At 38.9% G+C, this 249,339-nt stretch overlaps 6 protein-coding genes across 10 annotated transcripts in view; 3 read left to right on the forward strand and 3 right to left on the reverse strand.

Annotated features, from left to right (window-relative positions):
- The window catches only part of FGF20 (fibroblast growth factor 20), a 5,997-nt gene extending 4,579 nt beyond the window's left edge, over positions 1-1,418 (reverse strand). The window contains exon 1 of the mRNA XM_032224698.1: positions 1,127-1,418. Within this exon, the coding sequence (XP_032080589.1) occupies positions 1,127-1,418 (292 nt within the window). The remainder of the gene's footprint in view (positions 1-1,126) is intronic.
- A 16,472-nt stretch (positions 1,419-17,890) lies between these two features.
- On the forward strand, positions 17,891-86,549 carry MICU3 (mitochondrial calcium uptake family member 3). The gene is given in 17 exon segments (XM_032224244.1): positions 17,891-19,693; positions 21,955-21,971; positions 46,299-46,366; positions 46,368-46,440; positions 55,783-55,814; positions 56,222-56,300; positions 56,995-57,042; positions 59,165-59,247; positions 65,875-65,946; positions 67,228-67,263; positions 70,623-70,718; positions 72,475-72,575; positions 73,153-73,324; positions 77,778-77,886; positions 79,713-79,870; positions 82,429-82,499; positions 83,776-86,549. Coding segments are annotated over 17 exon segments (1,611 nt in total). The 5' UTR covers positions 17,891-19,298; the 3' UTR covers positions 83,777-86,549.
- Positions 86,550-89,196: 2,647 nt separating this feature from the next.
- On the forward strand, positions 89,197-142,338 carry ZDHHC2 (zinc finger DHHC-type palmitoyltransferase 2). The gene is made up of 13 exons (XM_032223640.1): positions 89,197-89,371; positions 97,337-97,363; positions 99,832-99,926; positions 103,137-103,257; positions 103,799-103,868; positions 104,369-104,401; positions 104,831-104,951; positions 110,914-111,046; positions 111,140-111,266; positions 111,393-111,482; positions 115,483-115,489; positions 140,891-140,999; positions 142,228-142,338. The coding sequence occupies exons 1-13, from the start codon at positions 89,197-89,199 to the stop codon at positions 142,266-142,268; spliced, it is 1,149 nt and encodes a 382-aa protein (XP_032079531.1). The 3' UTR covers positions 142,269-142,338.
- A 7,787-nt stretch (positions 142,339-150,125) lies between these two features.
- Positions 150,126-176,793, reverse strand: CNOT7 (CCR4-NOT transcription complex subunit 7). 5 transcript variants are annotated; one of them, XM_032223851.1, is made up of 8 exons: positions 176,656-176,793; positions 169,354-169,553; positions 169,122-169,217; positions 167,181-167,374; positions 164,427-164,588; positions 157,136-157,280; positions 152,760-152,870; positions 150,126-151,507 (listed from the first exon to the last, which is right to left on the reverse strand). In XM_032223851.1, the coding sequence occupies exons 2-8, from the start codon at positions 169,468-169,470 to the stop codon at positions 151,379-151,381; spliced, it is 954 nt and encodes a 317-aa protein (XP_032079742.1). In that variant the 5' UTR covers positions 169,471-169,553; positions 176,656-176,793; the 3' UTR covers positions 150,126-151,378. The 5 variants fall into 5 exon arrangements, with proteins under 5 accessions (XP_032079742.1, XP_032079744.1, XP_032079743.1 ...); XM_032223853.1 differs by lacking the exon at positions 164,427-164,588; XM_032223852.1 differs by lacking the exon at positions 169,122-169,217 and having other exon boundaries at positions 176,656-176,779.
- Positions 176,794-176,981: 188 nt separating this feature from the next.
- VPS37A (VPS37A subunit of ESCRT-I) lies at positions 176,982-191,427 on the forward strand. Its single transcript, XM_032223849.1, has 12 exons — positions 176,982-177,346; positions 178,271-178,345; positions 179,067-179,181; positions 179,819-179,919; positions 180,765-180,978; positions 181,255-181,325; positions 183,506-183,633; positions 183,722-183,780; positions 183,860-183,928; positions 184,691-184,834; positions 187,253-187,333; positions 188,022-191,427. Exons 1-11 carry the CDS (start codon positions 177,180-177,182, stop codon positions 187,331-187,333), a joined length of 1,224 nt encoding a protein of 407 aa, XP_032079740.1. The 5' UTR covers positions 176,982-177,179; the 3' UTR covers positions 188,022-191,427.
- Positions 191,428-194,588: 3,161 nt separating this feature from the next.
- MTMR7 (myotubularin related protein 7) lies at positions 194,589-229,446 on the reverse strand. The gene is made up of 14 exons (XM_032224348.1): positions 229,162-229,446; positions 219,326-219,448; positions 217,324-217,486; positions 216,051-216,208; positions 214,047-214,175; positions 213,432-213,566; positions 210,715-210,847; positions 207,395-207,504; positions 206,484-206,609; positions 202,728-202,777; positions 201,196-201,396; positions 199,827-199,958; positions 196,113-196,239; positions 194,589-195,081 (listed from the first exon to the last, which is right to left on the reverse strand). Exons 1-14 carry the CDS (start codon positions 229,183-229,185, stop codon positions 194,746-194,748), a joined length of 1,947 nt encoding a protein of 648 aa, XP_032080239.1. The 5' UTR covers positions 229,186-229,446; the 3' UTR covers positions 194,589-194,745.
- Between the last annotated feature and the right edge of the window lie 19,893 nt (positions 229,447-249,339).

Here is a 249,339-nt window from a genome sequence, read left to right on the forward strand (position 1 = left end):
CAGTGTGGTATCTTCTGTCTTCTACGCAGAGTAAGTTAAATTCAGTTGCATGTTCTTGTGGAATCCTGCATGCATTTCCTTATGCACAATTCCCACTGGAATACCAAAGGACTAATACCCATGCAAAGAGACAGGAGTGCATTGTAAACAACTATATGTAGCAAAACATGCAATTACTTTTTAAAAAAAGAAGTACTGGAAAAGTTAGAGAGAAAGACTGAAACCGTCACATAGGTATATCATCTCTGAGTCAGAGTAATGTACCTGAGTTTATTTGGATTACAATTATACCTGTTATAGCTATGCATGCATAGAGACTCACTGCTTGCTTTTAGCACACATGTGACTTATAAATATTAGAACCTGATTTTGAAAATGAAAAGTTCTGATATTGGTATCCTTTGATTAGAAACCGTTTTTCACATCAAATAATGTCATACTTCTCACGTGGGAAACTCTTCTACATCATGAATAAAATGCTATCTCTGTACATTGATGCATTAAGTGTCTTAGAAGCTGATTATATGGATGCTATGTTTATCAGTTACAGTGATCAAGCCACACATGAAATAGTTTAGGCACTTGCTGTATGGGACAATCTGAATGTACCAGTAATTCCAAGCATCATTACCTACATGAATGGATTTCCTACACTCCAGTAAGGCATTTGTGTGTTAAGTAGTCCACAGCGATGTTGAAAAGGCTCTCTGCTCAAAGGCACATATCCAGGGCCTTTTCCACCTGTTTGTATTACTTGAACTAGATCTTTGCAAACAGATTGCCACTTTTTCCCCTAAGCTGATCTCTCTACCTCCTTCCCACTTGGTGTACAGGGAGGCTGCTGTCCCTGCTGTCCCAACACTTCACTTGGCTATTAGCCCTCTGCAACAATGTTAACCCAGATCAAGATGCTACTCATGCAAGCGAGTGTGTTTTTAATCATCCACTGCCTGAGATCGGTTGCTATACCATCTGTTGCTATAGGATGCTTCCGTCACAAGGGAAGAAGCTGCAGAAGAGAGCAGGTGGAAGGAAGGAAGGAAGGAAGGAAGGAAGGAAGGAAGGAAGGAAGGAAGGAAGGAAGGAAGGAAAGAAAGAAAGAAAGAAAGAAAGGGAGGGGGCTTACCGAAGAGGCTGTGGTCCTGCCTAGTGCCTTGTACGCTGCCGTCGGGCAGGATCTGCAGGTGGAAGCCAGTCCTGCAATACAGCTGTCTTCGGCGTAGGATGCCCTGCAGGTGCGCTAAATCCGTGGCCGCAGCCGCGACGCCCCCTCGGGATCCCCCTTCCGCTTGGGTCAGGCGGTCCCCCAACAGAGGCGGCCTCTCCCCAGCAGGAGGCAAAAGGAAATGGGAGCCCACCTGCTGGCTCATCCCCTCTAGGCCACTTAAGAAACCCCCCACTTCGGCTAAGGGGGCCATGGAGAAGCCCAACCGGAGGGCTGCCGAGACTGGAGAGGGCGAGGGCAGGAGAGGAGCAGCGAGAGCGAGAGGGAGTGTCTTGCAGAGTCCGATCTCAGGGCTCAGAGCCGGCGCTGGAAGGGGTCAGGCAGGCAAGGCGGACTTGGCGTCAAGAGAGCAACTGCCTGTCCCGAGAATCTGTCCTCTCCCCGGACATGGGGCTGGCGGGGAGGCTGGGCTGGGCTTGGCCTCAACATCGACAGCCGCTGCAGGTGGGACAGCCGGCGATGCCCAATTTGCCGCTGCTGCCGCTGCTGCCCGCGGGTAGCGTCACCGGCTCGGGCAGGTCTTTGGGGAAACCGCCGCGATCCAAGCGAGGCCGCTCGAAAGTGCCACAACAGCGCGCGTGGGGGAATCTTTCGCTATATATAAGCGCGGGGCAGGTTTTCCCCCCTGACCTATGCTAATAGCACTGAAGCTGAAGCGCGCCGGGAAGCTCAGGCGTTTGAAATCTTAAACCGAGATGCTTTTCCCCTCCTCACACCTTTTCCCTCCTGACGAAGGGGACTTCCGAAGGTGCCCCGGCCTCCCTCCCTCCCTCCCTCCTCCTCTCTCTCTCTCTCTCGCCTAATCGGCTTCCAATTTAGCCTTGGAAACACGCCTCTCCCTCCCTCTTTCTCCCCCCACCCGGGTTGTTGTCGACGATGCGAAAAAGGATGCCGTCGCTCGCTCCCCTCCGCCAGGCTCCCTTTTGATGTTGAAGCTTCTCGCCGCGGATGAATCGCGAGCAGCAGCAGCAGGAGCCCCGTTTGGCAAAGGTGGGGGGGGAGGACCCTGGAAGCTTGCCGCGTATTACGTGGACAGGTGCAGGGAAAGGTAAGAAGGAGAAAGGGCGTTACCGGAGGGATAGGCCTGCTGAGACACACATGAAAAGAGGGAAGGGGGGGGTTGAAGGAGAGAGGGGAAGAAAGCAAAAAAAAGATCTAACAGGTCGACTGCTCGATTTTTCAGAACACTCATAAAAGTGTTACATGTATTATCCTTGCCTTTTATCTTATTACGTTTTCTTCCCCTCCAAAAAGAGGGGGGGGTTCTTTCCCAAGCGAATTGGCATAGTCAGTCGGGGTTTCCCCTTTTCTCAAAGGATAGGTTTTTCTCTGCTTGGTCTAACAGAGGCCCTAACAATAGCCTCTGGGTATTGTTTGGGTGTTTAACAGCATTAGACCTGAGCAATACAAAGAGACTAGAAGAGAAACTGAGGAATGCTTTGGAAAGCTTTCAAGACTTTGAAAGGGGCTGCAGGAGAAATAAAATATGTTTTTTTTTGGGGGGGGGAAACCACTGTGACTACTTATGGCTAACCATAAATGTCTTCATTTTCATCAGGGACAAATAATATTCCTTTGTCTATTTTGGCATCAGGGTCTCTGCTAGGAAGCCGATTGACAGTGGAAACATTTCTGCCTTTTTTGCAATGTATGTGGAAGCTGGTAAAAATACCAGTCACTAAGATTTCAGGTAGCTCCTGGACCATATATGAATGTAGGCATAGATCTTAGTAAGGACCTAGCAATAGGGATCTGTAATATATTAATGGATCCAGTTTGGTCTGCTTCAGATGATGAAGTAGAGAAATCTGATCCTATTTGAGGCTTCAATCCAACTGAGTGACTTAGATTCTTTCTCAACCTAGGAAGAAGACAGGAAAGCTCTATGGATCACAAAGTTACCAAGAATCAAGACTGAGTCAGGCAAAAAGCACTTAATTTTTCACCATTATCTTATTATTACTGGGGTGGGAGAGGGTAATGTTCAGCCTTGACTAAACCTAACGGTGCTGAAAGGTAGGTAGGCATTCAGCCCAGGTTGAGTAGTTGGATAAGCATGATCACATATGATCCGAAATAGTGCAAGCTGGTTTCCTCTTCCTTCAGCTGAACATGCACATTTCTCTTACCACGCAACATAATTGGTGTGCGGTTTTCTTTACTCTGCACTCCACGTGAGGAGGAAAGGCAGAAGCTGGCGGCTGTTTGTTTGTTTTTGCATTTATCCCTTGGGACTCAGGGCTGAATGCATACATGCTACTTAAAGGGGAATTCTAAGCCTGTTTACTTAGAGGTAAGTCTCAGTAAGCTCAAGGGCTTATTATTAAGACTCCAGCCCGTTGCATTTCAGGGCAAAAAAGATAATGATAAAGTCTTTTTCAAATTAAACTTGACTCTTGCTGTCTTCAGGAACAAAAACAGGAAGCTTTCTTGGCAAAAGCACAGAAGTAGTCTGTCTTTGACTCCTTTGAATTGTGTCTTTTACTTCCCAGTCTAGCCTCACAGGAACATCTGCATAGAAATTCAGTTTGGTGAGGTAAGTAGTATAGGACTGCATACTAAATTTCATTTTTTGTTTGATGTGTTAAATATAAACAAACCAATGAAGTATCTTCTAATATGCTTCCCTCAGAACTTTAGTTTTTGAGGAAACTAAAATTTCTAGTTTTTCTTTGAAAATGTGGATTTGCCATCTCATTTCAACTATCCTATAATAATTCTTGAGCAATAGTATTCCATCTGGGATATATTTTTAGACTAAGATCTATTATTTTTCCCATAAAGTACTAGAAATATGGGAAACATTCAGAAAAAATAATTTGTGCTTATAAAATATACTTTCCTCTCTTATATGAATTATCTGATCTCTATTGAATTTTGGGTTACAAAATGTGTATTTCTTCGTTAGTTTACACCCTATATTATGAGCAGGCTGGATTTTAAAGATGGTCTCTGTAACCATTAGCTGGATATTATAGGACATAGTGTATTGCATTATGCCATAAAAGAGATTTAATGAACTACAAAAAAAGAGAAAGAAAGAAGTATCAAGCACTGGAGGAGGAAAGATATTCTGAATTTTTTTTTTAAGATGCATGTTTTAACATGCATGTTTAAGTAGCTCAAACAGCAGTTTGGTGGAAGTGATTATGATTTATCAAGTGGAGTTGAAATAAGTGTCAATCTTTTGCTCCATTGTTGGCAAAATTCCTGGCAAAAATTACTTTAGTGAAATTTCTTTTTGCACTGGGAAGAATACTCTATTGGTCTCTTTTGAGGAGGCATGGGCAGTGGTGATGGTATGCAACAAGAATTTTGCTGGATTGGGCCATATTCAGCACTCGGCATAGAGTGGCCAACTTAATTATTTTGTGAAGCTCACAAGCTTGGACTCTGCAGTCAATAGCCCTCTCTCACTTCCACTTCCCAAGAGCTAAAATATTTTGCTTATGATTGGAAAATATCAAAGTATTCTGCTTTTGATTGGTGTGCAACAACTGTAGCTATCAAGTTGACCTAGCTTTCTCCTCCAAAATACTTTCCATCTCTGTCTCTCTGTCTGCCTCTCTCTTTCCATCTTTTAACTTTCTTCTCTGTAACCCTTTTCCTCTTCCATGGCTCCAAAGCCTTTAAATATGTTTTATTTATTCAAGAACCAGATGGCTGCAATAGTGGAATACAAAATAATCTAGGGGATATAGATATACAGTAGATATAGATGTATGTTTAATATTGAAAAGTAGTTATTTTCAAATATATAAAACTAATTATGATCGTTAAGAACAATCTCCTGCCGTTTACACTAGTCAATATGTTAAGGCCTTCTCTAGCCTGACCCCTTATAAGAGTCAAGCACTGTAACTAAATAGCTGTAACTGAATAGCCAAGAGATGGCTTAAGTGGTGGTTCCTCCATAGGCTGTCAGTATCACTGAATGTATCTACTTAGAAACAAGTTCCACTGAGATAACTGGGTTTACTTCCAAGCAACTGTATTTTGGATTGCTGCCTTTGGCAACATTTTGGCATCAACTAAAACCCTTTGTTTGGTCATATCTTTTATGTGTTAGCTGAATTTTTGCCCTCTGTTGATAATGCTGCTTATTATTATTTTATGATTTGTTTAATTGGTAATTGTTTAGCTCAGATATCAATTCACTTTGAAGATATTGTAAACTGAAGAGCAATGTACTAGTGCTCTACTTACAATTCATTTAATGACCATTCAAAGTGAGAACAGTACTGAAAAACTCACTTATGACCATTTTTCACACTTATAACCCTTGCAGCATGCCTATGGTCATGTGATCAACATTCAGATGCTTGTCAACTGATTTATATATTTATGACGGGTTGTGGTGTGCCGGGATTATGTGATCAACTCTTGTGACCTTCTGACAAGCAAAGTCAGGAAGCCAGGTTCACTTAACAATTGGGTTACTAACTTAACAACTGCAATGTTTCACTTAACAACTGTAGCAAGAAAAGTCATAAAATGGGGCAAAACTCACTTAACAAATGCCTCACTTAGCAACATAAATTTTGGGCTCAATTGTGGTCATAAGTCGAGGACTACCTGTATCAAATTACAGAAATGAGAAATCTTGGTTGTGATATCAGTAGAACCTGAAAGCACTTTCCACTAAAGATGAAATTGACATGGTTGCTAGCCTTATATATAGGCAAATGGAATCGAATAGCAGATGGTGTAGGAGGAAGAATCTACTTAATAAACAGAAGTTAGATTGCAGACATATTATGAGGTTCTATCCAAGTCTAGAAGATATCAACTATTTTTAAGATAGGAAGGTAGGGAACTGCTTTTAATGATTCATTTAAAAAGTACAGAAAACAATTGATTTCTAATGAGATTTCATTTAATCCAGATAGAGTTTTGAGTTCATTGAATCATATTTACTAACACATAGCTTGCATGCATGAATGTGACACTCCAACTATATTATTATGCTAATATGTATTCTCCTCTCATTTGTGAATAGTATATTATCTAAATAAATATTCTCCCTGAAAATATTTCAGAAAGGAAAGAATTACTCAGTGAGTTTTTACACTTTTTGTTTAAATTTCTAACAATGAAAAAAAAAGTTGTAGAGCAATAAACTAGAACAGGGCAGTGTTTGTTTTTTTATAAGTCTTCTTCCATGTGTCACCATTTAAATCTGAGAGATCAAATGGATTTGGCTCCTCTGCTTTTATTTGCTGGAGAGAGTTTGGGGCTAATTAATTGGCAGGTGGCTTAAAGCAAGTAATGAAACACCTTTTCATCACAGGAGTCCTAAATACTGCCCTATGTGCACCTGAGTGATTAAAAAAAAGATTGTTGAAAGTGATTTATTATGGAAGGATTTAAAACCTCAAAATGAAAATAACATTGAACACAATGATCAGATAAATCACTTCGAAAGGGAGAGAGAAAGCTGGCAGACTTCTTGGAAAACGATTGCAGATAGATATTATATAAGTTTAGCTTTCAAATAACAACAGCTTGTCATGTGGCTGGACCCAAAAAATCCTCCATAATCAAGCTTTCAAAGCACATCTGTGTAAACATTATCACATCAGTGTAAAACATCAACCAATGAGCTTTTGCTTTGAACCAAATCTTCTTAATTGCAGGGCTAAATCAAAGAACTAGATCAAAGTTTAGAATCTGTAGAATAACCAATTGTTCAGGTAGTTCGCACATTTCTGTCTTAAAATGCCAACAATCAACCATGTTTGAAACACATATTAAGGCTTCTTTTTTTTAACATATGGCACAGTGGGGAAATCAAACTGTAATTAATGTAGCTGCCCACCTCAAGGCATAGATAACATAACTTGAAGTAACAAACCTATAGCTAAGAAAGAAGTTACTATACAATTGGAAAGAAAGGTAGATGTGATTGCCTGTTAGACATGTATATGTGAATGAAAACAGCCAGGTAAAAACTACAGCTAATACTAATTATTTTATTTCACAGAAAAAGTCCCATTGAGATTCAGACAAGTTAATTATCTATGTAGCTCCAGTAAGGTGGTTGCACCATATTCAATAAACAAAGACCATGCCTTTATACCACAGGTATCAAACTCAATCACATCATGTGATGCTACGTGATATACTGCGATGTTTTTTTGCCTTTGTGGTACAGGGGTGGAGGTGGCCTGTGCATGATGAATCCAGCCCATGGGCTGCCAGTTTTACATCCCTGCTTTTTACTAAAATACTCCTATTGTTCGATTATATTACTATTTAAAGTAATATGTGTGTACATATTAATACGATAGCAAATAAAATTTGGTCTAGTGATTTATTTCTAATGTACTAAAGATTTATATGATCTGAAGAGAAACCAAAGTGATCGGCCTTTTGGCTAAGTTCATGTGTAGTATCTAATGTACTAATATGTTCAATTTTGGGAACAGAGGATCATTTGGAAAAAAAGCATATAAATGTTGTTAGAAATAAGAATCCATAACTATTTCATAAAATGAATTCATCCCATCATCCTACAAAGACAGATTCTTAAATGTTGTCAGAACAGGACCTTGAGAAGACTTTAGTTATTTCCGTGAGCATATTTCTTATATTTCCTAGTTAGTAGGAAATGGGGAACAATATATTGGCTTGCAAGATAGTCTTTAGATTAAAAATCCTATTTTTCATTGGCATGCCTCGGGCTAAAGTAAGCTTTGGTTGCACTTGTGACACACTGGCCCAAATGTGCCAATATCACTAGTATTTCTACTGTGTTTTTATCTTTACACGTGCATGCGTGTGCACGCGCACACACACACACACATCCATTAATCCTTTCATCCAAGGACAGGAGAATAATAGGACTAAGATCCTGTGGACGTCTAGATACAGACAGATAGAGGGATTTGCCAATCAACCACACGTTGTGGTACTAGACAAGAACCAGAAGGCAGAGATGGTAATAGATGTAGTGATGCCAAGTAACATCAACATCAGGAAGAAAGAGAAGCTGAAGAAATACTACAGTCTGAAGGAGGAACTAGGAACTAGAAATGATGTGGACCATAAAGGCCAAAGTGATCCCATTGATGGTAGGAACACTCAGGGCTGTTATGCTTAAGCTGGTAGAGTGACTCCAATAGATCCCAGAAACAGTATAAAAGAGCTCTGTCTAAAAAAGTGCAGTGTTATGAACTGCTAAGATATAACACAAAACCTTAAAAGCCATGATGGGTGATGGGCAATGAAAGTCAATCTCTATGAACTCTTCTAATGATGGTTATCGCACATGGAATTTGCAACTTGTAATTAAAACAGGATAAAGAGTATAAATAAATTGAATGAATGAAAATTTAAGTCAAATATAGCAGTAAGAGTAGATAATATAAAAGACACATAAGACACATAAAAAGAAAGGTTAGTTGCAAAAAATCCAAAAGAATACAGACCAATAACAAAAGGAATGTAAGGGCAGAGTAATTTGAAGGATATAAAAATATTGTATTGGCAGTAATAAGAATAAGCCTCCAAAAGAGTGACCATGAATAAAAATAATGAATAAAAGCCAATGGGGCAAATTCTGTAACCAGCACTTTAGAGATCAATATAGGGACAAAGGTGATATGCCAAAAATTGAAACAAATGTAATAAATGCTTTGTCCAATAAGTATTTATTTAAAGAAGTAATAAATATTACCAGAGTGCTGAAAAACAGCAAGGATTAAAATGTACCTGCAGAAATGTTAAAATATGGATGTCAAATATGGATGTGGTTTGCTCATAGAGTGGCTATCTTGATATGAGTGTGACAATTGCATGCATGCCTGACAATTGGAAGGGTGCCATTATTGTTTCAATATTCAAATAGAATGGTAGCAAAAGTGAATGCAAAAATTATACTTTGTTAATTACACCAAGGAGGGCCTTTGGCAGAATTCTTCTGACAGGGTTCATGAATGATAGTGATCAGAATTTTGGAAGTGTAATATATTTTCTTGTCATGCAGGGAGTTTGCCAAATGGATTTTTGCTGTTTAGCAAACACCAAGGAAGTGTTACTGTGAAGAAGAAATGGCTTTTTTAGATGTTTGTTGATTTAAAAATAAATATAAAAGAGAGTTGATTGATAAAAGTTTTGCATGAATCTGGAGTTGAAAATTGGTTGGTGAATGGGATAACAACAGTATATACAGTGTGTACTACAGAGTATCCATGAGAATAAATTAAGTGCTTAATGAACAGTTCAACAATGAGCAGAAACATAAGAATGTGCAATATCCCCTTGGTTGTTTATGATGTTGGTTATGTTTAGGCACGAATGTACAAGGAATTCTTGTGAAAATATCAGAAGTGAATTGGTTGGGGAGATGGATATGAATATGCTTTATAGCTGATATCATGATATTGGCTGAGAAACTGAATTATTTGCAGAAAAATATTATATAAAATTATATATATAATTATATTATTATATATTATATATTATATAATAATATATATTATAATTATATATTATTATATATAATTATATATAATAATATATAATTATATATATAATTATATATTATTATATATATATATATATATATAATACCATGTTATTATATGATACAACAAATGGTGTTGATAAGAACATAAAGGTACCATCAATACTGATAGTTGTGATTACAAGAGAAAATCCAATGAACAATTGCAAGATATATTGAAATGCCAAAAAGTTATAGCCAGCAAATGAACCTGATAGAACATAAGTAGAGATGACAAAATATTATAGATGGAATATTCTTGAGATATGCAAATGTAAACTGCAAAGTAGTATCCAGTAACTATTGAAGATAAAATTGTATTGTGCTATGGCTATTTGTAAGGGTATGCTGCTATCCATGTTGTTATATGTTATATGAAAGCAAGCTTTAAAATAAGTTCAATAGAATAGGAATGAGTTTCTTAAGTGTAGGTAAGAGATGAGTTCAAGAATAAATGGGTATTGAATGAAAATGGCTTAAATGTGAAATCATCCATGATTTCATTCATTCGTTCATTCAGCTCCTTTTCAGTTTTATAAATAACTTAAAGTATTCCTTTTTCCTGCTATTTTCCCCATAACAATAACCCTGTGAGGTGGATTGGGCTGCTACACAGGAATTGATCCAAATATACCCAGTCAGTTTTCATGCCTGAGGCAGGACTAGACCATAATAAAGATTTGATTTCATCTGAATCAAGAGGAGGAGAAAAACTGAAGAAAACATTGTGAATTAGAGTTGATAAACTACTCAGGAAAAGAAAGTGTGAAGCTTTCAAATGCAATTAAGAAGCATTGTGCAAACATGATAGAAGCAAAGATAATTGTAAAAATAAAAAGATTCCGAGATAGTGAATGTTGTTGCAGTAAATGTTTTTCTTTTTATTGATTTTTTGATTTCATTACTTTACTGTTTCATACTCTTGTTCTTCCGTCTGCATATTATACTACTGTTTATCTCAAAAATAAGTTTGATAGAAAGGTTTGAATGTAATTGTTTGTATGTATGACATTTTGTAGTGATAAAATATTTGTTGTTCTTGTTAGTTATTCACTTCTAACAAAAGAACTCATTTCACCAGAATTATCTGTACAGAACTGCTTCTTCAATTTACAATAGAATTTACAAGTTCTTGTAAATTCATGCTTTCAGTAGCATTATTTAGAGACCTTGTCATCTGTCAGCCTTTAAAAAAAAAGATCTCTAATGCCTTTGCATTACATGTCCAAAATGTTTAAGTTTTAGCTTTACTATTAATATTTCTAATGAGGAATCTGGTTTTATCCAAAACTTTCTCAATAATTTTCTCTTGCACTACAATTCAAGACATCTGATTTTTTTTGTTCAACTTTCTGATGATCCAGTTTTCAGTCATAGTTAGAGCTATGAAAACAATTGATTTAACCACAAGTTGATTTGTTATTAAATAAGAGGTGGATTGCTCCCAGTTTGGCCCAAAACGGCCGAACCGGTAGTAGCAGTGGCAGATGGCTCCGCTCCCCCACCCAGAAGCTTCTGCGCATGCATGCGCAGAAGCGTTGTGCACACACGCAAAGCTGTGAACACACACAGGAGCACACACAAACCGGTAGTAAAAAAATTGGCAACCCACCACTGTATTAAATGTGATGTCTCTGTTTGCTAATATATTGTGTAGATTTGTCATAGTCCTTTTCCAAAATAACAAAAGTTTTTGTTTTTCTTAGCTAGTCATCCTTTTGAATTTTTGAAGATAAAGCTTTCAACAGGTAGCTCTGCCTATCTGCTTTGGGTTGTTGACATAATCTTGATGTGGCGTTTGTTTGTTTGCTTTTTAGTACTGAGTTCTCTGTTGGCTTTTACATTTTCTTTTATTTCCAGCAAGACATTCTTTAAGTTTTCTTTACTTCTATTAAAATAAAATCAACAACACTTTTAAGGTTGTTGTTTCTCCCAATACTTTTAGCCCCATTAGCTATTTCTTCTAGACTAGCATTTATCATAATATATTTATGATCTATAATCTGCATATATCAATATAATTTATAATCTGCATATACGTAAATAGATAAAACATTATATTTGTCACTCCTTTCCCAGAGCCAAATTATTAAATTGCATATTCTATTCTGTTGCTTCCTCACAATTATCAATAATCTTCCATAGATAGATGAAGCATTCAGTATATCCATATTTTTAATGACTATTCACAACTATCTATACAATTGATCTACAAAATCAATCATCTAAAGCAAAATGAACATATTTTCCTGTTCATCTTTTTCATTATGTATGGGATGTTAGATTTTGAATGCACCAGCCTCTACTGAGCCCAGCTTGTACATCTGGCATTTCTCGGTCCATTTATTATTGAAGCCTGGATTGCAAAATCCCAAGCATTATCTTACTAAATGGGATAAATGCAGTTATTTAGTCCTTTAAACATTCTTTAGTGTTCACTTTTTGGGTGTTCAAATACTGAAACCCTTCCCCAGTCCATTGGCTACTGTTGTGTTTTATCTCCTTGAAAACTACAACAGCCATTTTAACTGTATAAACTTGATGAGATTTTAAACTATTTGCAGTTCATGATGAAAACTTCATTTACTTCATGTTTATGGATGATTTTGTACAGTTCTTCTATATACCATATCTTTAATTTTTTTGTCCAATGGATCTTTTTTTTGTGATCTATCATGTTCACCCAAGCATTAAATATTCCCTTGATTTCTGTAATGTTCTTAAAATATATTCCCACCTGAAAGTTATTTTGTTCCTGTGCACTGCTGATTTACCTATAACTTCTACCTCTTCTTGCTCTTCTCAGTAAGTGTTGGGAAAATTTTCCTAAAATCTTTGCCGCCTTTGTTTTCCACCTTTGTTCACCTGATTCTGATATATCAGCAGGTAGCCATTTTACCTTCTTTCCACTTTTGTATTTTGGAATATTTTTGTTTGCTTTGTCTTTAACTGTAAATCAGATTTCAGTATTGAATTCTTATTTATTAAATTTATGCCGTCTATATTGTTTTGAAATGGCTCTATGGGCTGTTTATTAAATCTAGTCCATTAAATCTGTTCTTTGTCTTCAATTCACACACATATAAAATATAAATGATATCATATATTGTTGGCTTGATGGTTTTGTTTGCCTTTTTTTAGTTTAATTGGAATCTTGCAAGTCGTTCACGATCAGTATTTTTGGTTGGTTCCATGTACTAATGGTATTCATATGGAGTAAGTTGTTAAATCCTCTAATGATTCATTTTGATCCCCTTCTTCATCTCTTATGCCATACTTCTGGAAGTAAAGTTTCCCAACGATATAACTTCTAACATTATTGGGTTCATAAACCTCTTCACCACATAGGTGTGTGTGATTAAATATAGGCACTTAGTACCTAAACTGATAGTGTTACTGAAATGATTTTTTTTTAATTAAATGGAGAGATTGTGTTGGGTAAAGGTAAGGGAGCAATATCTTATAGACACATTAGACAGTCTTGCTTATAGTTTGAACTACATACAAAATACAAATACCCTAATATACTAGATGCCTGCTGACAAAACAACTGTTCTGCTCAATTCAAGTGTTATTGTCATTTCAACAATATACAGTACAGTACACAGTGAAACGAAATGATGTTTCCTCAGGACCAAGGTGCTACATCAGACAACATAGATAAAAAATAAAAAGCAGGACACAGAGCTACATATAGCTCTAAGAACTTAAAGAGAGAATAATACACAAGCTAAATACACAAAAAATACACAAGCTAAATACAGAAGTATTTATGGTTCCAGTTTCTTTGCGTTGAGGAGTCTGATGGCTTGTGGAAAGAAAGTGTTACACAATCTGTTTGTGGGGGCACGAATGCTTCTGTACCTTTTTCCAAATGGCAGGAGAGTAAAAAGCGTGTATGAGGGTGTGTATTGTCCAGGGACGTGCAGTCAGGGGAGGCGGGGCCTCACCAGTGTCATGAGGAAAAGAAAAGAATATTTAAAATAATTAAAAAGGCTAAGGTAGTTGCTGCCAGACTCCAGAGTCACGGTGACTCTGAGTCTGCTTAGTGCTAATTGTAGGGGGAGGCGAGAGAACTATGGGCCTCCTTTGCATAAGGAATTTTTTGCCTTTTAACCCTTGCTCAGAGTTAAGCAAGGGTTAAAAGGCTAAAAATTCCTTATGCAAAGGAGGCACGTGATTCTCCCGCCTCCTGATCTGGGAGCAGCAAATCGTGCCTTGCCTAAGTAAGTTGCTTTTTTATTTAATATTTTACATTTTCATCATGGCGGGCGGACAAGAGGAGAGTTGAAATCCATAGCTGGAAAAGGTATGTGGATCGGATGGAGGGAGGGGGGGGGATTCAAAATTATTGTAATTTAATTTGTAATTTTTTATTGTGAGGAATTTGTGTGTGTGTTTGTGTTTGTGTGTATGTTTCTTCACAGAGGTGGGGTCGGAGGAGGTGGCGGAGCGCAGCAGCGATGTTCTCGCTGCTGTGTCCAACAGGTCAGGCGTCTCACGTTTATGTCCGCCATAAACGCGAGACACCTGGCCTGTTGGACACAGCGGTGGTGGACTGGACCTTGCTTTCTTTTGCCAGGCCCCTCGCACCCACGTCCAGCCCACTAGAGCTCGCCGCACTGGGAGAGGAATGGGCTGGCTGGGCTGGCTGGCTGGCGAGGGGGGAATCATGGCCACTCAGGCCCCGGCGGCAGGGCTTTAAAGTGGCGACAGGGCCCTGGAGGCAGGGCCCCGGTGGCAGGGCTTTAAAGTCCCGGCGCCGTGTCTGCCATAGAGCGGGACCGGGACCCGCTCTATGGCGGACGCGGCGGTGGGGCTTCGGCGGGGCTTTCGCGCTTGCCTCACTGGCCATGAAGCTCACCGCACGTCACTGGTGTTGTCAGCCACAATTTTTCTGGCTTTATGAATGCAGTGTGTGGTGTATATGTCCATGACAGAGGGAAGAACAGCCCCGATGATCTTCTCTGCCATCCTCATTATTTGCTGTTGGGTCTTGCAATCCGAAACGGTGCAATTCCTGTAATCAAGATTACCACCAAATTAATGTTGAAGTCAAACTGCTAATGCATGTAGAACTCCCAAATATGTGGAAAGAAGATTGAAAGGCCAATGTAAAAAATGAATCCATATGGCTTACATACAAAAGAATGTCCTTTTTTTTTAGTTTGAATCAGATGTTTGGCATATATTAGAGATTAGCAAATCAGTCTTTCTCATTGGATAGTAAGCAGTTGGAAAACCATAGTCTACTTAACCAGTATTGATGAAGTTTCTGAAAAACACAATTGGCAGCTACATTTATTGCAAGCTCAACATAATCTCCTTTCATCAAATATCAAGATGCTTAGAATAGCAGCGAAAGTGAAATACAAAACAAATTGACTTCTTTCAAGCGCTACCTTTCATGTTGAAGCTCGGAAGCAGTTATGCCATTTTATCAAGTACCGGGAAAAACATGATAAGGTTCTTTTTTCACCTTGCTATTTGCACTAATCATGTGACAGGAAAAGATAACACCAAAAGTTTTTTTCTTCTTTCTGTATTGCTATTATGGAAAGTTAAATATATTCAAAGAGTGTTGTTTCAAAGTACATTATTCTACTTTTAAGTATATCCTGCAATCTAATCATTTTCTTTTTACTTCCTAGAACGTTTTCAGTAGTGTTAAATAAATATATAGGTGAAACAATCTTGTCCATTTTTTAAAGAACTCACAATGCAACTAATTATTGTGCTCATATAAGCACTGGAGTAAGTAGATATTGTCAGAAGTATTAGCATGCTTACAAACGAGTTATTATTACATAACATCAAGCTGGTATTTCAATGATAGCAATGGTCTCAAAGGAAAATCAAAAACAGAAATGTATGTAACTGGAAAATCAGTGCACATTTATGTCTAGATCAAAATTCTTCACTCTTATAAGTTTAAAGAAGAAAGGTTTATAAAAATGAACATGCAGAAAATGATAGCTAATATATTTTGTACAATATTTTAACTGTACAGTATTTTAACACCAATCAACATCTAAAAATCCACATACAACAGGCACTATATAAATACCACCACACACAGAATAGTCCAAAGCACACATTGGGCTACAGAGAAGTTCCCTGAAGATGGGCTCCAGCATGAGTCCCAAAGCTCAGAAGACTAAACCTCTGGTCCGGGAAATTCCTGTACTTCTATAAAGTCTGACTTTGTTCCTTAAAAAGCCCTTCTGGATTTCAAATGTGCATGCAATAAAATAAACAAACACAAAGTGCCTTTTTTTAATGTTCCCACAGTTCAGGACCATTGATGTTCTACAAGTGGGACTCCTCTATCTCCCTGAAGCTGTGTCTCCTGCAGCAAATAGCTATTTAAAGCTCTACCATTCTATGCTTTTTTTCCCTCCTGTACCTTGAAGTTTTTTGCCAATGAAAAAATACATTCAATTAGTAAAGTCAGCTTCAAGAGAGCAACACCTGCAAAATGCTTCAAGTCCTCAAACAGCTGCTCTTTGAAAATCACTTAACATCAATTGGTGGCTTTAAGGAAGAAGGCATTCTAGTTACTACTTACCGAGTTCATCCAATTAGATAAGGAGAAGGCTGGACTATAAGGCAAACCTCTGGTGGGATCTAATTCCCCATACTTATTGAGTATATAAATGGTTTAGAGAGGAATTAAACCCAAATAGATATTTTCAATCTGTTTTGGATGCAACACATTCACGTTATCACATTTTTCCTAAAAACATTTGTTAATATTTCCATATAAAAAGATATAAGATCTCAAGAACTACAACATTTCCACACTTACATCTATGATGAGACAGAAAACATACACATCCATAATGGATTACTTTAAGCAGCATTATGATCATCATCAAGCAAGCAAGCCTGCAGAAATTGTGACCTGTTCATTCAAATATAACCTGTCTAAGCAGGATAGTTTGTCAGGTGCTCAATATCGCCCCCCTACAGTATTTTTATCCATGTCCACCAGATAGTCCCTATTTTTTAAAAAAACAGCTACTACAATGTTTATGTTTACATATTTAACCATATTAATAATATAAAAATATTTGAATATATGTGCTCAAAACTTCCCTGAGAAAAAATCAAACATTTGCTTTGCTTTATTTCAGTCTAGAGATGTTAGATATTAGCTAGAACAGGAGTCCCTGGCCCCCAGTCTGTGGGCCGGCCCTGGGCCACATTCCAGAAACTGGACTGCTCAAACAACCCATCAGTGGTATGCAGGCAGCACATGAAACCACTCCCCCACCTTTCCGCAGAAAAACAGGAAGGAACCGGTCCGTGGTGCCCCAAAGTTAGGAGCCTCTGAGCTACAATGATAACAAAGGTATCTTCAATTAAGCTGGAGCCTTGTATTTAACTATATGATTAAACTGAACTTTATTCTTCAGCAAAAATCCTAATTTGGTGATCTTAAGAAATACTAATACATAAGTAATTGCAGATCTGCTTTCTTTCTATTAAACGAAAAATTAGACTGCAAGTTCTACATAATTAACTTCATTATGAAGACATCCAAATTGAAAGGAAGATACATCACAATTCACTTCTTGATTCCTATGTATTCAGAAGTCCAAATTTCATGTTCAAGTTCATTTTTGATATTTTTATAATTCATACAATTATAAAACAGAAAAAAACATGGAAAATTCACAAGGATGTACACACACACACACACACACACACCTCTGAGTTCTAGGCCTTCCATTATTATTATTATTATTATTATTATTATTATTATTATTATTATTATTATTTATAAAATTTATATGCCGCCCAATCCCGAAGGACTCCAGGCGGCTTACAAAAAGAGGGGGGAAAAGACACATAACGAACACATAACGAGAAAAAAAAAACGGTTTAAAATGCAACACCACATACATTCATTCTAATCGGGGCTGGACCTCAACAGTGAGGTCAACAGCCCCAGGCATGCCGGAACAGCCAGGTTTTTACAGCTTTCCTGAAGGCCATGAGAGTGGGTATGGTCCGGATCTCTGGGCGTAGCTGATTCCAAAAAGTCGGAGCAGCCACAGAGAAGGCTCTCCTCCGGGGGCGCGCCAGCCGACACTGTCTGGCTGACAGCATCTGAAGGAGGCCCAATCTGTGGGATCTTACTGGCCGCTGGGAGGTATGTGACAGTAGGCGGTCTCGAAGGTCTCCTTTAGGCATGAAAGTCATCTGGATGACTTTGGATTAGTCCTTCTCTCTCTCAAAGCAACACATTTCACAGGCTTGTGGTTGTAGGGAAAATAGGCAGGAAAATTAGGTAGGTTTGATATCTTTTTAAATATAGATTGGCTCAGCCCGTAAAAGAATGCAGCTAGTATTCACATATCAGAAATGGATTAGAAAAGGACCCAAAAAAGTGATTCAACCAGGGCCCATTCACTGATACACAGTTGCGAGATGGCTGTTTAAAATGAATTGGATTAATTCACAAGTAATTTCTTCTGGTTGCTCTTCACTACTGCACCTAAATAGAATTTCTCCACTCAGGGAAAATACTGTATAACTTTCAACAACCCTTGCAGTTGGTGGCAGACTTGAGCTTCTAATTTCTACTTTTTTTGGAAGGTGGGAAAGGGACTTTCAGACATTGTTGACTCCTGGGAAGTCTTTGGATAATCGCCTGCAGTTTCCTTGACAAGATTTTAGAACCTCTTTGCACTTGCTTTCTCCCTAAAGCTGAGAAAGAGTAACTGATCCAAAGCCACTTCAGTTGGATTGTCACCTCAGGCAGGACTAGTTGAGTTTCTGGTTTCTAGCCAGAAGCTTTAACCAAACTGGCTCTCTTTCTGGCTTGTGCACAGCCAGAAGCAAAGGAGAACCATGTTTCTGCAGGTCCAGGAGAGAATTTCAAAAGCTAAAAGCTTAGATGGCAAGCTTCAATTGCTGAGATCACTCCTGCTGTAGGGGGCAGCCCTGAAACTCATCCCTTTTTGTTAGTGAAATACTGTATTAACTGAATTCAATTGCATTACAGAATTATAATAGAATTATAATTATAATAGAGAGGCCAGTTCTCTCTTTAATTGGGCCATTCTGTGCTAGATTACTCGGTGGGCCTGGGCCAGCCAACTAATTCTTAAGCCCTTATTAGCTCAGAATATGCAGAGCAAAGGAAGAAAAAAATTACTGGGAATGCTAGTAATCAGGGGGACTGCAAACTTGGCAACTTTTAAGACTTGTGGACTTTAACTCCCAGAATTCTCCAGCCAATCCACAAGTCTTAAAGTTCCCAAGTTTGAAGACCTCTTGTTAGTAGAAAGCCTCCCGCATCCATCATCGCTTCCAAAGATACAATCCAGATTGCAATCGCAGGCACCTCGCGATGCCAACCGGCAGAGAACTGCACTGCAGCCCTAGACAATCCGAAGCCGCCACAAACAGCAACTCCCACAGTAAGGATCGTGCGGGGATGACAGACAACCGTCCAAATGGAAGGAGGGGCACGAGGCCAGCCCGGGTGGGAGGGGCAGGTGGCCTTTGGGAGCGGAGTCCCTCGTCTCGCGCTTGGCAGCTCGTGGCGCTCTCGCGATGTTTCCCCCGTCGCGGCTGCCGTTGCTGTCTCAGCACCTTCCTTCGCCCTGTCACTCCGCGGACCCGGCTGGCTCTATGGCGGCGCTGCGAAGTCTGTTGGGCTGGCGCCGCTGCCGTCTGCCCCCGGAGACGACTCCTCGCCGGCCGCTGTGGGGCTTGAAGGCCGCCGGCTCCGGCCGCGAGGGGACCTCGAGTGGGCTGAGCATCGCGGCCGCAGGGGCTGCTGGCGGGGCGCTCGCTTGGCTCGTCTGCTATCACTACTACGACCGCCGACCGCACCATTCGCCCTCCGCGCTGGGGCTGGGCAGCCGGAGGGAGCGAGGAGAAACCGGGCTGCTGAGCCAAGGCCGAGGACTGCAGCCCATCCCTGTGGCGGCCGCTGCTAGGGAGATGCTGGTAGGTGTCGAGGGAGGAGACAAGGGGGGGGGAGCACGACACACGACGTAGAGAGCGAGCGCCTGCTTTGGCCCGCCCCTTCTCCCTTCCCGCTACAGAGGATGGATAGTCCAAGGATGCTGTCGGGAAGCCGGGGCAGAGATCGCCCGTGCTAGCCTTCCCCTTCTTCAATTCTCTCCAGCAGTCCTGGATGGGGGACGCTCTTTGCACGTTAGTTCTCTTTAAAGTCCCTCTGGAAAAGAACAGGCGTTAGGCACCATCAGTGAAATTACTGCAAGTTACAAGTCAGGATCTTTTTTTTTAATGTAATTTCTTTATTCGTGTCAGAAGTACCTTCAAATTATAGACATACAACCTTCACAATTGAGAAACTAAAATAGATATGAGATAGATCATAAAAGTATAAAAGATTTCCCCTCGCACATATATGCTAGTCGTTCCTGACTCTAGGGAGTGGTGCTCATCTCCGTTTCAAAGCCAAAGAGCCAGCGCTGTCTGAAAACATTTCTGTGGTCATGTGGCCGGCATGACTAAACACCAAAGGCGCACAGACCTCTGTTACCTTCCCACCAAAGATGGTTCCTATTTTTCTACTTGCATTTTTACATTCTTTAGAACTGCTGGTTGGCAGAAGCTGGGACAAGTAACGGGGGGGGGGGGGGGGGGGAGTTCATTCCGTTACCCAGGGCTAGGGATATAACTGCCGACCTTCTGATCCACAAGCTCAGTGTCTTAGCCACTCTTATCGTAAAAGTATAGCACCTGTAAAAAGTAATGTAAAATAAACAGGATTAAAACTAAATGGATGATGATGATGATGATGATGATGATGATGATGATGATGATGGATGATGATGATGATGATGATGATGTTGTTGTTGTTGTTGTTGTTGTTGTTGTTGTTGTTGTCTATTAGGTCGTGTCTGATTCTTGACAATTCTATAAGCCAGATCTCCATACCTTCCAAACCTTGCACTTCTTCTTTTTCTATGCTCTTGCTAGTGTCGGCTTTTATGGTGTCCAGCCACTGTATCGTATACGTTGACAGGCTGATTTCCTTTTACAACATTTAATGTTGAATGTCCTTTACTGTGGCAAATGATTTCTAGGTTTAGTAATTGCAGGTTCAGGGCTCACTGTTTTACTACTTTCCAGTAGCATTTTTGTCCTCTTTTTTTTCCCCTCAGCAGTTATTCAAAATTAGAAACATAAAGAAAACCATTAGTGGCTGAAAGAACAATTCTGGCAACTTCCAGTAGAATGACAAGGGGTTAGAGATGGAATGATGGAGTGGCAAGAATGAAGGACTGCATGCATTACAAATACAGTGATTGAAGTGAATGGGCTAAAACTGGTTCATGGATGTTTTCTGGGTATAATGCTTCTGAAATAAAACTTGATATATCATTATTTTTTCTGCCATTGTTTATGAGAAACTAGATTTGCCTACATTAATATTTTTAATCATGGGCAAAATATGTGTAACAACAACCATGCATACATGGATATAGAAACATTCTACATTTTGGTCCTCCTAATACTATAATGCGGACACTTTCTGCAAGTGAAATAGGTTGGAAAATTAAAAGTTGTTGATGGCTGGCAGAAAACATTATGTTGACATAACCTGACCAGTACAGTTTTCTGATGTGAAACTACTTTCCATTCATCTTGCTGGTGCTGATTTTTCCCCACAAGCCTTAAATTCTAAAGTTGTGGGATTTTGTTATTTATATACTGTGTTTTCCTGAAAATAAGACAGGGTCTTATTTTCTTTCCCCCCCAAAATATGGCTTGGCCCTTATTATCTTGGGGGGGCTTATTGTTTTGGGGTTGCCGAGCAGCTTCTATCTTGCGAGCAGGCTCCCGAAGAGCTGGGCACAGCCTCAGGGATGAATGGCTGTGTTGCGGTGTCGCAGCAGCGCAACATAGCAGCCATGAGGTGGCCACGCTCATGAACAGCTGCCCGGAAACCTCCCTTTCCAGCTGGGCAGAGTGCCATTCACTGACCTAGGGGTATCCCAAAGGCGCCAAGCCGTGGGAGCTGGGAGGCAGGCAGAGCGCCACACGGCTTGGTGCCTTCGGGATATTCCTAGGTCAGTGAATAGCGCTCTGCCCGGCTGGAATGGGGGGGTTGCGTGAGCACCTGTTCCACCCCTAGCTCACTTGCCTCCAGCCTCACCATGCCCTAGTCCAGCTCTCCCTGCAGGTCCACGGCACGCCACCACTGGGCCACAACCATAGAGTGCACTCCCAGAGCAGCCACTGCTGGAAGTCTCGACAGCCGATCTCTGGATTTTGGAAGCCAGAAAAGAAGCCATGCTGGGATGGCAACAGTGCAACACAGCCATTCGCCCCTGACGCTGTGCCCGGCTTTTCAGGAGCCCGCTCACAAGAGAGCAGCCACCCGGCAACCCTCCTCTCCAGCTGAGCACAGCGCCACTCACCGACTTAGCGATATCCCGAAGGCGCCAAGCAACGTGAGCGCCTTTGCCCCCCCGGGTTCCCGTGGCTTGGCGCCTTTGGGATACCGCTAGATCGGTGAATGGTGCTCTGCCTGGCCGGAGGGGGGGGGGTTGTCCAAGGGGCTTATTTTGGGGGGAGGGGAGGGCTTATATTTTTGCCCACCTGAAAAATATGGCATGGCCTTATTTTCAGGACATGTTATATTTTCGGGGAAACACAGTAGTTACAGAAAAGGGTGAATGTACTCTTAATGTTTCATTTTTCTGCATCAATCACTACATACATGTATATGCCTAATGTTAGCATATAGCTTGTAACATACTTGCTTTCCCTATTATCACAGTCTGATCCTATAATCAGACATTGTTACAAGTAGTCCTTGATATTCAACCATTCATTTAGGGCCACTCAAAGTTACAACAGCAGTGAAAAAAGTGACTTACAGCCATTGCTCACACTTATAACTATTGCAGCATCCTCACAGGCATGTGATCAAAATTTGGGCATGTAATTTATACAATTGCAGTATTCCAGGGTTCTGTGTTCATCATTTGTGACATTCCAGGCTGGCTTCTAACATGTGAAGTCAATGGGGAAAACCCAGATATGTTTAACAACAATATGATTCACTTCACTTCAGTAACTCACTAACTACCATGTCAAAAAAAAAATTGTAAAATTGGGCACAACTCAATTAACAATGGAAATTGCTTAACAATGGAAATTCTTGTCCCATATGGGATCAATGTGCTCCCATGCTATATACAAAAGTCATAATGTACTAATATACTAAATGTATAAACAAAGTCTATATACTGGAATATGGACAGTTCCCTCATCTACTAAAAGAAACTGTAATTGCTTATGCATTATTACAAGATCTTACAACATTTTTGGCTAAACATGCAGTGATATCTTAATATGAATATTATTATTTTAGGTTTTCATTTAAATCTACAAGTTCAGTTCTCTAGACCCAAGTTGGTCTTTATTAGAACTCCCTGGCTTTAACAACATATTCCTAACATTTTTATTACTTTTATTACATTGTTTTTAGGCTCTTCAGAACCTTAGCTCTAAATAATCTGACAGCCAATATATAACACCTTTATTTTTAAATAACTAATTTCTAATCTTATGTCTAATTTCTAAGTGATACAGTTTTTACTTTTTTCTTGCAACTTAAAAGTCAGAATGAATGGTTTATTTTTTGTGACATGTAGTGTCGCACTTTCATGTTTAAAATGACTCATCATTTCCCCCAAAACAGGCAAAAAATTGCAGGCACATCACTTTTTATCATCCGGATACCTCTTGAGCCTAATAAGAACAAATAGGAACAAATGGGAGATTAGGAACAAATAGGAATAAATGGGAGATTTGTAAAGTAGCTTAATAGCTCTAAAGTTTGTTGATAAAGCAGCAGAAACGCTACAAGAATGGCAAACACGATCTTCAAATGTTCTTAAATTCCAGCTGCCAGTATTTCTTTCCATTGACTAACCTTAGCGTCAGCTAAAAGTAATTGTGATTCATCACATATAAAAGGCAACATTTCCTCTCTCTAGTCTCTATGTTTCCATCAGATATTTTGAAAGCTGCCCAGAATTGTTAGAAGATTAAGTCAGTCTATCAATTCCATAAATTTATTTGTTTAAAACAACCTTATTTTTTCTGATTTTTCCACATATTTTATATAAGGCATTTTGCTTGATACAGTTTCTTAAAAAATTGAATATATGTCATGAAATTCATTTTTGTAACTGTAAAAATGGTTCTTTGAGTCCAAAAGTCCAATCATTACAATATGAATATGAAGTCTACATATTGCACATCATAAGCATGAAACAATTTACTTTATGCCCTTTCTTGATTATACTTTTGCTGATAGTATTAGTGTTTGAAATTAGTTTTACACAGACATTTTTTACTACATCCCCTACTACTGTATGTCTGAACTTCATTCCAGTCCCAGTAGAGATGCAGTCAAATCAGTATGTAGCGATTCTACTGCTTGTTTTGTTAGACAAGTCCCATGGTAATGTCCAGTTTCAAATGAAGAAGGTGGTCATCTATTTCTAACCTTGTCATGTGAATCTCTGATGGTTTATCATTGTTTTGAATAAACAATTTATGTCCTTTTGATTAAAATTGTAAAGAACCACAAATAACATCATGGAGAAGAAATGTGGCAGTTAGCAAAGCATGAGCCCAGGAAAGGAAGAGATTGTAGACAGAAATTTAAATTGACTCTGCCTTAACTGTTGTGGGTGTAAGACAAAGGAAGGGAAAATCTTGCCATACCTTCAAGCATGGTGTTACCCCTTTGAGGTAGGTCAGGTCAAGAAGCAGACTCATAGGATAGCGATGGCGAGTTTAGATACCGTGTGCGCAAACTGTGCATGCATGCCCAAACTGAAAGACCAGCTGGCTGGCGGGAGGTGAAGCATCCCAATACCGGCATCGTGGCAAGAGGTAAGATCTTTTTCTTTTGTGAGTTTCTGTTTCATCGTTTGCAGGGAAACAGAAACTCACAAAAGAAACTCCACGGAGATCTGACCTCGGGTGACGGTGTGCATGCCAGCAGAGAGGGCTCTGCGTGCCACCTCTGGCACGCGTGCTATATGTTCACCATCACAGCCATAGGAAATTCTAGAACTTTATTTATAGGTTCTGCTAATAGACTTTTGAAAGCCTGACAGTGTTTTCCTTCCATCCTTCTTGTACCAAAGTGAATCTATTCACTTTCTAATATTTCTTCCTGGCCTTAATTCATGTTGTGTTGGAAGCATTTTTATTTTCCATAGTGAGTGGGGAGGAGTATCCAGAATGGGTTGACCTTATCCTCTCATGATTGGATTGAGTCAGATAAGCTCTTTGGGCAACGCCCCCTGGCAGCAGGTATTCCCCAGTTTTTCTGACTCATCCGATTGTGAGCGGTTGCACATTCTGGATCTCCAGCAATTTTCTAGGATTTAAAGAGAATTCCTTTGGACCCGTCAAATCTTGCCTCCCTGTACCGCGCACAGCCTCCTCCTACAGGATCGGGACTGCCACCGGCCCCCCTGGGGCGGCACGCTGCCCTGGCCACGAGTGAATACGAAGACACTTGGTGAGGACCTTGGCCGGGCAGCAGGAGTAGAGGGCACAAGCCTCCTGGAGGCAAGCCCTAGCCGCGGAGGGTTGTAAGTCGCTGGAGCGCTCCGTCGCTCCCCTCAGGGGTTGAGTGACGAACCAGGGCTTCCCAAACACCCCGGAGCGCCCACTCTGCCTCCACATAGCCAGAAGATCGTGAGGAAACCTTTCCTGGGGAAGAGGCAGGAGGAAGAGAATCCGGCTGAGAGGGCACGCGGCAGCTCCCTGGAGCACAAGCCGCTCTGCAAGTACTTTTGAATTTCGCACCCCTTTTGCCATCCGCGCAGTGTCATTTTGAAGCCGGGAGGACCCACGTGGTCCAAGATGGCAGCGCCCAGCAGCTACCAGGAAGAAGAAACCCAGACAGCTGCAAGCATGGACTGCAGCCCCACCGGAGGGGTAGAAGAGCAAGCATCCAGGTCAGTGGCTTCCCCAGAGACTGCCCGAAGGGAGGCGGGGAGGAAAGGCTAAATGTAAAAGCAAGCACCTCTCCCCCAGGGCAGATCCAGAGGAAGCGGGGGGTCACAAGCCTTCCAAGCCCTTTAAGTATGAGAGGAGGAGGCATAAGACTTTAGAGAGGCTCTGCAAGAAGGCTGCCAGCCATCAGGCCACCCCAGGCAAAGGGGGAAAAACTCCAGGCACTCCCTTACCCAGTGGAAGTACAGTGGAGAATCCAGCCCTGCCAGCAAGGATCCCTATAGACACTTCAGGACTTTGGGGCGCTACTCAGGGGTGGCAATCCCCTACCACTCCTGCTGTGGGGGCAGCCTTGCCTACTGGACTTCCCCTCTTGGGCATTCCCCCTGCTCAGGGGAGCATAGGCCACAGCCAGACACCTCCCACAGGGGCCCCCAACTTTCAAGAGATAATGATGCAGGCATTTCAGCAATGCATGGCAGCAGCATTCCAACAGCTACAGCCACAGGGGACCCCCCTTCCACCCTCTCCCAGGGCTCCTGAATTCCCAGAAGCTCAGGAGGAAGAGATCCCCAGCTCCTCAGATTCATCCCAGGAGGAGAGCGACATGGAAAGTGAGGAAGGCGAGATCAGGGAGGACAAGCTGTCAGAGGACGAAGGCATGCCTCCTCCTAAACCTACATTCACCGGGTTGTTCCAGCCCTCACTGTTTAAGTCCCTGCTCTTCAAGGCCAAGACAACAGTCAAGCTAGGCAGTAGAGCAGCGGAGGCTCCACCTCAACGCCAGGGTTTCTCAGCAGAGAACATCTTCGATGAGCAGGTCATCGAGGCGGACACCATTCCTACGCCCAAGACCTTCCTCGACCTGGTAAGGCGCCAATGGGCATCTCCTACAACTGGTCCCACACCCTCCTCTTCAGACAGGGTGTTCTTCAATGTGGACCAAGAGCTGGCTAAGCTACTGGCGCAGCCCGCCATAGATGCTCTGGTTGTGGTTCTTCATACATCCACCAACATGCCTGGGGAGCCAGAGGATGCCTTGAAGGTGGAGGACAAGAAGGTGGACCTCATCTTGCAGAGGGATCGTCAAGCAGCGGCCTGGGCTGTGAAAGCAGCCACCACAGCCTCCTTCATCAACAGATCAGGCTGCAGGAGCTACAGCAATGCACCTCCATAGCAGATGTCTGGTCACATCAGGACATCAACAAGCTGGTGGCAGCCATCCAGTTTTCATCAGATGCCACCTTGGCTGCAGCCAGATTTGCTTCCAGGGTGTGGTGGCATCACACAGGCTGCTGTGGCTACGACAGTGGCAGGCAGAGGTTCATCACAAGTGGCGCCTGGCTTCGGCCCCCTTCACAGGGGACTCCCTCTGGCTCGGCTCTGGACCAGTTCCTGATTGAGAACAAGGACAAGAGGAAGGTCCTGGCCACCGCCCAGAAGAAAGGCAGCTTCAGGACGACTCCATACCCCAGACGCTCCTACTCCCGTGGTCAGGACTCTGGTTCCTTCTTTCGGTGTCAGGATTCTTTTAGGGGGGCAGAGGCAGGCAGTAGTAGAAACAGGCAGTACCAGGGGGGATTCCCTGCTAGGCAGAGGTACCCAGACAGACAGCAGAGAGGCAGGCAGCAGAAGCGGCCCTTTTAAGGGGGTGTAGGAGGCAGAGGGGGGCGCTCCTTCTGCAAAAATTAAAGCTAGGCCCAGCGCTCTCCCCATTAGGGGGTGCTTAGCAGACTTCGCCGACTGCTGAGACCTCACCTCCTCTGACAGGTGGGTGCAGAAGACAATCAGGCATGGCCTTTCACTTGAATTTCTTTCCAGTCCCCCGAGCCTCTTCTGGATATGTCCGGTTTCAAAGAACCTGACCCGGAGGTTGCTGATGCAGGAGGCCATCCAACACCTGTTGGAGATCATGGCGATCCAGCCGGTGCCTCCAGAGCAACAAGGTCAGGGGCACTACTCCATTCTGTTTGTCATCCCCAAGGCCTCAGGGGGCTGGAGAGCGATCCTTGATCTGAAACGCCTGAACTGTTCCATTCGTTATAGGAGGTTCAAGATGCACTCTCTGCACTCTATCTTGGAGGGGGTTAGGCAGGAAGACTCTCTCACCTCCATAGACCTCACAGAGGCCTACCTGCACGTTCCCATTGCCCAGGATCACCGCAGGTATCTCAGGCTTTGCTACATGGGACACCACTATCAGTACTGGGCCCTCCCCTTTGGGCTGTCTTCAGCCCCGAAGGTATTCACAAAGGTAATGGCAGTACTGGCAGCACACCTGAGACAGGTCCCGGTGCGCATCCAATGTTACCTGGATGACCTGCTTTTGCAGTCATCTTCCTTTAGGGGTGCCCTACGAGATCTAGATGTCACCATGACAGTCCCGAGGGATCATGGTAAACCTAGCCAAGAGTCACCTCCACCCCTCTACTAGTCTGATTCACCTAGGAGCCAGAATAGACACCCAGACGGGCATGGTTTTTCTGTCACCTGACAGACAGATAGCGCTTAGACAGCTAGCCTCCTCGATAGCAAGGAAGCGCAAGGTGTCCTTAGCCACTCTGTCTAAACTGCTGGGCACCATGGTCTCCGCCATTGGCATCGTCCTGTGGGCTCGCCTCCGCACCAGAGATCTCCAATGGTTCCTCTTGCCTTTCCAGCGAAGGCGCATGAGCTGTTCACAGACCAAGGTGCTTCTCCCGGTAGAGGTCCCCCGTTCCCTGACTTGGTGGATGTCCCCAGCGATCACAAAGGGTGAAACTTTCTGGACACCAGACTGCTTGATGGTAACAATGGGCGCCAGTCTGAGCGGGTGGGGTGCCCATCTGCTGGCTCAGATGGCGCAAGGACAGTGGACTTAGGTGGAAGGGACTCACAACATAAACTGGTTGGAGCTCAGGGTGGTCCGCTTGGCCCTGTTACATTTCCAGAACTTGGTCAGGGGCCAGAACATATTAGTCCTCACAGACAATAGGACCAAGGCCCACATAAACAGGCGGGGGGACCAGATCAAGGGCCCTCATGAAGGAGGCCAAACGTCTGGGACAGTGGGCTAAAAGGAACCTCCGGTCTTTGAGGGCAGAACACATAGCGGGGGTGGACAACACCAGGGCTTACTGGCTCAGCCGGGCCGAGGTGGACAACTCAGAGTGGAGGCTGCAGCCAGCGATTTTCGAGAAGGTGGCCGAGCGCTTCAGGCACCCAGAGGTCGATCTGTTCGCCACTCCCCTCAACACCCAGCTGAGGTTCTTCTCCAGGTACCAGACATGGGGGGGGGGGCGGAAGAGATGGATGCTCTGCGGAGTCCATGGCCCAGGAGTCCTCTGTATGCCTTTCCTCCCTTGCCCCTGATCCCCAGGGTTATACAGAAGGTCCTTCAGGAGGGGGCGGAAGTGGTTCTGTTGGCTCCTCACTGGCCCCGGAGGCCGTGGATTGCAGATCTCCAGTCTCTGTCTGTGGAGAGGCCCTGGAGAATCCCCCAGGAGAGGATATCCCTCAGCCAGGGGTCGCTGGGGCACCCAGATCCTCAATGGCTCCAGTTGACCGCTTGGCGATTGAGCGGAGCATCCTGAGGAAAGACCTCTTCTCCCCCAGGGTGATAAGGACTATCCAGGCCACCCGCAGACGCTCCATGGAGCACATCTATGGCTCCATGTGGCGGATCTTTGACTCTTGGTGTAACTCCTGGGGGTACAACCCTATCCAGGCTATAGTGCCACAGGTTCTGAACTTCCTCCAGGCGGGCCTGGATAGAGGGTTAGCTCCTAACACAATTAGGAGACAGGTTTCAGCCATCTCAGCAGTTCTGTGTGGCAGAAACCAGAGTTTGACGCACCACCCCATGGTCAGGCAATTCCTTAAGGGGGCTTCCAATCTCAAACTGCCCACAGTACACAGGTACCCTTCCTGGGACTTACATAGGGTATTGGACGCTCTAACAGGCGCTCTGTTTGAGCCGTTACGAACAGTTTCCTTTAAGTTCCTGACTCTGAAGGTGGCGTTCCTGGTGGCCATCACCTCCGCCAGGTGGATATCCGAACTGCAAGCGCTGTCCACCAGGGAGGATCTCTGCGCCTTCCACTAAGACAGGGTGGTGTTACGGCTGGATCCGTCCTTCATCCTCAAGGTGTGCTCCTGCTTCCATTGAGCCCAGGAACTGATTTTGCCCAACTTCTGTCCAGACCCTTCTCACCCATTGGAGAAGAAGTGGCACACTCTGGACATAAGGAGGGCTCTGAGGATTTACTTCAGGAGAACCAGGCCAAACAGGAAATCTGAAGCTCTGTTTGTCTCCTTCCAACCAGGGTCCCTGGGTAACAAGGTAACTTCCACCACTATAGGCAGGTGGTTGCGAACCTGCATTGCCATTGCATACCAATCACAGGGCTTACAGACACCAAATCATATCACAGCTCACTCCACGTGGAGCGCAGCCACATCCACGGCCTGGGCCACGCAGGCATCCCTGGCCAAAATCTGCAGGGCAGCCACATGGGCTTCCCCCTCTCCCTTTGTTAAGAACTATAAGCTGGACTTCTTTGCCTCGGCAGAAGCCTCGTTTGGCCGCAGGATGTTGCAGGCGGTTCACAGGGCGGGGCCCATGCCTCAATAGGCTTGAGTGGGGAATATAGGGCCTCAGGGGTTTCCCTCCCTTTGGTACGTCCCATTCTGGATACTCCTCCCCCCTCACTATGGAGAAAAGGCGTTGGTACTTACCTGATACGCCTCTTCTCATAGTGGGGGGAGGAGTATCCAGTCCCTCCCTGACTATGTTTGTACGACTAAGTGCTATGTTCATTGTTTATGAAGTTATATAAATAATGACGTTGAAGACAATAAAAGCTAAGAACTGAATTAAGAGTCTGGAGTGAATGGTGCAACGAGTCGGATAGAGCTCTTCGTCAATAAAACTGGGGAATACCTGGTGCCAGGGGGCGTTACCCAAATAGTTTATCTGACTCAATCCATCATGAGAGGATAAGGTCAACCCATTCTGGATACTCCTCCCCCCACTATGAGAAGAGGCGTATCAGGTAAGCACCAACACCCTTTTTGAGCTTTCAAATGGCTTATGTATAATGAAGAAAATTGTTCTTTTTTGTTATTTTTCAACGCTTTTTCATGTTTTTCCCATTCTAAATTGTAGATTGAAATCCAGAATTTTGTAACTTTAAATATTGTCACATTTCATAATTTTAGGCCTCAACACAGATTGCTTCTTTTAAATTTATTTTTTTATTAAATTTATATAGCCACCTATCTCTCATATATGACTCTGAAAGGCTTTTAAAAATTAAGAACGGCGAGAATAAAAGTATAAAGACATCAAACATACAACACTATTAAAAACTCAATTCAGCCTACCCATAATCACAGCAGGAATACATCCCATTTAGTAAAGCCACTGAAAAAGCTCACCATTACCTCTATTCCTCAAAGCATGGTGAACCATCGTGATTGGTCTCAATCGAGACAAGGATGAAATCACATATAGACAGGTTGAACAACTAGCCTCTTGGTGTGAGCAGAACAATCTGGAACTGAGTGAACACACTCAAAACAGTAGAAATTGTGGTAGACTTTAGGAGAAACCCTACCATACTACCATCCCTTACAATACTAGACAACACAGTATCAACAGTAGAGACCTTCAAATTTCTAGGTTTTATCATATCTTAAGACCTAAAATGGACACCTAACATAAAAAATGTCATCAAAAAAGGACAACAAAGAGTGTTTTTTCTGCGCCAACTCAGGAAGCTCAAACTGCCCAAGGAGCTGTTGATACAGTTCTACAGAGGAATTATTGAATCTGTCATTTGCACCTCTATAACTGTCTGGTTTGGTTCTGCAACCCAACAAGACAGACACAGACTTCAGAGGATAATGAGAACTGCAGAAAAAACAATTACTGCCAACCTGCCTTCCAGAGAGGACCTTTACATTGCACGAGTCAAAAAGAGGACCATGAAAATATTTACAGACCTCTCGCGATGTCATCCAGTGGTGTCAGAGGGCAACCAATGGTTTCTTGTGCCGAATTGATCACTCGCTGTAGTGCCTTCCTGTCCGCAGCTGTTAAACCAGCATACCATACTGTAATACAATATGTGAGGACACTTTCTATGGTGGACCAATAGAAAGAGGTCATCAGCCGTTGTTCCACCTGATTTTTTCACAGGACTCTGTTGGGCCTTTCCAATCACCAGAGACGTGTTGTTTTTCCAGGTGAGATCTTGACTAATAAGCACTCCCAAGAATTTAAAATAGGAAACTCTCTCCACACAGCCTCCCTCGATATACAGTGGGGCAGGTTCCTCTCTGTGCTTCTGGAAATACAGCACCATCTCCCTTGTCTTACTAATATTTAGATGTAAGTTGTTTCTTGAGGATCATGCGGATACCTTCTGGACTTCTTCCCTGTATGCTGATTCGTCCCCTCCAGTTATGAGACCTAGCACTGTTGTGTCGTCTGCAAACTTTATTACGATGGATATGCAGTCATATGTATATAGCAAGTACAGGTATGGGCTGAGCACACAGCCCCTGAGGGGAGCCTGAGCTTCAGCGTGGAAGATGTAAAGGACCCAACCCTTACTGTTTGTGGACAATCCGTCAGGAAGTCTTTGATCCATTCACAAGTGAGGGGAGGGAAATTCAGGTCAGTCAACTTTTCAATGAGAATTCCTGGTAAGATGGTGTTAAAGGCCGAGCTATAGTCTATAAAAAGCATTCTGACATATTTCCCAGATTTCTCAAGGTGGCTCAGTGTAGTGCTCCCTCCGGCCAGATTTTGTCCGTTTTCAAGACTAGTCGTATCCTTTTCCTAAGGGGGTTATACTTTGGGCACAGTAGCAGAGAGGTGTGGTCAGATGTATCCAGATGGGAGAGGGGGATTGCTGTATATGCCTGTCTTAAGTTTGAGTACATGTGGTCTAGAGTATTCTTACCTCTGGTGCAGGGGTGGGTTTCAACCGGTTCGTGGCGGTCCCTGCAAACCGGTTGGTCGGCAAACCCGGAAGTAAGTAACTTCCAGGAACGGCGAAGAGCCCACCCGCCCGCCCGCGCTCCTTACCCGGTTTTGACGAGTTCTGCGCTTCCATGCATGCGCAGGACGCATACAGCGCCTGCGCGATCCTCCAGGAGCAGCTGGAGCATCGCACAGATGCTAGTACGCATGCGTGCACCGTGCGTGTGCATGAGGACGCCGCCGGCCCCATTCCAACCGAACCGGTTGGAACGGGGCGAGAAACCCACCCTGCTCTGGTGGTATACTGCACATACTGCACAAACTTAGGGAGAACAGACTTTAGACTGGCCCACAATGGCAAGAGGCTCAGCTCCACTTCTATCGCCCCCCCCCCCCACTCCAGAGAAGCCAGTCGCGGGCAAGTCTCCGTAGCCCTGGTTTCATCTCCAAGCAGCCCCGGGAGGAAATGGGCCAGCCCAGCTTCCCTCCCCAGACTTTCCGGGAGCGGAGGACCCGCATTCCGCTCCCCCTTTCAAGCCCCGAGTAGCCAGCCTTTTGCCTCTGCTGCTCTCGCTCCAGCCTCGTCCAGGCTCCTCCTCCGCGGGCCTGCTGGAGCTCTGGGAGAAAGCAGCAGGAGCCGAGGCTGGCCACTCGGGGCTTGGAAGGGGGAGCGGAATGCAGGTCCTCCCATCCTGGAAAGTCCAGGGAGGGAAGCGGCGCTGGCCCGTTTCCTCCCGGGGATGCTTGGAGATGAAACTAGGGCTACGGAGACTCGCCCGTGACCAGCTTCTCTGGAGTGGGGGGGGGGGGCGATAGAAGTGGAGCCAAGCCTCTTGCCGCTCCGGGCCTGGCTTGCGGAGTGCAAAAAGAGGACGGGGCCTCTTGGAACACCCCCACCCCTCTTCGCCTTTGGCTTTTCCCCACCCCTCTTCGCCTTGCTCCAGCCTGGGCTGGAACCGGCGCTCTTTTGCTGTACTCCTGGTGGCCTGCGGCTCCGGTGCCTGCAAGGTGGAAGTGTTTGCCCTGCGGGGTGGGCAAAAGCCAAAAGAAAGTGCCCCACCGCTTCTGTCTGACATAGAGGCGGCCCGCACCCCCGCAGCTGGTCGGATATAGCTGCAGGGCGCGGGACACCTCTATTTCGGACATAGCTGCTGCGGAGGGGCAAAAGCTGCTTTCTTTTTGCCTCACACAGCCATAAGCTTCACCGCATGTCACTGCTCTGTGATGATCATCACATAGCAGTCACGAATGATCTTATTTGCTGGCTTCCATAGCTCTAATTCATCAATTTTGTGGACAAAGGATCTAGAGTTGGTTAGAAAATGCTTGGTAATGCTGGTCTGTGAGGCTGCTTCCGTAACCGAACTAGCAAACCAGCTTTGCATCCCGGCTTCTGCTTTTGCTCTCTTCCCCGCCTCCTAGGCCCAACAACGATCCATTGAGAGCCTAGCAGTCTTACTATGTCACTCGGTATATTATAAGATTGCTTGGAAGTCACTGGTGATATCTAGTTGACTAGAAGATCCAATTTTTAATAACTCCCTGCGGATATAGACTAGCTTTTGCCTAACTCTACTGTGGCACCATGAGCTCAAAGCCACAGCGTCTAAGCGCACCACCATCTTGGGGGGAAAATTGATATTGTTTCCTGATTTCTTATTTGTACCCTATGACTATCATTAAGTGCTGTACCTTATGACTCTTGATGAATGTATCTTCATCTCTTTTTATGTGCACTGAAGCATATGCACCAAAGACAAATTCTTGGGTGTCCAATCACACTTCACAATAAAGAATTCTATTATATTATATTCTATATAGTCAGGTCTTTAGGACCTCTTAAAGGCCAGAAGGATAGGTGCCAATACAAGTTCCAAGGAATGATGTTCCAAAAGACAGATGCCATGGCAGAAAAGGCTGTGGATCCTGTCAACTTTGGAATGTCAACTGACAGGCTCTGTAACATGCTTCTCCTGCCAGATCTAATAGGACAGGTAGATGTAACTGGGAAGAGGTGGTTCCTTAGTTTCAGTCAGGACCCTTAGGATGTTTTATAGAGGTATTTTAATTATGTCTTATTTTTTATTTACTAGTTTCTTAGCTAGAGATAAGTTTGCTTATAAATCACTTACAGACACATCTCATTTACTAGTCTGAGACCACAATAAAGTGACAGATTATCTATAGATAGTGAGAAGTTCCAATTAGTTTCAGCTTCCTATCGCATTTGCATGTATGCTGCATACAAGATTTTGCATGTGATAAGAATTTCTTATTATTTCTTATTATCTTCTGCATAGAAATTCATGGTGTTTTGAACTCATCCTCCCAGTAGGATGTAATGTGTGCCTGTTGCAAACTTTCAATGCTTTTTCCTGGCACTGGACCATAATTTTTGCACAGATAATACTATTTTTAAAACAAATATTTTAAGGAATTTGCCAACTGCAAATTACATTTGCTGGATAGATTGTTTTTAAAGTTTTTTTAAAACTGTCTATTGGAAAGAAGTATCAAAACTTGATTTGGATTAATTTACATCCAGGGCAACTATGTCAGTGGAGTTAGAAGTGTTTTTATTTATAAACATCAATATGAACATCTATGCTATAAAAGATAATATGCATTTCATATTACTTTATTATTCTTAGAATAAATATTTTCTAAAATATACATTATTTATGTACTGTATATAAATATTAAGATATTTTGTTTGCTCAAAGAACTGAATTGACCATTTGTAGCTATATTCATATTAAATAAAGTTTTATCAACTCTAGATAATCATAAGCACCCTCACTGTGAAATGAATCTTCCTCTGCACTGTTACATGTGCTTGTCCTAATTAATCAGTGTGGGGCACTACCTTAATCATCTTGAGAAAAGACTGAATTCTTCTCATCTTAAAAGAAGATTGAATTCTTCAATTGATAAATTATTACCCAATTTGTAATAGACTACATGATAAATGTAGATTACATTTATCTGATGAAATGCACTGTGATCTATGAAAGATTTTATAGCAAGAAATCATCCTTGCTATAAAGTTCAACAAATGGTGTTTAAACTAAGTGGATATATGGATTATGCTATCAATCCTGATTCAGTGTTCTATAATTCTGTTAGAAATAGGTATTTAAAAGATGCATTTCTGATGAAACATAGAAGTACCATACAGAAGAGGATTCCTTATGTAAATGATAACAGATATAATACCTAAAGACAGAACGGCAAATAAACTCTTGTCAATAAAAGAAAATAATATATTTATTCTAGCATTCCCTACATTAACCGTATTTCATACTTTGTGTGAAACATAATTTATTTACCTGTGATTTATTGAATAAATTTATAAACTAGAAATATTCATAACACATTAGTGAAAAACAAGCAAACACCTTCTGGCTAAGCAATAAATACAGCAAGATTATTAACATGTGGAAAGATATACAAGCATCATGCTAAGACAGCTACTTGTCCTGGGAAACATTAATATCTTTCGGCCATTGTGTGATTGTAAATGCTTGATAATAACAAAAGCATACAAATATTCATTTTTAATTAATCTACTTTTTAAAAAAAATAAAATACTTCTGAATGGTTAGCATTTTAAGAATGAAATATACTGTTAAAATCTGACTCATGGATGAGGGGACAAGTAATACTGCAATATTTTGGTTATTGAGCTATAGTAAGCTTGATAGACATGAGTCCAATGAAATATGATAATTTTCAGGATGATACGTATACAGTATATGAAATAATTTCTGGATATATAAAAGTTATATATGGTAGTTAAGAAAGATCAAATAACTATTACTACTTTGTATTCCAACATTTGTTAAGTACCTTTTTTCTGCTTGGGGATTTTCCCACACTAAAATGTGATGTTTAACCTCTTGGCCACCCAGCATGCAAACAAAATTATATCACTTTTATCTACTTGGGAGCATACTGTGATAGCCTGAGGCCAAGCAAAGTGAAACTTTCAAACTACTTTCTTTGCTTTATATAGAATATACTCATTTAAAACTTATTTTATATAAAGGAATGTGAACATTGCTCTGAAATCTTTTAAAACATCTCAGATAAAAGTTGTAACAACTTGGCTGAAGATTGGTGATTTCAAATGAATTTTGGGAAGATATGCTTTAATTTACTATAAATTTAATGAAAATTCAATTGGATCATCACAGTTAAATTGTAATCCTGTGTCCATATCACTTTGGGGTAATGGCAGCTGGTACCTATTTTTATTATCTCAGTAGAATTAACTTTCTGAATGTTCTGTTTTCCCTGTGGAAGTAATGTATATTGAATTAGAATGTAATGCTTAGTAGTACTGATAATGGATATTATTGTTGAATTACATCTCTTACCCACTCATGGCATCAGTTTTCCATACAGTAGATCGTTTATCTAGTGTTTAGTTCTTTCACCATGGGAAAATCACTTTTTTTCTCTTTAAGAGTGAACCTTTTGAATCAATGACCTTAAGGAAACATGAAACCAACTCTTGGCAATGAACCATTTGTTCTTCTTTTTAATCTAGGAAGGAAGATGATGTCATGCTTACCAGAGTTTAAATTCATCTAGAACCTTGATTTAGAGTTAAGAAATTCTCAGCAATATTATAATTATGAATGGAATATGAATATATTGTTTATTGTTATATTGTTTAGTCACATTATATACATGATACATCAATTTTTTTCTTAAAAGAAATCGTAACTTCTTTATCCAATAGATGAATCACATGCATATTAACTATACTACCGCTTTAGGAGAAACATATAGTTATAAAAGTGAGAAAGAGATGTCTCGCCCACTTTTGGGGTTTTTGTCACCCACATATTTTTTAAAAGGATTAAAATAATGTTCCTAAATTAAAATATGTTTATAGACATAAACATATTCTACCAAATTGAGGAAATGAAGAGGATACTATTTAATTGATCAGACTTTACAATGATAAAATTACATTCTGTTTCTCTAACTAGTCAACATATCTGCTGCTGATTTGATTGGACAAGGATATTATATTGTATCTTGTTACTTAATATGTTAAACATTGCAGATCATTCATGTTTTTTACAAACATTTTGACAAATTACATAGTTATTCTGCACATCTCATATTTTTTGCAATTGTTATACTATACAAATGAGGTGAAGAAATAGCTAAATTACTACATTCTAGTTTCATATTTTTCATTATTCAACGTGAGCAAGTAGCATCCTTATCTGTTTAATATAACAGGGAGGAAGTGAATTATACACACACTGGGGGAGAAAACTAAACCAAGTTAATGCATTTGTTTACATTGATAGGATGTTTGTAAACACATGTGAATGCTGATGGAAAGGAAGTAAGCACTGTGTGTAAGGTGTGGCCTTTAAATGTAATAAAGAAATACATATCCCAAGTGAAGTAACCAAGAAGCTCAGAAGAGTTAACAAGTGTGCCTTTGTTCCAGAAGAAAAGAAAACTGATACACCGTGTACTCTCCAGGAAAAAAAAAGCTATGAGTAGAAACAAGAGGAGTGTGTGTGCCTGTGTACATGTGCGTGCATGTGTTATGTATATCTCTCAGTAATAAATAGCCAAGCAAGGTTACTTACATCATAAGCATGCATATATTTGTTCTTTGAAAAGAACACTTTGCATACTGCACAAGTATGGGAAGACTGTAAGAACTGGTTTTGACCAACTACAAACTATTGGTGGTCATGCCAAGGATTCCTGCTTGAGCAGGGGGCTGGGCTATTATTATGTGATCTACATTCTGAATAATGTTGCTACTCTGAAAAGAATAAGATGATATATGCACCAATATCCCAACTATAATTTTGCAATTGCCCTGATAGGTACACATCTTCTATGATAGGTACTTACTGTACATCTAATTTGAAGACTACAACTTCTGAATAAGAAATATATAGGCAAATATTTACTATTATGAGGCAATATAATTTTTAAAATGTTACTGACCATTGCTGTATTATCGTAACATAAACGTACAGACATAATGAAAATCCCGAGAAAGAATTAGTATGTTATTTGTTCCAGTGCATTCTTCCTCAAAATGCTATGTATTGATGCCTTTTGCCAAAATACTAAAAATATTTTCTTGCTTACCCTTTGCTGAAAGGAAAGGAAAAAAGAAACAGAAGGAAAGCAGCCAAAAGCAGATGAAGAGAAAAACCTCAGAATAGAGCTAAACTTCAGCATTTTTATCCTTTTAAGCAAATATATAATTCAATCTTTGCTTTGCTTTCTAATCTGAAACTCATTTAGCTATATTGTATGAAGTGTATGAGTTCTCTATACCACATATTAATGACCCTTGTTTGTGCTTTTATGTATGTTTGGTTTGTTTCCTAGTTGTCTCTTGGTGCATTTCTATAGACCCTTTCAGCATTTTTATATAATTGTGGACAGCTAACACCTCTAATTATTCCCACTGAAATAAATATATAATTTGTTCCATTGGTGGTTTATTTTTTAAAATATAAAATCAGATGATCCAGACAATAGGTGCTGCCACAGAGACATCCTGCTTACCTGGTCTTATACAACTTTATGCCAGGGACAAAATAAATTGATACATGCTTAACATGAAACAGAATGTTATGTTTAAAACTTTTCATTAATATATTAATAGTAAGTAGGCATATTTTTCACTGTATTTGAAATCAAAACCATGCACAATATGTTTCATTTATAGAAGTTTAAAGAAAACTATTTTGCATGAAAATGATCTTGATAATTCCTGATATGATAACTATATAAATGTTTTTTTTCTTCAGAAAGATACTAAAAAATATTTATTGATTATGAAAGGATTGTCATACTACATTGTATAAATATGCCTCTCTGGGGGTGGTGCCCTTAAATGGCTAATTGTATGAAGAACATGTACTATTCAATGTAGTATACTTCTTCAGCTGGATTAAGACACAGCTAAAATTAAGAAAAAATGTTTGAGATTGAAGTTACAGCCCAATTCAAATGTTCTCTTCAAATGTCTCAATGACCTGTGGTCTAGGGACATCTTGAGTAGTCTGCTTTAGAAGACAGTAGGAATTGGAAACAAACCTTTTATTTCCTTCTTTTACATTGTAGGCTAGGGGTGTCAAACTCAAGGCCCACGGGCCAGATCCAGCCTGGGGGCTGCTTAGCTTTGCAGCAAAGGAGCACCCAATGGTGCCTCTTGTCAGTGAAACGGAGCTCACAAAGGTTGCGTGAGGCTGTCGCAGCTGAAAACGGGCACGGGTGGGTCTCCCAAGCTCTGTTTTCGCTGGCAGAGGGTTGCAGGATGCTATCACAGTTTAAAACGGAGCTTGGGATCCCGTTTTTGCTGGCAGAGCGCTTGTCCCCCTCCCCCACAGGCACCCCTGACATGAGTGACGTTGAGCTGGTCACCCCACCCCTCCAAGGTCAAACACAACCCTGATGCATCCCTCAATGTAATCGAGTTTGATGCCGCTGTTGTAGGCTATCAAACATGTGGAGTCATGTATGATCCATTGTTAATGTAATCTGCCCTTATGTACAACAAAAATGCAGAGAAGATTTTTAAACAATGCTTTAAACATTCCCTTAGCAAAAAAATAATAATGGAAATACAGTTGAACAAACTTTTATCAGAATGCCGAATAAATAGGCAAAAACTGAATTAACAACATTTACTAGTTCTACCTTAGTTCTGTTATTCCACATCTGAGCACATATACTTGATGTTGACGGGGGGATAGGAAAAAATCATTTTCTGAATGATAGGTACCTTTTAAAACAAGTAGATTATAGGGAATCCCTTTCCACATATCTAGAAAACTATAGTTCATCAAGTGAGAGAAAATAATTGAGAGAAATTAAATATAAGATCTGCTGGAGAAAATATATGGCAGGCACAAATAAGAAACTGCAAACAGTGATACAGGAATTGATATTAAAGAGCAAAGGAAGAATGGGTAATTTAAAAGGTTCTAAATCATATTTGTATTAACATGGTTAAATGAGGACAATATCCTTGGTCAGAAATTAGTGACTGAGCTTTCCCTTGTTACGGGCAGATTGTTCTATGCCATCACTGTACAATCTCATTATGGCCAACTCATGAACACTGCAGTGTGCACTATGGCAGAAAGAAATGCATGGTGAATAAATAAGCAATAAGCACTTATATACCGCTTCACAGTGCTTTACAGCCCTCTCTAAGTGGTTTACAGAGTCAGCATATTGCCTCCAACAATCTGGGTCCTCATTTTACCCACTTTGGAAGGATGGAAGGCTGAGACCTTGAGCCAGTGAGAATCCAATTGTTGGCAGTCGGGAGAATTAGCCTCCAATATTACATTCTAACCACTGCACCATCACGACTCACTGAAAAGAAGAAAATGATTTTACTATAGAGATCTTGGTGCTGTGAGTTTGTTTGTTTGTTTTTAGACATTTCATTCCCAAACTACATAACATCATCAAGTCTACTAGATGTACACTAAATGATGTTGACTAGTCGGTTTAATGAAATGACTACAAGCTAACAACCAAGCTTACGGAGCACCTAGGATTCCACAATTCAAACGATTCTATTCCATTGTAGATGTTATCTCACATAAGGGTGTTTTGCTTGCTTGAATTGGCACCTGCATCCACCTTTAACTGACTGAGCATCCTCTTCAGGCCCAGCAATACAAGGCAGCTGCAAGCTATACTGCATTGCCAACCACAATATGTCCTCTTGATATTGGGAGAAACAAGAAGTAGCAGGTATACTGTTTTCCAATGTGGAATTTCAGTTTTTTCCTTCCACTTACCTTTTTGACACATATTTCTAACTTCATTTGCTCTTCCTTTATACTGGAGAATCTGCTTTTGCTTACTTTTCTGTGTTCTCTTATTTTATTTTAACTGCAGTTGTCTTTTAGCCTCCCCATTTTAGGAACACTGTATTGAGGAAAACTGTTTCAATAACAGTAAGGTTTTCATATATAAGTATGTCTTTGAAAACAAAGGATAGCATATAATTCAAAACCATTTGATAGTTTTTTTAAGAATACATATTTGTCATTTCATTGTGCCTTTTAAAATAAATAGTTATTAAAATGCTAAGTTGAATGGAAAATATTTTATGATATAATACATTCACTGATTTCTAAAATCTGAAATATGATAACAAATTTAATGGATGTAAATTCTGTAGCTAATGAGCTGCAGAGAAATGCACTGATTGTGTACAGGACATTTGTCCTTTTGTTTAAAATGAACACATGGCATAACAATTGTAATGCCCACTGCAGTTGCCTCTTGTGAAAAAAGCTTGCTTTGGTAACTAACCTTTTATCCGTACAAGGAGATGAGATCAATAAGCGAGGAAAGAGAACTGGAAAGCAGCTAAGAAATGGCAATATTTCTTAATCAGATATTTGTAAATAGTTTTGAAATGTTGAAGTCAAGGGGAATACACATTGCAGCTTTAGCCCAGATACTTCATTACTGTCCCTAGATTTTTTGGTGTTCTCACAAATAATAACTGTAATGCGCTTTACTTGGGGCTGCCCCTGAAGAGTGTTCGGAGACTACAATTGGTCCAGAATGCAGCGCGTGAGCGATATCGGGTGTACCTAGGCACACCCATGTTACACCCATCCTCCGCAAGCTGCACTGGCTTCCCATCGGTCTTCGAATGCGCTTCAAGGTGCTGGTCTAGTTTTCTAGTTTCTAGTTTCTAGTTTTATTGATTTGTATGCCGCCCACTCCCAAAGGACTCCGGGCGGCTTACAATAAAACAAGGGGGGGGGATAATACACAAAAACATTAAAATTAAACATAACACACAATTTCCGGGGGCTGGATATTTCGAGAGCTCCCCGGCCTGCTGGAGCAGCCAGGACTTAACGGCTTTGCGGAAGGCCGGGAGGGTAGTAAGGGTCCTGATCTCCACGGGAGATCGTTCCAGAGGGCTGGCGCTGCAACAGAGAAGGCTCTCCCCTGGGGAGTTGCCAGCGACATTGGCTGGCAGATGGAATCCGGAGGAGACCTAACCTGTGTGATCTAAGCGGTCTATGGGGAGGTGATCAGCAGGAGGCGGTCTCTCAGGTACCCAGGTCCGATGCCATGAAGGGCTTTATAGGTAACGACCAGCGCCTTGAAGCGGATCCGGAGACTAATGGGTAACCAGTGCAGCTCGCGGAGGATAGGTGCAACGTGGGTGTACTGGGTGCACCCACGATCGCTCGCGCGGCTGCGTTCTGGACCAGCTGGAGTCTTCGAACACTCTTCAAGGGCAGCCCCATGTAGAGCGTGTTACAATAATCCAGACTTGAGGTCACAAGGGCGTGAGTGACTGTCTGAAGGGCCTCCCGATCCAAGTAGGTTCCTCAATTGGTGCACCAAGCGAACCTGGGCAAGGTCCCCCTGCTCACAGCTGACAAATGGGTGTCAAAAGTCAGCTGAGGATCCAGGAGGACTCCCAATTGCAAAACCCTCTCTGAGGGGCGTATAATTTCACCCCCCAGCCTGAGAGATGGAATATTTGGCCAATTTTTGGGAGGGAACATCAGTAGCCACTCGGTCTTGTATGGATTGAGTGCCAACTTATTTACTCCCATCCAGACCCTAACAGCCTCCAGGCACTGGACATCATTTCTACTGCTTCGCTGAGTTGGCACGGGGCGGACAGGTACAGCTGCGTATCATCCGCATATTGGTGGTACTTAATCCTGTGCCAGCATATGATCTCACCCAGCGGCTTCATGTAGATGTTAAATAGGAGGGGGGACAGGACCGAGCCCTGTGGCACCCCCTAATTGAGGGGCCTTGGAGTCGACCTCTGCCCTCCAACCAACACCGCTGCGACCTGTCCAAGAGGTAGGAGGAGAACCACCGGAGACGGTGCCTCCCACTCCCACCTCTCGCAAATCGTCGCAGAAGGATACCATGGTCAATTGTATCGAAGGATGCTGAGAGGTCAAGGAGCACAAGGATAGAGGGGTGACCCCTATGCCTGGCTTGCCAGAGATCATTGATCAGCCGCGACCAAAGCAGTTTCCGTGCTGTAACCAGGCCATGAAACCCGACTGAAGGAGTCGAGATAATGGTCGTTACTTTAAAGCCCAACATGTTAGGACCTGGATATCTACGGGACCGCCTCCTGCCACATACCTCCCAATGACCTATAAGATCACACAGACTGGGCCTCCTTCAGGTACCATCGACCTGGCAATGCCGGTTGGCGACTACTCGGGGAGGTCTTTCTCTAGCTGCTCTGGCCCTGTGGAATGATCTCCCACAGAGATCCGGACCCTTCCCACTCTCTCAGCCTTCCCTAAGGCCACTAAGACCTGGCTGTTCCGGCAGGCCTGGGGCTGTTGACCCCAAAATGTAGACCAGCCCCACTTGGAATGGAGTGCATGGTGTGTTTTTTAAATCTATCTTTTCTTTCCTTCTATTCCCTTTTGATTTATTGTATTGTTAGCCGCCGGAGTCCTACGGGATTGGGCGGCATACAAATGTTATTAAACTTTGAACTTTGAATATTTCAACCATATTTGGAAGCTATGTAATTTGCCCAATTTCAGTGGTGGGTTTCGGGCCCAGCGTCCACCACATGGACGCGTGCAGAGCGCGCATGCATCCTTACCTCTTGTGATGCCTCCATGACGCTTCAGCTCCTTGGCGGAGCGTTGTGCAGGCACTGTGTGGAGCTTTGCGCAGGTGTCATGCACTGAGTGCGCAGAAGCGCCAAAGAGCTCAAATATAGGTAAGGAGCTCGGGTGGGCGGCTGGGCCCTCTGGAGCACCATACCAGAACGGTACCCCGATGCTCCGGGCAGGCACTGGTACGCCCATACCGGTATGGGCGTACCACCTGCAACTCCCACTGGCCCATTTTCATGTGATTCAGGTAAGCGAAAACTACAAGTACGCAAACATAATGAGAGAGATTCCAATTACCTGTAGTATTGCCACTTCTTTTATTTTACAGGTAGTAACTTGCTTAATGGCCATTAATTCAGTGATTGTTCAAAGTTAAGGCAGCAGCGAATGAAAGGATTTGGGATTGATCCCCAAGTTATGGCTATTCCAGCTATACAACAGGCTGCTAAGTACCTAGATTTTGATCATGCCCCATGGTCACATGATCAAAATCCAGCCGCTTGGCAGCCTGCCTGTATTTATAACTTCAGGGGCACTTCATCTGCCCCCACTCACTAATCTGCTTCCCATTTTTTTTTCCCCTGCACTCCATGGCCCCTGCCATCCTACGTGACTTTTGCTGTCTTCTTGCTCTTGTGCTGATCAAGTATGCCCAGCCTGGCCCCATAGACACACTGATGGCCACATGGACCTCTCTTCCCCTGATCAAACATAGTAATATTCTCACGAGATCTGGATAAGATACCTTTACATAGCCAGAAGCTGCCTTGTGAATAGCCAGGTTGGGTATGCTTTATCAGCAACAGAAGCAAGACCGTAGTTAGCTGGGGTGGTAGGAGTGCAGGGCAGCAGAGACCTGGAGTGCAGGCTGATGATTATTCTGAGCTTGGGCATTGTGGCTTCTTAATTCCTTAGTGTGGCTTTGCGCCATACATTGCGGGCCAGGCTGGGCGTCCTGGGGCAGCTATAGCTTCATACCATGCCTTACTACTGGACTGGGTTGTAGCTTTGCAGAGATGCTGTGGCTTCACACCACACTGCTGAATCTGGCTGGGGCTTCCCAAGGTTAGCGGTAACTGGTGGCTGCTGGGCCAGGCTGCAATGGCTGGAGGGGTGGCTGTGACTTCATGTTGAGCTGTGGCTCAGGGGTTCTTGCAACTTTATATTCCATGAGTGGATGGAGAAAGAGAGGTTTAAATCTAAACTAAAAATCTTGTTCAAGTTCAATCATAGATTCATAGATTCATAGATTCATAACAGTTTGCTTGATATAAATGACTATTCAGTTTTTTAAAAAACTACTGAGGGTTAACTTGATATAAAATCACTGCAAGACATAAGGTTTTAATTTCATTTGATGGGGATATGTTTTCATGAAAGTTTTTGAGGTTTGCCGCTAATTACAAAGATATTTTAATCAGATAATCTCCAAAAGTAAGAATAGAAACTGGACCCTTACTGACTCTTACCCCATTACCTCACCAGTGCTTTTGTCTTTTCTGGGATCTCATTACATGCTCTATCAGGTGTGATTTTCATTGTGTTTCATAAAAATGTTTGAATCTGAATAATTTGGGCACAGTTTGTTTTAGACCAAGATGAATTCATAACAGCCTTGTCCAATGGAAGTGCTTTCTTTTACAAGCAGCTTTACTAAGTAGTCATTTTATAGTTAAAAAAAAACCCAGCATTTACTTTTTCCTCACGTTTCCTACTTAACTTCTCTAAAAAATGTAACCCATAATATTATCCCAATAGCTAACATATTCTTGTTTTTACAATAAAACAGAATAGCTGTGATGATTACCATATAGGGCTAAAGAATTTAAATATGAAAAAAGATAAAAAATAAAAGAAAAGTTGAAACAATTTAGTGTTTGAAACACAGTTTAGTAACAATAATTAGAATAATCAATGACTTTTTAATTTTTTGCTGAAGGTCACAGAAAACAGGACCAGGTCATGAAGATTTAGAACTTTATGCAACTTCCCGGGAGCGGCGGTTTCTAACATTTGCCAGTTTTAAAATCTGAAGGGCAGCTATTTATGACACCATATGATTTCATCCAGTCTGTTTCAAGTGATGAACCAAGACGTAAGTAAGAATTTTGTTAAAACTACATTATTCTTGCTCCAGTGAACCCTCATAATTAAAGCTTCCTTATTTGATGGATGCACAGTTCAGATATTCTATATTTTTTCAGTTATGTATTTAATAAGTAGATGCTGTGATTGGTGGAATTCATAGGATATGTTGGGATATAAGGTTCTTATCTTTTAAGCTGTGGGGCTTGTACATTAGAAATTCTTAATACCCTATGTTGAAAATTAAGATTCCACTAAGTACAATGATATATCTCAAAGATAACTCAAAAAGCTGATTTCTAAAGATATTATATAAAAGGAAAGGAAGGTAACACTAGATATCTATGGAGATTCTCAGTTATCCAGGTCCATAGTTGTCACAAAAGTGCTTTTTCAAGTCTAGTTGTCTCTTGAAAAGCACTCTTGGGCAACACAAGATATATTTTCAAAACTATCACATCTTTTCAGAAATTGCAATGCCTTTCAACAGGAAAAATTACTGTTGCCTTACCTGACGGTCGTTCTCTTGGCGCTGCGGTAGAGTCCAAGCATGGGATAAATTCAGCCTATTCGCCCAAGAACTGAGTTGAATTTTTAACTATGCCTCCTCTCCTCATTGAGGACCAGTTCAAAAACGAAGGTGTAGACTATGATGGACATGTTCATGATGTTTCCACCGGATGTGTCCATAATCCAATCGCTCCGAGCAACCTGAGATGACAATAGGTAAAAGAGAAATAAACCCAGGGCAGGGTTGGACTCTCCTGCAGCGCCCAGAGAACAACCATTCAGGTAAGCCAACGGGTCATTATCCTGTGTGCTGTGTGGAGAGTCCAAGCATGGGACATACCCAAGCTATGAGGTCCCAGGGAGGGTAACTGGATCGTCCAGGGTGCGCAGAGTCGCTACAACCCTTTGCAATGCCCTCCTTTCAAAAGATGCCTCAGCTGCAGTGTAGGAGTCAATGTGATAATGTCTAATGAACAGTGTCGGGGGACGACCAGGTAGCTGCCCTGCAGATTTCTTCCACAGGAGCTTGCGTCACCCAAGTTGCCATGGTGGCAGCGCTCCGTGTAGAATGAGCTGTGAGTCTCGCTGGTACCGCCTTATCCTGGTGCTGGTAAGCCAGCTTAATACAAGCCCTCATCACTGGCTGATGGTGGATGGTGAAACCTTGCGTCCCATAGAACCTGGTTGAAAAGAGATGAAGAGCGATTCGGAGTGGCGAAATTCCACCGTCCTCTTGATGTAGCAGTGAACCGTTCTCTGAACGTCCAGCTTGTGCCAGGTTCCTTCCTTGGGATGCTGAGGGCAAGGACAGAAGTTGGGGAGTACCACCTCCTGAGCTGTATGAAACAGAGAGTTAATTTTCAGCAGAAACGCCGAATCTAGTCGAAGTGTAACCTGGTCTGCATGAAAAATGCACAAGTCCATTTCGAATTGAGAGAGCTGCCAACTCTGATACTCTCCTAGCTGAACGTAATTGTTATGAGAAAGGCCGTCTTCAGAATCAATGCCGAAGCCGATGGAACGTATGGGCTCAAATGGTGTCTTGGTAAGGGCTCGCAGTACAAGTGGAAGGTCCCAGGTGGGGAACCTGTGGACTGTGGGTGGGGCATAATTGGATGCCCCTTTGAGGAAGCTTCTCACCTGAGGGTGCTGCCCTAAGGACACAGCCTGATGTCTAGCTAGAATGGTCGAGAGAGCTGCCACTTGTCGTCGAAGGGTGTTGGGGGACAGCCCTTTATCCACCCCTCCTGCAGGAAGTCCAGTAGTTGTGGGATGGATGCCGAAGCTGGCACGATGTCGAGTGCTACACCAGGTATCGAAAGCGGCCCAAGTAGCCTCATAGATCTGAGTCTTAGATGGATATCGGGATGCCTGAATGGTATGAATGACCTTGTCTGAAAGATTGTCTTTCCTCAGGAGGTCCCCCTCAAGTGCCAGAAGGCCAACTGGAGCTAGCTGGGATCTGGATGCACTATGGCCCCCTGGCTGACAGAGAGCAACTCCTGAGGTATTCTCCATGGTTTGCGAATGGAGAGATTGACAAGGATCTCCTGGGCCAGTGAAGTGCTACTAGGAGAACTTACGCCTCCTCTGACAATATCTTCTGAACTAGCTGTGGAATGAGAGGCAGAGGCAGGAAGGCATACAGAAGGGCCGTGGGCTAGTGGCAGCAGAGGGTCTGTTTCCCTCCGCTTGTGGCGTAGCATATCTCTAGAAGAACCTTGTTAGTTGAGAGTTGGCTGGACTGGTGAACAGATCGACCACCAGTAGACCGAACTTGATGGTCAGTTGGTGAAAAGTTGACGGATTAAGGTGCCATTCCAAATTGTTGATGATTGTCCTGCTCAGCCAGTCTACTCTCACATTGCTCACTCCTGAGATGTAGTCCCACCCGCAATGAGGCCAGATGACATTTCTGCCCACCTCCCTAGAGCTACACTTCCGCCATCAGGCACTTGGACCTGGTGCCCCCCGGGCGGTTGATGTGGGCCTTTGTCCGCCATATTGTCTGTTAGCATCAGGACATGGCGACTCACAATGTTTTTTCCAAAAGTGGCGTAAGGCCAGCCTGGCTGCCCTTAACTCTAGCCAGTTATGTTGCGTGCTGCCTCATTTTGTAACCACTTGCCTTGAGTCACTTGTTCTTTAAAGTGGGTGTCCCATCTCTGGAGACTCACATCTGTTGTGACCACCAGACGACTCGGCTCCTGGAAGAGGCATCCTTTCATCACTGCACTGGACTCCCACTATCGTAGAGGACTGTTTTAACCTTTGGAGGAAGTCTGACCCATCTGGGAGAGTTGCTGGCTTTTGCCTGCTGAATGGGCAGGAGGAACCATTGTAGTTCCCTTGAGTGAAGTCATGCCCAAGGAACTATGTTTATGCATGATATCATGAGCCCCAGAAGTTGTGACAGGGACACAATGGACGCAAACTGGTTCACTCTTGCCTCCTGTCCACAGGTGATGATATTGCGCCTGCGGTCTGGTGACAGGAACACTGGGCAACAGACTGAGTCCTGGATTGAAGGTGTCAGCTGGCTCTTTTGTCGGTTCACCGAGAACCCGTGCTTCTGCAGGTGGTGATGGTGGCTCGAACACCAACAGCTTGGTTGGTGGACGCTGACTGAATCAAGATGTCATCTAGGTAACAAAGAAGACATATTGGGCGCAAGCGCAGATGGGCTGCTACGACCGCCAGTATTTTTGTGAAAGTCCTTGGTGCCGATGATAGCCCAAATGGCAGAGCTCTGTACTGGTAATGCCTGCCGTTGTAGTGGAACCTGAGGAACTTCCTGTGGGACATGCAGATTGGGATATGCAGGTACGCTTCCTTCAGGTCGATGGAAGTCAACCTGTCCCCTCGCCTGATGCAACCTAGGATGGTTTGTAAGGCTTGCATCTTGAAACGCTTGTAGGCCAGATGTCGATTTAGGTTTTTGAGGTCCAAGATGGCCCTTCACTCCCTGGAGCTTTTGGAGACAAGGTAAAGGATGGAGTAAAACCCCTTTTTCCTCTGCTCTACGGGAATGGTTCTATAGTGTTTATCTGTAGGAGATGCAAGATCTCCGCCTGCATGCATTGCCCTTTGGGACGGGAGGAGGGAACTGGGCAGCAGACAAAGGTCCGTGGGGGAAGGGAGAGGAACTCCAGGGTCAGGCCCTGCCTGGTCGTGTTGAGGACCCAAGAGTCCATTGTGATCAACTCCCATTGAGCTGGAGATGGCCACCTATGGGAGGATCCCATTGGTGGTCACTTTGTCCTGCGGTAGGAGCAGTTGTTGGAACCACCACAAAAAGGGCATCAAAAGGACTGTTGTTGTCGCCCCTTGTCCCTGAAAGATGACATATTCTGGCCACGGTCACTGCCCTGTGGGTAGGATCTCTGGTAGGAGGGACCCATACCCGAGGGACCCGTACCCGAAAGGATTGTTTTTGAAAGGAAGAGTTAGCTTTTCTATCTGCTTTCCTGGCAGTAGACGGAAGAACTTTCTGCTTGTCCTTGGTTTTGATCAAGAACTTATTCAGTGTCTCTCCAAATAACTGGCTGCCCTTGAAAGGGGCGAACGCAAGCTTCCACTTTGACTTCACGTCTGCCTGCCAGTGGCAAAGACACAACAGATGGCACGAAGTAATGTTGGAGGCCAGTGCCCGGGAGGCAAATTTTGCAGCATTGAGGGAAGCATCAGCTGAATATTCAACAACTGCTATGATTTTGTTAAGGTCATGCTTCCACCTGGATCCCTCTGAGGAAGGATTCGATCTCACTGCCTCAGCCAAAGCAGAGAGGCCCAAGTAAAGAATGAAGCTGACGTGGAAGCTTTGACAGACCAGGCAGTCAACTGGTGCGTCTTGTGGCAGGCTTTCTCTGCCCTCTTGTCCTCGGCCTTGAGAAGGTCAGCCGGCAGGACAGAGTTGGAAGTGAGCGATATCACCGGAGCATCCACCTGTGGAAGCTTCAGTATATCCTCCAAATTGTTCTCAACTGAATAGAGATGTTTGTCAGCACCACTAGGGTTGGATAGTGAATATGGTTGGGCCCACTGCTGCTGAACCACTTTCACAAACAGTTCTGGCACCGGACCAGGTCCTGTGCAGGAGCGTTCTCTTTAAATAGCCCTTCCTTGGGATCCTGAGTCCCAGAGGGTTCAGCCGTACCCTGGCTGGGAGTGCCTTCTTGGGTAGAGGCCTTCGCCTTGTGCAAAATTGCCTTAAAGAGAGAAGGCCTGAACCACCCAGTGAAAGCAGGTTTATCCGGGATGGGAGTTTCATCCAAAGCTCCTGTTCGCCTATGTTGTCCTCCTCTAATATGGATTCCTCCATGGCAATGGAAGTGCCAGGGGAAGGAGGCTTCTGCCCACTCTGAGTAGATTTGAGACTAGGTTTAGCAGTGGAATTTTTTTAAGCCTGAAGCTTCCTAGAGAGGCCAGAAGCAATGCCTCCCTCAATAGCATTCTCGATCACCATCTGCATTTCAGTGGACAAATTCGGTCCCTGGTCCTCAGCAGGCGGGGCCTGATTGACTTTCTCCTGCCTGCGAGACCTGAGGGCTCAGGGTCCTCCTCAATCATGTCAGCCTCAAAGGGACAAAATTCCTCTTGCATAGAGAAAGATCTGGGTAGCCCAGAGAGGCTGCAGGGGAGGGAGCCTGGGATCCTTCCTCAATTAATGAAGGAGAAATGGCCCTTTCTGGTGAAGGCTGGGAGGGATGATCCTGCCTTTGGGGTAAGGGGTTTGGATCCCGAGTGTGCTGCCCAGATAATAAGGATAATCTCCTGACCCTCTCAAAGGTTTTCTAGGGCTTTATGCCTGTGGGCCTCAGCTTTAGATATGGCTTTGCCACTCCTGGGTTAAGAATCCCTTTCCCTTGGTGCCCTTCCTGCCTTCCACCTTCTCAGGGGCATCTGGCCTACTATGTTTGGGCGAGGAGACTGGATGTTCCTCTGGCGCCCTCTTGTCTCCATCTGCCATGGCGTTCTTCTGCTGGAACAAATCTGACGTGGATGGCCCTTTAGGGAAACTTTGTAGGCAGCAGGCAGGCACCGGCGCTAAGCAGGGAGTAGTGGTGCGCTCTGCAGATCTGTCCGTGGGACAGGAGTATGATCGAATGGCCAAAACTCTCCTAGGCTGCCATATGAGTGTTTTCTGAGAGAGGAGGCCTTGCCGGAGACTAATAACTTCCGTGCGACAATCTGCAAGCTGGGAGGAAAGTGCGACAAATCTAAATGGCCCGGAGCAAAAGCGTGTGAAAAATGCTTTTAAAATGGCCCCCACACTTCTCTGACGCTCAGGGAGCTGTCAGGGCATAAGCCGGAGCCTCTGATAAGGACTCCAGCAGCCGCGATGAGATAAGAGACAGCTGGGGGGAAAAGAAGCCTCCTACCTTTCCCCACATTTGCCAGTAGCTACTGGACAAACGCCCCGATAAGCGCAAGCTCCATCAGCAACGGGCGCTGGAATCTCAAGCCTCACCAGCAATTTCAAACTGAAGCAAAGGTGAAGAAATTCCCTGGAACTAATTATAAACAAAATACAAAAATAAGAAAGGTCCTATGCTAGCTAATGGAGAGTCCAAGTCTATTCGCACAAGTGCTGAGGATCTCCCCAATAACGTGTCCAAATTGAGCGGGACTGAGTTTTTGAACTCGTCCTCAATGAGGAGAGGAGGCGTGGTTAACAATTCAACTCACTTCTTGGGCGAATAGACTGAATTTAACCCATGCTTGGACTCTCCAAGCAGTGCACAAGAGAACAAATATAGCTCTGGAGTGTTGTAGACTCAGTCAGCAGCACAAACTTGGGAATTGATGCAGCTGACTGCAGATAGGTATTACATTTGTGTTCACATGTAATTTAAATTTATTTAGAAATGGAATCAATAGTGTTCCATTGCTTTAATAAAGACAATTGTGGCAAGTTAAAAATTTCAAATGTTTATTAACATAAACTCTGAACAAGACCAACTTGCTCATTTTTCTACATAGATAAAAAAAGAGAATAAAGTCAAGAATAAATAGGCTACTGTACCTTGATCTGGGAGCCAAAATATCTGAAAAACTGCCTTTTGTGTATATTTTCTTATATCACTGTTGAAATTAGGGAAGCAGTAATAGCAGCAAAATGAACAGGAAGTGAAGAGCAGCAGTCTAAATCCAAGACTGCAATGATTAGTTGAAATTACAGTTAGCCCTTATTTAGCAACCACCTTTTAGTAACATTCACAATCACGGCAGTAATGAAAAAGTAACTTTGTGACAAATCCTGACATAGAGTCATGGTTTCATTTAGTGACTGCTTCTCCCTATAATGACCATGTTATCAGCCCCAATTGTGGTTGCTGAATGAAGGCTACTTTCCGAGCTTAGGACTCATTCTTGAGCCCATTCTCGGGAACTTCTCTCTACTGATCCAGATTTGATCCTGGAACATTATCCTGGGATATGTATATTTGCCTTCATTTAGAAGGTTACCTATATGGAGTTTAAAGTCCCAGGGGAGGTACTAATTAATTTTTAAACAACTTAGGGGCCCAAATGTAAGATTTAATTAACTCTAATCAATATAGCTTTAACTTAAGGGCATATTCTTATTTTTAAGGCTAATCATATTAACATTTATAAAAAATTATTAACGAATGAAGGCAAATATATGTGTCCCAGGATCCAGTCTGGGTCAGTCCAATCTAATTTACTACCAGCTTATCAAGTACTTAGGAGGCGAAAGCTTGGCAGCACAAGCAAACAACAGCCAACAACTTAATAGCCAGCCAGCAACAACCCAATCAACATGTAAAAACCCGCATACAACAGCTACCATATAAATACCACACACAGAAACCTCAAGTATGCACTCTGCTAGAGAAAAGTTCCCTAAAGATGGGCTCCAGCACGAGTCCAAAAGCTAAGAAGACAAAACTTCTGGTCCTTGTGATCAATCCAGATTGGATCCTGCAAAATATATTTAAATTATTACAGTCAGTGCAAATTTAAGAATGAAAAGATAATCCAGTTAAAGTCAGGCTAACTATTTTTAAAATATCTATATTTAAAACTTACAGTTACTGTATCATGGAATTCAGATTGGTACAATTACCAACAAAAATATTGAGGTCTTCTAAAATTGCACATCCAGTTTGACAAAGTAAAACTTTACATGGCCTGAATCCTAGAAGAATTGTTCAGGCATTATGTTTAGTCTATCCTTTGTTGTTCCCTTTTATATAATCTTATATGATTTAATCTACTAGTTACTAGCCCAGAGATATCTTTATATTTATGTTCAGGTTGTTAACCTATCATTAAATTCATTTGGACCTAACTTTATGATCTATAGCAGTGATGATGAACCTTTTTCGCCTAGGGCACGTGTGTGTGCCCACCCCCATAATTTAATGTCTCCCATTCCGTGCCCCATGTGCATGTGTGTGTGATTCCCCTGCTGCCCCGCGCATGCACGCACGGCTTTCTTGGAGCCTGGGGAAGGCAAAAACAGCCTCCCGAGGCCGTCCGGGGGTCAGAAACGGCCCATTTCCCGACTTCAAGTAGGCCTGGTAAGTCCGTTTCTCACCCTCCCCAGGCTCCAGAGGCTTTCTAGGAGGGGAAAGCCTGGGGAGGGGAAAAAAACAGCCCAACATGCAAACCGGAAGTTTGGGAACAGATTTCTGGGTTGCCTGTTGGGCTGTTTTTTTCCCCTCTAGAGGCTTCAGGAAGTTTTCCTGAAGCCTCCGGAGGGCAAAAAACGGCAAAAAATCAAGACACTGATAGAGCAACACCTTGCATGCCCTCAGAAATGGCTCCATGTGCCACCTGCGGCACACATGCCATAAGTTCCCCATCATGGATCTATAGAAATACATGAAATATATATTTATTTATTTGTTTGTTTATTTATTTATTTATTTATTTTATTTATTTATTTATTTATTTATTTATTTATTTATTTATTTAATAAATTTATTGGCCGTTCATCTTGCCTCAGGGTAACTCTGAAATATGAATTTTGCTGTAAGGGTGCACTGAAAGCTAAAATCTTTTCATTTTAGATTATATAGCTAGCATTTTTAATTATAAATATTTAATTCTAAATACAACTTTAAGAAAAAGTAAACTATTTCACATTATAATAACAATTTTCTATAATACATACTTATGTATTTCATCCCAATATTCTACAAGCACTCCAACAAAATTAGTTGTTCGTTCAATATCATTTTCCTCTTTTTCTCTCTTTTGTTTTCATAGCTCGTCCATTTCAATTAATTTAGTTTATGTCAGCTACTAATCCCATTTTGTTACAGCAGCTCTATTTTTGATATGGTTACTTTTTTAATGGATTTGTATTTTTAAGATTTTTTTTATAAACAGTGTATTATTAATTATTCAGATTTATTTTGAAAGTATTACGTTAAATATTATCATTAATAATAGTGAATCTATCAGGCAAATACAGGCTGCCAGGGAATGTCATGGCTAGTACCTAGACTGGAAGGTCATAGAGCACCTTGGAATAAAATAATAGCAAACTAATTCATCATTACTGTAAAGAAAATTGCATGGACATGTCCATAAAATTTTACATTTTTAGTGGAAAAGTTTCACAATTTTTCCTTCTTAAATTTTACTATTTTTGAATTACATCTTATTTTTAATATTAATTCACCATATATGATATTCCCATATCAGTAAGATCATAATAATGAACAGTTTTAAATGTGCTTCTAAAAACATTGAGACTAGAAAGATTATTTCCTGATTTGACAAGAGATAGGATGAACATTGATTATGCAAGCCATATATAATAGCATGTTTTTAAATACTTGTTTAATTGGCTTTGTATTTGTTTTAGAGACAAAACAGTGGAAGACACTATCAAAACAGGTACGTTACAATTCTTTTCCAAATTAGATTTTATACATTGACTCAAGCAATTGTAGCATTAGACAAACTGTTCATTCTCAATTTCATGTATGGAAATAATAATATTGGTCTACAAGTATGCGAGGTCTTATTTATTTATATATTAATTTTTTATGCTACCCATCTCCCCTGTAAAGTAACTCTTGGTGTCTTACTTTGCATATTTTATAATTTAATCTGCATTTTTATTAGAAATCTGCATTTTATGTTTTCAACCTAAACATTCAAATTCCATGGGACCTGAACGTTTCTCTGACTGTACAATGCTGGGTTGTCTAGAAATATGTTAGTGGGTATAGCTTTGCAAATGCACTGAGTGTTTATTATGAAGACAATGTCATCATCTCTTTTAAAAAACTAATTTGCAGGAATTGAATCAGATACTTATTGAAACTCCACCAGTTTGGAAAGGATCATCAAAGCTCTTCAGGAATCTCCAAGAAAGGGGTACTGAAGAATTTGCTTGTAGAATATTTGCTTTGTTTTTGCTTTATTTTTACTATGAAATTCTTTTGATTCTCGACTAGAGATGATAGTTTTCCAGTACTGCTAGTAGTATGCTGTTAATTTGAATTTAATATAAAATTCATATGTCCATCTGTCTCTTTTTTGAAAGAAAATGCAGTCAAAAATATTTGAGTTTGCGTTGGCATTTTGTTTTTTCAGCATCAATATGGGCAATATTTAAAAATTGTACATATGGTTAACTGACAACTGCAATTCAGACCAGATTTCCGATTGTGCGTTGCTACAGCAATAAGTCAAGGCACCCACATGACTGGATCCAATTTTTTTAACCCTTTTTGTGCTCGCCATCACTGTGGTCACTAAGCAAACACCACGTTTGTAAGGACACACACAATCATTTAAATTGGCCATAGTCAAGATGACCAAGAATACTGCAATCAGTCATACAGAGGATCCAGTTGCCAAGTTCCCAAAATGCACTCACATAACAGGGTGGTGGTGACTGGGCTTTAACTAGTTGTGGGAATAAAATTAGAAGAACCTTGTTAGCCCCCATTAATTCCTTGGAGCAAGCATAGAATGATGTGCAAATAAATAATTTTACTATATCTTCAATCATGATTTGCTAATATTTAAGTAAAAATGATGCTAATTTATTGATTTGCATTTTCAGGTATAATTTCTTACACGGAATATCTCTTTTTACTATGTATCTTAACAAGTAAGCATTCAGAGTAAAATGTATTTTCCACAGATGCATGTATGAATGGGTGTGATGTTAATGTTGTATGTGTTAATAAATAATTTGTAAGTAATTTGTTTTTGTAGTCTCCTAGTAAAATGTTACTAAAAATAATTGAAGACACAAGTACAATTTCTTTAGATAATGTAGGATATAGTTTAGCAGCTGTTCTGATAAAGTTATATCCTTTATTCGGCTGAAAAACACTTGCATAGCAATTACTATAGTGGAAATGTTGAAAACTCCCTATGATTGATAACAAACAGTAACAAATAAAATTCAACTTTTACTTCTCAATTTTAAATTGCTGGCCGTGATACTTGTGAAACCTGATCATACTTAGAAAGTATGTATGGGATTGTTTGGTTTAAAATTTTCCTTATTCAAAAGACTTTATATGGAAAATCAATTTACTCCCCAATTTTGGATAAAATCATCAACATCTTAGAATGGAAAGGAACTTCTCTCTTAATTCCCAGCTTCTGGTGTCTTGTGGTAAGACAACAACCCAAAACTTATTTAAATAGCTAACTAGCTGTGCAGCACAGTTAGTACTTAGAAAAGCTGGTTAATTTTTCCTTTACTTTGACAGCAACCTCAGGGTGGATAAAATCTGTAAAGTATTATCTTGAAAAGAAATCAGAAGACTGATAGAGATTGGGAACAGAAGCAACATAAACATGATACTAATTGGCAATGGGGACAGCAAACGTCACACTGATACTGTACAGTTTTTTCCAACTCAAAAAAGTGACCTCTTTAACTCAACAGTAGAACTTTATTAAATGTAAAGTGGTTTAGCATTTTTTCCACATGTGAGATTTATGCTATACCTAAATCTTTGCTGTAACTATGTAGCCCACATCTAAAATGATATTTCATGGACTCTATACCTTCTGGCATTCATATCATTGTACTGTTTCATAAAAGGCATGGAATATCAGTACATTTTGAAATATTGAACAATTCCACAAATTTAATTCTCTTTTGAAGAAAGATAAGACTCTTGTAGTATAGAAACAAAGGAGAAATGAGTATTGGAGGTTGATAATAACATTTGGAGGACCAGAAATATGGGGAGAAAGCATTCTGCTGGTATAATAATAGATTTATGGAAAAGCTATTAGCTTTCTGCTGTCATTTAAAGTGGATCAAGTTCTCTACAGTGTGTTTGACCAAACAGGACCAAATTATGTGTAATAATAACGATTTTATAGTTGAAATACTTCACGTTCCTGTAAAAAGGCAAAATGGGGCTGGCAGATTGATTTTATATGATATGAACCCTTTCTCACTTCAATACACAGGTCAACATTTTTCATACAGCTGAAAAAACATTTAGTAACAGGTTTGCTGAAAAAGTGGTGTGGAGAAAAGTTAAGTATAGGTACAGAAATAGCACCCTTTTTGCTAGTAATCTTAAGTACTGTATTTTTCAGAGTATAAAATGCACTAGAGTATAAGACTCACCAAGGTTTTGAAGAGGCAATTTTTTTAAAAAAAGTTTTTGCACTCTGCAGACCTCCCAAAAATGGCCCGTTTTTTTTGCAAAAACGCACCCCCCCCCAAAAGGCATGAATAGCCTTTTAGGGGGCTTGCAGAGTGCTCCGGGAGGGGGGGGGGACGAACAAAAAACAACCTGGTTTTCACAAAAACGGGCCCATTTTTTGTCAAAACAATTGCATGCATAGCCTTTAGGAGGCTTATAGAGTACTCCTTGGGGCTGAGGGGGGGAGCAAAATTGAGCAAAAAATTGCCTGTTTTTTACTCATTTCTGCCTTCCCCAGTACCCCGGGAGCTCACTGAAAGCCTTCTACAGGCTCTGCACAGCCATTTTGGTGAAGTGCTGGGTTTCAGGAGGCAAAAAATGCTTTATTTAATGTATAAGATGCACCCAGATTTTCAGCCTCTTTTTTGAGGGAAAAAGGTGTGTCTTATACTCCAAAAAATACAGTAAGTCACCCCATTTTCCCTTATGATTTGGGGAATGTTGTATTCATATATGAATAGCTGCCAGTGTAGCATACAACTTGGCCTTTAGTTTCAGTAAAATTCTTCAAATATTTCTTTTCTCTTACATCTTTTTTATCATTCTTGACAGAACCGCATGCTGGTTTTAGAATAGCATTCAACATGTTTGATACAGATGGAAATGAAATGGTGGACAAAAAAGAGTTCTTGGTGGTAGGTATGCTACATGTTACTTTTAAAATTTGTTACTTTCTTTTTTCAAATGTTTTTAATATGTTTTTTAAATTTTTAAAATCTTTTCAAAGGTGAAATTATTTTTGGTAAATAAATGTTACTCAAATTCAAATCCTAAAGGAAAAAAGATCTCCCACTTAATATCTATCTTAACAATTTATTCCCCCATACCTTTATGTTGTATAGGGGTTTTTTATTCTTTGGTTCTTCATTTGAATCTGTTCTACTTGGCTAATACGACTTCTTCATATGATGATGTTGTTGATGACGTTACGGTCAGTCGTTTCTTGGTGATTCTGACATTTTTGGGCACTTGTTTCAGAGTTCCTTAGATAATGGCATAAAAGCCCTCTATTTCAAGCTCTGTTGCAGCAATCATTTGGGTATAGATTTGGACACTGTGATTCTGAGGGCTTGAGGTAAATTCTGATGGTCATAATTTGGTCACTGATGGTTGAGAGTAGGGGTTGGTTCCTGCCGGTCCTTGCCGGTTCTTGCGGACCTGTTGGTCGGTGAACCCGGAAGTAATTAACTTCTGGGAACGCCCCCTCTAAGGTGCAGCTAGAACTGGCCACGCGCAAAAGACCTCCCCAGACTTGTTTTGTTGAGCACTGGGCGACTGATGGTAGTTTGCGCCGGCCGCAGCCGCTCAAACTAGCGCCAGTCACCCCCTTTTCAGCAAAGCAAGCCCAGGGAAGTCCTTTGTGGGCAGCCAGTCCTAGCCGCTTGTGCCCAGCACTGTGGCTGAGATGAAGCCCCAAAGCCCCCGCCACCACCAGAATATCTGCTGCCGCCTCCTCCTCCTACAACAGCATTGCCGGATTTGCCGCCCGATGCTGCGGCTGAGTTGAAGCCACCAAAGATCCCGTCGGCACCCCTGCCCGTGGCAACGATGCCTCCCCCTCTGTTCGGAGCATCTGAGCTGGGCCCCGCATTATCCCTCCCCCCTCCTCCTCCGCCATGCTTTTGAGGAGCCATGAGGCCGCAGGACCCAAAAGGAAGGTGGCAGAGGGGACAGGAGCAAGAAAAAAAGGCCTCATGGCTTCTTAAAAGCACGGCGGAGGAGGAGGCGGTGGCAGCAGAGGTAACACGGGGCCCAGCTCAGGTGCTCCAAGAGGAGGGGAAAGCGTTGCTGCCACAGGTGGGGGTGTTGGCGGGAGGTTTGCTGGCTTCACCTTAGCCGCAGCATCGGGCAGCAAATCCGGCAGTTCTGTTGAAGGAGGAGGAGGCGGCAGCAGACATTCCGGTGGCGGCGAGGGCTTTGGGGCTTCACCTCAGCCGCAGCGTCAGGTGGCAAATCCGGCAGTGCTGTTGGAGGAGGAGGCACAGATATTCCGGTGGCGGCGGGGGCTTTGGGGGTTTAATTCAACCGCAGCGCCGGGCACAAGTGGCTAGGATTGGCCGCCCACAAAGGGGGCTTACCAAGTTTACCCATCTTCTCCAAGAAGCAACTTTCTCTCTTTCTTTATCCCCTACGTTACTTCTTCTTCAGTTTGTACATGTTCCTGGGTGGTATCTTCTATTTAAGGATGGAAGTCCTCCCTAGGAAAATGATTGCACCTGACATACTATCTCTTCTTAGTTGGTAGTAATATATAGAAAAGCCCTTTCTCTACTTTTGTCTCGTTATTTTCATTCCCCTTGATAGGCCCCATTTTTCCACTCTGTTTTTCATTTGACTCATGGCAGCTGTTGACTTCTTTAAAGACAATGGGGCCTAATAATGAAAATGTTTCTTTCTTAAAAGAAAAAAGCAAAAAAAAACAGAATTTCATGACGGGGGATAAGAGAAAGGGTCCTTTGATATGATTATTCTACACTTTCGTGCTCATATTTATAAAACTCAGTGCCTCTGTGAAAGGTAAGAATGACTACTGCGTTTGTGGTGCAGTCAGAACATTGCGTGTGTTGAAGTTGTTTTAACGCAAACCAAAGGTGCCTTTTAAAAAACAAGTTTACATCATATTCTTATGAATGCCAGTGCTGTGTGTGAGGTAATTTAAGGTGGTTCTGACAAGTGTCGTCGGCATCTTCAGTGGCAGCCCTGCCCCCTGTGAAAAAACCGAAGATGGAGCAGATCCACGCAGATGATGACTGGAGGAGGAATTCTGGGAGTTGAAGTCCACAAGCCTTAAAGCTGTCAGGTTTGAAGACCCCTGGGTTTTTTTTCCTAAAGAGTTAGGGGTGCAAGGATCTTGTAACTTGACAGCTTTCAGACTTGCATGCTTCAGTGCCAGAGTTTCTGAATAGCTACTTGGACCGACCTAAGTACTAATTCATAATTTCATATCCGGTCACATGGGTGGCAAGCCACTCCCATCCGGTCACATGGGTGGCAAGCCACTCCCACAAAGGAGGCCACACCCACAGAGTAGGTTCCAACAATTTTTGAAACCCACCACTGGTTGAGAGGCTTTCCACTGCTCCAGAAAATTTCTTGCTTACAATAAATGCCACTTCATTTGTTTTCCTATCATGTCCCGAATAATAGTGAAATCCTCAAACTGGAAAAAGCCATTGTATGACCAGTGTAGCTTCAAGGAGGTCAATTTCCAGGTTCCACTACAAAACCGCGGTCGACTAAAGCGCGCTCGACGAAACCGCGTACCTGACGTCATCACAGTGCGACGAAAAAAGCACGCTGTGAGCGGTAAAGCTAAAAATAACGCGTAAACCTAAACCTAACCCCCCCAAACCTAACCCTAAACCTAACCCTAAACCTAACCCTTAACCTAACCCTAAACCTAACCCTAAACCTAACCCTTAACCTAACGCTAAACCTAACACTAACCCTTAACCTAACCCTAAACCTAACCCTAACGCTTAACGTAACCCTAAACCTAACCCTAACCCTTAACCTAAACCTAAACCTAAACCTAACCCTTACCTTTACGTGAATTGGCTTGCTTTAAAAGCGCTTTTTAAAGCGCCCTTTTTTCTCTGCGGTCGTCGTCGCGCTGCTGACGTCAGCGACGCACTTTAATCGGGCGCGCTTTAGTGGACCGCGGTTTTGTCGTGCCACGCAATTTCCAACCTGATCATTTCTTGTTTGACAATATCTAATTTACCCTCTCATTCCTCTGGGATTCCATGTGATTTTCTGATGTATCTCTATAAAGCGCAGACATTCTTTTCCGCCAATAGCTGCCTCAGCAACTGGGATTCCTGTTATCCTACCGTTCGGCACCCTATTTGATATATTTAAAAAAATTTCTATAGAGTTTTCTATGGTGAGTTTTTTGTGGAATAGGTGGCCAGCTCTTTCTCCAAGCCTGTAACTCACTATTTGATGGCTGCCCAAGGACAGCAACTGCTGCAGTCCTTGTTAACCCGGACGACAGCTTTTTCTTTTTGTTGACTCATCATGGTTAGTGGGTTTGTGGTTACTCTTAATCTGACTCCTTCATTGAGACCTGTCTGGCTTGGGTGACTGTTCTGGTATACTTCCTGGTCGTATACCTCTAGCATAGTTGTCAACATTATAGAACACACAAGCCCCTCTCCCAAAGGGGAATTTCACATGGAGGGGCTTCATGATAAAAAGTGATTACTTAAGAAACATACGGGGTGGTTGTCTAATATCCCTATGTGATTGTGAAGCCTAAATGGAAAAAAAAGGTATGGGAGAAGAGGAAGGTGAACTGAAGAAGAAAGTTGAGAAAGTAAGTAAAATAAGAGATATAGGAGGAGTTTGTAGAGCTTTTAATGCATATCACTCTTCCTTCTTCATGCATTTTTCAAAGGTCAGTGAAATTTCATAAGTATCAATTCATACATTTCCCTTATTTCACAGGGTTATTTTTTTTTAAATTGTCTTTAGAAGCCATCAGTTTGAAAGCACCCAGAGTGGTATGGTAAGAAAGTAGAGGATAAAAATGTATACAAATTTCCTCTCCAGTTAATAGACTGAGTAACTGGAATAAGTCTGAGGTTGAACTGGCATTTTGAAGGTATGAAATGATAGATATCTGATTTGCAAATATGAAGCATAGGCATTTTGTAAATCACTACTGAGAAGGAGGAATATTATGATGCACTTTCATCTAAATAAGAATGTTTGCGGTTCATATTTAAAAGAGCGGATATGAAAGGAGTGTAAATTGTGACCAACATTATAGAACAGGGGCTTTAAAAAAACTCCCACAAAAATATTTAATATAAACCAAAGACTTTTCCAGTACCTGCTATTTTGCTATTAATCATCAAATGCTTAACAGATTTTTGTCTTTTTTAAAAAAACTGTTTGTTTGTGTCATAGGTCTGAGGTCAGAGAACAGAGGGATTTTGTTCCCTTGATACAAGAGATGTTGTTTTGTCCTTCAGCTTTCAACAGTCAATCCCATTATTTTGTTTCAGACAATGTTCCTATGAAAAGTGCTCCTAGATTAATTCATGTTCACTGCTGAATTCTTTGGTATCCTGTAGCATTTCTTCTACACAAAAGGTTCATTTCCAGAAGATCAAATGAACTTTGCTGATGAATGCAACAAGATCTTCTTCCCTGTATCTGATGTAAGGAAATCAAAGCATGGAAGATTTTTTTTAAAAAAAAGGTCTTTTTGCCTTTTCAATTACCAACACTCTTTTTACCTTTTTTAAAAACTAACCTTACAGTTTAGTCCAATGGGAGCTGTTTCAAATGTTCAAAGAACATATGGTGTAATCTCTTGGGTCAATGGTACAGAGTGCAGGTGGCAGATTACATGATGAAGGTTTCTACATTTAAGAATGTTCTTTCCTTGGAAAGCTAATATGCCAGATGAAAGAAATGAGGCTAGAACCATTCTTATTTAATAAATAACTTTCTATATTTGGAAATTTTTATGAGAAAATAAATAGAATATGATGCTTCACCTTCTATTCTGAAGTGGCACATTTTCAGTAGAACTGTTATGCTTTTAATGAATATCAGTATCGATTCAGAGACTCAGATATTTCTAAAAACACAGTGCATTTGCTAGTTATAAAGTTATCATTAAGTTGTTGGGTCACATAGAAATATTTCATAAATGAATATTTATTTGAAACTTAATTCTGAAGTTTAAATATGTATATGTATATGTATATATATATGTTTTATTTGTGCTGATAAATAAATAAAGGGAGACTAGTATAGATCTATTTCAAGCTATTTAGCTCTCATCAGTTAGCCATACCCTTACTGGGATTCGAACCTGTGCTGTATTGCATCTTAGGCAAACGTCTTGGCCATTATGCCACAGGTCTCCTCCTTATCAGCTGAAGCCAGAGAAGAAGGTATATATTTAGTGTCACAACCCCTGGTAAGCCCCAATTATGGAAGGAAGCTAACTGCTTCCATCATCTGTCAATTGGCTCATCACAAGAGTCCATCACGATAGAAACCCAATATTTTTACTGTTGCCTTTGTTATATTTGTGTTTTATTTGTGCTGATAAATAAATATATATATTTAAAGTCACACATATATATATATATGATCAAAAACACAATTTCTTGCCTTACATTCTCCAGTACACACAAACAAAATGCAACATTTTTTTCTCTTATGCACATGTGAGCATACTGATGTTGATAATGCTTGCTGTTATAGGGTTTTTATTTTGCTTTTTCTATTTTTAATTTTTATATTATTTATTGTTAGATTGCTTGCTGTAAGTGAAACAGAAAAAAATGATAAAAAATCTAAACAAACACTAGCAAAGCAATGAAAACAATAAAAATTAGCAATAAAATACAATAATGTAAATTAAAAGATGGGCGGAGGGGAAGCAGGAAGCACAAGGAGGTGGTCGTGTCAGCTAATTAGTCCAGTAGCCACCTCCAGTGTGGTAATGAGACCCCACACCAACCAGCAAAGCCTGGTCTTTAGATTCTTGGAGAAGGTAGGGACAAACCTTACCCCAGGGGGCAGGATGTTCCAGAGGGTTGGCGCATAGCAGAGAAGGCTCTTTTGGATCCTGCCTACCAAGGTTCTTGACTGATGGGTTACACAGCAAGCCTCCATTTCCAGCATGGGTAGGGGCAATTGTTTATGGTTGCTTATTTTGCATTTTTATTCACTTTTGTGAGATGAGAGGCCTTACAATTCAGAGCAAATCAATTAATAAAAGAATTGGGCAGAGGAAGTTAAAGCTACAATATACCACCTGATAGACTTCATATTATCTTTGGCCCAGGGTTTTTGTACCTATTCCATAATATTAAATGTAGCATGTCAATCAGGTATGTCTATAAGTTAATTGAATCAGATGCAAACTTACAGAGTTGGTTCCTACTACTAATAAAAAAGATTCAAATGACGGTTCTTAGAGGAAACTCTCAACATCTACAGTATTTGTTTGCATAGGACCTAATGTCAAACTGTCAAACTTCATTTATTAATAAATTGAGATTTCAATGTGCTGCTTAACATAATACTGCATTTGCTTTTATCTATGGGAGAATAGCAATTAAAAGCTATTTAAAACTATTATATTAAAAATAAATATCAGTGATATTACTTATATTATTCAGCTGAAGCTAAGGGTCTCTTTTCCTACATCATATCCCAAAGTATTATGACTAAGTTATTGTCCATAAACATTGTTAAAATAAATAACCATAGATTATACTTTTTTTTTTCAGCTGCAAGACATATTTAGAAAGAAAAATGAGAAGAAAGAAAGAAAAGGAGATGAAGAAAAGCGTGCAATGCTGGTAAGGATTTTTAACAAACAAGTTTTTCATAATTCTTTGAATGTTGTTCTCAGTAGGATAAGAATAGTACAATAATAGTAATAACAGCAGTTGCTCATATTCTTTTCTGGTGAACATGAGCCTTTATCATAGTTCAAACTTTAACTGAAACAGAAATTGTAGAAGCACAAAATCTGATTTAAAATCAAGCAAATATATCTTCAGATTGCTGGAAATAAATCATTATTTTTCTACAGCATTGTAAGCTGCAAGTATAATTGCACCGGATTTTGATTAGGGAAAATAAGTTTAGTAATTTTTAGCATTGTCCTTCCATCTTTTTTTAAAGGGAATATGGTTTTGACATGAAAAATAATTTATTGGACAGTTAAAACTATTACAGCTAAACTCAAATTTACTTTATCTATTATAGATGTAATATTTTTACATGACTACCATACTGAGGATTTTTCTAAACTACAGTAAAATACTTCTGCAATTACTTTAATATTATTTGGTATACCATTTTTTTATTTAAAAAACCATTTAAAATGTTTCCATCATCAGTAATAACCATCCTTGCTAAAATGTCTCTGTTAAGTATCTAATACCTCATTTGAATGGTACCTATTATGGATAATTATCTCAAAACACCTTATATGTACCTTCCAAAAGCCTTGAGTTTTATTTATTTATTTAAAAGTAATAAATAACTCAAAAGTAAATGAGAGCCTATTGCAAATGTTACATGGGATATTTTAAAAATATAGGTTAATAGCATGAAGGGCACCTAAGCCTCTGGAGGTTTTTGCTGGTAACAGAAGAGATAGACACACAAAAAAAGTAGCAGACATAATCAGATGTTTGTAAATAGATCATTTGTACCAATGAAGAGCTCTTTAAATAAGAGAATTTCAGATGTTAGAACCAACCTTGCAATTTCTTCTTTCATCTCCTCCAGCAGCTTTATTCCTTTCTTTGGAAGAGCCAGAACCAACCAAAAAGAAAAAGATTCTAACACTTTGTATGAACAATTGTGACTTCCTTAAAAAAAAAATGTCTGTATAAGAAACACTGTTTCTTATTAGTCTTACACAATTGTATTTTTAAGGTCAAAATGTGATCTAAAGGTAATTAAAAATCTACATATTAAAATGTGGCATATAACCTTAGCTGTAAAGCATTGTATATAATATGTTTTAATATAGGTTTGTATATCTTACTAATTTCTGATTTCTTTCCTTTTTTTTCTATTGGTTTTATTTTGAAATTCAACTCTTCACTCATACTGCTATATATCAGCGTCTCCAGCTTTATGGATACCACAGTTCTACTAATGTATGTATTCTAAACTTGTTTACTGATCTATAAACACTATTTTTTAATGATACAAACATTATTTACAATAGAGTATATTTGGCAACAATTAGATTCACATATTCACTAAGCCAGAATGTGTTTCATTTGATTTTGGCTTAGCACGTGTTACTTCAACAACTGAATCATGTTCAATAAATTATGATTATATAAATTATGACAAAGTAATCTTTGGAGCAATTCACTTTTAAAGCATGTTCATTATAAATCAAGAGGAACTATCTGTTATAAGCCTAATGTCAGGCCTGCATGATATTTGGAACACTGACATCAAACTTGGAATTTTTTTTAGTTCTATAATATTGATGTAGAAGGACAAGATAGTCGTCGTGTCTTTATTTTATTTATTATTTATTTATGTAAGAAAATTTATATGGCTGCCCAACTTATTCTCAGTGACTCTGGCAGCTTATCAAGATTAACACCCAGTATAAAAGCAATAAAAAAGCAATCAGTCCCACCTCTATCTCCACTCCAATAACAATCAAATAAATCATTTTTATTATGTTGTTCACCAAGATAGGTCCAGATTTACGCCATAGGTGGATGAAAGGACTAAAGAAAAAACTGATGGGAGATGCAACAACTATTTGTTCTTCTATTTGCTATTAATCTTCTATAAATATACTGTAAATTTACTTTATGGAGAACTCATATTTAGATTTATAATCTGATTACTGTAGATTTTAAATATCTTAAAACTCAGGACAATGACATTTTTTGACTTTGACTTAAAATTCAAGTCTTAGTATTTGTAGTGAGTGATAATACTATATATAGAGAGTTTATATGAGTTTAACATATATATACTCCCTTTGTATGCTGCCAGTTTAATTGAATTCACCATACCATATGGGTAAATTTCAATACTACTATATTAGGTTCAATAGTTAAGCTATGAGTTTCTCTTCAGGCAGTTTATTTTATTTAGAAAGAGCAAAGGAATATTCAGTATTGATGTGTATGTTTTAATTAACCAGGTAAGATGAGAGAAATCAATAAAATTGGAACCACCCTTACAATGAAGACTAGTTTGTGTAGTCTAGAAAAATTAGAGCAAGAGACAGGCAGACAAGAGAAACTATCAGTTCAATTATGAGTTTAATTTTAAGCAATTAACTTTCTGCTGTTAGAAATACAGTCCTTTTTGGAAGCAGTAACATTCTTAAATAATGTAAGATAATAATGAACCATTAAGGACATAGCATAGATACAAGTGAGGTGAGTCAGAGTAGAGAAATTTATTGCCATACCTTCATATTATGTATTACTTTCCCATATCGTTGTCTGATGGATGCAGTAAGCATACATTGCATGTGCCTTCTGACACGCTAACAAATGTTGGATGAAAATGAAGCATGTACAGTTGGACAAATACTAATTCTGTTTTGATCATATATGTATCCTGAACAATTTGCTGGATATTGAAGCAGCAATAATAATTGGTACCCACCAACTATCAATCATTATCAAGGCACTGAGGCATACAAAGGCATATAGTTTTTCTCTATACTGCTCTTTATTCTCTATAATAGATTGACACAACGTATTTGTTCTCTGAACCTGAATATTAGGCACCCTGTTTCCCTGAAAATAACACCTCCCCAGATAATAAGCCCAATCAGGCTTTTGAGCGCATATGCTAAAATAAGCTCTCCCCAAAAAATAACCACCCCCCAAAAAAATATTGAAACACAGCAGCAGCCATGAGATGACCACGCTTGCTGCCTCCTGCACCTAAAAAATAATAAGACCTCCCAAAAAATAAGGCCAAGCGCTTATTTTGGGGGTCAAAAGAAAATAAGACCCTGTCTTATTTTCGGGAAAACATGCAAGAACAGGAGCTTTCTGTTTTTCATTAAATGTCAATCTGAACAAAAAAAATCCCAAGCCTAAAAAAAGTAGGGCTGGTTTCATAAGTAGCAGAGAAGAGTTATGTTTACAAGAGAACCAAAGTATTTTTGTCCTATTCACTTAAAAAATATACACAATGGAGCACCCCATTTTAAAAAATGTGTAAATGATCAGTAATCATAAATCCTTTACACAGGAAGATCCACAGGCTGAACAGTGGACTTGCTACAGTTTCTTAATATTCACTTTATTGTCTCTTTTCTCGGTATCACTATTATCATATTCAATCTCAGTAATTCTCACTTACCAACCATTTGTTCAGTGACCAAAATTATGACAAGTCCCTGTATCCAAACATTCACATGCTTGCAATCTGGGTGCTTGGCAGCTGGCTCACACTTACATTGTGGGCATCCCTCAGCCACATGATTGCCATTTGTGGCAATGCAAATTCTTTAATTTACTGACTTGGAATTTCATTCAAAATTAATGTGTTTCTTTTTTAGGTAATATTTATGAATAAAAATCACAGTTAATATTTTAATAACTCCTACAGGAATGGCAAAGCATTTAAACATTCTGTACACTAGACAAAACCTAAAAGAAACATAATTTCATAGCATATAATTAAGGATACCTTTCTTCCTGAAGAAAAATATCTACCGTATTTTTCAGAGTATAAGATGCACCAAGGTTTGAAGAGGCAAATAAAAAAAAGTTTTTGTACTCTGCAAACCTCCCCAAAATGGCCCATTTTTCACAAAAACAGGCTCATTTTTTTTCAAAAAAAAGGGCATGAATAGCCGTTAGGAGGCTTGAAAAGTGTTCCTGAAAAGGGGGGGACAAAAATGAGCAAAAAAACGTCCATTTTTCACAAAAATGGGCCTGTTTTTTGTCAAAAAAAGGGCACTGGGAAGCTTATAGAGTGTTCCTGGGGACTGGGGGGGGGCAAAATTGGGCAAAAAATGGGTTGTTTTTTGCTCATATCTGCCCTCCCCAGCCCCAGCCTCCTACAAGCTATGCACGGCAATTTTAGTGAAGGGAGCGGGGTTTCAGGAGGCAAAAATGCTGTATTCAGTGTATAAGATGCACCCAGATTTTCAGCCTCTTTTTTGAGGGAAAAAGGTGCGTCTTATACTCCGAAAAATATGGTACATTGGATAGCAGCATTCCTGTGTGTGTGTGTGTGTGTGTGTGTGTGTGTGTGTGAGAGAGAGAGAGAGAGGGGGGGGGGCGGGGGAGAGGGGGGGGAGAGACTGTTTCAGACTTGTTTTTCTATATGTAATTTAAAACTGAATGTTTTAGATAAAAAAGTTACTCTTTAAGAAATCATATAATTGTAAAACTATATGATAAATGAGGAAATGGTTCTCAGACCATTGCAAAGATATTACAGTATATAGCTATTCTTGCTGACTGGTTTTTTTCCCTTTCCCCAACATCTATGCTTTTTCGAAATTCTACAGGTGCTCAAAACAGCTGGAGAGGATCTTGTTCCAAGAAGCTATTGGGACACTCTGAGACGTAGCACAAGTCAGGCACTCTTTTCAGACCTCGCAGAGGTATAATAAAACCTCTGTACATCCCATAAAAGTCTTCCATTGTTTCCTATGCAGTTTTATTGTTTTCCTCATTGTAAATATTCTGTCTTTAAAAATATTTTTTGTCTCCCTTTAGGTTGGTTTTTTTTTTTCATTTGTCCCTTGGCATTTCTTTGGTACCTGTATTTATTAAGCATTTATCATTGAATTCAGAGTGTTTGTCTTTTGAGCTATGATATTTAATCTTTACCATGACAGAATTAATATTGTGACTTGTACACCAGAAATATTTAATACTTATTTACCTTGTGACATAAAAAATCCATAAGCATAAATATTCTTCCCACATACTTAGAATTAGACTTTACATTTGAAGGTTTCGAAGCCCCCTCCTGAAAACCTCCAGCTGTATTAGTGTTAAAGATTCTAGGATATTGGCCTAAATTGATAATCTTCTATGAAACAATTCATACTAAAGCTTCATCCAACTAAAGTCAAAAATTTTGGAAACTTCCACATATATAAGCAGCCAGGAACAGCTTCTGAAGAAGCAATGCAAACCTGGGGTAACAATATAATGATTTGAAAAGAAGTTTCTCCTTCTACTGGAAAAGCACCTGTAGCAAATAATAATAAATTCATATTTTTAACATAGCCTTGACAATGCAAACAGTGATCTGACAAAGGGAAAGGAGATGGGAGAAAGAAAAGAAAATTAAATAATTCTGTCCCAGTTCATAAAAAACTCTTACAGCTTGTAAAGGATATGGGCTGCTCAATAAGTCTTGCATGAGCTAATCACCACGTATGATCTTGTTCTTACATAGCAGTTGTCCTGATGACTTCAGCCAAGTCTGTCATAGAAATGCAAGTTGTAAACAAGAGAAGAAACATTACTCTGCTCCCCCCTCCTAGAAATAAGGCAGAGTACTCTATTACAAACAACAACTACTGCAGTTTGCTATCAAATAACTACATCTGGATTCTGTCACTTATGAAACTGAAAATTAATTAGTCATGTATGAAAAATCCATGCCTGGTAATATTTACTACCAAAATTTTAAACAGTAAATTTAAATCAGAAATTGTGAATTTATATTTTAATCTATAAAGCAGCTTCTTATAATCCCAACTTTCATTCATATTTGAGGCTTTTCCACATGTAGTAGAAATGTTAACATTTTCACATGTATAGATTTTTATGAGATGCAATTAGATTCTTAGGACCAAAATCTGATGAGCATCTAAAATACCTTAATAAGTTTATTTCCCACAACAAATTCATTTTTCATTTTTTATATTAAAGAAGGAATTAAAGAAAAATCATGATTTACCTTTTTAATATAATTCAACTAAAATATTAAATATCTTGTTTAGTTTCTGTAATTCATTTCACCCAATTTTAAACTGTTTTTAACTATCACTGATATATCTGTACATCGGTATGTTATGTTTGTTTAATTAAGAGAATAACATATTATTTACATAATCTGTGAGCAAGATTAATTTGTATTTATTTATCAAATTTAGAAACTGTCCACCTCACTTTCTCTGGGTGATTTACAAATAAATTGTAAAATTATTTTATAAACATTAATATATTAATTACTAACTATATAAAATTAATATATTAATTACTAACTGGTTTTGTAAAATATGTATTAGTTTAATGAGGGACAATGATATTTTTAAATAAAATTCATTGTTAATATTTTGAGTTATTTTTGTTTCTAAAATTATGCATTAAATTTATTGTTAATGCTAATGTGTTTTTAAGCATGCAGATGACTTTACCAGTTTACATTCTGATACTACATTGCTAATACACTTTTTTGGAAAGAAAGGAAAGGCTGAGCTTAACTTTGAAGATTTTTACAGGTGACTTTATTTTATACTTTGAATATATATTATGTTTTTATGTATGTCTTATATTTTTGGAAGGTGTTTTTCTTATCTTGAATAAAAAGAAAAAAATCTGCTTGGATGAACTTGTTCCTAATGTAGAAAAAAGATATTTTACCATGAAATGCAGAAAAGCCAAATTGAAGAGGCTATATAATAGATATTTTTCAAAAAAAAAATAATTCAATAATTATAGCAGCACTAAGAGGAATATGGGCCTTAGCTTTTGGCAGAGAAATTAATAATATGAATTATTCATAGCGAATGAAATAAACAAGTGACTACAACCTATTTGATTTCCTGCAACATATTTACAAATTCAGATCCTTCAAGCATTGTTTAAAGGAAAATACTTTTTTAAATTGCTTTATCTTTTGATGAATTGGTGTTTGAAAAATATCATAGCTGAATATATTGTTGCTAGTGTTTTAGTCTCTGAATTAATAGTAGGAATTATTCTACAGCAGAATTTAAACATTAGAGCTATTTGCTGTTACTCCCCCGCCTACCACATAATCTTTAAGACTCTGATATCAGTATTTTCATAAACTAGGTTTATGGACAACCTCCAAACTGAAGTTCTTGAGATAGAATTCCTTTCCTATTCTAATGGAATGACCACCATCAGTGAGGAAGACTTTGCACATATACTATTAAGATATACAAATGTGGAAAATACATCAAGCTATCTGGAAAATGTGCGCTGCAGTATCCCAGAAGAACAAGTAAGATTTCTAACAAGTGCCCCAGGCCCCTACAGAATTTTCATAGCCATATTCTTTTCAGCATCCTAACCTTGTTACTTATTAACTGGGGGGTGGGGGGTGGACCTTTCCTAAATAATTCATTTCTAGATAGATATGCTTAAATATGAAAACTAAAATTTATTCATAGTCCAATACTGAAGATGCATAGTGTTCATATAGTCCTGACTGACAGTAGGAAAGGAATGTGGGAGAGGAAGGAAAATAGTTTACATTGAAAGAAAAAGTAATTGGAATCTAAATAAAAGCATTTCACCCTGGAATCGTGTTAAAATACTTTTTTAAAAAAATATTCAAAATCCCAGAATACGTTTGCTTATTTCCCCATGAAATAAGTGCCTTTTAGAAGGAATAAAAATTCTACTAATGAATCTTTTAACATGCTGACAGAAAAAAGTTCTCTTGCTATATTCTGCTTATTACATCATCACCAATGTCAGTGAAATGCCTTTAGATTAAACATTGGCAATAATGTTTCTCTCACTCTAGCCGTCCAACTCATTTCCATTTATTGAATCTATAGGCCGTCCAATCCCGGAAGACTCCGGGCGGCTTACAGGAATAAGAAATATTAAAAAGGATTAAAACAAATAACTCATAACATATAATTTACATACTTCTCTATTTGATTACATATCAGATTTTAATTTCAGCTAATTGTTACTCTGAATTATTTTTCTTAAACTATATTCTAAAACAACACATAGCCACATGCTTTATATTTTATCATTTAGTAAAATGAATTGTCAAACAAAACTATAATCAAATTCAAGTTGTATCAAATTACAAAATCAAGTTTAATATACATCTGTAAAAAGTGTGCAATGAATTAAGCAATTCATCTTGCTGATTGCTGAGAGCCAGTTTGGTGTAGTGGTTATAGTGCTGGCCTAGAAATTAGGAGACTGTTGTAGGCCTGTTTTAGGCATGAAAAATGGCTGGATGACTTTGGGCCAGTACTCAATCCAACTTGCCTCATAGGATTGTTGTGGGAAAAATAGGAGGCAGGAATTTTAGTCATCTTTGCGACCTTGAGTTATATATAAAATGGTGGAATAAAAATTTAACAATAAATGTTATTCGTATTATTCTTGCCTGAACAGAAAGTTTATCAAAGGATTTTTTTTTCATCTTGCCTTTAATATTTTTATAAATAATTCAAAGCAACAAGCAAACTTAATACTCCTTGTTGGAAAACAAAAAAAACCAATATTTTTTGTTTTTCCCATAAAAATCTGTTTACCAGCTGGCTTTTATTCCTAAGGCAGGACTAGAACTCATAGTCCCTGATTTCTAGGCCAGCACTTTAACCACTACAGCAAACTGGCTCTCAATTCTCATCTTAACATGATGAATTAATTTGTAGAAACCCAGCATTAAGTTCAGCAGTTCTTCAGTGTCTAACGTGTTATTATATAAATAAATAAATAGAAAATCAATATATCAGGAAACAAAAGTGTTGTTAGGAGCATATTTCAATAATATAGCAATCTAGTGAAAACAGAATTCATCATTGTTGATATTAAAGGAAGCCTTTCTTACATGGGATATTTTTAGCATAATTCTTATTTGTAGATGGATCAGGTTTAACTATTTCTGAATCACTCATAAACAATTGGATTTCTTTTCAAATACTGCACTTTTTAATATATTTCACTTTTGGCTAGGTGAGTCAAGAGGAAACAATCAGCTAACATTATTTAGCAATTTTTTAAAATCCATTCAGTCATGTCCATTTCTCACAGATTGCCTGGACACACTTGTTCTTGACAAGATTTTTAAAAGTGGTTTGTCATTGCCACCTTCTTAGGGCTGACAGATAGTGACTAGCCTAATGTCAGCCAGCTGGCTTTATGCACAAGGGAGGATGAATGGACAGCCTCCTGATTTTTACCCTGATGCCTTAACCACTAACCAAGCTGTCTCTATTCAGCAGTTAATAGAAGCTAAAACACTGAATAGCTAACATATTTAGTTACTCTTAGATATTTAGCTTGCAAGTAAGTTAAAGTATATTATTTATTTATTAAATTTATTTGCTGCCTGTCTCACTACAAGTTAATACTAGGAGCAAACTATTAATTAATGAAACATTGAAAGGAAATATAAACAAACAAGCGCTAATTATAGGAATAAAGGAGAGAGAATATTTTTTCTACTTCCTCCAAGGAATCAGAAGGAGTAAGAAATGGTTGGTAATGTGTCTTTGCTTTGCCTCAGCGAGATAAAATTTCAGCAGTGATAACTCAGAAAACAGGAGAGGCCACATGAGCAGATTGTAAACTTCCATTTCCCTGAAAGGCTTGTTTGTAGTATATTATTGCTGTTTAATTTAAACCCATATTTCTATCCAGAGAATGGTATGCCCTGTTCTGTATGTGAGATCAAATGTTTACTGGCACATGGTTAATTGTTGTTGTTTAGATTATTTTTATCCTACTTTATTATTCTTTATGAATATCTCAAGGCAGCAAATGTACAGTATATAACACTCCTTCCACTATTTTCCCCTGTCATTGGATTGGATTAAATCTGGTGCCTTAACCACTAGACCAAACTTATTCTGTTGTTGTAATACATATGAACTCTGTACTTGCCCCTAAATAGGCAACCTCAGGACAGATGTTAGACAATAGGTTATCACAAAGATTATCCAACTAATTCAGAAAAGGGATGCTAGTAAGCAGAGTAGGGGATTTCCTGGCCTGGCCATTTTGTCGTAGCGGCATGCATTCAAAATTGGCATATTGGAAAAAGATCAAAAGGCTAGAGGTAATAAGAGGTGTTAAAATAGAATGGAAACCTGAAGTTTTTTATTAGGAATAATGACTGTGAAATATAAAAAAGAAATTCAGTATTTAATATTACATATAATTACAGCGGCAAGGATTGCTTTTGCCCAGAAATGGAAAAACAAATTAACTCCAAGCGAAGATGAAATAATAAGAAAGGTTATGGACTGTGCTGAAATGGACAAATTAACAAAAGAAATCCAGGGAAAAGAAGAAACAGAATACTACCAGATATGGGATAAATGGTATAGGTGGATGGAGGGATCAATGAAGGAAGACAACAAAGCCCCAAAATAGTAGTTAAGGAGAATTAATACATATATATGAATCCAAGTGGTTTAAACTTACTACAGGTAATCAGCCAAGATAGCAGACAGAGGAGTAAAATAAGAGGATTAAGAATGGTAAAATACAAATGAAATATAATAGAAGGGGAAACAATATAAGGTGAGCGATATCGATTGGCAATTGCTATTAGAAAGAACAGGACGCTCCTGTTCATATTGTATTGTGTAAATGTGATGTACGTTTAAGTTTTGTGTATGTGTATTTTACATGTTTGTAAATAAAATTTAAAACTTATTTTTTTAAAAAAATGGCATATTGTATAAAAAAGCATGTGACCAGCTATTTTTAACAGACCTAACAATTCAGTTTCTATGAACACGATCAAATTTTGTTCTCTGGTTTGTAAAACCAGATACACTTTGATAAACAAATGAAATAAATCAATAATCTAACTAACTACTGTTTTATTTTGTTTCATCTACAGTTAACCTGTGGAATTCTAGTAGGTGAACAAAATAGGATACAGAACACATAGGCTGATAAAATAGAGACCAATGAAAAGATGTACAGTAAATGTTTTTTCTTAATTCTGATAATCAATTGCCATCACAAATTTCAGGAGATAATCCCTGTTTTGGAATTGAATTGGTAGTGCTAGAAAGAAATTATTCTGAAAATTATTCTGAAAAGCGCATATAGAAGTTAAGTTAATAAGTGAAAATGTGAAATGAGTCTCAGTGCTTTACATCATACAGAAATTTCTCTTCCAAATCATTTTTACAGCAGGGTATTATATATTCCCTTGTTATACTCTTATTATCTTTTAATAAGCCATAGCCAGTCATAAACCCCCTGTTATTACTGCATTAAAAATAACATTTACAGTTATGTTTTGTTGGCATTGATCCATGCCAATGAATAATTAGACAGCATAATAAACTTTAATTTAGCTGAATCTATTATTTCTGAAGCGAATAAAAACAGCAATATATTAAATACACAGGATTCCTTAACTTGCTATAAATTATACTTTTACTGATTGAAGGCTTTATACACACACACACACACACACACATATACAGTATACACATTATGACAGACACTAGACAACAAACATTATTAAATATTTTAGAATATATTTTAAAAAGACAAGAGACAGAGGAATTGTTTTATTGCTACCAGTTTTTCCTGAGACACCAGTGCAACAGTGTTCTAATAAGTAAAGGAAATTAAATTGCCTGCTTCTTTTTTACTACAAGCCTTTTGCAAGACAAAGAAGGCATTATGGCAACTATCATCTTGTTTCTAAGGTCTAATGTTACTTTATTTCACAGGGCATTACATTCGATGAATTTAGATCCTTTTTCCAGTTTTTGAACAATCTGGAAGATTTTGCAATTGCAATGCAAATGTACAATTTTGCAAATCGTTCAATAGGACAAGGTAAGGCTGTCTAATGTCAAGATTTTATGCTTTTCATTTATTTATTTATTTTTCTTATTTATCACTTTTGTATTTTATCCAACTCCCAATGACTCTGTGCAGTTCACAACTAAATTAAATTAAAAGAAAGAAAATACAGACATACACAATTAAAATAAAAAGCTAGCGAAAATGAAAGACTGCAAGAACAAACCAAAAGGTTTTCATACTTTCCTGCCAAAGGTTTAGGCAAAGAGCCAGGTCTTCATGATTCTTCTAAATAATACCAGAGTAGGTACCATCCAGGGCTCAGAGGAAACCTCATTCCAAAGGCAGGGGCTGCCATAGAGAAGGTGTGTTTGCCAAGTCCTGATAGATATCAATCTTGCAAAATCAAATTGTCCAAGGAGATATTATGGGAAACAGGGAAACAGTCGCTCAAGCAACAAAGTCATATGCCATGTAGTAGAAGAAAAACTCATATTTTTTATTTAGCTGTCCTTCCACATTTCTGCATCAAATGTTTCATTAAAAATAGAGCTTGAATTCTCATGTAATATTAGGAATAACAGAGTTGTAAAGGATCTTGGACCTTGGTCTTCTAGTCAAACACCCTGCTCAAACTGGAAACCCTATACCAGGGATTATATCCAATAAAATCAGTTATTAAAATTATTGAAATGTTGTTAAATGCACTGATTTAAAGTATTGCTAATATAATTACAGAATTTTGAATGAAACTAAATGTCTAAAATTGAAAAGAAAAATAAGAATTTTTGATCAAAACTAGCTTGATTTATTCAAATTGAATTTTTTTTTCACTTCTATTATGGGGGGAATAACCTTGAGAGACCCTGAGAAATGCGAAGAAGACTTGCTGCCTGGGGAATAATCAGATAAAAGGGGACAAGGGAGCCTGCAATTACATAACAGGCAGAGAAATGCTAACTGACCATATTGTAGAAAGAGACAGAAGGACATTTGCACTTTCAAACTGCAAGATTCTGTAAATGTAGCCTCATAATACAGTACAATTAACTCATCTGCTGTGTTTCATGTCCAGTCTACCTAGAAAGGCTGACAATTAGGGTGAGTAGACTGGCTGGGTTTATTCATCAAGCTAAATCAAAATATGAATTTATTGCTTTGGTTTTGGCCTAATGAACTGTTGCAATTTGTAAACCATTATATAAAACTGATCGAGGCTACTACAAATTTATCTATAGAGCCTGTTTGCTTTTACTCTAAGATGGCTCACTTATCAGTCATTGAGCACATATTCTTGCCACAAACCCTCCATTGTAGTGGCAGCATCCTGCTGGGATAAGCAGAAGCTGCATTGGAGTATTCTGGCATTCAAATTTTTAGTTTTTAAAATAACTCTGTATCGCCAAAGGAATGGGGACCTGGGATAAACTGACTTTGTACACGGTCATATGGTCCAGTTACTGGCCTGTCCATTGTGTACTTTCTGCAACAGCCTTTGGTTGAACCCAGAACCATAAAGTAAAAAAAGAAGTCAGGAAACACTGTTTCTCACTGCTCTTCAGGCCTTGTGGAATATCAATACCTTGCTTTATCTCTTTGTCAATTATTATTGTAAACTCCTGTGACTCTGTATTGATTTAATAGTATACGGAAAGTTGGATAGTTTTAAAATGGGAACAACATTTCAGGAAAAGTTAGGAACTGAAGATAAGAAAAAAAGATTATTTTCCCCCAGATCTCTGATTAACATTATTACCTTATGTAAGATAGAAGTATTTTTTTGGTATATTTATCATGTAATGCTATCGCCAAGCCATCAAGTACTTTGTTCAGCACACTAATTTGCTTTTTTTTCTTAGATGAATTCAAGCGTGCAGTGTATGTGGCTACTGGTTTGAAGCTTTCAGCTCATTTAGTGAACACAGTTTTCAAAATCTTTGATGTAGACAAGGATGATCAACTGAGTCACAAAGAATTTATTGGTATTATGAAAGACAGATTGCATCGAGGATTCAGAGTAAGAGTCTAAATTATTGCTTAATCATGTTTATTACATCAGCAGCTTTAAAACTATATCACTGTTCCCATAGCCATTTTAAAATTATTCTTTTGTTGAAGTTAAAACTATTAATCATGTATGCTCTAGTTCTAACCAACCACTAATTTAGGCGACTGGATGTTTGTTTCTTCTGCAGGCTTAAACTACAAGCCTTACTATTAATCAAGCTGATCTTCAGTTTTATATTTAGCAACTTTAATTTTGCTGTTATAATTTATAAACAATACAGGCAGTCCCCGACTTACAACCACAATGGACCCCAAAATTTCTATTGCTATTTGTTAAGTGAGGCTTGTCCCATTTTATGACTTTACTTGCCAAGGTTGTTAAGTGAATCACTGCAGTTTTTAAGTTAGTAACATGATTGTTAAGTAAATCTGACTTCCCCATTGACTTTGCTTGTCAGAATGGGGCAAAAGGTGATCATATTACCCTAGAGCACTGCAATCATATGAATCAGTTGCCAAGTGTCTGAATTTTGAGAATGTGACCATGCAGTGTTTCACTGCAACGGTCATAAGTGTAAAATCTGTCGTAAGTCACTTTTTTCAGCATCATAACTTTGAATGGTCACTAAATCAACTGTTGTAAGTTGATGACTACTTGTATAGGCATATGAAATGCTTTTATAAAATTAAATTAGTTTACTGGGATGGGTTAATAGGACAATTAATTTATTAATATGTATAATTAATTTTGTCACAAATGATTTATACTATAAATCTGCAGATCTTGTATATTTTTTATTTAATTTACAAGTTTAAATTAGCTCAGACTTGAAAGGTTTTTCAAAACCTCAATAAATTCTGTGGTATTTTTTTAAAAAGACAAATATGTTTTATAATACGTATAAATATTTTAGATTAACAAGTCAAAACCAGCAACCATTTAAATATATGGCTTAGAAATTGGGCCATGCACTTGTTTGAACCAAACAACTGAAACTTTTATCTATTTTTCTCACAATTATTCAGTCTGATTTTCTCTTTTTTTAACTGGGTCTCTTTGAATCTTTTATTAATTTGCTCCTCTACTTATTCCTAGCACTTTTCCCCAAGGAAGGGAATTGTCTCTGGAGGAATGTGAAGCTATGTCGCTCTCTTAAGATTAGTTACAGCGTCTCCCACAGTGTGTTCATAAGATCCATCATTTTCATTAAAATAAGGATTATACTGTTGTAACCCAATCTTCACTCTTTTTATATATGTGTAATATCATGATGCTAATATAAAAGAAGTAGAGTTTGCATTGGCCTGCCTCCTTTTGCTATTTGCCCCTCTTTAGCAACAAATGATACAATTCATTGTCATTTTTTCTAATTTTTAGCTGCTACTCTTTCCTGTCCCACTTTCTGATACTTTGTTTGAAGACATTCCACTTTTCCATATTTTGATAGCTGTTGAGTGAAGCAGAATGTAAGCTATTTGGGTGATGCCAACTATTAGAATCAAGGAAGTATATCAAGCAGGATACTTCACATTTCATACTTCAACTTGATCTGAACATGAACTGTAGGAACTTTAAAGATGGATTAACTTCACAAATAATATTTTAGGATTTTGAATTCAAGTGAGTTTTTTAGTCCAATCCATGAGAATCAGTTGTTAATTTTTTCTAAAATTGGGGTACCTCTCCCCTTGGCATTTAGAGGGACGTGGCAGACTGTGGTTAGAGTGGAGAAGAGGCAGCAAGCAGACTAGTAAAAGGCATTTAGTAATGCCAGCCTAGAAGCAATGAGGATGAAGTATAGGCTGAGCGCTGTCCCCAATTATTCAGCCAAGTAAGAGGAAGGGGAATCCTTTTCTGCCATTTTTGAACATACGTCCTGCCTAACATACTTACAATTGATTGTTCAAATGTAGTTAACACTCCTTTATATATTTATAAAATCCCACAGCTTTTGAACGTGGTGACAATATTTACTTTACTACACCACCTACTGCAAATACTGTCACAGTGTTGTGAAAATGCTATAAAATGTATTGTGTTAATAACTAATAGAGATTTAGAATATTGTTGTAATATTATTCTAAATATATGTACACACACACACACCATTCTCTAATTCTGAATAAACAGTTTCCCTCACACATATATTAATTGTTTTATAAGTTATTTTGAACATCACATCTCTTTCATTTTGTCCAATATGTTCTACTGCCACCTTGCGTTGTATCAATGAATTGCCTAAGAATATAGTATTAAATTACATAAGACAAGTAAATACTTTCTTGTCTTAAAATAGCAATAGCATCTTTATTTATAAAGCACAAAGCTTCTGTTTTAAATGAAGACTTTAGTGTAAACCTTTTGCCAAATTATCCATTTTCTTTATATAGGAATCTCATACGTAGTTGCATTGTAGCTGTATGAGCATTAAATTCTGCAATAAATTTACTGTTTTTCTATAATGGATAAATTGCATTTTTTTTCATGCCACTGTTTTCTTAATGATCAGTTGTGACTGCCTTTGCATGCTAACTTTCCATGCATATTTCTTTGTCTTCTGCTTTTAGGGTTACAAAAACATACAGAAATATACCACTTTCAAATCCTGTATGAAGAAGGAACTCAATAGCAGACAATGGTATGTTTTTGTGTTCTTGGGCAGTATTTCTAAGATTGCTGACAGGAAGAATTCAACTTGCTTTTCAATTGGCAAGTGGAATTAACTTTATTAATTAGGGACAACCACTTTAGTATTATAAACTTAGTCAAACTATAAACCTAATCCTTTGTGTAAAACATTGAGCCAACTGTGAAAAAAGTATTTGTATCACATTTTACATACAGTATTCTAAACATGCAAAATGTTGTGCCACCAACATAATTCTGAGTTGAGTGAGATTGAAAACAAAACACATCGTTAGAGACTGCCAAATGCCCTTCATACTACACAACACAATGGCCACAGCCAAATCACACAGTCTGTGTGTTTTGATATGAGATCTCACAAAATTCCTATTCCTAACTGAAGAATGCTTGAACCATTTGCATGGCCAGCTTTTTATAAGGATGGTGCATTATGGATACCTGCGGTGGTCAGGGAATAGACCTAAACAATATTCCTTCCTTCTGTAATTCACTTATAAGACTATAGCTTATTTATTTTCAAACATTTTAAATATGTAGTTTTATATATTTCATCATGCAAAACTGTGACAGTGCTGTTTCCTGAAAATGCATCTAATTGCTAAAATAGACCAAACAATTGAGGCAAGAAGTTAAAGTATTTGCTTCAAAGGATAAAACAGACTTTTTTATATTTCTTGAGTGGTAGAAAATAGACATCTAGTAAGGCCTTGCAAAGAATGAATAATTATTAAATTGGTTGTGAAGGATTATATTGAGGGAAAAAATCAAAAGATTTTTAAAAATCATAGTAATTAGAACATAATTTAACTGAGCTGGTTGGAGATAATGACTTTTATTTTTGTTTTGATTTTTCACTACGATGGTAATTTTAATGAATTATTTAGAATAATAGTCCCCAACCTTTGTGGCTTGGCAGCCCAGCTGGAGGAAGGGGGCAGAGGGAATTGGACCATATGAGCGTCAGGCGGCTGACACACACAGCTTGACTCGCACGAGCATTGGGCCGGCCTACACGGGCATACACGTGCAGCTCAACTTGAGCAAGTTGAACTGCGCACGTGCTGGCCTGCTCTTCGCATAAGTTGAGCTGTGCACATGTGTGCACCAGCTCAACGCTCACACACCCCGCTTGCAAATAAGTCATGGCCCGGTAGTGGACCTCAGCAGCTGGGGACATCTGATTTATAAATCTTATTTTTTCATCCTATTTGCATATACAGTAACTGTTATGTAGTGTCACTATTAATTATGTTTTGATTCCCTAATAGAAAGACTCCGCATATGGGTTGAAGAACTACGGTGTTTGCGTGATGACTGTAATATGGAAGCACTTTGTAAACTTTGGAAGCACTTTCTGAACTGAAATATGCTAAAATGAATGCGAAGTCTCTACTTTTGATCAACATTAAAGTTTGCTGCTTTTTCTTTTGTAAACTGACCACAGAAATCAGGAATAGACCGTTAGACCAAACATTTTTCAGAGGAAACAATATCTCAAAATTCTGGACTTTAATTCTTAAAGCACTCTACCTGTATGATTCAAAATACGACTCATCTGCTTTTCCTGGAAAGGATTCATGTGTATATTTTTTAATCTGTAATGTACTTTTTAACTGGTCATCTGCAGATTCTTACTCATTTTCACTTTCTTCCACCAGACTAGAATGATGATTTAATGTTTTTCCTCAGTATTATATTTCGGTCATGTTAAGCCTATGCTAGTAGAGAAAATGGAAATGTAAGTCCTTAAATCAAAAACAAAAATATGTGCTGTTACATGTGAAAATGTTTTAAAGGTTTTTCAGCACAGAAAGGGTAGAGCAATCTAATAACTTGTTATGCATAACGCATGTCAGGGATAAACACTTCACAAATAGCATGAGTTGAGCATTCATCAGTACATTTACCTGGGAGTATTTTTTAGCAAGGTAAGACTGTTCCATTTAAATGGTCAGGAAGTCTATAAAAATATAGATGTATTTAGAAATGTATTTTTAAAAATCAAGCGATAGTTTATTTTCTCATGCCATTCCATTTTTGTAGTTTTGTTTCTTAAGCTGATTAATGTGCCTATAATAATTACAATTAAATAGGAGAAAATATTTCTAGAGTTATCACAGGAACACATATTCAAAGTATAAAATGAAGTTCATTTTTAAACAAAATCTAATTGTGTGGATAAAAATTGTAAAGCTATCATTATGAATTATTAAGATTTATAGTATAGAAAAGCTAAGATTTTTTTAAAGAAAAATCTATAGACTATTTAAATTTGATTTTTTAAAATTCAATTCTGATATTTTTCATTATTGGCATTCAGATTAAATCAAATTAAGTACTTATCAATTTATTTGATCTCAAGATGGTAGTTTTACTCCAGCACTTTACTATATCATTGTAGATTGATCAAAGCATATTGATTTTAAATGTTATAATGATGCATAATAATACAAAATAAATGTATATTTATTTATTTATTGTATGCTGCTCATGAAACAGCTTGGATACTAACAAACTGAGCAAAATTCTGTTGACAAGATGGATCTCTTGCCCTAGCTTCTCCCAACTGCTGCTCCCTTCTGAAACCATAGGTTGTGATAGTATGAGGAATCACCATAGATCTCCTTATCAAAAGCAAAAATCACTGTTTAGATTGCAAACTATTCTTTTTTGTGCTTTCTTTAGATAATCTGCTAAAATACTTTAGAGTCGGTAAATGAAGAGAATTCAGGTCACTGACATAAAACATACATTGGCTTTTTAAAGTTCTGCTATTTATCTGGTTTTCATAACTGTAAAAGAAATGCAATACCTGTAGAAATATCTAGCCATATTCAGCCTCAAAACTTAGTAAAGTTTTTTTTACCTACAAGATTTATCTCATATCATTATATAAGCAAAAGGATTATAACTATAGCTTCCATTAATACAGGGGTGTTAAACTCGGCCTGCAGGCCAAATGTGTCACATGATGACCACTCCAACCCGTTTAGTGAAGGGGGGCGAAGCTGCGATACATCACGTGACAACATGTCAAAAATTTGACACTTCTGCATTAATGCATAACATTAGCTCACTTAGATTGCAGCTCTATATGAGAGTGAGCTTGGTAATGAGAGCTGGGAGGCACTGTTCATCCATAGCCTCTGTGTCTCGCAAATAAGCCCTGAAGCTGGAAGGATAATATTCCTTCCTCGTTTCTGCTTTTTCACAGTAATTTAGTAGGGCTCTAGCTATATCAAACACTAAAATATCAAAGTTTCCAAAAATAGCAAAATAACAATGATAAATCAGGTGCATAAATTATTGAAAACTGCAAGAATATAATTTTTGTTCTTTAAAATAATCAAGAGCTACAATTTTCTTATAGCTCCTGAATACATAAATGCAATACAGTTTTTCATTTGTGATCCAAAGATTTGTTCAGATGATTACCAGTTACCTGGCAGAGCAATCCACATTTCCACTATTGTAATACTGGTTTCTATTAAATGAATAGATGTACTAATAAGCAGGGATGAACCACATTGCTTCTTTCTGTACTGCCAGTTTTTGAAGGATACTTTAAATCTACTATGAACCAATCTAACAGAGTAGCACTGGATTTCTACATTAGCTGATAGCCAGAAGTCAGAGATTACTTATGTTCTTATGCATCTAATTAGTTCATTAAAATAAAAACCATAATCATGGAATGAGGTTTATATTGGACTTGATCTAAACATTTTGCTACATGAAGAGGAAATGCTTCTCTGTCTTCTCCGTCTTAAAAATGTGTAAGATATGGGAGAATACAGTTTTTAGACTGCAGAGAGCAGTATGGAGAATGATAAATTAATGATAACTTTTTTTCACCAAACAAGGATATTACCTTCTATTAAGAAGCTCTTATAGGTTAATTAGAATCAATTAAATTAGATGATACATAACTAAGTTTATGGTGTCATACTGAATTAACAAAAAGATTTCTTAAAATGCATAAACTAAAAACAGAAAAGCCTTAAAGTAGCAAATTTTAGGCAGAACATAGAAGATGGTTTAGGATAAACTGGATACTTGTCCATATTTCAAATAGAGGGGAGATATTGTTTTGCTTTTAGAAATAAGACCACTATGAATAAAAACAAGAAAAATGTATTTGAATTTTTCTTCAAAATATGTACTTTTACATGGCTGTTATTAAAAGTGAAAAAAGTGCAAAATTAATTCAGACATTATTTTCATTATAATCAGTCCTGTCTATTATTTTATGTAAGAATATAATAAGCTTACTGTATGCTTGATTACTTAGACAAAACATACAATAACGTATATAAGCCTGATGTATGAAAGATTCTGATTGTTAAATTTGAATACAGTAATATATGATGTATATAAAGTATGAAAAATAGTGGCCAATTCAACACTGAGTGGTTAATAATAGAAATGAAGTATCCCCTTGCTTATTTACTATAAACATGAGAAATGGTTGCACTGATGTTAGAAATTGTTGGTTAAGGAAGTGTTTTAATGCCAATGACATGTATTTTCAGAGTAATACAAGTCTAGATGTGAAAATGAAAATAATAAAGGTAGTTTCATTTGGCATAGAGAATAAATAAAAATTGAAATAAATGGCAAAAATTAGAACAAATATATAAATTTGTGCACCTTTGCAGTATGTTTAAGAAACATGGGGAAATGGATGGAAACTTTTTATAACAAGTCAATTCTCATATAAAGATAGTAGATAATTTCTGATCTAGTACAAGTTATGTTTATTGAAAAAAATTAAACTGGACAAATGTGTGCTTTTTTCCACATCCTTTATGGAAATGAGATTATATATGTATAGAGAAAAATAGAAGCTGAATTTAGAATAAATGGAGTACTAAGAAATTACACCCTCTTTAAGTTCTATAGTTCTGTGTATCAGGACATAGTAAAAATCTGGTCCTTAACAGTTCTTAAAAATATTCCGGTTAAAGATGGCACTAATCTCACAATACAAAAACGATGAGCCATGGAAAGATAAATGCTCGACATTACAAGACAAGATAGAAATGAAAGTACTGTATACAATATCATCAAGGGAGTAAAGGAATGGAAATGGAAATTGGCTGGTTAGCAAGAAGAACTGATGGCAGGTGGACCAAGACAGTCATAGAATGAATTCCACTTGATAAAAAGGATCCACAAAAGAGAACTAAAACAAAATGGATCAACAATATCAGCAAGTATTGCGAGCCCAATTGGCAAAAGAAAGCTCAGGACTGTATTGATTAGAAACATGGAAGAGACCTTCATCCTACAATAAATAGACAATGGCTAAAATGATTATGACAACCTCAGATGAACAACAACACATTACATATTAAACTATGTCATTTATTTTACAAAAAGAAAGCCAAAATGGAGAAACGATGAAAAACTATGTAACCCAACCAAACTAGAAAAATCAAAAAGAAATCCTGGAAGAAGATACTAGTCAACTACCATATTATTGTCAAGAAAGCAACATGAATATTCATGTAGTCATTATTGACCAGCATATTTAGGTCAGTAGGAATTGACCTAAATATGCTGGTTTAATTTTACAAATTCAAAAATAAATGAAACTTCTCAATGGCATTATGGCAACCAGCCATCCTTCACACAATGAATTAAGCTATCAATTAAACGGGTTGGTGAGGATTCAACTACTGTGATTTGCAAACCAAGTGTTGGGCATTACAGTTCATTTGGCATATATATAACATATTTATGTAAGCATATGTAATATGTGACTTAGTATAAAGCACAGACCAGGATACAATTTAAAAGATCAAGATGACAAGTCTAAATTTCAAAGGGAGTTCATGCTGTTATGTTATTACGTTAGTGGTGTGTTGCAGGAATTAATTTATCAAAATGAATTTCTTATGTGCTGGCCTATGATCGTTATAAAAAATCGATTTCATTTAAATTTCCTTTTGAATGGAAGATTGCTACATCGCTGAAAAAGGTCCTTCTCTTATGTCATATTTATTCAAACTTGCCATTCATTCCAAGCCAGTAACTTTATTCTCAACTTCCCACCCGAAGACAAAGTCCCAAACATTACTGTAGGGATTTGATGTAGATTAGCTTACTGGCGGAAAGTTTACCGCCTAACGGTTGCCAAAAGGCTGAAGAGCGGACGAAGGGGCAAGGGGAATTGCAGCAGGTGTCCCACGGTCCTTGTATACACCTTTCCAACAAGGTACCAATCCCGTCCGTCCCTCGGACCTTCTCGGGAGGGATGGATCCCGAAAGCCCGTGCCGCCTCCTGCTAAGCGGAGCGGGGGGAGGGGTCGTCTTTCCTCTCCCCGCCCTTCGCCCTGTGAGCCGTCAATGCGAGCAGCCCGGGGTGTTAGCGGGAGAGTCCTCAGCCGCACCCCCTTTTTCCACGGCCCCGGTTCAGAGGTGGGCAGCTGGACCTTCCTCAGTGACTGACGGACGGCTGAGCGGGAGGGAGGAGAGGTCGGTGGCTGGAGGCGATCGTGGGAAGGAGGAGCAGCCTTCGCTGATCCCGAGGAAGGCTGCGCTGAAGGGGCAGGCGACGAAGCGCTGGAACCAGCCAGCCTCTTCTGCCGCCGTCTCTGCCGCCCGGGATGTGCGGTGTGGGCCCGGGCCCTCCTGGCAGACGGAAGGGCTGATTAATCGGAGAAGGGAAGATGGGGCGCGGGAATATGGCGTCTCCGGCGGGGTCGGTGGCTTCCTCCCGCAGCTGCTCTCAGATAGGAGGCGGGAGGCGATACTGCCTGTGGCGGCGTGCTGGTCCTTTTCTTTACTGGGTGCCGGTCCTCTTCATCTGCAGCATCCTGGCCTGGTCTTACTATGCCTACGTCGCCCAACTCTGTCTGCGTGAGTCCCTTTTTTACCCTCCTCTAATTAATAGTAATAATAGTAATAGTAACAACAACAACAACAATAATAATAGCAGCCTTTATTGTCATTGTACATCATGTATACAACGAAATTGGTTTAGCCTCTACTTTCTGCAGACAGAAAATACAAGACAATATTCAATATTGATGGATTCTATATGGGTCTGATGTTGGAAAGCAAAGTGGTAATTTTAAAATGAGCTTGATTTTAAGACTTCTAGACTTAATTAATTAAGAAAGATCTCTTGAGAGTTACTATCTGTTGTACAGGAAATAATGTCTCCTGGGGTAAGTGTTAGCATTTGTTAACCAGGACAAAGCAGTAAAAAACGCTGTGTGTGCTTGCTGGTATTGAAATAGCAATGTTTATCAGCAATATATAAACAAACACAGAAGTAGGCACACACATTCTCTGTGAAGCTATATTTCTAAGAATGGAAATCAAAATTATGAATTTTATTTTTAATACCTGTACTTTATCATCTTCTGGGTAAATAAGCTCAGTGAAGAAATAGATAAAAATATTACAATTTAGATTTTCTGCTCTGGTCTAAAACTTCTAAGCACTTTTATATTATAACCAAATTACCTGCTGGATGGTGTAATTATAGGTATAAAATAAGGAATTGTATTTTTCAGAATCTGAACTGACATATAATCTAAATTTCAGGAAGGTTGGCTGCCATTAAAGCATGTTAATAGAATATTACCTTATTTGAATATGGTCTATCATTTTCAGGTATGCTAATTCTTTGTGTTGCTTCTTTTTTGAAATGTTGATTATTAAAATACGTGAAGTGCCCACAGTCTGTATTAAAGGTTGCCTTTATAATCAATATCCGATTTTTCTTACCTAAATGAAAAATCAGCCTGCATTAAGGAGATCTTTTGGGAGACAGAGGGAGAATATTAGAAGATACTTGTTTATTTCCATTATTGCCTGTCAGTGAACCTAAGACAATTCTATTATTTAAAAAATAAATTTCACTGAGAAGCCTAATATGATAATTATGCTGAAAATGAAATGAATAGTAGACGATATTACTGTTTCTCTTGGATCCATAGCAACAGTCTCTTCCTAAACCTCTTCACCCCCTCAATGTGGAATAATTCTAGTCATGTGATTGTGATTATATCCACTGTTCCTTTCTTTCATCTTTCTCACATTCTTCCCCTCAGTTTTTCTTCCCCTCAGTATTTTACTTGAAATCTGAAAAAGCAAATAAGAAAATGGTGGACTATTTTTGGTGCAATCTTTTTTAAAGTCAGGATGTGATCTAACTTTTATGTCATACTCCCCTAGTTCATAATTTAATTATATGATGATTTTCCTATTTTGGTTTGGTTTTATCTCCATGGAGAATTTGGCAGCAATGCAAAATGAGAGTAGTTGATATTTCGTTTATCTGCACTGTCTGACATTTAGTGATGAAGTATGTTCAAAGATGGAAACTAAACTTCACTGTTTTACCTCAGAATAATTATAATCTTCATTGTATTAGGAAACGAGCAAAAATGTCAAGGAAACCCTTATAAATGAATGTTCCTAATCTCTGTCTTTGAAATGCATACAGAGAAAGCAAAATTTCAGTATTGTGGTCCGGCAGGAGCCGTTGGAGCTGCCACCAGACTCTGACAGCGAGGGGCCTTATGAGTCGGCCCTGGAGAATGTGGAGAACCCTGGACAGGGTTCCGACTCCGAGCAGGGCGCAGAGAGACTGGTTGGCCACCAGGTGGCACCTGAGCCTTGGATCAGTGGGGAGAAGACAAGAGAGAGTGATCCAGAAAACACCTGTGAGTTGTTCCAGGATGCACACCGTCGAAGGGCTACTCAGCATCAAGAACAACTACGTAATTACAGGAGGTAATTACGCTCAGCTGATGCTCATTAAGCTCCTCTCCCGATTATAAAAGAGACTGCTTATGCCACGCCCTTCTTGCAAAAGTCAATGTTGGGGACTAACAAGAAACAAACTTGGCAGGCTGGATTGCTGCCAGAGTTTGTTTGCATTGCTGCCAAGGTTTGTAGGACTTGCTGCCAGAGTGCTTATTTCTTTGTTTATTTGGCTTTCAGCCCACTAGAGTCTGAACTGATTAAAAAACATTCTCATTTACGTTTGTCTCGGCTTTCGTTCCTGGACAGAGGAGGGGGGTCAGAACAGATTGACTTCTGCCTAAGACAAACCTCCATTCAGCTACAATGGAGCAACTCCATGCTGAGAATGCCCAGTTGGCTCAACAGCTTGCTTTGCTGACTGGTCAAGTCTCTCAGCTTCTGGGACTTGCTAACTCCCCCCCCCCCCAGCCATGGAGGAAGTGCCCAGTGGCTACACCAGACAAGTTTGATGGCAATCAAGCTATGTTCCGGGGACAATGCCAGCTGTTTATCAGCTTGAGAGCAGAGGACTTTCCCACTGACCGGACGAAGGTGGGATTTATCATCAGCTTGCTCTCAGGCACAGCTGCCTGTTGGGCTACGCCATTGCTATCACAGCCTCGCCCTCTGCTGGATGATTTCCAGGGCTTTTGTAATAATCTCCGGCTGATGTTTGAGGATCCTATTAAGGAAGAAACAGCCACCAGACGACTCAGGGCACTGCAGCAGGACAATGGCTTCTTGCAGAATTATGTCAGTGAATTCTGGCTGCTTAGTCAGGACTCAGCTTGGAATGAGCCAGCCCTCATGGACACTTTTCAGGACGGGCTGTCCGATGACTTGCAGGATGAGCTGGTGAGGGTGGACAGGCCATCGACGTTCGATGCATTGGTCCACTTGTGCCTCCGGATAGACGCCCGGCTGCAGAGGCGGGGGCCTCGCCATGCATCCCAGGAGACCACTAGTGTGCCGGTTCCTCAGGAGACTGCAGTTGCCAGGAGGAAGCCCATGGAGTTGGGTGCCGCCACACCCCGAGTGGCACGCACGGTGATGGCCAGATGACCCGCAGGGAGGTTGTGTTTTTCTTGTGGGGTTAGTCACAGCTTGCCCTAAGAAGAGTAGGGAGGCTGCAAGGTCTGAGACCAACCCCTCAGCTCCAGAGCCACGTGTCAGGACTCGGGCGGGGCCCGATCCAAAGGAAACTGTGTTGGGCGCAGTCTGAAACAGAGGTAGACGGGCCGCCACGGCATATGGTTTTAGCAGCACACATCCTCTTGTCGGGTAGTCCGCAGGGAATTCCAGTCCAAGCCTTGGTCGATTCTGGGGCTACCACGAACTTTATGGATGCGGCGTTTGCTACAGCGTACAACGTCCCTCTGTGTCCGGTGGACCCACCGATGCCAGTCGAGACTATTGACGGCCGGTTGCTTCTGTCTGGGCCTATCAAGGCCGCCACGCAACCTTTGTGCTTGATCCTCAGGGAGCACGAGGAGGCCATCCAATTTTACGTGGCTTCGGGCCTGCATTTCCCCGTGGTCTTGGGCTTGGCTTGTCTGCGGACGCACGACCCTCAGATCTACTAGTCACAAAATCTGGTCACGTTCCCAACCCTGCAATGCATCGACCACATCCGGCAGGTCTGTGTGGCCCAGGTACCTAGATCACCCAAGGTGGACGTGCCGCCGGGTTTAGCGGACTTCGCGGATGTCTTCAGCAAGCAGGAGGCCGATCAATGCCACCGCATCGGCCTTATGACTGTCCCATTGACCTGGCACCTGATGCGAAGCTCCCTACGGGTCATCTGTACTCCATGTCTGAGCTGGAGTTGGCCGCGTTGTGGGACTTTCTTGATAAGAACCTTGCCAGGGGGGTTATCCGGCCTTCGTCCTCGCCTTTGTCTGCCCCGGTTTTGTTCGTGAAAAAGAAGACTGGGGATCTGAGATTTTGTTGCGATTACCGGTGCCTGAATGCCATCACGGTACGTAACTGGTACCCGCTGCCCCTGATTCCAGAGTTGTTGGAGCGGCTCCGGGAGGCAACAGTATTCACAAAGTTGGATTTGCGTGGCGCCTACAACCTGGTTCGAGTCAGGGCGGGGGACGAATGGAAGACGGCCTTTGGCACCCGGTACGGACATTTCGAGTACACAGTCATGCCGTTCAGGTTGACGAATGCGCCGGCGGTCTTCCAACATTTTATGAACGATATCTTACGGGACATGTTGGATCAGTTTGTTGTCATTTACCTGGACAACATCTTGATCTACTCGATGTCCCGGAAGGATCATCAACGTCATTTGCGTCTGGTCTTGCAGCGACTCCGAGAACATCGTTTGTTCGCAAAACTGGAGAAGTGTCAGTTTTGGCAGACTACCATCGAGTTCCTGGGGCACCTTATCTCCCCTGAAAGAATTGTGATGGAGCCAGGCAAGGTGGAGGCGTTGCGTAGTTGGCAACCTCCTCGATGCATGAAGGATGTGCAGAGACTTCTCGGGTTTGCCAACTACTACCGGACCTTCATTCCCAGCTTTGCTTTCTTGACCACGCCCCTCACTCGGCTCCTGCAAAAGAAAGTGCCGTTTCACTGGGGTCCCACGGAGCACCGAGCGTTCGTGGCCCTGAAGCAGGCTTTTACGAAGGAGCAGATCTTGAAGCACCCTGATACCCATCGTCCATTTGTCATGGAGGTGGACGCGTCTGACGTCACGGTGGGTGCGGTGTTGCTGCAGGCTCACGCCCCTGATGGTACCCTTTTCCCTTGCGCTTACTACTCTTGGAAACTCAATCCTTCCGAGCGCAATTACAACATATGGGAGAAGGAGTTGTTGGCTATCAAGGAGGAGTTCGAGGCCTGGAGGCATCACCTGGAGGGGGGCAGGCATCAGGTCGAGGTCCGGACAGATCATCGGAATTTGGAGTTTTTGACCACGGCACGTAAGCTGAACCAACACCAGTTCCGGTCGTCTCTGTTCTTTGCCCGGTTCAATTTTAAGGTGACGTACATCCCTAGTGCGTTGAATCAAAGGGCGGATGCTGTCTAGGAAACCGGAGTACTCTGACCCTGCGGACTCGCTTCCACCCCGGACTGTTCTACCCGTCGAATCCTTTGCTGCAGTTCATGAACCTGTGGACGTACGGTCTCTGATACAGGATGCACAGCGGGGCGACGAGTGGGTGGAGCAACAAAAGGCGGAAGTAGGGCTGGCTTCCCCGTGGACCTTTGATGAGGACCTTCTGAGGTATCGGGACCGGTTCTACGTGCCCGTAGGGCCCCTCCGTGGACTGGTTCTCTCCCAGTGTCATGACACTCCAACAGCAGGACATTTTGGTCTTTTCAAGACATTGCACCTGGTTTCTCGTATGTTCTGGTGGCCCCACTTACGAGATGATGGGCAGAAGTACGTCATGCGTCCAGTGTCGACAGGCCAAGTCAGCAACGGGAGCTACTCCAGGTTTATTGCAGCCCTTGCCGACCCCAGAGAGACCCTGGGGAGCCGTGTCCATGGACTTCTTGACCGAGCTGCCTCCATCATCAGGGTTTACCACAGTCCTCGTTGTGGTTGACATGCTCACCAAGATGGCACATTTCATCCCCTGTCGGAGATTGCCGACAGCCCGCGCCACGGCCCGCATGTTCATCCAACAGGTGTTCCGCTTGCACAGCCTACCTGACTGGGTCGTCTCGGATCGTGGGACGCAATTCACGGCCCAGTTTTGGAAAGGACTGATGGCAGCTCTAGATGTCCAAGTATGTTTGTCCTCGGTGCACCATCCCAAAACCGATGGGGGTATGGAGAAGGTGATTGGGATTCTAGAACAGTACCTGTGCTGTTTTGTGAATCAGCAGCAGAACAACTGGACGGAGTACCTGGCCATGGTGGAGTTTGCATTTAACAACTCCCAGCACACCTCCACACGGACGACGTCCTTCATGGCTAATATCGGGTACCACCCTCGTTTTTTCCCTCTCACCCCGGTGGACTCCTCGGTCCCCGCAGCACAGGACTTCCTCTCTGAGCTCCAGGAGGTCCACCAATTGGTGCGCCGCTATCTGAACCAGGCGAAGGAGGATTACAAAAGGGTGGCAGATAAGTCTCGGCATGCAGTGCCAGAGTTGGCTGTGGGAGATCGCGTGTGGCTGTCCACACGGCATCTTCCATCCCACCAGCTGGCTAAGAAGTTAGACCACCGGTATCTTGAACCGTTCCCCGTGGAGACCATCATCAACCCGGTGGCCTATCGCCTGATCCTCCCACGCTCAATGCGAGTGCACCCGATGTTCCATCGCTTGCTCCTGATCCCTGAACAATCGGCTTGTCCTCTCTGCCAACCCTCTTCCCCTCAGCCATCATCGTGTGCTGTGGACACGCGGCCACCACACGAAGTGGCCCGGTTCCGTGACTCAGGATTGCTCAAGGGACAGTTCCAGTATTTGGTAGACTGGACGGATGAGGGGTCGGATGGGGGGACCTGGACCGATGCAATGGCCGTGCATGCCCCTGCCCTGGTGCGAGCCTATCATGCGGACCACCCTTCCGGAGCATCAGACCCGGGGGAAGGGCCCTGTGGTGAGGGATAGTGTTGTGATCCGGCAGGAGCCATTGGACCTGCCACCAGACTCTGACAGCGAGGGGCCTTATGAGTCGGCCCTGGAGGATGTGGAGGACCCTGGGCAGGGTTCCGACTCCGAGCATGGCGCAGAGAGACTGGTGGGCCACCAGGTGACGCCTGAGCCTTGGATCAGTGGGGGGGAGACAAGAGAGAGTGATCCAGAAACCACCTGTGAGTTGTTCCGGGATGCACGCTATCAAAGGTCTACTTGGCGTCAAGAACAACTACGTAATTACAGGAGGTAATTACGCTCAGCTGATGCTTATTAAGCTCCTCTACTGATTATAAAAGAGACTGCTTGTGCCACGCCCTTCTTGCAGAAGTCAACGTTAGGGACTAATGAGAAACAAACTTGGCAGGCTGGATTGCTGCCAGAGTTTGTTTGCATTGCTGCCAAGATTTGTAGGACTTGCTGCCAGAGTGCTTATTTCTTTGTTTATTTGGCTTTCAGCCAACGAGAGTCTGGACTGATTAAAAAACATTCTTATTTACGTTTGTCTCGGCTTTCGTTCCTGGACAGAGGAGGGGCATCAGAACACGTAACTATCAAATCATTATTAGTTTCCAGAACATCTACAATTTATTAATTCTTTGTAATTAGTCATTCTGTAAAATAATTAAATTTAAATATTTCATTCCTTAACAATTCATATTTCATAGAATCATTGAATGTAAGATTGGGAAAATGCTATAAAGATATTCAGTTAAATCTGCAAGAATCCCTTATTACAGTAACTATGACAATGGCCATTCAACCTTTGTTTAAATATTTCAACTGAGGGAAATCCACCATTTATCAGGAGGCAATCTGTTCTTCTAATGTTTGTATAATTAATATATTTTTTCTGATGTCAAACTGAAATTGACTTCCTTCTAATTTAATCCCATTGTTTCTTAATGTATCATTTAATAAATACATAGTATATTGCTACCCATCAAAAGGAACTCTCAGCAGTAAACAAAATAAAATATACAACTTAAAGTAACCAAATTGAGGCTTCTGTAAAAAAATAATACCTTCCCACACATAATACCTTGTATGTTTGTATCTTACATACAAACAGAGTTCCATTAAGATTCCAGGCAAACTCCGGTGAGAGAAGTCAAGGTCTTCATGTCTTTCAAGAAGGTCAACAAAGTCGTCTCCCGAAAATAAGGCCTCCCCGGATAATAACTCCAATCGGGCTTTTGAGCGCATGCGCTAAAATAAGCCCTCTCCTGAAAATAAGCCCTCCCTGAAATTATTGCAACACAGCAGCAGTCATGTGTTGATCACATTCACCGCCTCCTATACCTCAAAAATAATAAGACCTCCCCAAAAATAAGGCCAAGCACTTATTTTGGGGATCAAAAGAAAATAAGACACTGTCGGTACTCCAGAAACTGATAATGCTTTTTTTGTGTCCAAATAATGTCAAGTTTTCTCACTGATCTTTCCTCCTTTTTTCTCTTGCAGTAACAATATCAAATATTGGAGAAAAAAGTAAGTAATAGCTATTTTTCCTACTTTGTAGTTTATAGAATTTAATGTTATAATGTGCATGTGTTCAGGCACTTCATCAAAATTTTATTTATTTCAGCAATAAATAATTGAAGATTGCATGCCTTTTTAAATTGGATTTTAGGCTGCATTTTTGTTTCTATGTCTCCCTATAGCTAGATCATTAAACCTAAGTAAGCAATGATCATCAGGTTTTCTAAAGAAAAAGGGGACAGAAGGTTGATCTATCTTCTCTATGTGTATGACCAGATACAATCAGATTCTTTATAATTTAATAGAATAAATTGAGGTAACTTTAGTTGATACTACCAGACTCCTTCCCATTCCTATACTTCTATTTGCTGCATTAAAACCAAGATTGTAGTACTTATATTACTCCTTGCCCTAGAAAACGGGGCAGAACCAGTCAGGAGACTGTTAAGGAATATATAACAGTGTCTATCTTGTGTATTGCTATGAATTTTGTCCTATCTCCTACTGAGGCTAATATCATTGCCAAACTAAGCTATTTTCTTGTTTTTCTTTGATTATATCTTCTTTATTTTAGTAGTTAAATTGTAGACTTCTTGAGCAGAAATTTATCAGCTTTTTTATTCCATCCATAAATTATATTATGTAGTAAAACTACATTGATGACGATAAGCTTAGATGAGTTTAAGATGCATTAGATCAGGGGTGGGTTCCTGCCGGTTCGCACCGGTTCTTGCGATCCGGTTCATCAGTGAACCCGGAAGTAATTAACTTCTGGGTTCCTAGCTCCTAGCCCCTGTCGCTGGGTGCCTGCAGGGTTTTTCTTTTTAAAAAATGCCTCTCCGGATGATCTTGAAAACCTGCAAGGTTGCTTTGGAAGGGGACATATGGGCAGCATTTCCCCCTGCCCCCCTCCCCGGGAGCCTGCAGTTTTAAAGCAAGCCTTTGCACAGTAAAGAAAATCTCATGAGCGAGAGAAGTTCTTACTTGCTTTTACTGTGAAGTTGCGGAAGCTTCCGAGGCTGCAGGCAACCAGAGATGGGGTGGGGGAATCCCTCGCAGGTTTTCAAGATCGTCTGCAGAGAGGCATTTTTTAAAAAGAAAATCCTGAAAAGGATTTGGAGAGATTTGCAACTGGTCTTTGGTGGGGGGGAATCCCCAAAACCAGGAGCACAGCCCATTCCCCCTCCCAAGAAGACCGTTTTCTTTTTTAAAACCCCTCTGCAGAAGCTTCTCTGTGGAAGCTTCCAAGGCTATAGGCAACCAGAAATGGGGTGGGGGAATCCCTCGCAGGTTTTCAAGATCGTCTGCAGAGAGGCATTTTTTAAAAAGAAAATCCTGAAAAGGATTTGGAGAGATTTGCAACTGGTCTTTGGTGGGGGGGGGATCCCCAAAACCAGGAGCACAGCCCATTCCCCCTCCCAAGAAGACCGTTTTCTTTTTAAAAAGCCCTCTGCAGAAGCTTGAATTCCAGAACTCTTCCATGCCCTCCCTCCCCGTTTCATGGCAGCCAAAGCAACAGTGAAGCAGAGGCTGACACTCCTTGTTTAGGTAATTCTGAGGTGGTTGATGGTTCTGTGAGTGCCTGTCCTTTATAATTTTCCACGTTGCCTTGATGGTTTTTATTCCAGTGACTTTGTCTTTCCTGTTCTTAGACTTAGGAAAAAAAAACTGGTTTCATTGGCAGTCTTTTTTTTTGGGGGGGGGGGGGGATTTTTATTTTTTTGGTGTTTTCCTAGCACTGTCATAGTTTGTGGGTGTGGGTGGTGTGTAATGTCCCGCAGTTATCTATGCATTAATAATGATCTAGTAATATTAATAATATCTAGTAATTAGTAATATCCAGTAATAACATCGTCTTGGCCACTCCCACCAGGTCACATGGGTGGCAAGCCACTCCCATCCGGTCACATGGGCAGCAAGCCACTCCCACAAAGGAGGCCACGCCCACAGAGTAGCTTCGAACAATTTTTCAAACCCACCCCTGCATTAGATGGATTAGTAGTTATTGACTACCTTATTTTTAACTAATCAGGATGCCTGTTTACCATATCTCTGAACATTAGCTGCTATAGAAGAGTAATTGGTCTTAATGGCAATAGGATATAAATAAGTCTTTGATTTGTTAGAACAGTGCCCTTGAGTTTTTGTTGTTATTGTATAAAACCAATCTTGCTATAGATACATTAAGATTTTCTTGCCCCCATTAGATTCATTCCAAGGAATACAGATATAGATAATGAAAAGTTTAAATAACAGAACACACAGAATTTTCTTCCTTTCAAAGTTTTCTATCTGAATACATTCTGGTAGTGCTTTGTAGCTTCTTTAATAGCCATTATTTTATAATCCTGTTGGTTTTGAGATAGCAGTGTTCTTTATTGTGAACCATTGGAAATGTTTGGCTCTTTTCTTTTTTGGTTGTCTGTATATCTCTGACAATTTCTATCTGCTTAATGAATGTTATGATCTTGTTTTAGTGGTGTGCCTGATTGTGTATCATCTATTTTTCATGATGTTTTTGTGGTCTTACTGGAAAACAATCTTTACATTACCAATGAATCCTTCCAAAGAAGTAAGTTATAATTTTCTGTAAGGAAAAAAAACTTGTTTACTATTTTTTTTCTGGTGCACAAAGGTTCTGTGTGTATACAGTAAATAACATCCTACATAAATATATTCTCTCTTGCTTTCCATCTGTTCATCTGAAGACACAGGTTACCAACATGTGCACTTTATTGATTATATCAAAGCTTTTAATACCCTGTTTCCCCGAAAATATGACCTCCCCGGATAATAAGCCCAATCGGGTTTTTGAGCGCATGTGCTAAAAAAAGCCCTCCCCTGAGAATAAGCCCTCCCTGAAAATATTGCAACACAGCAGTAGCCATGAGGTGATCATGCTCGCTGCCTCCTGCACCTCAAAAATAATAAGATCTCCCAGAAAATAAGTCCAAATGCTTATTTCAGGGGTCAAAAGAAAATAAGTCCCTGTCTTATTTTCAGGGAAACATGGTATTTATTGAAAAACATCCATTTATATCATGTGATCTTTCATGTACTTATTCTTTTTTCCCTAATTTGCTATTATAGAAATAAGGATATGTTGTATAAAAGGGAAAATACCCTCCAAAAAGTATATTCAGTACCTTAATACTGAATTTTCTTAGTCTTGTCATCAGCTCAACTAATTGTGGTGGTAATAATGTTAACATATTTAAAATACCATATTATTAAATAAAATAAAAAATATATAACTCATTACAACGTATATAAATGGAGAAATGTAATATTCCTTGATCTTAATAAAGGAAACAAGGAAAATCATTTTTGTTTCTATAGGCAGACCTATTATTTTTAATTATTTAACTAATATACAATAAAGCATTATTTTAAAATGTTGGCTTAAATATATGTATAGCAGTCATTTTATAATTACTTGCAAAGGCCCACTTCTTTCATTAAATAATATAAAACATTGCTGATAATAATGTTGTTTATTCAAGGATTTCTCTTCTCCACTGTGATCAAGATTGTCTTTTAACCTCATTTTCAAATTGCCTTTCAAATTATTTCTTAAAGAAGTTAAGGGCAGATTTAGTTTTAATATATGAAATATATCACTTTTATAGGGAAGAGAGATTGATGTATTAATTTTCAATATTGCACAATTTTAAAAAATTAAAATTTTAAATAATTGTCTTTTTATTTGTTTTCTTTTGTTTTTAAGAATATGAATGTACTTCCTTCCTACCAATTTCATTTAGCAATATTGGAGGGTTTATTATACAGGATTCCCTTTAAAAAACTTTCAGCACAATCCAGGCTTTAATAAATCAGATCCTTAATTATGGATAAAGTTATAATTTCATGTTCAAACAAATGTGATTACAGGTGATCCTTGAAGTACAACAGGCTATTTAACGAATGTTTGAAGTTACAACACACACACCAAAAGCTAAATACAAACCTGTTTCAAAGTTACGAACCCTGCAGTAGCCTCATGGTCATTTGTCCTTACGACCAACTACATAGATGCTGCAGTGCAGCCACCCATGTATTACCATCCCATCCTTCCCAGCCAGGTCCTCATAGGCATTGTGACCCATCAAAACCGCGGTCCACTAAAGCGCGCCCGATCAAAGCGTGTACGTGACGTCATCAGCAGCGCGACAAATAAAATTAAAAATAAATTAAATTAAAATTAAAATTAAATTAAAGCAAGCCGATTCACGTAAAGGTAAGGGTTAGGGTTAGGGTTAGGTTAAGGGTTAGGGTTAGGTTTAGGGTTACGTTAAGCGGGTTAGGTTAAGGGTTAGCGTTAGGTTTAGCGTTAGGTTTAGGGTTAGGCTTAGGGTTAGGTTTAGGGTTAGGTTTGGGGGGGTTAGGTTTAGATTTACGCGTTAATTTTAAGTTTACCGCTCACAGCGTGCTGTTTTCATCGCGCTGTGATGACATCACGTACGCGCTTTCGTCGAGCGCACTTTAGTCTACCGCGGTTTTGTGGTGGAACCCATAGGCATTGGGTCTGCTTTGCCAACGTACCAGGTTCCACCCACTCCTCCCTACCCCCACTCCCTGGTCACCATTTGCTTATCCAGAGCTCAGGAAGTCAGGATAGAAAAGACCTCTCCCTTGCTCCACCCACCCGGCACAATCAAGAAAAAGAAACCCTATCACTTTTGCTTATATTGCAATCCTTTCCTTTCCAGTGAGTATAAATCACTACAATTTCTTCTTAGAGCCACCAGTACTAGCTTTACGCTAGTCTTATGCCGCAAAGCTAAGAAAAAAGTGTTCCCATTTTGTCCCTTGCAATCCTTTCCTCTCCAACTAACTTAAATTGGTAGTTATTTATGCTGGCTGTCAAGGAAATGATTGCAAAGGAAGCAAAAGCGATGGGGTTCTTCTTTGCTCTACCAGCATATGACTAGTCTAATGGTGACGCTAAGAAGAAATCATGCCTATTTTGGTTCCTTGCAATCCTCTCCTCCCCAGTGTAAATTGATATGATTTCTTCTTGGCGCCACCAGTGCTAGCTTTACACTAGTTTTACACTGGCAGAGCAAAGTAGAAATCCCATCACATTTGCTTCTGTGGTAATCTTTTCCTCCCCAGCCAGCATAAATCACTACTAATTTATGATGGCTGGGGAGGAAAGGATTACAAGGAACCAAAATAGGCATGATTTACACTGGCTGGGGAGGAAATAGTTGCAATGGAAGCAAAAGCAAGAGGATTTTTTCTTGATTTTGCCCTTGAGCAAGGAAGCAGCCTTCTCTACTCCAACATCCTGAGCTCTGGATATCTTCAAAAGGTATGTGTGCAGTTGTGATGGGGTGGGGTATGGAGGTGGCATATAGAGCTCTAGGAAACCCAAGGGACAGGAGGCAGACCATGGGATATCTCAGAGGGTGCTGGAGGCCTCCTAGGTGTGCCTGTGCCTGCACTACACCTCCCTCGGTTTCTCACATCCCTTAGTCACCCCATTCTCTACTTAACAACCTGTGCATTTGTTTAATGGAAGCATTGGGAAAAGCAGGGACAAAGTTGTTAATCATGTGCTTCATGTAACATAGTCCACGACTTCCTACACAAATGGGCAATCTCCATTACTGTGATAAGTTGATAACCTGTAACCTCTGAATTGAGAAAGAAGCAGCCACATCTGCTTGCAAAGAATTATCTCTTTAGTTTCAAACTTTCCAATATTTAGGTAAATGTTTAAAGATGATTATACCAAATGGTTAATAAATAATGATTCAAGAACTGCATTATTTCCTAGTTCCATCTGAACTATTCAGATAAGGAATTGCTGGAAAGAGAACCTAGAAATGAAACCCATCAAGAAGTGCTAAAGAGGGCAGCCAAGGACCTCCCTATCAGTACAAGAACCATGTCTGGAGGTAAATATTTGTCAATAATGATGTCTTTCTGATTATCCTCCTTATTTTCAGGGAGGTCTTATTATTTTTGAGGTGCAGGAGGTGGCGAGTGTGGTCACCTCATGACCGCTTCTGTGTTGCACGTAATGGCTGTTAGCATGACAGGAGTGTGGTGGCTAAAGTTGTGGGAGTGGCCATTAGGTAAGGGTTTGTGGGGTGCCTGGGGCATGTTCCCCTCTCCCTTTCCCCCCCTCCGGTCTCGCCTCACCTCGTGTTGTCTGCACAGCAACCAACCAGAGGAAATGGGGGGACCGACTGTGCATGTGTTTAAATATTTTTGGAGGGCTTATTTTAGCGCATGCTTATAATCCAGGGAGGTCTTATTTTCGGGAAAACAGGGTATAATGTATAACACCATTTATTTTTTGTGTCCCAAAAGAAACATGAGATTGTTAGCAAAATGACTTTTTATTACATACTTTTCACAGTTGTCTGAGATATGCAGGAAGTTATACACAAGGTAGCAAGTAGGGTAAACATGAATCTTTTTGTGTCTTTACAGCAATCAGATATTGTGATAGATGCCAACTTATAAAACCAGATCGTTGCCATCACTGTTCTGTCTGTGATAAGTAAGAAACAAAGATTACAATATTTGCAAAACTCAGAATTTATTTCCATCTTGCCTGTTGAAAGTGATTTCAGAAATTTTATTTGTTTGTTTGTTTGCTTGCTTGCTTGCTTAAGCACTTATATAGCCATCCATCTTATCTCAAACTCTGGGTTGCTCCTAATCAAAAATAAAAATAACATAGAAGCATATTAAAACTATTAAAACCAAAGACATAAAACCAAGAACCTGAACCCAAACCAAACTTCACCTCAATTTATGCCAGCCAGAGGCTGATTTGATGGTACGACAAAATAAGGAAGTTATCATATGAATGATATCTAAGTCAGCTCAAGCACAAATGAAATTACTCATTTAGATGCTGGTCCAGTTATACTGACTGAAGTTATGGACTAACTTGTTCTGTGGTTAAGATTGGCTTTGGCATAAAAGTTTTGTTGCAGTCTGATTAACTTTTCTGTGAATTCTATAAAATAATCTACATTGTTTGTATTTTTTAAGATGTATTTTGAAAATGGATCATCACTGTCCCTGGTAAGTAATTTTTTGTCATTATGAATATCAAAAACATTGAGAAACTGGCTGTCTTTATTAGCAAAAAAAATAAAAGATTTTACTGAAAAAGATTTTAGTGACACTGTTGAAACCAGTTTCTTTCACAAACTCCAGGGAAGGAGTAATATACTAGTTCAAAAGCTGTGTATTTTGTGGAAAATATTGAAAGAACTATCTTACTAAGCCCAGTTCATCTTTCTGTTTTTAATTTTGGCACTATTACATGTTTGTTTATGTTTGTAATATTATTATGAGTTATACTATTCATTGATGTAACTCCTTTATTTAAAGAATTATTGTAATATGAAAAACAGTGTTTATAATAACAAATGGAGTATTATAAATGATATTTTGTGTGGGTATCCATTCATACATATATTTTCAGCAGTTTGTATTCTCTTTTCCTAGGGTGAACAACTGTGTTGGATTCTCAAATTACAAGTTTTTTCTTTTGTTCTTGGCTTACTCTCTATTATACTGCCTTTTCATCTTTGCAACTGAGTTACAGCATTTTATTAGATTCTGGACAGTAAGTTTCAATTCATTTTCTGGTTCTGATGATGTATACACGATTGAAAATCTTGTGTCTATAAGCTTCAATTAGGTGACATTGGAAGATGTAGGGCAAAAATTATTGAAATGGGCTAATGTCAGGACTTCTGATTCCTGTGAGAATGAAACTTGGGAAAGCTGTAGATATTTCAGCACCACTGCACCTTCTAATTATACTTCCCAGAAACCCATGGTTGTGTGGTACAAGGGAATATGACAGGCATTGGGATTTAATTATATATTGGTACTAGTCAACAACTGGAATATTCTGAATTATTTAAACTGTGCTTAAACTATATATAGCTCTATAGTTTTTCAAACAACGTTTTACTTAAAGCTGGTCCTTAAAATTGTGTCTTCCTGACAAGATATAATGAGAATCAGGAATATGTAAATTTCCCACCCACCCCTTCATATTCCATATACAGTATTTTATGGTAAAAGTAAGGCATGTGGCTATTTTCAAAGACATTATGTAAGGAATGGATTATTAACAATATGGCAAAGAGTAAAAGGGAAACATTATTTAGAAATATCAATGTGGCTTTCAACAATGGAAGCATTGACACATCCAAATATTAGTAATCTGAAAAATATTATTAGATACGAAGATATCTTAACAGAAAGGGGAGAACTAAAACAAAAACAAGAATTAGAAGAGCAAGACATTGCAAATACAATCAAGACATGAAAAAGATAAAAGGGAGTATGGTTTAACTTGGGAAGTTCAGAATTGGATAAAATACTAATGGGAACAGAAGAAAGAATAATCAAGAAACTATGTAGCCATCTATTAAGAACTAGGTTAGAAGAAGAAGTGGTTAAAGATACATTGTTAACTTGGGCAAAGAACTTTGACTACACGATTGAGCTAGAAAAGTGGGAACAACTATGGGAAAGGAACTATTAATTAACCATATCAACAGCTTACAAAGAAAATTTATACAAAATGTTTTATAGATGGCACATGTCACCAGAAAAATTAGCAAAGATCTTTAAAGACAAGTCAGTGAAATGTTGGAAACGTCAACAAGCAACAGGTTCTTATTATCATATGTGGTGGACATGTGCAGAAGCAAGGAAGTATTGGACTAAAATAAGATTATGGTAGAGAAAATGTTACAACAGGAAATAGAATTTAGACCAGAGATATTTTTACTAGGTATTATCCCAGAGAAACTTAAGAAAGAGGATACTTATTTGATTATACATGTAACTACAGCAGCGAGAATTGTATTTGCCCAAAATTGGAAATTAAATAAGTTACCAATAGATGAAGAGATAATAAAGAAAAATACTAGACTGTGAAGAGATGAACAGGTTGACACTGAAAATAAAGGATAAAGAGGAATAGGTGTACTTCAAGACATGGGGAAGATTATATGATTGGCTAGGGAAAGGAAGCTAGAAAAGAAAGTAAGGAGAAGATACAGAACCCAGACAATGCACTATTAAATGAAAAAAGGGAGGGGAAAACAGAAAAGAAAATATTAAATATACAAGTATACAGTATATTCAAGAGTGAGATATAAAGTGGGGGAACATAGATAGATTAGCGAAGGTAAGGGAATAAGAAATGATACTAAATTATATTTGGGTTTGCAGAAATGCCATCCCCAAAAAACATGAGATTTGAAAGAGACACCTGTAACTACAGAAAAAGAAAGGGAGAGAGGAGGAGAGAATAAGAGAAAGAGGAAGGAAGGAAAGAAGTAAGGAGGAGAGTGGAAGGGAGAGAAAGAGAAGGAGATAGGGTAGGAAGGGGAAGAGAAAAGTAGGAGTAGGAGAAAGGTAAGGAAAGAAGGAAGGGGAAGGAGAGGAGGAAAGAAGAAAGTAGAGAAGGGAGGGCGGGAAAGAAAGAAAAGAAAGGGAAAATAAGAACAGGCAGAAGGGATGGTAAATAAAGCAACCCAAGCAACCCAAACTATATATTATAACCTATTAAATGGAATAATAAATGTATAAGAATGACAAACGTAAAGAAGAATAACAATTATGTGAATGTATACTTAAAATGGTATGTAAGAGAATAAAAAATTGGAAAAAATATTCCATGTACAGTATTTAAATGCTATGGGTGTTAATTAGTATTTTGGATCTTTAAATAAAATTACTGTATTTTCAGAATATAAGACGCATCTTTTTCCCTCAAAAAAGAGGCTGAATATCTGGGTGTGTCTTAAACACTGAATATAGCATTATTTTGGCTACAGAAGCCCTGCCCTTTCACCAAAATGGCCGTGCATAGCTTGTAGGAGGTTTCAGAGAGCTGCTGGGGGCTGGGGAGGGCGGCAATGAGCAAAAGTGGGCTCATTGATTTTTTGATCAATTACCCCCCCCCCCAGGCCTCCAGGAGCACACTATAAGCTTCCTAATGCCTTTTTTTTTTTTTACAAAAAACGGGCCCGTTTTTGGGAAAAACGGGACATTTTTGCTCGTTTTTGCCCCCCCCCCGCCTCCCCAGGAAACTCTATAAGCCTCTTAAAGTCTATTCATGCTCTTTTGGGGGAGGGAACAGGCCGTTTTGGGGAGGTTTACAGAGTGCAAAAACTTTTTTCTTTTTAATTTGCCTCTTCAAAACCTTGGTGCATCTTATATTCTGAAAATTACGATAGATAGATAAATAGATAGATAGATGGAATGATTTATTGGTCTTCATTCAGTGTTTTTAGTACTTAAAAAATTGGTTGGTCAATTACAGAGTACACTTAAATTTATCAAGCTTCAACTTATAAACCTAGTCCATGCATCATGTTTAGCTATAATTTGATTAACAACTAATTAGCTATGATTTAAATCACAAATACCTGTAGTTGGAGTTGAACAAACCATGGTTTACGAAGGCCCATGACTGGGTTTGCACACTATATTAAGGCACTTTCAACAGTCCTCTACATTTTTCCGTATAACAGTACAAGTAGTCATCGACTTATGACCACAGTTGACTCCAAAATTTCCATTGCTAAGCAATGCAGTTGTTAAGTGATTTTTGTCCCATTTTGCAATCATTTTGTTAATCATTGCAGTTTTTAAGTAAATCGTGTAGTTGTTAAATGAATCTGGCTTCCCCCATTAACTTTGCTTGTTGGAAGCTGGCTGGGAAAGTTACAAATTGTGAACACATGGCTCCCAATTGTCAAAAGCCCAAATTTTGATTAGGTGACCATAGTTTGAAAACTGGTCATAAATCACTTTTTTCAGTTCCTTTGTAATTTCTAAAGGACACTAAGCGAATGGTTTTAAGTTGGGACTACCTGTATTTATATCACTTCAATTAGGTCAAATATAGCAATAGCACTTAGACTTATATATTGCTTTACAGCCATCTCTAAGCAGTTTACAGAGTCAGCATATTGCCCCCAACAATCTGGGTCCTCATTTTACTGACTTCAGAAGGATAGAAGGCTGAGTCAATCTTTTTTTTAAAATTATTTTTTATTTTTTATTTTCAAAACAAACATGACACATAAAATCTTCTTTCTTTACATACTGTAGAAAGTGTTTCAATTGGTTACAAAAGGCTTTCGTGCATCTCTTCCACCGTCATCAAGTATAGTTCATATTAACTCAAGTATTTTAACTCCAATGTTTATATATGTTACCATCATCATACCTCCAGTTTTATTGGACAATCATTGTTTAGACGTCCTTCATCATAAAATATACCAAAATTTAATGCATAGCCACATACTGGCATTTCATTTACTATTTCTAAAATCCTCCAATAGTACTGAGTCCTTATGTCCTATTCTAACTATACATCCATATTTAGTAACAAAATTTTCCAATCCTCCTTTTCAAAGCACTGTTTACAATTTACATCCAATTTCCTTATGTTGTACCCATACATATATATAAATTATTTGTCATTATCCCTTCTTTATTTGACTATATCCTGTATCATAACATTTTCCCCCCAATAGTCAAAACTTGACTTTATTTAATTTAGTTCTTTTTTTTAATTGACCTTTATATATAATCCAAAAGGTTTTCTGATCTTCCCTTCATGGGTATCATTCAATATTCATATCCAATTATTGCTTATCATAACACTACACATTGTATACATTATCATTATCAGTTTTTTATTTAACTATACCTATTGTCACTAAATTTCACTAAGTTTAACTAGTTTTAAATTATACTCTTCCATCTATCAACTTGTATCTTTCCATTGACAAAACAGTCTTATGTCTTCTGCCATTTGTGGTATTAATCTTCTAAACATCTTCTTGATCAGCTTTGTATGGACTTCTCTTATCAACTCCTTGCTTGTAAGATTTCTCATATAATTTTGATGCCCTCTTTCTGTTTCTTTATTCCGCTCGTCTTTGATTGTCAACAGTGTTATCAATATTTTTGCTGATAAGGTTTCATAGTCCATAAATTCTTTATTTTTTTCTTTTTCTTCTATTTCTTGCCCTTTGAGATAATTTCCTCTCCACTTATTTCCTCTTTCAATATTCCATTCTTTGCATTTTCAAAAACAAACCAATTGCCATAAATATCAGCAAGTTTAATCTCTTTATATTCATTTTCCACTTCAGTTTTTCGGGTTTCAATCCCCTCATTTTGCATTGATAACATCTTCATTTTTTCATCATATTTTGCTGTTAACTGCTCCAAGTATTCCAGTTTTTGTTCTATTCTCTCATATGTATTTGATAATTTTAGTAATTCTGAAAATATTGTCTATAATTTTACAAACTCTATATTTTTTTTGACATTGTGCCATCTTAACAAGCAGAGCTGCTCTTGCTTGGAAGATTATTAACATGGATTCTCAAAAGCTGTTTTTTCCCCTCTTCTCTGGTTGAAAACACACTTCAAAGGGACATCTGGCTTACCCCTATCGCTCTGTAACAAGCCGTCAAAACAAACCATGAAGAAAGGAGAAAGTTCCGCTTGAATACACAAAGCTCCAATCAACAAAAAATCCCTGCATTCGAGCAGCGTACCACTGTTAAAATGTTTCTTTTTTATGTCTATTTTGTATTTCAAATTAGAAAAAGAGGCCCAATTTTTAAATGAATTTTAAAAAAAATACCCGCAGCAATGAAAGGGGAAAAATTTGGTCTTTAAATCACAGTCACAGAGAAAAAGTAGAAAAAAAAGACTTAATCCATCCATTTTAAAAGGCTTGTAAAGATTCCATCCATAAAGATAGTATTTAAAAAAGTGAGATAACCACTGTCCAAAGCCATTAGAAGTTTAATTTTGCCGGTTGATTCTTCTATTCTTTAATTTAAATCAATGTTTAAGTTTTTATAGGCAGTCTCTCTTTTAAAACAATAAAGATTCCTCACCAGCTGGAAACACTTTCACTCTCCATTCCTTCCGTTTTGGAGCTGCCCCGACTTCATCAGCCTTGGCTGGAATTTTTGTCACCAGCTTGAAGAACTTCTCTTGCTTCTTTTGGGGATTTTGCGATATCCCCAAGATCAGCAAGACGTATTCCTCCTGTTCACTGTCTCTTCGGGACAGTTTAGATCTGTTTGGACCCCTCCAGTGGCAAAACGGTCGACTGTGATCTCAGAGCATTGAGATCGCACGTCGTGTGGTCGCAACCTTGGCCCCGCCTTCAAATGAGGCTGAGTCAATCTTGAGCCTGGTGAAATTCGAATTGCCAAATTGCAGGCAGCTGGCAGTCAGCAGAAGTAGCCTGCAATACTGCATTCTAACTACTGTGCCACTGTTATATTATAGTTATAATATAAATCAGTGTTTTTCAAAGTTGTCATCTTATAAGATGTGTAGACTTTACACTGTCAAGGGAATTCTGGAAGTTGAAGTCCAAACATCTTAACATTGGCAAGTTGTAAAAAACACTGGCATAAATAAGAGAAGATTGTATGTAGTCATGATCTAACTTGATTTTTAAATAGATGTATTTATGTGTCTAAAAGAATATTTAAACAATTTTTTCTCTTTCTTTATAGAACGGCCTTCCTGACACTCAAGCCAAGTTCCATATTATGATTTTGTTCTTTGCAGCAGCTATGTTTTCAATTAGCTTATCCTCTCTCTTTGGTTATCATTGCTGGTTGGTCAGTAAGAATAAATCAACTTTAGGTAAGGAATTAGAATTTTATTTTGTCAACAAACCATGCTATCCCTTGAGAGTACTATTTTTAAAATGTTAAATAATGTAACAATTTTTTATAGAGGCCTTCCGGGCACCTGTTTTTCGACATGGAACAGATAAAAATGCATTTAATTTGGGCTTCAGCAAAAACCTAAGGGAAGTCTTTGGAGATGAGAAAAAGTACTGGCTGTTGCCAATTTTTACCAGGTGAGTTCCGCATTTAAGAGAGCATTGTTTCCCCATTAAACTATGTGAGCTAAATACTTTTTAAAACGAAAACTTAAGCTATTGAGTACTGTTTGCTTATGTATATGTTTTTTAATCAATTTTCAGCCTAGGAGATGGATGCTCTTTTCCTACCTGCCTTGTTAACCAAGATATTGAACAAGCTTCTACTCCTGCAGGACACAATGCAAATAAAAAGTATGCCATTATTATTATTATTGTTGTTGTTATTGTTATTATTGTCGCAACAACAGAATTGTATCACAGCGGCCAGTTGTTTCACCGGATTTGGCATTGATTACTAGTCGGGCCCCACTCAGGGGCCTAGGACGTCGTAACATATTTTCGTAATATGCGTGCAGATCCAAGCAGTGCGGCTTTTTGCATTTGACTGTTGGTGATTTTGTCAATTTTTAACTGTTTTAAATGTAATTCCAGTGCTTTTGGAATAGCACCCAGTGTGCCGATTACTACTAGAATTACCACTGCTGGTTTGTGCCATAGTCGTTGAATTTCAATTTTTAAGTCCTGGTATTTTGCGATTTTTTCACATTCCTTATCATCGACTCTACTATCACCTGGTATTGTGATGTCTATGATTGTGACCTTATTTTTCTCAACCAGTGTGATGTCTGGTGTATTATGCGCCAGTATTTTGTCCGTTTGTATACGGAAACCCCACAAGATCTCGACCATCTGATTTTCGGTGACTTTTTCAGGCTGATGTTCCCACTAGTTTGTTGCGATTTTAATATTATAATTTTTGCACAAATTCCAATGGATCATTTGTGCTACTGAATTGTGCCGCAATTTATAATCAGTCTGCGCAATTTTTTTACAGCAGCTGAGTATGTGATCAACAGTGTCATCAGCTTCTTTGCAAAATCTGCATTTGGCATCATCAGAGGATTTTTCAATTTTGGCCTTAATGGCATTTGTGCGGATAGCTTGTTCTTGCGCAGTCAGGATTAGTGACTCTGTTTCTTTCTTTAATGTACCTGTTGCTAACCATAACCAAGTTTGTTCACTGTCCACTTTATCTTTTATTTTTTCCAGAAATTGGCCATGCAGTGCTTTGTTCTGCCAATTCTCCATTCTTGATTTTATCACATCTTTTCTTTATTCTTGTTTCGTCTGTTGGGCCTTCAGTAGATTTTTGTTCTTTATTTCGATTAATAGATGTTCTTGACTTTCTTTTAAATAATCAGCCAGTGCATGTTTTTCTTCTTCAACTGTTTGCTTCACTTGTAATCCTCTGCCACCTGATTTTCGGGGCAGGTATAATCTATCAGTATCACCACGTGGATGTAAACTGTAGTGCATTGTCATTAGTTTCCTGGTTTTTTGGTCCAAAATGTCCAAATCACCTTGTGTCCAGTTAACTATACCAGTTGTGTATCTTATAACTGGTATTGCCCAGGTATTTATGGCTTTGATTGTATTTCCACCATTCAATTTAGATTTCAAAATTTTCCTAACTCTGTTGGTTTATCTGTTTTATCACATCTTTTCTGTATTCTTGTTTCGTCTGTTGGACCTTCAATAGATTTTTACTTTTAAAGGTTTTTTATTTTCCATTTTTTTCATTTTCATACACTCACATACTATGCATAGCCGGGGCCATACAACATTAAACAATAATCGCAGCAATTCCTCTTGTCCACAATACCCCCCAAAATAGAAACCCAATATACCTCTTCCACTTTCCGTACACCTCTTTCTTCCACCCCCTTCCAACTTTCTATCTTCCCTCCGTCATCCCCCTCTACCCTACTTCCCCTCCCCATCTACCACTCCTCTCTCCCGATCCACTCCCTCTCTTCCTTCTCACCCTCCCTCCCATCCTCTCTCCCGCCCTCTCTACCCATCTTTCTTCTATCCCTCTCCTCTTCCCCTTGGTGTACCTCCACTATATGTCAATGTACTTAACTTATCCTATTTTTACAGAGAAATTGAAGAAATACAGTATACATGTGAAGTCGCATTACATTGAGATCTAAACCATAGTATATATCCCTCCCTCCCCCCACCCTCCCCCCCACAGCACCCCACCTCCCTCCCCCCCCCGACTTCCCAGAGCCTGTACACGGTATAGATTTTTAACAAACACTGTCTAAAATATATTGAAAAATGAGAAATAAAAAAGGGGTTAATAACATCTCTACATTGATCTTAGCTTCTTCTTGCTACGCTAACTTTGAACAGTTTAAATCATTCCTGATCTTAAGCATAGGCTATCTGGAATTTCTTAGTCCCATATTTGTTTTGTATATAGTCAATCCATTTTTTCCAGTCTCGTTTATATCTTTCATTTGAATGATCTTTAAGATATCCCGATAGTTTAGCCATCTCGGCTAAATTTGTAACTTTCAATGTCCATTCTTGAGTTGTAGGCAAGTCTTCCTTCTTCCAGTATTGCGCCACCAACAGTCTTGCCGCCGTTATTAGGTGCAGAATCAAGTTAGTCTCTACCACTGTAAAGTCAGTACTTATACCTAGTAAAAATAACTGAGGAGTAAACTTTATCCTTCTTTTAAAGATATTTTGCATAATCCACCATATTTTTATCCAAAATGCCTTAACCTTTTGGCAGGTCCACCATATATGAAAATATGTAGCATCGAGAGAACCACATCTCCAACATTTAGGCTGTACATTCGGATACATAGAAGCCAGCTTTTTAGGATCTAAATGCCATCTATAGAACATCTTATATGAATTTTCTCTCAGGTTTTGAGCTTGTGTAAATTTCACATTTCTTACCCAGATTCTTTCCCATGTATCCAGCATTATTGGTTCTTCAATATTTTGAGCCCACTTTATCATACAATCTTTAACTAATTCTGTTTCCAAATCCATCTGTATTAATACATTATATATCCTCTTTATATGCATTAAGCTTTGATCTCTTATTTGTTTAAACAAATTATCCTCAACTTGGATAAAACCAATTTTTTGATCTATTTTCCACCTGGCCTGTAATTGCCCATACTGGAACCATGTTTGAACTACCTTCTCCTCTTTTAATACCTCTAAAGATTTTAGTTGTAGTACCCCCCCTTTCCAAAATGAGAAGCTGTCTAGGTAATTCTATCCTGTTTTTGTGCTATATTCATATTTTCAATTGCATGTCTAGGAATTGCCCACATGGGTATCTTGTCATTTAATTTATATTGGTATTTTTTCCAGACCCGCAGTAAAGCATTTCTTAAAATATGACTTTTAAAATTCTTGTCCAATTTTTTGTTGAATAACAGGTAAGCGTGCCAACCATATACCAGATCGTGTCCCTCAATATTCAGTATTCTATCATTAGTTAAATGAGTCCAATCACTAATTACAGATAGCGCCACTGCGTCATAATATAGTTTTAGGTTAGGTAATTTCAAGCCTCCTCTCTCGCGTACATCTTGCATTATTTTCCTCTTTACCCTCGGCTTCTTTCCTGCCCATACAAATTTGTTGATACCCTTCTGCCATTCTAAAAGATTCGCATCTTTTTTAAGTATGGGTAACATTTGGAAGAGGAATAAAAATTTTGGTAAGATGTTCATTTTCACTGCCACTATCCTACCCAGCAAAGATAAGTGCAATTTCTCCCATTTTTTCATCTCTATCTGTATACTATGCCAAAGTGGTTCATAATTATGCTTATATAGTTTCCCATTTGAAGTTAAAATATTAACTCCAAGATATTTGACTTTTTTGACTACCTCACATCCTAGCATCCCTCCTAGTTCTTCCTTTTGTTTAGTATTCATATTTATAGCTAATATTTTTTGTTTTTCCTAAATTTATTTTAAAGCCGGACACTTGACCATATTGATTAATCGTATTCATTAAAACCATACTGGATTCCTGTGGTTGTTCCAATATTATGACCAAATCATCTGCAAAAGCGCGCACTCTGTATTCTTGCTGCCTAATCTTGATCCCTTTTAGACCATCCAAGCCCGTATTTTATTCAACAATACTTCCAGAGTTATAATAAACAATAGTGGGGACAAAGGACAGCCCTGTCTTGTACCTTTTCCGATTTGAAAAGAGTCTGTTAAACTTCCATTGACTATGATTTGTGCTGTTTGCTGTTGGTATATTGCTTTAATTGATTATCTGCATTTTTTGCAATATCTTCAGAGAAATTGCCAGTTAACTCGATCAAAGGTCTTCTCAGCATCCAAAAATATGAACGCAGCAGGAATTTGGTTGTTCTTTCCCAAATATTCTAATGCATTAATAATTAATCTAACATTACTTTTCATCTGTCTCCCCTGTATAAAACCTGTTTGGTCGGTGTGTATCAATTGTTGAATAACCAGCATTAACCTATTTGCTAGTATTTTAGTAAAAATTTTATAATCTACATTAAGTAATGAGATAGGTCTATAATTTTTTGGTTGGGTAGTATCTTGATCTTCTTTGGGTATCAAAGATATAAACGTTGTCTTCCAAGATGGAGGCACCTTACCCTCCGTTTGAATCTTATTAAATAATTCTCTTAAGAGGTTCTACCATTTCTAACTGTAAATTTTTATAGTAAACCGCTGTCAAACCGTCTGTACCTGGTGCTTTCCCTAACTTTAATTGCTTAATTACTTGCAAAATTTCCCCCGAGGTTATTGGTTGGTTCAATTTTTGCCTGTGCTCTTCTCTAACTGAAGGTATTTTCTCTTTATCCAAATATTCATCTATATCTAAACCATTAATTTTATCCACTTTATACAATTCTGTAAAGAATTCCCGAAATGCCTTTTAAATCTCCTCCTGTTGAAACACCTCCTTCCCTCTGTAAGCCAGTTTAGATATATTTTGAGTTTTCCTTTTTTTCCTAATCTGATAAGCTAACCATCTGCCAGGTTTGTTTGCGTTACAAAAAGTATTGTGTTTTGCATATTATAAACTAGTGGCTACCTGGTCAGAGATCAACATGTTAAATTGAGATTTTAATATCATGATTGCTTCCTTAAACTTTGTATTGCCTGGATTCATTGTTAACTCCAACTCTTTCCTCTTAATTTCCTCTTCCAATTCTGTTCGTTTTAGCCCTTGTTTATATCTATGTGTTTTATTTATATTCATCAGCACTCCTCTCATATACGCTTTGCTTGCATCCCATACGAATTCCATAGGTGTACCCTTATTCATATTCAAAACAAAGTATTCAGATAACAATTTTTTACAATCATTAATATACTTTTCATATCTAAATAAGTTTTCATTCAATCTCCAAGACCTTCTTGCCTGCACTGCCCTTCCCAATTCCATCCAAACTGGGTTATGATCCGAAAGGACCCTAGCCGCAATCTTTGTCTTCTTCACCCTAGAAAGCCAATCATTAGTGATTAGTATAAAATCAATCCTTGAAAGGGATTGATGTCTATCAGAAAAGAAAGTAAAAAATCATATTCCTCTGCGTTTCTTTCTCGCCAAATATCTCTCAATTCAAAGTCGTCCATCATGTCAAAAAAAGGTTTGGGTAGCTTTGCTCGCATCTTAGTATTTGGGCGAGAGGTCTTCTTATCTCTTTTAGTGTCTATCACACCATTCCAATCACCCAATAGTATACAAGACCTATAGTCCCACTGTACTAATTTAGCATGAAGATTTCTATAGAATCCGTCTTGCTGTTGATTAGGAGCATAAATTCGCAAAAGTAATATCTTTTTCCCTTCTAAGATTAGATGTAACGCAATATATCTTCCAAAGGGATCTGCTTCAATTAATTCAGCTTTGATGTCTTTTCTTAAGTATACAACTATACCATTTTTCTTTTCCATAGCAGAAGCTACAAAATGTTGACCAAGTTTTGGGTTAATCAAATATTTTTGATCAATTGATTTGATATGAGTTTCTTGCAAACAAATTATATCATTCTTAAACTGTTTAAGATAGTGAAATATTTTCTTTCTCTTCTGTGGAGAATTCAGTCCATTGACATTCCATGTTAGGATCTTAGTTGTCATCTTTGGTTACCTGAAGCTTTTTTAGAGCCTCCTGCATGGCCTGTTTAACCTTTGGCCTAGCTCCTCCTATGGCTTCTGAGCTTGTTGCTGTAACTCCTTGATCGATGGCCGGTGATTGTTGAGGTTGTTGCCTTTTAGCTTGTTTTTCCATTCGTCTGGTAGTCATACGGCTAGGTCTTTGTTCCATAACACCTTGCCCTTCTGGGGAGGGGAGATGGTACATCTTGTCTGGTAGTTGTGTGGTTTGCTGTCTGTCTTGTCCTTTTTGTGGTCTTTCTCCAGATCCAGATGGTGCAGGGTGTCCCGCCTTCAAAATATTGTGATAAAAATCTCGAGCTTTCCATACGGAGTTGAGATGATATCTTTGCCTGTCAAATGTAAATATAATACCAAATGGTGTGTCCCATCTGTACTGTATCTGACGGTTTCTGAGTTCTTCCACTAAAGAAGCATAGTCTCTCCTGGCTCTTAGCATTTGAGGTAGTATTTCTTTTAAAACAGTCAAATCCTGGCCCCCAATTTGGAGCCTAGTGTTATAGGACTCTTGTAATATCATGTTTCTGAACTCCCTTGTTGTGAAATATATAACTACATCTCGGGGAAGTTGCTTCTGTTTTGCCATCCAAGAATTAATGCGATAAGCTTTATCGATCTGCCAGTCAAAGTTAGACCACGGTCTTCCCACCAGACAATCAAAGGCTTCTGAAAGAATATGTTTCAAATTCTCCTGTTTATCCTCACGCAACCCCCTTACTCTTAATGCCAGCTCCATCTGCCTGTACTGTATCATAATAATTTGTTTTTCAGTGTTTTCAACTTTTTGTTGCACCACCTCAGTTTTGGATATCAAATTGGTATTAGCTTCGTTAAGATCCTCTAGACTATCTTCAATTCCAGAAACATGTTCTGTCAGTACAGTTACAAGTCCCAGCATATCATCTTTCACTTTAGCAATCCTAGTATCAATTTTATCATACAAGTCTGCCTTAAGTTCTTTTATCTCCTCTTTTATCTCCTATTTAAAATCTCTAAAAGTTTCCAAAAAAAGTTCTTTCGTTAGCAAATCTCCAGTAGGGGGCATAGAGGATGGAGGCTGCGACTTTGTGCCAGGTATTGGGGGATGTACTTCTAGGAGGGGGTTTCCCAGGATTAAGTTTTGAGGCCATTCCAAGTCTTATCTTCAAGCAATTAATCAAACTCTACTGGCCCGCTATGCAGCTACGAAAAAAGGTATTAAAACACCCCTTTATTAGCTCCGTAGGACTTTTCAGAAAGTTTCAGAAAAAAAGCATTGTAACGAAACAACTCAGCATATTCAACACCAATTTAGACTTCTCTATATTAGAAATATATATTAGCAAAATTGATAAAAAAGAAGGGTCTTGTAGAATCTTGTAGAAGTGAAACTAATTAATAAAAATCTGCTGGCCGGCTATAAGGCAGAGTGATGAATCACTCCCTTCCTTTGAAGTTTTATAGCTGTTCTTTGCAAGAAGATTAAAAAGGTGAGCGTTGTTACGGAGAATTCACAGTCGCCATTTTAAAAGCTTTTTTAGATAGCCAAATTAACGAAGGAAGATCTTGTAAAAAAATGAAGCTAGAATTTAAAGAAGCAAATAAGCAAATGAAGTTCTCAGATACGGGCTCTGCTTGTATTAAAATCAAATAGTTGAAATGTTGTTCTAAGTGGGAGGATCTTACTTTGGGCTGTAAAAAACAGCTGTAGATTCCAGCACGGAAATGATTCAGCCTCGGCTGGCCCCCCTCTCTTCGCAGACATAAAAGCTGCAAAGATTAAAAAGGAACTTTGCCAGCTGGATCTCTCTCCTTCCCTTCTTCCCTGAAAGATAAGGTACCTGTCAGATGTCTAGACAGATAACGCGACCAGGAACTCGGGAGCAGCTCTGTTAAGCTGCTACCATCAGCAAGGTCCCACCCAGGAAGTTGGACTTTCAATAGATTTTTGTTCTTTACTTCGATTAATACTTTCTTTTAAATAATCAGCCAGTGCATGTTTTTCTTCTTCAACTATTTGCTTCACTTGTAATAATTCTCTGCCGCCTGATTTTCGGGGCAGGTATAGTCTATCAGTATCACCATGTGGATGTAAACTGTAGTGCATTGTCATTAGTTTCCTGGTTTTTCGGTCCAAAAGGTCCAAATCAGCTTGTGTCCAGTTAACTATGCCAGCTGTGTATCTTATAACTGGTATTGCCCAGGTATTTATGGCCTTGATTGTATTTCCACCCTTCAATTTAGATTTCAAAATTTTCCTAACTCTGTTGGTGTACTTTCCCCTGACAATAGTTTTTACTTCTCCATGCTTGATGTTATCCAACTGCAGAATGCCTAAGTATTTGTAGGCTTCATTTCCGCTGCATTTAATCAGTTAGCCATTGGCATTTCAATTCCCTCACATGTAGTGATTTTGCCCCTTTTTATGGATACAGTGGCGCATTTTTCCATGCCAAACTGCATTGAAATATTGATGCTGAATACTCGGACTGTGTTTGTCAGTGATTGGATTTCTATTTCTGACTTTCCATAGAGTTTCAAATCATCCATATATAATAAATGTGAATTTTTTTCAGCTTCTTTGGCTGTTTGGTAGCCTAATTTCATTTTTTTAAAAAAGATTACTGATAGTGGGATTATGCCGATGATGAAGAGAAGAGGTGAAAGTGAATCATCCTGGAAAATTCCTCGCTTGATATTAACCATTCTGCAGTTCTCATTCCCTACTGCCAACTCAGTTCTCCATTGTTTCATTGCCTTTTCAGTAAAGGATGTAATATTTTTGCTAATGCCAGTTGTTTCTAAGCATTTTATGATCCAACTATGTGGCAATGAGTGGAATGCCTTTTTGTAATCAATCCAGACCATATTCAAGTTCGTTTTTCTGTTCTTACAATTTTCTAATATCATTTTATCAATTAGGAGCTGATCTTTTGTGCCCCTGCTCCTTCTTTTGTTGTCTTTTTGCTCTACTGGCAAGATGTTGTTTGTTTCCAAATAAACAGCTGTCCTCGACCGCTCGCCACCCGTTACTGCCCTTGGATAGATAGGTATAGATAGGTATAGATAGGATAGATAGGTATAGATAAGTATAGGTAGATAGATTTATAGGTATAGGTACCTGGGCAGTGTCCATCTGATGGTGCACCCGGTCTGTGGGAAGGAGTGATAGAGGTTAGAGTTAGGGTTGGGTTAGGGTTAGGGCTACGGTTAGGTTTCGGACTAGGGGTAGGGTTAGGGCTAGGGTTAGGAGCGATAGAGGATGATAGTTCCAGGATTTGACGTCCTAACAACTGGCGCTTTCCTTTCCCCCTTCTTGATTTGTTCCAGCCACCCCCTGACTTTGGACCCCCTGGCCTCGGATCTGGAGGGTGTGGGACTGCGAAGCTGTTGCTCGCTAACATCTGGCGTTTATGCCTTGCCCCCTTCCAGCCACAACCACCTAGCACAATACAGACTTTTGGACTTTTGGCCTTGGGTGTCTTCCTGGGACTTGAGGAAGGGAGAGGAGCGGAGCTCTTCCATCATTGTTTTAAATTGCACTTGCACAGTGCTCCACTAATTTTTATGAATGTGGTGTGGATGGTGTGCTTGTTTGATGTCTGTACCAACTTTTAAATCTTGTTGTAGTTTTTGTGTTTTAATTGACTCTGTGGGGACTGTATGGGTGAGTGCTTGTGTATGTATGTTAGGATTGGGATCATAACCTGGTGCCTCCTCCACTGAGTGCGATTGCAGAAGTGGTAGGGGGGCCCAGGTCTATCTCCCATCCTAGAATGACTGGTATAAATAGCCTACCAGAAGGAGCGGAGGCCGTGAGAGGGGAAGTGGGGTCTACGGTTGCGGGGGTGGGCCGGAGCATTGCGATCACTATTGGGAGGGGCAGGTATGACGGGAACTTCAGGGCTAGCCATTACCGGGGGAGGGTCCGCTACGTCACAGCGATCCCTCCTTCCGGCCCTGCTAGTTCCACTCCAGGGCCAGATGGCGAGAATTGTCAGGGCCCTGGTCTCAGGCTGTTGTTGCTAAATGCCAGGTCTGTGGTTCATAAAGCTCCCCTCGTCCGGGACCTAATATTAGATGAGGGGGCAGATCTGGCATGTATTACTGAAACCTGCCTGGGCCCGGAGGGAGGAGTCCCCCTCACTGAAATGTGCCCAGAGGGATTACAGGTGCTCCACCAGCCGCGACCCCAGAGAAGGGGTGGGGGAGTGGCTGTCATCATCCGAAGGTCATTAGTTCCTCATAGGATCCCTGCTCTGGAGCTTGTCGGGTGTGAGTCCTTGTTGTTGAAGTTGGACCTTGCGGGTCAAGTGGGCTTGCTGTTAACGTACCTACCTCCTAACAGCGTTACAGCAGCCCTCCCCTCGCTCGAGACGGTTGCCGAGCTGGTGGTAGAGTTCCCCAGGCTTATGGTGCTGGGGGATTTCAACCTGCCTACGCTTGGCGAACGCTCTGATGGGGCGCAGGAGTTCATAGCTTCCATGACAGCCATGAACTTGACCCAATTAATCTGGGGTCCGACTCATTCAGCGGTTCACACACTTGACCTCGTATACCTCTTGGAGCAGTGGAGGCATGATCTAGAGTTGAGGGGTATCAAGATCTTGCCCTTGTCATGGTCTGATCACTTCCTACTGAGGCTTGACTTTCGGAAACCAATCTCCCACTGTAGGGAGGAGGAACTGATTAGGTGGTTCTGCCCCAGACACCTGATGGACCCCATGGGTTTTCAGATGGTGCTCGGGGTGATACCTGACACTCTCGTCCACAGTCTGGTCGAGTCCTTAGTCGCTGCTTGGAATACAGCGGCGACGGAGGCTCTAAACCGGATTGCAGCTTTGCGGCCTCTCCGAGGTAGCGGATCCAGGAGAGCTCCTTGGTTTACCGAGGAACTCCGGGAGATGAAGCGCCAAAAGAGACGCCTAGAGCGCTGCTGGAGAGCCAGTAAATCTGAGTCAGACCGAGCACTGATGAGAGCCTATATCAGAGCCTATCTCGTGGCAATACGGGCAGCGAAATGTTCGCATTTTGCCGCTCTTATTGCATCCGCTGAATCGCGCCGGGCCGCCTTGTTTAGGATAACCCGCTCCCTCCTGAAAGGGAGAGATGTGGATGAAACTTTACAGGTAGAGCTGAGGAATTTGTTCAGTATTTAACGGATAAAGTCGCTCGTCTTGAGCAGAGTTTATGCGCTGAGTTTCAACTTGTCGCGCCTGAGGAAGTAGACAAGGCCATGGGAGCGGTGAGTGCCTCCACTTGTATACTGGACCCATGCCTTTCCTGGCTGGTTTCGACCAGCAGGGAGGTGACACGTGGCTGGATCCAAATGATAATTAATACCTCTCTCCAGGAGGGATCCTTCCCGCTCCTCCTAAAGGATGTGGTGGTGAGACCCCTCCTGAAGAAACCGTCTTTGGACCCAGCCATCTTGAGCAACTATCATCCAGGCTCCAACCTTCCCTTTGTAGGGAAGGTTGTTGAGAAAGTGGTGGCCTCTCAACTCCAACGGTCCTTGGATGAAACCGATTATCTGGATCCCTTTCAGTCTGGTTTCAGGCCTGGTTACAGCACGGAAACTGCTTTGGTCGCGCTGATAGATGATCTCTGGCGAGCCAGGGATAGGGGTCAGTCCTCTATCCTGGTGCTCTTTGACCTCTCAGCGGCCTTCGATACCATCGACCATGGTATCCTTCTGCGACGGTTGCAGGAAGTGGGAGTGGAAGACACCGTTCTTCGGTGGCTCTCCTCCTACCTCTCGGACAGGTCGCAGTCGGTGTTGGTTGGGGGGCAGAGGTCGACCCCTAGTCCCCTAAATTATGGGGTGCCGCAGGGCTCGGTCCTGTCCCCCCTATTTAACATCTACATGAAGTCGCTGGGTGAGATCATACGGCGGCACGGGATTACGTGGACGATACACAATTGTATCTGCCAACTCAGTGAAGCAGTAGAAGTGATGTGCCAGTGCCTGGAGGCTGTTAGGGTCTGGATAGGAACGAACAAGCTTACGCTCAATCCCGACAAGACTGAATGGCTATTGATGTTCCCTCCCAAAGATTGGCAAACTATTCCATCTCTCAGGCTGGGGGATGAAATTATACGCCCCTCAGAGAGGGTTCGCAATTTGGGAGTTCTCCTGGACCCACAGCTGACTTTAGATCACCATTTATCAGCTGTGACCAGGGGGGTCTTTGCCCAGGTTCGCCTGGTGCACCAATTGTGACTCTACCTGGACCAGGAGGCACTTCAGATAGTCACTCACGCCCTCGTCACCTCAAGACTGGATTACTGGAACGCGCTCTACATGGGGCTGCCCTTGAAAAGTGATCGAAGACTTCAGCTTGTCCAGAATGCAGCCGCGCGAGCGATTGTGGGTGCACCCAGGTACACCCACGTTACACCTATCCTCCGCGAGCTGCACTGGCTACCCATTGGTCTCCAGACACGCTTCAAGGTGCTAGTCGTTACTTACAAAGCCCTGCATGGCATCGGACATGGGTACCTGAGAGACTGCCTCCTGCCAATTACCTCCCAAAGACTGATTTGATCTCACAGGCTTGGCCTTCTCCGGGTTCCATTGGCCAGCCAATGTTGGCTGGCAACCCCCTGGGGGAGAGCCTTCGCTGTTGCTGCGTCGGCCCTCTGGAATGAGCTCCCCGTGGAGATCCGGACCCTTACTACCCTCCCGGCCTTCCATAAAGCTACCAAGTCCTGGCTGTTCCGACAGGCTGGGGGCTGTTTAAATATCCAGCCCCACCTCAATTGTGAATGTTGTGCATTTTTAAATTCTTTGTATTATCTTATTTATTTCCCTTTCCCTGTTTATTGTGAGCCGCCTGGAGTCCTTCGGGAGTGGGCGGCATACAAAACTAATAGACAACATAAACAACAACAATCCATCATATTATCTGCAATAATGCCTGTGAGTAATTTGAAGGTTGTTGGCAAGCATGTTATTGGTCTGTAGTTTTCAGGTGTTGTTCCTTTAGTTGCATCTTTCTGAATCAAGTATGTTTTTCCAGTTGTCAACCATTCATCAATTTGGCCCTTTTGTAAAATTTCATTCAGTTGCCTGGCCAATATTGCATGTAAACTGGTCAGATATTTGAGCCAGAAACCATGTAATTGGTCCTTTCCAGGTGATGTCCAATTCTTTACCTTTTTTACTCGATTTTTGACCATCTCAGTTGTTATTTCTAATACTTGCATTTGTTTGTTGCCAATGCTTTTCTCAAAGTCATGTATCCACTTTGCTTCCTTATTGTAGTCCTTTACATTTTCCCACAATTCTTTCCAGAATTCAACTGTGGCCTGTTTTTCTGGTTTTTCATTTTTGGTGTGACCATTCACATTAAGACTTTGATAAAAACGCCGTTGGTCTGATCGAAATTGCTGATTTTGTTTATATTGGATGATTCGTGCCTCATATCTTTCAATTTTTCTAGCTGTTGCTGTTATCTGCTGTTTTACAATCTCTACAGCTTCATTGATGTTTCTTGTATCCAATCTATATCTTCTGATTAGCCGGTCTATGATTTTGTTGTTTTTAAGCCATTGCTCATGCATGTTTTTTAAGTTACTAGCATCTGCCCTTAATTTTTTTACTTTTTGTTCTAATCAGATTTTCCACTTTGGCTTTGATGCTTTTTCTGTTGTGTGTCTAGGTACTTTGATTTTAATGCCTAGTTCATTAGTGACTATTACAGCTGTGCAGTACATTAACTGGTTTGTTTCCAAGATGGATCTCGATTCAATTGTTGAAAACACTGCATTAACCATTTTCATGATAGGAGCCAAAATTTTCTTAGGCACAGTTTTTAGTGATGGTAAACGTTGCCTTTCCTCATTAAGCAGAAAATGGTCCATGATCTTATCCTTCAATTCTTTTTGTTTTTGAGTTAGTTCATCAGTTGGTTCAGTGATAACTGGTTCTAGTGGTGGTGGTGTTATTTCCTCCCCGACAGCTTCTTCTGGGAGTTCTACTATAATGTCTTTAGTTGTGTCTTGAATATCAATTATTTCCACTTGTGATGTTGTTTTTTGGGTTTTGTAATTTGCCTGGATTTCCTCAAGTTCAACTTCACTAAACACTTTATTCTGTATAATAAATCACCTTTGATCTGCTAGTCGTTGTTCACTAACATTTGAATCTGGATATTATTGTTTCCATAATTCATACATTGACTTTAAATAACCTCTTTTTTCTGGCTCTGAGTTGTAGTAACAGGCCATTATGGCACGGTTTTTATCTGCACTATATTTTTGTCATTTTGATGGCTGGTCCACTTGTAGCCCACTTGTCAATGGATGTCCAGGGACCCCAACATCCGCCGCGGCCCTTGTTAACCCGTGCACCGACCGATGCAGTATAGAATTTTTATTCGTTTCTTTCACCATATTTATGGGTTGGAGGGTTTTTTTAATGGGGCCAGGTTGCCAACCTGACCCCAACCCTCCTCCTTTCTCATCCGGGCTTGAGACCGGCAACGGCAGAGTTTTTATTATTATTATTATTATTGTACAATTGTATCACAGCGGCCAGTTGTTTCACCGGATTTGGCATTGGTTACTAGTCGGGCCCCACCCAGGGGCCTAGGACGTCGTAACGTATTTTCGTAATATGCGTGCAGATCCAAGCAGTGCGGCTTTTTGCATTTGACTGATGGTGATTTTGTCAATTTTTAACTGTTTTAAATGTAATTCCAGTGCTTTTGGAATAGCACCCAGTGTGCCAATTACCACTGGAATTACCACTGCTGGTTTGTGCCATAGTCGTTGAATTTCAATTTTTAAGTCCTGGTATTTTGCGATTTTTTCATGTTCCTTCTCAGCTACCCTGCTATCACCTGGTATTGCGATGTCTATGATTGTGACCTATTATTATTATTATTATTGTACAATTGTATCACAGTGGCCAGTTGTTTCGCCGGATTTGGCATTGGTTACTAGTCAGGCCCCACCCAGGGGCCTAGGACGTCGTAACGTATTTTCGTAATATGCGTGCAGATCCAAGCAGTGCGGCTTTTTGCATTTGACTGATGGTGATTTTGTCAATTTTTAACTGTTTTAAATGTAATTCCAGGGCTTTTGGAATAGCACCCAGTGTGCCAATTACCACTGGAATTACCACTGCTGGTTTGTGCCATAGTCGTTGAATTTCGATTTTCAAGTCCTGGTATCTTGCGATTTTTTCATGTTCCTTCTCGGCGACCCTGCTATCACCTGGTATTGCGACGTCTATGATTGTGACCTTATTTTTCTCAACCAGTGTGATGTCTGGTGTATTATGCGCCAGTATTTTGTCGGTTTGTATACGGAAATCCCACAAGATCTTGACCATCTGATTTTCTGTGACTTTTTCAGGCTGATGTTCCCACCAGTTTGTTGCTGTTTTAATATTATAATTTTTGCACAAATTCCAATGGATCATTTGTGCTACTGAATTGTGCCGCAATTTATAATCAGTCTGCGTGATTTTTTTACAGCAGCTGAGTATGTGATCAACAGTTTCGTCAGCTTCTTTGCAAAGTCTGCATTTGGCATCATCAGAGGATTTTTCGATTTTGGCCTTAATGGCATTTGTGCGGATAGCTTGTTCTTGCGCAGCCAGGATTAGTGACTCTGTTTCTTTCTTTAATGTACCTGTTTTTAACCATAACCAAGTTTGTTCCCTGTCCACTTTATCTTTTATTTTTTCCAGAAATTGAGCATGCAGTGCTCTGTTCTGCCAACTCTCCATTCTTGATTTTATCACATCTTTTCTGTATTCTTGTTTTGTCTGTTGGGCCTTCAGTAGATTTTTGTTCTTTACTTCGATTAATAGATGTTCTTGACTTTCTTTTAAATAATCAGCCAGTGCATGTTTTTCTTCTTCAACTGTTTGCTTCACTTGTAATAATCCTCTGCCACCTGATTTTCGGGGCAGATATAGTCTATCAGTATCACCACGTGGATGTAAACTGTAGTGCATTGTCATTAGTTTCCTGGTTTTTCGGTCCAAAAGGTCCAAATCAGTTTGTGTCCAGTTAACTATGCCAGCTGTGTATCTTATAACTGGTATTGCCCAGGTATTTATGGCCTTGATTGTATTTCCACCATTCAATTTAGATTTCAAAATTTTCCTAACTCTGTTGGTGTACTCTCGTCTGACAATAGTTTTTACTTCTCCATGCTTGATGTTATCCAACTGCAGAATGCCTAAGTATTTGTAGGCTTCATTTTCTTTGCATTTAATTAGTTGGCCATTGGGCATTTCAATTCCCTCAGATGCAGTGATTTTGCCCCTTTTTATGGATACAGTGGCGCATTTTTCCATGCCAAACTGCATTGAAATATCGGTGCTGAATACTCGGACTGTATTTGTCAATGATTGGATTTCTATTTCTGACTTTCCATAGAGTTTCAAATCATCCATATATAGTAAATGCGAAATTTTTTCAGCTTTTTTGGCTGTTTGGTAGCCTAATTTCATTTTTTTTAAGATTACTGATAGAGGGATCATTGCGATGATGAAGAGAAGAGGTGAAAGTGAATCACCCTGGAAAATTCCTCGCTTGATATTAACCATTCCGTAGATCTCATTCCCTACTGCCAACTCAGTTCTCCATTGTTTCATTGCCTTTTCAGTAAAGGATGTAATATTTTTGCTAATGCCAGTTGTTTCTAAGCATTTTATGATCCAACTATGTGGCAGTGAGTCAAATGCCTTTTTGTAATCAATCCAGACCATATTCAAGTTCGTTTTTTCTGTTCTTACAATTTTCTAATATCATTTTATCAATTAGAAGCTGATCTTTTGTGCCCCTGCTCCTTCTTTTGTTGCCTTTTTGCTCTACTGGCAAGATGTTGTTTGTTTCCAAATAATCCATCATGTTATCTGCAATAATGCCTGTGAGTAATTTGAAGGTTGTTGGCAAGCATGTTATTGGTCTATAGTTTTCAGGTGTTGTTCCTTTAGTTTCTTTGTGAATCAAGTATGTTTTTCCAGTTGTCAACCATTCATCAATTTGGCCCTTTTGTAAAATTTCATTCAGTTGCCTGGCCAATATTGCATGTAAACTGGTCAGATATTTGAGCCAGAAACCATGTAATTGGTCCTTTCCAGGTGATGTCCAATTCTTTACCTTTTTAACTCGATTTTTGACCATCTCAGTTGTTATTTCTAATACTTGCATTTGTTTGTTGCCAATGCTTTTCTCAAAGTCATGTATCCACTTTGCTTCCTTGTTGTAGTCCTTTGCATTTTCCCACAATTCTTTCGAGAATTCAACTGTGGCCTGTTTTTCTGGTTTTTCACTTTTGGTGTCACCATTTACATTAAGACTTTGATAAAAACGCCGTTGGTCTGATCGAAATTGCTGATTTTGTTTATATTGGATGATTCGTGCCTCATATCTTTCAATTTTTGTAGCTGTTGCTGTTATCTGCTGTTTTACAATCTCTACAGCTTCATTGATGTTTCTTGTATCCAATCTATATCTCCTGATTAGCCGATCTATGATTTTGTTGTTTTTAAGCCATTGCTCATGCATGTTCTTTAAGTTACTAGCATCTGCCCTTAATTTTTTTATTTTTTGTTCTAAACGGATTTTCCACTTTGGCTTTGATGCTTTTTCTGTTGTGTGACTAGGTACTTTAATTTTAATGCCTAGTTCATTAGTGACTATTACAGCTGCGCTGTACATTAACTGGTTTGTTTCCAAGATGGATCCCGGTTCAATTGTTGAAAACACTGCATTAACCATTTTCATGATAGGGGCCAAAATTTTCTTCGGCACAGTTTTTAGTGATGGTAAACGTTGCCTTTCCTCATTAAGCAGAAAATGGTCCATGATCTTATCCTTCAATTCTTTTTGTTTTTGAGTTAGTTCATCAGTTGGTTCAGTGATAACTGGTTCTAGTGGTGGTGATGTTATTTCCTCCCCGAGAGCTTCTTCTGGGAGTTCTACTATAATGTCTTTAGTTGTGTCTTGAATATCAGTTATTTCCGCTTGTGATATTGTTTTTTGGGTTTTGCAATTTGCCTGAATTTCCTCATGTTCAACTTCACTAAACACTTTATTCCGTATAATAAATCGCCTTTGATCTGCTAGTCGTTGTTCACTAACATTTGAATCTGGATATTGTTGTTTCCATAATTCATACATTCGCTTTAAATAGCCTCTTTTTTCTGGCTCTGAGTTGTAGTAACAGGCCATTATGGCACAGTTTTCATCTGCACTATATTTTTGTCGTTTTGTTGGCTGGTCCACTTGTAGCCCACTTGTCGACGGATGTCCAGGGACCCCAACATCCGCCGCGGCCCTTGTTAACCCGCGCGACGACCGATGCGGTATGGAATTCTTATTTGTTTTTTTCACCATATTGTATGGGTTGGCGGGGGTTTTTTTACGGGACCAGATGCCAACCTGATCCCAACCTTCCTCCTTTCTCATCCGGGCTTGGGACCGGCAATGGCGGAGTTGTTGTTGTTGTTGTTGTTATTATTATTATTATTATTATTATTATTGTACAATTGTATCACAGCGGCCAGTTGTTTCGCCGGATTTGACATTGGTTACTAGTCAGGCCCCACCCAGGGGCCTAGGACGTCGTAACATATTTTCATAATATGCGTGCAGATCCAAGCAGTGCGGCTTTTTGCATTTGACTGATGGTGATTTTGTCAATTTTTAACTGTTTTAAATGTAATTCCAGTGCTTTTGGAATAGCACCCAGTGTGCCAATTACCACTGGAATTACCACTGCTGGTTTGTGCCATAGTCGTTGAATTTCAATTTTTAAGTCCTGGTATTTTGCGATTTTTTCATGTTCCTTCTCAGCTACCCTGCTATCACCTGGTATTGCGATGTCTATGATTGTGACCTATTATTATTATTATTATTGTACAATTGTATCACAGTGGCCAGTTGTTTCGCCGGATTTGGCATTGGTTACTAGTCAGGCCCCACCCAGGGGCCTAGGACGTCGTAACGTATTTTCGTAATATGCGTGCAGATCCAAGCAGTGCGGCTTTTTGCATTTGACTGATGGTGATTTTGTCAATTTTTAACTGTTTTAAATGTAATTCCAGTGCTTTTGGAATAGCACCCAGTGTGCCAATTACCACTGGAATTACCACTGCTGGTTTGTGCCATAGTCATTGAATTTCGATTTTTAAGTCCTGGTATCTTGCGATTTTTTCATGTTCCTTCTCGGCGACCCTGCTATCACCTGGTATTGCGACGTCTATGATTGTGACCTTATTTTTCTCAACCAGTGTGATGTCTGGTGTATTATGCGCCAGTATTTTGTCGGTTTGTATACGGAAATCCCACAAGATCTTGACCATCTGATTTTCTGTGACTTTTTCAGGCTGATGTTCCCACCAGTTTGTTGCTGTTTTAATATTATAATTTTTGCACAAATTCCAATGGATCATTTGTGCTACTGAATTGTGCCGCAATTTATAATCAGTCTGCGTGATTTTTTTACAGCAGCTGAGTATGTGATCAACAGTTTCGTCAGCTTCTTTGCAAAGTCTGCATTTGGCATCATCAGAGGATTTTTCGATTTTGGCCTTAATGGCATTTGTGCGGATAGCTTGTTCTTGCGCAGCCAGGATTAGTGACTCTGTTTCTTTCTTTAATGTACCTGTTTTTAACCATAACCAAGTTTGTTCCCTGTCCACTTTATCTTTTATTTTTTCCAGAAATTGAGCATGCAGTGCTTTGTTCTGCCAACTCTCCATTCTTGATTTTATCACATCTTTTCTGTATTCTTGTTTTGTCTGTTGGGCCTTCAGTAGATTTTTGTTCTTTACTTCGATTAATAGATGTTCTTGACTTTCTTTTAAATAATCAGCCAGTGCATGTTTTTCTTCTTCAACTGTTTGCTTCACTTGTAATAATCCTCTGCCACCTGATTTTCGGGGCAGGTACAGTCTATCAGTATCACCACGTGGATGTAAACTGTAGTGCATTGTCATTAGTTTCCTGGTTTTTCGGTCCAAAAGGTCCAAATCAGCTTGTGTCCAGTTAACTATGCCAGCTGTGTATCTTATAACTGGTATTGCCCAGGTATTTATGGCCTTGATTGTATTTCCACCATTCAATTTAGATTTCAAAGTTTTCCTAACTCTGTTAGTGTACTCTCGTCTGACAATAGTTTTTACTTCTCCATGCTTGATGTTATCCAACTGCAGAATGCCTAAGTATTTGTAGGCTTCATTTTCTTTGCATTTAATTAGTTGGCCATTGGGCATTTCAATTCCCTCACATGGAGTGATTTTGCCCCTTTTTATGGATACAGTGGCACATTTTTCCATGCCAAACTGCATTGAAATATCGGTGCTGAATACTCGGACTGTATTTGTCAATGATTGGATTTCTATTTCTGACTTTCCATAGAGTTTCAAATCATCCATATATAGTAAATGCGAAATTTTTTCAGCTTTTTTGGCTGTTTGGTAGCCTAATTTCATTTTTTTTAAGATTACTGATAGTGGGATCATTGCGATGATGAAGAGAAGAGGTGAAAGTGAATCACCCTGGAAAATTCCTCGCTTGATATTAACCATTCCGTAGCTCTCATTCCCTACTGCTTTTTCTGTTGTGTGACTAGGTACTTTAATTTTAATGCCTAGTTCATTAGTGACTATTACAGCTGCGCTGTACATTAACTGGTTTGTTTCCAAGATGGATCCTGGTTCAATTGTTGAAAACACTGCATTAACCATTTTCATGATAGGGGCCAACATTTTCTTAGGCACAGTTTTTAGTGATGGTAAACGTTGCCTTTCCTCATTAAGCAGAAAATGCTCCAAGATCTTATCCTTCAATTCTTTTTGTTTTTGAGTTAGTTCATCAGTTGGTTCAGTGATAACTGGTTCTAGTGGTGGTGATGTTATTTTCTCCCCGAGAGCTTCTTCTGGGAGTTCTACTATAGTGTCTTTAGTTGTGTGTTGAATATCAGTTATTTCCGCTTGTGATATTGTTTTTTGGGTTTTGCAATTTGCCTGAATTTCCTCATGTTCAACTTCACTAAACACTTTATTCCGTATAATAAATCGCCTTTGATCTGCTAGTCGTTGTTCACTAACATTTGAATCTGGATATTGTTGTTTCCATAATTCATACATTCGCTTTAAATATCCTCTTTTTTCTGGCTCTGAGTTGTAGTAACAGGCAATTATGGCATGGTTTTCATTTGCACTATATTTTTGTCGTTTTGTTGGCTGGTCCACTTGTTGCCCACTTGTCGACGGATGTCCAGGGACCCCAACATCCGCCGCGGCCCTTGTTAACCCGCGCGACGACCGATGCGGTATGGAATTCTTATTCGTTTTTTTCACCATATTGTATGGGTTGGCGGGGTTTTTTTTTTACGGGACCAGATGCCAACCTGATCCCAACCTTCCTCCTTTCTCATCCGGGCTTGGGACCGGCAACGGCGGAGTTGTTGTTGTTGTTGTTGTTGTTGTTGTTATTATTATTATTATTATTATTATTATTTATATACTGTATGTGTGCATTTATTTATTTATATTTCTTGGCCATCCAGCTCTGGTAGACTGAGAATTGTACAAAGCTAGGGAAAACCTATACCATCTAAAAACATTGAATTACAGAGACAAAATAATCTAATACACAGCAGAAATAACAAAATAAAATTGAACAATTGAACAAATAATAAATATCAATCCCAGGTCTGGCACCAGAGCAGATTGTCATAACTTTCCGGAACACCAGGAGAGGGAGAAGCAATCTTATTTCTATAGGAATGCTCTTCTGGGAGCAATTGGAGAGGGGCAACAGAAAGTCACACTTCCTATGCCCCACAAAATGGCAGTATTTAATGGAGGGGACCTGGATCACACCCACTTTGCTTGCATGTAATGGTCAGGCAGAAACAGTTGGAAATAAGTGGTGTCTCAGATAACCAGGCCCAATGTAAGATTTATATTATTGTGTGTATTATTGGGTATAGAAATAATCACCTTATACTTCAGGCACATTAATAGTGATTATCTGCCATTCAGATACACTCAGAAAACTCATACATTCAGTATGCAAGCACAGTAGTACAACTCCTAGGGAAGCACATAATGGCCTTCATGTAGCTCATAACAAATATTAAGTCATGTCTAAAATAACTAAATGATAATTGCCTTTCATCCAATTCTGTTCTGTATCTTTCTATCTTAACAAAAGCAGCAAACCTAACTTGCATCTCTTTCACAGCCCATCTATTATAACCTAGTAATGGGTAAATAAGACCTCGGGGGGCTGGAGGGGGGGGGGTTCAACAAATTGAACTTAAAACATTTTTTACCATGCAATCTTTACATATAGCTGATGTTTCATTTTCTCATAGTCTTTTCTCAGGTGCTAATCTGTTCACACACCAAAACTATTTACAAGTATGTGGAAAGAAAATACACCCTCTTAGAGTTGTATGGTTTTACATATCTGGACATAGTAAAATCACCTGGTCCTTAGCACATTATACAATATCATCATTTATTTTACAAAACTAAAGCCACAATGGAGAAGCCACGTGGGAAAAACTAAGTAAACCTGTTGTGACTCAGCAGTTTTGCTGAGAGTTCTTTCGGGATCAAGATTCATTAGGCAGCTGGGAGTGGTTAGAAGCAAGTTTGGAGATAAAAGGACGGATGCTGCCATGCCCCAGTTGCTGGAGTCAACATACGTTCCTTCGTTCCTTAGTGTGTTCCGTGTTTGGTAAAAGATTGTTTGATTACTAATCGTGATTTATGCCTGTTACACTTGGACAAGTGCTTTGGTGTTTCTTGTAAACTGATCCGTGAAGACTTTGGAAGAAGTGCATATTGCTTGTAAGAGTTTTGTTTTGAATTCTTATCGGAGTTTTTGTGTTTATGTTATTTTCTGGGCTCGAAGCCAGTTTGAACTGAAAACTGATAAAGACAGAAGTCCTTTTAAGTTTGTCTGCCTGCGTTTGTTAACAAGCCGTGCAAGGGGGGGTCAGAACAAAACCCTTACTGCTTCTATAGGTATGAAGAAGTTAAGTAGTAGCCAGATGCTGCTAATCAAGTGCCCTCGATCAACTGATGATTGCCAAGTATGACTACCTCTATAGAAGCTGAAGTTTAGAAGTTTACTACTCTCCAGCATTGAGGTGTGTATTGACATAGTGCCAAAGAGGAAAGACATCAGCGGTGATCTCGGAGAAGCAATTGTTGCTGTCCATCAATCTGGGAAGGGTTATAGGCCATTTCCAAAAAAATAAAAAATCCATCATTCTACAGTAAGGAAGATTATTCACAAGTGGAAAGCAAGCAAGACAGTTGCCAACCTACCCAGGATTCAATGTCTCAGCAAATTCACTCCAAGGTCAAAGCATGCAATGCTTAGGGAAATTGCAAAAAAATATACACGAGTTACATCTCAGATTCTACAGGCATGTTAAATGTTTTTTTTTTTTAAATATATTTTATTCATTTTTCACATTCCATTTGCAATCACTTATATACAGGGTATTTACTATAAGAAAAGAAAAAAAGAAAAAGGGAATAAAACGAACAAATAAAAAGGAAACACAACTCATCATTCACAACCCCACCTAACCCTTCCATCCTCCATACACCCCATCTACCCCCTCCAACTTTCCTTTCTCCCTCTAACACTCCCCTCCTACTTCCCTTTCCCCACAAACCTTTCTCCCCTTACTCCCCAGACACCCTCCTTACATTCCCCTTACTCCTTCCTTACTCCTCCCTCTTCTTTCCCTCTACCTCCCTCCTTGGTGTATGCCTTTATTCGAGTGTTGTTTGATCTGATAAAAGTAAAATGAACCAAGGGAAAAAATAAAAAAATAAAAAAATAAAAGAAAGAAAAAACTACCGTATATAAATACATTCTTATTCTTATTAAGACTATTTTAACACCCCCCCACCCCCCCCCACAAATCCCCATCCCCAATCCTCCCGACTTCCCAGGGCCCACACCTGGCACTACCTTCTGTCTAAAATATCTTGTATACATATGGATTAAAAAATAAAAGTAATATGTCAAAAGAAAGAAAAACAGAAAAAAAAAGAAGAGAGAAAAAAAAGAGAAAAGAAAAAAGAAGAAAAAAAGAAAAAGAAACCACTCTTTGTGTTGATCTCAGCCCCCCATCTTTATCTATGCTTAAATAGTATAAATCATTCTATCTATATTTTATTCTCGTCTCTTACTTCTTTGCTATTTACCCCAACCTTCTGTAGACTCTCCCGTTCCTCTTCCTAAACCTCATGATCCCTTCCGATAAGATTTAAGCAACGTGGTTCATGCCACATATTCAAATATGACTTTACAGAAGAGTAATCAAACTTTCCCTTCTAGTAAAATTTAAACAGCGTAAGTGATCTTTCTTAACCTCCTTTTCAAACAGTAATTCAAAATAATCTAGCCAAGCTTCCCCTTCTTAGTAAAATTAAGCAGCGTAGATCAAATATTACTTTACACAGAAATCAATTTCTATCTTAAGATAATTCCAACCGACTTTCTCTTCTGATAGGATTTAAATAACGTAGTTCATTCCACATGCATTTTACCCTCATCCCTTACTTGTCTAATATTTACCACTATCAAATTTATACTAGCATTTGTTTAAAATCTAACTCAAAGCAATTTCAACCAACTTTCCCTTCTAATAAAAGTTAAATAGCATGGATCATTCCACATATTCAAACAATACTTTCAGCAAGAGTCAGTTAACCTTCTGTTTTAAAATAGTCCCTTCTAACAAAGTTTAAACAACATAAATCATTCCGCATTCTTTTTATACTTATCTTAAGATAATCCCAACCGGCTTTCTGTTCTAATAAGCCTTAAACAACGTAAATCATTCCACATATATTTTACCCTCATCCCTTGCTTGTCTGATGTTTACCACTATCAAATTTATGCTAACGTTAATTTAAAATCTAGCTCAAAGTAGTTTCACCCAGCTTTCCCTTCTAATAAGAATTAGTCCGCTTTTTCTACCGGAGAGAGGTCTCAAACCCTCATTCAGTCCTCAACTTTGGCGAGTATTTTAAAATGTCTAAATTCTCGATCTCCGTTTTTCTGCTTCTCCGAGGGAGGAAGGGCTACCCCCTCCATCTTGCAACCACATGGCCTGCCGTTTGCCTTCTCCTTCCGCTTGTCTCTCCTCTCTTCCAAGCGAGTCAGGAAGTCCCGCCTTCAGAATCCTGCAATAGAAATCTTGAGCCTCCGAACAGAGTTAAGACGAAATCTTTGATTCTCAAATGTAACCGTGATGCCGGCAGGGGCCTCCCATCTGTATCGAATCTGTTGACTCCTAAGCTCCTTAGTTAAAAAGGTGTAGTCCCTTCTTGCCTTTAACATCTGGAAAGGTATTTCTTTGAAGACAATCAAGTTCTGGCCATCAACTCGGAGACTGTTATTATAAAACTTTTGCACAATCGCATTTCTAGATTCTTTTGTAGAGAAATGTATAACTATGTCCCTCGGGAGCTGTCGCTGTTCCGCTATCAATGAGTTCTGGCGATAGATTTTCCGAATCTGCCAATCAAAGTTAAGTCCCGGGCTTCCCACCGCATAGCTGAAGGCTTCAGCAAAGGTCTGTTTCAAATTCTCTTGCTCCTTTTCACGGAATCCTCTGACTCTTATTGCAAATGCCTTCCTATTAAAATTTATCATCATGAGCTGTTCTTCATTGTCTCTAATTTTTTGTTGTAAAATTTGAATATTGGTAGTCAAATTAAAATTAGCCTTCTCCAAACTTTCCAATTTGTTCTCTATTTCAGCAGAGTAATCTGACAGGGCAGACACGGCTGCAAACGTATTCGCCTTCATTTGATTAACTTTAGACTTTAAATCATCATATAGTTCCAATACAAATTCCTTAATTTCTTGTTTAAAGGCATTAAACATTTTAAAGAAATATTCCTGTGTTAGAAATTCTCCAGTAGAGGGCATAGGAGACAAAGGCTGTGGTTCCAGTAAAAATTCTTTAAATTCTTTAGACATATTTGTAGCAAGACGCTTCTTTGACCTGGGTGCCATAATAAATAAACAAGTAAGCAGCGCTTTGCTCCCCTCTATTTCCAAAGAAGAAGAGTTTATTTTGTTAAGGAGCGGTCTGCAGGAAGGTAAAACCGGCTAAGTACATCCACTATCAATCATCCACGGAGAGAAATCGCCATTTTGAAGTCCATTTAGACAAAGAAGTCTCTAAGACAAATGGTGCTGGTATTTAAGATAGTAATAAAAGCATAAATCTCACAGGGGTGGGACCCGCCCGTATCAATTCTAGCTTGAAAAAACTTTGTTTTGTCCTGGGGGGGGCTAGCCTGTCTGGGGCTGCCAAAAAAAAAAGGCAGCTGAGAAGAACTGGCTGGAGATAAAAGCTCTGCTCCGGCTGGATCTAATCTCTGTCCACAGCCAAAAAAAAGAAAAGGGCTGTGGCTTACGAATAGACCCTCGCCTACAGAGCTACTCCCTGCCCCTTTTTTTGCCAAAAAGGGGTGCTATCTATGATCTTATTTAGATATACAGACCAGATCTCTGAGGAGCTCGGTGGAGCCCTCCTCGGCAACAGGCCACGCCCCCAGGAAGTCAGGCATGTTAAATGTTAACGTTCATGACAGTAAAATTAGAAAAAGACTGAATAAGTATGGTTTGTTTGGAAGGGTTGCCAGAAGAAAGCCTCTTCTCTAAAAAGAACATGGCAGCTCAACTTAGGTTTGCAAAGTTGCATCTGAACAAATCACAAGACCTTTGGAATAACTGTCCTTTTGACATACGAGACCAAAGTGAAGATTTGTGGCCATAATATATAGTGCTACATTTAGCAAAAATCAAACACAGCATATCAGCACAAACATCTCATTAAAGTGGTGGAAGAGTGACGATTTGGGCTTGTTTTACAGCCACAGGACTTGGGCACCTTGCAGTTATTGAGTTGACCCTGAACTCCTCTGTATACTAAAATGTTCAAGAGTCAAGTATGAGGCCATCTGTCCAACAACTAAAGTTTGGCCGACATTGGGTTACATACAACAAGACAACCTTCCCAATCATATCAGCAAATCTAGAACAGAATGGCTGATAAGGAAAAGAACCAAGGTGTTTCAATGGCCCAGTCAAAATCCAGACCTCAACTTGATTGAAATGCTGTGGTGAGACCTCAAAAAAGTTGTACATAAATTCCCACAAACCTCAATGAACTGAAGCAATGTTGTGAAGAAGACTGGGCCAAAGTTCTTCCACAATGATGTGAGATACTGATACAGTCATACAGAAAACGATTACTTCCAATTATAGCTGTTACAAGCTACTGTATAAGGTGTACTTAGTTTTTCATACCAGGCTTCTCCATTCGAGCTTTCTTGCTGTAAAATAAATGATGACATTGTGTAATAAGTCACATTTTGTTGTTCATCCGAAGTTCTATTTGCCTATTTTAAGAACTGTTAAGGACCAGATGATTTTTACTATGTCCTGATGTATACAGCCATAGAACTCAAAGTGGGTGTACTTACTTTTTTACATGACTGTAGGCCAGTGGTGGGTTTCAAAAATTGTTCGAACCTACTCTGTGAGTGTGGCCTCCTTTGTGGGAGTGGCTTGCTGCCCATGTGACCGGATGGGAGTGGCTTGCCGCCTATGTGACCAGATATGAAGATGCCGACAACACTTGTCAGAACCACCTTAAATTACCTCTCACACAGCACTGGCATGCATAAGAATATGATGTAAACTTGTTTTTTAAAAGGCATCTTTGGCTTGCGTTAAAACAACTTCAACACAAGCAATGTTCTGATTGCACCACAAACGCAGTAGTCATCCTTACCTTTCACAGAGGCACTGAGTTTTATAAATATGAGCATATCCATCATATCCAAGGACCAGTGGTGGGTTTCAAAAAATTTTGGAACCTCTTCTGTAGGTGTGGCCTGCTTTCCGGGTCCACTGTTGGAACCTCTTCTAACCGGTTCGGTAGATTTGACGAACCGGTTCTACCGAATAGGTGCGAACTGGTAGGAACCCACCTCTGCTGTAGGCCCTCAAAATTGGACATGTGCTTGTAAAAAATATTTTCTATGTTATTGCAAATGATGAAACATAAAAGGAGATGACATGTTTTGTTATTTGGATATGCTTCCAGGAGTTGCTGTTACAAGCCACACTGCACAATGACACATGAATGCTCTTGACCCAAAAAATAAAAATTAACAATCCAAAAGACAATGACAACAGTCTTTGTTTAGTGAATGCCTCATTTAACAACTATTTTCAGTTACAATGGTGATACAACCAACCGTCACATTTATAGCCTTTGCAGATCTGGAAAGCAAAGAGAAGCTGAAGTAAAATAGCAAGCACCATTTTGTGAGACAATAAATTTTCAACAGTCTATATTAGTGTTCTGAGGGTTTTTGTCAGCAATCTATTTTCCAAGATTCTTGCATGATTGCAAGAGATTGTCACTAAAATACGGCAACAGTTTTCTGCTTATGTATATACTGAAATACTGAAAACATAAGCTCATTCATTATATCCAACCCACTAGTCTACAAATGCCTTGATTTAACTAATTGTGTGATTATGCATTGGCAATAAATATGCAAAATAAGTAAAGTATTTCTCTCCTGGAAACCTTAAAGGAAAAAATAACCAGTCTATACAATCAGTATAGACTGACACAAAGAAATTGTGCTGTCTTGCTCACTCACACATGGTGATGGTTGTGATGGTTTTATTAATATTTCTCAGCAATTCCCTTCACCAAAAACCCAACTGTCCCCATTAAATTTAGCCAAAAACAAACCAATGCTAGTCCACAGAGCAATGGCCAACAAGTCCACAAGGTGCTTGAAAGTTCCCAAACAAGCTAAGTCCACTAGACAAATTAAATCTGCAATACAAAAGGGTTCATGAGACAAGAATCCAGAATCCACAAGGCATGATCCAAAGTCAAGGCACAGTGTCAGTCCAAAACAAAGCAGGAATCACAATGACCAAGAAACTGAACACTTTGTTCTCAGTATCATCTCCATCTGTCTCCTGTGTTAAATTGCCAGCTTCCGGTGTAGCCCATCAAGAGGGATGAAGCTGCTGCCTCATGAGTAGCCAAACTAACCTTTGCTTTTCCTGCCTTTTCGCTGCCCTTCCTGTTCTCAGATCAGGTGGAGAAAGCAGTTCCTCTTTCTAATCACTGACCAGCTGCAGTTCTGTGGTTTCCCCACCAGAAGCTTCAGGGGTTTTCCTGCTTCAGCTGTGCTTCAGCCAACCACTCTCAGTCATCTGCTCATCCGGTCACTCTCCCGTTGACCATTTATCTCACTTGGCCTCATAATCCCCATCTCGGAGCAATCAGCTGACTCCCTTCCTGATGTGCTGGGGACTGGCTCATCCCCCTCCAAACCGACATCTGGAAAGGCATCTGGGGAAGCATCAGGGGCAGTCATCACAGAAATTCCTTACCGTATGGCAAACTCTCTCCCTCATTGGCAAGTAAATAACATAGGCGTTCCCCTGCTATTATTAGGAGTCAGACTCAACTAAAGCTATATTCCCCAACTACCCTGATCAGTAATTTAGTTCATGGAATTGCTTCTCATTCAACTTTTTTTTTACCATTTTTTAAAACAGTGAGAATAGTCACCATTTTCCGGCTAAGACATTACGAGATTCTCAGAGCCACCTTCTTACTGATCCTCAATCTTGGAGAGAAACTAGTGCAGATACTGAAAAGAACAAACTAGGTAAGAAATAATTACAATATTTTTATAGTAAGTTTTAAAAGTATCTTGTTAGGCTGAGGCATCAAATCAGATCATTTCAGCCAAAGATAAAATGAGAACATTTTAGGTTCACAAGCTGAAAGTTTGGACTGAGCACATATCTTGGTACAGTAGACCTCAACTTACAACCATTATTTTAGTAACCATTTGAAGTTACAACAGCACCCAACAAAATGACTTATGATTGTTTTTCACACTTATGACCAATGTGACTGCATCCTAATGGTCACATGATCAAAATTCAGATGTTTGGCAACTGATTCATATTTATGACAGTTGCCATGTCACTGTCCTGGGCTCATGTCACCTTCTGACAAGCAAAGTCAATGGGGAAGACAGATTCAGTTAACAACCATATTACAAACTTAACAACTGCAGTGATTCACTTAACAACTGTGGCGAGAAAGGTTATAAAATGGCGCAAAATTCACCTAACTGTCTCAGTTAGCAATAGAAATGTTGGGCTCTGCCTTCCATTCCATTGATTGTGTTTTCCTTCTGGACTGATTCCAGGGGTTGTAAGGCGGAGACATTGTTTTATAGTCATCCCACTCTTTTCTCTGGCTAATTTCAGGGTGCTTGGAGGGAATGGAGGAGAATTGACCCTTCTTTATAGGATTTCTTAGAGTTGAATACTGTTTAAGACTTTAACACAAGGCTGCTAGGCAAGGTCATCTGCCAGCATGGGGTCAGGTGCCATAAACCTGCAGATGATACTCAATTATATATGACTGCCCAAGTGATATAAAGCTGCTGTCTTAATATATGGATGTTGTTAGGGTCTAGGTGGGGAGAAACAAGAGTCAAATTTAAACCCAGTGAGACAGAGTGGCAGGGTTTTTGGCTATCCCATTTCTGAGGACTTTCCAATTTTAGTTGCACTTCCCCAAATGATGATCACAGCAGGAGTGTCTGCATAGATCTGCATTGTGCACAGTGATGTTCTTTCCTTAGTTGTAAATTTTTATGCCTTAGTCACTATGCAGTTGAATTATTGCAACACATTCTACACGGGCTGCCATGAACACCACTCAGAAGGTACACAAATACAGAAAGAAGCAGTGTGAGTGGTTATTAGTGCCCTTTGGTTTACCCAGACAATGCTTCTGCTCTTATTTGTCAGTAAGCTTCAAGGTGTAATATATTTAAAACAAAGAAATCATTGCTTAAGACAATATTTTTTTTAAAGGTATGAGCAATCCTGCATTATCTATGGAAAATGAAATCTAATCTTGCAAGTAAAGAAAACAACATTGGGTCTTAAAGTAAGTTTTTTTTTTGATGGCTGTTTCATATTTAATAAAATTATTCAGTATTTCTCAACTTTGGCAACACACAGATGTATGCTGGCGGGGGAATTCAGGGAGTTAAATCCACACATCTTCAAGTTGCCAAGGTTGAGAAACATTGCTTTACTTTGTAATTTCTGTAATCATGTAGAATGAAGCCATTAATCAAATTATTTTTCACATAATACTTTTTTGTAGAAAAAGCACTGTTGATGAAAGGATGAAGAATTCATTCACTATATCAGCATTCATCAACCAACTACTCAGTCCACTACTACATGGATGTGCTCAGAAAAATCTCAAGGCCTAATTAGCTGTCTCTGCATCATCCCTTGAAATATCTGAGGACACCTCGATTATCATAAAAATAATGGTTTGGCTAAAATAGAATATGGTTACCGTGCAAAATGGAAGTCTTGAAAATGACACATTGGGAATGATGGAAATCTTAATGTATACAGGACAAGTGTTAATCCTTTAGAGATAATAGGCGTGGTTTTGGATCAACATTTATAGTTCAAGTGAGCATAAACTTTATATATAATCTAAACACACTTTTGGAAGCAGTTCTTGAATTTTAAATGGAAATCTTGCTTGTGATTTCCACCTGCAAACTACTTTTATTCCTTGGACTATAAAGAAAGCTTTCTCAGTTCATTGAGTAGCTTGTTTGTTGATTGCATATGAGCAAAAGATATTTTTGATTGCTGCCTTCAGTTGAGTTAGCAAAACTGTTTTAATTATAAACTAGCCTCAGGTTGGACAATCATGCTCATGCATACCTTTATATAAGGGCTAGATTATAATTTCTCTTATTTCATAACTGAGACCAAAACAAACTTCACATTTATTTATATATGTAAAAATAAGGAGGGTAGTTAGAACCATGCTCAGAGTAAGGCTTTTTGAAACTTTATGATAGCGAATTCAGTTACTCAATCTTACTTGAAATGATTTTTTTTTTAATTGACAACGGTCAATTTAAAACTTTGACCTAAGTTTGTATCAATAAGAGGCTTTGTTGTATCTGAGCATCCTTAAATTGCTGCATTTCTATTACCCTGGTGATTTACATATGAAGAGATGTAAATATCATGTAACAGTCATGTTCATACTTTTACTGTGGTTCAGATTATATTCTTAATAAGATAACTGGATCTAGCAGAGACAAACTTTAAATGAAGGCTTTAATGAAATTTTATATGATCTAAGAACCAAATTTAAAACTTATGAAATTTCGGAAGCCAAGGAACTTAACAGTTTCATAGAACTGGTTTTATCAGTGCCTTTGCATGTACAGTGGAAGATGAAATTAATACATTTAAGCTGCACATAATACAATATGCTGTTTACATAAAATAGGTTATAATCAATTTCAAAATGGTCCATAAACAGTTTGGTTAGGGAAGAATATGAGAAAATTGTACATCTTACCAAAAAGAATTTAAGAAACAAAAAAAAATGTTTTCGGAATCACTTTGGAAGTGACTTTAGACTTCTAAACAGGCACTACGCATAGATCTGACTGAATGACATTCCTCAGCTGCAGTTGTCTCAAATATTTTTTTAAAAGCACATTATTTTCTGTAGCTGAATAGATTTTAAATATTTCAGAATGGTCTTGTGGAGAATAAATGAGATAGCATGATGATATTGTGATGATATTATTACAACTGTAATAGTGTAGATTTGGATTTTTCCCTGATATTTTAATCTTTGAAAAATCTCAGTAGGATCTAATCACCAAAAGTGCCAGAATATGACCCATAAAATTTGGGATATTTGAAAAGGTTGTGTACTTCTAGTTTATAGTTTTACACAACATATATTAGCATTGACAATTCATTTTCATAGCAATGTTCTAATTATTTATATTTAGATACGGAAGTGATGAGAATAAAATGAGAATACTCCTTATACTGTTTAATCATCATATACTGTACATTGTGAAATGTTTTGCTCTGTTGGGTTGTCTTTAAAATATGTGTAAATTGAAGGGGAAAATTTGCAATTCAGTTCTCATACACTTGTTAGATATAAGATCTTACAGTATTTTTCAGTAAAATTCAAAATAACGGAACAGACATGTCTCTCTCAGCATGTCTTCATGAAAACAGACTGTCAGCTGTCCAATGCCAAAATTTTGCAGGGAAGGGACACTTGAACATATTCAGGTTGTAAGAGCCATGTAAAACTAGAGAAGAGTTTATGGTAGATATGAGGTTTTAAAATAATGTATCTTCTTTTAATACATTGGGCATAGAATTAAATTGTTTCTTCACATTACAACTATCTCTATTTTGCTCTGGAAGTAAATGCTATTGACTTTTACAATCAGGAGACTTCCAATAAAAGGTTTGGGATTGGAGTGAGTAGTGAGATAGCAATCACAATAAAGAAAAAGAAGAGACATCTCTGCAACTTGGTATTCCAATCAGCTTTGTTCAAATTCCCATTGCAACTGTGTGGGGAAAAGGATTCTGCACATTATCTGCTATACACTTGCATTTGGGAAACCACAACTTTGATGAACTGAAAACTAGGGATCTTGCCTGATTAAAGACAATTAATTGTAATCAATTACATCATTTTTGCTTGATTGGTTTATTGCTAGGGTGGGCAATCTTTGTGTGTTTGAATGTGTGGCAGGGAAGAGCCTTGTCATTTTCTAACATTGTGTTTCACTTGTTTTAGGATTCCCACTATAGTTTTATTTGATTCCTGTGTTACATGTGCACTAAAAAATTTGGTAAGTGGGTATATTGTGATTTGGGATGAATGTAAGTTCTGAAGGGGAAAAAATACCTTAAATGATGCAGACATTGCTTCATGCAAGAGAAAAAAGAAATGCTTCTGTAGAAGCTGAATACAGCAGAAAGAATCTTAAGTATTTGTGTTAGAAATGTATTGCCGTATTAAGCAAGGATCTTTTAAAATGCCTATAGCACAACCGTGTACACATTGTTGGATTTATTCTATGTTTTTCATATATTTTTTTCTAAAAGTAGAAAGCAAAATATTTAATTATAGCAAAATCTGAACAAATTGATTTGAATTCTTCAGTGTTATTTCATCAGATTTTAAACATTCCTTTTGCACTTAGAAAATGTAGCTATCTCATCCTACTAACTGGAATCCAGAATAGTTGATAGTGAAAATCCAGCTGCTATAAAAATGATAGAGATACTCCTTGACTTACAAATGGTTGTTTAGCAGCTATTCAGTTACAGTGGCTGTATGATCCAGACTGAAAGCTCCAATGGTTGCCTCCTGGGCCTGCAGTCACATGACCACTTTGGGCATTCAGCAACCAGGCTGCATGTATGGCTATGTGCAACATCCCATGGTCACAAGACATTTTACAGCAATTTTGCTGAAAACCACACTCATAATGAATGATTGGCTCACTTAACAACTGTGGTATTTGCTCCACAAGAAGTGTTCACTTAATGACTGCCAGAAAAAGGATAAAATTGGGCTGATAAATGATTAATCCATTTTATAGCTATTACAATTTACGACCATGGTGGACAGACTACATTACATTCCTAAGTCGAGGACTACCTGAACAAATAATTATGTTCCAACTACATTTTCCTAACTCTTCCTGCACCTTTCATAGCAGTATTCAAACTCTGAATACTAATTATCAACAGTATGTTTTGGTGAAACCATAGCAACTATGAAATTTCCACAGCAAAACTGCAGTTAGATGATAATCCTATTGACTGAAAATGTTTTAATCATAATTTTGTCTGATTTCTAAAAGGACTCACTCTGCATTGTACAAATGAATTAAAATCCATAAACGTAGACTTTAGTTAACTGCACACAGTCAAAACTAATCAATTACCTTTGTGAAATAGGTTTATGCCATAGGTTCGCCATTACAGGTATAGAGTAAAGGATTTGACACACAACCTTGTGGGGTACCAGTGTTAAGAATAAAGGCTGAAGAGATGATTACCTAATCTGACCCTTTGAGAGCGGCCAAACGGGAAATCCATAATCCAAAGGCAGATTGAATAAGAAAGTAATCATATTATAACAGCAACCTTCTTCAGTTTGTCTTTCTGCATAATTATCAGAAGTGCTGTACCATTTAAAATCAAAAGAACAGAACACAGTTGGAATCAACATGAAATATTCCAGTTTTACATAGAAGATTTGAAGTCTTAGTTTTTAAAAATTCATATGTTGCTCATAGAGTAATGCAAGTAGAATTCCACCTTGAGTTTGCAAAACAGAATCCAACTTCTTTAAAGGAAACCAGCCTGTTTCATTCAAGATTGAACACTTTTCTAAAATCAAATAATTTCTGGAACACTCTGGGGATGGAATCTTCCATGGTGGGATGTTTGTACAGCCTAACTCTCATGCTTGTTATGATTGTCAAGACCATCGTTTTGTTGTTAATACAGAAACAGTAGTTATCGTGGCTCTCAAAAAATGTGCACAAAAAAGATATTCAAACAGTGCAGAAAGGGATAAAGAGTGAAAAGTATCTCCAAAATCCAAGGGGATTAAATACTTTTTATTAGTATGGTGCCTAATGCTGTATGAAGATAACCTTGAAGAAATAAAAGGGCAGTGTCATAAACATTAGATTAGCCTTGAAATGGAAGAGGATGAGTCATCTTAATTCTTTTGGACACCTAAACAAGTCCAGTTTTTGCATCCTAAACATCAAATCCAATGCAGTTTATGAAAATAAGAAAATGTCCATTTGCTGCACACCAAGCTAACTTTAGTGACCTACCATATTTTTTGGAGTATAAGATGTACCTTTTCCCCAAAAAAATCTGGGTGCGTCTTCTACATTGAATACAGCATTTTTGGCCTACCAAAACCCCGCCCACTTTGCAACAATGGATGTGCAGAGGGCTTGGGAGGCTTGCAATGTGCTCCTGGGGGTTGGAAAGGGCAAAAATGAGCAAAAAATGGGCCATTTTTGCTTTATTTTGCCCCCCCCGAGCACTCTACAAGTTTCCCAAAGCCTCTAGATGCCCCCCTTTGTTTGCAAAATACAGCCCATTTTTGTAGAAAACTGCTATATTTTGCTCTTCTGCCCTCCCCCAGGAGCACTCTACAAGCCTCCTAAAGCTCTGCATGCCCCCCCCCCCTTTTTGCAAAAAACAAGGCGTGCAGAGGGTTTGGCAGGCCTGCAGAGTGCAAAAACTTTATTTTTTTAATTTACCTCTTCAAAATCATGGTGTGTCTTATACTGTCTTATAGTCCGAAAAATACGGTAATTACTATATTATTATAGTGCATTATTTTACATGACTATCAAAGCTCAATTATGTAACAGTTATAGTATGTGGAGACAATTACTGTAATCATTGCTGCAAATTTTAGCTGTTTAAAATCCTCAGGGTACTCTGATTAGATTAGACCAATTTCATTTACAAGGAATCCGTGATCAAAGACATAGATTTAACTGTTCTATTATTTATGCCCTTCATGGCTTTTATGTTTATGTATGATTTCCTATTTTGTTTAATAATAGCAAGATTTTCAAAACTAAATAACTTTTTTTTTAAATTTAACATTTCCAAACTGAAAATATTCTCAAATATTGGCCAAATGCCAGATTGTACATAAAAGTGCAGGTCTTACAGTGTAGAAGTGCTTCTGTTTTGCTTTCTTTTGTATTCTTCAAAAACATACTGTGTATTTTTGTATTATGTTAACTTCTGGGGGGAAAATGAATTCTTTCAAGCAAACCAATCATGATTTAAATTCCAGATTCAAAAAGTGCATGGGCAACAAAGCATTGGTTTTGTTGACTTATAAGTCAACTATTCTGCTGGCTTAGAGGCTATACAGCCAGTGAAACATCTGCAATTTTCTTAGCACATGAAACTTAAACGGGGCAATTACTGAAAGACCTACTGCAGAATCTACCCCACTTTAATCCCAGAGCAAAAAGTATTCAAGTAGAGGAGCGAGGAAGCTTAATATATATTATAGAACACAAAGGCTATAACTCATCCCAGAGTAAATCTCAATGTAACATAATTGGAAGTAAAAGTTGAAGCCATGATATACCACATTACAGAGCTTTCAAAGGAAAGGTTTATACAGCGCATGGCCAAAGTTGGATCTGCATTTTGAGAAAAGTGACAGAACCAGAAGTTGCAAGCTTGTAAATTCATGCTACGTAGTATACCACATTATGTCCATTTTGCAAACAACACATCTAAATTGTAGTTTCAGATTATGAAGGAACAATAAGACTGACACAAAGAGAGTAGGATTCAATCTCAATCAGCCAACATGCTCATTTTCAGATCTGTTCTTGTGGTGAACACTTTTTAAAATACCCCCTTTAATATGAAAGGGTCCCATTGTGGCCCATAAGGACTGGAGGTATGAGAGTCTCACAATGCATAAACAAAAAAAGTGTCAGCCCTCTATAAATGAAAGTTCTTATAAGAGCAATAAGAAGCTATTTTAACTCATTATGGTTCCTGAAAGGGATGACAACTGAAGGATTCTATTTGAAGCAGCTTACTTCTCATTTTATTCAACAGCCTTGTGAAGTATTTGCAGCTAAGTTCCATTGTATGAATTATGAGTTTATTTTATTTTCTCCTTGCTTTTGTACAAAACATCAGTAAATAATTCCATTGCCAACATCATAAAAGGTATGGTCAGTGAAAAAAATCCACTATTATTTACCTCATGATAAAATAAGTCCAATATAGCATAGTTCAGATATTGATTTGGGTGGAATTCAGTGAGTTTTTTTCAACAGTGTGATGGACAAGAGGCATTTATGATTAGTAATTCATCAAGGCACAATCTATTGTCAACCTAGTATAAAATAGTCCAGTCATTACTTGAACTTAAATATACAAATCTCCCAGCAGCAGGAATACTAACTACAGAACTGCTATGTTTACAGCATAGTTGAGTTTTTGTCCACTTGGCAAATCGCAAGCAGCTGATATTAGGGTCTGTAGCTGCCAACAAGGTACATGAAAAACAATATTTAGTCTTTAAAAATATCTGATGGCATGTTAACCTTCTCCCCTACTTGCCGGACTGCATAAATTCAAGTAAGCTTCTTAGTAAGGCAGGTTATTGCTATTGAATGAGAAATTACACCTGAGCACAAGATTTGACTTTCAGGTCCTTCCCACTTCACTGATGAGCAGCAAACACATTATAGCCAGTTCTTAACAAGCATGAAAATCTAAAGATTTGCTCTTGCTATATTCAACCACATTTTGAGCACTCTAAAGTGACTATAGTGATGATACTTGGAGCAGCCAAAGTATGACTAACAGACCACACTGAATTAAGATGACAAAGATGTAAGAGGCTAGACAGGTACACAGACATACCAGTGGGGTTTCAAATCAAAACCACAAATCTCTTATGTAAGAAAACATTATTGAAGCCTTTATTTACAAAAGCTTTAAAAACAAATACCCTCTTATCCAAATGTCTTTGTAATTTTTCCTTAAAAGAAAAATCACTGCCCAGTTACATTATTGTAACTTTATGAGGATAAAGGAAAACATATTAAAGTACATGGTAGTTATATCAATTTGCTGTACATTAAGATTTACTCTCATTGATTTTCAGTGTAGATGACATGCCAAATGCTGCCATCAGCACTCTATCGATAATTTCAGGATAAGATTTAGCTATTCCATACTAATAAAAGTCTTCCTTCACAATTGCTTTTTATGAGCCTGCTCTGCATGGTCAGGAAAGTACTTTGTGGTTCTTTAGTAAAACACCTATAAAATATACTGCTAAGATAGACTCAAAAAATAAACTAGCCTTACAAGCCTTAGGTAACTTTATTAGGTACAAATAAATTTGTTGTTTGACAACAAATATCTTGTGTTGCAGCTCCCAAAAAGGACATATCTTCCTATTTATCTTTGGATCACTTACTTACATTGTGTTCATCCATTTATGTATACAATAAATTAATATTTTAAAATAGAAAAGTATTAGGCTATAACTCGTTGGAACGGGAATAATGAAATGGTTTACAATTTTTAAATTGTTATTTTAACTGCAGCATTCCATCTTTCAATTATTCCTTTCAGACACAAACATATAAAAGGATACACCTACCTTCCATAAGGCTGCAAAGCAGCATCCCCCATTCCACCCCAAGCCGGTGCCCTTTAAATATTTGGCTATCAACTTCTATATATTCCACACATTTTAGAAGTTATAGTCCAATAAACCTGAAGGTTGCAACATAGAGGAGAAGGCTTGTTTTAAATGGAGAATACACAATGTTCTCCTAATCACACCTCATAAAAACTGCCCAGCAAATTTAGGCCCCATGAAAGGGACTCTCAATTCAAGAAGTATCCTTGAGAGATTCCTCCTGATTCCACTTAGTTGCTTCCATCAGAGAGCTGGCAGGAATATTTGGAAGACGAAACACCAGTTTCATAGTAGCTAAGATACCTGTATGTTTGAAGAGAGATCAGGCAATGAACGTGGCTTTGTTCAATGTATTTGAGACCTGAAAGACGCAATACTGGCAGATGAACCCTTTTTCTATCTCAGGGAAGAATATTCAGAACTTCAGATAAAACAGAGGATCTGACTCAGAGTCACTCTTCTAAAGTGCAAATGTGATGGTCCACAATTATGAATAACTAAAACCCCTTTACATCGGAAGGGATTAATATCCAATGGGGAAATTGATTACAATCAGCGTTTGTCCAGGTTTGAAGGGAAAGGCCAGGGATAATAAACCAATACAAAGGCCAATTAAAGTTTACTAGAAATGTCATTATCATTTTAGCTTTCCTCTTCTATCTACCACACTGTTCCTACCCGTGCTTCTGTACAGATGGGCAAGGTACATGGCAACATTTAATCCAGAAATGCCTATATATCAAGGTCAAAGGACTGGAACAGGAACAGTCAGGTTTAGTACATACAAAGGCAAGAGAAAAGTGTGCTGATAAAGAGGAAAGGAACGCCTTATTGTCCAAGGAATTCAACCAGAGATAAAACCTATGTACAACCATATTGAGCTTAGAAAAAGTGCCTTGTCATTTCATGTCATGATTGTTTGTTGGCTTCTTCTTCATATGCATTTCCTGTTCCATTCTGTACATAAGATGAACCAGAACCAAGACCATACAAATGACCACAGTACTTGGCATCATCAATGTGATCTTCAAAGAACATCTAAAGAAAATGTAAAGGACAAATTATTATAATTCGCCTATTTTTGGAGGCACTACTCAAAATACCTGTATCAAAAAAAATCTCATTTTAAGATCAAATATAGAATTTAAATAAAATATACCTCCCAGTTAATATTTCTTGAAGTATATCGAGAAAAGAATGTCACAATCATTACCCTGCCACATAAATCAGATTTTAACAATAGTAACGTAATGCATATGAAACAAAAAACAAAAGTAAAAGAGGCAGTCACATCTGTATGGTTTTCTTGCAACAATACAAATTGCTTGTCATTATTTTCTTTCAAGGTTCTTTTTAAAACTTCTCCGTCTTGCCAGCAGCAGCTTAGATGCTATATTTTGGTGTCTCTCCTACTAACGAAGTTATTTCTTGCTTAACTTTTCAAGATCAATCAAAAGTGGCATGTCATTTCGCTGAACACCAAACCAAAAAATATAAAAGATCTTACAAATTAGAACTGTCAAAAGCAAAGTAGGCTTTACGTATTAAAAGACTACTAAAGTAAAATGTCAGTGGTTTCTATGAAAACACTTAGTGGCACTATTTTTCAGTGATCTCTCAACTGTAACTAACTCAGAATAGTCTACTACTTCTCATGCTCATTTGCCAAATTGCTCAGAATTCTCTTTGTCATCAAGTATAATCCTCAGTCTGCTATGAAGCAATGTAATACTAAGCCCATTAGGGCTTTAAAGGTTAGTAGCAACACTTCAAATTGATCTTGGAAGTAAATATGGCTCTAGTATGGCCTAATTTAATTTACTATTAATTATAATAATATAATTAAATCACAATTACATTATAATTTAATTTACCATTACTATTAATCTAATAATTTAATCCTAAAACAGGTAGTCATCAATAATGGTAATTGGGACCAACAACAGTGCTGCTGAACAATGTGATTATAAAATGCAATTATTACATGACCTTACTGATTTAGGTGGGCAAATGCATCAAGTTCTAGTTGCTGTCATAAGGCAAATATCATACAACTGAAGCATCTCATAGTCACATTATTACCATTTGCAACCTCCAGCCAGTTTCCCAATTAATTTTACTGATCAGAAGTCAGCAGTGTGAGACACTGTGATGTCATAAGTGCAAGCAGTTACCAAGTACCCAAATTACAATCGCATGACTGCTATGGCAACTATGAGAACCCGTCCTAAGTCTCCTCCTTCAGCGCCATCAATATTATCATACACACAGACAGTATATATCTATCTACCTCTCTCATTTTGAAGAAGGCCATGCCTGTTAGTAGAGAATCAGATCCTGCTTGATGCTGAGGACCTATCCTTTCCAACTCTAACTGTTCAGCAACTTCTTGTAATCCACCCTAAAAAGGAAGATTGCAGCATAATTAGAACAGTTGAAAATATGACAGGAGGTAATAGCATTACTTTCCACTATTCGCCTATATGAGAAAACAATTTGAAGATCTACACTTTTGGTTTAAATCATAGTCAGATGTTCTTTAACACCATAGCAAATTATGACAGCAAAGGCCTTCAGAATTCTTGTTTATTATCATTCAAGCCTTTCCACCAGGGAAAGACACTTTTTTCAGTTCTGTTGTAATTTTGAATGGTCACTAAACAAACTGTTATAGGACTGCCTGTATAATACAAAAAGTATTTCAAATCAAAATCCCACCCATCTTTCCACTTTGCTTACAGTTGTTCATCAAGTCAGGAGATGGGAGGGAAAATCAAATGTACAAATATGCACAACTGCATATAAAGGATGAGCAACTCTCTAATGGCTAAGAACAGCACTTAATATTTTGCTATGGAGAACTATAAAATGTGCACGCGGCAGTGGATATTTATTTAAATTTATATTCTGCCCATCTTACTATCAAACGACTCTAGATGGTTTAAAAGTTATCAAAACAACTTTGGAAAGTTGATTTAAATATTCCCGATTTTCCAATTTTGTGCTAAATGTGTACAAGCATCTGTAACTTATACTCCTGCTTGCTGAAGTGGCTGAGTTTTGAACTGTTGAAGCATTAGCCTTAAGAGGGCGAAATCCTCAGGGAGGCAGTGCTGGTGAAAAATGACACTTCCTCAAGCTCTTAAAAAGCCCTGGAAAAGGAACTGTGAAAAGAGGGCCTGTCACTGATTATAGCGCATATGCATGTTTTCCACTTGGAAGAAGTAAGGATGCCATATATTGGGCGGTCTGTTTCAGCAATTAGTAATGGAATTCATTATTCAAACCAATCCCTTAAAAAGAGGACCCCTAATCAAACGGATTACCTGAAATAATCTACTGAATAGAAAAATAGAATACCTTACATTAAGAAAGGTTTACCTAGGTTAATCCTATTACAAATATACTATGTTACATTGTGACAATCTAATCCTCATGTTGTATGACTGTCATACTCTAGTTTAGTATATGCTTAGTAAAATTAAACCAAATTAACTTTCCTCAGTGCTTTGTTCCTTTACAACTGTTGCTTATCATAAAAGTTCAAATAATGTATTATGCAGTATGAGCTTTGTATGTAAATACTGGGCAAAATTGTTAGAAGTCCTTGGTCTTCTGCTTAAACCTTTTACAATTGGTGTGGCTCCTAATCCATTCTTTGCATAGCAGGAATTTCAAAATGCCAGATGAGCTGTTAACAGAGAACTGCTTAGTATTTCTCCTTAAAAAAAAATCCACTACCTTTTTCAAAATATATTTAGATCAAGTGCTATATGGTTCAAAAATAAACACATGATGTGTGAATTTTTTATGATGGGAACTGTCAAAACGTTTTGAAGAATGAGTAAAATTGAGCAAGGCAAACAAAGGCATTTAAAAAAAAAAATATTTTCAATCCTTAAACTAAACAACAAGACTATTTACATGACTTTGCCAGTGAACAATCCTTGCTTATATAATGTTGCCCTCTTTTATTACACATACGTTCATTATCTCATATACATTTCTACCATGTTTGAATAGCAGCGATGTGAATTAAGAAAGACAGTTTTAAATTTAAGCAGAAGAACGCTGAATACAGGATAAATCAGGGCTGGTGAGCAGAGAAGAAGAAACTATGCGTGTGAGATGGGCTGAAGAGGAGATAGAATTCAAGGTGTCTGAACCCTAAGGCACTGAATAGATCCAGGTATATATCCACCCACATCTCACTAAATGAATTCCAGCTGGGAAAGATTGACTTGCTCAAAGCTGTGGGTGAAAAATAAATGGAGGAGGTTATGAATGCCGAGGTGGCACAGTAGTTAGAATGCAGTACTGCAGATTCCTTCTGCTGACTGCCGGCTGCCTGCAATTTGGCAGTTGGAATCTCACTAGGCTGAAGGTTGACTCAGCCTTCCATCCTTCCGAGGTCGGTAAAAATGAAGACCCAGATTGTTGGGGGCAATATGCTGACTCTGTAAACCGCTTAGAGGGGGCTGGAAGGCGGTACTGTGAAGTGGTATATAAGTCTAAATGCTATTGCTAATAAGAAGAAGAAGAAGAACAACAACAACAGGAGGAGGAGGAGGAAGAGGGGGAAGGGGAAGGAGAGAAGGTAGGACATAAAACTAACAAAATAAGAACTAAACAAAATTTAACCCTTACTCCAGCTTGCTAATACCGTATTTTTCAGAGTATAACACATACCTTTTTCCCTCAAAAAAGGGGCTGAAAATCTGGGTGCATTTTATACACTGAATACAGCATTTTTGCCTCCTGAAACCCTGCCCCCTTTGCACAAATGGCCATATATAGCCTTTAGGAGGCTTCCAGAGTGCTCTTGGGGGCTGGGTAGGGCAAAAATGACCGGAAAACAGGCCATTTCCCCCCAGCTCCCAGGAGCACTCTATAAGCCTCTTAAAGGCTATGCATGCCCTCTTTTTTTGACAAAAAACAGGCCCGTTTTCATGAAAAATGAGCCGTTTTTGCGAGGTCTGCAAAGTGCAAAAACTTTTTTTTTTTATTTGCCTCTTCAAAATCTTGGTGCATCTTATACTCCGGTGCATCTTGTATGCCGAAAAATATGGTAATTTGCATCTTCTTCCCTAGAACTAAGCTTCCTTAAGTTACACAATTTTCACAAGCAATTTAAAAGGTGACAAGCTATAATGAAGTTACTTGATAGCCAACTATTAATTTATTTTGCAGGGAAAAAACTAGATTAAAATATTCATCAGAAAAAAGATAATCTGGATAGTTTTGAGTATTTACAATATTTAATCTTTTAATACAGATAGACTCCCAGCTTTCATTATACAACTATATTTAAAACATGATCTTTCAATGTATTTAATGTATTTAATAAGACTAACCATGGAAATCAAAATGACAAATGACATTCGAAGTATGAAAAAGCAGAAATGCTAATATTCTGATATGTCTATTCATCTTCTTCTCCAATGATAATTCCATATAATAGGTATGGCCGGTTTATGAACCTACCCCACAAGCCTTGCCTTACTGAAGACTTTCAGATTTTTTTTTTAAAAGTAATATCCACTGTCTCCAAACAACACATAGCAATAACTATAGATTCACTGAATAATGATGTTCATATGTGGCTCATTAATATTATCACTGGTGACCAGTTATTTGTAAAGCCAGGATTTAGCTACATCAAAATAAGAAGTAAATTTATCTGACTTCTTTGCTTACAAAAAAACATATTTTCTTTTTATATTAAACCAGCCTTTGCTTCAAGTCATCTCAATAGCAGTCGGTATACAGTAAAAACCATAGCAACTATCATAATACACTTGGCTGTTTGTCCTTCATGTCTCCATGTACTTGTCCTTCAGATGCCTTGCCTTTAGATGCCAAGCTAATAGAACAAGCCAGTTAGTAGCCCAACTGATTTCTGTACAGAGAAATAGGTGAAGGATTTGAGATTAACTCGGTCCTCTGTGTTTTAATACATTCAATACTTCTGACTGTATACGGTTAACTGACAACTTAATAAACTATATGCTTACTCAATTGTAGAATTGCTAAAGAAATGAAATTCAATCAACGAAAGAGCATTGGATAAAACCTTGAGAAAAACCTGTTGCATTACTCATTTCTCTTGGACCTAACAACTGCTATTATCATCTTTTCTCAGCTTTTTCTCTCTCATCAGTGCTGTTTAGTTTCATCTTGTCGTAATAAAATAACAAAGAGCTGCAACCTTTTATTCGCCTCTGCTGTTATCTAGGAGTACGCAAGTGCAGAAATAGTAGTGGCTGTATCAAAATCTTCACACTGATATTTCCATATATCTGTTGTGTGAATTGATTTCATACTTAAATTACAGCCACATCCAGAGTGTCTCACAAATCTGAATGCATGAGTCTACAGTATATGTTTATAGACCAGAAGCTGGTTCTATGATTTCTTTCTCAATGTATACAAAACCTATGACTTAGTTATTGGATCCACATAACTATTAGTTTTATTAAAAATTCCTGGGATACATTAATATCCTTCTCATGGGCATCTCTTTTTCAAGAGGTTCCCATTGCATGGGTTTCTCTATGAGAACAGGTTCTTAACATAACTATTTAAAACCGTTCATAAGTAAAACAGAAAAAAATAATTTGTATATTCTTTCCCTATAAAATCTCTAAATATAGCAGTAGAAATTACCTTGAGATTTTTGCAACTCTTCATGAGATACTTCACATCATAAATGACAGGGAAAAATAGTCTCAGTATTTCAAAGAAGTCTAGCTCTTCTTCTGGTAAATTGGAATTTGTCAAGATCTTGATCAGATATCCAAAGTCATAGCCACTGCAAAGTAATCATAAACAGCAATAAACACACTTAAGATTAGGAAGGCAAAACATTCCAGATCATCAACAGAAATTTATCAACCATTTTAATATATGCTTTCTCTTCACATGCATTCCTTGTAACAAAAATCATGGCAAGCTTCTATTTTATAAGTAGATTTTTGTATATATTATGAATTAATTTGAATATAAAATTCTAGGCTGCATAAACACAGGGATAGAATCAAGATCACATGAAGTATTAATACAACTTTATAGTGCTTTGGTAAGGCCACACTTGGAATACTGCATTCAGTTTTGGTCGCCATGATGTAAAAAAGATGTGGAGACTCTAGAAAGAGTGCAGAGAAGAGCAACAAAGATGATTAGGGGACTGGAGGCTAAAACATATGAAGAACGGTTGCAGGAACTCGGTATGTCTAGTTTAATGAAAAGAATGACTAGGGAAGACATGATAGCAGTGTTCCAATATCTCAGGGGTTGCCACAAAGAAGAGGGAGTCAAACTACTCTCCAAAGCACCTGAGGGTAGAACAAGAACCAATGGGTGGAAACTAATCAAGGAGAGAAGCAACTTAGAACTGAGGAGAAATTTCCTGACAGTTAGAACAATTAATCAGTGGAACAACTTGCCTCCAGAAGTTGTGAATGTTCCAACACTAGAAGTTTTAAAGAACATATTGGATAACCATTTGTCTGAAGTGGTGTAGGGTTTCCTGCCTAGGCAGGGTGTTGGACTAGAAGACCTCCAAAGTGCCTTCCAACTCTGTTTTTCTATTCTATTCTATAATTCTAAAGTTACAGAAACCTCTGGTGCTTAAATATTGCATGAGCCTAGAAAAACATCCAATTCTATGCATTAATTCTATTACTACTGCACAAAGAGTTTGGGTTTAGAGAAAATCTTCATTTATCATTATTACCAAATTGGAAAATCATAATTTCTATTTGCTATTCAAATCAGGATGGTATACTACAAAATTAAGTTGCTTAGTAAGTATCTCTCATACATATTTTCTACATAAAGTGGGATCATCTCCACATGCATAATAACTGTCAAATCTCTATTTTAAGTCAATGAATGTATATCAATTGTTTAAAGAAACATTTCATAGTGCAGTATTTATAAATGTGATTCACAGCCAAGTTACAAATATAGAAAAAAAAAACCTCAACATAGTAAAGTATACCTCTACCAAATGACTTTCATTTCCTCTGACAAAATATAGACAAGGCTTTTATGGGAATATTTTATAGTATGCAAAGACAATGCAGTATACAATGCAGCTACTAGAAAGATTGTAAAAAAATAGTCATCTGGAATTGATAGTAATGTATGCAGTTGCAAAATGCATTTGGTCTCTCTTTTAAGGACATATCAGAATTGAAATTAAAATAAACATTGTATATTTAATGGTTCTTAATAATGCTTACATTAACTTCTATAGTTAATCTTCAAAAGTGAATAAATAATCTTTATATGAAAAATCACAAGAACAATGTTAACAACTTTGACTGTAACCAGCAAGTAAAAATAAACCTATTTCTATTATTTATCTGCCTTCACCTCCAAATAGCAGGATGCTTGAAAACAAGAACGATTAAAAATTCCAGCAAACTGAGTAACTTTCAGGTCAGTAATCCTGCTTCGATATAAAGCATTGAACTACTTACTCTAGTATTAAAAAGTAGATATTGCTTAGCATATCATAGGTAATTTAAAAAATGAAAACTAAAAATTTCTAATAAAGAAGAAATCATTATACCAGACATTGATCTGCTGTAACATACAATTTGCTACAAACTAAGGACACATTGACTTTCTGGAGATTAGTAAATAGTAGTTTATCTGCAGAGAAATCCCATCTGCTCACCCATGCATCCTGAATATAAGGGAATCCAAGTCAAAGAGGGAGCAATGTTTGCACTTCTTACATGCTTCCTTACATGACTGTACTAATACCAATGCAATTTTACAGCTTGAGCGATACAGAGTTATAGCCTCCAGTTGGCTAGAAAAAAGGTCTAACCATTGATAAAGCCTTCCCCTCCAGCAAAACTCCAGGTGAAGATCACCTTCCTAGGGACTTTAAAGATAATCCAAAATAATGAGATGCTATCCATAGTTAGATTCTCAATCATATAAATTTCACAGATTATCAGCCCAAAGGCTGGAATGTAAGCATTACTACAGGTAATCCTTCACTTAGAACAGTTCATTTAGTGTTCGTTCAAAGTTACAACAGCACTGAAAAAGTGATTTATGACTGTTTTTCACCGTTACGACTTTTGCTGCATTCTCATAGTCATGTGATCAAAATTCAGATGCTTTTGAACTGGTTCCTATTTATGACCATTATTGTGTCCCAAGGTCATGTGATCGCTTTTTGTGAACTTCTCACCAGCAAAATTGACGGGGAAACCAAATTCACTTAACAACTGGATTGCTAATTTATCAACTGCGGTGACTTGCTTAATAACTATGGCAAAAAAGGTCGTAAAATGGGGCAAAATTAACAAAAGAAATTTTCGGCTCCATTGTGGTCGTAAGATCTGTATTCCACTCATGACTAAAATGCTCCATCTAATTACAGGGCAATTAATCTCAATGACCTCATAATCCAGCCCTATGACAAACATGTCCTGCACAAACTGGAATATTGAGTTGTTAGTATCAATATTCTTGTTGAGGAACAGTTTGACCCAGTTATTCTACCTTAGATTACTGCTTTGTATTGCCCTATATTTGATACACAAACATGTCAACATTGCAAAGAAATTGTATGTGACATTTCCTTCCTTCAGTTTTTGGTTCTATTGACTGAAATAACTTACAGCTCAAACTGAAAGCTCTACAGCAGACTGCTGAGTTTAGTAATACAGAGACAGGGCCACAGCCTTGAAGCAAATATTTAAAAACTGTTATGTAAACAAAGATAAGTACTCTTTATGTCCTGAGAAGGAATCTAAGAATAAACTCAGGAGAAGTGCAATCACACTTGAAAAATTCTGTTACTACAACCTATCTTAATAAATTAATGGTTTTTTTTCTGTTAAGTATCTTCCAGATCTGGTTTACCTTGAATTGATGACAATAAGAATTACACATGAATGTGCAAATATAAGTGACTCCCAACAGGCCATCAATAGATACTTTCACTACAAAAATAAGGAGCGTCCAACATGGCTGAGTTTTACCTCCATTTTTAGTCAATATTTTTAAAAACAATGTTTTAGGTCTTGAAGGATGGTAATGTGTTTGAGATAAAATTGGTGACAGAAACCTGACTATCCTTCCTACTCAGAGCTGATTACCCTGTTATTTGTTGTCCAGCACACAAACTGGTTGACATGGGCTGTTGTCTTCTTTAGAGTAATATCCCCACCCCCAAAATCCCAACACCACACTTTGACCATTAACTATTATTGGCAATTAATTATAACTTTTGGAAAAATCAAAAGTTATGGTCTTTGGGCATAACTTTCTTACACAATAATGAAGTGCAAGTGTCCTTCACACTGACCAAGTAACTTTTTATCAAGTAGCTGGTTTCTCTAATATTGTGAAAATTTAAACAGTTTTAACAAATAAATTAAACTACAGAATGTAGTATATTATTCAAGTAAACCTTTTGTGAAAGTATTGTTGAGAGGATGGCATGAAGTTAACCTCAAAGTACCCTAGAAAAACATCTGGTTCCTTTACTATCAGAATTCAGGCCTAGGTATTAAAGCTAATGACTCTGGGAATAATGTACTTCTGGTCTTCTTAGACCTCTCAGCAAATCTTTGATACCATCAAACATGGTATCTTACTCGATCATCTGAGAAGGTCAGAGATTGAAGGCATGATTTACAGTGGACCTATTCCTTCCTGAATGGGTATTTCCAGTCAGTGGTTTCAGAGCAGCTCAGTTGCTGTTCATTTGTGGGTTTTGGAGTTTTCTCTATTATTTCACATTCACATGAATACTTTCAGAGAGGTTTCTGAGCTCTATGGAGTTGCTGTGATATCACCTCCAGCCTGGATTGTGTATAGTAATGTGGTGGAAATCTTGTACTGATATTTGGGAGTTATTAGGAACTAGGGCAACTCTGAGGATGAAACAAGCTAAAACTAACACATAGTTCCTAGTAATTTACTGTTTCTCAAGTATTATCCATTAGGGAGTAGATCTGTGACCTGGGGGCCTTCTAGATTCACAGCTACTCCTAAATAGGTTAACAGGGGCTGCAGACAGGTCTAATTTTGACCAATGCCCAAGTAGTAATTCAACTGATACAACCTTTAAAAATCCTGTAGCAATAACAACATGTGTCTTCATTACTACTGCAACAAGCTCTACTTGGAGCTGCCTTGGAGACCACCTGAAAACTTCAGAATGTTGAATTACTTAATCGGTCTGGTTCACTAAGAGCACATAACTTTGATGTATAGATCTGCACTGGTATCCAGTACATTTCTAATTCAAAAACTTTGGTTTTTATCTATAAAGCTCCAGGTGACTTGGACCCAGTATTACCTTATCTAACTAGCATCAATCCACCTATTGCCTACATCCTGGGAGAACCTATTAGTTTTCCTCTATTTTCATGAAGTGAGGTGAATCTGTTTTTAATCACCTCCCCAGTCTTTTGATTCATTTGGGTTTAGTAACTGCTGAAGTAACCAAAACCAAAGCTTTACATAGTTTTACATCAAAGGAAACAAGTATTGGATTAATGTGTTCAGTAAAGAGATGTCAAAATGTTATTGCTTTATTCATCCAGAAACTCCAGAAGTAGACATCACAACACTGCAGAATTGCAGAGAATTCTAAAGGATTCATAAATTGTTCCTCACCACTTGTATGGATACCCAGCTTGTTACACCTAGCTCGCAATTTTTTTTTTTTCACTTTTGGTTTCCTAATTTCACCTAACAATATTGCCTTTCATCAAAATCACAATGAATGAACCTTATTCACAACAATTCAAGTCCATTTAGAAAAACAATTATTCACATATGCTAAGTGTGGCAGCAATAGATATATTACCTACTACCTTCATCTAGGTTTTACTTGAAAGCAGTAAAGCAAATCCATTTTCCAGCAAGACTGAAAATGAAACAAACTAGAAAAAAGTACTATAATTTTAATGTGTTTTAAAATTGTCATACAGGGAGGAGCTAGGATAATAAAGAGGCAGCAGCAACTGGGAAAAACTCCTTCAAAAGAGGCTTTTTAATCACCTGAATCCATTGTTTTAAATACTAGCTTTGTACTGCCTTATTGCAACCCTCAACATATAGAAAGAACAGAGAAAACTCTGAGACTTTAGTAATCATCAAGGGAAAAAGAAGGAAGAGGCGTTGTACACTTTCTGCAACAAAGGTATAGCCAAGCCCACAAAACAGCTGAAAGTTGAGTTATCTAACAATCCGGGAACTAACTCCTATAAGGAAACCCTTCCAATGGAAATGATGCTTTAGAGTGGAATTAACAAGCAGAGATTGAAAGCCATTAGCTTTCAGATCCCTCCTTTTTTATGGAACAGGATTCTCCCAGCTCCAAACATACTGCTGTGATCTGCCCAGCAGCTACAGTTATTCCAGAATAAGGGTGTAAAGAACAAAAACATAATTGACTTCCTAACCATACAAAGCTTGCTAACAGAAATAAAAATTCCATTTTTGAATTGTACACAGTTAAAATCAAAGTGGAGACCTTAGTAGACATCTTCGTAAAACGTATTGAAAACCAGTCAAATGGCAACACTGCTAAAGCACAGATCTCCTGTACAACTCCTGTACTGTCTTTGAAGATTCTCAGTCGTCCAGGTCATAGATGCCTTAAAAGTGATTTCTTTCTTCAAAAGGCAAGTGGACGGGTTTTTTCCATGAGGAAGAAGAAAAAAGAAGACGAAAACAGTCCAATTGCCTTTTGAAGGAATAAGCACCTTTGAGATAAATTTTCTATCATTTCTCTAGCAATATTTTGAATCCCATACAATAACAATTCCCCATCAACATTTTAAAAGCTAATTTAATTCCTTCTAATTGTTCAAAGCAGAATTTAAACTCAACTAATGGTATTGAAGCACTCTTCCCTCACTGGGATACTGTATTAAAGACAAATTGATGCACAATACATCTTTTGGGCACTTCAACCTAAGAATATTTGCTATAAACACTTTTCATTTCAAAGCACCTGAATTCCTGAATCGTTCCAACCTGTGTATCAGAATGGCCTGAAAGGCTACACCCATCTACACTATCTTGAACAAGATGATTCATTTTAAAGTAAATATCTCTGCTAGTAATCTGTTCCAGAAAACTTTTCAATATTTATCCCTGCCAAAACCAACCTTCAGTAAGCAGCTTTGTGCTCAACAACCCAACTAACCTAATAATTAACATATTTATAAATTAATCAACTGAATATTCCCTTTTTCCTAATTAAGAATTGTGAAATGGGCCTTACAATAAACAGCACAAGATTGTTCTGAATGACTCAGATCTTGAGTGTACGCTTACACTGTCCAAGCTTCAAATCATATAATTCAAACATCAGTCTCACCCCTTTTCTTTAAGGAGGCAAGCCTCTATTGGTGGGGAAGGGGCCCTAGGGGGTTGAAAAAAACAAAAGAACTATAATATTGGAACCAGGTAAGAAAATAGATTCATGCAGCAAAATTTAATTTTCCAATATTTGGCATTACAATTAAGATAAAAGTTTCATATTTTCCCTACCAGCATTATCAAAGAGTCTTCAGAGCTGTACTGAATTTGGACTTTCCAACGATGTTAATCAACTAATTCCAGTTTCCATTTACCTGCTAACCGTACACAAAGGGCAGATATATGTGGCTGTTCCTTCCTCTGACCTGGGAAACTGTCAAAGCAAAATAGAAAAATACAGTGCTCCCTCTCTACATGACTGACACTTTAGTACCTCAAGTTAAGATACAGATTATTTGTTTCCACTGGAGCCAAAGCGTAAACTGAAGAGGTAAGTTTAAAGCAGCAAAGTCTTTACAAAATGATCTAGAACTCACCCAGCCTAATACTTCAGGTTAATAAGCAGAGATAATTATTTTGTCTTAAGGTTTCATTAAAAGAAAAAGAAAACAAGTAGGCAAGCGATAGTTCTGTATGTTGTGGTTACCTATGAAATGAAAGCCACTTGACTCCTTCACAGAGCACAACACCCGAAGTCATAAGAAGTTCAGCGAAGTACTGAGTTTCAATTCCTTCCTCCTCATGTTTTTTGAACTGGATTCCAGATGTTGTTAATAGCTCTATAGAATCCTGGGCATACATGTCCTCTCTAGAAGAAGCATTATTAAAAAATAATCACTATTGTTAATATAGTTGTCAAAAGAATTTTAAATGAATTACCAGCAGAAAGCCTATATTACCGCTAATAAATCATCCTTGTACAAGATTTTGCTAATTAGATATATGCACGCCCACGCACACGCACAAGCAGAGTTCAACCAAGTTCTGCTCACAGGTAAAAGAATTGTTAAACAAGATATATTGTGATACTTACTAAATACATGCTTTTCATTAAAGAAAATTCTTTTGTACGCAACACTGTTAATTTGACTGCAAATGTCCATTTACTTCCTACAAACTATTTAATCCTAATGTCGGCAGGAAACAAATTTTGGCTTTGAGTAAAAAATTGCTTTGACCTGAGTTTATGTAATCATGAAAGTGATTCTTTAACCAATAATAATGATTTCTGTTCATTACAGTGGTGGGTTTCAATTTTGTTTACCACTGTTTCCCTCATGCACGTACATGCACTCGCAGCACTTCTACACACACACAGAAGCAACTGGGCGGGTGAGCAGAGCCTCCTGCCGTCATCACTACTGGTTCACCTAATCCAGGCCAAACCAGGAGCAACCCATTACTGGTTGATTATTTTATGGCCTTCATGGAGACTATGGACGTTGCAAATAATCATGCAGGTGAGTACATATTTGATTTTTACTTTGAAGCAGATGAAATATGAACATGGAGGATACTGATATTTGTTGTTACTCTTGTCAGACCACTTCCATATCAAACTGCACATCATAGATGTCCCAGCTTCTGTAAAGAACAGCAGGACTCTTTTGGTAGGCAGATTTCATGACATCCTGGCTGATTACCAGAACATGGAGACAGCTGAAGAGTAATGTGAATTTATTTCTGTGAGGCCTTTGCCTAACTGCAAATCACAGTTCCCTGACTGTTTAAAGAGCCGAGGGAAATGAAGCTATTGATAGAATGCCACTGGTGCTACAGAAGAGAATGTGAGCACTATAAGAGTTCACATTCAAACCAACACAAAATCCATTTTCTTCACAAATTGCTCCCCCAGAACCCTATTAATTAATGTCTAGGCCACCCATTTTGCCAAAGCATGTAAGAGAACAGGTAGTCTAGACTTACAACCACAATTGAGCCCAAAATTTCTGTTAAGTGAGACATTTGTTAAGTTAATTTTGCCCCATTTTACGACATTTCTTGCCCCAGTTGTTAAGTGAATCATTGCAGTTGTTAAATTAGTGGCACAGTTGTTAAGTGAATCTGGTTTCTCCGTTGACTTTACTTATCAGAAGGTTACAAAAAAGAACATGACTCCAGAACAGTGCAACTATGATAAATAAGAACAAGAAGCTTAATAGTCTAATTTTGATCACCTGCTCTCAGGGATGCTACAATGCTTATAAATGTAAAAAATGATCATAAGTCACTGGTTTCAATGCTATTATAACTTTGAGTAGTCACTAAATGAACTGTTGTAAGTTGAGAACTACCTGTAGTCCTCCTAAGAGTTATTTTGAAGCTTCTGGAAAAAGAAGGGTGGGACAAATTGCCTGTATAAATGTGGCAGGATAAATGTAGCAGATAAAGTCATGTCCACTCTAAGTAGATTCCCAGACAGATAAGATCCAGAGTGATGAATGAAGCAAGGACTTGAGATATTGTCTGTAATTAGCTTTAGCTGTCAAGGAAACCATCAGAATTCTCACGCACTCAGGAACCAGTTGCTAAACCAGTAAGATCCCACCCCTGCTACTAAGCCTTTCATGACATAGCACTGAAATACATCATATACCATGTTGTTTGCTGAGAAGATATATTGGGTAATTCTATCATGTGTGTCTGTAACTGATTATAGATGTTTACTTTGGGATCAATATTTTGCTGTGTCTTAATTTGTGGGTTTTTTTTTTACTGTCTTGTACATTATCCAGATTCACACAGTTAGGAAGAACTACATATATTATAAATGAATAAATTAAATGTAAGCTAACTTCAGCTAATATCAATAACTTTCATCCATGGATGCACAAATCAACTTATGAAGTGAACATTTCTTAATGCTTCCTCCTTCCTGGAAATCCTAACACCCATAAGAAACCAAATTAAGATAATCCAGATAATCTTATAAAGAACAAAAAAAACCCCTGTAGAATACAAAGTTTGGCAACATGTGGAGGAAGTCAGCTAATCTTGGGCAAAGGCTCCAATTTTGGTCGATTTTCTTCCAGCCTCAGCCAATTTCAGAGATTTTCCTGACAATAAAGCTACTGGATGAAAAGGCCTCCATATGTGGGCATTCTTTCATTCATTGCTTGATATAAACTAGTGAATGACATCAATTTAAAGTTCAAGCACAAAGGATTTAACCCTAACTATTTCAACTAGGCTTCCAACAGAGGTTTTTAAAATAATAATAATAATAAATCTCAGATTGACCATTATATGAGTTTTAAGAATTTGAACAATTTTACCTAGGCATAATTTATCACACTTCCTGCACTTAATGGAAAAACAGCAGAAAAAAACCCTAGTTAAATTATTTGATTTTAAAATACTCTACACACTTAAAGACACACAACCAAATTCCGGAACTTACGTTAAATTAAATTTAAAATTAAATTGCCATGTTGAAGTTCCTGGAGGGTATTCACCTTGCTCATTCATGAATGTCAACCCTAACTGGATTATTTTAAGTAAATCTACATTACAGCGGAGTAGCTGGTATTGATAGTCCGCATTGCTTCTGAATTCTCCAATAGGTCGTGCAACTACACCAGGAAATTCTGTGTCCTGAAAAGCATAAATGTGAAAAACAAGATGGAACTATTATAAAAGTTATACAATTCCCCACTTTTTATAGCTAGATGCTCTATATGTTCTGTATACGATATAAAAGACTAAACATGGAACCCAATTACTGTATTGCAGTTAACTCAGGCATTATGGATAAACCCAGGAGCTGTGCAAAGAAACTTATTTATTAATCTAATTATTCAACACCGTGTTTCGCCGAAAATAAGACAGGGTCTTAATTTCTTTTTACACACAAAATATGGCTTGGGCCTTATTATGAGGGGAGGGTTTATTGTTTTGGGGTTGCTGGGCAGCTGCTCTCTTGCGGGCGGGCTCCCAAAGAGCCGGGCACAGCCTCATGGGCGAATGGCTGTGTTGCGCTGTCGCAGCAGCGCAACACAACAGCCATGAAGCGACAACACTCATGAGCAGCCACCCGGCAAACCCCCTTTCCAGCCGGGCACAGCGCCATTCACTGACCTAGGAGTATCGCCAAGCCGCATGAGCGCCTGTTCACCGCCACCCGGCTCCCACGGCTTGGCGCCTTCCAAATGGCAGTGAATGGCGCTCTGCACAGCTGGATGGAGGGTTGCGCAAGCCGCTGTTCTGCTCTCGCTCACGCACCTGCCAGCCTCACGATGCATGCCCCAACTCTCTCTGCAGAGCCAGTGCACCTCTGCCACCTTCCGCCGCATGGCTTTTTCTGCGGCTTCCAAACCGAGACTTCTGGCATTGGCCGCTCTGGGCGTATGCTCTATGGTTGTACGCTCTGCCGGCAGCTGGCCCACAACCATAGAGCATACACCCAGAGCGGCCACTGCCGGAAGACTCAGTTTGGAAGCCGCAGAAAAAGCCATGTGCCCTGGCTCTGCGGTGAGAGCTGGGCCATGCATCATGAGGCTGGCAGGCGCATGAGCAAGAACGGAACAGCCGCTCGCGCAACCCCCCCTCCAGCCGTGCAGAGCACCATTCACTGCCATTTCGAAGGCACCAAGCCGCGGAAGCCGGGCAGCGGCAAACAGGCGCTCATGCGGCTTGGCGATACCCCTAGGTCAGTGAATGGTGCTGTGCCCGGCTGAAAAGGGGGTTTGCCGGGTGCTGCTCATGAGTGTTGTCGCTTCATGGCTGTTGTGTTGAGCTGCTGTGACAGCGCAACACAGCTATTCGCCCATGAGGATGTGCCCGGCTCTTTGGGAGCCCGCTCACAAGAGAGCAGCCGCCCGGCAGCCCCCCTCTTGGGCAGAGAGCCGCTGGGCAGACAGCCACTCACCAACCTAGCGGTATCCTGAAGCTGCTAACCAACGCGATCACCTTTGCCTCCCCTCCTGGTTCCCGCAGCGTGGCACCTTTGGGATACCGCTAGGTTGGTGAGCGGCACTCTACCTGGCTGGAACTGGGGGGTTGTCCAGGGGGCTTATTTGCGGGGGAGGACTTATATATTTGCCCACCAGAAAAATGTGGCATGGCCTTATTATCAGGACATGTCGTAATTTCAGGGAAACACAGTATTAGTTTATTTTATTAAAATACCAAATAGAACTAGGAACTGTAAAGACAATATATGCGTATGACCTATTCAGAACTAATTATTAATTATTTTGAACTTTTTTCCAATGAAATCAGTAATGGGAGACAGTTTGGTCTAGTAGTTAAGACACTCAGCTAGAAAGTGGGAGACTGTAAATTCTAGTCTACCACCTTAGCTGGTGACTTGGGTCAATCACTCACTCTCAGCCCAACTCACCTCACAAGGTTCTTGTTGTGGGGAAAATAGGAGGAAGGTGTGTTGGATATGTTCACCGCCTTGAGTTATTTGTAAAAATAATAAAGGCAGGATATACTGTATATAAATAAATAAAATGGAAATCTTTTGTTATTTTGGAAGAAATGCATTAGATGCTTTACGTTTTTCTTTTACAAATCATTTACACTGCCTCTGTAACCAAAGAAGAATACAGATATTCTCAATATCTTACCATGGCAACATAGTTAAACTTCCGTATAACCTGACGAATTTTCTTCATCTCTTCATCCAGGTTACAAGCCCACACTTCACAGATTCTTTGGCTGTGATCTACTGTGGCTGCTGGCATAATTAGGAGGCTTCAGATACCAGGCATCAAAAAGATATACTTGATGAAAAGTTGATTTCATAAAACAAGTTTAAATTTTATACCTAAAACAGCAAGACAAGAAATAAATAATTTTAATGAATTTATAAACATAAAACAAAATTATCAAAAAGTAAATGAAAACTCAGCACCCTATAGCACAACCAGCCCAAGCCACACCTCAAAAACATCTTAAGAACTCCTTAATTTTACAACACATTGGCAGACTTAACCATAGTTTGAGTACAAGCCAGAGGTAGGCGTCACATAATGTAACAACCTGTTCATCCAGAACTGAAAATATGATCATGCGCACCTTTCACGCATCCATGTGGCATCAAAAACATGGTGATTATATAGGACGGGATAGTGCCGGGGTGGGTGGATGGGCCCAACTGCTGGTCAGAACTATAACAAAAAAACTCCACGCTTCATACCAGCAATTCACACCCAGATAAGCAGGAACTAATACCAGAATTAACACCAAAGTAAGATGTAAACAATATCCTAATCAAGAAACTACCATCTCAGATAAACAATCAAGCTGTCAGGATTCAAAAAGCAGGCAGTGAACAAAAGCCTAATCAAGGAACTGCTAAGAAGAAGAAAAATCTCTACCAAAACAGACAGCTAGCCACTGTATATAAACAAAGAGCAAACCCTTCTAAACACTTAAGATATTACTTAATCTGGTAACAAAACAATCACAAGCAAACAACTAAGCTCAGACAGCTTCAAAGACTCCATAAAATTCAACTATCTCGACTATGAGAATTATACATAGAGAAAGGGAGAAGAAAAAATACACATAAATTAGCTTACACAACTCCATCAATTAAGATTACCTCATTTGCAAATCTTCAGAGATAAAAAAAAATTATATGAACTAATTAACTGTTATTTGTTAGATGAATATCCAGCTTGCAATCCTATACAGTAGAAACTTTTTCAAGAAATAGCTTCCACTGAGCTCAATAAAACCTATTATGATACAAATATATATTACAATTCTTCAGAGACTCCATAATGAAATAACAGTATATTAGTAATGTAAAAATAAGATTTCTATATCCTCTTGCCAAATACATGCTCATTTCCTGGATGGGCCTGAAGAAAATAATAAAATTATAAATATTGTTCCATATACTCTCTTCTCCTGCAATCTAGGAGTGGTTTTTTATTGCTAAAGACTATTTATCCTTATATATTTAAATAATGTCCTCCATTTGAAGCAGAAAGCAATCTGACATGAAATACTACAGTTCTAGACTGTAATATCACGTAAATGTTTACAGCAGTCGGTAATTCACCAATTGATTTGGATCTTGCCCTCTGACACAATTTGCTAGGAAATATGGAAGCTCTAATCAAAATCATCTGGAGAGTATCAGATTGTTATGTTCTGTTTTAAGGCATAGAACAAATTACTATAATAATCAAAGCATTAAACAAATATGTAGAGCTAACCATTCCTAGGCAAACTGAATTTTCTTAGTCTAGTTTAGAGTATTTTTCGTTGTATAAGACGCACCTTTTTTCCTCAAAAAAGAGGCTGAAAATCTGGGTGCATCTTATACATCGAATACAGCATTTTTTGCCTCCCGAAGCCCCGTCCCCTTCACAAAAATGGCCATGCATACCCTTATGGAGGCTTTCAGAGACCTCCTGGGGAGGGCAGAAATGAGCAAAAAAATGAGCCCCAGCCCCCAGCAGCACTCTATAAGCCTCCATAAGGCTATGCATGCAATTTTTTTTTTACAAAAAACAGGCCCGTTTTGCAAAAAAAAATAGGCCATTTTTTTGCTCATTTTTGCCCCCCACCCCACCCCAGGAGCACTCTGCAAGCCCCTCCAAGGCTAATCCTGCCTTTTATTTGGAAAAAAAAATGGCCCCATTTTCACGAAAAAAGGTCCGTTTTGGAGAGGTTTGCAAAGTGCAAAAACTTTTTTTTTCCCTTTTGGAAAGCTCTTTAACTGATTGATGAGAATTACATGGATCAAATGCTATGCAGCAGAAACAAGTCTTAGGTGCTGCAGGTTGTCAGCGATTTTCTTCTCCAGCACATGGATAAGTACATCTGGAAACATCTACCTACCTACCTACCTACCCCCCCTCTCTCTACCTACCTACTGTATTTCTCTCTCTCTTTCTATTTCTCTCTATCCCTCTACCTACCTACCTACACTCTCTCTCCCTACCTATCTACTGTATCTCTCTCTTTCTATTTCTCTCTCTATCCCTCTACCTACCTACCTACACTCTCTCTCTCGCCCTACCTACAGTGGGGCAAAAGTATTTAGTCAGCCACCAATTGCGCAAGTTAATAAAAAGATGAGAGAGGCCTGTAATTGACATCATAGGTAGACTTCAACTATGAGAGACAAAATGAGAAAACAAATCCAATCACATTGTCTGATTTGGAAAGAATTTATTTGCAAATTATGGTGGAAAATAAGCATTTGGTCACCTACAAACAAGCAAGATTTCTGGCTCTCACAGACCTGTAACTTCTCCTTTAAGAAGCTCCTCTGTCCTCCACTCATTACCTGTATTAATGGCACCTGTTTGAACTTGTTAGCAGTATAAAAGACACCTGTCCACAACCTCAAACAGTCACACTCCAAACTCCACTATGGTGAAGACCAAAGAGCTGTCGAAGGACACCAGAAACAAAATTGTAGACCTGCACCAGGCTGGGAAGACTGAATCTGCAATAGGCAAGCAGCTTGGTGTGAAGAAATCAACTGTGGGAGCAATAATTAGAAAATGGAAGACATACAAGACCACTGATAATCTCCCTCGATTTGGGGCTCCACGCAAGATCTCACCCCGTGGGGTCAAAATGACCATAAGAACAGTGAGCAAAAATCCCAGAACCACACGGGGGGACCTAGTGAATGACCTGCAGAGAGTTGGGACCAACGTAACAAAGGCTACCATCAGTAACACACTACGCCGCCAGGGACTCAGATCCTGCAGTGCCAGATGTGTCCCACTACTTAAGCCAGTACATGTCCGGGCCCATCTGAAGTTTGCTAGAGAGCATTTGGATGATCCAGAAGAGGATTGGGAGACTGTCATATGGTCAGATGAAACCAAAGTAGAACTGTTTGGTAGAAACACAACTTGTCATGTTTGGAGGAGAGAGAATGCTGAGTTGCATCCAAAGAACACCATACCTACTGTGAAGCACGGGAGTGGCAACATCATGCTTTGGGGCTGTTTCTCTGCAAAGGGACCAGGACGACTGATCCGTGTACAGGAAAGAATGAATGGGGCCATGTATCGTGAGATTTTGAGTGCAAACCTCCTTCCATCAGCAAGGGCATTGAAGATGAAACATGGCTGGGTCTTTCAGCATGGCAATGATCTCAAACACACCGCCCGGGCAACTAAGGAGTGGCTTCGTAAGAAGCATTTCAAGGTCCTGGAGTGACCTAGCCAGTCTCCGGATCTCAACCCCATAGAAAACCTTTGGAGGGAGTTGAAAGTCCGTATTGCCCAGCAACAGCCCCAAAACATCACTGCTCTAGAGGAGCTCTGCATGGAGGAATGGGCCAACATACCAGCAACAGTGTGTGCCAATCTTGTGAAGACTTACAGACATTTGACCTCTGTCATTGCCAACAAAGGATATAACAAAGTATTGAGATGAACTTTTGATATTGACCAAATACTTATTTTCCACCATAATTTGCAAAAAATTCTTTCCAAATCAGACAATGTGATTGTCTGGATTTGTTTTCTCATTTTGTCTCTCATAGTTGAGGTCTACCTATGATGTCAATTACAGGCCTCTCTCATCTTTTTAAGTGGGAGAACTTGCACAATTGGTGGCTGACTAAATACTTTTTTGCCCTACTGTACCTACTGTATTTCTCTATCTCTATCTCCATCTCTCTCTCTCTCTCTCTCTCTCTCTCTGTCTCTCCCTCCCTTTATCTACCTACCTACTTTTCTTTTAAATTTGCCTCTTCAAAACGTTGGTGCGTCTTATACTCTGAAAAATACGGTAAGTCTATAGATCAGGGGTATCAAACTCAAGGCCAAGGGGCCAGGTCTGGCCCGCAGGGTGCTTAAATTTGGCCTGGGGGGCCACCTTGGAAACAGCAAAGGACCAGCCCACAGTGCCTCTGCCAGCAAAGACAGAGCACGGGTGGGCCATAGGCAACCTTCCTAAGCTCTATTTTAACTGGCAGAGGATTGCAGGAGGCTGTCGTAGCCGAAAACAGAGCTTGGGAACTCATTTTTGCTGGCAGAGCGCTTGTGCCCCCACCATGAGTGATGTTGAGTTGGCAACGCCCACCTTGGCCTCCCAAAATCAAACACAACCCTGATGCTCCCTCAATGAAATTGAGTTTGACACCCCTGATATAGATTGCCCTTGACAAACAACCACAATGGAGCCTGCCCATTATGGTAAAAAACCATGATTGATGTGAATTGCCCACATGATCACCTCACTTAAGACCACCCATTCCTGCTCTTCCTGTTGAGGTTGTTAAGTGAAGCACAGGGTGTCTCAGGGGTCACAGAGAAGGCCCTGGGATGCCTAGCACAGGTTCCTGCCCCAGGAATCCTTCTCACTTTTCTTCAGGCCTGTAGGGACCAGGCAGTGGGGACAACTCCCTATGGTCAATCATAAGGGCAAACAACTGTGCAGGATGGATAAAAAATTGGTTTTTTAAATCAGATTTTTTATTTAAATTGGATTTTTTTATTTAAATCGGTTTTTTAAAAAAAATTATCAAATTTATTTTAACAAAATACCTTTGAAGTAAAAATCTATGTAAAGATAGTTATTTATGATACATTAATAATTTATTCAGCATGATTTATTATTTATTCAGCATGAAATGGGGCTTAGTTATGTAGCATGAGGCTGCATATTTTGCAATAGTTACATTTTTTATAAACTCATTCAATGAATCCAAGCTCTGCAAGCTGAGATAACATTAATTGTGCTAATGCATTCACACAATTTCACAGTAACCATGAGATAAATCATAAAACAAAGTTCAGTAATTATAACTTTATCCCATTGTTTTGCAAATCTATCTACACTACAAACTATGATTGTTTGAAGAGAAATGCATCAGTAGCACACAGGCTCTAAGTATGAGGAAGGGCAAGCAGTAAAACTGAAAGTGAAACCTTCTAAGCAGCTTATATGATATTAAAACGCATCTGTCATTTCAGACCCATCATGGCAGCGCCTGTAAGCGGGCGTCCACTCACCTGCTGCCTGCCACGTCCCTCACCTTGTGTCACTGCCACATCACCAGCTGTCCCATTAAAGTGAATGAGATTGTTAGTGAATCAAAGTGGGTCAGAGGAGGAGGAGCCACTGCGGGACAGAGATGACAGTTGCTCTTTAAAAATTACGATCTAAATTGAGTTGCTTTAAATCAAACCTTGTTACTAGTTATTTAAATCACGATTTAAATTGACTTGATTAAAATCAAATCCACTCTGCAACTGTGGGAGTGCTGCAGTGGCCATAACTTTGGAACTGGATTGTAAGTAGTTTTATTTTGGGGGGGGGGGCTGCCGTAAGTCGAGGACTACCTGCATAACAATCTGATCAGATACAATTGTATCATTGTTGATATGTCACCAATGCCCATACTTCACAGAAGTAACCTAGGTTATTCATTGTAGTTATAAAGAGTTTTTAAGTTTAATTATCTGTATCAAATTAACCATCCATTCTTAATCTCATAGCTTGCAGATTAGGCTATTTCACAACTAATGGTTGCAGATAACAAGAAATCATCTTAAAGTCAACAACAAACATAGGACATAAAATGACTTGTTTCAGTCAGCGAGATGTTCAGACTGGATTTGGCATTTTTGTCTACCTATCAAGTCCTTTCCAAGGATATGAGATAGGCAGATGTGGATGCTTGATGGTGTTACAAGTATTGTCACAGTATGTAAGCTGTTGTTATTTATTAGAATAGAATACATCATCTGGAAGATTTAGGGTTGGGAAAAGCTTGATGCAACTTTCCTTGCCCAAATCCAACAGTGAAAAATAAAGATGTTAGTTTTAGTTCTTTTCAATACCTTCCCTTCTATTCTCATTTTTTCACTGAAAAGATAAACATCCAGCAGCCTCACTTTGCTATTTACGCTTCTGCCCCAAAGTGCCATAGCACAACTTATGTCAGGGTTCCCCAAGGCTAATTGATCCTTGCATGTTTCAGATAGTCATTGCTCCCCATAATAGGAGGAACAATAACTTGAACCTTGGATAGTCCCATCAACCATCCACTTGGGAGATCCTGACTTAAGAACAAACCCCTCTCTCTTATCAGCACTGATAATGCTACCTCGTTTGGGTAATGAAACTTCTGTAAGAAAACAACCAAGCTCAGAGAGCACCAAGGACCCCTCCATCCTGACTTAAAAAAGCATGTATAGTTACACTCAACTCTGTATACCAGAACGCATCCTTTGGCTATTGCTGAAAGATAATAAAGATATAGCAATAGCAATAGCAGTTAAGACTTATATACCGCTTCATAGGGCTTTCAGCCCTCTCTAAGCGGTTTACAGAGTCAGCAACAATAATCCGGGTCCTCATTTTACCCACCTCGGAAGGATGGAAGGCTGAGTCAACCCTGAGCCGGTGAGATTTGAACAGCCGAACTGAAGTAGCCTGCAGTGCTGCATTTAACCACTGCGCCACCTCGGCTCTTTGCAATGAGCAAAAGACACCTGAGTGGCATCTAACTCTTATATCTTCCCGCACCATTTTTTTTAAAAAAATGTTTTTTGGGGGGATAGGAGGGAACCTCGCAAAAGGGAGCAGCAGACGATGCCATGTAGGCAGATCTGTTCAAGGTGAGGCGAGAGACACCTCTAGCTTTACTGTGTCAGGAAGGCAGGCAGGCAGGCAGGCTTGGATCGCACAGGATTGAGGTAAAGCAAAGGTGAGACAGGAGACTCCCGAGCGCCAGCCTCGGTTCGTTCTCTTCGGACTCTTCTCCCCACCCATCCCTCATGTTACGGAAAGAAAACTTCGCCGTCGGACCGAGCGCGCTTCCACTTTATTCTCCCGACCACCTGCGTTTCCACCCCCCATACCCACACACATACGAGAAACACTGTCGCCGTCGCTCCTCACGGGCTTTCCTAATGAAAGAAGCAGCGGTTACTCACGCGAGGGGAGGAGAAAGGGGCGAGCAGAGACCCGGCGGCGGAGGCAGCCCCGACGCGGCGAGGGAGAGCCAGAAAGCGCGGAAAACCACTCGCGCGGCTTCCCCACAGCCTCCCAGCGCACAAAGCCATTACATCATCAGCGCGCGCCGCGCTCTTAACCTTTCAACCCTCGATTCTCTCGCTCGTTTCCCTCCCTTCACGCTCCTTTCCCCGGCCGCGGAGACCCGGCAGAGCTTGGCCAATCGGGCTCCCGAGCTGGCCCCTCCCGGCCTCTTCCCACCAATGGAAAGGCAACGGGCGGTGATGAGCCGCCCAGCAGATCGAGCGCAGGCGTGTTTGGTCGCCCGGGTCCGGCAGGCGGAACGGCTGTGTAGCTTGTGTTCGTTGTCTCGGGGCTTCACGTTCTGCTGGGACAAGAGAGACCCGAGGCGCTGGCGACGACGCTGACGGAGAAGTCAAGGGAAGGCCGCGCCTCGTCTGTTTTTTTTCTCCCTCTCGGTTAGCAAGCAGCCGGCTAGAAGAGGATGAGCTGGCTCTTCCACTACTCCAAAGGGGGTAGCGGTGGCGCGGCCGCCGCCGCTACCTCTACCTCCTCTTCTTCCGCTGGCGGAATAGCGTTGCCTTCGACTCTCACCAGCCTCCAGCAGCAGCGGCAGCGGCAGATCGAGTCCCTGCGCAGCTCCCATGCCGCGTGAGTGACACCCCCTTAAGGGAGGAGGGAACCGCCGGCCGGCTCTTTTTCGTAAAACGGTTGGAAGTCAATCCACGGGTGGGTGGGGGAGGATTATATGAGGATGTCCCTGGGTGATCTCTCCATTGCTATTGGCAAACATGCCTTTTTTCTTCAGTAGAGCGACTGAATGATTCGCTCCTCAGCTGAAAACTCAGTCATCAAACCAAGGCAAATGAGGGGGCACTTAACTTCTTTAAAGGCATGCGTAATGCACGGAGCTGCCCCGCCAATAATTTTTAAATTAATAGTAGTTGTATATTTAAGGTGTGCCTTGATATTGCAGCTACAAAGGGTTGGTAGGCAGAAGTAGAAGCCAGAGGAGACAAAAAGTGCAAGAAGGAGCAGTCACAAAATCCTGGTTGAAAAAACCAGCCGACATACAGAGGACAATGCCTACCACTCTTTCAAAGTGAAAATAGTTTGGTTGCAATCTAAAAACTATGACCCTGTACAAGTTAAGGGAATTTGGCCTTCCCTGTATTAGAAAACAGGAAGTGAGTAAGATGCTGGTTCACCAATAACCCTTCAGCAAAACAAGTTGTTGCCCACACATGCTCCTATCAGCTTTCTTGTGAACAAGCTACTGTTTTCTGTTTCAACTACAGAGACCAATCTGCCTTCAAAGGCCGGTTCTTTATATTTTCTGGGGTCCTCTGAGCTTTTATTCAAAATCAAGCTGATTTTGAATAAAATCAAGCTGAAGGAGGGAATCAATTATTAAAGGAACCAGTTCTAGCTTAGTTATGATTTAGAGTTTCTAAGAGAAGAAATTATAGTTTGATCTGACCTTTGAAATTAGGGCTTTTTAAGATGCTTAATTGTGTCATTTGTATCTGATTTCACTATTACAGCAAACATTAATAAACATGTTTCTCTTTTTAGTATAGCTGAAATACAAAAAGATGTAGAATATCGGTTACCCTTCACTGTAAATAACCTGACAATAAATATAAATATGTGAGTATCTTTTAATTTGACTATGTCATGTTGAAAACTAAAATCATGCTTAGTGATTCAATGTGGGCTAGAAGGTCTTCTGTTAATTTTCTATCACACCACATTAGGGCTTTCTCTTGTTTTCCTCTGTTTCAATCTGGATATATTTCAAGGAGAGAATGTTGTTTCTGTGTTATTCTCAAGGAGCACATTGCCTACATCTATGTGGCAAAATTGTCATCAGCTGTATTTATCAGCATTTTTTATTATCTAAATGATAATCATTTAGTTTTATGAAGTTTTGCTTCATCAAAATAAGTTGACTTATTTTGATTTTAACTTATTTTCTTGGAGTGCACCTAAAATTACTTTGATAAAAAAAAAATCACATTTCTTCTTGGAGATTTCAATAAAAAGGCCTTTGTTCATTATCTTCAAACATCTGGTTCAGAAAATTACCTAAACAGAGATTGAGTAGGGCACTTATTTCAGTGGTTGTTTGACAGAGTAAGAGTATATCAGCTCTTTGTTGTTTGTGTTATAAATGCTAGAATTCAAATGGATGAACTACGTTTTTGGCTAAATTGTGATTGTACAGAAATTGTTAGGAAGAACTGTACTTTCACTCCCAATTGTTCACATTCTCTAGAAAGGTTAATTTTATATTTTGAAATAGGATGTAATAGAGAGCTAAATCATACATGAAAGTTATGATAATAATCAAATATCTTGGTGTTTGCAGCTTGCTTCCTCCTCAGTTTCCTCAGGAAAAGCCAGTCATCAGTGTTTTCCCCCCAATACGGCACCATATAATGGACAAACAAGGAGCATATGTGACCTCTCCATTAATTAATAGTGTATGTATAAATGAATTATTTTCTAGAATAATCAGTGGTAAAATGCATGTCTCAAGATGTACAACTGGCAACAATTATATTTTATTGTAGAATTGTTAATGTTTATACCTACTGACTTCTTGGTTCTGGTAGATAGTTTTCTCATGAACTTTCTTGAAAAAAACCCACATTTTTAGAGTGGTTTTCCCAAATTAATTATAAAAAAATTAAAAACTATTTTTACAGAGCTCCTGGTATTTTTTAAGTACTTATAATTCCAGGTTATTTATCAGCTCAGTTTCTGCATACAGAACAAAACTGGGTGTCATTATATATACCACTGTCACTTGCATGCATCATCTAAGAGAGGCAACGTGATTGTTATTATCTATCTCAAGGCAATAAACATAAGTAATACTCCTGTCTTCAAAACAATAATCCTGTGAGATAGGGTGGGCTGAGAGAGAATAACTGATTTAAAATCACCTATATGGTTTTCATGTCTAAGAGGGCATAGAAATCTCAGTCTCCTGATTTCTAGCCCAGTACCTTACCCACTACACCAAGCTGCATTTTTTTCATGTAAATCAATAATAAATGGTCTTTGTTGTATGGCACATAATTTTTAACCATGCTAATTTTTAAAATAATTTAACAGTTTACAATGCACTCTGACCTTGGCAAAATTGTTCAAAGTATACTTGATGAATTTTGGAAAAGTCCTCCGGTTTTGGCTCCCAGCACAACAACATTCCCATAGTAAGTAATCACATTAAAATATGGGTAATAATTTCAAGTATCACTATGTGTATACTTATGGGTCAAACTTAATTAAATCAGGATGTGGCTGTCAACCTTATATAGCAATTTTGTTTCCTTCATCTTATGCATTAAAAAGTCAGATTTCAATAAAATTGTAAACTATTCTTTCGGGTTGAGCTGTTCTTTGTTGGACAGAAGGCTAATACACGTAGATAAAAATTGAGTATTTTAGGTTACAGTATTGAAGGCCCTTAGCTCTAAACATCTTTCTTTCCCTGATCCATCTGAACTTATGAGTACAAATGCTTATTTATAATCGGTCAAAGAAGATACGGAGTAGGAGCAATATGTGACACAAAAAGGAGAGTTTATAGTGAGTATCAACAAAATACAAGGATCCATTGACCTAGATGTAGTAGCATCAGATGCATAATTCCATCACAGATTTGTTTTCACTAAAAACCAAAGCTTTTCTAAATTTCAGCATCTAGCTTATACTTTAGATTATATTAGCACTGAAAAGACTCATTAGTTCTGACATAACTAATTCATAATAAAACATTGCTGAAATTTTATTTAGCCCCTCAGTTTTAATTACTTGGATTAAAAGAACCATCATGTCTAGATGCCTCACGAAATGGTGAATCATTCTATGTGATCACTCTGGCATTGATAAGATTAACAGGATGACTTGTCATACGTTCAGTTAGAAATAATTACAACTATTGTCAACTATGTTTAACCAGAAAACTACTTAATGCTTAATACAATTTCATTTTGAGAAGAAAAACCTGAAAATGCTATAAAATAATTTTCTGATAATAGATTGTTTTTCCCCATAGCCTTTACAGCAAGCCAACTGGAATTCCTACATATGCTCAGAATTTTCCATTTCTTTCTGCATATCTACCACAAGAAACAAATAGATCTGTAGCATCTGTGCCCCTTGCAGAATCACTTTCTTCAAGTTATGGTACAGATAGACCTGCAGCTCCTTCCTTTGGCATGATAACTGACTTGCCGTTACCTGTTCCAACAACAGAAACATTATCACAGGTATGTATTGGTAGTGTACCTTGCAAAGCAAGTTGTTCGTTTCCCAAAAGATACCATTCAAATATCAAATATTAACATTTGAAAATTAGAGAACTTTAATTTTCCAGCAATACTTGAACTTTTAAGAAGATGATATTCTGAGCTCCAAAATCTTTGGAGATTTTATAGAACTTCAGTACAGGAAAAACTGCTATCGTTTAGCTTGTATTCTGTCATATACATATCATGCAAGCTGGATTATTATTTAAAGACATATATATTGTTTAATATTTTTAGGGAAACCAAAATGGATTTGGGTACAAAATGCCTGAGGTTCCAGATGTATTTCCAGAATTATCAGAACTAAGGTAAAAAGATTTAAAAGGGTGTGTATGTGTGTGCGTGCTAAATATGGGTAAAAGTTGTTCCTCAATATTGAAAACCATAGACTTACCTTATATCTATTTCTCAGTAAAACCAGATTCCTAGTAGTATAAAATAAGTCGTCAGCAAAATCTCTCTTTAGCTAGATCTGAGTAGAAGGTGAAAACTTCAGTACTGTACCAGTTTCACTTTTATTTTTGCAAATACACTGTGCGCACAATTATTAAGCAATTGAGTATTTTTACTATATCATCATTTTATTGGATATTTTTCACCTCCAAGCTGTATAAATGTGAATGCTTAGTGCAGGGGTATCAAAACTCAAGGCCACGGGCTGGATCTGGCTCGTAGGGTGCCTAGATCTGGCCCACGGGGCTGCTCTGGAAACAGGACTAGACCAATGTGGCTCTGCCAGTGAAAATGGCGCTTAGGAAGGCCGCACCTCTAGGCTCTGTTTTCGGCCGTGACATCCTGCAGCCCTCTGCCAGCAAAAAACGGAGCTCTGGGGGCCACACTCAGCCCTCCCGAGCTCCATTTTCACTCGCAGAGGGCTGCAGGAGAATGTAACGACCGAAAATGGCGCCCAGTGGGGGCATTTTTGAAATTTCTAAGATATTGCGGCGTGATCACAGAACCATCAAATATTTTGTTGCAAATAGTCAACAGGGTCGCAAGAAACAAGTAGAGAAAAAAGAGGCGCATTAACTGCCAAAGATTTGAGAAGAATCAAACTTGAAGTTACCAGGAACCCATTGTCCTCCAGTGCTGTTATATTCCAGAACTGCAAACTATCTGGAGTGCCCAGAAACTGTTCAGTATTCCGAGACATGGCCAAGGTGAGGAAGGCTGAAAGCTGACTACCACTGAACAAGACACATAAGTTGAAATAGCAAGACTGGGCCAAGAAATATCTGAAGACAGATTTTTCAAAAGTTTATGGCCTGATGAAATAAGAGTGACTCTTGATGGACAAGATGGATGGACCCGTGGCTGGTCAGTAACGGGCACAGAGCTCCATTTCGACTCTGACACCAGCAAGGTGGAGGTGGGGTACTGGTATGAGCTGGTATTATTAAAGATGCTAGTTGAACCTTTTTGGATTGGAGACTCAAAATCAACTCCCAAACCCTACCCCAGTGTTTAGAAGACACTTTTTTTCAAGCAGTGGTACAGGAAAAAGTCTGCATCTTTCAAGAAGACCATGATTTTTATGCAGGTCAATGCTCCATCACATTCATCGAAGTACTCCATTGCCTGGGTAGCCAATAAAGGCCTTAAAGATGAAAGGATAGGGGCATAGCCTCCTTCCTCACCTGATCTAAACCCTATTGAGAACTTGTGAGCTCTTAAATGGGAGATTTACAGTGAAGGAAAACAGTACACTTCTCTCAACAGTGTCTGGGAGACTGGTTGCTGCTGTGCAAAAAGTTGATCATCAACAAATCAAGAAATTGACAGGTTCCATGAATGGAAGGCTTATGACTGTTACTGAAAAGAAGGGTGGCTATATTGGTTACTGGTTTTTGTTGTTTGAAATGTCAGAAATGTTTATTTGTACATTTTGAGTTATTTATTGTCACTTTAACAAATGCAAATAAATGAGTGAGATGGGCAAATTTTCATTTTTCATTTAGTTGCATAATTATTCTGCACACTAATAGTTTCCCAATAATTGTGCATACTTAGATATTCTCCTAAGAAAGCCAAAACCTCACTTTTACTTTCTTCAATATTCAGGTTTGAGGTTTATTAACATTTTGGATTGACCAAGAGCACTGTTGCTATTCAATAATAAAATTAATCTTCCAAAATACAACTTCCCTAATAATTGTGCACACACTGAATTTTACTATGTTCCTGCTTTGTTAATTTTTTTAGTGTGGTAATTGCCATGAACTGTTTTTACCTGAGCATTAGCAATTCTCAGGATTCATTCTCTAAAAGTTATGGCATTCTCAGGAAAGTAACAGTGACTGAGTTCAGGTTTTGGAAATAATTAAGCATTAATCTTGCATATGTGTTCCTTTTTTAATGAGATAAAGATTAGCATTATATTATATGCACCAGAATGAAATGGGGCATTATCAAGAAACAGTTGTCAAAATAATATAGTGTATATTTTGCCTGGTTGCTAAATACTGTGTTTATTTTCTTTGCAATTCAGCATATCACAGCTGACAGACATGAATGAACAAGAAGATATACTGCTAGAACAATTTGTTAATCTACCCCAATTGAAGCATATAATTAATGATAAAGATGATTTAGTGAAAAATATTGAAGAACTAGCAAGTAAGACTTCCAAATATTTCTATTTAGAATAACATTTTATCAAAAAAGTGATATTCTTCTAAAATTCAACAGTGGGTTTACCTTGCAGAAAAAAATTTGTTATTGGAACCAAGCTTGGAGACAAAAAGGCAAACAATACTAGATAAAGTAAGTATGAGGAAAAATATTTTCTGCAATTGGAGAATTGATTTCTGACCGGTTTAATAAAACCATATTTTCATTCTAGTATGAACAACTGATTCATTTGAAAACCACATTTGAAAAGAAAGTACAAAGACAGCATGAACTTAGTGAGGTGAGCTTTTCCTTTTTGCAAGAGGAAACAAAGTATTATTCACTTACATGTACAGAGATTGTTAAGAGTTCCCATCCCATCCTGTTTTGGACCTCTTAATTTTTTTTCGTTGGCGTTAAAAGTATAATTTATTGATCCTTTTTTAACTGCCCCCATCTGACGGTTCTAAGTAGCATACAACAAAGCAAATATGTAAACAGTGTCCTATTTTTCAGAGTATAAGATGCACTCCCCCCCCCCTAAAAGAGGCTGAAAATTTGGGTGTGTCTTATACACCAGATGTAGCCCCGCCCACCTGCCAGCGCCCACCCTTCAGCCTCCACATGTCCTCAGACGGAGCTTTTAGTGGCTGCAAAGGCAGCCTCTCAAATGCAGAGCCTTTCAAGCAGTCTCCAAAAGCTCCGTTTGCAAAGGAGCTTCTCTTTGCAAAGGCAGCCTCTAAAATTACTCGTCCTGAATCAGGCTAATGTGGTGAAGCTGACCAGGCTGTTTGCTAAGGATGCTAGCCAGATAATTTTTTTTTCTTATTATCCTCCCCCCAAACGAAGATATGTATTATACTCCGGAGCATCTTATACTCTGAAAAATACTATAACTGATCAACCCATCCAAAGATGAATACCCATAGTAGCTAATTAAGGTTAATGGCACAGTACAAGCTGTTATAGCTACTTTGGAAAATGTCAAGGGGTGGGGGATCCCTGTGGACCTCCTGTGGAAATGAATTGAACATTTCCAAGTTACACACTGTTCTTTTCACAGAGTTGCAGTGCAAGTGCTCTGCAGGCAAGATTGAAAGTGGCTGCCCATGAAGCTGAAGAGGAGTCTGACACTATTGCAGAAGACTTTCTGGAAGGGAAAAAAGAAATAGACGATTTTCTTAGTAGTTTCATGGAGAAAAGAACAGTATGTAGATTTCAAAACCTAATTGTTTAAAATATTTCGAACCTTAAAATATCAATATTTAAGCCTTCCTACTTCAGAATGGCTTTTGTTTGCCAAATTGCCTAACATTTCTGGCAAGCTAAGTATGCATTAAAATTATTTCTTTGTGAAGCATGCACTAACTATAGGAATACAACGGTCCCATCACTTTCCTGCTATCTGCAATGCACAGTGTTATGCAAGGATAGAGAAATAATAACAGTATAATATGTTGTTTAAGTAGGATTACAAACAAATGTCAATATTACCCCATCCACCCTTATGGTATTGGGCTAAAGAGCGAAAAAGTAAGAGGCCTGTTCCCCACTTTTGTATGAAAGAATACCCTAGTGGGTCATGTTTTTTCTTCCATTAGGGCACAGAATCCTTTTGAATTTTATTCTATTGGAATAATTTGATTATGTATATTTTATTTATTAACTTCATTGTTAATGGCAAACTCCAAGGGGAATGTACCCAAGAAAGAATGTACAGTTGCAAGAAAAAGTATGTGAACCCCTTGGGAGTTTTGCATGAATTGGTCATAAAATGTGCTCTGAACTTCATCTGTCACAACAATAGAAAAACAGTCTGCTGAAAATAATACTACGCAAACATTAGATGTTGCCATGGTTTAATTGCACATGTAAACATTCACAGTGCAGGGACGAAAAAGTATGTGAACCGTTGGACTTAATAACTGGTTGACCCTCCTTTGGCAGCAATAACCTCAACCAAATGTTTCCTGTAGTTGCAGATCAGACCTGTACAATGATCTGGAGTAATTTTGGACCACTCCTCTTCACAAAACTGTTTCAGTGTAGCAATATTCTTGGGATGTCTGGTGTGAATCTCTCTTAAGATCATGCCACAGCATTTCAATCGGGTTGAGGTCAGGACTCTGACTGGGCCACTCCAGAGAGCGTATTCGGTGGTGTTGAAGCCATTTCTGTGTTGACTTACCTGTATGCTTTGGGTCATTGTCCTGTTGCATCACCCATCCTCTGCGGAGCTTCAGTTGGCAGACAGATGGTTGTACGTTTTCCTGCAAAATGTCTTGATAAACTCTGGAATTCATTTTCCCATTAATGACAACAATCCGTCCAGGCCCTGAGGCAGCCAAGCAGCCCCAAACCATGATGGTCCCTCCGCCATGTTTTACAGTGGAGATGAGGTTCTGATGTTGGTGTGCTGTGCCTTTTTTTCTCCACACATAGTGTTGTGTGTTTTTCCCAAACAACTCAATTTTGGTTTCATCTGTCCATGGTATATTTTGCCAGTAGTGCTGTGGAACATCCAGATGCTCTTTTGCAAACTTCAGACGTGCTGCTATATTTTTTTTGGACAGCAATGGCTTCCTCTGTGGTGTCCTCCCATGTACTCCATTCTTGTTTAATGTTTTCCTTATTGTAGAGGTGTCAACAAAAATGTTAGCGTGTGCCAGAGATTTCTGTAGGTCTTTAGCTGACACTCTAGGATTCTTCTTTACCTCATGAAGCATTCTGCGCTGTGCTCTTGCAGTCATTTTTACAGGACAACCACGCCTAGGGAGAGTAGCAACAGTGCTAAACTTTCTCCATTTGTAGACAGCCTGTCTTACCGTGGACACATGAACATCAAGACTTTTGGAGATACTTTTGTAACCCTTTCCAGCTTCATGCAAGTCAACAATTCTTGATCGTAGGTCTTCTGAGAGCTCTTTTCTGCGAGGCATGGTTCACATCAGACAGTGCTTCTTGAAACCAGTAAACCCAAAACAGGTGTGTGTTTTTAAAGGGCAGAATAGCTGTCAGCAACACACCCAATATCATCACACTGATTGGAGTCAAGGTTGGCTCACTCCTGGCTCCAGTTAGCTCTTGGAGACATCATTAGGCTAGGGGCTCACATACTTTTTCCTCCCTGCACTGTGAATGTTTACATGTTATGTGTAATTAAACCATGGCTACATCTAATGTTTGTGTAGCATTATTTTCAGCAGACTGTGTTTTTCTATTGTTGTGACAGATGAAGTTCAGAGCACATTTTATGACCAATTCATGCAAAACTCCACGTAATCCCAAGGGGTTCACATACTTTTTCTTGCAACTGTACCTTGATGATATTATCAATAGCTTTTGAATAATGAATATTGTAATGTCTACTATTTGCTAATTATTTAAACTGTTAGAGGAACATTTGCTCAGTGTTAAATCAGTAAGTCCTAGCTTAAGTGTCTTTAGAATTGCATTCTAAGGATGTGAATCACCTTAACTATTATACTTCATGTGCCTGCACATGAAGCTTGCTAGCTGAGATGAACACAAATTTAGTCAGTTTGATTTATTTTGATTGTTTTAGAAGCATTATTTTCCACCAAAGTAAATTTGGAATATATGGTGTTACATTGTTCTTCCTTAGATTTGCCACTGTAGAAGAGCCAAAGAAGAAAAACTACAACAGGCAATAGCAATGCATGGTCAATTTCATGCTCCATTATAGGTACGTTTCAAATGAGGCAGATTCTAATTGTCCTACCTGCTACACATTAATTTATCAGGATACAGTCATATAAATAATGTCCACCAGTTCTGAATGTCTGGTAAGACACGTTCTTATTATGTCTATTAAGCAAGTATGTACTCATAAATTATGTATATCCAGAGATAAGTTTTACATAATACCACAGAACAAAAACCACACATACAAGAATGTAAGCTTTTGATTATGTAATTGAGAAAGTTTTACATTGCTTCATGTAAAAACATCACAATTAGAAACAATGTCAATTAGCCAACAGTTACATGCTCATATTTCATTCTCCAGTAGTTCCCACAACCATCCAAAAAGGCTTTTCTGAGCATTTGGGACATGGACATGGAGAGTTCTGGACATTATGGATTATGTCATGCAATACTGCAAATGGGATGGAAAAGGGCAGGGGGAATCATTAAAGATAATTACTTTATGGCTGTTACAAACAACATGCAGTATACCAACTTTCAATAATATATACAGTTTACTTTGTCTTTTGAGTTTAGCCTTTTATGAAAACAGTCAGTGCAATCAGGGATTAAAGGATATGTATTGGTTTTTTGCCTTAAATTAACCTGAATTTAAGAAAACATAAAGTTTTGTATATGTGCATTGAGAACTTTGACTAATGGTAGATACTTTTTTCTATTCACAGATTTTTTTTCCTGCTAATTAGAATTTTAAGGCAACAAATCCAGCAAAGCACATTTTCATAGAACTATTATTTTGCAAATAAACATTTCATTATGGCTGTATTTATAGAAAAAAACTGTACATAGAGCTGGGGTGATTTTTTGTACAAATTAGAGTGTCTTTCTATTCTTATTTTATTCAAAATGTACTTCTACTGCAATTTTTGCACTAATATTTCTTGTTATCTATTACCCTTATCATATTTAATTTCATGCTGCTGCCTCTACCACCTTTATAGATTAAACATTTAACATGTAATTTTGACTAGATTTTTAAATTTTATACAACATAATCCATAACTTTCTTATTAAATACTGGCTGGTTTGTTTGAGAGGCATAGAAATGTTGGTTGGTTGAAGTAAGTTAAAAGTAAAATTAGGTAGATTTTTCATCCGGTTTTATCAGAATGCACCAGAATTTAATTTCTTGAAATCAGGTTTCACCTATTTTTGTATCATGTCACTACATAGAGTTCCAGTACTTAAGTATACACTACTGCAATCAGATTTGAGTAGCTAAGAAACTGAAGAGCTAAAACTTTTAAGCAACCCTTCAAACATTTAGGGGAAATTAATATGATTTTCTTTAGAATCCTTTCTTTTAATTTTGCCACTCATTGCTTTGGGAAGTATCCTACCTCAAGTCTCAAATGGAGATAGGCATAATTCTCTCCAATTCTTGCATCTTACTTTTCTTATTTGTATTGAAGCAAATGAGTGGGTAGATTGTATAAATTCTTGGTATTCCTACATTTGCTTTATTTCCTCATCTCTGTTCTCTTTTGCCCTAGTGTGTCCATGTGTTCGTATAAGCACTTTTGAAACCAAGAAGGAAAGAAGAACTTTAGTATATATATTATCAACAACTGTATTATTTAGGTCCAATAGAATTGACTCAAACCCTCATCTCTCAGTCCCCTGCATCAGACATAAAATAAGCAAGTTTATTCACCTGTTCAATATTATGTTGGCAAAACTTAGTGAAATAACTGCAGTCCTAAATCACTCTTCTACAGAGGTAAAATTGAGGTTACACTAAAAATACAACAAAAGAATTTTATTTTCATATAAAAATAGTTTGATTTTACGTCTTGCATGTTCATAAGAATTCAAAATGTTTTTCAGATAATTAAATCTCAGACACTTTTTCTTTAAATAATTAGCAAAAATCTATGATAATATTGCAGAAAACTGAGTCTAGGAGCATACATTCATGACTTGTTTTTTTTTCCCCTTTTATTGCTTTGTTAAGGAATAAATTTCATTTTCTTGAACGATTTATAAGGCTTGTCCAAAAAGTTTCAGTATTGATATTTGCATTTTTAAAGCAGAATATTTAATTCTGCATGTGGAAAAGTAACTGTAGAGTTCAGCTTTATATACTTTGGGACATACTGATAACTTTTGAGACTTAAACTGGAAATAAATAAGTTTGGTGGAACAAATACTATTGCTATGTGTCGTTTAGGTTATTTTATCAGTTCTCCTTACCGTTCTCTTCAAGAATTCTTGTTTCCTGATCTCGGCTTCTCTCCCTCTGGCAGTCTTTAGATTTAAATTAACAATACGTATTTGAAAGTTATTTAATTGTACTTGTAATCTGGTAATTGTAATCTCTTACCTAGTCTTTTTATGTAAATGGTAACAGTCTAGTTATGACTTTACAGTCATACTTTTTTGTTGTTATAAATGTCAAGCTTGAACCATTTCTCCTTCACTTAGAAATGTTGAGGAAAATTGCTGGTTAGAAATTTAATTTAAAATGTAATTCAAGTTAAGCCACGTGTTTTGTTAATATTCAGTGTGAATTCAGCTATTGTGGCTAATGAATCAGTTTATGATAACCGCATTACATGAACCCAACCAAGTATGATTTATAAAGACACTGATCTTAATCTAGTACTTGAAATCAACCAAAAGGCAGAGTTTCAAAATGCATCAAGCCTTCTTCCAAGTGAAGTGTGCTCATCAATGGGTTGTGAATTGTACTCTCTTGCTTTGTTGCTGTCAAGGTTGTCTTGAATCGGCATAGGTTTATATTAGTGAAAAAAGCTGTATTGTCTGTAGCACTTCCTACATTTCAAGCCTGTTCCTTCTTTCCATACAGCGATAGTGCCTTGCTGTGTGACTATCCTGAAATGCTTGGCATGGATTGGGGTAATTGAGAAATTAGAAATTCTCTTTCTCTTATATTAATTGCTGATTATATAGTTATAAAAACTTTGCATCATATCACAGTATTGATAACAATACTCCAACACAGGTAATTATAGAATCAATGAAGAGAAAATCAGGGAAGCAAGCACAAACCCACTATTTGAATAGGTCTTCAGGTTCAATTTGATTTTGTTTATTAATGGTAACAAAAAATATAATCAAAGGGAGACGTTTGCTAACCTATTATTTGGAGGCCTCTGTACAGTGGGGATCCCAAAGAGGAAAGGGAGACGATTCATTATGATGTGAAAACAATAGATGCTCAGTCCTGAGAAATCATTCCATTCCCTGCAACAGTGTTTTATATGATAAATACCAAGACAAATGGCACTAAAAGCCAATGGGAAGTTAGCAGGTTAGCAACATGCATGAATGGACTGTGGGGTTATGTTTTTAAAGGGCAAGGACTGCAAGTTACCTTTCTTCCTGAAACAAAAATATAGCTCAATGTGGATTTATTTTCTAACCAATAGCAGATAATAGACATGTGTATAATTTGAAAAATAAACTAGAAATCTAAAGTAGCTGGCTGAAAACAATGACCAAAAGTTTTCGTTATAAGGATAAAAATCTCCTGAACATTTTGTGGCCAATCCCTTTTTGCAACATACACATTGGATTCTCACATGCTTATTCATGAGATGGATACTTTGCTTTTGGCTGACCATGAGACTGCAAATAGTATTTATTACAGCACTCCCATTTAATCATCTAAAGCTTATTGTGATATGCAACTTCAGCTGCAAACAAGTTATAAAATTCAGTCATTTTGCTTTCAATTGAGAAGATAAACTTTTACAATAGTAAAGTATTTCATGAGCTTATTTCATGAGCTTAGTATGGATGTTTTTACCATATTGTAAATACTACTTTGAATTAAGATTCTAGAGTGTAACAATAAAAAAGACTTAATTGGATAAGTTAACATTATTCTTTATAATGTTCTCAATTATACCCTAATGCCCAATAGTATACAGTGTGTGCTATATCTTTAATTTTGCAATAATTTAGTAATAATAATGCAGCTTTGAAACTATACAAGACAACCCATTAAATGAAAGATCTCCGTACTCCAAATAGAACCAGGAGCTGAGTAGGAATACTGCAGGTTTAAAATACACTACACAAAATTTATAGAAGACACAATATGGTATATAGCAATAGTAATAGCACTTAAGACTTACATACCACTTCACAGTGCTTTACAGTCCTCTCTGAGCAGTTTACAGAGTCAGCATATTGCCCCCAACTATCTAGGTGCTCATTTTGTCCACCTCGGAAGGATGGAAGACTCAGTCAACCTTGAGCCTGGTGAGATTTGTACTGCCAAATTGCAGGCAGCTGGCAATCAGCAGAAGTAGCCTGCAGTACTGCACTCTAACCACTGTGTCACCACAGCTCATTCTACAGTGTTTCCATAATGCAGATTTTTATGGCATTTTTGACCCTCATCAATTCATACTTTATGGAGTAGTCATTTTACAGTAGAGAACTTCTGTATTGAAGTTCAGCACTACCTGTTAAGTACATTACAGATTGTGTTCAAAGCAAGATAGATACTAAAATCTGGTTATAAGACCAGCAGGCCGCCTGCTGATACATACCTCCCAGTGGCCAGTAAGATCCCACAGATTGGACCTCCTTCAGATGCCGTCAGCCAAACAGTGTCAGCTGGCGGGCCCTCGGAGGAGAGCCTTCTCTGTGGCTGCTCCAACTCTCTGGAACCAGTTTCCTCCGGAAATCCGGACCATACCCACTCTCATGGCCTTCAGAAAAGCCGTAAAAACTTGGCTGTTCGGCAGGCCTGGGGCTGTTGACCTCACTGTTGAGGTCCAGCCCCGACTAAAATGAATGTATGAGGGGTGTTTGTTGTTTTTAAATTGTTTTTATCGTTATGTCTTTTTTTTATATTTTTTGTAAACCGCTGAGTACTTTGGGATTGGGCGGCATATAAATATATTTAATAAAATAATAAATAATAAACATGTAACATTTTTTAAAAAATTAACCACATTACATGCAAAACAGCTATCTCATGGTGGGATTTCAGTGATGCATTGCACCAAGTTCCATAGGATTTGGGCCACTGGAGAAATGCTCTGCCTCCAACGGATCGCACTTTATTTCACCAAAAAAGCAAACAGTTGTTCTTACAATTGCCTGATTTGGACAGTCTGGTGAGGTGCAATTGAATCGCTGTCTGCTCTGTTTATCAAATTTTGCAGGGGTGAGATAAGTCATTAAACCAGGTAGACAGGATAGCTTTATCTTCCCTAGATGTATCTAGTTTTCTTTTAAAACTGTTAAGGTCTATTACCATGTCTAATAATAGAAATCTCATATTTTCAGTATGGCTTCTACAAAGAACATTTCCTTTTACTGGCCAGCTTGGTTGCGGCCCCTGAAACTCTTACATCAAATTGCTTGAGGATACCTCAAAAATTAAATTACAAATAGGAACGTTTAGCGGGGGGGGGGGGGAGGGAGAGGAGGAAGGACCTTAAATATGTAACTGGCAAGTAAATCAATTACATTTAATTTTGGTTGGAGAAAGCTGTTCAATGTTTAAAAAACTCTACAGGTGGTATAAGTTACAAGTGCTTAAAAAAAACAACTTAATAGTGATCAGTACCCATATTTATGACCTTCATCTCAGGGGTGGGTTCCTGCTGGCTTTACTGCTGGTTCACTCATGCGTGCGCTTTGTGTGCGCTGGATGCATACATATGCGCAGTTCAATTAAAATTGTTCTGCACATGTGCAGAACTCAAAAACAAGATGACGATGGCGACCATTGGGAGCATGTCAGGCCTGGGTCGCTGCCGGTTCCAGTGACCCAGGCCGCCATACCCCTAATGGTTCAGCTGAACCGGGCCAAACAAATAGGAACCCACCCCTGCTTCACAGCCTCTCTCTTCTCTTATTCTCACTTGCTTATTTACCTCATACCAGGATAACCTCAAAAAGAAAGGGGGAAAAAACCCCGTCAGTTGAAGAAAGTAGCCAAAACAAAGGAAAACTGACGTAAAATTGTAAGCGTTATTGTGGTAGTGTGAGTGTTAATGAGTGTTTCACTTATCTACCAGGTTGCCCATCCCAATTGTGTTCAATAAACAAGGACTATATTTGCGAAAGCACCAGTGATTTATTGCAAGCAGATGAGGATGAATATAAAAGAATTTGGAAAGATTTTTTTTCTTTAGAATTTCCTAGCTTTCCTTGAATGGCATATAGATTAAAGTATTTTAAGCTACTAAATGCCCTAGTCACATCTTCCAATAGTCCACTTCAAAAAATGTACATGGAAATAAGTGTGCCCATGTCCACCTTCCTTTGTCATGATCCCTATCCTATTCCACAATTCAGAAGATGAAAAGTCCCCACTACATTAACCTCAATTTACAAAGGGAATGAAGGGCATAATTTAAGTATGGGTAAAGCTAATCTCTTACTGACCCACCTTCTGTCCTATAGTTTTAACAGTCAAATGTGAAAAGGCAATGTAGAGTTGGATCTGATTAATTTAGTGGAGGGATCCCCATAATAATCTAGGATTGGGGAAGAGAGGGAGGAAATCCTGGTAGACCACTGTCAGGAAAACGTGAATGTGTCCATATAGTCACCAGGAACTGTGTTCAATTGGAAACATTACTTGAAGAGAAAAATGGCAAAAATAGCATTTGCAGAGGCACCAACAGAAACTGTGTCATTACTACCAATCAAGAAATAATCTAGGAAAATTTATCTAGTTATTTCAATCTTAATTTTCCAAATTTCTTCAGCAATGGCCTTTAATAAGCTGACATCTCTGACAATATTTTAAGTCCATACATACATGGCCATCTTCTTCAACATATTTTTTTTCAAGATTGTAAAAAAGAAATAAAACAGAAGAAATCTGCTTTTTTCACTTGAATATTTTTTGGTGTCAAGGTAAGATAACATGTATTGGTTTGGTCTGAATTGGATTAGATTGACTGGCATTGCTTAAACATTTCTTGTCAATTCTTTGGAGTGGTCTTTTTGTACAGTTATCCTATTAATAATAGTTATGCAAAACAGAATGTTCGTTCTATATGGCTCTGTAAATGGATAACGGAAAATAATAAATGCAAAAACATTCTAGCTTAGAGCCGAGGTGGCGCAGTGGTTAAATGCAGCAGTGCAGGCTACTTCAGCTGACTGCAGTTCTTCAGTTCGGCTGTTCAAATCTCACCGGCTCAGGGTTGACTCAGCCTTCCATCCTTCCGAAGTGGGTAAAATGAGGACCCAGATTGTTGTTGGGGGCAATATGCTGACTCTGTAAACCGCTTAGAGAGGGCTGAAAGCCCTATGAAGCGGTATATAAGTCTAACTGCTATTGCTATAGCTGCTATTATTACTTTGTCACATATGGACTCTTTTAAGTGCATAAATCCCTTTCTTTGGAACTTTTTATAAGTAGTCTTTAATAATCTACTGATTTATCACTCAGAGAGTGAGAAAAACAGCTTCATCTGAATCATGGTCTCTAATGCTATCTTCACTGGGTAAGCCTCCTCCACCTGGGGACCGACAACTCATATCCTCCACACCAGATTCCTGATCACTGTTGGCTGACAGATCAGGATCAGAGCTTTTCAGGTTGTCCTGTGTAAGGATGAGTGCTGAGTCTTCTTCATCTCCCTGTGAAGGACTCCGAGAAGGGAATGATTTGAGATTGGAGGTGTAATCTTGGAGTGATTTGGCCATGCAGTCACTGGAGCTTCCATTTTCATTTTTTATCTTTGCCTCATTTAATTGCCCGTTTGTAAGTTTTGCCAGTTTCTGCAAGACAAAAAACAAGAAAATCCATTGGCCTGTTAAAAATATATCCAAATTATCAATATGCAGCTGGGGCCTTCCAGGTATTTCTGAATGAGACTTCCATCAATCCCAGCCTACCTACCAATAGTGAGGGAATTGCTTTGTTCCCGTTCTATAATTTCCCACCTACAATTTGTCCCAGAAATCAAGAATAACCTTCCATGTCAAAGAGAGACTTTAGAAAACTGCAAGTATATAAATCTGCAGTTTCCTTGGCTTGCTTGCTGTATTCACTCACTTATCATTTACATCATTGACTAGTGCACCACCCATCTCTCCTAGAGGTAACAGAGTCCCAAGTAAATCTAGCCTTGCTGCTTTTTCACTTATCAGTCCTAGCCAATCCATACTAGATTTTGTAATCTTCTAGTTTCTAGGCATTTTTCCATGTTCATGGAGCATTTCGTACCATTTATAACTTGACTACTCAACAAAATTGCACAATAATGAAGAGAAGGAGAAGTAAGTAGGAAATTCACTCATTAGCAGCTATTATCATGGTAAAGGAAGGCCTGGAGGAACATTGTCCTTGGGATCGCAATGGGTCAGACATGACTTCACAACTAACAACAAATCATGGTAAAAGAAATAAATACCTGATTCAAAACTATACTATAGAGCAATGTTTCTCAACCTTGGCAATTTTAAAATGTGAGGACTTCAACTTGTAGAATTCCTCAGCCAGAAAGCCTCACTGGGGAATTCTGGGAGTTGAAGTACACATATCTTAAAATTGCCAAGGTTGAAAAATACTGCTGTAGAAAGCTCCAGATATGGAGTGGAAGAAATATAATCCTCTACTCAATGCTTCAGCTAGAAAACCTTCAAATATTACATCTACCTGTAAATAATACCCTAATCAACTGCATTGATGTTGAAATATACAGTACTTGAATTGATGCATATGGCAATGGCCAATCACATACTCAAAAGATGGGGTGAAACAGAGCAATATATAAATTTTATAGTTCTAGAAAACCAATTATACATACCTCTTCTAATACCACCAGCTCCTCCTCCAACTGTTGTGTTTCTTCTTTCACAGCCATCAGATATTCTGTAACAGACTGCCTTGGATGGAGTCCCTTTTCAAAACGGTTATACATTCCACTCCAAAATCTGGAAAATAAAACAAGATTAAAAAATCTATAGAAATCTATACAAAAGTCAGTCTCATTTCATTCAACCCACAAATTGCACTGCACAGTGTAAAACAAATTAACACAAACTTCTGTGCCAGGGAACATTTAATGGGAAAGAGAGTCTCTCAGCTTTTAAAATTATCACATATTGCTCAGATTTTCATATAGACCATTTTTCAGCACAGAAGTGTGAAAACACAGATCTTTATTTCTCAGAATATTCTGACTGTAAAAAAGATTTTTCACTTTGGCAAAGTGAATCACATGTTCAGATTTTGAAAAATGAAAATTGTGCAATTTTGTAGGATTAAAGTGCCAAATGCTATCTGTGTAAGCTTAAATAACATTAAATATAATATTTCACTTTACTGAAGTCTGACGAGCATGAGAATTTTGGTAAAGAGAAAATCACTCTGAATGCAAGAGTTAAGTCAATTATTGAAATGAGAAAACCCATTAGATTGGCATTTTTTCCATAACTGATGTAACGCTTGTACTCAGAATGACTTTCAGTCCGGGGGGGAGGGGGGGCAATAGAAATTCTGCATCAAAATTAATAAAATAGCCAGCGCCTATCTTATTTGTTTTTTGATGCAAATATTTTGTTGAAGGAGTAAATATTTCCAAGAAATACACATGTGAAGCCTTTCTTCCTAAACTTCCAACATTAAGCAATCCAGCTTGCCAAGCTTTATTGCTGTAATCAACTTTAGGAATTCTCATTCCATTGTTCAGGATGTGAAACTGCCTAATGTTTTTTATGTTAGTGTCATGTATGTTATTTCTAATAGACACTCTATAGGCCACACAATCATTTCAAAATGCAAGTAAGTCAATCAACAGTCCTTGGCTGATGAACTTCAGATAATGCTTACACCATAGCAAACATATGTAAATAAATTTGCAAGAATTTATTCACATCAATGTAGATTTTACCTAAAAGAGTCAAAAGACAATGTTAGAAATGCGTTGGACATTTCAGAATATTTTCAACAACACAATAAAAACAAGCCACACTGATTTCCTAAGAAGCAGACAATTTGAACTGGGCTTTCTTATTCAAGTTTTTGAAAGATACGGATTTTTGTCAGTGTGTTTGTAGTGTGACTAATATTTTGAGACAACCCAGGAGCACAAATACAGGACACAGAGGTTTGTCTTACAAACAGTGGTACAAGACTTATATATACAAGGCATACAGGACATATATACTGTATATATACATACATGTTCTAGGCACAGCTAGGCAAGCGGAGAACTACTATGAAGATAATACATGAGAGAGTTACACTAGGAGAGGCGCCCTCACGTGGCCTCTCTTATATAGATAGCTTCTTAAAGCAGCAATACTTCTGCTGACTCATCCTCATTTCATCATCTTAAGTTACAGCCTTACATTGGCTGGTCAGCTTTAAATCATTGCTCTGACAATTTTAGAAAATTTTATAATACGGGGAAGATTGATTTATACTTTGCAGAAAGCACAAATGATTGTTAATTGAGATTTAAACCAAACCTTGTGAATTATTTAAAGAAGGAACAAAACAGGAATGCCACTGTTCCCTCTTCTGGGTTTGTTGTTTGTTTGTTTGTTTTTGGTTCTTGAAATACTTATAGGACAATTTGAAACAGAAGAACAAGTGAAGGAATGTATGATAAAGAGCCTAAATTTGGTTATAATATACAGATGGAACAACAGAAACATATGTGCTTCAAAAGATTGAAATTTACAATTATTTTAATTTTAACAAGGATTTTTATAAGATCGGTATACATCACCAGATAAATTGTCTAGAATGGGAATGTATACTTCAAGTTTATATTGGAAATGTGAATTTTATATATTTTTTCTTCCTTTTTTTAAGAGTATTTTTTTCTTTCTTGAACTTTTAACTTTCTCTTTGATTTTTTTCTTTTCTTTTCTTTACTTTGTACAAGTTTATATTAGCTTTAATCCTCCTTTTAATTTTTTCATAAAATTATATTTTCAAAAGTCTTTTGAAAGTGTAAGCAAGGGAGAAGAAGCTATGTTACAACAGACATGTTATGGGCAACCTATGTGAGGCTGAGCCATCATGTTACCTAATTCCTCTGAACAGACTTAGACTACATCATTGTAAGTAGATCAGTGGCAGGGTTAACTAGAAGTCACACTTGGATAAAGAGCAGAGCTGTCTGGAAAAGTGAGGAACTATTTTAAGAGGCTCTGTAACACTGTAAGGTCTAATGATAATGCCAAACCTATCACACTCCAGTTTCATTCTTAAAAATATATGGATGGCTTGGTGTTAATTTTAAAAAGCAGATTTCTTTCCATGAATTACAAAGAAATAAAAATCACAATATCTTGCAAATGTATTTTTAATCTTTTTTTGTATTTAGTAGAATCCCAGCTTCCACATTAATGATAATAGCAATAGCAATAGCAGTTAGACTTATATACCGCTTCATAGGGAAAGCCCTCTCTAAGCGGTTTAGAGTCAGCATATTGCCCCCAACAACAATCCGGGTTCATTACTAATTCTGAGCTAAGAAAGAAAACAGATTGTGTTGCGTATTTGTGTGTGTGTGTTTTCATAGATTTTCATGGGTGTAGGTATGCTGGTCTTATTGTATTTGGGTCTTTTCCTGTGTAAGATTGAGATTGTCTTGGCAACATTTCAGTGAGGTCTCACTCACCATCTTCAGGTTGGTGTTTTCGGCTTCGTGCTTGTGCGAGTAAAGTGTGGGTTGGAGCTGCTGTCTTTCTATAAATCTTGGTGTGTGTGTGTGTGTGTGGAGTGCTGGCTTTGTTGCTGTAAGTGGTTGCTTGGCTGTGTAGTTGCATTCTGATTGGTAGATGGAGTTGATGTTTGTAGATTGGTCGGCTGTTTCGTATCATCCTGTGTGGCTGAGGTGCTGGCTGTGCGTCCATTGTTCTTTTGTGTTGTAACTACCTGGGTGGTGGGTGGGGTTCGTTTGTTGACTAGGGCTGGTTTCCAGATGTCTTGTAGGTGGGAGTTATCGTCACGTTTATTCATGTTGTACAAAAATCAACTCCATCTACCAATCAGGATGCAACTACACAGCCAATCAACCCACTTACAGCAACAAAGCCAGCATTCCACACACACACCAAGATTTATAGAAAGACAGCAGCTCCGATCACGCTTTACTCGCACAAGCACGAAGCCGAAAACACCAGTGTGAAGATGGTGAGTGCGTACAGGGTTGAAGATCTAATGCTTTTATCTGGGCATTATTTGAAATTTATAAATCACTTTTCAAGGATGGATGTTAACAAAATTCCACAGCAAATGTGACAGAAAGTGAACAAATGAAACAATTTTACAAACCCCTATCCCAATTAAAAGTATCTATCTTATATATTAATATAATTTATCTTTTATTCTACACAGTGATGTGTTACACTTTCACAGCAAAGGAAGAGGAATTGGGGAAGGTTTGTGACAGTTAACGTCAATCTCACAGCTATTTGCACTATATTTGCACAATCTTGAAGTCAGAGACAGTTGTTAGCTCACTTAGTCAAATATTTTATAAAACAATTCAGATGCAACTTACTTGTAGATAAAATGGGAGGGTGCTGATTGTGGATGAAGGGTCCTATTGTGGTCTTCACGATACAGAGGGTTCAGATAATCAGCACGATTCTTCCATAAGTGAGCCCAAAGTGAATATGTCCGTTCCTGAATTCTGAGGGACAATTTATAATAAAATTCTATGAACTGCATTTGCTATTTCCCTCATCCTCATATTGAAAGACTCCATGAGCATGTCAAAAGAGTAGATACACATTTAGGAAGGGTAGAATTCAACTATTTGAAATTAGATAATAAAAAAAGCTAAGCTTTCCAGATGTTTTAGAACCACAACCCCAGTGGATATGGCCAGTGGCTAAAGAATTTAGGGACAATCTCGGCCTACAGAACTAAATTTCCTAATACTGCATAGAAACCATGGCATTCTATGAACACATGTGGCCTGAGTAATTTTTTGTTTTGTTTTGTTTTAGCCTATCTTACAATATTTGGGGTCATCCGGCAAGAATAATTGTTAAGAGATTCAGAATTGATAAAAAGAAGCATTTTGTGGTGTGACATAAAAAAATTAAGGAATGGGGATTCTTTTACTACCATAAGATATGAGGCTGGCCAGTGCCTGTGCTCTGATCGAGGTAGGTGTAACATTAATACATCTCATTCTGTAACTGATTCTGTGAATTAAATAGCCAAAGAACCACAGTCTACTGTTCTTTGTAAATCAATAGGTGGTAGTGTTGGATTATTCTGGGCAATAGAAGGGGAGCCATGCTCAGCGGACTTGCTAAGGAACTAACCAAGCTTTATTTAATTCCAACTTTCTTGGCTTTTATCCTCGTAACATTCTAGGAACTATATTGTTTGATGATAAATTTCTGACAGTAGCAACTGGGATTTCATTTAATTAATTTAAAAGACTATGATGAAAAAATTAGAAACCCTAATGGAAAACTCAGCCAATTATCAGACAATCATAGCTATCCAACTGAGACTGTTTTCTTGGACTCTCTACAGTTATGTTTTATATTTATCTAAAAGGAAAGGTCAGTTCTCTGATTTTCCAATTTTCTTTTAAAATGAGATTATCATTTTATATTCGGTGAATTCAGGAGATGGATTATGCTTCAGACATCTTCCTTTCAAGTAAAGCAGTTTTTGGATTCTTTTGGTTGCAATAAATATTCAAGGAGATGGATCTTTTATTCTTTAGTAGTATTTTTAAACTGATTTTATTTTATTATTATGTTGGACTTTTGATATATAACCAGTTTGAAACAAATGAACAATTTTCTCTTATGTATTAGTTAAGATTCCACATGGAAGCATCATGTTTATCAGAATAAAGGGTTATTCTGGTGTACCATGCATATATATTTTAAAAAGTATCTTACTTGAGCTCCTGTCTTTCCTTCTGATTATTACATAAGAAGTTTCCAAACTGGCAGGAATATATATGATGTTGTATGTGGATCAAGAATCTTTCGTTGAATTCAAAGGCACAAGGAAACTGTTCCATAAGTTGCCAAACACACTCAATAAATTGATCGATAACTGGTGATATCTCCTTTGGGTCTCCATCTAAATTGCCATACCTACGTCAATGTCAGGGGAAAATATTAATTCACAACTGTTACCTTTCTGAAAATCTGGGTGTTGGCACAACATCTTCCATCTTAATTGTCAGTTCTATTATTTGCTTCATTTGCGGAATAAAATTTTCTAGAGCATATATATCCATGTCAGTTAGAAGGTAACCATAAATACTGTATTTTTCAGAGTATAAAATGCGCCTTTTCCCCCCTAAAAGCGCATGGAAATGTTGGTGCATTTTATACACCAAATACAGCCATTTTGGGTCTACCAAAGTTCCCCCTCCCCCCGCATCATTTTGGTAAAAAAACATCACATTTTCCACCAGTTTTTCGCAAAAACAGGCATTTTTGCCTTCCCCCAGTCCTGCTAAAGCCTGCAGAGTCCTGCTAAAGCCTTACCTCTTCAAAATCTTGATGTGTCTTATACAGCGGTGTATCTTATAGTCCGAAAAATATGGTATGTCAAAATGACATATGCTATATGATATCATCATGCAACTGCTGCAACTGCATACTTGTGCCCTGATGAGTGATGGAAGTACCAAAGCTTGGCCCTTATGTGATACCATATGTCATTTCCCTCCTTTGCCTGTCCCCTCCTCCCCAGGGGTTCCCATAGCCAGCTAAAGCCTGCTAATAGCTAAATGGATTTTACTCATATATTGATTAGTTCAAAGAAAGAAGATTGGGCTCATATATCACCACAAGTGGCATAATATTATTTGTGTGATTTTCACATTGGTTAATGTATGAACCTGGCCACTGCACTTTATAAGTCAGAGTTTATGCTTAGATTTATGTGTGAATTAGACTGATATGGCTTTTTAAACAAACAGTAAATAAGCCTAGAAAGACTTTTCAAAAGTTAAATCAAAGTAAATGTCATTACAAAAAGGGCCAGTTATACTCTGACAAAGGCTTAAAAATGAGCCTTTACATTTCATATCATTTCTAATTACATTTCACTGTACTCATGATGACATATGGTAGTTAGGTTGGTCTAATGATTAAGGCACAGGAATGGGGTGGGAATACTCAAGTTCTAATCCTCCCTTACACCCAACACCAAAACATATTGGTAACTCTGGTCTACCATTATCTCTCAGCCTTATTAAATGGTACTGGCCAACCACTTCCAAAATATCACTAAGAAAACTACATAAGCCTGTCATGTAGAGCCAAGAATGACTCAAGTGACCACAACAAGAATATGATGCCATCAGGAATGTTCCATGGTCAATATTCAGTATTCAGATGTTCATCTGATGTTCTCTGGCAGCAAAGTACCTGGTTGCCACTTCACAGAACCCACGCTAAAGAACCATGCTTACCTGTGATTAAATTTATGACCAAATGAAACCCAATCTTTATCAATTAATACCTGAAACAAAAAAGTAGCATCAAAGGAGATTATTGAGGTTTTATAGAGAAGCAGAACATTATTTTTTCTTATGATAATTAATTGGATTATTATAAATAATCCTGAAATTTCACAATCAGAAAAAGCAGAATGGCACAACTTATTGTAGCAAGCTTGCCGCAGTCGTTCATCATGGCCAACTTGCCACCTCCAAGTTACTGCAGGACAATTTCACATGACCAACTTGAGTTGACCATGGTGAGTTGGCCACACTGAGCTGTTCTAGACCCCAGAAAAAGGGTATGTTTTATCAGGGACAGTAATCATGCTGTTATGAATTTTAGAAACTGATTGGCAGCCTACTTATATGGCAACACACAATTTTGTTATGATGGAAATTTGCTATCCATTTATAGAATAATTCTTAACACCCTGAGGTTCACATTATAATGTTATATGGTTTTTGCTCTATGCTCAATGCTAACATTATAACCATAAATCAATCAATGCTACAAGGTTATCATTATTATAAATCAATTTATAATATTTCTTAATGTTATCTCCCCATGCCACACTAACAGAACACATGAACACAGAACACATGAACAATGACAGAGAATCTAAGTTTGATGGATTTGAGTCATCATAGCCTTTTAGAGAAGCCAGCTGCATGGGAATATATCAGGGAAATGTATATCCGTATTCTCAAACCAGGTTCTGAGAGGAAAGTCATAATTTATGTTTCATATTAGAAAAAGAGAAAAGATTATTCCTGCTTTTATTGGAAAAAGAATTATGGGTTAGAGAGAAGACCTGGTTCTTCCAGCAGGCCTGGTAACCCCAGAGCGGGATGGCTTATGTGATCTGCTGGGGTGTCTGTGTGTGATTTTATTATATTATACTATATTAATTTATTTGTTTCTTTTTAATAGTTTTATTGTTGTAAATGTGGTTTTATATTCGGTAAGCCGCCTTGTGTCACCATGGGCGAATAGGTGGCAATATAAATTCAATAAACAAACAAATAAAATAGGAAAACATATCAAAATAGGCAAGAAATTTAGTAAGATAATACTAATCTCCTTTGGATGAGTTCAGAGTGACAGGACAAAGATGGGTTTACATTCCAGGGTTCTAAAGGAACTAAAGGCGTATGTGATCTTAGAACCACTAAACCAGTGTTTCTCAACCTTGGCGACTTTAAGTCCTATGGACTTAAACTTCCAGAATTCCCAAGCCAGCTGTGAAGTCCATAAGACTTAAAGTCTCCAAGGTTGAGAAACACTGCACTAAACAAATCTTTCAGAACTCTTGGAGCAAGGGGGAAGTGCCAGTGCACTGGAAAAGAGCTGATCTGGTTCCAATGTTCAAAAAATGGGGGAAAAAGCGGAACCAGGAAACTACAGACCAATCAGCCTGACATCAATACCTGGTAAATCCTAGAAAAGATAATTACAGTGGATTGAAGAGCACCTAGAAATGAACAAAATGATTAATAAAAGTCAGCATGGGTTTATTAAAAGCCTTCATTGATAAAGTGGATCAGGAAAAAGCTGTGGATATAGTATACTTGGATTTCAGGAAGGCACTTCTGAAATTCCCAGCCTACTTCTTGATAAGATAATGCAATGTGAGACAGACCACCAGATGGATTTGCAATTGACTGACCAACTGCATTCAGCGTTCAAAATAAATGGATCTACGTCTACATGGAGAAATGCATGAAGTAGGGTATCTCAAGCACTTCAGCACAGTGCTTTTCAACATCATCATAAATTATCTAAATGAGGGTGTAGAAGTGGAGCTTATCCAGTTTGCAGATAACACCCAGCTGACGGGGAATTGCTAACACTCTGAAAGATAGACTCAAGATTCAGAAGGATTTTGTCAGACTTGAGCCATGATGGCGAACCTATGGCATGCATGCCACAGGTGGCACGTGGAGCCATATTTGCTGGCATGGCAGCCCTCGGCAGCTTTCGGCAGCCCTCTGTTCCGGCAGCTGATTTTCGGCCTTCCGGAGAGCTGTGAGAGGCCGTTTTTGCCCTCCCTAGGCTTCAGGAAAGCCTCCAGAGCCTAGAAAGGGCAACAATCCCCCCCCCCAATGGGAGAGTCGTGCACGCATGCGTGGGGGAGTTGCTCACACATGCGCAGGTGGGGAGAGCATGCGCATGTGATAGCGCGCGCACACACATTTTTGGCACACCTTTAGAAAAAGGTTAGCCATCACTGGACTAGAGCAATGAGCCCTATCCAATAAGATATAGTTCAGTGGTGAGAAAAATAAGGTCCTGCACTTAGGCAGGAAAAACCAAATGCACAGGTATAGAACAGGTAGTACATGTCTCACAGGTAACTGTGTGAGAGATCTAGGTGTTTTAATGAACCACCAATTAAGTATGAGTCAGCAGTGTGCTGCAGCTGCCAAAAAAGCCAATGCAGACCTATGCTACATCAACAGATAGTTAGCATCAAAATCATGAGAAGTAATAGCACCACTCTATCTTGCACATGTGAGACCACACTTGGAATACTCCAATTCTGGTCATCATGAGATAAAAAAGATGCAGAGATTTTAGAAAGTGCGTAGAGAATACCAACAAAGTTGATAAGAGCCTGTACCATATGATGAATAATTAAGGGAACTAGGTTTGCCTAGCCTAATGAAAAAAAGATTGGGGTAACATGACAGCTTGCCTTCCAGATTTGTAGATGCTTCATTGCTGGAGGTTTTCAAGAAAATATTGGACATCTATTTGTCAAGGATCGTATAAAGGTTTCTGCTTTAGGCAGGGGGGATGGACTAGAAGACCTCCAAGGTCCCCCCCAGCTCTATAATTCTATTATTCTAAATACATGCCTGGCCTTTTGCATCCACTTTGGCCTTACATAGGAAACTCAAAGTTAAAATTAGATTGCAGGTTAAATTAAAATGTTCAAGCTTCAACTACTAACAACTAGTCTCTGTCTCTAGCAACTCTGACTAGCAATTAACTAGTCTCTGTCTCTTCAATGCAGTTCCTTCCTATCTATTTCATACAAAGGCTAGCATTCAAGATTTATAAAAGAATGCAGAATGTTTTGAAATTCCAAGATCTCTTCATAAACAAGATAATGGAAGGGGGAAAATTCTGATTACTATTTAAGATGCATTTACTATATACTATACTATAATATTATAAGAAATATGATAGAAATTGCTGGGGTGGGAATGATATCCATCCAATTATTTGGGGTGATAGTAAGTTATGCCAAATGCACAAGTGTCAGTCTTTCATTTTTGAAAATATGTATCCCATCTATTGAAGCTAAACCTGCATCCATTCTTGGACCAGATTTTTTTTTCTTGTAGTCCACAAAGCTGCTCTTGCTTTTGATCTGTCCACCATAAATTTGTGTATTCCAAGACAGTGAACTGGTTCCACTTGCCTTTCACCAGAACTTAAGCAAGAGTGCCAGAAGTGCTTCTATGTAGGGGCAACAATGAGAAGCACAACTGCTAGCTACACAGTAAATCATGATTGCTGAATTGAGTCTACAGTTGAAAATGGACCTCAAATATGGACTTCCAAAAATGTGGTTCATCATCTCCAAAAATGTGGAAGAGAAAACCTCTGGAAATTCACTAAATAGTTTGATATTATTAAAAATTTATTTCACTTTAATTCCATTAAAAATGAACTCACAACTTATCCATTTTTCTGCTAATTAAAGCTGGCTCGCTTACCATAAATCCTTTTATAGTTCTGTAATATGGATCTAATAGAAGGCTTGCTACAGAGCAAACCTGAGCAGTTCGGTCCCATCCATCTGAACAATGAACAAGAACACTGACTCCTTCTTCTGCAACAGCCTAAAACAGAAAGAAAGAAAAGAGGAATGTATCTTTGATTCCTATAGAAAGGAAAATGATTGAGAAGAAGGCATAATCTTAAGTATGTGGAATGTCAACTCTTAGCATCTCAAGGTAGACCTGGAAATATCTCTGCTAGAAACCTTGGGTAGCCATTGTCTGTCAAATATGAACAACACTCAACTGGATGGATCAATGATATGAGTCAGTAGGAAGCTCTATTTCCAATGTTGCAGCCTATGTAATACACAGTAAAAGGCTTTTGTACATAGTGAATAACCGTATTTTGCTGGGTGGAAATATACCATGAAACCTTTTCTTTTCATCATCTCTTTCCTTGGAGAAGCCGCCAATGTGTCACTATGACTTGCCTTATATCTCACTGATACTCTCTACTATTTCTCTGCACCTTGGCCTTCAGCTTCTTTTAATTATGAATGTGCTTCATTTCCAGTTGCAGCATTTCATTCTGACAGTACAATACACACTTATCCAAGCATACATGTGACATTTAAGAAAGAATCACAAATATCAGGAAATTGACATCACCAGTTACACTAGACAAAAATAGATTCATGGGTTTATGCCACAATTTGGCCAACACTTCTCTGTGCAGTATCTAGTATCACATCCAGCACTGTGTAATCCTATAGCCCAGAGAAGCACAGATTTGGACCATATTAATTTTATTCCATAGCACATCCCTGCAAGTGGAAGAAAATCAAAGATTTTGCATTACCTGAAATGGCACGTTCCCATTTTCATTTACAAAGCATATATTGTACCTTTGTGATAAAGATGCCCGCATCCATAATGGCTTTGATGTGCTTCAACCAGCCTGAATTCTCTAGCCCCCACAGGAAATCACTCATTGAAGGAGATGTCAGCTCACAGACTGCAAAATAAGCCCATTTCAGCAGACTAGAATGTTTTAAGTTGCTAATTTTACATGGTAAGTCTAGCTTTAAAAGGGGGGGATTGATTTTCACATACATGTTAGTCACTTGTTTGCTTCATGACTGATTTGCAAGCATGACCAGCCATTATATACCAGTTTGACCTCTTGCATTGCTGCAAGCCATATGCTTTTAAATTCTGGGGGAAACATGTATTAAAATGTCCCCAGAATGAAAAGGCTATGTCAACAGATACTGAATTAAGGACTGCTGTAATCATGGTCTCTTCATATTTTAACCCAGTAGGTGTTTTGTCCTCAAACTAGGACTAAGTTTATCTTCAGCAGGGCTTCGGCTCACTCATATCTGTTTTTAAGAAAGCAACTAAAAAACCAATGTTGGAAGAAAAGGTTCAATTAAACTTTCCCTCTCTGCCACTTTCTTCTTCAAAAATTACAGTCTCTTAAACTGGCATTTCATCTTAAAAATGGAAGACAAAAGGGAACTGTACAGTTGTGTAACCTTGGCCATTCCCAGCTTGCTGACATGAATAGAAAAAATATTTCTTGGCATATAGGAGGAATATAGCCATCAAACGCTCTTTCACATCAAACTGGATGCTGAGCCATTCAAATTGGTGAGAAATTTCCTACATACACATCTGAAGGTGTGGCAGATCCCTTTCCTATAGGCTGCAGAAGGGTTCCAATACCCAACCTTTATATCCAGATCTGGTAACCTTAGATTAAGTCAATCCAGATATGCCTAACCTGATGTCTACATATATGCCAAGCTGTACTTATCCCCTGTGGATTGGAAAATTAGGAATGTTGGAGCATCAATACATCTGGAGGGCATCAGCCTAGGAGGGCCAATCTTATCATTCAGTGAAAAGAGTGATTCTTTGCACTTGATCACAAAAAGTATGTTCAAAACGGCATCTCAGAGAACCCTCATGATAGTGGACTGCTGACAGCAAGAAGCCTGTCAAATGATTAATGCATCTACGCAGATGGGAACACAAGCCATTAGCAGCTGGATTTACTCTAAGACTGCTTACCTCCTGTTTGCAAAGCCTAAATAGAGTCAAAATAGAGGTTTGTTCCCATATCAGAGTTAATATTTGCTTTCCACTTGACTGAGCAAAGACCACAAAGTCCTAAACTGCAGTCCTAAACGTCAAATCTAAATCAGCCAGGTCTGATATCAGTAGCTGACCTGGAGTTCAAAAGTGAACTAATTTAGTGAGGAATTCAGTTACTAAGCAATGTCTCCATTAAAAGCCATTGGCCTTGTAATTCTTATTTGCAGAAATTTCCATAAGGAGGCATAAGATGTCCTAGACTTGTAATGATATTATGTCCTTCTTTCCTCTTATATTGAATTGCTTTTTTATCTTATTCAATTTCTATTTTATTCTTGTTTCATATTGTTTACCCTATCTTTAATTAATTTTTATGTGGTTTCTAAGTCTTCATTTTTAGGTTTGATATGATTATTTAATTGTCTTTGTTGTGGTTGGGCCTTGTCCTTGTGTTTTTAACCCTGGTAATTAAATAAATTGGAAAAAATACATTTGATTTGACACATTGCCATTTTAGATCTGGCTTTCACCATTAATAGTACAAAAGGGATTGGCAGAAATGAGAATGTGGGCTGATTAGACAAGAACAATAAACAATGTGTCAGAAGGGGAGGAAATAAACCAAACCTTCTATAAGCGAAGCTACATACCATATAACTTTATTTCTTTTTCCAAAGTAGGATGAGAAGGGTAAAAGAAAAGGGTAATGCATATATAATAAGTTAGCAGAAACTGACCATCATAGCAATTATTAGAATGGTATGTAAATATTCTGCATTAAGGTATACATAGTTTTAAAATTATGGAAGAGTTGCTTCCAGATGCAAGACCAGAACTGCTTAAATGCAGTTATGTCTTTCTTCAGGATTCCAAGCATATATGAAAACAGATGCAGACTCATTAGAGAGTTGCATTAAAGTCACATCTGCTTTAATAAGTTAGATCACCACACCTGGTTCAATGAATCAGATCTTTAAAACAGCTACTAATTTTTCAAGTTAATGAGAAACATTTCTTCAGAAGTGTTTTTTTTCAGTGAGACCGGTCAATCAAGGCAACCTTGTCTACCCAAATATGGGACAGAGCATACTGCTTCCACTTAAACATTTCATCTTTTCCCTGGTATAACCAACGAAGCAAGGAGAGCCCATGGCTTAGAGGTTAATATATCTACCTAATATGCAAGTAGTCCAGATTCGAATCCCAGAAGGGTACAGCTAGCTGATGAGAGTTAATAGCTTGAAATAGATCTATTCTAGCCTTCCTTTATTTCTGTCGGTAAAATATAAATTTAACACAAAAAATTCTTCTGAAGCATTTTCAAAACATACAGAGCCGATTATACAGACGTTTCTCTAATGTCACAAGAGGAAGGATTCATAAGATAAATGGAAGAAATCCCCTATTAAGTTGCTAAACTCTCCAACTCAACAATACCAGACTGCAAGGCTGAAAAATAACTACAGACAAAGCTCTAATAGTCACTGAAACAGAGGGTCAATTTAAGGCAACATTTTCACTTTTGAAAATTTGTTTCATATGAATGGGTTTAAATGCTAAAACTGCAATGCTCTTTGCTGTATTAATGAAGCAAAATCCCTCATATCAATTTTGGTACTAATAACAGGGGTGGGCTGATAAAGGTTCGCCCGGGTTCGGGAGAACCCATAGCTACCCTTATGTCTGGTTTGGAGAACCTTCAAATCTCACTCCTGGCTGGCCCCGCCAACCATGCCCCGCCACTGCCACCCCATCACGCCTCTCCCAGGAGTCTCCATACGGTCTGTTTTGGATGCAAGGCAAGTGCAGGGCCTGCGCAGAGCCTTGGGGAGAAAGAAAAGCGGGCCTCCCAGAAGCCCTCCGGAGCCAGGGCGGGATAGTTTTCTCCCTCCCAGAGGCTCGAGGAAAGCCTCAGGAGCCTGGAGAAGACACACACACACACACACACCGTGGTGCAGGAGGCCGACTAGGCCATGCCCCCCATGTCACGCCCCCAGTAACCGAACAGAGAACCCGTTGCTGAAATTTTTGAAGCCCACCCATCCTAATATACATTCCTCAGATCCTTAGGAAAACACAGATGAATCTCAAGCTGTCCCCAGCATCTACAAAGATAAGATGTTACCTTCAAGCATTTTTTGGAGACTGCTTCGCATAACATGGATGTTCTCAATACCTATGAATTGAAACTTGATGTTGGAATAATTGTCTTCATTTTCATACCCTTTTCCAACTGCTCGGTTTGCCATTGCATTGAGCTGCAAAGGTCAAGAAAAAAAGAATACCCTTCAGACCTCTGACATAATTTATTTCCTTTATAATAAAGAAGAAATAAAACATTACCATTTGCCAAAAGAAAGGAAGGGAGGAAAGAGCCCTCCACAATATAGGATTGTGAGTTTTATTAGTGAAAATGCTGCATACTTAATTGTTTTAAAAGCCATGAAATAAAAATAAGATCTGCTGTGATCTTTGCCTTTAACTACTTTGGAGCTTTTACATTCAACAGTGACTTCACTTGTACAATTCATCCAGAAGATGGCAACCTCACATCAGGGCCACAGAATAAAGAACTGACACGATCTGTTCTCAGATGCCAAATTGTTGTTGACCTTAGCTGACTTGGTAGAATAATCATTGAGGTAACAATGAGTGCTTTTTAAAGGAGGAAGAATAGGAAATACTCTTATGCTCTAGACACAGAACTCACTTTACCTGTGTGCATGTGTGCCTCCGTATATGTGTACGTGTGTGTATGTGTGTGCATACCTTCGAGTCAGTATCGAGACTAGTCCCTACAGTTTTTTGGCAACAATTCAGAAGTGGTTTCAGAAGCAGCAAATTGTCTGCTTCCACCAGTTGAGAGAAAGTGACTGGGCCAAAGTCACACAGCTTTGTATTTAAGGCAGGACCTGGGCACAAGATCTCCCAGTTCCTAGCCTATGGCTTTAACCACTACACCAGATTGTCTCTCTCATCTTAGCTACTGAAAATATAATCAAATATATGTTGAAGCATAAAGACCCTTTTGGATGCTGTTGCGCTCAACAAAAAGGCAAAGCTCAACAAGTTGTTGTATGGCCTGTGGTACAAGTCTGCTGGATTGAATAGGCATTTCCTAGAATCTAGCAAATCCTGTCAACACTCTGGAAAGTTTCCTTGACAAGCCACACTGTGCTTGCACAAAGGCTATCTGCCCAATAGGGAATGTTGACCATATTACAAGTAGGCCTTGGGACATATGCTCTAATCTTGTAAAGCTGGAGAGCCCTCTACTGCTTGTCACAAAATACAAATAAAGTTATATTTATTATTTATGACTGCAAAAGGAAAATATCCTAAAATAAAAGTTATTCCACAATGGAGGCGGCAGCCTTGGGGGGAAGCAGATTCTCCTTTTTTGGAGGAATTTAGATAGATACAGGGTAGCCATCTGTTAGGCATGACAGAGTAATTGATTTTGGCATTAGAAAGAGGACTATGACCTCCAAGATGCTTCCAAATCTTACATTATGTGTTTCTCTATTTATAGTGAGGGTATTATAGCAATTGTCTGCACAGTGTCCCATACTTAAATCAGAATCTTTGTTAACTGTTCTGCAATTTCAAGAAATAGTGCTTATTTAAGCTACGGTTAATAGTGGAATTCTGCAAATTTCTACTCTTCATTAGCAGAGGAGATCTGTTGTCTGCTAGCAGTTATAGTTTCAAACCAACCTACTTTAAAGGGTAGTTGTTATTTGGATAAAATGAAAAATGAAACTAAGCTCAGCCTTGAAGTTCAGTCTCACATGTTTTTCAAATAGTTGATAAAGAACTATTCTCTCAGTAGTGGAATTCAAAAATTTTTATTATGGTTCTGTGGGCGTGACCTGGTGGGCGTGGCATGGCTTGGTAGGCGTGGCATGGCTTGGTAGGCGTGGCATGGCTTGGTGGGCGTGGCAGAGGAAGGATACTGTAAATTCTCCATTCCCACCCCACCCCAGGGGAAGGTTACTGCAAAATCCCCATTTCCTCCTGCTCAGCTGGAACTTGGGAGGCAGAAAATAGATGGGGGCGGGGCCAGTCAGAGGTGGTATTTACCGGTTCTCCAAATTACTCAGAATTTCCACTAGCGGTTCTCCAGAACTGGTTAGAACATGCTGAATACCACCTCTGCCTTCTCTCCATCTTTTCAAGTGAGTAATCAGTAACTTCAACTCTTTCAGTTCAAGCCCCTCCCCATTCAGTAATACATTTGCTTACTGAGAAAACTAATGTTAGGATTGTAAACACAATTTCCATTTCATTTCTTTCTTTTTTTGCTTTCTTTTTATTTTTATAGTTTTATTTATGGTTTTTTCTTTAACTTCCATAAATGCTTGGTGAACAGTGCATTGTCTGGGTCAATATATTTTAAAAACAGTACTACTAATAATAATATTATTTAAAATACATAATTATAGTCTTTCAACTCCTAAGCATTTGTGTATACATGGTAATTATGTGTTCTATTATATATCAGTATACATAATATACTGATACAGTTTTCACTTTCTACCTCTTTTTTCTAACTCTTAATAAGATAGCCCATATACGTCCCGCTGTGACGCCAGCCGGTCAATCTCACACAATTTCCATTTCTATGCAATCCTCCAGACCAAAGCATATGTTGCTAGTGACCTAACAAAATAATATTTCTATTTGCTGAGATTTACAAACAGAGCTTCCCTTCAGTGCTATTAAAAACAGTTTGATTCACTTTAATGAGCTTCAACTTTTTTTTCTTTTTTCTAGAACTTCTGGGACATTTCAGCCAACACTCGGCATTAAAAAAAAATCAAAGAATTTGAAGCCTCTTACTTTGGGGCGTGTATCAACAACATAGATAAAATCACTTCCAGGATTTGCCTTTCGGATCAACTGTAGCATTTGTTCATCTTCCAGGCATCGAGCGCTGAAACCTGCTAGAGGTTGACTACTGCGACATATGGAAGCCTAGGAGACAACAAGAGAGAGAGTTAAGAGAAACCATATGCTTTATTGTGAACGTATTTAGTACACTCAAGCTTGATTATAACACTCTGGTTGGGGTTAGTTCCCTTTGTTAACTTTTATGACTTATTTATCACAAGCTGCCATTTTGAATTTTCCAGATGATATGATGCCAATCAAACGTGTTTCCTGAATCACATAGAAAAGATTAAAATAAGATTAATGTAATTAAAATCTGATCAATTAATCAATGGTAAAATCTCTGATGATTTGGCCAGCAAATTTATGAATTTTTCTTATCTATAATAGGACTATAGTAATCTTCATCTTTAAAAAGAAGTTAATCCAGATAAGGTATGTCCCATGCTTTGACTGGGAGATATTTTTGTAAGCTTGCTTGACACAAATTCTTTCAAAATTATTTCAATACTCAAAATCAGGATGCATTGAATAAATTATTTAAATTTTTTATTTCATGCTTACATTATTCTGCTTGTAGTAGTAGGAAAGTGCCGGAAAACGCCTCCTACTACGAAATTTAGAGCTTCCCACAATGATATGAGCAGTGGCTGATTTGGGTACGTAGATGTCAGTAGGATATGAATCACAGACCTGTCCCAGAATAGAACCAAGCAAAACTGAAGATTTTTAATGGTTTGTTCAAGCAGTCTATACTGTATATACATTGTTGTCATGTGATGTATCATGATTATTTTCCCCTTTGCTAAACTAAGGGTGGGCACGGCCTGCATGTGACACATCCGGGCCATGAGTTTTGACACCCCTACTGTATAGCAATGTTCTCATCCCTGGCCATTTTAAGATGTGTAGACTTCAGTTCCCAGAATTCTCCAGCCAGCTTGACTGTCTGGCCAATTCTAGTAGCTGATAAAGTTGAGAAATACTGTTGTATATATTTATTTTTTCAAACACTCCGCAATGAATTATTACAAACTGCTTCACAAATTATTATTTTATATACTTGCAGTGAACAAGAAGAATGAATGACAATTCTGAGAAAATGTTAAAAAGCGCAAACTTTCTTACACTCCTATATATTACCATAATCAATATTCAAATAATCTAAACAGTATGACACACCTTTTATAACTGGAGGCCTATTGGGAAATTCTGACAGGTTTTTATCTATCTGAAGTTTACCAACAGAAAAACTGCAAAAGGTTATTTCGGGGTTTTTTGGAAAAATGACCAGATTACAGGATTTTTTTCTCTGCAACACCTCTGAGCAATATTGTGCTTAAAGATGAAACATGATATTAATTAACACTGTATTCCTCAAAAGGAGTTCAGATGTTGGATATAATTTTTGGAATCTACAGTCCAACACGAGATAAAACCACTAGATAACCAATCACATAAGGGAGTAAAGAGAAAGAATAAATTAAAAAAAGAAAAACATAATGAAGTAGAGAGTAGTGGAAAGGATGGAAATCCCAGTTACCAAGTAGGAGATATAAGAAACATACTCAAGACCCATAAAAGGACTCAAATGCCTGTACACTAATGCTCAAAGTTTAGGGAACAAACATGGTGAACTTGAAGTATTAGTACTTGAAGCCAGATGTGATATAGTTGCCATTGCTGATAGGATAAAATTCACAACTGGAATGTACTGATAGGATACAAACTATTCAAAAGAAACAGACCTAATAAAAGAGGAGGTGGAGCTGCATTATATATAAAAAATCACTACATCTCTACAGAAATATACAAAACCAAGGATGAAAACTTCCTAGCATCCATATCGGTCAATATAAAAGGAAAAACAAAGACATCGCTATAGGCATATACTACAGGCCAACCAACCAAGCAGAAGAAATAGTTGAACTCTTTGCTAATCAATTAACAAATGTATGTAGAAAAAATGCCAGAGTAGTAATGGGAGACTTAACTACCCTGATATCAATTGGGAGACCTACTCTGCATAAGTGAGAGATCAAAGTGCACGCTCAGTGAACTGGTTGTTAAACTGGTAGGATCACACCCCGGACTGGACTAGAAGAATTTCAAGGTCCCTTCCAGCTCTATCATGATACTTCTAGAAGATACCAAGTTGGGAACTCTACTTTATCAATCCAGGAATACATAAAATACTACAAGTGTCTTCCTTTACATTCCTTTCCAGAGGTTTATTTAACAGTTACCAATTATACATGATTCATGTGCTGGGAAATTGTATTTATGAATGCAAGGCAGTTTCTGAAGCTAACTTCAGAAGCTGATTGTGTTTAAAATCACAATTTCTCAGGTAGGATGGCCAATTTTATAAATCTGAAATAAACAAAGAAGTAAATATTATACAGAAGTCTACAAAGGTACACATCTTAATATTTAATGGTTCAAATATTTCATAATGAGCCACTGAGTTATTTGGAAGGTGATGGAAACAGAAGTCTTACACACACTAGTATTTTGAATCATAATATTTTGACCTCAGATCATTTGTTTTCATGAGCAGCAACTCACACGATAATCTCTATTGACGTCACTAATCTGCCAGTAATTATTTGGAATTCCCATACGATTGTATTCTGCCATTAAGTTTGTCAGATTCCAGCCTTGCTCTCGTTCTTCTTTGTTTAATTTCGGATTGAAAGAAAAACAGTACAGTTCTTCGTATTTCACTAAAAACAAGAAAACAAGACAGCTGTTTTCTTCACTAGAATTACTGTTGTTACTATTAATGCAAAATGGCAAACACAAACATTTATTGGCTTGATTTATTTGCTTAATTGTTCCAACTGTTCATTTTTTGAAATCCAGGCGATAAAACCAACTTCTTTAGAAAGTTATCACTGCGGAAATGCCAAACGACAATTACAGAGTGGATTTCAGGTCAGCATTTTCTTTCTCTAGACACTTTTAAGATAACATTTGGGAGACAGCCAATACAGTATTGTCCTTGATATTATTTGATAATTTAATTTATACCAGTTAGACAAAGCAGATGAACAAAGCAGAAACATTATTTTCCTGTCTGTGTTTTTTAAATTTTTCTATATTAGATGGGATTTGATTCACGCTTACATTATCTAGTGTAATCAATGCTGAAAACAGCCATTTTAATGTAATTGAAATTATTTTTCGCATTCTGACATAACATGGATTGAACCTTTAGACAATTAGAAATACTTGGAGGCAATGAAAGGGCAAGTGATGGCACAGAAATGGATGCCATATTGATTACAGCCCACAAATATATCATCCATGTAAAATCACCCAGGAAATTATAGGAGACACAGTTTCTAAAATGAAAGGACATTTCCATAAAACATTCTTGTCCCATGTCAGAGATTAATAAAATGACAAAGAAAAAATAAAATTCCAAGCATAAAAGATTGATAAATCTGGATGCAATTAGCTGAAAAATAAATGGAGATTCTGAATTGTTTGGTACCAGAGCAGAAAAGAATAGCCTTAAAGGAAAAGACTAAGAAAACAACCAGAGAATTAGCAAAAGGAATAAGAAGAACATGAGCAAGAGTAGTTAAAGAAAATACAACTGAATATAACAACCAACCATATCAAATACAGAAAACAGATTTATAAATTGCCTTTTCATGACTATACGTTCAGTTCAATGGGACTTTTGTTGAAATAGAATCCAAACAACTCCGCCTCCTAAGAGTGTGATTTATAAACAAAATAGAGAAGTCACCCATGCCTACAAGAAAGTAATTTTACTCAGGCCAACTGCCAGCACAGACACATGGGTACCTCCTGAATTTCCATGGTGTACCTGGGCGTGCCAGACGTATCAGAGAAATGTAAACATCATGGCAGTCTCTTTCCTGAGACATGATGAACTGAATGTTCTGGAAGTTCTTACAACGAATCAGCATTGGGCAACCAGAAGCTGATGTAGCAAGTTTCTCAATTGAAGAGATCTGGCTGTGAAGAATCTGATAAAGAAAAATAAGTCAATCTAAAGAGAAGCTAAATATATTCCATTTTATAAATCAATACAATCAAAATTCTATGATTTGCCTTAAACAACATAATGCTCAGTGTAGCAAATTGAATATAGTTTCAGCACTATACAAAATCACAAAGAGCAAGAGAAACTGAATCTTAAATCAGTAAAGGGAGCAGAAGATCACTTAGTAGAGTGGAGCATCACTTAGATACATCTGCTGGAAGGAGTGCATACAAACCCAGTTCTCATAGAGTGAAGAAACTATCATTAACTTGTTAACTGAGATCCAAACATAAGCATTTGGTGTATTTTATAGTTAAGTTTGCTGGAGAATTCTGGGAGTTGAAGTCCACAGGTCTTAAAGTTGCCAAGTTTGGGGACCCCTAGATTAGAGCAATTATTTCAAAACTGATATATGCAGGGAATCTAAATGTGAGGAGCATTCAAAAGGTGGGGATAATCAATGGGAAGAAAAAAAGAGATATTTCTCCCTTCCATAACCAAGAGTTCCAGTATTCTGTTCTTACTGGCTAACAGTTTTGGGAATGGTATTCTCAACGATGGACATCAGTTGACGAATACTGTCCCAGGCCCAGTGAAATTACTGGAATTTACCTCACAGCTCTAATTTCCAGCTCATCTTCTTCGCTTTATTTTCTGCCTGAGCAGAACTTGCTATGAATCTTTGTGAGGAAAGTGAGAGAATGCCATTTGTTTTGTGATCTCTGGAAGCAAAATATTTTGAGCTGGCCCTGCCCTTGAAGAACTTACCGTATTTTTCGGAGTATAAGACAGACCTTTTTCTCTCAAAAAAGAGGGTGAAAATCTGGGTGTGTCTTATACACTGAATACAGCATTTTTTGCCTCCTGAAACCCCGCCCCTTCACTGAAATGGTTGTGCATAGCCTTTAGGAGACCTCCAGAGTGCTCCTGGGGGCTGGGGAGAGCAGAAATGAGCAAAAAACAGACCGTTTTTGCTCAATTCCCCCCCCCCAGCCCCTGGGAGCACACTATAAGTTTTCTAAAGGCTATGCATGCCCTTTTTTGACAAAAACAGGCCCATTTTCATGAAAAACGGGCCATTTTGGGGAGGTCTACAGAGTGCAAAACCTTTTTTAAAAAATTTGCCTCTTCAAAATCTTGCTGTGTCTTATATTCCGATGTGTCTTATACTCCGAAAAATACAGTAAGTAATCAGGTTTCTTTTTGGAATCTCAAGGGCAGGCAGGTTTTGTATTCAATGAGATGCAAGGACTCCTTGGATAGGAGGTTTATTCTTTCCAGGTGAAGATACTATTCTTCTGACTATGATAGTTCATTACCTGTTGTTATAGAAATTAAAAAAAATATTTTTCCCTCCAGATATTTTTGATTTCTAATTGCATTCTGGACAATGCTCAAGACTGATAGCATCAGTAATTCTGCCGATTAAGAACTGTTGGTTACTGTGTTTCGAAGACTTAAGAATTACTAAAGTTCTTTCATACCTACTTGCTCTTTCAATGATTTAAACTCTTTTGATTATTTAGAACATGTTCAAGCAGAAATTAGACCTCTGAATACCATGAGGTACTACTATATGGGTGCTGGCACTGACTGGTGGCGTAAATGGCCTCTCCACCCTGTGAGTCAAGGATCCAGAGGATCCTTGAGGGCTAGGAATTTTTATGACTACAGATAGAAGTGAACAGTCCCCAAATATCCACAAAGTGTTTTAATTGACCTAATTGCCTTTGTGTTTGTAGAACATTTTATGGTTCTAAATGTACGTCACAGCCTGTGTAGGTCACTGAATGTATCAAGATATACTAGTAACTTGTCATACCCATGTTTCCTTACGATTGACTGGCTCATTTTCTACAAAGATGACATGAGTGGCTGTTAGATACAGAGTCCCTAATGCAGTTCTTTTGGAAGACATTCCATCAATGAAGCGCACATTTTCCACCTACAAACAGAGAAAGGCACAAAATCACCAACAGAAAACTTCTTAGAAAGAGTTTTAGGGCCATATTTTTCTTTTAAAATGTGTTATATTGTGTAACACTTTGATATTGTGCTAAAAGATGTAACACTATTTTACCAATGTCATCCCTCTTCAGTGTTTACATTTCAAAGTGATGAGTTGCTATCTGATTATGTAAAAGCTATTATTCTAATTCAGCAAATGCTGTGAATCAATCTGACAATAATAAATACTGCTCATGACACTGCTCACAGGCATTTCTTTTTAAAATAAATATACTATGTGAATCCAATAAATCTATTACTAGCAAAACTTCCTATCTTATCTGAGACATCTGAAGATTGGAGTTAGACAAAAGAGGAGAAAAACCCAGAATATATGTAGAACACTTAGAAATATATTGCATTCAAATCAGTGTTGGGTTCTTACCAGTTCGAACTGGTTCAGCTGAAGCAGTAGTGGTTTGGCGACCTGGGTCACTGGAACCAGCAGCGACCCAGGCCTGCCATGCCCCTGAACTGGTTCTCCAGGCGGCACCACAGGCAGCACCATCTTTTTTTTTTTTTTGTTTCTGCGCATACGTAAAACTATTTTTATTGTATTGTGCATGTGCGCGCAGCGCGCCCATGAGAGAACTGGCAGTATGACTGACAAAACCCACCCCTGATTCAAATCCATTGTTATAAAAAAACAATAGACAATTGAGAAGCGAAAATCTACTCATCTCTTGCCCACGATGACAGTTGAATTATCAAGTTTAAACATTTTTTTCTATGGTTAAAGGTACTAATGATGGCAACCTTTATTACTTTAATCAGAATTAGCATTTCCATGTGATCTGGGACATTCTCATGATCTATATTTAAATTCATGGCTACTTTCCATTATGTCCTCTGAGAATTTAGTTTGGTAAGAGAAATTTAAGACTAAAATTCCAGAACTTAAAACATTAGTTGAAAAAAAATGAATTATTAATCACTAATTTCTTGGCTGGATCTTACATGACTGTATCTTGGCTAGTTTTTAAATGACCTATGTCAAAAGCTGGTCACATCAGCCAAAAGCCAAACCACTTTCATGGCACATTCTTGTAGAAAACAGATCCACTGGGAACTATTTTTGTGCATCTCACATTTTTCCCAGTGGATAAGTGAACTTTGTTATATTAAATCTAAATTTAGGCAGTTTATAGCCAGATCAAAGTACTTAAGCCCATAAAAAAACTTCAGTGAAAAGATGGTTAGTTTGTAGAAGATGCAGTATTTCTGAGAATGGAAGGTAACCCATAGCAATTGATACAAACTCCTTTCGGTAAAATAAATATAGGATGCAAGGAAAGCCCTATATAGAGATGCCAAACCCCTGAATGTTTCCCTTTCCTCATTCTGATAAATGTATGCATGAGTTGAACTTCTGTGCATACATGAACATGTGTATATATGATTGCAGTTGAAACTGGTAAAGCAGTCTGGAAAATACACATTATGTAAAGATCTGCTTCTCAATCCCATCAAGGAAATGGCCAACTCTGTGTGTCTGTACACACATATACATATAAACAACTTTCTTGCACTGCAGAAGGCCATATCACCACAAGGCTTTATTCCTATCTGCAGTAAAGATTCCTGTCTAGATATGTCTGCAAATCTTCTGCCAAGATAAGCCTAGTGCTGAATAAGAAGTGTTGTAATTTACTGTGAGGCCAGGTGCAAAATCTGGCAATATACCTGCTAGAAGCCACATTCTTCCACCCTTCCAAAAGGAAGAACTGGGCCAAAAAGAAATCAAAGTTTACATAAAATGTACAGTATCATTATTAAATATCATTGTTGATAAAACAAGGTATCCCATTTATGACATAGATCCCCTATCTGTAAGTACCATATAAACAAGTTCCCTTGTTCATGGAGAATACACAAGTATAGACAAGAATGCATATACCCTGCCTCTCTTTCCAAAAGAAGGAAAAAGTGACAGAGACGGGGAAGGGATCCCTGCACTGGGAAGGGAAACAGAAGCCAAGAGAAAGCAGAGAACAAAACTGGATGGCAATGAAGTGAGAAAAGAAAATTGGACAGAAAAGAAAGAAAAGGGGAAAAGAAACCATATTTAGATGCTGTTTAATACACTGTAAATTAAATTCATCAGACAAGCATGCAACTCAAGTAATAAATCTGTGTTCTTCCTCATTAAAAAATACTTTACCAATTAATTACAGTAATCTGATTAAACCTGCCAGGGAACAAGCCACTTACAATCTCACTATTTTTCCATTTCGGTGCTTTGTCTATTCCACGGGTCTCTTTTGATGGGATGGCACTTTCCTATCATGATAACATCAATGTGATGAAATGTCATGATGCAATTGCAGAGTTTATGCCCACATTATGTTTGATCCTGATAATTAAGGTCCTTCATATGTAGGTAGGTAGGTAGGTATGTCCTTTTACTAGGACTGTTTTAAGCTTGTTCTCTCCCACTCAAAATATCAAAGTCTCCAAGCATCTGGACAGAACTTTGACAGCATCATTTGTCTGATTTAAACTAGTGAGGTAAAAACTGGGTAACATCAGCATATTGATGGTACCTCAGGGCTTTAAATACTGTCTCCTAAAACATGGAAGATGTTTAAGAAACAAATGATGATCTCATTCAAATCCAGTCAAAAATTGTAGGCTCAGGGACCTACAGCAGAGCTTCGATAAAAAGAAATAAGACTTAGAAACATTTCATATAAGACCAAAAAAAATGCTATCTGGGAACTCAATTTGTTATAATTTATTTAAAAACAAAAACTCTGATCTTATATTACATTTGAACAATATAGATGTATTCAAAGAAAACCTTATTTTGTCTGATTATTTGTTAGTAACAGATATAAAAGAACATAGAAATGAATGTCCAGTCCTGTGGGCTGATCTCCACATAAATTATTTGGAATGGAAATATTTATTTCAAAACCATGTCTGTCCACTAGAATCTCTTTTCCCTTATAACCAGAGGTGGTATTCAGCCAGTTCGGACCCAAACCAGTAATGGAAATTGCGGGTGGGCCTGCCCACCTGCCCCAGCTCTATGCCATCCTATTTAGGCACATTTTGAGGCTGGGTGCATGTATGGAAGGCATATGTGAGAGCAAAGCATATGTGAGAGCAAAGCATATGTGAGAGCAAAGCATATGCACGGAAAGCCAGGCGCATGTGCAGAAGGGGTACATGTGCCTGTGAAGCAAGCAGGCATGCACAGAGTGAACTGGTGGTAACAAAATGTGAAACCACCTGTATGTATTTATGATGATGTCCCAGAATCATGTGATTATCTTTTGTGAACTTCTGACAAGCAGTCAATGTGTAAGTTTAATTCACTTAACAACTTATTAAGCTAACTGCAGAGATTCACTTAACAACTGTGGCAAGAAAAGTGTAAGATGAGGCAAAACTCACATCCTAACTGTCTTACTTAGCAAAAGAAATTTTGGATTCATTTGTGGTCATAAGTCAAGGACTGCTATAACTATCATACAGAAAAGAGATATGAATATGTTTTTACTAGATGTACAAAAGAGTTTTATTATGATTTTGAAGAAGGCTCTTTATGAAGGGATTAAGAATTAATAGTATAAGGAAGGAATGCAACATAGGCTTATTCAACCAAGGTTAAGACATAGAATTATAGGTAGTCCTCAACTTACAACAGTTAATTTAGTGACCGTTCAAAAATACAGTTGAAAAAGGTGATTTTTGACCAATTTCCACATTTACAACCAATGTAGCACCCCACGGTCATGTGATCAAAATTCTGATACTTGGCAACTGACTCATATTTATTAGAGTTGCAGTGTCCTAGGGTCAAACAATCATCTTTTTATGACCTTCTGATAAGCAAAGTCAACGGGAAAGCAGGATTCATTTAAGAACTTGTTAATAACTTAACAACTGAGTGATTCATGCAATAACTGTTGCAAGAAAGGTTGTAAAATGGGGGGAAATCGCTTAACAACTGTCTTGCTTAACAACAATCATTTTGGGCTCAATTGTCACAAATTGAGAACTACCTGTGGTTACATCTGACAACTCTTATTGGCCTTTTGCTGATAAGGAATGAGTAATAAGTATTTTCCATTTTTATTTTAGCTAAGAGATATGGGATGAAAAGAATATATGTTGTACAGTAGCTTGAGAGATGGCAGTAAATTTACATCGTGACCCGTCAAAACCGCGGTCCACTAAAGCGCGCCTGATCAAAGCGCGTACGTGACGTCATCAGCAGCGCGACAAATAAAATTAAAAATAGATTAAATTAAAATTAAAATTAAATTAAAGCAAGCCGATTCACATAAAGGTAAGGGTTAGGTTTAGGGTTAGGGTTAGGGTTAGGTTAAGGGTTAGGGTTAGGTTTAGGGTTACGTTAAGCGTTAGGGTTAGGTTTAGGGTTAGGTTAAGGGTTAGCGTTAGGTTTAGCGTTAGGTTAAGGGTTAGGTTTAGGGTTAGGTTTAGGGTTAGGTTAAGGGTTAGGCTTAGGGTTAGGTTTAGGGTTAGGTTTAGGGTTAGGTTTCGGGGGGTTAGGGTAAGGTTTTCGCGTTAATTTTAAATTTACCGCTCACAGCGTGCCGTTTTCATCACGCTGTGATGACGTCACGTACGCGCTTTCGTCGAGCGCGCTTTAGTCTACCGCGGATTTGTGGTGGAACCATTTACATAACTTTGTGTATTTGTTGGAATGAAGGGAGAAGTCCCTTTTTTCTTTTTCACACTATTTTTGTCTTTTCTTTTTCATTTTTGTAGGTTGCTTAGTTTCTACTGTTTTCTATTGTAATTTCTAACACAATTTAAAAAAATAAGAATGTCCAATCATCAATTCATTTTCAGCTTATTACAATGTACAATTAAGACAAAAAAAATTACAAGAATTTAAACTTAATACTGCTGCATTTATATGGCTTGAGGTTTTCAGTTTGTAACAGCTGTTTTACTTTATTGTTAGTAGTTTCGCTAGTGTCTCTCACTGCTCTCTTATCAAGAGCTGGGTCCTTAAAACTTTGTGTGCAAATCTTCAAGTGAACGAAGCCTCACAGCCAGCTAAAGCAGAATTCAAGAGGAATATTCATCCAACCACTTTCCCTAGATATAAATAAAGTCCCCTTCAAACATAATAAATTGGTAAGTTCATGGATATGTTTATGTAAGGTTATTGGGATTGTTTTTGTTAAACAACAATACAGAAGTGGTTTGCCAATGCTTTCTTTTGTCTCTTATAAAACAATTTTCTCCACTCTATCAGCTATACAAAGTGGCATTTTGTAAGCCCAGGGCATATGAGGGGAATCAGATAGAAGGCACCTATCATGGTGCTGGTCAGAATGTACAGACAAAAATTAGCCAAAAAATATTGATGCTTCTCTGTTTACTTTCCCTTTGGAGTATGCTTCTCTGTTTACTTTCTCTTTGGAGTAAACTATGAGCAGTCAGAGGCTGCCAAAACGTTTGACTTCCTATGATTTTTCTCTACAAAGGAAAGAAGCATCATTTTATGCCCACTTTCATTCTCCAAAATTGTCCCTGAAAAATGATCTTCAGAAACATTAAGACTACAGGTGAAACTTGAAAAATTAGAATATCATGCAAAACTTCATTTATTTCAGTAATGCAACTTAAAAGGTGAAACTAATATATGGGATAGACTCATTACATGCAAAGCAAGATAGTTTAAGCCATGAGTTGTCATAATTGTGATGATTATGGCTTACAGCTCATGAAAACCCCAAATCCACAATCTCAGAAAATTAGAATATTACATGCAATCAATAAAACAAGGATTGTACATAGAACAATATCAGACCTCTGAAAAGTATAAGCATGCATATGTACTCAGTACTTGGTTTGGGCCCCTTTTGCAGCAATTACTGCCTCAATGCGGCGTGGCATGGAAGCTATCAGCCTGTGGCACTGCTGAGGTGTTATGGAAGACCAGGATGCTTCAATAGCGGCCTTCAGCTCTTCTGCATTGTTCGTTCTCATGTCTCTCATCTTTCTTGGCAATGCCCCATAGATTCTCTATGGGTTTCAGGTCAGGTGAGTTTTCTGGCCAATCAAGCACAATAATCCCACAGTCATTGAACCAGGTTTTGGTGTTTTTGACAGTATGGGCAAGTGCCAAGTCCTGCTGGAAAATGAAGTCAGCATCCCCATAAAGCTCGTCTGGGGAAGGAAGCATGAAGTGCTCCAAAATCTCCTGGTAGACGGCTGCGTTGACCCTGGACTTAATGAAGCACAGTTGACCAACACCAGCAGATGACATGGCTCCCCAAATCAACACAGACTGTGGAAACTTCACACTGGACTTCAAGCATCTTGCAGTGTGTGTCTCTCCATTCTTCCTCCATACTCTTGGTCCTTGGTTTCCAAATGAGATGCAAAAGTTGCTCTCATCAGAAAAGAGGACTTTGGATCACTGAGCAACAGACCAGGTCTGTTTTTCTTTAGCCCAGGTAAGACACTTCTGACATTGTTTGTTGTTCAGGATGGCTTGACAAGAGGAATACAACATTTGAAGGTCCAGGATCCATCTGTGTGCGGTGGCTCTTGATGCACTGACTCCAGCCTCAGTCCACTCCTTGTGAAAGTCCCCAACACTTTTCAATGGCCTTTTCCTGACCAGGCTGCGGTCATCCCTGCTGCTTGTGCACCTTTTTCTTCCACACTTTTCCATTCCACATAACTTTCTATTAATGTGTTTTGATACAGCACTTTGGGAACATCCAACTTCTTTTGCAATTACCTTTTGAGGCTTTCCCTCCTTATGGAGGGTGTCAATGATGGTTTTATGCACAACTGTCAGGTCAGCAGTCTTTCCCATGATTGTGATTCCTACTGAACCAGACTGAGAGACCATTTAAAGGCTCAGGAACCTTTTGCAGGTGTTATGACTTAATTAGCTGATTAGAGTGGGACACTTTGAGCCTAGAATATTGCACCTTTTCACAATATTCTAATTTTCTGAGATTGTGGATTTTGGGTTTTCATGAGCTGTAAACCATAATCATCACAATTATGACAAATCACGGCTTGAACTATCTTGCTTTGCATGTAATGAGTCTATCTCATATATTAGTTTCACCTTTTAAGTTGCATTACTGAAATAAATGAACTTTTCCATGATATTCTAATTTTTCGAGTTTCACTTGTATGAACTTCCCATTACAGTTTTCCCACAAATATTTTTAAAAAGCAACTTGGTCAATTCTAAATGCTCTAAAATCATATTTCGTGAAGTGGGTCAGATTGGTTGACCTAAAGGCTTAAATTGATAAAGGGATTCCAATTTTCTTCACCACTATAGATTTAAATATTTATGGTGCTCTATATACTTTTTCCAAAGTCTTCCAATTGTGGTACTTTTTAAATATTCAGGATTCCATTTAAAATCTAAATTATTCCCAGAATCTAGAAATAACTAAGATGAGGAAGATATGTACTGACCTAAATATCTAGTAAGGAATAGGAAGGGTTAGGGAAAAAACTTGGTTAGGGAAAAAACTTGGAACCACACTGGGTGGAATATTAAATAAACAGATACAACAAATAAACTCTTAATGATATTATTACTACACTCTACAATACACTAGAGAGACATTTAGACTCCTTTGTAGAAATCATGTTAAATAGCTGTGTCAGCGGCAGCATTCTCTACCTGTTGGGTCCAAACAAAGTATTTTCAAAACAGGCTGATCAGGAATGTCCAAACGGCATGGAACAGCCATTTTGGGTGGCTTTCTCCAGACCAAAATATGTAGGTCCACGCATAGACACAAAACATAAATATACCAACCCTAAGTGATAAGGAATGTGCAGAACAGAATGAAAGGCAACACTATTGGTGGCAATGAGTGCTGATGGCAACTAAGGAGAAGAAAAGGAATGTCAACAGATAGAAAGGAGGTGGGTAGAGACAAGAGAGCGGGAGAGATAGCTACATTATGCCATGCCAGATTTCATAGTGACTGAGGTGCTAGGAAGATAGACTAAGTCAGGGCCTGCCCTCAAAAGTTCAGCTGAACCTCAGAGCCACAGTATTCTTCAGTTTGAAACATATTATAGCCCGCATCTCAGGCACAGCCATAGGGCAAATATTGTACACAATTGTTATTTGTTCCTCAAGTTTGCTGTCATTTAAAGTTAAGCTACCATGGGGTTTATCATACTGGGGCTACCAGAATGAATGAGTGAGTTAATTTCCTGTGTCACTTTGCTGTTATTTAGTGCTGAGTCTTTAAAATTATGTGTCACAAAATCTCTGCAGGAACTTGATGAAGTTCCATGAAAGACTAAGGACAACAAAAATCATTCAAATACAGCCAATTTTCTATCACTAGAGCTTCTCCTTTTCATCACTGGTTCTATATTTCATTTTTAAAAAGTTTTGTAGCTAAAAGAAGGCCATGATCTACAGATTATTTGCATTTTTGCAGTCCAAGTATGAGCCCCACTGCTAGTGGTTGATTACATCTATCAATAGTTGTTTTAGTATTTTGCTGTTGTTCCAAGGTCTTTTACCTTCTAAGCAGGGCAAACTATAGCAAAAATGATAGTAGTCAATGGAAGATGGGTGCTTTGCTTTTAAAATCTTGTACTTTCAGTTCATTTAAAACATTGATATACCCACCCATCTTAAAAAGAACCCTTTTATTGGCTTACAACCAGTAAGTGTTCCTAAATTAGTGTCCAATTTTAAGAAATGCTTGATTTTTATTAAGCCAAAATATTTTCTATGCTACTTCCTGGGGTGGGGGGAGGGGGGATTGTCTTCTATTTGTTACTGAATTTATTCAAATGAAACATAAATATAGAAAAAAAATCAGTTTAAAAGTATGCCTTTTTGGTAAAAGCTACAAAAAGAGATTTAAAATGTCAAGATTATTCCTTTAAATGCAAAACCACTATATTCGTATATGTTCAAATCATATTTCATATGTGGAAGCCAGAGGCCTAGTGTCGTAACCCCAAAGACAAGAAACCATTATTCAAACCTATGCTCTACTAGAACTTATCATATGCAATCTGTTGTAAAACAAGATTTTAAAATCCTAGACTTTTAAACACTTTATCGATACACAGCCCAATTTAATCAAAATAAATTCGTATCGCTCATTAGATTCAGGGATACTCTTCTAGGGATCCATTTTTATTCTATTGATCTCGGATCAGGTCCCATTTTAGAATCTCATAATAATGTAATCCCATTTTCATCTATCATTTCTCCCTGGAAAGCAGGGGAGAAGGGGGGGGGTGTCTATCTGAATTTAAATAAGAGTGAGATCAAAGGAGGGAAAATCATTTCCCGGCTTGCATGCTGATGCTGCATTATTATAGGCAAGGGATGAGGAAGCGCAATTCTGTTTCCAACTGGGTGAAGAATATGATCTGATTGGAATGCACCTCCGAGTTAAAAGGCCCTTCTTCTGAGCAGCAGTCTCACCTGAGATGGGAGGAAAATGGATTCTTTAAACATGCAACTTTCCACCATTCTTCGTTTCATTGGTGAAGATTAATTCACCCCCATCCTGGGATCCCAAGCGCAGGGGGAGGGGTAATTGATCCCGTTTCCCTCCCCGCACCGTCCAGATCCTGACACCCCAGAGCTTTTTCAAGACGAGCCTCTATATCCCTTCCGCTCCGTCTTTCCGGCACCGTACTAACCTTGGGCATTCGGATGTACTCCATGGCGACCAGATCTCGGTGCGTGGGATCCTCGCGCACCTTACACAACCAGGCGAGAGCGATACACCATAAAATACCGGTGTACCAGAAGGCAAAGGCGAAGAGGGGCAGAGGCGGGAGTAAAATGTAACCAGGTACAGAATCGGGTAAAATGTAAATAGGAGTTGGAAAATCTTCAGCTCTCAGATCGGATGGGGGTTGGGGTTGATGTGATGCTCACAGGTCAGGGCCGGGCTCCGCCTTCTGCAGCGGCTGCCATGCTGCTCTTTTCAGGTTCGGGCATCAGTCGGAGTCGCCGGCCGCCCGGTTCGACATACCTCCAGGCCCTAAAGACTGACGTGTTTCAGCGCAAATGCTGCGCAGGAGCTACTTTTTATGTCAGCATCATTTGTCATCTTGGTTCCCGAGTTGCTCATTCCTTACTGTCGCAGACGGACGGATTTAATATTCCTTTTTCTGTCTTTCCTTTCTGGAGAAATGCAACCAGAATTTTACCAGCTTGAACTTTACTTGGCCTGCATTTCAGGCTAGCATTTTGGGAGAAGCCAGACTTTTAGGGGGGTGATTCAGCAAGTGGAAAGAATGAGGAAAATAGGCCTAATTAATAAGGCATCATTAGGTGAACCAAACTGCATGCCAAAGTAGCCAACTTTGTGTTTTTATAGTTCCAAAGAAAACAAAATATGTCTTCTAAAAATAGAAGAAGCAGAATATTATAAAAGCAAGCTAACAGACAAAATATACAATTGTGTGTGGCATAATATACAAAATATAATAATACAAGTACAATTTATTGATCAGTGTTGACTCCTAGGGACCACATAGATACGATTTTCTCTACGATGATGTCTTTAGCCTGGTCTCCGAATGGGGAACCCATCACCACCATAACTGACTCCATCTACCTTGCTGCTGGTTGTCCTCTTCTCTTTTTTCCCACCTTTCCCGGCATTACAACCTTCTCCGAAAAAACGCCCTTCACATAATGTATCTGAAACATGTACAAAAGAAATATATATTTTAAAAAAAAACAAATAGAACACTAGCAATGCAACAATAGATTTGTGTCTATAAGAATTGCTACAAGACCATTTTTAAATAATAGGTTGAAATTTGATACATGGAATCATTGTCCAGGCTAAGCATCCACAGAGTCTACCAGACTTTACTGTCAAAAAAAAGTAAAGATAGTGGCTGCATGACTGAAGCTCCACTCCTTTTTATATGAGCCACAATGCATGTAAAAAAAATCAGGATTTTATATATTTGGCCATCATCTGGATTTTTTCTTTTATCCCATTGCCTATGCCAGGGGTCCCCAAACTTGGGGACTTTAAGACATATGGACTTCAACTTCCAGGATTCTCAAGCCAGCATAGCTGGCTGGAGAATCCTGGGAGATGAAGTCCACAAGTCTTAAAGTGGCCAAGTTTGAAGACCTCTGGCCTATGTAAGGTGACCCGATGTCCCACTTTTGGCGGAACAGTCCCGATTTTTCACAATTTATCCCGTGTCCTGCGGCGTTTTTTAAAAGTCCCAATTTTTTAAATACTGTTTCCATTTAGTGGCGGTCTGGATTTTTGCAATCTAATTCTGACTGGTCTAATTGACGCTGGGGAGAAGCACGATTGCGGGTGTAATCATAACTTCGTTGCTGTGCGCTGGGGAGGCTGTAACAGCCGCTGCCGTTGGCCAGCAGGTCGTTGAGCTCTTCCACCGAAATCTGGAACTTTGACATGGCTCGTTCGCCCCACCGATATGGGCAGGGCTGGCTCCATGCTCCTTTTCCCGAGTCTTGCCTGATAGGAGGGGCCGCGATCAGCTGGTGCACGGCTGGCAACTCCCAAACTGGCCAAGAGGGAATGGTGCGGAGCAAAGACCATGCACTTTAGGGGCTCTGCCCTCAGAGTTTGACCATCCTAAATGGACCGTGCAGTCTTTTTCCCCCCCCACGGGGGCTTTCTTTCTTTTCTTTTTCCTGCCGGTGGGTGGAGGGAGGCTTTCTAAATATTTAGGGTCAACTCTCTTCAGAGGCCCATAATAATTGTCTGGGTAGAGACCTGTGCACGTTGATTGTGTGTATGTTGCACGCTCCTGATTCATTTGTTCCTGTGTTTACCATTTAATGCTACAGGTGCTTGGGATCGGTTTTGGAGGGAAATTCTAGTTCCCGGTGTGTAAAGGTAATCATGGTTGTTAAAGCAAAAGTTCAAACGTTTTGTCTGATGCTTCTCTTGTACCAGTGAAATGACATCTCTCACTAAATGAAAGAGACCCTCCACATTGTTTTCAAACAATGTCATCTATATTATAGAAACTCCACTCATTCTTGATCTTAATCAACAGGCCGTGTTCAGGTTTGACAACCTATTGGCAACCTGTTCTTGTTTTTAGAAGAGCCATTGCCAAATTATGAGGTGTTATATGTAAACAAGCTTTACAAAATTCAGATGTTTACATTTCTCACTTAGATAACCTAAATTTTTGAATATGTACAGTAGAATGAACAGAAACTAATCCCATAGCCAGTGTTCACATGACCCATTAGGCTGGACTAGGTTGATATGTAATTTTATGTGTCACAACTGTTCAACATGAATTTTAGCTGCAGTGGAAGTTATTTGCTTTCAGGAGAATTTGCTGCCTAAAAATGTATTTATTTCTTATATTTATTTCCTTTCTTTCCTCCAAGAGCTGCCACTTACCTCTTCCTACTCTTTCATTTTACCTTCGTAGTACTCCTTTGTGAAAAATAATAGCTGTATTCACACAGTATTCCATTAGTTTGCTTAATTATGGTTTCTTCAATAAACTGCAATTAGCTGAGTTCAGACAATCATGGTTTATAAGTAGACTATTTCCACATGCATAGAGTATGTTTTTCAGTATTGAATTCATTTTTTCTTTGCAAAGTAAGAGGCAATACTCAAAGTTTAATCTATTTTTACAAATTGGTGACTGCAAAGCATATCCTCAAGAAATAATTTCCCATCGTTCCTGCAAAACAGGCACACACAGACAAACGTAAGGTTCTCAACTTAACACTATAATTGAGCCCAATATTTCTTTGGCTAAGTGAATTTTGCCCCAATTTACAATCTTTTAGCCATCATTGTTAAACAAATAATTGTAGTTCTTAAGTGAATCATGAGGTCATAAGCGAGTCTGGCTTCCCCATTGACTTTGCTTGTCGGAAGCTAGCTGGAAAGGGTTAGAAATAGTGATCACATGAGCCCAATACAGTGCAACTGTCTCAAATACATGCCACTTGCAAAGCACCTGAATTCTGATCATGTGATTATGGGGATGCTGCAGTGGCCATATGAAAAACAATCATGTCATTTTTTTCAGTCCTGTTTTCAAAGTATTCCTTTGAAATATCACCAAATGAATGGTTGTAAGTCAAGAATTACTTGTGTATGTATATATGTGTATATATGTGTGTGTGTGTGCGTATATATAATTTTTATTAAGAATTTTGATTATAATACAATTTAAATGTAAAGAAAGAAAGGAATAAAAAGTAAAAAATGCACTAAAAATAAAAAGAATGTAATAATGAAAGAGAAAATAAATAAAGATGTAATTTCTAACTTTCATTGCAAGAATTATAAACTAATTTAGTGATTCTTCACACCCCTCTAAGGTTACAAATAGACATCCCATATTCAAGCTCTTATCTACAAACAAATCCATAAAACATAATCTTTTCAGTGTTAATGTCACCAGAAAGTCCATAAAAAGTTGCCAAAAATAGCTTTGGGCTGCCCCTCAAATCCCCCCCTTTACTCCTCCCCCTGTAGAATTCAGCCCCCTGAGTTTTGCTTTTGAAGGGCATCTATATTAAGGTGACCAGACGTCCCGCTTTTGGTGGGACAGTCCCGCTTTTGAACAATTTGTTTCGCATTCCGCAGCATTTTTAAAAAGTCCTGATTTTTTTTACAATTTTTGATCAAGAACCACCACCCCTCCTGGCCAATGGTGTCCCTCTTTACCAATGTTAAAATCTGGTCACATTAGGTCTATGCCAATAAAGGCCATAGTTGACACATTTCATCAAGTTGTCCTTTGCTGTCTGGTACTTAGAGTGTTTCTGGGGAACACATAAAGCTTTTGGGGCAACAGCCCCATGATAAATCCAACATTCTTCAGAAATACACTGATTCCACATTTATACAATATAATTTAACAACACATTAACATTCTTAAATCTGAACTTCTTTCCAAGAATTTGGTTCACCACAATGAGACTATTTAAATAATAAGAAGCTATGAAAAGGATAGTTAAAATACATTTATTGCATCTGTAACATAAAGGTAGAAAATTTATTTTTTTAAAAAGAACCATTGGTTTAAAATCACAAGAAATATAAAACTTTTAAAATGTGAGAACACTAATATGTTAATGTAGGAAACTCTAGTTCTCTATTACAAATTCTTGTATATTGTCCATATTTATTTTAGTAACTTTTTCAATTGTCATTAAAATTTAATTGTTGCTTTAGCCTCTAAAATCAACATTCAAAACCATAGGAGTTTGCAAGGCAGCCAATGTATCTGGTTCATCCCAAATAAAGGACAAATGTTTCAGCTGAATGTATTGCCATGCAGTTGTTTTTGGCAAATTATATTCTTTTTGTAACCTTTCAAAAGTTTATAAATCATTAAGATTCGCTGATTAAGAGTAACTATCTCATTTTCAACCCATAATTTCCAAGAAAAGATTTTATTTGCCATTTTAAAATAAAAATTATTTTTAAGGTTCAATTTCTTATGGCAACAGAATCATTTTTAATTTCTTACCCAATATCATTCAAATGTGTCTGCCTTCCATATTAAGCAGATTGCTACTATACCTACAAATTGCCGGAATTTCACAGCTATCATTTAATAGTTCCCAAAGAGATCCATGGTGGTAAACAAGTAAAACAATGAGGGACCTTCAGAAGATGATACAATGTGAAGGATATTAGATTTTGTTTATGGAGATTCTCAGTCATCCAAGTCATGGTTGTCCCAAAAGTGCTTTTTCAAGAGGCAACTGGACTTTTCTTTGGAAATGTTTCGCTTCTTATCCAAGAGCTGAAGAAGCTTCTTGGATGAGAAGCGAAATGTCTTCAAAGAAAAACCAGAAAGTTGCCTCTTGAAAAATCCCCTTTGGGACAATATTAGGTTTTGGTTCTTTTCAAAACCCCAAAGAAATATCCTGGAAAATTCAATGTGAAATAAATCATTTTGTAGTGTTAGTTGTGTGGCTAGGGAAATCAGTCTTCCCACAACCCCATTTGGGAATTGTACCTTTTTAACAAGAGACAAATAAAATCAAACTTCTTTTTTTTTAAAGGGAAACTTCTAAATTTTTCACTCTGGTTTTAAGTTCTCCTAAGTAAACATCCATTAGTGAGAGAGCTAAATTGTTCAAATCTTGGTAGCAATTTGAAACAAATGTCCAATCAAAAAATGAAAATATGAGGGCCTCAATTTATTAAAGGTTGGTGCTATCTATTCCTATTTTAAAAGCAACTCCTGTTACTGAAAACTTCACAATTGCATAAAGTACACCATTTACTAAGCATGCACTAAAAGACCAGAGAAAATACATTGGGCTGAAACACACAAAGACAAAAGAGAAAATAAGTATACACAGTATTTCTAGTGAATATTTTATTTAGTAGTTCAAATGCAGCTGTTGTTTCTGAACGAGATTTCCTTCTGTTCCAATTATTCTTGGGTCCCTTCCCAAATCCCTGAGGATTCCAGACAATTTGGCTTTTTGGGAGTGAAACAAATCTTTCTCCTCTTCTCAGCCTCTCTCTTTTCTTTAAAAAGACAAATGACCTTTTTCCTCTAGCAAAAAAGGAGAGTTGGAAGGAATATAATTTTCTTACATAAATGTACACAAAGCTCCAATGAGCTCAAGTGTGTATTGAAATGTATTGAAATAAAGATGATATTGGCTTGCAATAAGGACTTGTCTCTCCATTTATTAGTTCGGTCTAGAGAGTTAGCTAGATTAGCCAGTCTTTTTCAAAGGTTTAAGAGTTGCTATTGCAAACATCAGCAAAGCAAAAATATGTTCCCTTGATGGTACTAGTGAGGACCAAAAGAAAGCTTTTTACTTCCTTAGCTTTTTACAGTTGTTTACAGGTGTCTCTTTTTTCATTCTATAGTGCAGTTTGTATTAGCACAAGGGGTCCAAGGAGCTGGTTATTTTCCAACTACTGATTTGACTGCCTTTTGCAATACCTTGTAAACCTTCCAAGTGTTCCAGAGAATTGCAAAGCAATGTGTCAAAGGTTCAGAAGGACATTGTGCAACATGGTTTGCCACTTTGCTTTCCTTGTTAAGATTAGCTGTAAAACTATTACTAAAACTTCAAAAGAAAAAGAAAGGGCATTGTGCGGATTTGATGTTTCTGATGTAATAAACCTCCTAAACATAAACAAGTCTGGATCAAATGACAGGGTCCCCACAACACACTGCCCTAGAAAGTGTTTTGGCATAACACACTAAGGCAAATGATGGGGGAGGTTTTAGTGCATTGTCAGAAAATATTGTAGTCTGGACTTTAAGGTCTAGCAAATCATCAAATCAAAATCCTTTACCAGATGTAGTTACATTTCAGCCAGAATATTACAAGGAGAAAGGGGAGTGGTATACATGTAAGTGTGCAAATTGCACAAAAGAGAGGGAAAAGTGGAGAAAAATATGGTAAGATCTGTAAATCATGATTGAGCAAACCATAGCTTATTGTCTGACTTATAACACATTTAATAATTGGCCTATGAGACAACCCACTCTAGTTGGTTAAAATGAATACACACCATTGCTTAACATTTGTCCTTAACCACAAGTAGTGCTTCGTGTGCAGTTTACCATGTTATACAAATACAGAATAACTTCCGGTACCAGGTTAAGCTAACTATGTTAATCTAAAATTAAGGCTATGCATTCCCTTAGATTTAGCTATAGAAGAGTCACGTGTAGAGCCTTCTGACAGTGGTGGGTTGGGGTACGCACCAGTACGCACAGACCGGTACCAGAAATTGGGTATATATTTGTGAACTGTTAGAGCTGGAGGCCCTGTACCAGTACAGTCTCTCCCCTGGCATGCCCCCCCTTGCTCCCCCCGCCCACCTGGTTGTCTGTCTGTCTGTCTGTCTGTCTGTCTCTCTCTCTCTCTCTCTCTCTCTCTCTCTCTCTCTCTCTCCCTCCCTCCCTCCCTCCCTCTCCCTCTCTCTCCCTCCCTCCCTCCCTCTCTCCCTCTCTCCCTCTCTTCATAAATCCATTAATGAATCTAGGTTTAGTAGGTGCCAATTCCTTAGGCAACAGCTTTTACCAGCCAAATATGACTGCAGGGCACCAACACATGCGTGCAGTTCAGTCCCATTGTGGGGCTTGCCATACCTGGGAGTGGAGGTGGTGAAGGAAGAGGCATGGAGGGGTCTGGTGGTAAAATCCACCACAGTGGCAAGCTCAGGAGTTTTCTCCTGGATTCCTCCCTGTCCTGCTTCTCTGATCATCCCAATTGCTTTTCCCAGCATGTGATAGTTTCCTCCTGGATTCCTCCCCGTCTTGCCTTCTCTGATCACCCCAATTGCTTTCCCCAGCATGTGGTAAGTTTCTCCTGGATTCCTCATCCTGCCTTCTTCGATCACCCCAATTGCTTTCCACAACGTGTGATAGTTTCCTCCTGGATTCATCCCTGTCCTGCCTTCTGCAATGTCCCCAATTGCTTTCCCCAGTGTGCAATTTCGGCCCTAAATCTTCCAGCAGTCTATTTTTGAGAGTTTTTCCCATCTCTTCCTCCCTCCCCCACCCTTCATTGGAGTCCCAAAATTTGTTGCCACCATGGGCATGGCTTTGGGAGGGGGGGGTTCATGTGACTGAGTGTGCATGAGTGATGTCAAGTTGGCCATGCCCACCTGGTCACATGACCACCAAGCCACTCCCACTTGGTCACATGACCATTGAGCCACTCCCAAAAAACAGGCCACACCTACAGAACAGGTTCTAAGAAAATTTGAAACCCACTACTGCTTCTCTATCACATTTATCTGTAGTTCTTAAAGATGGTTCACATAATTAACCAAACAAATTAAATCATAAATGCATTATATGGAACAAATTCATACAACATACTTTTATAAATGGTGATTAATTGACTTGAAGTTCATCATAAGCCAGTCATTTTATTCATTTTGCTATTAATTTTCTTGGCACCTATGCTACTTGAATAAATACTAGATTTTTTTTCTTGTAGAAAATCTTGTAGGTCACATTTTTTTGTTATTATGGGATGTACTTCATGTGAACTTTTCCCTAGTTGGGCCCATCTAAGAAAATGATGAGATATTAATCCCGTGATTCAGTTTTAGGAGCGTCTAACCTTTAACACTATTCACTGTTGTTTAGCTTAACTTTTAACACATTTTAAGAATCATTTATTGATTATTTCACTGAAGGTCAAAAAGCAAAATAAATTGAAGTACTTTCACACAGAAATGAAATAGTCTTCAACAGCTTTCTCCAAGTTAATATAAATCAAATCAGTCATTCTGGATCAAGTAAGATTTTATGGTAATTATTGATGAAAGCAACCATTGTCACTGATCATATGATTTGGCAAGTAAATGGGTGACAGCAATAATGTTCAGTATTAAATAACCAATTTGTAATGCACAAAGCATCTGATACAATTTTACATTTCAAAAAGTTCTTTCTCAAAATTATTTCCAATGAATATGGAAATTGGTGGCAAATATCTATGCTGTGATGATTGGAAGAGGATTTATATATTTAGCTGTCTGGAATTAGATCAAAACTTCTCTGCTGACAATATCACCTTTGATCTTCCCATTAGATAATAAAAGTAAGGCCATCTATGCTAGGAGCACCTGCCAAAAGCTGCGTATGTCAAAAAATCAACATGGCTGTAATCAGAACTGCCTATAATGATAATGTTTTTGTGTCTAAATTGTGTCTAATTAGGCATCTGGAGAAAACTTTGAAAAAATAGTGATAGTGGAAACGTGATTGATTTGGTACATGAATCTATACCAGCTACCTCTGATAAGGTTCTATAACTGAAAACTCAAAGAAGCAAGTCAAGCCAATTACTCAAGGTATGACATACATGAATTTAGTAAAGGGAGCATACATAAATCAAGTTCGGAGAGACATACAGAAAACAGTGCACAACTGAAATATAGAATGTATAGATCACATTAAAAAGACAACTTTACTTTAGCTTAACCAAAAGGCCACAACAAGGAATGTTTGCATGCAAATTGTGGTTCCTTTAGATCTGCATTTTTCACACTTGGTCTCTTTAAGATGTGTGGATTTCAGTGCCCTGAATTCCGCAGTTAGCAAGATACAATATATTGCTTAAAGCACAAATGGGTTTATGCAACCCACTAAGCCATAAAGTGTACTTCCCAAACTATGAAAGCTAAGTTCATACATTAATGCTAAACAAAATCAACATAATCCTGTGCCAGTTGTAAAGCAGGAAGCTTATTTATGTGATGGAGGTGGTGGTGGTGGAGTCTGAATCCATCAAAATTGGGGAGTTTCCCAAGAAACAGGATTTTATAGGACTTGGGGGAAGCGGCGGCGGGGGTGGGTGGGAGAGAGATAAATATACATTCTTCACCCTTAGATTAAGGCAGGGGCCACTGGCTGGGAAATTCTGGGAGTTGAAGTCCACCAGTCTTAAAGGGGCCAACTTTGCAGACCCCTGGATTAAGGTAATGTTAGATTATGGTTGTGTTTTTTGTATGCGTTTTTGAATTAAGTGGTTGGGTTCTATCTTGTCTATTTTGTATTGTGAGCCATCCAGACTCAGCTGTGAGCTGAATTTAAAAGTAATAATGTAAAAATCACAAAATATAAAAGGGTAGCAAACAGAAGTAGAACAACAATGGCAAAAGCACCAATGGTAATAGGTGCATTGGGTGCAATTCCAAAACATCTGGAGCACCACTTGAACACCATCATCATTGACAAAATCACCACAGTTAAAAAGGCAGGTTTACTTGGAACAACTTACATCCTGCACTGATACCTTTAACAACATCAAACAGTAACATCTGCTTATCTCAGGTCTAGAGAAGGACTTGAAATGTGGACAAATATGGCAAATCCAGTCTAAACATTTGGCTGACTGTGCAATCAACCATAATAATAATATGAAATGTCTAAACTTTTGCAGTGCCAGCTTTGTTACAAAGCTCTGTTTATTTGGAATCCAAAACCTACATACTGTAAGCCAGGGGTGTCAAACTGGCGACCCACGGGCTGGATGCATCACACACAGGCCACGCCCATCCCAGCTCCGCAAAGGGGGAGAACATTATGGCAATGTGACGCCATGAGTTTGACACCCATGTTGTAGGTGATCCTTTACTAGGCCAATTGACATTGAACAAGAGCATTGCAAGATTTTGAGTTTTATACATCTTCATTAGACAAGTCAGTTAAGGAAAAAAAAGAAAGAAAAATGTGAGTAATCTTTGAATGATGCCTGGGAGGGATGCTATTCCAAAGGGCAGGAGCAGTGACAGAGAGGACATGTTTCCTTGGTTTCACAAGATGACTCCATTTAATTAAGACCTGGACCACACCTATTCTGCCTGAACATGTGTAACTGCAAAACAATGAATTAAGGTTCACTGGTTGCACTCGGTCTGTTCTGCTTCCCTTGTCCAGACTTTGAAGGCAAAGATCCCTCCGCAGTCCAAAATTAACAGAGATAAATTGCTTGCCAGATGAACAGGGCGACCTCTAGTATTACTTGGCTTGAAGCAGTTCTAAGAAAGAAAGTATTGGATTAAGGGAAGAGAACTATGATGAAAAAACCCTCTATTTAGAGAGAGCATAAAGCATACAATATCGCTATCCTTGATTGTCTCAAAACTTATTATTTTGTTTCAAGTTACCCTTTCAAGTCTTTGAAAAATAAAGAGAGAAGGGTAAGAAATGCCAAATGTAGGGGTTCGTACAGTTTGCTTAGCACTGCTTGTAAACCACTCTCCAGGAATTACATTCAACTGTTAACCAGGATTGTTTAAGGTTTCAGTTCCAGTACACTACAGCTCGGGCTAGCTGAGTCTGCCTACTAACATATTCAGGTAAGCAGGAGTAATGTTATAAATGCATTGAAAGTATATTGAAGTGAAAAGAGGGGTTCCAGCAGTCACTACTCCCACTTCGCTCATGGTTGTGCCGTGCGCGTGCCTGATGTGTGCATGCGCAGAAGCAAAAAACAAGATGACGGCGCCTATGGTGGCACCGGAAGAACCAGTTCGGGGGCATGGCAGGCCTGGGTCGCTGTCAGTTCCAGTGACCCAGGCTGTCAAATCACTACCGGTTCGGCCAAACCAGTCCAAACCGGTAGGAAACCACCACTGGTTGAACAGTATATAGAAGTTGTACAACTATGCCCCCCCCAAAAAAAATTAAGAACTTTTGATTAGATGTCAGATGTTCAAACACCTGATGGCAAACCTTTTATCCACTGACTTCCCAAATTGAAAGGTGCGTGCACGTGCAAATGCGTGCATGCACGGACATGCGCACATGCGCAGCAGTGATCCGAACACCAATTGACTGGTGGGAGGCAGAGCATTCCAACATCAGCAGCTATGCCAGAGATGAGATCTTTTTCTTTCGTGAGCTTCTGTTTCATCATTTGCAGGGGAACAGAAACTCACGAAAGAAACGGCAGAGAGAGCTGACCTAGGGCAACAGTGTGCATGGCAGCAGAGAGGGCTCTGCATGCCAATTCTGGCATGTGTGCCAAGGTTCGCCATCATGCCCCTAACCTCAATCAGATATAAGAAAAAAGGATGCATACAGAATAGATACAACAGCCATGGTTCAGTCTCATCCTCTATTATCTCCTTTAATGGACTAGATTTCAGAAATAAAAATTTCTGATTGTCATTGTGCTAAATCAACATCATTATAGTTGCATTTTAGACCTTCCTTGTCAATCCAAATTTGTCATAGGGGATATATACAGTTTTCCTCTTTTCCCCCCTTTAAGGCTGAATCTATTTACTATACATTACTGTGTTATTATCATTTTTATACACAACGGTAAATATTTTAGTATTCAAATGTTTACCATGTTCCTATTTTCCAACTGCAAATTTTTTTTCTATTTTTTTTTAAATGGGAATGTGAAACAGCAGCACTGTTACCACAAGTATAAATTAGAGGAGCATAGATTGGCCCTGATCCATTTTAAATGATTGATTTGAATAGCATTACCAATATGATCTGACTAGACTTTTTTTGACTAGACAAAAACACCAAAACATCAGATTGGATTGATTCAGTTCAGTTTTCATAACTATTGGAAAAATTAAGAGCAAAGACATCCAATTTAGCAATTAGATGCAGGAAATTAATTTGATTGAAGGAGTTTAGAAACAGCTTCAAATGGCGCTCCAAACCAAAGATTTACATAGCCATATCGCTTCTGTAAGTCCTCACTTTTTGAGAAAAAGAGATGATGCTTGATTAGGAAGTATGCAATGAATTACCATATGGATGACCCTATTGCAGTAAAAGAAAAAAAAATCAGAAAGGGAAGAAAATAGCAAATTAACTTGTCATTATGTTGGAAGAAATGTCCTTCTGGGTTTAGCTCCAAGTGGGGAAAAAGACACTGGAAACATGGAGGCTGCTTGGAAAGATGGTTTAATGGTGGACAGGACCACATGGCTTGAGTTCCTGAACGGAAAAGGGGGATCACATGCTTCCAGATGTTGGGTGAAGAAGAAAAAGAGAAAAGGGGGCTTGCTGAGAGTTCTTGGATTTTTTAATACTCTTGTTCGGCCCTACCTCTCTGTTTCCTGTTTCTGTGTAAGAAATGTATTCTGATTGGTTGTCAGACTCCCAGGGGCGGGGGTCTTAGTAACTTTGTAGGTTGTGTGTCTTTTGAGTCCCAAGCTTGGTTAAGCATTGCTTCTTCCCAGGTGCCCTGAGGTGAGATGGGTAAGAGGCTAATACTAATCATGCCTTAATCCTATCACCCTAGAGCTCAAGGGAAGATATCTTTGTTATGTAGAAGAGACTGACTCAGGCATTTTAATGGCTCATTGACAAAAGTGGGGGCTTTGTTTCCTACCTAAAAGCATGTTTCTCCATTTCTTATCCAGTGAAATATAATATTCTACCCTTTTCAATATTTCCCAGGATATTTCATTTTTCTAGGAGAGGGTTGGGTGCTAACAACCTACAATAAAGTCATCTCAGGACATTTTATTTCCTAGGCCTGTGATGGCGAACCTATGGCACGCGTGCCACAGGTGGCACACGGAGCCATTTCTGAGGGCACGTGAGGTGACATGCGCACCAGCTGATTTTGGCCTTGAGTTTTGGCTGTTTTTCACCAAAAATTCCTGAAGCCCCCGGAGGGTGAAAAACAACCCAAACGCACAAACTGGAAGTTCAGGAACAGCCGGTTTGCATGTTAGGCTGTTTTTCGCCCTCTGGAGGCTTCAGGAGGGTGAAAAACAGCCCAACGTACAAAGTGGAAGTCAGAAAACAGGCCCTTTCTGGCCTCTGGAGGACCTCGGGGAGGATGGCGGATGCCATTTTTGCCCTCCCCAGGCTCCAAGAAAGCTGTGTGCATATGCACGGGGCAGGGGAGGCATTAAATTATGGGAGTGGGCACACGAATACGCGCAATAGCGTATGCGTGTGTGCTTTTGGCACCCGAGGCAAAAAAGGTTGGCCATCCCTGTCCTAGGCAATACAGCTCCATGTGATTATTAAACTGTGCAATTAGGACACTACATTGCCATTGTGGGGTGGCTTGAGGAGGGGTTGTAGTATATTCTCTCACATAAGAATCTATTATAATGTGGATGGATATGCTGGATTGCAAGACAATTGCCAAATCAGCAGTTGGGGGAAATTGAATTGTGCAGTTTTTGAAGAAAGTGCCAAGCTTTGCCACTTCAATATTATGGACATCAGTAATGTTGGAGCTATGATTATGAAGATTACAGTAGTTATTCAGGGCCAAGAACCTGCACTCTCTCAGGATGAACATCATCATAAGAGAAAAACCACCTTACCATCATTCCCTAGGTAGTGGATAATACCATTTTAGACATTTGTAAGTGCTTATAAAATACTTAGCGATAACAACCCAAAACAAGTTTTAAAAAAACAACACAATTCTGATCTGTCTAAATGAATTTATCGTTGGTCTGCATAAGCAAGCAGAGATCTAACATTTGTTTAACTCCTCTGAAATTCTTTTTCCAGAAGTATTCCAAGGGAAAAAGGGCAGATCCAAATTGGGAGTTGATGATAAGTTAAAATAAGACAAGCATGTTCTGTAACACTAGGGATTTGCTATTTATATCTTGACTTTTTAGGAAGGGTTTTCCCATGTACTCTTAATCAGATTTTATGACATGGCACATTTTTCTCCCTTTGATGTTCTATTTGGCTTGCCAACTTTTGTGACAAAAAAGCTTTTTTAAAGTGAAGCTATTTTCCTCCATGGGCATTCTTAACTTTTGTTTAAAAATTGACTAGATCATGACAGAAATCTTACTAGTCAACAGGAAAGTGGTACTACATATGCAGAATAGTATTATTTGCAGAATTTTATCAGACGTACCTGACAATTATTGTTCTCTGGTTCCTTAAGATTGTTTTAAATATTACTAATTATCCCTGATTTAATTTTCTTCTTAGTTAGAAAATAGTTGGAATATAAGTTTTAAAAAATATGTCATGTTGTTTTTAACCGCTTGCTCCACTCTTTTTTTTTTGAAAGAAGAAAATCACAATTTCATTTTATGTATATGTATGTGTGTATATGCATACAGACACACAAACACACACATACACATTGTAACTGCTAACAAAAAAGGATGGATTTCCTAGTAGGGACAAAGTTATGATTATGCCAGGTAGATCAGTGGCTTTCTCTGAGTTCATATATTACACTAAATCATTATTTTCTTGGATTTAAATCCAGTGACTGTGGTTTAAAAATATTGTTTTCAGGTATATTGTGCAAACCTAATCCATTGTGGTTTATTTAGTATACTAACAGTAAACAGATCATGGTTTGGCCTACTTTGCAGACTCAGCCCCATTCTCCATTCTCCTTCTCCTGCCCTTAGCCAAGGGAGGGAGCACTATTTGGACAAGTAGAGACTTTGAATCTACATTCTTAACCATCACATTCTGGTTAGATAAGCTACCTGGCCCCACACACATGTAAGACCATCCCCACAATTTATATTTATGGCCTGAAGCTCCTAGTTTTTAATGTCAAATGGGATGATGGCATGAAAACATTCATGCTAAGCTTTTGTCACCATTCCTAAAAGATGTTGCAGCCTTGCCTGACTTCCAACACAAACTTCTACTCCTGTATGATATTTTAATCCTATTGGTTAAGCACCATCTAAGCACAGAATCTAAAAGCATAATTCGGCTGTAAATTAACTGCTAAGTAGTTTGCAACAGCTAGAAATATATTTAGGCTTTAGAAGTCCTGTTCCAGAAGCTCAGAATGTCAGCCATCACATCAGGGGTCATTCACCTGCTCATCTTACAATGTTATATATGTGTCTGTCAGCCTACAGTACACATTTGTCTGACCACAAAGAACAGACAAATGTGTACCACAGAATAACAATACAAGCATTTGACATCACAAATGGCAAGAATAAAATTATTGGTTACAAAGCATTTTTAACTTCCCAGGTGCTTCATTACTGGCCTAAATGGATTCTGTTTGAAACCTGTGTGCTCTAATCTGTTCCAGACAGATAGATGTTAAATTGCAATCAAACATAAAATTATCTTTAAAAAATGATTCTTGTTAATTTTTCTCCCCAGTGTATAAGTATTTTTTTTTAATCAGGACAACCTGGTCTACCCAAATATGGGATGGAGCATACAGCTTCCGCTTTCACTTTTCAACCCCAATCCAGGAGCCTTTGCAGGCAGTCACTTTCACGACACTATTTTTTGTGTTGAATTTGTATTTACTGACAAAGAAATAAAGGGAGACTAGTATAGATCTATTTCAAACTATTTAGCTTTTGTCATCTAGCCATACTCTTATGGATTTGAACCTGAATTACTTACATCTTATGTAGATGTATTAACCTTTAGTGGTATTCAGTGGCTAAGACACTGGGCTTGTTGATCAGAAAGGTCGGCAGTTCGGCAATTCAAAGCCCTAGTTCTGTGTAACGGAGTGAGCTCCCGTTATTTGTCCTAGCTTCTGCCAACCTAGCAGTTCAAAAGCAGGGAAAAAATGCAAGTAGAAAAATAAGGACCACTTGGGTGGGAAGGTAACAGCGTTCCATGCACCTTCGGTGTTAGGTCATACCGGCTACATGACCATGGAGACATTTTCAGACAGCGCTGGCTCTTTGGATTTGAAACAGAAATGAAAACGGCCACCAGAGTCAGGAACAGCTAGCACATATCTGCGATGGGAACCTTTACCTATTAACCTCTAAGTTAAGGGCCTTCCTGGCTTTGTCGGCTATACCAGGGGAGAGATTGAAGTTTTTTTTAATCAGGACAACCTGGTCTACCCAAATATGGCTAGCTGACGCCAGAGTGTCAGAAGCCTTAAGACCAGCTGGCTGGTGTGCATGCACATACCGGAACCTGGTCTTTGGGTTTCCAATGCGCGCATGTGCACCGGCCAGCTGGTCTTTGAGTTTCCAGCGCTCTGGGGCATGCATGCGCGCACATGTTTATGTACATGTTTATGCACATGTTCCAGTTTAGGCACTCAGTGCCTAAAAGGATCACTATCACTGGCTTAGAGGTTAACACATCTACCTAATATGTAAGTAGCCCAGGTTCAAATCCCAGAAGGATATGGCTAGCTGATAAGAGCGAAATACTTTGAAATAGATCTATACTAGTCTCCCTTTATTTCTTTGTTGGTAAAACATAAATTCAAGTGTATATGATGTTCCAAAAAGGTTAAAGACATACTGTGCCTGGAAAGAATCTCATATTTATCTAACAGTTTATTTTTCAAACAACCCTGTAAAAAATTGCACATGTTGTCCTGCCAAATAAATGTGTTACATACCCCAAAAAGCAATGTTTTTTCCCCTAAAAAGATATATTGATATTATTTTCCTCTTTCAAACATGATAGATTCAGAATCAAAATCCACTCAAGGGAAGGAGAAAAATGTAGAAGAGTGGTGCGCTGCAGCCGGTTTGCACTAGTTCAGGTGAACCAGATATTAAGATTCTGCTTAGTTTGGCAAACCAGCAAATCTCACCACTGGCTGCCCCCCTCCTCTCCCCCCCATGTCCCTCACTCCCCTGGGGTTACCATTCAGGGTGGGGAAGCTGCAGGGGCTTGACTGGGAGCCATGCTGAGCAGCTAGGAGGCTGTGAAAGTATGAATAAACTTGCAGTGCCGATCAGCTGGGAGGCTGCCATCCCCTGCAGCCCACCAGTGACCACCAGTTTTTTAGAAAGTTCAGTAAGAACTTCTAACTTCCTGAGATCGTTTTCCCCCCCCCTGAGAAGTTGGAAGGTCTGACAGTGACTGAACTTTTTTTAAACTGGAAGTCATATGGTCTTATTTTGTTGCCTTGCACGCAGGAGAATAGAGCTGCAAGGCAAGTTAGTCAGGAAATGGGGTGGTATGGGAGTGAAGATTTTGCATTATCATTGGTCTGGGATGGGGTGGAAATGAGGATTTTGCATGGAATGGGATCAGTGGTGCTGTACGTTCCTGCGTGGAAGTGCTGAGGACTTAAAAAGACCGGAAGGAGCTCGGGCAGGTGAGTGGGCCTTCCGGAGCACCGTACCTGAACGATATCTGGTGCTCCAGGCAGGCTCGTACCGGGGCACACCGCCTGAAACCCACCACTGAATGGGATAGAAGTCAGGATTTTGCATTATGATTGCTCATAAGAAAGTAAGAACCAGTAAAAGAAGAATGGAAAAATCCTTATCTGTAGATCAGTGTTTTTCAATCTTAGCAAGTTTAAGAGGGCGACCTTCATGCTTCCTTGGGAATTCTTGAATTGGAGTCCATGCATCTTAAAATTGCCAAAGTTGAAAAGCATGGGCCTACAGTTTAGAATTTTCTATTCCGGTTTTATTTATAGTTTGGTGAAATTAAATAAATCAATTGTGGTTTCCCTAACAAATAGGGATTAAAGCAATATAAACTGAAATTAAAAGTTGATCTGGACTTTGATGATTAGCTATGGGATTATGGAAATCATGTAGACAAATGTTAATCTTAGAGTAAGAGTTTGATATATTTTTACTTATATCTGTACCAGAGAAAGTTGGAAGTCATTCTTTTTTGGTTTTCATTCTATTCCTTTTTCTTAAACTTTCACTCTTTTTCTTTCCTGGGCCTTTTCTTTTTTCAAATTTTTTTTTATGTTTCTCCTTTAGCTTTGTATTTTTTTGATGTATGAAGGATCAAATACTCAGCAATTATCATTCTACATTCCTTATTTATAGAAATCATATCAAGATTTAGAATGAAATCCACTGAGAGCCATCTCATAAAAGGGTGGCTCTGAGTATCTCTAACAAAAGTGTTTATCGATAGAAGATAATATTTGTAGCTGAGGGTTGAACTGTGGGGTCCTTAGTACCCTCTGAACTTAATGCTTTTCTTGCAGATGTTTCATTACCAAACTAGGTAACATCATCAGTACTAGAGTTTGCTCTTATTTTCATATACTAGTGGCTTACCTGTCAGTGTTGATCAGTTGCTTCACAAACAGTGTGTCAGAGTTCCAAATAGCATCCAAAAGTAAATCAATTGGTGCCAAGTCTCTACAGCCTCAGAGAAGGGCTATTCCGCACTCCTCCCTCAAATGTTCTTTAAAATACAGTTTCCCAGCATTCCTTTAGGAATCTCCAACATGCAAACTATGGTTACTCATCCTAAAATGAATCCTCTTTTCCTGGAGCTTCAAAATTTGCTGTTTGCTATGAAGATGTGTAGCTAAAAGTCAGTCTATATTTAGTGTACATCTGACTTTGGAGATATTTCTTCATAACCAAACAAAAGTGCATTTTCTGTGCAATTCACACCCCTTGCTCGCTGGATCTGTCGCAAAGCAAAGCCCACATTTTGTAATTAACCCCCACAGCCCATTTTGGCTGGCAGAGTGCTGCAGGAGGCTGAGTGCTGTCAATCCCCCTGGCCATGCCCACCCAGCCATGCCCACCCAGCCTGTCATTAGAGCAGAGAACTGGTTGTTAAAAAAATTGCAGCCCACCACTGTGTAGAAGTATATTTTATTTGTAAAGCAGAATTCTTTTCAAGAGATCTTTTGTGTTATATTTGTTCCTCCCAGCTCCCTCAACTCATAATCTGTATAGATTAGCTGTAGAGATGTGTACAGATAAGCATCAGCTGCATAATTTGAGAGGAAGTACCAGAAACTCTTAAATGATTTGTTATTTAGTTCATTTCTCAGTACAAATATGGTTTCTAGCTTTACAGCCTAGGCCTGTCTAGTAAAGGAGCTACCAGACTCTATATTGAAAAGTGGGGGGGGGGGGGGCGCAGAAAGCACTAATACTTGGTGAATTTCCATTCAAGGGAATCCTTGGTTTTAGTCTGAGAAGCTGAGAAAACATCCATAAAAGTAGCAACAGCAAGCCAGTTTTATATTGGAAGGAGGAGGAGAAGCAGAAGCAAGAGGAGGAAGAGAAGAAGAAGAAGAAGCAGCCACCACCAGGAGAGAGGCTAAATAAAAGACTTTATTTTAAAAAGGTTATCAATGAGTATATCTATTGCACTAAGTTTTAATATTAATTAGATGGTTTTTATTATGTGTATGCAGATACTGGTAAAATTTGGGTCCAGACTTGCCTTGCTTAGTGAACTCTGGCAGTTTATTTAGTAGATCACTATTAAAGAAATCATGACTTGGTATAAATGGATAATCCCAGGCTGTGAATGTAAAGCATTTTTAACACACTAAGGCTGAAATCTAATATTCACTTATAACTAATCTAAATGGGGCATATTTCTCAGAAGATATTTATATGATTGTGTTGTAAACTGCTCTTCAGCTGATTGTTCCACTGAGTATTATAGGCTATCTCGTTTAATGGGCTATTCTATTCTGCACTGCAATAGCAACAT

Source organism: Thamnophis elegans, chromosome 9, assembly GCF_009769535.1.
Source record: "Thamnophis elegans isolate rThaEle1 chromosome 9, rThaEle1.pri, whole genome shotgun sequence".
Taxonomy (NCBI): domain Eukaryota; kingdom Metazoa; phylum Chordata; class Lepidosauria; order Squamata; family Colubridae; genus Thamnophis; species Thamnophis elegans.

What these genes read in the sequence shown, in the direction of transcription:
- ZDHHC2 (XM_032223640.1), top strand. Translation starts at nt 89,197, where the DNA reads ATGGCGTCTCCGGCGGGGTCGGTGGCTTCCTCCCGCAGCTGCTCTCAG. An exon ending in ATCAAATATTGGAGAAAAAA is followed by an intron (nt 97,364 to 99,831) that starts GTAAGTAATAGC and finishes ATCTTGTTTTAG; the next exon opens with TGGTGTGCCTGATTGTGTAT. An exon ending in TAAGAATAAATCAACTTTAG is followed by an intron (nt 111,047 to 111,139) that starts GTAAGGAATTAG and finishes AATTTTTTATAG; the next exon opens with AGGCCTTCCGGGCACCTGTT.
- CNOT7 (XM_032223851.1), bottom strand. Translation starts at nt 169,470, where the DNA reads ATGCCAGCAGCCACAGTAGATCACAGCCAAAGAATCTGTGAAGTGTGG. An exon ending in AAGTGGCTTTCATTTCATAG is followed by an intron (nt 157,281 to 164,426) that starts GTAACCACAACA and finishes ATTACTTTGCAG; the next exon opens with TGGCTATGACTTTGGATATC. An exon ending in CCTTCTTCAAAATGAGAGAG is followed by an intron (nt 151,508 to 152,759) that starts GTAGATAGATAT and finishes CATTTTCTTTAG; the next exon opens with ATGTTCTTTGAAGATCACAT.
- VPS37A (XM_032223849.1), top strand. Translation starts at nt 177,180, where the DNA reads ATGAGCTGGCTCTTCCACTACTCCAAAGGGGGTAGCGGTGGCGCGGCC. An exon ending in CTGACAATAAATATAAATAT is followed by an intron (nt 178,346 to 179,066) that starts GTGAGTATCTTT and finishes TGGTGTTTGCAG; the next exon opens with CTTGCTTCCTCCTCAGTTTC. An exon ending in CAACAGAAACATTATCACAG is followed by an intron (nt 180,979 to 181,254) that starts GTATGTATTGGT and finishes TAATATTTTTAG; the next exon opens with GGAAACCAAAATGGATTTGG.
- MTMR7 (XM_032224348.1), bottom strand. Translation starts at nt 229,185, where the DNA reads ATGGAGTACATCCGAATGCCCAAG. An exon ending in AGTACATCCGAATGCCCAAG is followed by an intron (nt 219,449 to 229,161) that starts GTTAGTACGGTG and finishes CTCTGTTTGTAG; the next exon opens with GTGGAAAATGTGCGCTTCAT. An exon ending in CCCTCCCATTTTATCTACAA is followed by an intron (nt 196,240 to 199,826) that starts GTAAGTTGCATC and finishes TTTATTTTCCAG; the next exon opens with ATTTTGGAGTGGAATGTATA.